This window comes from Oreochromis niloticus, linkage group LG3 (genome assembly GCF_001858045.2).
Source record: "Oreochromis niloticus isolate F11D_XX linkage group LG3, O_niloticus_UMD_NMBU, whole genome shotgun sequence".
Taxonomy (NCBI): Eukaryota; Metazoa; Chordata; class Actinopteri; order Cichliformes; family Cichlidae; genus Oreochromis; species Oreochromis niloticus.
This window is the reverse complement of record NC_031967.2, coordinates 35,820,629-36,028,641: the sequence shown is the minus strand read 5'-3', so window position 1 is coordinate 36,028,641 and position 208,013 is coordinate 35,820,629. Positions and strand designations below refer to the sequence as shown.

The 208,013-nt window shown below is 40.0% G+C and overlaps 21 protein-coding genes, 1 non-coding gene and 1 pseudogene across 23 annotated transcripts in view; 8 read left to right on the top strand and 15 right to left on the bottom strand.

Annotated features, from left to right (window-relative positions):
• Positions 1–345: 345 nt before the first annotated feature.
• Positions 346–16,466, bottom strand: LOC100706301 (histone H3). Its single transcript, XM_025902345.1, has 15 exons — positions 16,073–16,466; positions 13,527–14,404; positions 13,154–13,390; positions 10,162–12,606; positions 9,966–10,065; positions 8,658–8,687; positions 8,354–8,443; positions 7,905–8,027; positions 7,010–7,061; positions 6,278–6,497; positions 4,386–6,180; positions 4,121–4,294; positions 3,596–3,769; positions 1,568–1,614; positions 346–1,259 (listed from the first exon to the last, which is right to left on the bottom strand). The coding sequence occupies exons 1-2, from the start codon at positions 16,414–16,416 to the stop codon at positions 14,092–14,094; spliced, it is 657 nt and encodes a 218-aa protein (XP_025758130.1). The 5' UTR covers positions 16,417–16,466; the 3' UTR covers positions 346–1,259; positions 1,568–1,614; positions 3,596–3,769; positions 4,121–4,294; positions 4,386–6,180; positions 6,278–6,497; positions 7,010–7,061; positions 7,905–8,027; positions 8,354–8,443; positions 8,658–8,687; positions 9,966–10,065; positions 10,162–12,606; positions 13,154–13,390; positions 13,527–14,091.
• On the bottom strand, positions 3,605–87,417 carry LOC102078282 (histone H4). The gene is made up of 7 exons (XM_025902335.1): positions 86,510–87,417; positions 86,129–86,351; positions 82,925–82,976; positions 81,948–82,164; positions 80,056–81,850; positions 4,121–4,294; positions 3,605–3,769 (listed from the first exon to the last, which is right to left on the bottom strand). Exon 1 carries the CDS (start codon positions 87,377–87,379, stop codon positions 87,068–87,070), a length of 312 nt encoding a protein of 103 aa, XP_025758120.1. The 5' UTR covers positions 87,380–87,417; the 3' UTR covers positions 3,605–3,769; positions 4,121–4,294; positions 80,056–81,850; positions 81,948–82,164; positions 82,925–82,976; positions 86,129–86,351; positions 86,510–87,067.
• On the top strand, positions 16,711–17,187 carry LOC100691926 (histone H2A). The gene has a single exon (XM_003451163.5). The coding sequence runs from the start codon at positions 16,762–16,764 to the stop codon at positions 17,146–17,148; it is 387 nt and encodes a 128-aa protein (XP_003451211.1). The 5' UTR covers positions 16,711–16,761; the 3' UTR covers positions 17,149–17,187.
• Positions 18,930–19,645, bottom strand: LOC102078472 (histone H1). Its single transcript, XM_013274945.3, has one exon. It carries the CDS (start codon positions 19,610–19,612, stop codon positions 18,977–18,979), a length of 636 nt encoding a protein of 211 aa, XP_013130399.2. The 5' UTR covers positions 19,613–19,645; the 3' UTR covers positions 18,930–18,976.
• On the bottom strand, positions 21,774–22,224 carry LOC100692195 (histone H2B 1/2). The gene has a single exon (XM_003451164.5). It carries the CDS (start codon positions 22,190–22,192, stop codon positions 21,818–21,820), a length of 375 nt encoding a protein of 124 aa, XP_003451212.1. The 5' UTR covers positions 22,193–22,224; the 3' UTR covers positions 21,774–21,817.
• Positions 28,509–38,826, bottom strand: LOC106098672 (programmed cell death 1 ligand 1). 2 transcript variants are annotated; one of them, XM_013274948.3, is made up of 4 exons: positions 38,354–38,820; positions 37,890–37,966; positions 36,735–37,094; positions 28,509–29,182 (listed from the first exon to the last, which is right to left on the bottom strand). In XM_013274948.3, the coding sequence occupies exons 2-4, from the start codon at positions 37,951–37,953 to the stop codon at positions 29,067–29,069; spliced, it is 540 nt and encodes a 179-aa protein (XP_013130402.1). In that variant the 5' UTR covers positions 37,954–37,966; positions 38,354–38,820; the 3' UTR covers positions 28,509–29,066. The 2 variants fall into 2 exon arrangements, with proteins under 2 accessions (XP_013130402.1, XP_019209863.1); XM_019354318.2 differs by lacking the exon at positions 28,509–29,182 and adding an exon at positions 35,971–36,526 and having other exon boundaries at positions 38,354–38,826.
• On the top strand, positions 41,609–185,728 carry LOC100696232 (histone H4-like; annotated as a pseudogene).
• Positions 90,943–91,435, bottom strand: LOC100692733 (histone H3). Its single transcript, XM_003451166.5, has one exon. The coding sequence runs from the start codon at positions 91,397–91,399 to the stop codon at positions 90,989–90,991; it is 411 nt and encodes a 136-aa protein (XP_003451214.1). The 5' UTR covers positions 91,400–91,435; the 3' UTR covers positions 90,943–90,988.
• LOC109198961 (histone H2A) lies at positions 91,728–92,179 on the top strand. The gene has a single exon (XM_019354324.2). It carries the CDS (start codon positions 91,743–91,745, stop codon positions 92,127–92,129), a length of 387 nt encoding a protein of 128 aa, XP_019209869.1. The 5' UTR covers positions 91,728–91,742; the 3' UTR covers positions 92,130–92,179.
• On the bottom strand, positions 94,054–95,624 carry LOC109198948 (histone H1). The gene is made up of 2 exons (XM_019354295.2): positions 95,155–95,624; positions 94,054–94,590 (listed from the first exon to the last, which is right to left on the bottom strand). The coding sequence occupies exons 1-2, from the start codon at positions 95,301–95,303 to the stop codon at positions 94,101–94,103; spliced, it is 639 nt and encodes a 212-aa protein (XP_019209840.1). The 5' UTR covers positions 95,304–95,624; the 3' UTR covers positions 94,054–94,100.
• On the bottom strand, positions 99,881–100,329 carry LOC109198965 (histone H2B 1/2). Its single transcript, XM_019354328.2, has one exon. The coding sequence runs from the start codon at positions 100,297–100,299 to the stop codon at positions 99,925–99,927; it is 375 nt and encodes a 124-aa protein (XP_019209873.1). The 5' UTR covers positions 100,300–100,329; the 3' UTR covers positions 99,881–99,924.
• On the top strand, positions 121,107–129,556 carry LOC102077991 (uncharacterized). Its single transcript, XM_005455852.4, has 5 exons — positions 121,107–121,228; positions 121,387–121,722; positions 127,317–127,637; positions 128,575–128,840; positions 129,196–129,556. Exons 1-5 carry the CDS (start codon positions 121,189–121,191, stop codon positions 129,280–129,282), a joined length of 1,050 nt encoding a protein of 349 aa, XP_005455909.2. The 5' UTR covers positions 121,107–121,188; the 3' UTR covers positions 129,283–129,556.
• Positions 134,727–135,369, top strand: LOC100693006 (histone H2B 1/2). Its single transcript, XM_005455851.4, has one exon. The coding sequence runs from the start codon at positions 134,769–134,771 to the stop codon at positions 135,141–135,143; it is 375 nt and encodes a 124-aa protein (XP_005455908.1). The 5' UTR covers positions 134,727–134,768; the 3' UTR covers positions 135,144–135,369.
• LOC109198950 (histone H1-like) lies at positions 136,913–138,397 on the top strand. The gene has a single exon (XM_019354298.2). The coding sequence runs from the start codon at positions 137,715–137,717 to the stop codon at positions 138,348–138,350; it is 636 nt and encodes a 211-aa protein (XP_019209843.1). The 5' UTR covers positions 136,913–137,714; the 3' UTR covers positions 138,351–138,397.
• Positions 140,010–140,679, bottom strand: LOC109198964 (histone H2A). Its single transcript, XM_019354327.2, has one exon. The coding sequence runs from the start codon at positions 140,577–140,579 to the stop codon at positions 140,193–140,195; it is 387 nt and encodes a 128-aa protein (XP_019209872.1). The 5' UTR covers positions 140,580–140,679; the 3' UTR covers positions 140,010–140,192.
• On the top strand, positions 140,879–141,666 carry LOC100693274 (histone H3). Its single transcript, XM_005455850.4, has one exon. It carries the CDS (start codon positions 140,923–140,925, stop codon positions 141,331–141,333), a length of 411 nt encoding a protein of 136 aa, XP_005455907.1. The 5' UTR covers positions 140,879–140,922; the 3' UTR covers positions 141,334–141,666.
• Positions 144,251–145,453, bottom strand: LOC100693547 (histone H4). Its single transcript, XM_013274954.3, has one exon. It carries the CDS (start codon positions 145,269–145,271, stop codon positions 144,960–144,962), a length of 312 nt encoding a protein of 103 aa, XP_013130408.1. The 5' UTR covers positions 145,272–145,453; the 3' UTR covers positions 144,251–144,959.
• Positions 146,125–146,563, bottom strand: LOC100693808 (histone H2B 1/2). The gene has a single exon (XM_005455849.4). It carries the CDS (start codon positions 146,544–146,546, stop codon positions 146,172–146,174), a length of 375 nt encoding a protein of 124 aa, XP_005455906.1. The 5' UTR covers positions 146,547–146,563; the 3' UTR covers positions 146,125–146,171.
• Positions 185,729–190,338: 4,610 nt separating the features above from the next.
• On the bottom strand, positions 190,339–190,799 carry LOC109198967 (histone H3). Its single transcript, XM_019354332.2, has one exon. The coding sequence runs from the start codon at positions 190,790–190,792 to the stop codon at positions 190,382–190,384; it is 411 nt and encodes a 136-aa protein (XP_019209877.1). The 5' UTR covers positions 190,793–190,799; the 3' UTR covers positions 190,339–190,381.
• A 254-nt stretch (positions 190,800–191,053) lies between these two features.
• LOC109198963 (histone H2A) lies at positions 191,054–191,572 on the top strand. Its single transcript, XM_019354326.2, has one exon. It carries the CDS (start codon positions 191,136–191,138, stop codon positions 191,520–191,522), a length of 387 nt encoding a protein of 128 aa, XP_019209871.1. The 5' UTR covers positions 191,054–191,135; the 3' UTR covers positions 191,523–191,572.
• A 1,834-nt stretch (positions 191,573–193,406) lies between these two features.
• Positions 193,407–194,486, bottom strand: LOC109198951 (histone H1-like). The gene has a single exon (XM_019354299.2). It carries the CDS (start codon positions 194,087–194,089, stop codon positions 193,454–193,456), a length of 636 nt encoding a protein of 211 aa, XP_019209844.1. The 5' UTR covers positions 194,090–194,486; the 3' UTR covers positions 193,407–193,453.
• Positions 194,487–197,961: 3,475 nt separating this feature from the next.
• LOC100694082 (histone H2B 1/2) lies at positions 197,962–198,539 on the bottom strand. Its single transcript, XM_003451171.5, has one exon. The coding sequence runs from the start codon at positions 198,377–198,379 to the stop codon at positions 198,005–198,007; it is 375 nt and encodes a 124-aa protein (XP_003451219.1). The 5' UTR covers positions 198,380–198,539; the 3' UTR covers positions 197,962–198,004.
• A 6,939-nt stretch (positions 198,540–205,478) lies between these two features.
• Positions 205,479–208,013, bottom strand: part of LOC102077434 (uncharacterized) — an 8,971-nt gene continuing 6,436 nt past the window's right edge. The window contains exon 4 of the transcript XR_002059494.2: positions 205,479–206,981. This is a non-coding gene — a transcript (uncharacterized LOC102077434). The remainder of the gene's footprint in view (positions 206,982–208,013) is intronic.

Genomic DNA, 208,013 nt, shown 5'->3' with positions numbered 1-208,013 from the left:
CACAGATGAATAAAGTGTTTATGAATCCAGAACCATCTGGATCAACTGTTGTGAAAACTGGTCACATGGTGGTGATATCGCCTTTTTTCAGGAATTAATTGTAGTGAAATGTTACTTAATTTGCATAAGAACAGAGAGAAACACAAATGTGGAGTTGTGCAACGTGAAAAATTAAAGAAGCCTAAACACAAATATTTAAACCCTGCAGCTCTCCTCCTCACAAAGCCCAACAACGTCTAACGACAACCTTGTGTCTTCCTTTCATATTTTATTTTCCCTTGCTGTAAGAGCGCTGTAACACTGAAAGTTCTCATCCGTGGGATAATAAAGGTTTATTCTATTCTATTCTATTCTATTCTATTCTATTCTATTCTATTCTATTCTATACTATAATGTCTAAATTTTCTGTTCCAAAGATTTGGGTATAATGGGTATAATGGAAGAAATAGAATGTTTGATGACAGTAATGCAACAGATTTTAAAGTGGTCCTGTGGGTATTTAAAATGTAACATTAATAGAAACTGATAACTGCTCTTAAAAAAGGCACCAAAGACAATAAGATGATAAAAGATATTTTTTTCAGGAGAATCAGTCTAATCCAACAACTCTGGACTGCAAACCAAACTAATATATGTACAATGTATGAGACAATTTACCTGATATATTTAACATTCACAATATTTAACTACGAAAAAGTATGAAACACCACAGTAAGTTCATTATTCTGAGTCAGCACAGAGGTGGATAATAGAGTCAGGCGTCACTCTAAACCCAGCATACACAGGTTAAGTGAAGGTGGTGTTGAAGGTGTGCAGGTGGATCAGTTTGTCAGAGGAGACACTCTAAAAGGACACAGTTCCTGCAGAACAGTCCACATACACTGCTACTTTGTTAGAGAGAGCTGAGGAGAGCAGAGGGATGGCTCTTGCTATGTAATCATGATTTCCATAGTAACCCCTTTTGTCCCTGCAGTAGAGACTCCAGGATTGATGAGTCCTTCCAAACCTGCTTTCATCCTCTTCTCCTTTCCGTCCGATTCCTCCATAAGTTACAGCAACATGAACCTCTCCTCTCCACTCGACCTCCCAGTAACAGCGACCACTCAGACTGTTGGTACACAGCAGCTGAGGCCAGTGATCAAACCTATCATCATGTTTAGGATACAGCTGGTCTTCTTTCACATGTGTCACCTCCTTCTTGTCACACAGTTTGAGGTTCCTGTGTGCTGTGTTTGGATCCAGCATCAGATCACAGAAATCTAAAAGGGTCAATAAGACACAGTGCATAAACACTTTGCTCTAACAACTCATTAGCAAATTATTAATTAGAGCCAATGTGTAACAGTAAATGTGGTCCTCATATTTTGTGGTCTGTAGCTTAAAAATTCAATAATGCAGGCAGTGTGATGATGAGTGTGAATGAGAAAAAAGAAATCTTAAAAAACAAAATTATCAACAATAATTATTTGAAAGGGAAGTGACTAAAGCTATAAGTATACAGGCTTTGTATTTACATTCACTTCACATGCATTAATAAATACAGCTAATAAATCAAAAACACACTTACATTTTCTTAGACCTGGTCTCATCCACCGGACTCCTTGAGGCTCCACACTGAAATAAGCACATTATCTTTTAGTGTTAAAACATGGCCTTTATATTCTCTGATTCATCTCTTCTGGAGAAATTATCTTGTGCTTTATTTGATCTCACAATAAAGTGAAAATAATCATACTTTCTCATTTACTTCTAATGTTTTCTTTTTGTTTTTATCTATCGAAGCACAATTAGAAAAAAAATATTTGGTCTGTATCAGGTGAAGTGTATAAGAGATGTAAAAAAGTCAAAATCCTGTATAAATAACACTCTGTATAAAACAGTGCACCCCTGTAGGATCACCTCAACAATGAGTAGGAATTGAATCACTTAAGAAGAATTCTTATGTTTTTCACATGACTATATCTGCACTGCATGAAATAGCAAGTACTTGATTCAGTTTTATTTGACACTAGGAAAGTCAAAATCCCATCAAAGCTTACAGTGATTCTGCAGTTATTGGCATAAAGGTACACAGTAAGCTCCAGACTGAGAGTAAGTCTGGGAAGACAATCTGACCCAAAACATTGGCAAGGGATGACAATACATCTGGTAAGGAGTGACTCAGTTACTAACTCAGTTACTTTTTTGAAGTAGTAACAAAGAACTATAACTAATTACTTTTTCAAAGTAACTTGCCCAGCACTGCTGAGGACATTGTGTGTTCAAAGTCAGCTGTCCAGGTGTGTGGTGACTTCACTGAGAGAACACTGTGTCCAGCTTGTCTCATGCTTCTACAATCTAACACCTTGTACTTATTTTAACCACGGTTATATTTCCTTCTGAGTATACTGTGTCTGTATGGTTGTAAATATACATTGATTTTTTTTGTTTATTTAAAATGGCAAAAAAGTGGAATGTCCTCCTGTGAAAGTGACAGTTCATTCAGACTGCTGCCGACACCGTCATGGTCCCAGGGCTTCAATCCAGCGTTTGTGTTTGGACTCTAAGTTCTGACTGATCTTTATTATTCTCATATTTTTATAACTGAGAGTTTTGATGGTAGGTGTCTTTGATTTAGTGGTCTTAGGTTTCTTCATTATTTATTATGAAATTATGCTTTTTGTATTCCTGGTTATAGTCATTGTTTATTTTGATTCCTGGAGTTTCAGATTGTTGCCTGCTTTCCCTGTGTCACTCTTTGAGTCTCTGTCTCCGAGTTTATCTACCGTTCTGTCTCTGTCAAGTTCATGTGTCTCTGTCACAGTCTCGGTATCCTGTTATTTCTTGTTTTATTTTGACAATAGCTCATCTCATGTGTGTCATGTTCAGTTTGGCTTCCCCAGTCTTATCAATTAGTTTCTGTTCAGCCGTGTTCTCCGGGTGTGCCCACTCTGCCCTAATCTCCACCTGTAACTATACTGTCTGCGTCTCACTCTGCTCTGTGTTGCCCCCTTCCTCGTGGTGCATGTAATCTCTGTTAGCCTGTTTGGTATCAAGTCAGGTTGTTCCTGTCATTGGTTTTTGTTTTCTTGCTTTGGTTATTTCCAGCCTCATTAGAACTACTGAGTCCTGCATGCAGGGTCCACTCTCAGCTTGCCTCATGTCCTGTTCATATGACAGAGTGAGGATGAGATCACTTGATGCTGATTTTTAGTAAAAGTTTCATAACATTTGCAGAATAAATTAGAACAGATAAGTCAGAGCTGACTAAAAAGTGGGAGGTACGGCTGGGACTGTGTGGAGCATGAAGTGCTGTGATGTGGGTGTTTAGAGCCACACTTTAAAGAAGTGTTTTAAAAAATCTGTAATTAGGAAGATTGACACAGTCTTGAAGCGTCAGTATTGAGGGTCCCATCCTTATGTATTTGTTACATTCTCCTTTAAGCTGTTCCTTGTGTGCCCACAGATGGGCTTTTAACTGTGATTGGTTCTGAGTCGTTCACCCACACAGCTGCCCACTTAACTGGACATACAGACTGTATTACTGGCATTAAGGTCAGTAGTTACCTTACAATATGCTGGAGAAAAAAAACAGCTTTATTTCCTCTTTTCCTACCAGAGTATGTCCAGTTTCACATGTGGATCCTCCTTTAGAGCAGACAAAAGCTTCATTTCTGAGTCTCCTGGGTGATTAAAGCTCAAGTCCAACTCTTTCAAATAGGAGGGATTGGAGCGCAGAGCTGTGGCCAGAGAGGTGAAGCCTGTTCCTGTGATCTGACAGCCTGACAACCTGCAAACACATACAACATGTCACATCATTGTAAGGAACTGCTCTGAATTTGATGATGTACATGCAGTCGAATGAACAGATTCTGATTTCAGTTAAAGTTGTTACAAAAACAAACAAACTGGCTTTTCTGCACTCAGTTTAAAAAAAGAACAAAAAGCATTGACTTTCTGTCTTTTTTGCTATGATGGACAACCATAAATAAAGTCATATTTTTCTGATTTATGAAGTGTGTGTTTCAATTCTAGTCTACTGTTCTCTTTCAGAGCTTACACCACAACAGAAACATCATCTTAAAATCTATAAAATAATGAGTTGTGAAATATCCAAATCTGAAACAAAGCATCAGCTAACCTGAGAGTTTCCAGCATACAGTGAGGACTCCCGAGTCCAACACAAAGCAGCTTCACTCCAGAGTCCTGGAGGTTGTTGTTACTCATGTCCAGCTCTCTCAGTGTGGAGGACTGGGAACTTAGAATTGAGGAAAGAGCTTCACAGCTTCTGTCTGTGAGGTTACAACCACTCAACCTAGAAACATATGTATATCAGTGAACTTTTCAAACTCTAATAAATAAATACTTTAAAGCAATCTCTTGCCAGGATTAAACTGGATACTTACTGGGCTTTCTCACAGGCTCTGACTACTGGCAGCAGCTGCAGAAGAGCCTCTTCTGAAGCTGAGTATTTCCTCAAGTCAAACACATCCACACCTGTTTCTGATGACAGTAAGATAATGACCAGAGCTGACCACTGAGCAGGAGAGAGATTAACTTTAGACAGGTGTCCTGAACTCAGGTGATGCTGGACCTCCTTCACTATTGATTCATCATTCAGTTCATTCAAACAGTGGAGAAGATTGATGCTCTTCTCTGGAGAGAGATTGTCATTCATTCTTTCTTTAATGTACTTGACTGCTTCCTGATTTATCTGTGAGCTGATTCCTCTTTGTTTGTGCAGGCCTTGTAGGAGATTCCGATTAGCTGGTATCGAAAGACCAAGGAGGAAGCGAAGAAACAAGTCCAGATGTCCATTTGGAATCTTCAAGGCCTTGTCCACAGCACTCTGGTAGAAATTTTGTACTAAAGACTCTCCAGTCTGCACTGATGCCATTTGTTCCTTTTCCAGCAGGTTGACACCAGAGTTGGTGAATGTCAGATGGACATAAAGAGCAGCTAAAAACTCCTGAATGCTCAAATGGACAAAACAGTACACCTTGTCCTGGCATACTCCTCTCTCCTCTTTAAAAATCTGTGTGAACACTCCTGAGTACACTGAGGCTTCTCTGACATTAATGCCACACTCTGTCAGGTCTGATTCATAGAAAATCAGGTTTCCTTTCTGCAGCTGTTCAAAAGCCAGTTTCCCCACTGCTTCAAACATCTTCTTACTCTCTGGACTCCAGAGAGGATCTGTCTCAGTGCTTCCATCATATTTGATGTTCTTCACTTTGGTCTGAACCAACAGGAAGTGAATGTACATCTCAGTCAGTGTCTTGGGCAGCTTTCCTCCATCCTGTTTACTTTTTAACACACTCTCTAGAACTGTACCAGTGATCCAGCAGAAGATTGGGATGTGACACATGATGTGGAGGCTTCGTGATGTCTTGATGTGAGAGATTATGGTGTTGGCCTCTTCCTTGTCTCTGAGTCTCTTCCTGAAGTACTCTTCCTTCTTTGGGTCAGTGAACCCTCTGACCTCTGTAACCATGTCTATATACTCAGCAGGGATCTGATTGGCTGCTGCAGGTCATGTGGTTATCCAGATGTGAGCAGAAGGAAGCAACTTTCCCCTGATGAGGTTTGTCAGCAGCACATCCACTGATGTGGACTCTGTAACATCAGTGAGGATCTCAGTGATGTGGAAGTTCAGAGGAAGTCGACACTCATCCAGACCATCAAAGATGAACACAACTTTGAACTTTTCAAAGTTACAGATTCCTGCTTCTTTGATTTCAGTGAAGAAGTGATGAATAAATCTCACTAAGCTGAACTTTGTATCCTTCAGTAAATTCAGCTCTCTGAATGGGAATGGAAACATGAACTGGATGTCCTGGTTGGTCTTGTCTTCAGCCCAGTCCAAAGTGAACTTTTGTGTCAGGAGTGTTTTCCCGATGCCAGCCACTCCTTTGGTCAGCACTGTTCTGATTGGTTTATCTCTCCCAGTCAAAGCTTTAAAGATGTCTTCACACCTGATTGTTGATTCTGGTCTGTTTCGTTTCCAGGAAAACTTTTCAATCTGTCTGACCTCATGTTCAGTGTTGACCTCTCCGGTCCCTCCCTCTGTGATGCAGAGCTCTGTGTAGATCTCATTTAGAGTGATTTGGGTTCCTGGTTTAGCGATCCCCTCAAACACACACTGGAACTTCTTCTTTAGGTTACATTTAAATGTTTTCTCACAAAGTGGATCAGGACTTTCTACAGGAAAGCACCAGAAACAAGAGTGTTATGATAAGAGAAAATATGAAAATGTCATTCCTGTAAAGACTGAATTTATGAAGAGAAATCCTCTCACTGCTCTGCAGACAGTCAGCCAGCTGCTCCTGTTTCATTATTCTCAGGAAGTTAACTGCAAGTTTCAGAAATGCCTCTCTGCTGCTCCTTCTCTGCTTCTCTTCCTCACTGTCCAACACCTCCTCTTCATCCCTCTGACACTCTGAATAATCTGAATTCAGATCATTCTGCATCTTCTTTAGCTCGTTCTTCATAAAAGTGATAATGTTTTCCTCCAGCATCTGGAAAATAAATGACACAATCTAAATTCATTAAAAAAATAAGATCTTCATAGTAAAAACAATTTTTCACAGATTTGTTTTGTGTTTTTTTTTCAATTTTAAAAAAATGAAGTTTTAAATTTTATGCAAGTAACATTTTAAAATGAAACTCCTGCCAGTCAAAAAAAAAAAAGATAATTCCAACATGTTATAGTTTTATAACATTACTGGATATTTTTTGTGGACTGTCAGTTTGGTTCTTATTCACATAAGAACATAGATTATTAACATTAATTTACTTTTCTGAAAAAAAATGTTGTATATAAATACATATGTATATAAAAAAGCCTCTTGATCCATCAATTTTAAGTAGTTTTATCTCCACACTACGCTTTTTATCCACAATATAAAAAATAAAGTCAAACTAATTTACTGTGTAATTATTTGTGGAATTTTGCCATTATTTTATGATGATCATGGGACTTTGCAACATAAAAACAATTTAAAAAGGAGGTGTGGGTACATGTACAAACCTTAAACACAGAGTCCAGATCGGTTTGATGCTGCAGACTCTCCTGATTGGCTCTGTGGAGACATCATGAAGAAATTAGAACCATTTTGCACAGAAATACAAGCCAAAGATTTCTTCTTCTACTGTTTCGTGATCATCTTAAATAAAACAAGCACTACTGTGCTCTAGCAAACCTATTATGTTTATTTACAGACTTATTTATTTATTCATTTTTTGGAGTGTGTTCTTGTAATGACCATATTATGGATGTGCCCTGCACATTGCATGAACATAAAGATCAAAGAGAATTTTATAAAAAGGAAAAAAAAAAAGATTTTGTTGTGTTGAAGTGGTTTTTTTTTTAATGTTGCCCTTGTGTCTAAAAATACCAGCAGCAAGGAAGAGCATGTTAGAAATGCAGCTGAAATTTTTTCTGAGGAAAAAACTTATAACACCCAAAAAAATGACATGATGACACTTTTAATCCATCTACACTCAGCTACATGTGGTGTTCAGTGTCCAGACGATGAACTACAAAATGATCATCTTACTACAGCCTAATCCATTTTGCCGCATTATTTCTTGCAGGCCATATAAAAAAAAAAAGAACCACTTGGGAAAAATGTCAATATTAAGGTAAAAAAAAAAGAAAAAAAGATTAGGTGTGGTCCTTTGTCAGTTTTGTTGATGATCATGAATGCAGTATCAGAGTCCAACTGACTAACTGCTGACACATTCCTGCTGATTACCACATAAATTACAATCAGTGTGATGGCAAGTGCAGGGAATGCAAGGCTGTTAAAATAGATATTTGTTTTTTAAATAATCAATGCCAGCCACTTTCTAATTAATTTTTAAATCTCAGGACTGAGGCCAGATGTACCACACAGCTATAAGGTAAATTTAAAATGTCTTACTCCTCAGCAACAGCAGATTTAGTTCCTTTAAAGTTGACGATGTTATCCTTTGACTGTTCACTCTTCAAAGACACACAGCTGGGTCCAGGTTCAGGTTCAGGGGCATCTGGTGTCTCAGTGATCCTGGTGAACAGAGAAAAAGACCATCAGACAGAGAAATTACATTTTTAGACTTCAGACACAAAAAGTACTGAATAAACTTGGAGCTAGTCACAGTAATAATATTACAGTTAGGCTAAAAAAATTGATGCTCTTCTTCACAATGAATAACTTCTGTTCTTTTTATTCTGTTTGTTGCTGTCTTTTCTTCTTTTTATGAACACAGCAATAAAATAACAATAATAATAATAATAATAATGATAATAAATGACTACACATGTGGTAAACCAAACCTTCTCAATGTTTACTCATGTAGTTTAAGATATGTTTAACATTCAGTCAACTCTTACTTCCCATCAGGAGACGGTTTCCTCCTTTTAAAGTCAGGACGGTCATTCTGTGGAGATCTGGGTCTGGTCTCAGGCTCAGGAGAGTCTGGTCTGAGGAGTGAGGAAAAGAATCAGACAGCGTTATATATCTACCATTTTTACTCTACAGCGGAACATATGCTGGAAAAACTTTAATTAAAATTAAATTAATAAAAGCAAGAGCAGATGATTCTGGTAAGCAGATTAGAGATTTACTGTAGTATGAAATAATTTCTGTATTTGTTCTTTTAGCAGTGAAGATAATGCGAGGTTTTGAGTGTGATACCTTTCCATGTTGGTAAAAATCTGCAGTCACCTGATGGAAGAGAGAATAAAATATATATTAATAAATAATAAAATATATAGATAATTTTTAAATTTAGTTTTATTTCAGTTTATTGATATATTTTTCATAGTTAAAAGGTGGTGACCTGTTTAATTAAAATAATAGTTTTATATGATATTATATGATATTATATGATATTATATTATAATCAAGGCTTCATTGTTTCATTGTCAAAAACAAAATCTGAAATAATGTGAGCTTTTTTGTCTGACCATCAACAACAACTTTTTAAACAGAAGATAAAATCGAACAACAATAAAAAAACATACATGATATAAATCAGATCAAAGATTCACTTTTTTAACATCTTCCTGAACACTGTCTGTCTGCAGCTCTTTGCTGTCTGCACTGGGATACAATCTGAGTGTATTCTTTCTCTATTAAGGTCTTGTCTTACTTCCATTCATCACTTTATGCTTCAGGAGTTTGAGTCTGTATTTAAGTAAAAGTATTTTCCTGCTACATATCATAAATCACATAACACAGATTTTAACCATGCTCTTCTTCAGCTGTCTCAGCTTTTCTTTCATTCTTGTTTAACTCTCCAAAGTGTAGCTTCCTCACCAGACCGTGTGTAACCACTGCAGGATTTAAAGAAACATCTTAAAATATCTAAATTGTGCGAATGGTTGTCTGTCCCTGTGTGTTAGCCCTGCGACAGACCGGCGAACTGTCCAGGGTGTACCCCGCCTCTCGCCCAATGACAGCTGGGATAGGGTCCAGCACCCCCTGCGACCCTGAAAAGGATACGCGGAAGCGAATGGATGGATCTTAAAATAATACATTAATGAAATTTTTTTTTTTTTTTTTTACATTTTTAAAACAAATAAAATGAAAATAATTCAAAGCTCGCCAAATGTCCACCATCAGTGTGTTTTATTCTGCAGCTCACTTCCTTGTTTTTCTCTTAGATGTTAATGATTTGAATACAGGTGCTCACTGTAGTGATGACACGCCTACACTGTCCGACTGGTTAAACGAGTTTATGCTTTGTTCCAGTGTTTTGCTGAATTTCCTGCCCCTGGCTACTGAATTTCATCTATCAAGTGAAAGTTTTAAACAGCAAAACATAAATTATCCACTTACTAAATGGAGTATAACATTCTAATCAAATAATAATTGTCTTAAAACTGTAGGACTCATCACCCAGAGGCATTAACGGTTATGTCAAAGCACATAAAACCATCATATGCTTAAAAAACTCATGTCTGAAAACAAAAAACACCAAATTCATGGTTCATATCTCACCTGTTATCCTTCCAACAGAGTCTGTTCTGCCTGCAGTTGGAAACCTTCCGTCTCCTCAGTCCAGAAAAGAGGTTCTCAAATGTTTTGTGGTCACGAGCCCCTAGTTTGAAGCAGGAAGGAAGACACAGAATTACAGTAAAAATAAATAAATGCTAAAATACATACATCTGCCGTGTGTCCTTCTTTCACTCTGTACCTGTTTCATCAGTCCTTACAGTACACTGAACCAAGTGTATTTCCATATGCAAACACAGCTGTCATGCCCGGCTGCCTGGGTCAGGTTACATCAGCCAGTTTGTTCCTCTGTTTGTGTTCACTTCAGCTTCAGTTCAGTTTTCAGTAACTTCGAAGAAACGCACAATTATCTTGGGGTGGTTTCATGAGTAATGTTTGAAGACAGCAGTAAAAACAGGAGTAAAAACTAATAACAATTATTTTCATCCCCTTCGATGCTTGTCCCCTCCCAATACAGATGGCGGGTCGAGTGGACCAGCGCAGATATGCTGCAGGATCGGATGTGCTGTCTACACCGGCTCACTGTCACCCCGTACCCACAACTGTTGCTTGTCATTTGCTTCTATGGTGTATTAAGATTCATGTGCTTTTCTGTGCTGAGGTGTATTTTCTGTTCCCAAACTGTTCTCCCATTAGGAGCTCAGTCTGGGTGGAGCTTTTTTTTCTCCTCCTCTCACCTCGTTGTGTACTTTTGTTGTTTTTCTTATCAGCCTACCTCTCGGACCTGTCTCCCCAATGTGATGTTGTGTAAACTATGTTTAGTCGGAGGGTTCCTTTGTTAGTGCGCATGTGCCAACCAGCATGCTGCCTGCTGTAACCCATAATTTCCTTCGTGATTAATAAAGTATTTCTGATTCTTTTACTTGGTGATCCAAAGCCTGGCAAATGAAGCATCTAGCCGCTAGCCTGGGATAGATAACTCAACCGTTGTACAGGCCCAGGGAGATGGAGTTTGGAATTTGGATGAGATGTCCATCCTCATCCCTCCGCAGACGAACTTTAAACTTCCGTACCCCGTACCACAGGCCGAATTTATCCATTTAATTTAATTTAATAGGTGGATGTAGCACATCACAATATCTTTTCAAATATAATTCAATGTCTTGATCAGGGATTCTTCCTGTCCAAAACTTGACCACGAGTGTTGTCGTTTTAATTTGAAGAGATGGCTCTATAGTCCAGTCTTTCAAACTCTGGCCACCCAACATGGAAAGGACAATTTCCATGAAACATCGAAGCAGGGCTTCCTGGAAAAACCTGTTTGGCAGGGAGATGAAAGAGTAAATGTCGTGAGGATTCACCCAAGAGGACTGAAATAGCAACTCCTCCGCAACATATTCTGTTGTAGGGGATGGACCATACGGTAGTTGAATTCGTCCTGATCGGTGATTGGTCAAAAGTCTAGAGTGAAAGACTGGGAAAGAAGGGGACTTCTGATTGGTCAAAAATGTGCAATGAAGGACACTTCTGTTTTTCATTCGGTCCGTTGTCTTTTTTCCTTTATCAGGTGATGTTTCCAGCTCCTTTATTCCGCCTGATGCTCCGACTGCCGTCTGTGGTCTTCAGCATGAGCCCAGTGTGTTATTTATTTATTTTGACTGGTTCACAATGACAACAGTAAGCATTATTAGTGTATATACAGTATACACTGATAATGTATATTCTAGTTTTTACTCCAACATTGATGAGGATTTTCCTTTGGCTCTTTTGAACCAAAAGAGGTTGGAAAATCCCCTGAAATGAACAGAAGTTGAGAATTGCTTTCTTCTCTTCTGTGTTATGATGTGCAAAGACTAGGCATAAGGAGTCTTTTAGGTTGTCCCGATGAGACAATGTAATTGTTTTACTGTTATACTGGTAAAATCTGAAGGATTATTCATACCATGACACTGTCATTTACAGACAGGCAAGAAATTAAAGGCATAACCTGAACTCTTGACCCCTACACGGAGAGAGATTGTTGCACTTTGCTGCCATGTTAGGCAGCAAAGGAAAAAGAGTCGAAAAAGCAGTACAAAGTTGCTGTGAGAGATTATCTTTGTCCTGTGAATGAGTATTTCACTAGCTGGGACCACATCCTCGGTAACGATGGGCGATGAGGGACGAGGAAGTGTGAACTGGTGCTGCGGTTTGGGGAAGGCCTGGAAAGGGACTGGCAACGGCTTCCGGGCCGGGCAGATCCCCATGTACTAACGAGAAATGAATGAAGGAAAGGAAAGGAGGAGAGGAGAGGAGAGGGAAAATGGAGGGGGGGGGGGGCATGAAAATGAGAACAGCAGGTATTGGTGAAGGGGGGGGCTTTTATAGCCTGAGGCCGGAGGGGGCGTGAAGGAGGAGTGGTCCCACTCCTGAAATTCTGATGATATCTCCAATTGAAGAGGGGTCACTGAATAATTGATTATGAAAATGGCGTGATCATATACCATGGCTTTCACAGTCACCAGAGCTCAACCAAGACTATCTGGGGGAAATTTGACTGACATAACAGACAGATAATCAATTCCAGGAAACACTGAAGCTGTTGGGGAGGCATGTGTTGTACAAATACTTCCCAAACTTTGCCACCTGCCTGTACACATTGCTTCTTTGGTTCTGGTCTGGTTCTACATAGTTGTGTCTTGTGAGCCTGCTGGCAGAGAATGCTATTAGTGTGTAACTTAATAAAAAACATATCAAACACATTTCTCTTTCTATACATTTTACTTATTTATACTTGTATGTTTTGTCAGTGCTCTTAGGATTATTGTGATGCTGATTCAAAGAAGGTCAGTAAGTCTAAGGCAGATTAAAGCTAAACTTAGGCATGCATTAAGTGATTCCACAACTCACTGTTACTGTAACAGAGGACACTTTATTAAAGTGGATGAAACAAGAATACACAAAAACAGCACTGCGGAATAGTCAATCAGTGAACTTGATTGTGAATGCAATGCGAGGTGCTTTACAAAATCAACTGTGTACACAAAGTCAAAAGTGCCTGTCAGGTATGCTGGAATCATCCACGTTATCATCAGTAATACCAATGTGAATGTTACACACTTTAAAAAAAAAAGTTTACAACGAGCAACATGTACTGACAATAGCCATACACGGTGTGTAGTTAGTGGACGTGCAGTAAATCTGCTTAGTATGATATTAAATATATGACACACTTACTACTTCATATAACTCACATCGTTTGTAACGAGCCACCGAAAGCACCACCGGGCACTGCTGACGTGAAGGCGCGTGGATACCCTCTGCTCGAAGAAGCTTCTGCGCGTGAGTGAAGGCAGCGACTCGGCTGAGCAGCTCCTGATGAGGTTTGGTGAAGACCATACTTGTCACCCGGCCTGCTGACGAGGTGCAGGGGCATCTGGATTTATAACACGAATTGCTGGTGTCGTCATCAGTCGTAGCCACTGAAAAGACTAGAAATGGGCGTAATACATTAGATGTTAGCTAGCGCGCAGCTAACATTTACCATAAAGTAAAAGCGTTAAATGCGGTATTCAGCCTCGTGTAATTTCCGCTAAATCCGAGAGCGTCCTAGAGTCTATAACTTACCGTAAACATAAAAGAAATGCCAGTTTCCAGAAAAACAGCGGAGTTGGCCGCTTTGCTGTCCCGCTGCCCTTTGTTGTTTTGGTGACACAACTTCCGTCGACAGACGATTGGTCGTCTACAGTGGGATTCAGCGCTCCTATTGGGCCAGAGTCCAGTCACCGTAGACTCCAGGCCAACGAAAAGACGTAATAGTCTACGGTCACCGTAGACTCAAGGAAATTGTTCATCATATTTCAGTCTCAACTTAAAATAAGTCCAAACATTTTCTTTCCAAGCTCCTTAGACTACGATGACCTGGAATACTGAGAACCTTTTCAGACATATTTCAGTCTCCCCCACAAATTGCAAAATCTGTGGAGACATACGGTGCAGGTGTGTAAATGGGCACGATGAGCACATTGGGGCAATACAAAGAGAAGGCCTGAATGTTCAGCGTTTTTGTGCCAGTGAAAAACACACACACACACACACACACACACACACACACACAGAGTAGAATCAGCTCTATCGAAGAGATGGGTGGTCCTTAAAAGGACCTTTTGTTGCTTGGATCAGTACTGTAAACTTAACCGCCGAAGCCGTACAGAGTGCGGCCCTGCCTCTTCAGAGCGTACACCACATCCATGGCGGTCACGGTCTTCCTCTTGGCGTGCTCAGTGTAGGTGACGGCGTCGCGGATGACGTTCTCCAGAAACACCTTCAACACACCACGGGTCTCCTCGTAGATCAGACCAGAAATACGCTTGACACCACCGCGACGAGCCAGACGGCGGATAGCTGGCTTAGTGATGCCCTGGATATTATCACGGAGCACCTTACGGTGACGCTTGGCGCCTCCTTTTCCGAGTCCTTTGCCCCCCTTTCCTCTTCCACTCATTTTTGCTGTTCAGAAATGAATATGAAGGGTTGCTTGATGGACTCCTAAATTTACATGTCATCTGAGGACGTAAAAGAAAACAGGAGCGGGGGAAACTACCGCCATCTACTGGCCTTTGGCGGAAATGAGGGACAGTTAAAATCTTTAATAAAGGCCAATAACCAGTGATGCCTCCAACGGAGCCAGAAAAGGAGGGAAAGGTCATGCCATGAAATATTATTGGTGGTCCCCGGATCGAATCGGTTGTTAGCCAGATTTTACCTTGAAACTCTGAATTCCAGACAGCACACCGTACAAATGTATAACACTGACTTAGGTGTGAAATACATTCACATCACAGGGGATCTTTCAACATGTCTTTGCTGGTGAATACACAGCATCTGTCTCATCACTGAGGTTTTCGCACGTTGGAACGAGGTCTCAAGCAAACAAAGAAAACAACTGAAGCCAGCAACCTGCACAGCCTGTCACACATCCATCACAACCATCTCTGAGAATCAATGTTGTTTTATAAGTTTGTTTATATTGGCTTTCCTGCATGAAATAGCATTCACAGAAGATCGCATTTCCAACAGATTACTCAAAATGTCAATACTATATTTTCTGACTTGAAAGTGGCAGCGAATGATACTCTGGGAGCACTATACCTATGGTCTCACCTTGATTGGACTGTTGTGGACAGTGAAAGCCTCACAGTATCATTTGTGTGTATGCTGTTCAATGTTAATAGTCTGAAGACAGTTTGTGCAGTGAAATTAGTTTAACAGTGTTCCCAGAAGTCAGCTTCTAAAAACCATAGGAGTTCACCAGAGGTACTTTAGAGCACAGGGTCTATCATTTGGCCTACCACAAAGCACGCCAATGTGATGAGCTTTGGAAAAATAATAAATGAATAAGTAAGAGAGGGACACATTTTAGAATTGAACTGTATTGTTACCGTTTCCCTGCTGATAAGGAAATACAACAATTGATGCTATAAAGTAACAAAGCATTTTTCTAAGTTACTACAGTAGAAGTCTCATTTAGTCCTAATAATTGAAAGTGATATCAGTGTAGCAGAAAAGAATTGTATTCTTTCATTTGAGTCATTGTTGACCTTAGCCATGTTTTTAGTCTTGTGAGAGCACTGAAGCTTCTTTCAGCCTCAGCCGAGGATACTGGGATGACTAAAAGCAGCCTGAGAATTGTCATGATAATAAATACTAGTTAATCTATAGCACCACATGTTAAGCTTACTGTCATGTCTATAGTATTTTATAGCACATTTAAACAACAGGAGTCTACACGAGGTACTTGAGAGAACTTGGTCTATCATGTTGTCTAGTGCAAAGCACTCCAATGCGATGAGCTTTGGAAAATAATAAGTGAATAAGTAAAGGAGGAAGCCATTCTAGCATACAACAATTCATGCTAAAAATGAATGAAGCATTTTTGTAAGTGAAGTCAGTGAATTCCACGTTGATGCCGACTGTAGTTTCTAGTATAGAAAGAGCATGAAGATTAGAGTGTGAATATACTATTGATGTAATAATAAAGGAGCGAGCTCTTGGTGTGAGTGAGGTGGCTCTGAAAAGAGCCTTTGTTTGTAGGAGAGCGTGTAGCTTAAGCCCTCTCTCCGCGGATGCGGCGAGCCAGCTGGATGTCTTTGGGCATAATGGTGACCCTCTTGGCGTGGATGGCGCACAGGTTGGTGTCCTCGAAGAGTCCGACCAGGTAAGCCTCGCTGGCCTCCTGCAGAGCCATGACGGCAGAGCTCTGGAAGCGCAGGTCGGTCTTGAAGTCCTGAGCGATCTCGCGGACCAGGCGCTGGAAGGGCAGCTTGCGGATCAACAGCTCGGTGGATTTCTGGTAACGGCGGATCTCGCGCAGAGCCACGGTACCGGGCCTATAACGGTGAGGCTTCTTGACACCTCCGGTGGCCGGGGCGCTCTTACGAGCGGCCTTAGTGGCCAGCTGCTTCCTGGGGGCTTTGCCTCCAGTAGACTTGCGAGCGGTCTGCTTGGTTCTTGCCATTCTTTCTCTCTTTTCTTCTTCTGTGCTAAGAGCAGAAAATGTAGCAAACAGACGAGACTCGCTGCTCTTAAAGTGTGTGACAGGCTGTGACGCGGTGCCGCTCCGGCTCGTGATTGGCGAGGGGCTCCACGTGGTGCGCAGCACCGTTCAGAGGAGCACCGCCCCGCCTCGGTGTGTGCCGCTCATTGGAGAAAAGTGCATTGAATTTGCGCGCTGCCGCAAGCCTCTCTGCGATTGGTGCGTGACGAAGCTGCCCGCGCTCCGCGGAAATATAAGCGAGGCTTTGAGCAGATCGGACCACATTTCCTCTCAGTCTCGATACTACGAAGAAAAGAACCTGTCAAAATGAGTGGTCGCGGAAAGACTGGAGGCAAAGCCAGAGCTAAGGCTAAGACCCGCTCATCCCGTGCCGGGCTTCAATTCCCCGTGGGTCGTGTCCACAGGCTGCTGCGCAAAGGAAACTATGCGGAGCGTGTGGGAGCCGGCGCCCCCGTTTACTTGGCAGCTGTGCTCGAGTACCTGACCGCTGAGATCCTGGAGCTGGCTGGCAACGCAGCCCGCGACAACAAGAAGACTCGCATCATCCCACGTCACCTGCAGCTGGCTGTGCGCAACGACGAGGAGCTCAACAAGCTTCTGGGGGGAGTCACCATCGCTCAGGGTGGTGTGCTGCCTAACATCCAGGCTGTGCTGCTTCCCAAGAAGACCGAGAAGCCCGTCAAGGCCAAGTAAACGCAAAGTGCTTGGCTTCACCAACAACAAAGGCTCTTTTAAGAGCCACACACTTCTCTGAGCAAACATCCTTCTTGTTGTCACTGTGTCTTTAACAAGTTGTGTAGTAGGAAATGTAGGAGGGAAGCCTCTTCATTTACTTTAAACAGTACATTCATTTCACAATAACGGATTCAAATGCACTTTTAAAAATAAAACTGCCAAACAGTGTGTTTTTGTTGTTGTCATCAGACAATAATAGACATTTAAATTTAACATTAAATCTAGAAACTAAAGTTAAAAAGCTTGCAATATCTCTCTCCATGTGTTCAAGGTTTGTGCTTTGTCCAACCTCTGTGCCCTCATCTTAATAATTTGGGGTAAATTGGAAACTTATAATTAGCAGATCACTAATGATGACTGTAGACATGCATCATGGTTTACTTGGTTGATAATTAAAGCAGATCCTAAGATCATGGAAACAGACAACACGCAGTTCATGATGTGGCAAGACCACAGACCTTGTCAAACGCAATAAGAAATCGTAACACAGAACATGAGGAGGACGGATGGAGTTCTTTGGTGCGGCAGGAACTATCCAGGTACAGAGGGAGGAAAATGTGGAGCTGTTAGCAAAATGTTCAGCACTGCTGCTGAATTTGGAAAATTTTGGGGGTGGCTGGAGATCAGAAGAACAGAAAATTTTTCCTAAGTGTGGGTTTTGTTAGAATGACTTTGTCAACCCATTTGAAGGACCATAGTGAATTTGAGTTCTCAAAGCATTTCATGCGAACTTAAAGCTCTCAAGAATGACATTAAGTTGCTGAACCCTGACCTCTGATGTACCAAATCAGTTGGTTCAGCTATAAACTTTAGAGTGTAACTGTACAGTGTGAAAAATGTATTGACAGTGGGGGTCTGCCTGTCGTAAAATAAGAGTTACACAGTTACTAGCCTGGGGAGAGGACAGCCCCCCCAGACTGAAGAATAGAATTAGTGGAAAACTACAGAGGAGGGGGACACAGGGCAGCCCCGGACTCTTCTTCAGCTGGGATATCCAAAGGATCGGTGAGGTCAAGAAGAAAACCTCAAGACTATATTTTGAAATAATGGATTTCCCCTCATCCTTAACGCTACAGAACTCAATTTGTTCAAATGTACATGAATCAAAATGGGTATGAAATGACTAATGAAATAAATACTTGCTAAAATAAATAGCTGCATGGGTTCAGCTTGGAGTAAAACGTGTGTCCCTGAAATCACCCAATATCAATTCAGCTGGCCTAGATTTAGTCAGGTAAGGTTGTAGAGTAGAGCATTTCAAGTGTTATATTTTGGCTAAGTACCATTAAAATATACAGTGTACTTCCACTACAACAGCCAGTGTAGGCTTTTCAAAAATAAAAATAGAAGTGAAACATATTTCATATATAGATAATAACATGCATCTATAAATGTAATATTTTCTATCACGTTTTTTAATAGAATATTTAAAAACATAGGTGATAACTTTTAAAGGTGTATTTCTTGTATGATAGTGTTTCATAGTAAAACAAGTAGTGTTGTGATGTCTTGTATTATGAAGGTCTGATTGTAAATATTGAGTTGTTAATATTTGTATTGGTGTCTTTTATGAAGCTGTAGACTTCTGAAAACAGCACTAATGTTCATAATGAAATGTGATATTAATAAAATTTGTAAATGTAATGAGGAAAATGGAAAATGTGCTTTAACAATAAGGACACTATTGTGAATAACAGAGTGGTGAGTGAGTGTGAGGAAGGAGCTCTTGTGTGTTGCTGTGGTGGCTCTGAGAAGAGCCGTTGTTGAGTGTGAGAGTGGTGGCAGCTCACTTCTTCTTGGCTGCTGTGGCTGCCTTCTTGACTTTGGGCTTGGCGGCCTTCTTGGCGGGGGACTTCTTTGCTGCGGGAGCCTTCTTCAGCACCTTCTTGGGGCTCTTGGCCGCCTTCTTGGGGCTTTTGGGCGCTTTCTTGGCCGCCGCCGCGGGCTTCTTGGCCTTCTTGGGCGACTTCTTAGCCGCTGCGGGCTTCTTGGCAGCTGCTGCCTTCTTGGGCGACTTCTTAGCAGCTGCTGCCGGTTTCTTGGCTTTGGCAGCGGCGGGCTTCTTGGCTTTAGGAGCGGCTTTCTTTGCGGGCTTCTTGGCTTTGCTGTCAGTAGCCTTCTTGTTCATCTTGAAGGATCCGGAGGCGCCGGTGCCCTTGGTCTGCACCAGAGTGCCCTTCGCCACCAGGCTCTTGATGGCGGTCTTGACGCGGGCCTTGTTCTTGTCCACATCGTAGCCTCCGGCAGCCAGAGCCTTCTTGAGAGCGGCTGCGGACACGCCGCTGCGCTCCTTGGAAGCGGCCACGGCTTTCACAATCAGCTCGCCCACGCTGGGGCCGACCTTCTTGGGCTTGGAAGCCGTCGTCTTCTTCTTGGCCGCCTTGGCCGGGGCGGGAGCAGGTGCGGGAGCTTCCTCGGACATTTTTCCTCTTTCGCGTATGATCGAGATTCAACGAGATTCAGGGAACAGTGATGGCAAGTCGGAAGCGCCACGCTGCACTTAAACGCACCATGAGAACCATGGAGAGTGAAGGTAGCGCGCGCAGCTCTCGCGTGTGCCCCGCAATGCTTCATTTTGTGTTTCGTGTCTCGGGTTCAAAGAGCTCAAAGTGAGTGTGTGAGCAGCACTGCAGGCCGACAGTGGAGCAGTCCACAGCGGGCTTGTGTCCCCTCGTGCAGGCCTCGTGTCGGACTCTCGTGCTCTCTGCTCTCTGCTCGTGGAGCTTCCAAAGCTCAGCGAGTCGGTGCGGAGCTCAGCGCTGCTCGGCGGCTTCTTGCACTCTTTTCTCTGCTAAAACCGATGGAGCCGCAGCAGAGCTCCGTAAAAAGCCTTTTCCAGCTGATACACATGTTTGTTCACGCACTCCGAGTGAAAAGCAGCATCTGGTGAGCGCGGCTGTGGGACAAAGTGACGCCGCGAGCTCCCAGCAAACACACCGATGCTGCTGGAGGCCCACGGAGCAGCGACACTTCTGTGACAGCTGCTGACTTCTAACCGAAGCACAGTTTCACTCACATTGTTGTATATCAGAAGCTTCATTAGTGACCTTACAGCAGCTCGCTTCCACACTTTGGCTCTGATCTCTTAGTCTGCATTGACTCTGTTTCCTTCTACAGTTACTGACTCTACAATAAACAACAGCAGTCAATGAACACGTGAATACACATCCACAAACTGATCACTAAGTATGTCAATGTGTAATACTCAATACCTGCTAAAAAAAAAACAAAAAACATCCAACATTGTCTTGATGTTGCTACTAGTCAAACATATTTTATCACTGTATCCATTTTATTTACTTAATCATAGTAATATTGGTGTAATTGTTTTATTTTATCCTGCTCTGCCCACGTTGGTGAATTTCCCAGCTCTGGGACTAATAAAGCTTATCTCATGTCCTGGATAGCGACCTCAGTTTAATCTAGTATAGTATTTAGTTATGCCCAGTATATCTCTGCTGCTCTTTCTGGAGGATTCTGTTATTCTTCCATTTACTGAAAAATATGTAAACTGATACCTTCCACCCACTCCATCATGTGCTGACCAGTCACAGGAGTGAGTTTAGTGAGAAACTGAGATGACCAAAATTCATCTGAACACAAATCATTCCTACCTATCCCCCTGTACAATCCTCCATCTTATGCACAGCACTTTATATAATGCAACTATTGTATTAAGGCAGCTAGAAAGTGAAAGGTGGTTACGGAGCCATCAAATTAGGAATTAGATTGAAGATGCTTTGATGGAAATTCCTCTTTGGGCATCGCTAGGAAAGTTGGATGCGAAGGACACAAAGCTGACTGTGGCATAGGCAGTATAAGGCAAATGCTAAAGGTGTCATCCATCCAGGGGCACAAGTGGGGGGAAAAATACAAAATACAAGTACGAATAAAACATAACTCCAAAAAGTGATACCAATTCATACCTTTAATATGCATTTGGCATCTAGTCATTTTTTGCCCTCTGATAGTCCAAAAAAACCACCTCTTAATGTCGGTTACTCAAGTGCTGTGTGTTTATAATGTTACAGTGCGCATCATCAAGTCAAGTGGGTTTGTCATTCCAACCATGTGCAGTGGTACAGTACACAGCGAAGCGAGACACCAAGACAGGACCACAAAGTGCAGATGTGCAAACGTTGCAACAAAACAAAAACAGTGCAACCCTAGACAGACCAGAACGATACAGACAAGACAGTACAGTTGGGGGGGAGAGAAAAAAAAAAAAAAAAAAAACCCCACACACAACAAACTGCAACATGAATGTTGATACTAGTTTTCTGCTTCTTTGAATTGTGCGTCACAGCATTTCAGTCCAATGATAATAAATTTAACATTTCTTATAATTAAAAAAAAAATGCATGTTTAGAAATCAAACAAGTGTCAAATACAAAGTCGCATTTATATAATAATTTGTAGTGAGTTTCAATTTCTGAAAACCAGAGATACACTTCAGTCGTCTGGGTCAGTGCAGCGGATTAATACCACCCAGTGACACAAAGATCTACATCCGCGATTCAAGTAGTTGGCAACATAGTAACTGCATATTTGTCAGTAGGAAGTATGCTCATCAGTTTAAAGTGTTTGGCTCTGAAAAGAGCCGTTGGGTTGACATCTGATAGCCAGTTTACTTGGAGCTCGTGTACTTGGTGACGGCCTTGGTACCCTCAGACACGGCGTGCTTTGCCAGCTCACCGGGGAGGAGCAGGCGCACTGCGGTCTGGATCTCCCTGGAGGTGATGGTGGAGCGTTTGTTGTAGTGGGCCAGGCGAGATGCCTCGGCAGCGATGCGCTCGAAGATGTCGTTGACAAACGAGTTCATGATGCTCATGGCTTTGGAGGAGATGCCGGTGTCGGGGTGGACCTGCTTCAGCACCTTGTACACGTAGATGGCGTAGCTCTCCTTCCTGGTCTTTCTCTTCTTCTTGCCGCCCTTGCCGGCGGTCTTGGTCACGGCTTTCTTGGAGCCCTTCTTGGGCGCGGACTTCGCGGGTTCAGGCATTTTTCTTCTTCGATATTCAACGAATGAGCTCTGTGACTCAGAGCAGCGGTTTTTATACAGGCTGTATGCTAATACCACTGCGCAGGCCCTCGGATCTCATTGGTGGAGCCGCACAGTGGGCCGGACGTTGTGTTGGAGGGAATTTGTGTATTTTGCTGAAACAGGCGCGCATCTAACAAAGACAGTGGACTGTGTGATTGTGTCCTCGTTTGCTGAGACAGTCATTTGTTCTAAATGAGCAGTAAATGTAGAGCTCTGTGTGGCAGATATGGATGTGTTAGTATCAGTATTATCTTCACCAACAATGAAACAATTCCGCCTGGTTTCGTGTCTCTGTGTTTCTGTAGCGCCCATGTAACCTGGTGATACTCACAGTTTACCGTCACCAGCACACAGCTTTAAAACTTCGCTGAGTTTTAGCTCTCAGTGGAGATTAAACACTGGGCATAATTAGGTTCTGTCTGTCGGGTCACGTTTACTTCACTCTTTTATTTACAAATAATCAAATCGGTTTGGCTCAGATTAAAGTTACGTTTCATAACTGCATAGTTTTACTGAAGTTTAATGTCTCACTACAGCACACATTAGACTGAACCATTCACTTTTCTTTATTATCTGGTGTTCATATATTTTTTTAACTGTGGATTTTGAATTTAAACTAACATTAAAAATCTTTAAAAGGAGGAAAAAGAAGGTACACTTCCACCGGGAGGATCAGTGTCTGAAGCAGCATGTTGTTCGTGTAGGATCATTTTCTGTGGGAGAACACAGACATGACCCGCGAATTAGATTCGTAGATGACCGTTAGATTAGTTGATGCTGCCAACACTTCCACAAGAACGCTCTGGGAAACCCTGGGTTAACTTAGAGAGCTGGTAACTAGCTCCGTGTGAACGTTTATCCAGGTCCCAGTGTTAGGGTCAGTGATTCCAGATAGCAGAACGACATCTTGGATATGCTGACCTCGCTCCGTGGTATAAAGGGCTTCGAGACAGCAGCTGGACTGTCTTTTTACCCTCATGATTAATATTCACAATGAAAATATTATTTGAACATCGCGTGAATCTGTATGTGTTTCATAGTGTCCAACAAGCTAGTATCAAAACAGGTAACAGCTGACGGTGAGCCGCCCACACAGGCGCCATCTTGGTTTTACCAAGAAGCAACCAACAAGCCTTGTACAGTTAAACCTAACGGTTAGTACATGACAGAAACAGCGTTATCTCGTTTAATAAAGATTATGCATGTATACACAGGACATGCTGATTATTGAAAATACAAAGATCAGATGTTAATCGGATTTATTTGCTCTCTCTCCTCCTTTAATATGTTTTTAATGTTTGTTTTAATTCAAAATTGGCGACCGAAACGAGTATGACACATACGAACATCAGGAGATAAAGACTCGATAGATATAACCTCAGTAAATGAAGTCGGTGTTCAACCTCCAAAAGGTGACAGTCAGCGGGGTTATGCAAGTTGTACGGGCCTCAGTACAACACCGTTCTAAATTTATGTCAGTATTTTGTTTCATTTTATTATGTCTTTAAACAGTGATTCAGTGTCAATTTCATGGAGTTCACTATAGTGAGTAAATGTCCTGGTGGGGATTTGCTCCTACATGATAGATACAATAATGTACAGGTTTGTGTAAGTTACCGCTTGAACATTAAAAGCTTGAGAAGCTCTTTAGTCTTTGATGGTGCAGAAATGTTTACGTCACAAGATGGCGCCACTTCATCAGATTAACTAAAGGGAAAACCCTGATGTTCGTTAAACCACATTGTTTTAAAAACATTTATAACTATTATCATGTTTACAGCGTGTAGAAGATTAGTTAGTTAAAATGCTATGCTAATATTTCATAACTTTATTAATATATTAACTTAGGGAAACTCTCAGCAACATCAGAAATGGATTTCAGAGACAACTCCACGTTTGAGCTTCACTCAGATAAAAAACGAGTCGCTCACAGTCAGTGTTTGTAGGTTTTCAGGCACTTTGTCTACAGCTTTCAATAAAAATCATCTCTTCCACTGACTGTGGTAACTTTTCTTAAAACTATTATCTTAGAGAGGACAACTAAACAAAACAACAACGATCAAAAAAAGTTCTTTTGTATGTCACTCTGTGCATTTTATTATCCTCTAGAACTCTAAAACAGACATAAAGAAAAGAAAAAAAAACAGCATTAATAATCTGAACTTCATAAATTACCCCCTCTGTATTCTGACACAAAGGGATATCAGTAGGCACACTTGTGGACGTGTATGATGTATTTTGTGCCGCACTCCCTCTTGTTTCATACGCCTTCTTGTGTGTCTTCTTTCTGATTCACAACTTTCAATAATCACGAGCTTCAAACCTCGAGGGCGGAAGGAAGTTCCCCCAGATTTACCGCGTGTCTCTTCTCTAACCACCTTTCTTTTGGCTGTCCAATGTTTAAAGGAGCTACGTCACTGCAACTCTAACGCAGAAAGTAATGTGCTCAATTATTTATTCATTTAGCTTTAGGAGGGGGGTATCGGAATCGTCACTTTGTGTAGATGAGTTAAAGATGTGAGAGTAGTGCCAAAAATTTGTCTCTGTCCTAAAACACTTCATATATTCCTCTCGCTGATACTGATCGGTATCGTAGGTTTAGTTGGTGTTTTAGATTTACAATTATTTTAAACAGTTTGTTAAAACGGAGGTTGTTATTGTGTGATTCATTTTTTGTTTATTCTTTGATCATTCTGTTTGTGTTTTGCAGCTGTTGTTGAAAAAAAATTTTTCCTGCTGTTCTCTTTTTTTTTCATGTAGTTGCAGTTTTGTTTTCCTAGTTCGTTCTTGCAGGATAATAGATGTACACGACCGGGATTAATGAATGCCACTGTACGTAGCGCCTCAGCTCTGAGTCATAATGCAATGAATGATCTGTTGTCAAAAAACAGACGGCCACCGAAAAAGACACATTCATAACTGTATAACTCTGTCAAACAGGTACAAACACACATAGCCGGTGTTTGCTTTGAAGAATGGGCATCTGCTTAGTGGTTAGAAAGTTATTCAGTTTAAGTGCAGAATGAAACTGAACAACTGCAGAGACTGAATCTTGTTCCAGATTATGTTAAACACAGAAAACAACAAATGATCTTTTTTTTTAAATTGAAATTATTATGTGTGGTCATAGTGGATCTGAAATTGATCTGCAATAAAGAGACTATTAATTAATTTTACACAAAAACAGTTTAAACGTTGTTCCAGTCATGTGATCTGTATTTCTTCTTCAGCTCCTGTGAGAAGACAGAAAATATCCAGTGGCTTTTGTTTGTCCTTTCAATAAAGATTTTAAAACAGTTCAGAATATTAGAATATAATAATGCTACTAATATTATAGTTATAATAAATTATAATAGTTATATATATCCCCTCTTCTGTTGCATTGTTTCACACGAAGTCGTGTTACTTTTCATCCTGAAAAGGAGACCTAGACATGTCTCTTTATTCTTATACAGTTTTTATTAGTAAAGTTTTACAGTATTATATTAATATATACATATATATAAAATTTGTACTTCTTACATTAATCTTTTTTTTAATTCGTCAACTATTATTTGACATAAATAACATTCCATTGTGTCAATATACAACAAGGAACCACAAAAACGTAAATCAGAGTAACTCTATTGGCACACAGACTCTGATATCAGTGTCTATCAAAAGCTATTAGAATGGTCAACATTCCCTGAAACATTTAATACACAACAATAATCAAATCATATTGTCAGTGCTCAGTGCTGACCTCATCAGTTCAAAGATGAAACAAGCAGCATGATGAGGTCTACTGAATTCTGTTTGAGGTAGCTGACAGGAATTATCAATGAAAATGATGTGTTAATATACACCCAAAGAGTTTTTCTCTTCTTGATTGGTAAATAAAGTTCCTCATGACTCTATGTGGGAAAAAGCCTACATCAGCATAAATACTGCAAAAAAGTCAGTGCTCTCAGAGTCTACCCACTTTGCAGTGCACCCTCACAACCTCCACATCCCACCCCAGGTGGTGACAGATCAGCTTTCTCTCAGTAGGTTTGAGGTAATTTATTTTTAAAAAAATAATACAGACAGCTTAGGCTGAAACATGTTTGAGTAAACCTCCGCAAATTGTGGATCCTTTCCTATTTAGTGCATCGTTCTCAAACCCTGTCTCCAGGTTTGCTGGTAAACAAATAGCTGAGGCTGAGGTATGTGAGTGTCAGTCTCGTTGTCAACCTCTGCTAATGATAATAAAATAAGATTAATCTGAACGTTTTACTCAGTGAAACTTTCCTGCTGTTCTGCTGCTTTTCTCTGAAATTTCTGAAATACAATGCGTCATCATTAAAAAAAACAAAAAAAAAAAACAGTGTTCATTCAGTCAGTTACAAAGAGGTGATGGAAAAAAGACCTCGAGGATCTAACACTGGAATTAAGACCAGAGGGATTTACTATGGTTCTACAAAATGCTCAGAAAAATCTAACACCCCAGTCAGAGACCAAAAAAGGTTATTAGAAAGTATAACAGAAACAAATAAGGTGAGAGAGCATCTCATTGGTTAATCTTATGAATTATTGAGTTATTTCTCCAGTGCTGCTTTTTATTTCTAAAATGACACCTGCACATTAGAGCTCTGAAACTTTAAAGCCCTTAAACAACACTGCGTTCAAATATGGCACTGTCTCATATCTAATAAGGAGACTAAAACCATTAAAGACATTAAAAAATATATATTTAATGACTCAGTATCCTGGGTAATAACCTACAAAAAAAGAAGCTGTAATTCCTGCAGGGAAAAATTATTTTGTGTTTAGCTTAGTTCCCTTTGATAAAACAAGAGTCGTGTCCAAATTCATGGGCTGCATCCTCCTGAGGACCCGGCCTTCGCGGTCTACGTGGGCTGGGTCCTCAGAAGGTCGGGTAGGCCGGAAGTAAACGGCTGTGAAATTGGACGGTCTGGCCTTCTGATTTATGTCACCGCTGTCTCGGCCGTCTGCTCCTTGCTATCTAAAATATAACAGGACACTGGCATAAATTCTCGACCATCTCACACTTCTGTTAAATCAGTTTTCTGTTTGACGTTTATTCAGCCGTGTGAAAACAAAGGAGGAACCCACTCGGGGGATTAATAAAGTTTTATCTTATTTTATCTAATCTAATAACTTTAATCTCAGCCAAACCGATTTAGTCACGAACAAATAAAACACTGAAAAAAGCCAAACAATAACATTTTTAGGTTGTCTAAGTGACTTATATATTACGTTTAACCTGAGCGAGCGAAAGTCCGCGGTGATCTGAAAATGATGTGCAGGGAGTTGTGCCGTTCTCGGCAGCTCTAGTGACCCTCGAGCTCCCGGCTAGCTATCGAGCTGGTGGGTAACAGACGTCTCCGAAAACGTCGAAGCACTTTTGCAAATATGCGATATCTTGATAAACCGAGCAGATATTTGAAGTTTACACACCCACATTCTCGCCTGAAAACATGTTAAAAGTTTATTTTGTGACCCAGAAAGATTAATAAGAGTAATTTTAAAACTTAGTAGCGACCGCCATTGCCGGAAACTGGAGTTTGGCTGGGCCGCGCTATGAATTCTGGGATATGGTGGGCCACAAAGGACACACCTGACCCATCCTTCAAATTCGGGGAAATGGAGGACGCATTTGTCGGCTGCATTCGGAGGAGTCTACGAATTTGGACAGCCTTCGGCGCGTCGCTGTGACGTAATCGGTCTACAAATGCGTCCTCAGAAGGATGCAGCCCATGAATTTGGACACCCCAGAGGTAAAACATATTCCACTAAGTAATTAATTTCACTTTATTGGACCTCTCTGGTCACACCAACAACTTAAAAAAATGTCCAGCAGACATTACAGTGTCCGGTGGATGATTAAAATCTGGCCAGGAAATCCCAGTTAATATTAACATGCCATTACAGAAAGAGGTTAACTGAAAGGGTAATCTGTAATGGGCGACTGCTAAAGTTGATAATATGGGGTACAAACATGTCAAGGAAAAAAAAAAACAACATTCATCAAATTACTGATTCTAATCAAGTCTTTGTCATCAGCTGTGAGTAAAGTGCACTGATCGGTGAACTTCATAACACTAGTTTGCATTAATGACAAACAGCAAACTATTTTGATCATGTTGAGCTTTAAAACGTAGCCGCACATAAACCTTTATAAAGTTTAAACTGCTCCATAGAAGAAGATGGTTTCCAAACAGAAGCTGATACAAAAACACTTCTATGTAAACTGAAGGAGCTCCAATGAGCACCAGAGTTAATTAGCAGCATATTTTTAACTCCTTCAGTACAAAAACGTAAATTTTAAAGTTGAGGTAGCATTAAAACTGTAAGAACTATAACAAAGCAGCTGTTTACCCTATTACCTTCAGTTTATGGTTAGCATTTGTGCTAGCCACACATTGTACCAATGAAAAATAAATACATTGTGTGAATAATGACAATATTGTGGTGTGAATAACAATCCAGCGAGGATGAACGAACATGTTTGACATTTGGGATAAATAGTGTTTTTGGTAAAGTGATGATTAAATTTCTCTTTTCCACATGTTTCAGTCTAAACGTAACAAAATGGGATGCAGCAAGTCAGGGTGTAAAAATAATGGAAAAATAATTGAAAAAAAACAAACAAACTTGGGAATAAAAGTGCATAAGTTTGTGTTAAATATGGGAGAGTGGAGGATGATGTAAGTGTGCACTGCTCTGTGGTACAGCTCTGAGGAATTCTGACAATACTTTAAAAAACTGTCAGCAGCCTCATTACAGTCAGAGGTGACCTCAGGAGTGATCTGTAATGGGCTGCTACTTCACATAAATACACAGCAGTTATTTACAAAAGGAAAAGTACAAAAATCACCACTATAAACAAAGCTGGCACTGCATATAGGCCGTTCCTCCCTCTCCTCACTGGTGTCGATCTCTCTGCCACAGGTTTTTTGACAGCAGCTGGAAAGACATTGAACAAGCATGAGTGACAGGATCAATAAATATGAACTTCTGAGGACAAGAAATCCTAGTTCCTGGTTAATAAAGTGGAGTTTTTTGGTAGCTTAAATCAAGACCAAGCACAAGGGTTACACAACACAACTCCTTTCTTCCGTTTCCTTGGTGTGTGAAAACAATTTCCAAAAACCACAAACTGGCCACTGCACTCATTACATCTTGCTGCCAGGTTGGACCATCATTTGCCTTTAGAGTTGCCTCCTTTCTTCATGGTATAGATTTAACAAGGTGCTGGAATGAGAATTGGGTCCATGTTGACATTATGACATCACACAGTGACTGTAGATAGGTAAGCTGCACATAAATTTTGTGATTTTTTTTTAATCCAACATCAGTGTCTGACCTCACAAATGCAATTCTGGAAGAATAATCAAAAATTCCCATAAACACTCTTAAACCTTGTGGAAAGTCTTTCTTGAAGAGTTGAAGGTGTTACAGCTGCAAAGGGTGGGCTGACATCATATTAAACCCTGTGGTTTAAGAATGGGTTGTCACTCAAGTTCATATGCACGTAAAGGCAGACGAGCAAATACTTTTGGCGATATATTGTACAGCCCACTGTGATATGAAGTGGGCGGGGCTAGTGAAAAGACGCTTTCACTGTAAAGATGTTTAACCAGACAAGGCAGAAGTTACCCTCTCCATCATCAAAGCTTTTATTACTAATGTGCTAGACAAATTATTAAAAGTTTCTCACATCACACGTACTCATCTGTTATGATGATAAATGCTTGGGTACTTGCGAATGCTACCTCTGTTTCCACAGTAAGCACAGATTGAAACTGATCTCAGAGCAGTGAAAGTGGAGCCAGCAGTAGCTTGGCTAGTGCAGTAATCTCCAATTGTTTCTGTCCTTGATAAAGTTTTCACCTTACTTGTAATGACATAATTGTAACTGTAATGTGACTACTAACCTTGCTGCATTAATACATTACTGAACAATGTAATCGTATCATGTTACTTTGTGTTACAGCCAACACTGGATGACATCAAGTTAATTATTTACAATTTATGATTGTCACCAAACTGAAATTAAAAATGTCTGTTTTCTTCATTGCACTGTAAAAAATGACAGTGAAATTGACATAAAAACCATGTAAAATCCCTACAGAAAAGTATAGTAAACCCCAAAACACAGTTTTTCTGTTTCAATCACAGCTGACTTTTGTAAACTATTAAACAGAATGTTTTTGTTATATTTACAACATCAATGTGTGATCATAATCAAATTTGTTTGTTAAAACTCCAAATATTGGGAACAAAAACAGTGAAATACTTTAATACTCATAACAAAACAATTATGTTAATTTGACATGCAAATATTGTAAAAACTATAGTTTTAGTCAGTTGTTTTCAAAAATACACGAATTATATGTAAGTCACTTTACAAGTTTATACTGTAGGCCTGTACCAGACCTACTTTTTAAATGATTCATGAAATTATGCAAATTCAGATATAGGGCTAATAAAAATGTTTTCACAGAAAATGTCATTGTGAACCTGTGAGATTGCCTGTCTATTTATAGGCTATATAAAGATATACAATTCTAGTGACATTGTCGGTTTTTTAATCATTCAGGCTATTTGCAGCCTATTGTGGAGTAACCTATAAGAGATTATTATTATCGATAGCCTAAGTAACACTTCTGTTCAGTCATAATCCTTGTACTCTTTATGTTTCTTTTAATTGTAATGTGATACTTAGACTAGACTACTGTTTTTGGGTTAGGTTAGCAATGTATCATATCACAGGCTAAACAACCTAACAGTGCCTCCCATAGGATGTCTATGGTGCCTCCTCTCCACAGAGCTGTAGGCTACTGTAGGCTACTCTCTGCTGCACTGAGTGCGCCTAATTTTGAATGTGGATCTGTAGCTCGTCTCTGATTGGATAATGACATGAGGGCAGGAGGAGCAGGAAAAGAGCTCCTAGTTCATGGCTACAGCGAAAGAACCAGCAGCACGCACCATCTGCAGAGTGGAGAGAGAACACGGGAGCAGAAAACATCGAGCTTTTACCAACAATGTTTTTAGGACAAATCACAAATATACAGTTTTAATTGTTTTTTTTGAGGATCTGTGGTTGTTCATCTGAAAGTTTGCACAGTAAGTTTAACATCTAGGCTACTTTTTTCGAGACCAAATCATCACTAGCACCAGTCGATATTTAGACTAATACTTGATAACTTAGCGTTAGCATGCTAGTTCAGCTGAAAAGCACGGGCAAACTTTTAAAATACTAAAAATGATCACCTGCCTCTTTTGTAAAAAGATACTGGTCACATTAAGAGGCTATGTACAGTGGTCCCTCATTTATCGCGGGAGTTACGTTCTAAAAATAACCCCCCATAGGTGAAATCCGAAGTAGCCAGCTTTATTTTTTACAATTATTATATATGTTTCAAGGCTGTAAAACCCCTCATTACACACTTTACACACTTTTCTCAGACAGGCATGAACATTCTCACACTTTCACACGTTTCTCTCTTGTTTAAATACTCTCAAAGGTCAAGCCTTTATAGAAAAAACAGTCCAGTATTATAGAATGAAACCAGATCAAACCCTGTTTTCAGGTCCAGAACATGGGAATAGAGCAGCTTCCAGAGAATTCAACATTAATGAAACAATGGTACGGAAGTAGAGGAAGGAAGAAGAATGAGTTGAGTAAAGTTTGACTTATCTGACTGTTTGTTTCGCTTAATGTGCCTTATAATCCGAAAAATATGGTAACTTCTACCTTCCTTTAGCATGTCCAGAAGTCCAACTTTTTGTGCGATGGTTAGCATCTTCCTCTGCCTTTTGGGTGCTACTGCAGGTGCCTTTGACGGTGCAAAATGTTTCGTCGACATTGTTGTGTTTGTTGGGGAGAAAACTTACAAACATACAGTATAGCACTTCAGCATCACACTGCTAGCGTTTGAAGATTTATGTAAATTTGACAAGCTGAACGCATTCTGTACCATACAGGAGACACGGCACGAGATTGACTGACAATAGTCACAATGCTCTGTTTAAAAAAAAGAAAATAAAAAAAGAAAAAGCATACAAAATTGCACACAAAAAAATCCATGAAACAGCGAGGCCGCGAAAGGTGGACCGGGTTACAGCGAGGGACCACTGTACTACATTGCAGAGCGCATAGGAATGAGCCTTGTTGTCTTTTTTAAATGCGTTGGCACCAATTGTAGTCAAACATTCACCACTTACTCTGCTTTCAAGTGGCATTTTTATTGTGTGCACAATGCACCTGCACTTCAAGCTGGTCCTAAAGCTGTTGTTGCATATTTAAAATGTGCGGTTTCATTATGTGTCCACCATTTTCACACAGTGAAAGAGCAGAGGTCATATTGCAGAGTTCAGGTCTGTGCCATGTCCAGTAAGTGGTTGTATGCATGCGTTTACAAAAAAGTCATCATTTACTTCTCACATGTGGAAGCATAAAGCATGTTCTCCAGATGGTATTGATGACATGTACAATCTCGCCCTCAGCCCCCAAATGGCAGTACAGATTATTAAGAAAACACACATGAAACCATGCCATTTGCTAGTTCAGCCAGTGATACGCCAGAGAAGGATAGTCAGTCTTATCTCAGAAACATGTGTCTCTTTTACCTTAACCCTTTAAGACCTACCATAGAACCAAGTCCGCCAGAGCTTATATTGTATTTTTACATGCTGTAGTGCCATTTTTGGGAGCATTTCAAGTTGATATACATCAATACAACCATTATAGCCCAAATTTTGATAATATGTATGTATTAAGTGCATAGTAATTACATAAATTGCAAAAAAGTGCAATAAACTACAAAAAAATTGAAAATCGTTTTTGTTTTTTTAACATATATTTCTAGTTAGAGAAATTTAAGAGGCTTATCCCTCAAAACTGTAAATACAAAAAAGTTGCACAAACTAGTTTCCCACCACAAGAAATTTATTTTGAGTGTCTTCATAGTTTTATTATTGAAATACACCAATCTTTATATACTGCAGGAAAAACGAAAATAAATATTATAATGCAAATTTGCAAAGAAAAAGCAGGATGTGCATCAAAATAAACTATTTCCAGCAGTGCAATATGAGTCCTAAGCATCCCAGAAACGACACAGAAAGTCATAAAGGCAAACATAACTTTTAAAAACACCAGTATAGGCTCATAAGGCCCTGAGTGTAAAAAACTACATTTCCGCAAAATGACGTCACTTCCGGTTTCGGGCAGGTCATGGCGGACATGCGATAGTTCGGGCTGATGGACGTAGGAATTGTTACAAACAGCTGATCGGATCGGCAAAGCATGTTTCTGGAATATTATGTTTTTGTTGCTGCAAGTGCTTTTTATGCAGTTTTTGCAAAGCTATATGTGGAAGGAAACTGTGACCTAGGGCAAGCTGATAGCATAAGATGTAAGTACAACTCCTCTGGTTTCATATGCAAAAAAAATTATTGCGCTAGCTTACGTGGTTGCAGTGCTACCGGGATTTAAAAATAGTTACGCAAAATGGAGCGTCCCGCTCCGACCGGCTTTAAAGGGTTAAACTGCAAGGACAGCTGCTGATTCCTGCCTCTATTTTACAGACCACTTGGATTTGAAGGGAAAATGGCTTTTGGACTACATGACCACAGTGGCTGCTCAGATGATGTGAAAGAGGTGGTCCTGCTTCTGCTCAGCTACTTTGAAGAGAAGGAGTCCATGCTTTTCCATGTAGAAGATACATGCCTGGCAGATGACGTGCAACTAGAGCAAGTGTCTCTGACACCCACTGTTATTGTCTTTGGTAAGTCTGTTTCATAGCTCGCTCTCTCTCTTTTTAATTGCACTGTTTATAGAATGTCATGTGACTGCAGTGCTTATTAATATAACCTGTTAAATAATTTGTTCACAGGACAGTCCTGCTATTCCTTAAGAAGATACATGCTGAGTCTTGATCACAAACATATCCTCCATCTCTGCATTGTGCCTCATGTTCAGGAGCTACTATAATTTTAACATCCATTATCCATCTGAACTGGCTTCTACTCTGGAGGTTCTTCAAAAGTGAGCAAATATGGATTTCTTATTTCTCAGACCTGGACTCGTAATTGAGACCCTGGGATATGGAGTCTGGCTCTGAGGTGGCTGGAATCCAGGTCTGGCTCTGACTCTTGGCTGGGTTTGGATCTGGATTAAGACTGTTTTTTATAAAATAACAGTCTGAATCTAGGTCCAAGCCTGGCCAAGACTCAGGGCCAGACCAAGACTTAGATGACGTCTGACCAGTGATGGGAATAACGGCATTACAAGTAACGGCGTTACTAACGGCGTTACTTTTTTCAGTAACGAGTAATCTAACTAATTACTATTCCTATCGTTTCAACGGCATTACAGTTACTAACAAGGAAACGCGGTCCGTTACTATTTTTCAACAAACAGACGGTTGAAGCTGTGTTCAGCTTACCGCATCTTATATCGGCTGCACGGAAGTAGCTGTAAGTAATCTGGACGCTACAGCTTTAAGCAGCTGCGCGCTCCCGCGGACGGTAATCATGATCACTGTCTAGCACAACACCTGGAGCTAAGGAGGCAAAACAATCGCATCAGTGCTGCTGTTTGACTGAGGAAGAATAAAGTAGTCGTGGTAAGTCAATCACATGACCACTTAAAGACATAAAGCAACAAGGTGCCAGTTTTTAAATTGTGTTGATAGGCCACGTAAAACCAGAGTCATGATAAACAAGATATACGCGGCGTTTTTTCCTCAATAGTTTCGCCACGTTAGCGCTAGCAAGCACTCTCTGTTTATGAGCAAAAAAACAAAACAAAAAAAAGTTTTAGGAGTGACGGCGAGAGAAAGAGAGAGAGAGAAAGAGAGAGGGAGAAAGAGAGAGAGAGAAAGAGAGAGGGAGAGAGAGAAAGAGAGAGAGCAGGAAAAGAGAGAGAGCGAGTTTTGAGATGTGAGATTTGTGACGTTTAGCGTGTTTGGAGTGTGTAGTTAATGTGTTGTCTTGTGTAGTTAGTGTGTAGTGTTGTGGATAGTTTTGTGTTGTGTGTCAGAACAATGAGGCGACTGCTGTCTCCAGGTAGAAACAGGAGTGATACACCTGCTGCTGTCAGACCTGCAGGTATCAGGCTGTGATGTTCTCCTTTATAGTGGACAGAAATTATTTTTTTGGAGTGGCACAAATAATTTGTGTGGCATCTTATTGAAGAACAGCTGATTGTTCTTTAAATAGTTTGAAATGGTTATTTAAAAAAAGGGTAAATGGTAAATGGATGCAAATAACTTTGTTGTTTGCAAAACTTGTGCATAGGATTTTAAAATTGACAATTAATATTTGCATTTGAAGTTATGAAATATGATTCATTAAACATGTTTATGGTTGTTACAGTAAAAACATAACTTTTTCTACTGTGATTTTATGTTTTTTGTCTGATTTTAGATCAATTCTGGTTATACAGTATGACAAAATGAGAACATAACTGTAAATTCAGGCACGTGAGGTTGCGCTAAAAAGAATGATACCAAACAAGGCAAAGTAAATAGTTTTTAAAGGTAAAATGTGGAGAGAAAATCAAGAGTAGTAAAAAAAATGGCCAATTATACCCTGGACCCCAGGGAGTTAAACGTTCTTTGTTTTTTTTTTAAGTAATGCAATAGTTACTTTTCCAAGTAATTAATTACTTTTAGAATATTGTAACTCAGTTACTAACTCAGTTACTTTTTTGAAGAAGTAACTAGTAACTATAATTGAATTGCTATTTCAAAGTAACTTGCCCAACACTGCGTCTGACTACCTATTACCTTTGCACTGGATTTTTAAAATGCAAAAGTGTGATTTATCACTGCAAAAGACACATGTTGTGAAGGGTGCCAATACTTTTGACCATGCAGTGTTCACTTCCCACAGCATTTTGGTTATATTTTGTCTTGAATTTGGGGAAACCAATTGTTATTCCAGTTTGGCCATGACTGTGTATGTGTACGTATATGCTTGTACTTATTTTTTAACTGATCAATTAAAATGCTTAATATGCTTTTATATGATTTTATTCTACAGGTGTTTCTTCTCCATAAACCCAGAAAAATGAACCAAAATAGCAAGGGAATGAACCAAAATTCCCTGTTAATTTTAAAATTTATGGATCCACAATAAGCAATTATTACATGTAAAAAATACAGGAAATAATCTATGAATATACAACAATCGTTGTGTGAAATTAATCAGTTTACATATTTTGTATGTAAAGCTATCTACAGGTGCTGCTGTATTTCTTACAAGAAGTCCCTGGTAACCCCAGCTGCCAGCGTTTTCCTGTAAAAACAGCACTTTTGTACTTTTTTTTTTTTTTTTACAGTGTTGTTTTTTTTTGTCATGTATTTATTTTTGACAGTGATATAGATGCAAAAATGTCCCTTACTGAAAAGAAACACACTGATTTGGTATCCCTTAATTATCCAAGGCTAAATATTTGTTTACTATTTAGTTATTGTGCTGGATACCAACAGTGATGTCATCTTACCTGTAACATTGAGGTCACAGGTTTTGGAACTAGCTTCTTCGTTAAGGACAACGATGCAGTGATATGTCCCCGTGTCGTTGAGCCTGAGATCAGTTAAGAGACATTCAAGTCGTCCTTTCCTGGCGAGCTGTGGATCACACTGCAGTCGTCCTCTGTAGTTCTCATCTGGATACACCTCAGTACCAGTCTCACTGTTATAGAAGAAAACCCGTGTCTTCTTTTTCACATTTATGAGGTTTATTTGTAGGAAGTCAGGAGGCCTGTTGATGTCGAAATGGAGCAGCCAGGTCATTGTGATGTTACTGTTTTCTTCTGCTTGGTAGACCTCCTGTTCTGCACTCATAGTGAATTTAGTCTGACCTGCAAGAGGAAACAGACACAGAGTAAATGAAGAATTATAAAATGCAGAAAGAACTCAATAAATGAGTATAGAAACAAATAATGGACAAATTAAGCCAAACTGGGTGTTTGAACTCTTTGAAGTTTTTTTGTGTCTAATCCTAACTCTGTGTGAAAGACATGACATCCCTGATAAGGTAATCTCTAATATGCTGATTTGAATGTGAGCCCCACCCACCTACTGATTGAACACAATGCTATTAGGTGCAGCCATCCATACGAAATTTACCCTAAATGGAGAACTGTCACAATTTTTTGTTTCAGACAAAAGAGTTTTTACTTTTCAATGTTCAAAAATGGGTGATGGTCCGTCTTTACAAGGTGGATGGTAGGCTCAGTATATTATATAAAATATATATATAAAGCTACAGTGGAACCACCAGAAGATGTCTCACGGATGACAATTATCAACTTACACAAAGGTCCAGTGTCAAAAAATACAAATAAGGAGCTGAAAGCCACAATTGTTCTACTTTCGCTATTCAAGCTGTAATAATTCATTCTATACATGAAGAATGGTACAAGAGTAAATCCTGTGTAATAAATAAATAAAAGAAAATAAGAATTTTTCTAATGATTCTTATAAGTATAAGAATATTTTTGTTGACATAAAATACAAAATGTGCAGTTTTGATGCCACATCTCATATTTTCTGTAGCAGCAAGCCTCTGAAAAAAATCTGTTTAATTACTGTATTAAATACCGTTCTTTTAATATATATACATATTAGAAACAGAAACATTAGCAGCTACTCACCGACTGCAGCACAGAAGAGAGTCACTGTTAATGCTGAGAGGAAGAGAGCTGTGCAGCCTGGCATTCTTCATTGAGCCCTAAAGAGTGAAACCGCAGAACGAGAACATTGAACTACATCATTATTTACAACGTTTATTAATTAAATGAGATAATCAACTCATATCACAGCTGCAGTAGATAATCAAGCATTTTATTATCTACTGCAGCTCAGATTATCAGATGTAATATGGATTTAATTCTGCTGAATGTTGTCGATGTGTTGGTGTTTTTATGCAGCAGCCCGTGTGGAAACTATATACAGTGAACAAACATGTCGGACATGTTTCTGATCTCAAGAGGTGTGCGGGTTTTAATTTCAGGCCACTGTTGTTATAACATTTCATTTAAAGCATACAAATATCAGGAAAAGCAGGAGACTTCATAACACTGGATGATGCAGCAGGCCTCTGCACAAATGTACTCACTGCCGTGTCTTTCTTTCACGACTCGGACGCAGAAGCAGCGCAGTCTCAACTAAAACAAACAAACAAACAAAAAACTTTGATCTTCCTCTCAAAAGTTTTATCCAGATATCTGCGGTAGAATCCACATTCCTGCTCATCCAGAGCTCAGACTTTACGTCAAGCTTCACATGGCTCCAAACACGGGGAAATAAATAAATGACGCAGTTTTTCAATGAGGAAAAGAACTTCCACGGCTTCCTCGTTAGTTCTGCCGAAAAGCCCTGCCCACCCTTACACACGTGCACACGTCTCCAGACCTTTTTATAAGTTTTCCCCTAATATGCATAATTACAGCTGCCCAACACACTCAATCCAACAACACCGTTATAAACTTTATCTGTATTAACTCAAAAATCTGCAACGGCGTTTGACATTTCCAATAACCACTGAGGCTTAACATGTAACGTCTCAGTGGTCCTACATCTGTTAGGAGATGGGTTGACCCGTGTTTTGCTTTTGTTTCCCGTTATGTAGCAGGCGGGTGGGGCTGTAATTCTCGGGATTTCCCTACATACTTGTGAAAAAGCCGAGTGGTAGACGTCTGTTGTCAGAGTATTGTCTGAGCCAGTCAGTCGTGTTTCGTGTGGAAATCCTCCAGTAATCGAAGTGTTTTGGGATTCCTTCTCGCCTGTTTTCCTGTCACCTTGCTTCGCTGTCACCCCAGCCGTCCACAACCTGAGGATCACTTCCACGCTCGCCAGTCTTCCTTACCGTGCTTCCTTGGTTCGAAGACAAAAACATCTAATGGCTGTTGTTCGTCATTTCTATAACAATTTGAAAAGAGTTCAGAACATTAAACTAATAATATTAATAATAATATAGTTGTAATCAGTGTTGGTCAAGTTACTTGAAAAAACTAATCAGTAACTAATTACTGATAAACCCCATTCTTTATCTAGCAGTGCTCTCCTGAGGTAGTTTCATTCTTGCCAATCCAAATGAGACTGTCACTGCATTATTAAGTGCTGTCAGGCAACATGCAGTCTTATTAGGTCTAACTAGATGACAGTGTTTCTTTTTAAGTTGCAATCGCTTTGCCTTTTATTCCAGTTTAGTTTTAGCTGAATCATTATGTTTAAAAATCAAATGTAGAGTAGATTTTGGTAGATACCAGTTTTATCAGTTTGCGCACTGACACATTCATATTCCAAGCACGCATTTAAAACGGTGGCTCCTCCCTTTCTGTAACCGTTGTCATGGTGATTCATTGATGTTTCATTGATGGTTTTCTTTCTCATGCATGAGGTTAACTAAGGGTGAAGATATTTAGAGTAGATTAAACTAAAGTTGGTCAGCTTTTCTGAAGCCAAAAACATACTGCAGACCTTTAAGGTGGCTGTAATAAACAATTAAAAAAAATCTCTTGACCCAGCTTATTATTAATAGCTTATTATAAAATAATCTTCAACCTTCCTTTTATCTCAAAAATTCTTGAAAGATTAGTTGTAAAACAACTTATTGATCATCAAATGATCTTCTGATGGCCTCTGACAGTGGACTCATCTCTGTGGGAGTCCTGTTATAACTCAGTGTAGCATTCAATACTATTGACCATAATATTTTATTATAGAAATTAAAACGTCCTGTTGGAATCAAAGGTCTGACTTATAAAGTCAATTTTTTTGTGTCATCTTCACAAAATAAGGTTAATTATGGAGTCCTACAGGGTTTCAACAAGCACTTCTGTGTCTGTAATCTGTGTGTTGCAGGGGATTTGTGCGCACACACCTAAGGTTCTGTAAGAGAGCAAAAGGAAAGTCACAAATATGTTTAGACATATGTTTGCACAGGAAATAAAAATCATTCGATTTGTAAAGCTAAACTTAAAAACTTTTGATTAAATCACAATTCAGGTTTGGATGTACACGTTTGTAAAATAAATGTTCACACACCAGTGTGTGAATGGGTGAATGACTGGATATGTAAAGCGCTTTGGGGTCCTTAGGGACTAGTAAAGCGCTATATAAATACAGGCCATTTACCATTTACCATTTTCAGTGTGGAGAAATTGCTTTGTATTATATTGTATATGTGTCATCAAAAGTTACACACACTGTACACATTTGTGCATATTAGCTTATGAACAGAGTAACAAATTACTTCCTCCTGGGAGGAATGAAGTAATGTACTGCATTACTTATAAGAAAACTGTTCTGCATAATACATTACTTTTTTTGAGTAATGACCCCAACACAGATCACGACAAAGAGGGGAAATACCTCCAACAGAAATGTTTCACTATTCAACATGCAATTAATTTGCATGAATGTAATGACTTTAAATTTTAAACAAATATAAGGATGAAGAAAACGGGGTTAACCCAGGATGGTAATGTTGTTGATGATGGTGTTTTAGTTTGTTTGTTTCGTAATTTGTGAATCTGTAAATTTACACATTTTGTCTTGATTTATATGAAAAAAAACTTTACTGTTTGTTTGTTTGTTTGTTTTGTATTTTTTGTTTTGTTTTGCTTTGTGTGTTTGTTAAATTAAAGACTGAAAGAAAATTAAATGAATGAGAGGTAAAACCTGAGGGGGTAGTGCCAAATAAGTGTGTACTTCTGCCTGCTCCTCTTCAAACAAAAGAATGGAATGATATTTTTTAATGATGATGAATGTACATATTTGAAATAAAAATGGCGTCTACATCTCTGAGGACCTCACCTGGTCACTGAACACCACACAGCTGGTCAAGAAGGCTCAGCAGCAGCTGTATTTCCTGAGGAGGCTGAGGAAATTTGGGATGTCGGCCAATATCCTCAGCAGGTTCTACAGCTGCATTGTGGAGAGCACCCTGACCAGCTGCATCACTGCATGGTACGGCAGCACTACTGCTATGGACTGCAAACGCCTGCAGAGAGAGATAACAACTGTGGAGAAGATCACCAGGACCCCACTGCCCTCTCTGCAGAGCATCTACCATCGCAGAGTCCAGAGGAGAGCTGCCTCCATCCTCAAAGACCCCACACACCCCCAACACGGACTGTTCACACTTCTGCCCTCGGGATGAAGGTTCAGAAGTGTGAAATCCAGAACATCCAGACTCAACAACTTCTTCTTCCCCACTGCTATCAGATTCTTGAACAGCTGACCTATTTTTGAACAGTAATAATAATTTTTATTTATTATTAATAACATCAGGTCATCCTGCATATTAAGCTACAGCTCTTTTGCACACATCTCTGTTTCACACTTCAATATTTTGCCTCCTTTTCTGTCTTCATTTATTTATTTGTATTATTTGTATTTTATCTGTTCTATTTCTATTGTATATATTAACCAGCATCTGAGGGTGGACACCAAAGAAAGAATTCCATTGCTCAGAGAAATGCCTTTTTTCTTTGGACACATGACAATAAACACTTTGAATCTTGAATCTTGAAACAAAGTATATTTTATCAAAGCAATAATAAATGAATTAATCTACATAGAACAGTCATTCAGTTCAGTTCACTTCAGTCAACTCAAGACATTTCACACTGTAAGGTAAAGACCCTAAATACTGGAGACAAAACTTCAACAATCAGATGAGCCCCTATGAGCAAGGACTTGGTGACAGTGGGAAGGAAAACTCCCCTTTAAACAGGAAGAAAATTTGGACAGAACCAAGCTCAGGGAGGGGCGACCATTTGCCATGACTGGTTGGGGATGGGGGCAAGAAGAGAACAAAGGAGAGCATAGAGAGACACATTAATGACATGCAGCAGTGGTGAGTAAAGAAAAGAAAGAAAAGCGTGAATGAGAAGAAACGGTCAGTGCATTATGGGAGGTTCCTCAGCAGCCTGAGACTATTACACCAGGACCAAGGTTCAGGGTCAGCTGATCTAATGAAAATAGCAATGAAAATGTATGTATGCATCCTAATGATATTACCCAAGGGAAGCATGTATAATGCATATAAAACTTCTTAAATCCCTTTGCAGCCAGAATGGAAGAAGTGCAGCAGAAAGGTCTGTTCACATCTGATGTAACATATCAGCCAGTTAATCCAGTTAATCCAAAGACACAAAAGGAACACATGAATTAGTCAGACATCAGATATTTTGTTTTCTTTATTTTCATCCTCACTGTAAATCTGTTTCACACTTACCAATGCACCAAATTCAACTTTTGGAAACATATTAACTTATTATTTATTATTCTCCCTCACAGTGAACTTGTTAATTATTTTGTTCATATTTTTAGAGTTTTTGGTCTCTGATAAAAAAGAATTATATGCAGAAAAGTAAAAGTTCTTTGAAACAGATATAAATATATACACATTACAAACAGTAACATTAGGAAACTCTTCAGAAGACCAATTTGGGGAGGCAGGTGTGTGTGTGTGTGTGTGTGTGTGTGTGTGTGTGTGTGTGTGTGTGTGTGTGTGTGTGTGTGTGTGTGTGTGTGTTTGTTGGGGGGAAATGTAAAAATTACACCAACTGTTATAGAAAATGTAAAGCCAAACAACAAATTTAACGTCAAAATCTAAAAAAAAAAAAATTTTACAGTTAGAAATGAGAACTTGACATAAACAAATGGTCATATAAAATAAACTTACAACTTCTATTGTAGCTATAAATTTAAACATTTTTTAAGAGTTTGTATTTAGTGCGTTTAAAAACATCTGTGTGGCTTATTCACTATGTCAGCTTTCTATGGTTTTAAGGATTTTGTAAAAAACAAAACAAACAACTTTAAAGGAGACGTATTCTGCTCATTTCCAGCTTCATAATGTTAATTTTAATTTCAATTCAATTTTATTTGTATTGCACCAAATCAAAGGTCATTTCAAGGTGCTTTATATTGTAAGGTAATAACCCTACAATACTACAAATAATGGGTGTTAATGTATGATTTACAATCCAAAATAATCTTTATCTTAGACCAGATCATGGTGCAGCCCCTTAGCTCATCCTGTGTTGGAAACCAGATGTTTTAGCTCCTCCCCTTTGAGTCCAACTTAATTTAAGTAGCTGCCCCTTATAAACAGAACATTTCAACAGTAGGTGGGTGGGTCAGTCTGAAGCCTGTATTTTTGGCTCAAGGAGATTACTTATACATATACTGGCCTCATTTTCTGAAACTTTGGCCATGTCTAACATGAACATTCGTCACTACAACATTACATAAGGAAAAGCAGAATAGATCCACTTTAAAAATACAAGATGAAGAACAAAAAAATAAACTTATGAAAACATGAGAGCTAACTAAATTTGCATGTATAGTGATCTCAGTGTGTCATTATACAAGAGAGAAACAGTTACAAGACAAACGTGAATCAGAGAATAACTCTTTTGGCACACAGACTCTGACCTCTGATACTGATAGTGTTTTTCAAACTGTAGGTGAGGTTTTCACCTTTAGTGCTTTGTAACATATTCATGAAAATGATATGTGGTAATATGCACCAAAAGAGTTTTTCTCCTTTTCATTAGTAAATAACAGAGTTCCTCCTGGCTCAGATTTTACATTTGGATGGTACTACATGCATAAGCAGACAGTCTTATCCAACCAAAGTTAAAAGAAACCAATTCTCACTATTTGGTGAACAGAACTTTGGTAAAAACTGTTTCCACATAGTTTGAATACAATTTATTTATTTATTTTTTTTTTCTTGGCTCTGAGAAGAGAGAAAAAAAATGTGCATAACCCCGCACTAACACAAACACTAAAAAAATCAGTGCCTTCAGAGTCTACCCACTTTACAGTGCACCCACATCATCTCCACACCCCAACAAAACTGATGACAGATCAGGTGTCAGTCAGTAACGTTGATGCATTTTATTTAAAAATAATAATAAGGCAGCTTAGGCTAAGGTATGTTTGGGTAAACCTCCACAAATTGTGGATTGTTCATTTCCCATGGAGTGCATTGCTGTTAAACCTTGCCTCCAGTTTTGCTGATAAACATACATCAGTGAGTTAATGAGAGGTGATGGAATAAAGGCTTTGCTCATTCAAAGAAGAAACTGTAACCATGAGTGGAAGAGGCAAGGGTGGCGGCAATGCCTAAGTTTTTCCCTTCCCTTCCGCTTTACAGCCCTTGTGTTTAAACATGCCCCCCTATGTACCTCTACCCTATGCCTCTAAATTTGGCAATCTATGGGTGAGGCTTAAATATGTTGGAAGTAACGATCCACCTTCTCGTGATTATGTGGCGGAGGAACTCCTTTTCCAATCTTCTTGGGTAAACCCGCAGGACATCTATTCTTTCATTTCTTTACCCAATAGAAGAGAGTTCGAGTTGTGCTTCCTCCAAGAAGCCCCCTTACGACGGTTCTTGGAAATTCATCATGCCAACTTAAATCATCCTAAGTGGAAGGAATGGTCTGTAGAATCTTCAGTGCAGCTAGAAGTTACAACAATTGTGGTGAAGTTTTGGACAGGAAGAGTTCCAGACCAGGACATTGAACTTTACCTACAAAGGTACTGTGAAGTCTTACAACCTCCCGTTAAGCCGGTTGATAAATTCGGCTTATGGTACGGAGTAAGGAAATTCAAGGTACGAATGCGGAGAGATGAATCAGGTCATATTGTTTCCATCCCTAACTCCATCTCTCTGGGCCCTTTTAATGGGCGTATCATATATCCTGGACAAGCAAACAGATGTTTCATCTGCCAAGCACTAGACCATCAGGCAAGAGACTGCCCTACCTTTAAGTGCTGGAAATGCGGGGAGTTGGGTCATAAAGCTAAAGAATGCCAAAATGACAGCGAGTGTTCTCTGTGCGGACTGAAGGGTCACACCTTCTTTAAATGTCCCAAATCCTTTGCAAATATAACTAAAGCCCCCCAACAGCCCTCCACGAGTGCTCTTTGTACAACCTTTCCATCCACCTCAGCGCTGCCAATAGCTGCAAATCCAACCTCGCTACAAGAAACGCTCTCATATGGAAATGTGTCCTTAACAAATCCATTGGCTGTCCCTGAAGCTGTTTCAGGACAAGAACCAGGCAACCGTATCTCGACAAATCTTCCAGGAGTAACAGAGCTGCAGACAAACGATAACATCATAGAGGAAGATTTGACGCCCTTAAGACAACTTAAAGAAATAACAGCAAAAAGTAAGGAAGAATCGGAAGACCAACCCTTCTCAGAAACTTCTGAGGTGGAATATGAGAGCGATGACGATGACGAGCGAAGGGAAAGCGAGGAAGAAAATTCATCGGAAAGCTACCTAAGTGCAAGTGATAGTGAAGAATCACCCATTTCGACTCCTGTGGAGATTTCTCCTACGGATATCCCAGCAAGACGAGATGAAGCGGATACACAAACAGGGATTTTTCTAAACAAACAGCATCCCGCAATGGAGGAATTGGTCAACGAAACAACGAAAGGAGGTAGGAAAAGAAGTGTCTCGACGACGTCTTATAGCAAAGACAAGAGAAAAGACGATCGATCCAGCCCTCTGCAAGGTAATGTTGAATCTACAATGTTCCCTCTCTCTACCGAGTAACCTTCTACTACATAAATATGAGTACTCTTAAAATAATAACATGGAATGTTAGAGGGTTACAATCAGAAAGACTAAGAAAGAAAAAAGTGCTTTTTCTGCAAAAACTAGACTATGATATATTGTGTTTACAAGAATTAAGATTGAAAACCAATGAAGATATTGGAGAGCTGAATAAATTATGGGGTCCAAGCCACTCAGTAATCTCAATAGGGGAAGATAGTGCAGACGGGGTGGGCTTTTTCTTCAAAAACACTCATGTGAATATCATAAAGAAAAGAGATATAATACCTGGACAGCTTTTACTTGTGGATTGCCATTATGATGGTCAAAAGTTCCGGTTAATTAATGTATATACCGCACCCGAAAGAACAAAGAAAATGCAATTGCTAAAGAAAATGAGACATTTGTTAGAATGTGGGTTTAATACTGTTTTATGTGGGGATTTTAATATGGTTACGGAAGAGAACGATAGGATTGCTAGTACGACCTTCAAAGAGTCCAGGGAAGGCAAACTACTGACACAAATATGTAAAGATGCATCTCTTAGGGATTTATATAGGATCTTAAATCCTCAGACAACTCTTTACAAGGTTTGACTCGTCCTCTAAAACTAGAATAGATAGAATTTATATATCTCCTGAAATTTCAGCTTTAAGATATAATGACTTCGTAACTGAGTTCTCTGATCATAAGGTAGTCAGAGCTACGATTTTGTGTGGCACTGACCCCCCTTCCACTTATTGGAAATTAAATACGAGCTGCCTAAGTGACGGGACACTTGTTTTGGAATTAAAGGAAGAAATTAAGAAAGTTTTACAACTTAAAAAACTCACAACATCTGATATACAATTGTGGGAGATACTGAAAGAACGGATGAGAAATTTTTTCAAATTTAAATGTAGAGAAATAAATTATGCAAAAAATATGAAGTATAACGAACAAGTAAATCAATATATTTATTTGAAGAATAAAAAAATTAGAAATGAGGATGAAGAGAACCAGATTGAGGAGCTTAAAGTTAGTATTGAAAAAGTAAATAACGAAATATTATTTAATATACAAAAATCTATGGGAGGTGATATAAATGGAAATAAGGACTATATGATCAGAGCTAACCAAAAGAAACGTAATAATGATTTTATTTCCTCTATAAGAGATGTTGGAGGAAACTCCTTTGTTAATGAAGTAGATAAAAGGCGAGTTATCAGAAGGCTATGTTCTCAAATGTTTTCTCCGTTATCTACAAAAACAAGTGCAGTAGAATCCCTGTTAAGTAAAATAGAGCCCTTAGACTCTATCCAATATAACTCACTTCTAGGAAATATTACTAAAGATGAGGTAGAATGTGCGGTCAGTCAGTTAAATATGAACAAAACCCCTGGTTTAGATGGGCTCCCGTCTGAATTTTATAAAATAGTAGTGAATGAAATATCTGAATTTTTAGCCACTGTTTTTAATGAAGGCATTCATAAGGGAACATTGGGTGACTCCTTTTACAATGGGGTAATGTGTTTGTTATATAAGAAAGGGGAAAGAGATGATATAAATAATTATAGACAATTAACAATAATGAATGTCGATTATAAGATATTTGCTAAAATAATCATGAATAGGTTTGAGGAGGTATTAGAGAAAATTATAGAAAAAGAGCAAACATGTGCTATAAGGGGTCGTTTGATGTGGGATAACTTATGTACTTTGCGGGAAATAATTTATAGTAGAAAAGACACAGAATTTTTTATTTTAAGTCTCGACCAAAAGAAAGCCTTCGATTACATCTCGCACTCCTATTTGTGGGAAGTTATGAAAGCCTACAATATGCCTGAAACCTTCATCTCAATGATTAAATTATTATACAAAAAATCCCTTGTCCAGATTAAAGTAAATGGAAGACTGACCAAACCCTTTAGAGTTGAATGTGGAGTGAAACAAGGATGTCCTCTAAGTGCAGCTCTATATGTTTTAGCAATAAATCCGTTACTCAAAATAATAGTGATAGCCGTTTTACTGGATACGTCCTAAACAACCTATACAAGGTGACAGCCCTTGCTTATGCGGATGATGTCTCAGTAATTATTAAAGATCAAAAGGAGCTATTGATACTTAAGGAGTTGTTAACAAAATATGAACAAGCCTCCGGTGCCAAACTAAACCAGGAAAAGACTGAAGGAGTGTGGTTCGGACAAAACTCAAAGGAACCTGTAATTGAATTAAAAACTAACAAGGAGATGAAGATTTTAGGTATTTGGATTTCTAAAAATGATCCATGTCTTTTGAATTGGAAAAAGAAAGAGAGTGAAATAGAGAATGAAGTAGCGAAATGGGACAACAAAAATACAAACTATAAAGCGCGTGTGAATATTGTGAAAACACATGTAGTCTCAAAGTTACTTTTCCTAGCTACTGTCTTTCCCCCTCCTCAGAAAACTGTTATTAAATTAAGTAAATTGTGTACTAAATTGATTTGGGGGACAAACGGCGAAGTAACGCAGAGGAAATTGATGTACAAAGGAAAAGAAAATGGAGGATTAGGAGCGCCAGATCTTGGTATCATTTTGATGATTCGCTTTTTGAAAAATGTATACAGCGCATTAGAGCGAAGCACCCACTGGATCCAAGGGAAGAAATCCTTGTGGAAAAAAATGAAAGGGAGAGCCCGAACGGGAGTGCCATACTTTAAACTTGTGTTCGGAGATTTAGTAGATCAGTGGAAACTGTGTGGTTTAAATCTTTTACAATTAAATTCAAAACAAATATATAATAAAATTAATCTAAAAAAAAAAAATGATGGTATGATACAATATAAGTTTGCTGAAAAAGAGGAAAATCAGAAAATAGTTAAAAACATATATGACAAAGTAATATCCGAGAACATGAGAGATACAGTGTGGCTTATCTCTGTCGGACGTCTCCCAGTAAGAGCTGTGGTTCAGTGGAGTTGTTTCGTTACTACAAAGAAATGCCCTATGGAAAATTGTGATGAGGACTAAACTCTTGATCATCTGTTGATATCATGTTACAGGACGGTTGAAATAAGACAGAAGATGGATAAACTCGGATTTGATATTGAAAATAATACAAAAGCAGTAAGATATGGTTTGTTTAAAGAAAAGATGAGTGAAAATAAAAGAAGATTGTTTTGGTTGGTGATGTGCATTATAAATGTACACATATGGAAAACAAGGGCTAAAGGGGTTATAGAACAAAAAATGATAAGTAGTTCCGTAGTATGTAAAAATATTGTAGCGGACTTGAGGAGGAGGAAAACTATAGATATGAACCTATGTAATGTCTTGCCGTGGGAGTTTTTATCCTTGTAAAATGTAAAACATGACATGAATAATCTGTGCATGATGTTTATATTGTGTGAATTTGTAATTGTAAATTTTGATATTTAAATAAAGTATTTAAAAAAAAAAAAAGCAAGGGTGGCAACGCCTGAGTTTATCCCTTCCCTTCTGCTCCTATTGTGCCCAGTGTCAGAGTCTATCATGCCGCCTTATACACCTGCACCCTATGCCTCCAAGTTTGGCAACTTATGGGTCAGATTGAAATATGTTGGAGAAGGAGAACTTCCCACTAGGGATTTTGTTGCGGTGGAATTGCTTTTTCAGTCCTCTTGGGTAAATCCTCGTGACATTTATTCCTTCATCTCCCTCCCAAACAGAAGGGACTTCGAACTGTGTTTTTTCCAGGAAGCTCCTCTTCAACGTTTCATGGAGATTGTTCTTTCAAACTCTAGCCAACCAAAATGGAAAGAGTGGACGGTAGAATCATCTCTTCAAATTGAAATGACCACACTAGTGGTCAAATTTTGGACAGGAAGAATTCCTGATCATGACATCGAATTATATTTGAAAAGATATTGTGAGGTGTTACATCCACCTATTAAACCGGTGGATAAATTCGGCCTGTGGTATGGGGTTCAGAAGTTTAAAGTTTGTCTTTGGAGAGATGAAGATGGACATCTCATCCATATCCCCAATTCCATCTCCCTGGGCCCGTACAATGGTTGAGTTATCTATCCCGGTCAAGCGGCTAGATGCTTTATTTGGCAAGCTTCCGATCACCAGGTAAAAGAAGGTCCCACGATCAAGTGCTGGAAATGCGGAAATCTGGGACATACAGCTAAAATATGTAAAAATGAAAGTGAATGCTCTCTTTGTGGTCATAAAGGGCATACTTTTTTCAAATGTCCGAGATCATATGCAAACATAGCTAAGAATCAACATCAATCTCTTTCTGCTTTTGAGACATCTGGTCTACAGCAGACAGCAGGAACTCTAGAACACTCTAATGAGGTCCGTTTGATTGTGACTCAAGCCCCAGCAGAAGAACAAATGCTTCCAGAACAATCAGGAAACCTTCCAGAAACTGAGTCTCAAGTGTCTCCTCCGATTGTACATAATGCAACCATCACAACAGAAGGATCTACTGAACCGGCTGTACTGGAGGAGGAGGAGCATCTGGATCTACACTTAGAACAGCAAGAAAGCGGGGAAGGTTGTGAGGAGGAGCAAGTAGACACACGGGATACAAATGGATCTAACTCAATATCATCAGAGATTGTCAGTGAGAATCACGCCAACAAGGAAGAAAAGGATGATGAAAGCGATGAGGACATCACATCTGAAAGCTATGAAAGCGCGAGTGAGAGTGAAGGATCTCCTGGGGAAATACCAATGGGAAATATTACAGTAAGCCATGATGACGATCTGACGGAAGCAGAGCTACGGTGGGCAGTTTTTTCCAATAAGGATCACCCTGCAATGGGTGAGCTGATTAATGATTCCCCTAGTGTATGCAGAAAGAGGAGTGTCTCTGTAGTCTCCTATAGTAGGGAGAAATGGAAAGACGTCCAACCCAGCCCTTCGTAAGTAATTTGCTTTACACTAATCTCGAATATAAGTCTCCTCAGAGTACTAACCTGGAATATTAGAGGCTTACGGTCAGAAAGATACAGAAAAAAGAAGGTTGATTATTTATTAAAGCTAAATTATGATATCCTCTGTCTACAAGAGATGAGACTGAAAAGTGACAATGATATATCTGCCCTAACTCTAATGTGGTGTCCGGGGCACTCTATAGTTTCAATCGGGGAGGATAAAGCAGATGGAGTTGGTATCTTCTTTAAAGACTCAAATGTGAACATAATCAAACAAAGAGACATTATTCCTGGAAGACTTCTTTTAGTTGACTGTTTTTATCATGGACAGAAGATGTGGATCATTAATGTTTATACTGCACCTGAAAGGACAAAGAAAATGAGGCTGTTAAAAAAAAATGAAGCAGCTCTTGGAAGTGGGTTTTAATGTAATAATATGTGGCGATTTTAATATTGTAACAGAAGAGAGTGATAGAGTTGCTACAACGCCTTTTAAGATCAATCGTGAAGGTAAATTCTTAGAGCAAGTCTGCACAGATGCTTCCCTCAGAGATTTTTATAGAATAATACATCCCACTAAGATTCATTTTACTAGGTTTGACACAAATGTCAAAACTAGAATAGATAGGATCTATATTTCTTCTTCAATACGTGCCCTGTATTATGATACCTATATGACTGATCTATCTGATCATATGATTGTTAAAGCTACAATGCAGTGTAGTCTCGACTATCCTAAAAGTTATTGGAAATGAAATACGGCGTGTTTGAGGAACTTAGCATTAACACAAGAACTAAAATGTGAAATTAAAAAAATGTTGCAATTAAGAATTCTGGTAAGTTCTGAGATAGAACTGTGGGATTTGCTTAAAAGCCGGCTGAAAGATTTCTTCAAATTCAAATGTTTGGAGCTAAATCATGCTAAGAATATGAAATATAATGAAGATGTAAAAACATATATAAGTTTAAAATGTAAAAAAAAAAAGAAATGAAGAAGAGGAACATCAGATGGAGGAGTTGAAAAAAGGAATAGAATTGATAAATAATGAATTATTATTTAATATGCGGATAACAACAGGGTGTGATGGAAATGGAAACGCTGATTTTGCGATTGTCTCTGGTCAGAGGAGACGTGGTAGCAACTTTATCCCCTCTATTAGGGACGGTAGTGGAAAACTAATTGTGAATGAGAGTGAAAAAAGACACGCTATCAGAGAGCTATGCTCTTCCATGTTTTCGGCATTACCTTCAGACAGCAATGCTCTACGATCATTGTTAAATGTTATTGAACCTCTTGAGCCTTCAGCTTTTGGTCCACTCCTAGGGGTGATAAGAAAAGAAGAGGTCGTGGCTGCTATAGAGCAACTGAATAATAATAAAACTCCAGGTCTAGATGGTTTCTCAGCTGAGTTTTACAAGTTGGGTATAGAGGAGGTAAATGAACTTTTAACCTCAAGCTTTGAATTTAGGACTTGAAAAAGGAGTATCATGTGACTCTTTCTATTATGGTCTGATGTGTTTATTATATAAAAAAGGTGATAAAAGTGACATAAATAATTATAGACAATTAACAATAATGAATGTTGATTAGGTGATTAGATTGGAAGATGTATTAGATAAAATTATTGTGAAGGAACAGACATGTGTCATAAAGGGTCGCCAGATGTGGGATAATCTGTGCACCCTGAGAGAGGTAATATACTCCAGAAGAGACTCTGACCTTTTTATTCTTGGTTTAGATCAAAAGAAGGCATTTGATTATCTTTCACATTCGTATATATGGGCAGTAATGGGCAGACGCCATCGCCACAGCCCTCCACGCTGTGCTGAGTCACCTAGAGCAGCGGCAGAGCTACGTCCGAATGCTCTTCGTGGACTACAGCTCAGCCTTTAATACAATCATCCCGGACATCCTCATCACCAAAATGGTCACTCTTGGCCTCCCTCCTCTCACATGTGCCTGGATAAAAGACTTTCTCACAAACCGGCCCCAGACTGTAAGACTTGGCCCTCATCTGTCCTCCACTCGCACACTGAGCACCGGCTCCCCACAGGGCTGTGTGCTGAGCCCCCTCCTGTATTCTCTCTACACCCACGGCTGCAGTTCGACCCACAACAACACTCTCATCATCAAGTTTGCTGATGACACCACGGTAGTCGGACTCATCTCAAAGGGAGACGAGGCAGACTACAGAGAGGAAGTCCTGAAGCTGGCAGCCTGGTGTTCAGAAAACAACCTGGCACTGAACACTAAGAAAACCAAAGAGCTCATTGTTGACTTCAGGAGACACAGCACTGACTTGGCCCCCCTTTACATCAACGGGGAGCGTGTGGAGAGGGTCCACACCTTCCGGTTCCTTGGTGTCCTCATCTCTGCTGACATCTCCTGGACAGAAAACATCTCAGCGGTCGTCAAGAAGGCCCAACAGCGGCTGCACTTCCTGAGAGTCCTCAGGAACTACAAGCTGAACTCCAACCTGCTGCTGACCTTCTACCGCTCGTCCATTGAGAGCCTGCTAACCTACTGCATCACGGTATGGTACGGCAGCTGCACCAAGGCGGATAGAGTGAGGCTTCAGAGTGTGGTCAAGACAGCACAAAAGATCATCGGCTGCCCTCTCCCCTCCCTGTTGGACATTTATTCCTCCCGCTGCCTCAGCAGAGCAGCAAACATTATCAAGGACAGCTCCCACCCTGGTTTCAACATGTTCAGCCTGCTTCCCTCAGGGAAGCGCTACAGGTGCATCAGCACAAAAACCCACAGACTCAAAAACAGTTTCTTCCCCAAAGCCATAACCACCCTGAACTCACACATGCACCGATAACACAGCCCCCCACTTCCCACTTCCTCTTTGGACCACCACTGTGCAATACCAATTCTATGTGCAATAACCCAACTGTATATACACAACACTATTTATTACATATTACTTTTTTTAAAACCGGCTTGTATATTTGTACATTTTATATATCTTTTTCCCTATGTTAATACTGCCAATATGTATATAGCGCTGCAGAACTGTACCCCCCCCCAGCATGTTTGCACTGAGTAGGAGATGCTCTGTATCTCATTGTACAACTGTATAGTGACAATAAAGGCATTCTATTCTATTTTATTCTATTCGAATGAAGGCCTATGGGATGCCGGACAGTTTTATCACAATGGTGAAATTGCTGTACAAGAAATCCATCATACAAGTCAAGGTAAATGGAAGTTTGACCGAACAATTCCATGCTTCGTGTGGAGTGAAACAGGGATGCCCGCTAAGCGCTGCTTTGTATGTTTTAGCCATCAATCCTTTATTGAAACTAATCAATAACGATTCTAATATTAAAGGATACTGTTTAAGTGACGGCTATAGAGTGACAGCCATGGCTTATGCCGATGACGTTACAGTTATCATTAGGAATCAGGACGAGTTAGGTAGGTTATTTTTTCACCTCAAACAATATGAATTGGCATCAGGGGCAAAATTAAATCAGGAAAAAACCGAAGGAGTGTGGTTTGGTTCCTCGTTACAAAAACCGAAAATAAACATACAAGTAAATGATGAAATGAAAGTCTTGGGAATTTGGATCAACAAAGGAGACCCCTGTTTGGTAAATTGGTCTAAAAAGGAATGTGAAATTAAAGAAGAAGTAGCGAAATGGGAAAATAAAAACACCAATTATAAAGCGCGAGTTAATATAGTTAAAACCCATATAGTATCGAAACTTTTTTTTCTCGCTACGGTTTTTCCTCCCCCTCATAAAACAATTATGCTTTTAAACAAATTGTGTGTTAAATTAATATGGGGAACAAATCGAGAGGTAACGAAACGAACCTTGATGTATAAGGTAAAGAGTGTGGTGGATTGGGTGCGCCAGATCTCCGCATCACTTTGAGAATTCCGTTTATTAAAAATGTTTTTAGCCCTCTTAATAGGGAAGCTCCGTGGATTAGCGGTCATGTAGCACAATGGGAAAAATTAAAAGGTAGGGCTAGATCAAATATACCTTATTATAAGCTTCTTTTTGGTGACATTACAGAGCAGTGGAAAGATCTTGACATTAATTGGACACAAACATGCACTAAACAAGTATATAATATAATTAATAAAAAAATTAATGAAGGACAGATAAAATATAAGGACGTGGGCGTAGGAGAATACCCGATAATAGTTAAAAATGTTTATGATAAACTAATTTCTGAAAACATGAGAGACACGGTTTGGTTGATTTCTGTCGGACGTCTCCCGGTTAGAGCCGTGGTTCAGTGGAGCTGCTATGTCACCACTAAAGAATGCCCAATGTCACAATGTACCGAAGATGAAACCCTGGAACATTTACTGTTATCCTGCTACAGAACGGTAGAGATCAGACAGCAAATGGCTAAAGTGGGGTTTGATATTGATAATAACATAAAAGCTATAAAGTATGGTCTGTTTAAGGAAAAAATGTATGACAATAAAAGACGCCTTTTTTGGCTAATCATGTGCATTATCAATACCCACATTTGGAAAACAAGAGCCAAGGTGGTCATTGAACAAAAGATGATAGATAGTGTGGCAGTTTGTAAGAATATTTTTGCAGACTTGAGGAGGAGGAAAACTCTAGAACAGAAAAATAATAGTCCTTTACCTTGGGATCTTTTAAAGATATGAATAATGTTAAAATGTTTGAGTATGATTTTGGGAAGGTTAACTGAAATTTTAGTTTCATGTATTTGTTGTAAAATATCATGTGTATTGCCATATATTTTGATGCAAAGTTCTTATGTGTTGCTTTGTTATGAATTGCCATGAATTTTGAAAATAAAGGCTTAAAAAAAAAAAGAAAAAGAAAAAAAAAAAGAATAAAGGCCTCACAGTGAAACAACACACAGATCTAACACTGGAATTAAGACCTGAGAGATATAATATGGACCAGGTTCAACATAGCCTGACTTTCTTTATGTTAGCTTGTTTAAAGAAATCTAAAACCCCGGTCAGAGATGAAAATTTTTATTTTAAGTTATTAACAGCAACATATAAGGTGACATATAACCCACAAAAAGAGGAAGCTGTACTTCCTGCAAGGAAAATGATTTTGTGTTTAGCTTAGCCCCCTTTGATAAAACATGAGGTAAAACATATTCCACTAAGTAATTAATCTCACTTCATTGGACCTCTCTGGTCACACCAACAACTTAAAAAAAACCTTCATTTCACAGAGTCTGGTAGAGGTTTGACTGCTGGCCAGGAAATCCCAGTTAATATTAACATCAGCCTCATTACAGAAAGAGCTGAACTGAGAGGTAATCTGTAATGGATGGCTGTTTTAAACTAATGTAAACTGAATAATATGAGGTAGAAGGAGGGAAAAAAGAAAAAAAATCAAATTACTGATTCCAATCAAGTCTTTGTCATCAGCTGTGAGCAAAGTGCATTCTTTTTAAGGTCAATGTTGGATAAACACTGATCGATAAACTTCATAACACTAGTTTGCATTAATGACAAACAGCAAACTATTTTGACCATGTTGAGCTTTGAAGCAGAGCTGCACACAAACCTTTATAAAGTCTAAACTGCTCCATAGAAGAAGATGGTTTGCAAACAGAAGCTGATACAAAAACACTTCTATGTAAACTGAAGGAGCTCCATTAGCACCAGAGTTAATTAACAGCACATTTTTAACTCCTTCAGTACAAAAACGTAAACTTTAAAGTTGAAGTAGCATTAAAACTGTAAGAACTATAACAAAGCAGCTGCTTTCCCTATTACTTTCAGTTTATGGTTAGCATTTGTGCTAACCACACATTGTACCAATGAATAACAATCCAGGATGAACGAACATGTTTCAGATTTGGGATAAATAGTGTTTTTGGTGAAGTGATGATTAAATTTCTCTTTTCCACATGTTTCAGTCTAAACGTAACAAAATGGGATGCAGCAGGTCAGGGTGTAAAAAATAATAGAAAACTAATTGAAAAAAAACAAACAAACTTGGGAATAAAAGTGCATAAATATGGGAGAGTGGAGGATGATGTAAGTGTGCACTGCTCTGTGGTACAGCTCTGAGGAATTGCAACAATATTTTAAAAAACAGTCAGCAGCCTCATTACAGTCAGAGGTGACCTCAGGAGTGATCTGTAATGAGGCTGCTACTTCACATAAATACAAATTATATTGATTATTTACTTTACAATACGTTAAAATCAAGTAATGCAGGGAAAGTGCAAAAATCACAGCTGCAAATAAACCCAGAGCTGAATAGAGACCGATCCTCTCACAGCTCTCTGGTTTCAGTGTTTCTGTCTTCAGTTTTTCAACAGCAGCTGCAAAGATATTGGAAAAGTATGAGTGACAGGATCATTAAATGCAAACTTCTGAGGATAAGAAAGTGTAATTAATGAAGGTGAAGTGTTTAGTAGCTTAAAAGATTTTGGTTTGGACAAACAGGTGCAGACCAAGCACTGAACTTACACAACTCCAAGTGAATTTTAGCTTTACACTATTTCCTCGTGGTGTGAAAACAATTTCCCCAAACCTCCAACTGGCCACTTCACTCATTACATCTTGATAGCAGCTGGACCCTCATTTAGCTTCAGAGCTGCCTTGTTAATGGCATAGATTCAGCAACCTGATGGACGAGTCTGGGTTGTCCGGAGAACTGCATTTGTCTGACTGCATTGACCCAAGAGTCAAGTTATGTGGAGGGGAGATTATGGTGTGTGTTTTGTTTTTTTTTTTTTGTTTTTTTTTTAAGATTTGGCTAAGACCCTTAGTTCCAGTAAAAAGAAGTCTTAATGCTTCAGTGTACCAAGACATTTTGGACAATTTCATGGTCTCAACTTTGTGGGAATAGTTTGGGGATGGCCCCTTCCTGTTCCAATATGACTGCACACCAGTAAACAGAACAAGGTCCATAAACACATGGATGAGGAAGTTACTGATCTTACGGCTGCTGATCTTAAGTGGGCAGGGCAAGTGAAACTACACTTTTACTCTAAAGCCATTTAACCACACAAGGCAGGAGTTACCCTCTCCATCATCAAAGCTTTCATTACTGTAGGAGCCATATGAGTTGTTCCCTTTTTGGATTAAGAGGGTTGGTTTAAATGCACACACTGTATTGGTGCACAGGTGTGGGGCGTGACTCATGGGTGTGTTAGGTGATAAATGTGGTTGCACTCACCTGTTCACCTCACCTGATGTTAATGACCATGAGTTTAGTTTAGTGCACTAATTGATGCCATAGCCAGATGCTGTAGTTTGGCATAATAATTGATGTAATGTTTATGAGTTGCATTCATGTTTGTTTGTGCAGTCTGTGCATTTGTATCATGTTTTGATCCCATGTACTGATTTTTTATAGTGGACAGTACAATGTGGAATTAAAGGAGCAAATAGTACAGAAGTGCATCTCATGTGTTTATTGTTGTGCATCATCTGTGTCCTCATGTTTAGCCTGCCGCGGCCTTTGGTTGGAGGAGCCGCAACAATTACTAATGTGCTAAACAAGTTATTAAAAGTTTCTCACATCACACATACTCATCTGTTATAAAGATAAACGAAAGTGCTTGTGTACTTGTGAATGCGACCTCTTTCCACCGTAAATGCAGATTGAAACTGATCTCAGAGCAGTGAAAGTGGAGCCAGCAGCAGCTTGGCTAGTGCAGTAATCTCCAATTGTTTCTGTCCTTGATAAAGTCTGCACCTTACTTGTAATGACATAATTGTAACTGTAATGTGACTACTAAACTTGCTACATTAATACATTACTGAACAATATAATCCCAGTATCACATTACTCTGTGTTACAGCCAAGAGATGTAAAAATCTCCCTTACTGAAAAGAAACACACTGATTTGGTATCCCTTAATTATCCAAGGCTAAATATTTGTTTACTATTTAGTTATTGTCCAGGATACCAACAGTGATGTCGTCTTACCTGTAACATTGAGGTCACATGTTTTGGAACTAACTTCTTCGTTAAGCAAAACGATGCAGTGATATGTCCCCGTGTCGTTGAGCCTGAGATCAGTTAGGACACATTCAAGCCGTCCTTTCCTGGCGAGCTGTGAATCACACTGCACTCGTCCTCTGTAGTTCTCATCTGGATACACCTCAGTGCCAGTCTTACTGTTATAGAAGAAAACCCGTGTCTTCTTTTTCACATTTATGAGGTTTATTTGTAGGAAGTCAGGAGGCCTGTTGGTATCGAAATGGAGCAGCCAGGTCATTGTGATGTTACTGTTTTCTTCTGCTTGGTAGACCTCCTGTTCTGCACTCATAGTGAATTTAGTCTGACCTGCAGGAGGAAACAGACACAGAGTAAGTGAGGAATTATAAAAAAGCCTGAAAGAACTCAATAAATGAGTATAGAAACAAATAATGGACAAATTAAGCCCACTAACAAGCTCAGGATATACAGTGGCTTGCAAAAGTATTCGGCCCCCTTGAACTTTTCCACATTTTGTCACATTACAGCCACAAACATGAATCAATTTTATTGGAATTCCACGTGAAAGACCAATACAAAGTGGTGTACACGTGAGAAGTGGAACGGAAATCATACATGATTCCAAACATTTTTTACAAATAAATAACTGAAAAGTGGGGTGTGCATAATTATTCAGCCCCCTGAGTCAATACTTTGTAGAACCACCTTTTGCTGCAATTACAGCTGCCAGTCTTTTAGGGTATGTCTACCAGCTTTGCACATCTAGAGACTGAAAGCCACTGTAAACTGCTTTTTTTTTTTTTTTTTCCTCCCCCTGTCCCGTTTGGATCTTTAGCCATCAGAATTGTTGTCTTAAGGCCAAGAGAGATGCCAAGCGGATTTACTTTACCAACTGGATCATCATGGCCTTGCCATATTGATCCATTTGATTGACCTTTATTATAATTATGTATTTATTTTATTTTCAGTTGTTACAGTCGGGACAGACATGACTGGGAGATAGGACAGGGAGAAAGAATGAAAGAAAGAGAGGGAGAGAAAGAAAAATTGAGGGGAGAAGAGATGGCGAGAAAGGGGAGAAGAAAGAAAGAAAAACAAAACACCTGGATCACCTGTATGGAGAGAAAAAACAGAAGAGACAACAAACAAACAAACAAACAAACAAAAAAAAAAAACAGCTACATAATAAATACAGCACCATCACAATAAACTAGCTAGCAGTAGATAACAGTAGATACTAAATATTAAATGTTGTTGTGCAGCACGCAAGATAGCGCACAATGTGCTTTGAGGTAGCAGCCAAGAAAGGTGTAGTTTGTGTCTGTGAACACCCGTGTATACACCTGTGTGGATAAGTATGCTTGTATTCCAAAGGTTTCTCCATGTAACGATCTGCTAGGGAGTGTGGGGAGCCATAGCCCCGTCCCCCAGGGCACGAAGCAGCTATGGAGGAGATCCAGGCCCCAGACATCCAGAGGCCCCAGAGTATGAGGACCCAAGGAGGACCACCAAAGGGGGGGAACCGTGCCACCCTCCTGGGAAGAGCTGAGTAGACCCCCAAACGAGATGTCACCCAGCAGCCACAGAGCAGAGGCCGGAGGGGGTTGCAGTGGCGTGCCCGCGGGCTCTGCCGGCAGCCGGCTGCGCCAGAGAGGACCGAGCTTCAGGCACCAGAGGCCAGAGGCCTGAGGGCACCCCACCCCCGGAAGGGGCCCAGCCGGGCCACAGGTGCCAGGCCCCGCCAATCGGCCACCAGGTGTGAGCCGGTACATACATGAGTGCCCAGCCCCAGTTGACAAGAACCACCAGCACACCAACGTCTGAGGGCATCAGCCACCGGCAGGGAGTGTGGTGAGGGGAGATAGGCCTCCGTACTTTGGAGGGCCTGAGATGTTCCCAGAGCGGTAGAGTCTAAGGCCCAACCTGACATATAGACACAGACAAACAGACGCACACAGACTCAAACGTGCATTCCCACCCCCATATACACAACCAAATACTCGGCACTTACCCAACATGTAAACAGACACAAATAGACACTGCACAGACAATCACACTCCCCAAACATACTCTGTATCCCAGGTCCAGGTACCCCCGCCCCCAGAGGGGCAAGCCGCACCTAGACCCAGGAGGTGTAACCCTTCTCTCTGGGGTGGAGGCAAGCGGACCGCCCCCCTATCTGCAGTAGCAGGGAGGCCCCGCATCCCAGACCCCAATCTGACGGCCAGCACCTCCTCCCAGCCCTGACGGCTAACAGAACCGGGGTGAGTGAAGACCCCAAACCTCCCTCCGCCCGCTCATATGTAGTGTTGCTGTGTGCTGTTTTAAAGTGCATTTAAAACACAGGAGGGCATGGTGCTTCCTGCCAGAGAGCAGCACGGCTCCTCCCGAAAACCCTCAGTGTCTATATGCATTAAAATTGAGGGTAGGGCACCAGCGCCAGAGGTGGGTTGGAATACACCGACCATCCTCTGGATGCTGTAAAACGTGCCCACCCCCAAGGCCCTATATGTATGTGTTATGTGAGAGTGTGAGTAATGTGGATGTCTAGGTTGCAGAATAAAATTGAGGCACAGGTGGCCAGAAGGGGACAGGGGGGGTGGGGGGAGTGCCTCCCTTGCACCCTGGTGACACATCTGCACCCCAAGCCCTGTGTGTGTGGGTGGGTGTGGTAGAGCGGGAAGAGGGAGGCAGCTGAGGATGGGGAGGGAAGAAAGGGAGGGGCAAGTGGCCCCTCCCTGGGGCCAGCTCCCCCGCTGACCCCAGTAAGTACCCCCAACTCTGGAACCCACCAGGGCAAGGGGGCCCAGGCCCATCCGGATCGGGGCCCACAGCAGCAGCACCGCCCAGCCCCGCAGAGTCCGGGGCAGCCCACCCGACTCCACTGCAGAGAAAACTGCACCCACCCCATCATCCAATCATCTCCCAAACTACACAAGACAATAGACACCCAGGTTGAGTTCATTCTCTACCTCTCCTATATCTCTCCCCCACCTGCAAAGTGAGCTCCTGTAGAGAGGAGACCACCTGCAAAGATGTAACAGCCTCCCCACCAGTTAGAGAGTCCCCCAGTTGGGCTGATGCACCAGAGGTCCCCTGCACTGGGGCTGAGCCCCCCTGCACCCACCCGCCCACAGCCCCGGCGACACAACAGCCAGGACCCAAGCCCCAAGGCCCTGCCAGCACCCCAGACCGGGGGCGGAGCACCCCCAGACCCCCAAGCCTCCACGCCCGTCCCGGACCCACCCGGGGGCAACCAGGCCACCAGGCCAGTAACCAACGTCCGCCAGTACAGACCCTCCCCCATCTCCGCTGTACGCAGCCACAAGGATAACACCATCTAGGAGCCATCAGAGCCCCTAACCAGGTCGTGGCCACATCCCCCGGGTTAGGCTCTCCAGGGAAAACATCCCTAGGGACTCCCCAGACGCCCTAAGGCCGTCCCTACCCCCATATCAACCACAATAGCGAAGGCAGGACCAAACCATGACCCCCCACCCCCACTAGGTGATGAAGCCGATCAAAGAAGCCCAAAGGGATTGATCAAATGTGGTGGCAGAGGCTGTATCAAGACTAATGTGATCTATTAGATGGTTTTTATATTGATTAGAATTAAGATTATTTTTATTTTTCCAGTTAAGGAGGACTGTTTTCTTGGCAATGCATAGGGCTGTAAAAACAATGTGGGCTCTGTTTATTTCTGCAGTGACCTCATCCAAGTTGCTCAGCAAGCATACTAAAGGGGAGGCTGGAATGTTGCATTTCAGACACTTTGATAAGTCTTCACATATCTCACGCCAAAACTTCTGAACTGGTGGACAGAACCAAAGAGCGTGGATGTAATTGTCCGGTGTATTTGCTAGACAGTGTGTGCAGTTGTTGGAAGACGTATAGCCCATCTTGAACATCCTATGACCAGTATAGTGCACTCTATGTAATATTTTGTATTGTATTAATTGCAAACTGGGATTTCTGATCCATTGAAAGGTTTTTAAGCATATCTGAGACCAAAGGTTTTGGTCTAAGCTGATTGATAAATCTGCTTCCCATTTTGCAATAGGAAGGGATATTGACTCATCTATTTTAGAAAGCATTCTGTATATTTTAGACAATAATTTGGGGGGTTTGTAGACTGTAGACTGCTTTTGAAAGACATGACATCCCTGATAAGGTAAAATCTGACACGCTGAGTTGAATGTGAGCCCCACTCACACACACTGCCATGAGGTGCAGCCATTCATAAAAAAAATAGCCTAAATAGAGAAAAGTCACAGCTTCTTGTTTCAGACAAGAGTTTTCAGTTGTCAACGTTCAAAAATATGCAGTGGCTTTTGTAAGGGTTTATATTTACAAGGTGAGCGGGAGGCCCATTATAACACAAATTCACTTCCAAAAAAAGAAAAATTGGAAATACATTTTTTAAAAATATATGTGTAAAGCTACAATGTTATCACCAGAAGATGAGTCATGGAGAAGTGAAAAGCAGGATGGTAGTTATAGCTTACACAAAGGCCCAGTGTCAAAAAATACAAATAAGGAGCTGGAAGCCAGAATTGTTCTACTTCTGCTATTCAAGCAGTAATAATTTATTCTATACATGAAGAATGGTACAAGAGTAAATCCTCTGTAAAAAAAAAAAAGTAGTAAAATAATTTAATAAATAAGGAGAAAATTGTTTAGTATGTGCTAGCTATTTCTATTGTCCATGTCTTGAATATGTTTAAATGCCACATATTGTACAAATGTATATATATTCTATGTGGGTTTTTTTTGTTTGTTTGTTTGTTTGTTTTTTGTTGTAGGTTTGGAAGAGAGCAGGGTGGGAGGTGAGGGCGGGGGAAAGGGTTCCTATTACTGCAGCATATTACTGGGAAAACAAACCTTTGTATGCTGTTGCAAAAAGCAATAAAAATATTGTTTAAAAAAAATAAAATAAATAATAAATTCTTCTAATTATTCTAATTAGTATAAGGATATTTCTGTTGACATAAAATACAAAATGTACAGTTTTGATGCCACATCTCAGATTTTCTGTACCAGCAAACCTTTAAAATGCTGTGTAATTACTGTATTAAATACTATTATATTAATATATATCAACTAGAAACAGAAACATTAGCAGCTACTCACCGACTGCAGCACAGAAGAGAGTCACTGTTAATGCTGAGAGGAAGAGAGCTGTGCAGCCTGGCATTCTTCATTGAGCCCTAAAGTGTGAAACCGCAGAACGAGAACATTGAACTACATCATTATTTACAACGTTTATTAATTAACTGAGATAATCACATCACATCATATCACAGCTGCAGTAGATAATAGTATTTTCTCGATGTTCTCATACTGCAGCTCAGATTATCAGCTGTTGTCTGAAAAATGATTCTGACACGTGTTTTATCTTATCTAAGTAGAAAATATGTTAGGCCTAGTAACTGCAAATGCAAATAAGTGCATCTACACGACTATTTATTTAGTCGTGTAGATGTTTTCGTACTCCAGCTGAATCTGCTTCAAAAACTCTTTAGTGCGTTTAAAGTCTAATATGGATTTAATTCAGCTGAATGTTGTCGATGTGTTTCTGTTTTTATGCAGCAGCCCGGCCCAAAACTAAAAACTGTGAACAAACATACCGGACATATTTCTGATCCGAAGAGGAGTGCGGCGAAAAGCAGGAGATCGCATAACACTGTATGATGAAACAAACCTCTGCACAAATGTACTTACTGCCGTGTCTTTCTTTCCGCAGAAGCAACGCGGTCTCAACTACAAAAACAAAACAAAACTTTGATCTTTCTCCCCAAAGTTTTATCCGGATATCTGCGGTAGAATCCACATTCCTGCTTATCCAGGGTTCAGACTGCACGTCAAGTTGCACGTGGCTCCAAACACGGAAGACACCAAAAAAAGAAAACGATGCGAGTTATGAATGACGCAACGGGCACCACTTCCTTCCTCTCCGTTAGCTTTTAAAAGTAAAGGAAACGTGTCATGAAAGCTTTTCGTCGTTGTTTCCTTAAAATTTTTTATATTTGTGACAATGTGTGAAAAATGCCCAACACACACAATCAAACACGATCTGTGCAGCGTGATAAACGTCATCTGTTTTAAATGGATTTACTGAACAATCTGCAACAGAGTTTGACAATATTTCAAATATTTCTTTATTTTTTAAGTGTTTCATGTGCTACATTTACAGCTTGCCTAAGTCAGCGCACCTTTATGATGCACTGCAACAGAATAACGGAATAAAGAACACATTATTCAAATCAACTTGTTCTCCTGATCCATTTTAGATCACATCTAAAAGTTAAAATTTTATTCGTATTCGTTATTTGTCACACAATCATACATAGCACGGCATGCAGTGACATGCTTGTTGCTGTGCAATGCCAGACCATACAAAAACGCAACGAAACTAGCAAGAAATTTACATAATACACAAATGTAAAATGCACATGACTGAATGAATGTTAGTTTGTCTTGGAAACTTGTAAGTTGTTTGGGGAGTCACATGAGTAACCTATATTTCTGACATCGGTTTCATGTTTAATAATGCTGCTTTGTTGCTTTACACGGTTTCTGTTTGGAGACGTTTGGCCGCAATTCAGCAGAACAAACAACAAACCGATAAGGCTCATATTTCAAGTTTCCTGTTTTACCACCACGCGAAGGGCCTTGACAAGGTTGGTGCTGCTGTGTGTGTGTGAAGGTGTGCGTGGGTCGCGGGGGAGGGGTACTATGTGTTGTAACCAATGACTATAATGTAACTGTACAAAGTGTGTCACTCTTGTCAGCCCACTACCGACCAAACGGCTAGCCCCTGTCCCAGGTGGCGAACTCTTTTTTTTTTTTAGACTCGGGTTTACTGTATATTATCAGGATGTACAGCTGACCGGAATCCATCAGATTTTTGCAAACACAAAGATGGTGTTGTGGCGATCGGGAGCTTAAAGCTTTACAGTCACAGGGGAAACTCGACAAGGACAACCTGGGAATTTCACACAGACAGTATAGTGCCTTCTTGGTCATTTGCATAGTTTCTAACACTTGAGCCACAGCCGTAGTTGGGAGTAAAATAACGAATTTATTGACAGCTATTTAAAACAGACATCAGAAGAGCCGATAATTTATTTGCACGTGTGTTAACTGATTCACAGCCGTGGATTACCAGTGGGCGAATGCATAAATAATCACGAACCACGGAATATCCCATCACCAGAGCACCCAGTCACCTCCACTTTAGGATTTCGATTCGGAGTAAAAACACAACTTATTAATAGACCCGAAACGGGAAATCAAATACGTCCTCCGTGGTTAACCTTACTCCACAAACACATCAGTAGCACGAACAGCCTCAATCAACCAAAATAAATATAAATAAATAAATATACAAATCAAAATAGTACTTAGTATTTATAGTAGGACCATACAATTTGATTGGTCATTAGCAGTGCAATGTTAAAATAAAATATCCATTCTGCTTCACAGTTTTCACCCGGCTCAAAAGTCACATTTACACAGCATACAACAGAGTCAAGTACACTTTGTAGCAAAGGCAGGACTGTGGATTTACTGCATAGTGGTAATACTAAGCGGCTCATAACAGACCAAAGCGTTGGTGTCATCTGTGTGCAGGTTACAACACCCCAAATGTGACTTATTGGCGCTCAAAAGTTTAAGCGATACATTTAAACATCAGTGAAATATCTGAGCGATCATTCATCAGGGATACGTGTGTGAATAATCGTGGTTCAAAACCATGTTTTTAATCCAAGTTGGGGAATGAAATTGTAAGAATGTTCAGGGATATGAAGCTCAATAATGTAGTGCTCTTGTGTTTGTGTTCTTTATTCTAACATGGTAGTTATAAATAAATAAAGAATGTGTGATAGCTTGTCACAGGTACTGGCTGACACCTCGTTTTGAATAATCCAACGTTGCACCAAGTTCGTGAATCACACATTTATTTCAAAAACGAAAGCCAGGGATAGTATTTAATGCACTTTGAGACCTTTGTATATGTTTGAACTTGGCAGTGGGTGTTGTGAAGCCAGCCTTTTGCGACAGCACACTTACCCTTTTATTTGACTGTGTCAAATCCACTGCAAACGCCGGTGCTTCTCTTTGTCAGAATAACTGTTCAGGCCAAAGAGCAGAAAGAGTCAAACAATTTTCTCTTTGTGTGAGACAAGACGGTTTCACTAAAAAATGGGTCATGCTGACAAAGGATTTTGTTAAAGGTGCCAGTGTGTGATTAAAAGCGTCACAGGAAGACAAAACCTCACAAAAAACTCAGTAACTATTATCTGCTCTGAGTCACAGTTTACTTGAACTGTTGATCAATGAAATGTCTCTGGTTACATTCGAGGGCCACCATCAGCCTGCAGGGCCGCACTTTGAAAGCTTTAACCGTTACACATGAAGCTTAAATGTTTTTATTCAGCTGAAACTGTCCTACAGTGTAGTCATGGTTTTTATATCCTTATTTGTTAAGTTTATAGTGTGAATTTTTAGATATATTTCGAAATATTTTGTCACATGACTTGATGTTGGCGTTTAAAAATGTGCAAAGAAAAAAATAAATGCTGCTTTTAAAATTAGTTTAAAAATAGATACTTCAGCATTTTCTTTTTATTCTGATTTAAATACTCAGTTTGTGCTATTGTATACAATATAATACAATAAAACATTATTTATATAGCACATTTAAAAAAAAACACAGGTATGCCAAAGTGCTTCACAGAACCAATTAAGAGCAATATTAGATACAAATACAAATATACTGACAGATGGGACGGGTACCTGATGTGAGGTATATAAGACTGCCTACAGCCTCTCTATACATCCTCACATCTCTCATCTTAACAGCATCTTTTTTGTATCAGAACCTTTGATCACAGGGAGTTTCCCTGGGTTTACAGTTCTGCATGTTAAACCTCATCAGTATCTTGTTGACACATGTTTCTTGTGACATTGTTACACATCCATCAGACTGAGTGAAATCAATACCCAGAAAATGCTGAAGTCTGCCCAAGTCTTTCATTTTAAATCAGACTGAAAGCATTTCTTTCACATTCTTCATTACCTTTTCATTGCCAGCTGGAATTATCCACCCTGGTCGTTCAGTTGTTCCCCAGTCAGTCATATCTTATGTCACTCCCGTCTCTGTGCTCTGTGTTCCCTTTGTTCAATGTCAAGTCAATGTCTTTGTGTTATACTTTCTGTTTTACTTTGACAGTCCCTTGTCTCATGTCAGTGTTTCAAGTTTTGCTTCCCCTTGGTCCCGTCAGGTTTGATTTCTCCCAGCTGTGCTCACCTCCAGTGTCTCATTCCCTCGTTATCCCTCAGTATATTTAAGCCCTGTGTTTCCTTTGCTGCGTTGTACCCTCATGGTTGTGTTTCCCTTGCTGTGTCTTAGGTTATATTATTTCCTAGTGTAGGTCCCATCCAGCAAATAAAGCTGTGGGGTAGTTTTTGAGTTTACTCTTTGCCTCCGTTAGTCTACATTTGGGTCCTCTCCTGCCAGCACCCAGCCTGTTCATGACAAATGCAGCACATAACAGCAGGGTGCAAGGTGCTAGCAGGCATCTACATGGAACGCCATAACCAAGTAGCCGGCATAATATACAGAAACATCTGTGCTGAGTGTGGCCTGGATGTCCTGAGGTCAAACTGGGAGAGTTGAGGTTGAGGGTAGCTGAGAATGACCGTGCTAAGATCTAGTGGGACTTCTGAATGACAGCAACATCAGGAAGAAGGAACACGAAAAGCTGGAGAAATACCAAGAGCTCGAGAAGATGTGGAGGGTGAAGGTAACAGTGGTCCCAGTGGTAATCAGAGTGCTTTGTGCAGTGACTCCCAAGCTAGGCGAGTGGTTCCAGCAGATCCCAGGAACAACATCTGAGATCTGTCTAGAAGAGCGCAGTCCTAGGAACAGCTAAGATACTGTGCAGGACCCTCAAGCTCACAGGCCTCTGGTAAGGACCCAAGCTTAACCGATAGACCACCCGCAGGGGCGAGAGGGGAATTTTTAATGACCTTGTGTGGGTGTGTCCTGTCATCTCTCCAACCTGGGTGAGCTTTGTGTGGTGGCTGCTTGCTCCTCCTCTGTGAAGTGTGTGTTTTGGTGATTTAGCCTTTTTAAGTTACTTTTCAGTTTAGTGCAATTAGAAGTGCTAGAAAACTTAAAAGTCAACTAAACACGGGAGCCAGCTTAGCTCAGTGGAAAACGGCGAACTGAGTTCAAGTTCAACCTGTGGCCCTTTGCTGTCTTCCCCGCCTCTCTCTTCCTCTGCACCTTCCTCTTCATTTTCACTATTACTATCCAATAAAAGGCAAGGTGCCTTGTTAGTTTGAGGATTTCTCCAAAATGTGATGATCAGTTATTGATGGTCTGGTATAATAAGTGGTTTTGTTTGGAGTTGTGCAGAACTTGTCTGTGTCACCGTTTCAGAGAATATGATCAAGAGGTGACAATAGCCAAATTGTCCAGCAGGTGCCACTGTGGAGATGGTTTCAGATTGTGCTTGTATTGACGATTCAAAACAAATGCTTCAAATCTTTCACGAAGCCTTGCTTTGCTCATCATGGTGAAAACTTCACAGGAAGTCCGTATCTCAGCATTGCCATAGTTATGTCACAGTTTAGCTGGAAGCTGAGCCAAAATCCAGATTTAAGAGCGAACTTCATAAATCAAGAAACTGATCTTTATTTTATGCAGCAGAAAATCCACATTTATTCCCAACTAATGGTTTAAATGCACAAAGGGCAACATAAGACGAAAATAAAACAGGTAACACACTCTGAGACAGAGACTAAGACGCACAAACTTGACAGGGAAAAAAGGAAAACAAACACGAAGATGAAACCAGCTTAACACATGAGACACAGGGTTGATAAAAACAAGAGGCAAATTTTTACTCAAACACAAAATCCCCAGAGACATTCATACCTTACTACCACAAAACTATCATCCAGGGGAAGGACAAGGAGCCCAAAACAGTAAGTAGTTTATCTGCAATTCTGTTTTTGTATTCCTTCACCCTTCTTTTACTTTGTGTTTCTAAGTGTGGCTTTAAAAGTACAATACAAGGTCTAGTAAGGCTATAAATAGGTAAAATGTTCTTATTCTTATGAAGTAGGCCTGATACAGTTTGTTTGCACCATCTGCTTTCAAAAACTTTAAACAGAAGAAAGATCAGAAACTAACAGATCAGTGGAATTATTTCCTCTCCTCAATCTAATCCACTGACATTCAGTGTTACTCTAATTTAAAAGCTTTGAGCTCCTGATGTCATTTCAGTGTTAGAATTCATAGACACTGTTGTGTCTGACATTTTATTGTCAGGTTGAAGAAACCTTTTGTATTTCCCATCAGTTTCAGTGCAAAGTGTTTTCACATGTAAAGAACAACATGGGGAAATTCTGTAATTTTTCAGCAACGTGTCTGATCAGATTTCTGGAATAAAGAAATATTTATGGCTTTTTCAACTTATTCCATCTATCTTCTGTTAGAAAAAATAAAAACATTTAATTGTAAACTGATTTGGTTACGACATATTTGTGTGTGAACATATAAACTCTGATTCTTGCATGGTGAACTTCACAGTCACCATCATTATGTGATGTGTTGGTTTAGTGCAGGGGTGGGCAATCTCAGTCCACGAGGGCCAGTGTCCCTGCAGGTTTTAGATCTCACTTTGGGTCAACTCACCTGAATCACATGATTAGTTCGTTACCAGGCCTCTGGAGAACTTCAGGACATGTTGAGGAGCTAATTTAGCCATTTAAATCAGCTGTGTTGGTTCGAGGACACATCTAAAACCTGCAGGGACACCGGCCCTCGTGGACTGAGATTGCCCACCCCTGGTTTAGTGTGTGACCAGTTAGACCAGGGGTGGGCACCGAGGGCCGGTGTCCCTGCAGGTTTTACATGTGTCCTTGAACCAACACAGCTGATTTAAATGGCTAAATTATCTCCTCAACATGTCCCGATGTTCTCCAGAGGCCTGGTAACGAACTAATCATGTGATTCAGGTGTGTTGACCCAAGGTGAGATCTAAAACCTGCAGGGACACCGGCCCTCGGGGCCTGGAATTGCCCACCCCTGAGTTAGACTCCTCCAGTGAGCAATCAGGGCAGTAAACAATACAAACAACAAATCTGCAGAAACAAAGTCACCAGAAGTATTCTGTTAGTAGACATTTCTCACAGATGGCTGGTCTTTGACTCTGACAACTCTGCAAGATGTTTCCCCTTATTCAACAAAGCATGTCTGTGTCAGAGTGTGCATCGTCTCTGGAAACCCTAACTGTGTGAAGCAGGTCTGTTTCTTTTTCATAGTAAAAGGAAACCTCAACATCTGTCAGCCTACCAGACCATCCATAGATTTTTCAGGACTCAGTGAACAAACACCAGAGTTTTTTTTTTTTCTTCTATTTGTGGACTATGCAAAGACACAGGACCCTGAAACTGCAAGCTCGACATCAATATTGTATCTAGATCAGCTCTCTCAAGTCACTGAAGTAATTTTATATCTTTTTTTTTTTTTACTTTAAATATATAAACTTAAGCTGTAGCTGTGGTTTATGTTTGTGGAGTTTTCAATTCAGAATCATCACTATCAGGCTGTAGTGCAGTGAGCGACACCTACCGACAGTTGCTATGTGTAGCTGCTGTCAGCTTTGATAGAGTACTGTACCTTTGTGCAGAGAAGAGCCACACTGACACATGCAGACAGTTTAAGAAGCGCTGGAGAAAAATGTATTTAACAAAAATACCTTGCAGTAAACAGGATTTTTTTATAAGGATAAATATTCTACAAATTTATCTGAAAGTGATTATTATAAAAGAACTCATATTTTATCAGTAGCCACAGTTGTGGTCCTAATTATCAGGTGCCCTCTGTACTGCTGTTACACTGTTTAGGTCGAATTGAAACATTTTCAGATAATATCAATTAATATCAGTGAAAGTGATCAACTTTTCTGTACTTGATCATGAGTCAGTGAAGTACTGAAAGCCAGAGAAGAAGACTTTGATTTATTCTGAAAATAGTTCACATTTTAAAGTCTTCAGAGCTGCAGAAATTTTTTTCATCAACAAGGTGGAGCCATGTTTAAACTGATAAATAAAATGAAACTATAAAAGTGCAGGTTTTTCCTCTGGTTGTTTCTATTGCAGTTGTTATAGTTCTTGTAGTTTTGATCAGTCGGTGTTATTATCTTACTAACCTGTAGATTTTCCTTCTTCTAGCTGTACTGACTGACCTTTGACCTCATGTGTTGATGACTCTTCACCTCTGTCTCCTCTCACAGGGAGAAGATGATCTGCAGGATCCTGCTGCTCATCATCCTCACCTCATGTGTCTCTGGTTAGTTTACAGCTTCACTTTATGAACTCCAAATAAAGCTCAACAACAGATTTGTTCCAGTTCTCAGTGTGTCTGCTCCTCTCTTTCCCTCTCTGTCTCCTCAACAGGATCATTTGTAGTCAATGTGACACAGACCTCCTATCAGGCAGAGGAGAACCACAACATCACACTGGAGTGGACGTTCACCACCAAACCTGACAGATCAACCAAATCTCTTTCCATCATTTGTTGCCTTATAGCTTGCCATGAACACTTTGTCCTCTATCGTGTCATTCATGGTGTTGAGTTGTCAAAGTCTCGGGATAAAAAGTTTTCAGGACGAGTCCAGAGTGACAAAGACGCCCTCAGAGAAGGACGAATCAGACTTCAACTGTCCAGACTCAGGACTGATGACTCGGGTCTGTACCTGAGTGAGGTGAAGACAGATCATGGCTTCAGTGTTGGAAGCTGTCGACTTAACGTCACTGGTAAGATGATAGTGATGATTATAATTGCCATTTTTATCCATCCATCCATTTGCTTCCATTTATCCTTTTCAGGGTCGCGGAGGGGGGGCTGGAGCCTGTCCCAGCTGTCATAGGGCGAGAGGCGGGGTACACCCTGGACAGGTCGCCAGTCTGTCGCAGGGCCAACACAACCATTCACACTCACATTCACACCTAGTGACAATTTCGATTATCCAATTAACCTATCCCCACAAGCTGCATGTCTTTGGACGGTGGGAGGAAGCCGGAGTACCCGGAGGGAACCCACGCAAACACGGGGAGAACATGCAAACTCCACACAGAAAGACCGTGGAATGGTGCCATGATGATGGTGGAATTGAACTCAGGACCTTCATGCTGTGCGGCAACAGTGCTAACCACCGTGCCACCTATCTTTTTGTTGTTGTTTATCTTTATTTAAATAAACAAGAAGTGAATGAGGGCTGTTAAGAACTGTATTATGTTGTACATGGCGATAAACATAAGTTAAAGTCCAGATGGTCTTCATTTTAAGTCTAGTCTTTCACAGGAGCTGCCGATCAAGTCCAACATCAGAGAACAGCTTGGAGTCCACAAGCAGAGAGCTGGGGATGGACCATATTTTACACTGGACTGGGACTAACAGCAGCAGCTCTGTTTTTCTGTTTGTCTGTTGTCCTTATTTTTGTTTTACAAAAAAAACCAGACCAGAAAAGCATTGAGTCACCAGAGCTTTTCACCAAGACTTAATCCAAGAATGGACTGTAAGAGTGTGACAGTTCATGTAATCAGCTTTGGCGTTCCAGTCAGGTCTCTGTCCTGACACATAAGATTGATGCAGTTGAAAGCTTTACCCGTGAAATACGCAAAAACTTTACAAAGCATGTAAACATATTATCACCCCTAACATTAAATATAACAAACAACAGTTTCTCTCACAAAAATCAAATGTATCAACACACAGAAAATATTAGCCATTTGTCATTGACTGGTGTGAAGAGACACCAACATATTATTCCAGTGCTTGCTTCCCTTCATTGGCTTCCAGTGCATTTTAGAATTAAATTTAAAATCTTACTTTTGACTCAAAGCGCTAAATGGTCAGGCACCAGACTATTTGTCTGAACTTTTGCAGCTTTACACACCCTCCAGAGCCCTTCGATCAAGTGATCATTTGCTCTTTACCTTACACAAGTCTAGAATGGTTCACAGAGGGGATCGGGCATTTGCGGTTGTGGCGCCGAAAATGTGGAACAATCTACCTCTCCGCATTAGAAAGGCCCCAATTAGAAGGCCTACAAAAGTTTGGATGCTTCTCAGTATTTTGTGCCATGATGAGAAACACGCTGCAGCCACGGTCTCTGTCACTGCTCCGGTATTTATGTGATGAGAGGAGAAACTGTCCGAATGAAAGTTAGAATGAGTTTTTCTGCTTCTCGCTTTTTCTCCTCATATACTGTAGACTTGTAGTCAAGACCGCCTAAACCAATACCAAGACCAGAGGGTATCGAGACCAAGACAAAGTCGAAACAAGACCGAGACAAAAAAGTCTTTAAACTGCAGCCAGATGCTGCTTCGTTTATGGGTGTCAGGCATATTTATGTGTTTTTGTGATGCACTTGCAAAGCCCTCCTACCCGCTGTCTACTGTCTCACTCACTGAGAGGACAGACGCACGCTCCACTTGACTAACCTGCAGCATAACACACCTGTATGCTATAAATACACCTGTTGTATAAATGTTTACAAAGACACTTTAAAAACATCTTGCTGTCTGTTTTTTCCTCTGTTCCTCCTCTTTGTTTTTAACTCTCTGAACTGTCTGTACAGTTTATCCAGATATAAACAGTTTCATTTTGTTTTATATAAACATTGCAACACAGTAACAGATGAACAGCCGTTTTTCATTTATTTAAAAAAAAACAGCTGTTTTTAAATTCAATTGGAGAATATTTAAACTGACAAAGGTTTAAAGTTAATTACACACATATATACATGGGAGAAGTCAACACACCTTATACACTGACACTGTCTCAGTGTTTGTTTCATATGCAACAAGTCAACAAGAAAAAAATCCCACTGTTTACATCGTATTTCTTTTTTCGTCACCTTCCCTTTTCTGTTACAATTCAGGACTATTTTTTTTTTTACATAGAAACCCCCCTCCAAAAAAAAAAAAAAAAAAAAAAAAAAAAATCCAACTCTGAGATTGTAAAACAGTTTCTGATCAGTCGAGAAATATGTCTGTGAAGGTTCTCAGTCATCCAGGTCATCTTAGTCTAAGGAGCTTGGAAAGAAAAGCGTCTGGACTTCTTTAAGTTAACTTGAAGAAGTCCAGACGCTTTTCTTTCCAAGCTCCTTAGATCAGTCAAGAAACAGACTAAAGGTCATCTATAAGTCACTGTTTTTACTGAATATGAAATGAAGAGAGACGTCTCCAAAGCTTCCAGTTACAACCTCCATAAACTGCACTTATATTATTTCTAAGTTTTTGAAGCTACATTTGGATCGACAAAGACGAATAAAGTGTTTATGAATCCAGAACCATCTGGATAAATTGTGAAAACTGGTCACATGGTGGTGATATCGCCTTTTTCCACGAATTACTTGTAGTGAATTGTTCCTTAATTTGCATAACAGCAGAGAGAAACACAAATGTATAGCTATGCAATGTAAAAAAATTAAAGAAGCCTAAACCCAAAATATTTAAAGCCTGCAGCTCTCCTCCTCAAAGAGCGTAACACAACAATGTCTAAAATGTCTTAATTTTCTGTTCCAAAGATTTCATCCATCAGTCTAAACATGATTAAAATGTATATAATGGAACAAATGTAATGTTTGATTATAGTAATGCAACAGATTTTAAAGCGAATTCCTGTAGGTATTTGTAATGCAATATATTAATAGAAACTGATAACTGCTCTTAAAAAATAGGCACCAAAGACAATAAGATGATGAAAGACATGTTTTCAGGAGAATCTCTGGACTGCAAAACAAACTAATATATGTACAATGTATGAGACAATTTACCTGATATATTTAACATTCACAATATTTAACTAAGAAAAAGTATGAAACACCACAGTAAGTTCATTATTCTGAGTCAGCACAGAGGTGGATAATAGAGTCAGGCGTCACTCTAAACCCAGCATACACAGGTTCAGTGAAGGTGGTGTTGAAGGTGAGGAGGTGGATCAGTTTGTCAGAGGAGACACTGTAGAAGGACACAGTTCCTGCAGAACAGTCCACATACACTGCTACTTTGTGAGAATGAGCTGAAGGGAGAAGAGGGATGGCTCTTCCTACGTAATCATGATTTCCATAGTAACCCCTTTTATCACTGCAGTAGAGACTCCAGGATTGATAAGTCCTTCCAAACCTGCTTTCATCCTCTTCTCCTTTCCGTCCGATTCCTCCATAAGTTACAGCAACATGAACCTCTCCTCTCCACTCTACCTCCCAGTAACAGCGACCACTCAGACTGTTGGTACACAGCAGCTGAGGCCAGTGATCAAACCTAAGATCATGATCAGGATACAGCTGGTCTTCTTCCATGTACCTCACCTCCTTGTTGTCGTCAGACAGTTTGCTGTGTTTCCTGTGTGCTGTGTTTGGACCCAGCGTCAGATCACAGAAATCTAAAAGGGTCAATAAGACACAGTGCATAAACACTCAACTCTAACAACCTATTAGCAAATTATTAATTAGAGCTAATGTGTAACAGTAAATGTGGTCCTCATATTTTGTGGTCTGAAGCTTAAACATCCAAGGATGCAGGCAGTGTGATGATGAGTGTGAATGAGAAAAAGAAAGTAATAAATCTTAATGACATAATCATCAACAATGATTATTTAAAAGGGAATTGAATTAGAATAAATGTTAACATATAAATATAAGCATACAGGCTTTGTATTCACATTCAGTTCACATGCATTCAGATCTAAGGTGCACCACCAACGCTAAACACAAACACCAAAGTGATGTTATGTGATTTGGTTAATTTCCTTTTATGTGCACATGAAAATGTATGTAAATTTGTTCCTGGGCAACCAGGACTGCCACAGTTTTTTTTTAGTTTTTTTTTTACATAGATTTCTGCAAGATGAAAATATCTCCTGTGGTGATTCTAGATGTAAGTGGTCATATTTTATTTTTCCCCACACATCCTCAAATTCACTACATGATGAATAAAGCCATGATAGGAGAAGTTGTGATGTATGAGTGATGACTTCATCTAACAGAGTTACAGTATTTTAAAATGGTGATGGGTAAAAATGATCTCCTTGGTAGTTTAGTGTTAACACAGCCAAATTTGTACATTTTCCAGTCAGTGGAAAATCAGTTCATCATCAGAATCAGTCAGCATGAGCATGTATTTGATTTATGGACAGATTTTCCAGTTTTAATTCTCAAATCTGATGTTCTTCATCCCAGTACATTGTCTAATGCTAGTTAACACAGATGAATTACAACCTGACTTATGAAGCCAAATTCTGTTTCAAGTAAACAAATAATTTAATTAATCTAAACTGTCGTCCCCTTTGGTAACTTTTATTTAGCACCAAATATTATAAATTAATCATGAGGTTGGTGCTGTTACAGCTGGTCTATGCCAATTTTACTGAGAGCAAAATTATCCAAATAATCTAAATAGAAAATTCTAGTTTACTATGTGGTCTCATTTCTTCACAAGATAATGAAGAAACGGTTTAATTGATTTCACATTGGTTTATGAAGAAATTATCACATTAGTGCTGCTGATTGGCTGAGGAAGAATAAAGTAGTTGTGGTAAACCAATCACATGACCACTTTAAGATGACAAAGCAACAAGGTGCTATGTGCCAGTTTTTAAAATGTGTTGATAGGCCACGTAAAACCAGTCACGATAAAAAAACAAAAAACAAAAAACCCAGCCCTTTCATGTTGATGGAAAAATGCACCATGTTGACCAATCAAAAAATGATATGCCAACATCACATTTGGCTGTTTAGGAAGAGGGGGAAGTTTTAAGAGTGAGTGAATGAGGTGACTGCTGAATGTCATAGGTGCTGCCAAAAAAGCCACCAAAGGCAGTTTACAGTGTAAACGGTGTCTCCAGGTAGATAACAGGAGGACTGATACACCTCCTGTTGTCAAGCCTGCAGGTATCAGTCTTGTGATGTTCTCCTTTATAGTCGACAGAAATTGTTTTTTGGAGTGGCACAAATAATTTGTGTGGCATCTTATTTAATGCAGAACACCTGACTGTTGTGTAAATAGTTTGAAATGGTTATTAAAAAAAGGTAAAAGGTAAATGGTTGCAAACAACTTTGTTGTTTGCATAGGATTTTAAAATTGAAAATTTATATCTGTATTTCAAGTTGTGAAATTGGATTCATTAAACATGTTTGTGGTTGTTACAGTAAAAAATCTAAATTTCTTTCTACTCAGATTTTATGTTTTTTTGTCATCTGATTTTAGAACAATTGTGTTAATACAGTATGTCAAAATAAAGAAATTACTGTAAGTTCAGATATGTGAGGTTGTGCTGAAAAGAATGATACCGAACAAGGCAAGATAAGCAGTTTTTAAAGGTGAACTGTAGAGGTCAAATCAAAAGTTAGCAAAAACAGAAAATTATACTCTGGACCCCAGAGGGCTCAACATTCTTTTAAAGTAACGCAATAGTTACTTTTCCTAGTAATTAGTTACCTTTCTAATATTGTAACTGAGTTACTAACTCAGTTACTTTTTTGAAACAGTAACTAGGAAATATAACTAATTACTTTTTCAAAGTCACTTCCCCAACACTGCTGAGGACATTGTGTGTTCAAAGTCAACTGTCCAGGTATGTGGTGACTTCACTGAAAGAACATGTGTGTCCAGCTTGCCTCCTGCTTCTACAACCTAACACAGATATCTTTGCATTTATTTCAACCATGACTGTATTTCCTTCTTAGTATTTTGTGACTGTATGGTTGTAACTATACATTGATTTTGTTCTGTTTATTTAAAATGGCAAAAAGAGTGAATGTTCCCCTAAAAAGGTCCAGGGGGAACTTTACTATTGTCTGATTTTTATAATTGAGAGTTTTGATGGTAAGGTGTCTTTGATTTAGTGCTCCTGGGTTTCTTCATTACATATTATGAAAATTGTGCTTAGTTTTATTTCTGCTCTTTCGTATTCCTGGTTATAGTAATTGTTTATTTTGATTTCTGGAGTTTCAGTTTGTTCCCTGCTTTCCCTGTGTCACTCCTAGAGTCTGTCTCCATGCTTGTCTACCTTTATGTCCTTGTCAAGTTCATGTGTCATTGTCACAGTCAGTATCCGGTTAATTCCTGTTTTATTTTGACAGGTCCTTGTCTTTTGTGTGCCATGTTCAGTTTTGCTTCCCCTGTCTAATCAATTAGTTTCTGTCCTGCTGTGTTCTCCGGGTGTGCCCACTCAGCCCTGATCTCCACCAGTGACTATACTGTCTGCGTCTCACTCTGCTCTTTGTTTACCCCTTTCTCTCGGTGTATGTAATCTCTGTTAGCCTGTTTGGTATCAGTTAATGTTGTTCGTATTATTGTTTTTTTTGTTTTTGTTTTTTTGGTTGCTTCGGTTATTTCCAGCCTCATTAGAGCACTCTCTGCTTGCCTCATGTCCTGTTCACATGACAGAGTGAGGATGAAGTCACTTGATGCTGTGGAAAATATTTTTAGTAAATGTTTCATAACATTTGCAGAAAAAACTATCTGCAATCAGGTCAGTGGTTACCTCACACTATGTTGGAGGAAAGAAAAAATATTCCCAGCTTTATTTCCTGTTTTCCTACCAGAGTATGTCCAGTGTCACATGTGGATCCTCCTTTAGAGCAGACAAAAGCTTCATTTCTGAGTCTCCTGGGTGATTATACCTCAAGTCCAACTCTTTCAAATAGGAGGGATTGGAGCGCAGAGCTGTGGCCAGAGAGGTGAAGCCTGTCCCTGTGATCTGACAGCCTGACAGCCTTCAAACATACAACATGTTACATCATTGTAAGGAACTGCTCTGAATTTGATGATGTACATGCAGTCGAATGAACAGATTCTGATTTCAGTTAAAGTTGTTAAAAAACAAACAAACTGGCTTTTCTGCACTCAGTTTAAAAAAAGAACAAAAAGCATTTACTTTGTCTTTTTTGCTATGATGGACAAATGGATAAATAAAGTTATATTTTTGTGATTTGTGAAGTGTGTGTTTCAATTCTACTCTATTATACTCTTTCAGAGCTTACACCAGAACAGAAACATCATCTTAAATCTATAAAATAATGATAGTTGTGAAATATCCAAATCTCCTGAAACAAAGCATCAGCTAACCTGAGAGTTTCCAGCATACAGTGAGGACTCCCGAGTCCAACACAAAGCAGCTTCACTCCTGAGTCCTGGAGGTTGTTGTTACTCATGTCCAGCTCTCTCAGTCTGGAGGACTGGGAAATTAAAATTGAGGAAAGAGCTTCACAGCTTCTCTCTGTGAGGTTACAGCCGCTTAACCTAGAAAGACATGAATATCAGTGAACTTTCCAAACTCTTATAAATAAACACTAAGCAATTTCTTGCCAGGATTAAACTGGATACTTACTGGGCTTTCTTACAGGCTTTGACCACTGGCAGCAGCTGCAGAAGAGCCTCTTCTGAAACTGAGTATTTCCTCAAGTCAAACACATCCACACCTGTTTCTGATGACAGTAAGATGAAGAGCAGAGCTGACCACTGACCACGAGAGAGATTAACTTTAGACAGGTGTCCTGAACTCAGGTGATGTTGGACCTCCTTCACTATTGGGTCATCCTTCAGTTCATTCAAATGGTGGAGCAGATTGATGCTTTTCTCTGGAGAGAGAGTATCATTCATCTTTTTTTTAAACATACTGAACTGTTTCCTGATTTATCTGTAAACTGTTTCCGGTTTGTGTGGCAGATCTTGTAGGAAATCCCAACTGGCTGGCATTGAAAGACCCAGGAAGAAGCGAAGAAACAAGTCCAGATGTCCATTTGGACTCTTTAAAGCCTTGTCCACAGCACTCTGATAGAACTGTCTTACTGGAAACTCATAAGTCTGCACTGATGATATTTGTTCTTCTTCCAGCAGGTTGATACCAGAGTTGATGAATGTCAAATGGGCATGAAGAGCAGCTAGAAACTCCTGAATGCTCAGATGGACAAAACAGTACACCTTGTCCTGGTACAGCCCTCTCTCCTCTTTAAAGATCTGTGTGAACACTCCTGAGTACACTGAGGCCTCTTTGACATTAATTCCACACTCTGTCAGGTCTGATTCATAGAAGATCAGGTTTCCTTTCTGCAGCTGCTCAAAAGCCAGTTTCCCCAGTGCTTCAATCATCTTCCTGCTCTCTGGACTCCAGAGAGGATCTGTCTCAGCTCCTCCATCATACTTGATGTTCTTCACTTTGGTCTGAACCACCAGGAAGTGAATGTACATCTCAGGCAGTGTCTTGGGCAGCTTTCCTCCAGCCTGTTTGGTTTTTAACACACTCTCTAGAACTGTAACAGTGATCCAGCAGAAGATTGGGATGTGACACATGATGTGGAGGCTTCGTGATGTCTTGATGTGAGAGATTATGGTGTTGGCCTCTTCCTTGTCTCTGAGTCTTTTCCTGAAATACTCTTCCTTCTGTGGGTCAGTGAACCCTCTGACCTCTGTAACCATGTCTATATACTCAGCAGGGATCTGATTGGCTGCTGCAGGTCATGTGGTTATCCAGATGTGAGCAGAAGGAAGCAACTTTCCCCTGATGAGGTTTGTCAGCAGCACATCCACTGATGTGGACTCTGTAACATCAGTGAGGATCTCAGTGATGTGGAAGTTCAGAGGAAGTCGACACTCATCCAGACCATCAAAGATGAACACAACTTTGAACTTTTTAAAGTTACAGATTCCTGCTTCTTTGATTTCAGTGAAGAAGTGATGAATAAATCCCACTAAGCTGAACTTTTTATCCTTCAGTAAATTCAGCTCTCTGACTGTGAATGGAAAAATGAACTGGATGTTCTAGTTGGTCTTGTCTTCAGCCCAGTCCAAAGTGAACTTTTGTGTCAGGAGTGTTTTCCCGATGCCAGCCACTCCTTTGGTCAGAACTGTTCTGATTGGTTTGTCTCTTTCAGTCGAAGCTTTAAAGATGTCTTCACACCTGATTGATGTTTCTGGTCCGTTTGGTTTCCAGGAAAACATTTCAATCTGTCTGACCTCATGTTCAGTGTTGACCTCTCCGGTCCCTCCATCTGAGATGTAGAGCTCTGTGTAGATCTCATTTAGAGTGATTCGGGTTCCTGGTTTAGCAATCCCCTCAAACACACACTGGAACTTCTTCTTTAGGTTACATTTAAATGTATTCTCACAAAGTGGATCAGGATTTTCTACAGGAAAGCACCAGAAACATGAGTGTTATGATTATAGAAAATATGACAATTTCATTCCTGTAAAGACTGAATTTATGAAGAAAAATCCTCTCACTGCTCTGCAGACAGTCAGCCAGCTCCTCCTGTTTCATTATTCTCAGGAAGTTAACTGCAAGTTTCAGAAATGCCTCTCTGCTGCTCCTTCTCTGCTTCTCTTCCTCACTGTCCAACACCTCCTCTTCATCCCTCTGACACTCTGAATAATCTGGATTCAGATCATTCTGCATCTCCTGCAGCTCGTTCTTCACAAACGTGTTAATGTCCTCCAGCCTCTGGAAAAAAATGACAATCTGAATTCATGAAAATTCAGATCTTCATAGTAAAAACAAGATTTTCACAAGATTTGCTTTGTGTTTTTTTTTAATTTAACAAAAAAATGAAGTGTTAAAATTTATGCAAGTAACATTTTAAAATGAAACTCCTGCCAGTCAAAAAAATATAATTCCAACATGTTATTGTTTTATAACATTACTGGATATTTTTTGTGGACTGTCAGTTTGGTTCTTATTCATATAAGAACATAGGTTATTAACATTAATTTGCTTTTCTGAAAAAAATGTGATATATAAATACATATGTATATAAAAAAAGACCTGTTTTGATCCATCAATTTTAAGTAGTTTTATCTCTTTTTACCCACAATTTTCGAGGAACAATCTTTTGCCACTCAATTCATTGATGATATAAACAAAAACTCAGATCCTTGGAAAATTTCAATCTGTTTCATCACATCATAATCCTGAGACTGCTTTCATCAAGGTCTCAAATGATCTGCTGCTCATTAGCTCAGTTTTTGATACTGTGAATCACAAAATTTTAACCTTTTGCAGATTATTTTTTTTAATTGCCATTATTGCTTCTCTTCTTCATCAGCAGTCTGAAACTTTGTTTTGAAAAGTGCTTTATAAATAAAAAATAAAGTGAAACTAATTCACTGTCTAATCATTTGTGGAATTTTACCATTTTTTAATGATCATGGGACTTTGCAACATAAAAACAATTTAAAAAGGAGGTATGGGTACATGTACAAACCTTAAACACCGAGTCCAGATCAGTTTGATGCTGAAGACTCTCCTGATTGGCTCTGTGGAGACATCATGAAGAAATCAGAACCATTTTGCACGTAAATTTCTAGCCAAAGATTTCTCGTCTACTGTTTCGTGATCATTTTAAATAAAACAAGCACTACTGTGCTCTAGCAAACCTATTATGTTTATTTACAGACTTATTTATTTATTCATTTTTTTGTTCTTGTAATGACCATCACTGGATATGCCCTGCACATTTGTATGAAGATAAAGATTAAAGAGAATTTTATAAAAAGAAAAAAAAAAAGATTTTGTGTTGAAGTGTTTTATTTAAAATGTTGCCTTTGTGTCTAAAAATACCAGCAGCAAGGAAGAGCATGTTAGTCAGCTGAAATTTTTTCTGAGGAATAAACTTATAAGACACAAAAAAATGACATGTTGACACTTTGAATCCGCCTACACTCAGCTACATCTGTGGTGTTCAGTGTCCAGACGATGAACTACAAAATGATCATCTTACCTAATCCATTTTGCCGGATTATTTCATGCAGGCCATATAAAAAAAAGAACCACTTGTGAAAAATGTCAATATTAAGGTAAAAAAAAAAAAAAAAAAAAAAGATTAGGTGTGGTCCTTTGTCAGTTTTGTTGATGATTGTCATGAATGCCGGGATGGTTTGTCACTATGAATTATGAGATGGAATTATAATAACATGGATCAAGGATGGTCCATACTTAAGCTGGAATATAAAGGAAGCATTGAAGATCTCATTTAATATTTAGAGAGTTACAGCAGCTCATGGCTTCCAGCACCACACAGACAGCTGTGGATCATTTCACCTTCCTAAGCAAAACGGACACTTAGATTTTCATACCATGACACTGTCATTTACAGACAGGCAAGAAATTAAAGGCATAACCTGAACTCTTGACCCCTACACGGAGAGACATTGTTGCACTTTGCTGCCATGTTGGGCAGCAAAGGAAAAAGAGTCGAAAAAGCAGTACAAAGTTGCTGTGAGAGATTATCTTTGTCCAGTGAATAAGTATTTCACTAGCTGGGACCACATCCTCGGTAACGATGGGCGGTGAGGGACGAGGAAGTGTGAACTGGTGCTGCGGTTTGGGGAAGGCCTCGAAGGGGACTGGCAACGGCTCCCAGGCCGGGCAGATCCCCATGTACTAACGAGAAAGGAATGAAGGAAAGGAAAAGAGAGGAGAGGGAAAATGGAGGGGGGTGGGCCTGAAAATGAGAACAGCAGGTAATGGTGAAGGGGGGGGGGGCTTTTATAGCCTGAGGCCGGAGGGGGCGTGAAGGAGGAGTGGTCCCACTCCTGAAATTCTGATGAATAATTGATTATGAAAATGGTGTGATCATATACCATGGCTTTCACAGTCACCAGAGCTCAACCAAGACTATCTGGAGGAAATTAGACTGACATAACAGACAGATAATCAATTCCAGGAAACACTGAAGCTGTTGGGGAGGCATGTGTTGTACAAATACTTCCCAAACTTGTCTTTGCCACCTGTCTGTACACATTGCTTCTTTGGTTCTGGTCTGTTATGCGTTTCTACATAGTTGTGTTTTGTGAGCCTGTTGGCAGAGAATGCTATTTGTGTGTAACTTAATCAAAAAACATATCAAACACATTTCTCTTTCTATATATTTTACTTATTTATACTTATATGTTTTGTCAGTGCTCTTAGGACTATTGTGATGCTGATTCAAAGAAGGTCAGTAAGTCTAAGGCAGATAAAAGCTAAACTTATGCATGCATTAGGTGATTCCACAACTCACTTACAGAGGACACTTTATAAAAGTGGATGAAACAAGAATACACAAAAACAGCACTGCGGGATAGTCGGTCAGTGAACTTGATTATTAATGAAGGCTTTACAAAATCAACTATGTACACAAAGTCAAAAGTGCCTGTCAGGTATGCTGGAATCATCCACGTTATCATCAATAATACCAATGTGAATGTTACACACTTTAAAAAGTTTACAACGAGCAACATGTACTGACAATAGTTGGGTTGCGGTCACGTGGTTCTGATGACGTGCGGAGGCAGCGCGATTTTTGAGTGGAGGGCGGAAGTAAACATGGAGGACACTGTGGAGAGTCAGGAGAGCAGCTATTGTGCAACTTTAGACCCCGTTTCTCGGGAGAGATATAAACAGATAGTTAAAAAATATATCGGACGTGATCCGTATTCTTTGAAAATGTCCGAATACACCACAGGAGTAAAGGATTTGCCTACTATCGAGGCTGTGGATATCACCAACTACTTGGTCCTCCAGACTTCTTACTACACTAGGCAGCAAATGAAAGCTTTCAAGAGTCTGGAGGCGTACAATTTTTTTTGTCAGCGGGTGGGTCCACAACCTTGGAACAAAACGTCTCCGTGATGGATACAGTTTGGTGTTTGCAAGGGTGAGTGTTTGTTCTTATATTGCTTTATCTTAAACACGCTAACAGTTAGCGGTAGCGGCTTTAACGTCAACAAACATGCCACATCCTTAGGACTTCGTTAGAGTGACAGTTGTTTGTTTCAAGGTAAACCATTCCCAGAGGTCTAACGAGACACCTCTGAAGACTTGGGTAATTGCAAAGGAGGATGGAGAAGTGATTGCAGCTCATTCACTCTTCGTCATCCAAAGCACTTGGGCAGCCTATAGTCCCAATCAAGTCAATATTAGACTACTAACTTAAAAGCACTAAGTAAACGAGAATTTAACGACAACCTAATGCTAATAAGTTCGTTTGCAAACATAACATTACCTCTGACGAAGTGGTCGCTGCAGACACGGGCATTGGCAGACTGCTCCTCCCGACTGTAAACGTAAATTTAAAATCCATTTTTTCCTACGTTTTTCGGTTAGAATTTTCCATTTTTCTCCTCTTCGTTGGGCTATTTTTGGTACCCTAAAATACCGTTTATCGGTTTCTCTGGTCGACCTACTGGAGCATCCGTAAACACAACGGGACATAGGCATTTTGCGTACTGTCTGTCTGTGATTTTGCGCTTATCTTTTTCACTTCCGACCGCCAGTCAAATTTCGCGCTTTACGTCGACGTCACGTCTACGTCAAATGAAACCTAGCTATAGCCATACACGGGTAAATGTGTACTTGATGGACGTGCAGTAAATCTGCTTAGTATGATATTAAATATATGACACACTTACTACTTCATACAACTCACATCGTTTGTAACGAGCCACCGAAAGCACCACCGGGCACTGCTGACGTGAAGGCGCGTGGATACCCTCTGCTCGAAGAAGCTTCTGCGCGTGAGTGAAGGCAGCGACTCGGCTGAGCAGCTCCTGATGAGGTTTGGTGAAGACCATACTTGTCACCCGGCCTGCTGACGAGGTGCAGGGGCGAATTGCTGGTGTCGCCATCATCAGTTGTAGCCGCTGAAAAGACTAGAAATGGGCGTAATATATTAGATGTTAGCTAGCGCGCAGCTAACATTTACCATAGAGAAAAAGGATTACATGCGGTATTCAGCCTCGTGTAATTTCCGCTAAATCCGGGAGCGTCTTAAGAACACAAGTTACAGACCGGGAAGTCTATAACTTACTGTAAACATAAAAGAAATGCCAGTTTCCAGAAAAAACAGCGGAGTTGGCCGTTTCGCTGTCCCGCTGCCCGTTGTTGTTTTGGTGACACAACTTCCGTCAACAGACGATTGGTCGTCTACAGTGGGATTCAGCGCTCTTATTGGGCCAGAGTCCAGTCACCGTAGACTCCGGGCCAACGAAAAGACGTAACCGTCTACGGTTACCGCAGACTTTGCGCTACCGTAGACAAAAGGAAATTGTTCTTCATATTTCAGTCTCAACTTAAAATAAGTCCGAACACTTCTTTCCAAGCTCCTTAGACTACGATGACCTGGAACACTGAGAACCTTCTCAGACACATTTCAGTCTCACCCACAAACTGGAAAATTTGTTGAGACACACGGTGCAGCTGTGTAAATGAGCACGATGATCTATTACATTAGCGCAATACAACCAGCCTGAATGTTCAGCGTTTGTACCAGTGAAAAAGACACACACACACAGAGTAGAATCAGCTCTATTGAAGAGATGGGTGGTCCTGAAAAGGACCTTTTGTTGTTTGGATCAATACTGTAAACTTAACCGCCGAAGCCGTACAGAGTGCGGCCCTGCCTCTTCAGAGCGTACACCACATCCATGGCGGTCACGGTCTTCCTCTTGGCGTGCTCAGTGTAGGTGACGGCGTCGCGGATAACGTTCTCCAGGAACACCTTCAGCACACCACGGGTCTCCTCATAGATCAGACCAGAAATACGCTTGACGCCACCACGGCGAGCCAGGCGGCGGATAGCTGGCTTAGTGATGCCCTGGATGTTATCACGGAGCACCTTACGGTGGCGCTTAGCGCCTCCTTTACCGAGTCCTTTGCCACCTTTTCCTCTTCCACTCATTTTTGCTGTTCAGAAATGAATCTGAAGAGTTACTTGAGCGACTCCTACATTTACATGTCACCTGAGGACGTAAAAGAAAACAGGAGCGGGGGAAACTACCGCCATCTACTGGCTTTTGGCGGAAGTGAGGAACAGCGTGACTGTGTCTGCGGGTCGAGTAGCACTGACAGTTTACTGTACACCCATGGGGGAGCGGGGGGGTGGCTTACTGGGCTTAAGCCCGGGTTGTTTTTCCAAAAGCCCGGGGTCTTTTGGAGTGTAATTTGTTTCATAGTTAGATGCCTGGCTGACAACTGTATAAAACAAAAACTACACACAGTATTCGAAGCACATAGTGCACACTGTGGGAATTTACCACTGTGCGTAAATCCCCCCCCCAATATTGGTATGATCCGAGCTCAGGCACTAAGAGACTGAGCGGGTGAAGGGGGGTGGGGGCTGCTGCCTCGAGTGCGCTTTTGGAGAAACGCAGCCAGAGGAGAACTGAAGTTTGACCAGGTACCAAAGCAAATCATCCGTACTGTACAAATGATGTAAATATGACGGTGAATCACAAAAGACTGATATCAAACTGATCACTTGACCCATATATTACGTTACTTGCTCTTCAAGTGAATCAACAAATGGCGAAATGAAAAGCCGAACAACAACAAAGCTGTTTCTTTAGAGAGTCTTAGCTTACATGTGTGTTTATTTCATATTTTCAGTTGTTACCCTCCACGGCTAAACAAACTCTCTAAATCTGTTTCAGTTATGTACTGATATACAAGAATGGACATAAGGAGCTTCTTTCAAAGAAAAAACTCTGGTAGATGTTATTTTATATATTATGCTTTGTATGTTGTTCAGTATATTTCTATGCAAAACAAGAGAAATTTCAATACACAGCAGTATATTCGCAGTTTAAACCAGATATTTACATAGACTTTATGGAAAACACAAGAACTGTTTTTTACTGTACAACATCAATTTAGAGTAAAGTTGTTTTGTTTTGGATAAATAAATATTGAAATATCTTTTGAATTAGATAATGTCAGAATAAAGAAAGACAAAGCTGTCTATCACTTTCATCAAATTTAGGAGTACATATACACTAAGTTTATTGTTCATTAATAAGAAAACTCCAGACGATTCCATTCTGAGCTGAAGAAGCTTCTGATAGGTTCGTAGAGTCCATGTGAGTAAATTGGTGGCACACCTGTGGATGCATATAAGGCAAAACACAGAGCCTGTTTCTTTGAAATGGGAAAAACAAGAGATGTCAACCAAAACACCAGGAACAGAATTGTGGAGCTCCATAAGTGTGGCTCAATTTTGAATACAATTTGGTACGATTTGCAATTAAGAAATACAGACGATTTCTCTCTTTACTCTTAAATTTAACAAATATGTTTTTTATATTTATCAACCTAAAAAAATAAACATTTAGTCTGATTTGATGTTACAATAAAAAAGTGTTTGTGTTTTGATCAGAAGAGTATAAATATCTGGTTTTAACTGTATATTTGAAGATTGTCAGCACAAAGAGGGAGAGAGAGGAACAGAGAGGGAGAGAGAGGAGAAGAGAGGGAGATGGAGAATGAGGACAGAACAAGAGCAGGTGAAACACACATGTTAGTCAAATGGTTGTTTACCAAAAGTATCACCGTATCATAGGTACTCGTGTATCTCGCACCTAGTGTTTCTTTTTAGGTTTGTTATTTTTCAAATTCTATATTTATTAAGTTATGCGGGCTTGTTTGCACAACAAGGCTAAATAATTATATAAACTTTTCTCAATCTAAATATTGTACTTTGGTAGAATTAAAAAATAAGTGTAGTGCAGGTCTATGATGATTTTTAGTGCTACTATCATCTAGTTCTGATTCTGGTTCTGTCTTGGTTAAGTCCAGAGTAGTCCTGATTTTGAACTGTTGTAATCCTGTTTTAATTCCGGATCAGTTCTGGGTCTGGTTGAATTGGGGTTTAGTCCTCGTGTCTTGATACAGCCCGACTTTGTTCTGCCTTGCTGCTTAATTTAAAAAAAACTAGTTTAAGGTGTCCTGCGGATGTGATATATATTTTTCCCTATATGAAGTCATTCTTTTTTGAACAAAACTCAAAACAGAGCCTATTAATCTTTCAGTCATTTCTACCCCCCCCCCAAAAAAAAAAAAAAAAAAATTACAAAAAAAAATCCCACATGCATACTACCCTTAGCTCCGGGTGTTTCAAATGTCTGCCTCCGCCTCTGCTGTACACTTTATGAGATTGAGTACCACGTCTCTCTGAGACACGTGTGTATCAACCCAACAGTTTTCCAGTTCTCCCGTTAAAATCTTTAATAAAGGCCAATAACCAGTGGTGCCTCCAACGGAGCCAGAAAAGGAGGGAAAGGTCATGCCATGAAATATTATTGTGGTCCCCGGATCGAATCGGTTGTTAGCCAGATTTTACCTTGAAACTCTGAATTCCAGACAGCACACCGTACAAATGTATAACACTGACTTAGGTGTGAAATACATTCACATCACAGGGGATCTTTCAACATGTCTTTGCTGGTGAATACACAGCATGTCTCATCACTGAGGTTTTCACACGTTGGAACGAGGTCTCAAGCAAACAAAGACAAAACAGCTGAAGCCAGCAACCTGCACAGCCTGTCACACATCCATCACAACCATCTCTGAGAATCAATGTCGTTTTATAAGTTGGTTTATATTGGCTTTCCTGCATGAAATAGCATTCACAGATCATTGCATTTCCAACAGATTACTCAAAATGTCAATACTATATTTTTTGACTTGAAAGTGGCAGCAAATGATACTCTGGGAGCACTATACCTATGGTCTCACCTTGATTGGACTGTTGTGGACAGCGAAGGCCTCACAGTATCATTTGTGTGTATGTTGTCAATGTTAATAGTCTGAAGACAGTTTGTGCAGTGACATTAGTTTAACAGTGTTCCCAGAAGTCAGTTCTTAGTGTTAGAGGTGAGAAGATCAACCCAACTATCGTCACCAGCGCCGTTATGGGTATTGGATCATTAAACAGGACTGTGTGTTTCTATACTCAAAGTTACTTTGAAAAATTATTTATAAAAAAAAAAAAATAAGAAGGAAAAACATGTTAGGCTTACTGTCCTGTCTATTACATTTAAACAACGAGTTCACCAGAGGTACTTGAGAGCACAGGCTCCGTCATAAGGTCTAGCGCAAAGCACTCCAATGTTATGAGCTTTGGAAAAACTGATAAATGAATAAGTGAAGGAGGGACACGTTTTAGAATTGAACTGTGTGGTTACAGTTTCCCTGCTGATAAAGAAAAACAACAATTGATGCTACAAAGTAATGAAGCATTTTTGTAAGTTACTACAGTAGAAGTCTGATTTAGTCCTAATAATTGGAAGTGACAGAAGTGTAGCAGAACGGCATTGTAATAAAACTGCTGATGCTTAGAAGGGGATAGTGAACTCCACCTTCATGCCAACGGTAGTTTCTAGTATAGAAACAGCATAAACATTTAAGTATCATTATAAGATTGATGTAATAGTAAAAAAGGAGCGAGCTCTTGGTGTGAGTGAGGTGGCTCTGAAAAGAGCCTTTGTTGGTAGGAGAGCGTGTAGCGCGCTTAAGCTCTCTCTCCGCGGATGCGGCGAGCCAGCTGGATGTCTTTGGGCATGATGGTGACCCTCTTGGCGTGGATGGCGCACAGGTTGGTGTCCTCGAAGAGTCCGACCAGGTAAGCCTCGCTGGCCTCCTGCAGAGCCATGACAGCAGAGCTCTGGAAGCGCAGGTCGGTCTTGAAGTCCTGGGCGATCTCACGGACCAGGCGCTGGAAGGGCAGCTTGCGGATCAGCAGCTCGGTGGATTTCTGGTAACGGCGGATCTCACGAAGAGCCACGGTACCGGGCCTGTAACGATGGGGCTTCTTGACGCCTCCGGTGGCCGGGGCGCTCTTACGAGCGGCCTTGGTGGCCAGCTGCTTCCTGGGTGCTTTGCCGCCAGTAGACTTGCGAGCGGTCTGCTTGGTTCTTGCCATTCTTTCTCTCTTTGCTTTCCCTGTGCTAATAGCAGAAAATGTAGCAACTTCAGGAGACTCGCTGCTCTTAAAGTGTGTGACAGGATGTGACGCGGTGCCGCTCCGGCTCGTGATTGGCGAGGGGCTCCACGTGGTGCTCAGCCCCGTTCAGAGGAGCACCGCCCCGCCTCGGTGTGTGCCGCTCATTGGAGAAAAGTGCATTGAATTCTCGCGCTGCCGCAAGCCTCTCTGCGATTGGTGCGTGACGAAGCTGCCCGCGCTCCGCGGAAATATAAGCGAGGCTTTGAGCAGATCGGACCACATTTCCTTTCAGTGTTGATACTCTAAAGAAGATAGCATCAAAATGAGTGGTCGCGGAAAAACTGGAGGCAAAGCCAGAGCTAAGGCTAAGACCCGCTCATCCCGTGCCGGGCTTCAGTTCCCCGTGGGTCGTGTCCACAGACTGCTGCGCAAAGGCAACTATGCGGAGCGTGTGGGAGCCGGCGCCCCCGTTTACCTGGCAGCTGTGCTCGAGTACCTGACCGCTGAGATCCTGGAGCTGGCTGGCAACGCAGCCCGCGACAACAAGAAGACTCGCATCATCCCACGTCACCTGCAGCTGGCTGTGCGCAACGACGAGGAGCTCAACAAGCTCCTGGGGGGAGTCACCATCGCTCAGGGTGGTGTGCTGCCCAACATCCAGGCTGTGCTGCTGCCCAAGAAGACCGAGAAGCCCGTCAAGGCCAAGTAAACGCAAAGCGCTCAGCTTCACCAACAACAAAGGCTCTTTTAAGAGCCACACACTTCTCTCTGAGCAAACATCCTTCTTCTTATTACTGTGTCTTTAACAACTCGTGTACTGGGAGATGTAGATTATGCATCTTGATTCATTGTCAAGTGTACATTCATTCACTTCATCTTTCACAGTAAGGGATTATAATCCACATTCAAAAAAAAAAATAATATTAACTCCTAAGCAGAGTGTGTTTGTATTATTCAGAAGACAAGAACAGAGATTACACTTCGGGTCTCAAAATAAAACCAAAGCAAAAAGCTTCCGTCTCTCCTGCTGTGTGATTAAGGCTCGTGCCTTGTTCAACCTCATTGCTCATCTTACTGATTTAAAATAAATGGGATATCACTAATTATTAGCTTCATAACTATGACTATAAACATGCATCATGGTTCACTCGCTTGATAATAAAAGCAGATCCGCAGCTCATGGAAACAGACAACACGCAGTTCATGATGTGCCAAGACCACAAACCTTGTCAAACACAATAGGAAATCAGAACAGGAGGAGGAGGAGAGGGACGGGTGGAGTTCTTTGCTACTGCAGAAACTATCCAGATACAGAGGGAGGAAAATGTGGAGCTGTTAGCAACATGTTCAGCACTGCTGCTGAATTTGGGACATTTTGCAAAGTCACTTACATCTACGCTCAGGTTTTTGTGTCTATTGTGAGTAGAATAAAACGATTAGAAGAATAGAAAGTGCTCAGGTTTGCTTAGATAACAGGGGGCGGCTGGAGATCAGAAGAACAGGAAATCATTGGTAAGTGTGGGTTTGGTTAGAATGACTTTTTCAACCCCTGTTTTAAGGACAATAGTGGATTTGAGTTCTCAAAGCATTTCATGCGACCTTAAAACTCTCAAGAATGACATTAAGTTGCTGAACTCTGACCTCTGACGTGCCAAATCACTTGGTTTAGCTATAAACTTTGGTATGTAACTGTAAGAAGGGAAGAAGTTACTGACAGTGAGGGTCTGTCTGTCATAAAATGAGGAGTAAAAGCTGCCTCAGCCAGATAAACAGGAAGCCACAGTTACTAGCCTGGGGGAAGAACAGCCCCCCAGACTGAACAACAGAATTAGTGGAAAACTGAGGGGGACACAGGGCAGCCCCAGACTCTTCTTCAGCTGGGATATCCAAAGAATCATGAGGTCAAGAAGTAAACCTCAAGACTATATTTTAAAATAAAAGAATTGCCCGCATCCTTAATGCAACAGAACTCCATTAGTTCAAATGTACATGAATCAAATTGGTTATGAAATGAGTAATGAAATAAATACATGGTAAAATAAACAGCTGTATGGGTTCAGCCTGGAGTAAAATGTGTCCTTGAAATCACCAAATATCAATTCAACTGACCTAGATTTAGTCAGGTAAGGTTGTAGAGTAGAGCATTTCAAGTGTTAAATATTGGCTAAGTATCAATAAATTATACAGTGCACTTCCACTAAAACAGCCAGTGTAGGCTTTTAAAAAATAAAAAATAGAAGTGAAACATATTTCATACAGAGATAATAACATGCATCTATAAATGTAATATTTTCAGTCACATTAGTTGTGTTTTGTAATAGAATATTTTAAAATGTAGGTGATAACTTTTAAAGGTGTATTTCTTGTATGATAGTGTCTCATAGTAAAACAAGAAGTGGTGTGATGTCTTGTACTATGAAGGTATGATTGTAAATATTGAGTTGTTAATATTTGTATTGTCTTTTCTGGAGTTGTAGACTTCTGCAGACAGCACTAATGTGCATCATGATACTAATAAAAGTCGTAAATGTAATGAGAGAAATGGGGAAAAGTGTGTGCTTTAACAATAAGGACACTATTGTGAATAACAGAGTGTTGAGTGAGTGTGAGGAAGGAGCTCTTGTGTGTTGCTGTGGTGGCTCTGAGAAGAGCCGTTGTTGAGTGTGAGAGTGGTGGCAGCTCACTTCTTCTTGGCTGCTGTGGCTGCCTTCTTGACTTTGGGCTTGGCGGCCTTCTTGGCGGGGGACTTCTTTGCTGCGGGAGCCTTCTTCAGCACCTTCTTGGGGCTCTTGGCCGCCTTCTTGGGGCTTTTGGGCGCTTTCTTGGCCGCCGCCGCGGGCTTCTTGGCCTTCTTGGGCGACTTCTTAGCGGCTGCGGGCTTCTTGGCTGCTGCTGCCTTCTTGGGCGACTTCTTAGCAGCTGCTGCCGGTTTCTTGGCTTTGGCAGCGGCGGGCTTCTTGGCTTTAGGAGCGACTTTCTTGGCGGGCTTCTTGGCTTTGCTCTCAGTAGCCTTCTTGTTCATCTTGAAGGATCCGGAGGCCCCGGTGCCCTTGGTCTGCACCAGAGTGCCCTTCGCCACCAGGCTCTTGATGGCGGTCTTGACGCGGGCCTTGTTCTTGTCCACATCGTAGCCTCCGGCAGCCAGAGCCTTCTTGAGAGCGGCTGCGGACCAGTGTTGCCAACTTAGCGACTTTGTCGCTATATTTAGCGAGTTTTCAGACCCCCTAGCGACTTTTTTTCTTAAAAAAGTCGCTAAAAAAAGACGTGAAAGCGCATATCGCTTTTACTCTCAACAAGCAGCGGGTGCTGTAACACAGTCAGTTCTTCTTTTACTCTTTTACTCTTATGCTGTTTTGTGGATCACAAGGTTTAAAACTACTTATAAACACACACACACAAAGTAACTCCACCAGAGTGCCTATTTCGGATCACTTTTGCCGGTCCAAGCCCGGGTAAAGGAGCAGGGTTGGAATTGTGACATTAAAAAAAACAATAATTGCTAAAAGAAATTTAATTTGTAGTTCTAAATAAACTCTAAATGCATTTAGGACGTTTTTACTCACTTTATGTCTCTTCCACGATGTTATTTCTCTCTCCAACAACATAGGTTACAATTATATTAGCATGACCAATTATGCAAATTAGGTGATGACGTCATTTAGCGACTTCTAGCGACTTTTAGGACAACCAATAGCGATTTTCCTTACTGAGGAGTTGGCAACACTGCTGCGGACACGCCGCTGCGCTCCTTGGAAGCGGCCACGGCTTTCACAATCAGCTCGCCCACGCTGGGGCCGACCTTCTTGGGCTTGGAAGCCGTCGTCTTCTTCTTCTTGGCCGCCTTGGCCGGGGCGGGAGCAGGTGCGGGAGCTTCCTCGGACATTTTCCTCTTTCGCGTCTGAACGAGAGTCAAAGAGATTCACGGTACAGTGATGGCAAGTCGGAAGCGCCACGCTGCACTTAAACGCACCATGAGAACCGTGGAGAGTGAAGGCAGCGCGCGCAGCTCTCGCGTGTGCCCCGCAATGCTTCATTTTGTGTTTCGTGTCTCGGGATCAAAGAGCTCAAAGTGAGTTTGTGAGCAGCACTGCAGGCCGACAGTGGAGCAGTCCACAGCGGGCTTGTGTCTCCTGGTGCAGGCCTCGTGTCGGGCTCTCGTGCTCTCTGCTCTCGGTTCGTGGAGCTCCTAAAGCTCAGCGACTCGGTGCGAAGCTCAGCGCTGCTCGGCGGCTTCTTGCACTCTTTTCTCTGCTAAAACCGATAGAGCCGCAGCAGAGCTCCCTAAAAAGCATTTTCCAGCTGATACACATGTTTGTTCACGCACTCCGAGTTAAAAGCAGCATCTGGTGAGCGCAGCTGTGGGACAAAGTGACGCCGCGAGCTCCCAGCAAACACACCGATGCTGCTGGAGGCCCACGGAGCAGCGACACTTCTGTGACAGCTGCTCACTTCTAACCAAAGCACAGTTTCACTCACATTGTTGCACATCAGAAGCTTCATTAGTGACCTTACAGCAGCTCGCTTCCACACTTTAGCTCTGATCTCTTAGTCTGCATTGACTCTGTTTCCTTCTACAGTTACTGACTCTACAATAAACAACAGCAGTCAATGAACACGTGAATACACACATCCACAAACTGATCACTATGGTAAATGACCTGTATTTGTATAGCGCTTTACACAACCAGTCATCCACCCATTCACACACACATTCACACACTGGTGATGGCAAGCTACATTGTAGCCACAGCCACCCTGGGGCGCACTGACAGTAACTGAGTATTACACATTGAGAATACCTGCTAAAAAAAACACCCATCCAGCCATCTCACTGTTAAACCTTGTCTTGTTGTCACTGTACAGAATGGTGTACGTCAGTTTAATGCTGGGGTGTGCTGCAATAGTAACTATCCTCGGTCAGAAGGAGAGGCTGACATCCAGGGATTAGATTACCACAGGTGGAGTTTATTGGCGGTCAGATGGATGGTACAGGAAGGTATGGCATACAGTAGGAGGATGTGGAGGGATGATATGGTGTGGTTTCTATGATTAAGAACAGGGCATAGGAAACAGAACAATAATAGAACAGGCATGAATACGGATCAAAGATTAAGAAAACTGGTAACAAATCCCTCCACCACAAATCAGTTTGATATCACTTACGGTTTCACATTTACTGAGGCACTACCCAAAAGGCGCCACAAGAGGGCACTCCAACACAAGAGATGACCCACTTATGATGATGCACCTAGTAAACAGTCAGCCCCCTACTTAACCACTACGTAATGCAGCGCTGTTTCAGCGTACAAATTCACATCAATTGGCAGGTGGACCAAACAGAGCAAGAACAAGCCCAAAACAATCAAATAACTGGGCTGTCATAGCTATCGCTAACTAGCACATATGCTAACGGCCACTAAACCCAATACACACAAGTAGCAGGGTAAACTTCTTGAGCATGGAACATTAACTCACTTTTAATTGACGCACACCATCCCCAACAAATACAGGATGGGCTATTTGCTTCCCTTCCCAGCAGCTCTCTCCTCAATCGCCAGCCCAGGAACGAACGAACACCATCCAGCTCCGAAATCCCATGAATCCCATCACTGCCCAGAGGCTGCTGGGTAATGTAGTTCACCCTAACACAGGCTTTTCTACAGTCACTACTAGTCAAACATTATTTTATCATTGTATCTATTTTATTTATTTAATCATAGTAATATTGTTGTTAATATTTGTTATTTATTTTATCCTGTTCTGCCCACGTTGGTGCATTTCCCAGCTCTGGGACTAATAAAGCTTATCTCATGTCCTGGATAGCGACCTCAGTTTAATCTAGTATAGTGTCTTTATTTATGCCCAGTATATCTCTGCTGCTCTTTCTGGAGGATTCTGTGATTCTTCCACCTACTGAAAAACATGTAAACACAGATTTTTGTCCATGATAAGTATAATGCTGATATCTTCCATCCACTCCATCATGTGATGACCAGTCACAGGAGTGGGTTTAGTGAGAGACTGATTACCAAAATTCACCTCTGAACACCAAAAGAAATCATCCCCCCTGTACAACTCCATGTTATGCACAGCAATTACTACAATAGTTGCATCATATAAAGGCAGCTAGAAAGTGAAAGGTGGCTACAGAGCCATCAAATTAGGAATTAGATTGAAGATGCTTTGATGGAAATTCCTCTTTGGGCATCGCTAGGAAAGTTGGATGCGAAGGACACAGCAGAGCCTGACTGTGGCATAGGCAAATGCTAAAGGTGTCATCCATCCAGGGGCACAAGTGGGGAAAAAATACAAAAAAAAAGAAGAAAGAAATAAGTAATGATACCAATTCATATCTTTCTTAGTGTACATTTTTGCCCTCTAATAGTCCAACAAACAACCCCTTTGTATCCTAATTGTGTGTTTATAAAGTGCACATCAAGTCAGATGGGTTTGTCATTTCAACCATGTGCAGTACAGTACACAGTGAAGCGAGAGCATACTGGTCAAAGGAGCTTGCAAAGAAAAGAGCATAGTGCTGCATATAACAGACACAGGACCACAAAAATTGCATGTATGGAGAAACTGCGACAAAACGAATACAGACGACTAAAACGATAAAGACACAAGACAGTACAACAGAAAGCTGCAGCATGAATGTTGACACTAGTTTTCTGTGCCACAGCATTTTAGTGTAATGACTAACTCAATTTTGCATATCAGGAACAATAGAAAAAGTATACTTGGAACTGAAACACAAGTGCCAAATACAAACTCACATGTCACGCCATGACAGTAGGCCAGACAAAGCACATGGAAGCGTCAGCTATGGTTCGTACGTACTGTGTTGTCGGTTGCAACGGTAGATCACACGATAGGGAAGGCAAGAAGCTGGAAAATGGGCTCTCTTTTCATCGTTTCCCCTCCTGGAGGCAACCGGAGGGATCTTGTTAAATCCTCCCAATTCTTTCGATCTTTGGGCTGAAGGAAGGACAATACTCGGTGTATAAATGCTCAATCAACAATTTCTTTATTACATACAATTCAACACTTTTGAGCATAAACCATCCGGATGGGGAGACATGCATGCAGAGGGTCACAGCAAATCTCAAACTGGTGGAGGGTTACTCAAACTGTTATAGCCTCTAGTGGCCCCCACCTACTCGTAAAAACCTAAACATTTACATTCTTTCTCTCTTATGGGGCCTAAGTTATGACCTTGGCTTCCTGTGCAGTATGTTCTGTTCTTTTCTAATCAGACAAATAAGGCCATGACTCTCTGAAAACAGTATTTCTTATAACTCAGCAGTATAATGCATCATAAACAATATCATTCATTCACAATAAATCAGCAGTCTAATGTAATACAAATCAGTTTAATACATGTAATAGTTATCACCTTCTTCTAATTCAGGAGAATAATGCAAACTAAAACTACATAATAATTTCACAATCTTTAATTAGGGGTATAACATGGCATAAGATAATATAATCTCACAATCTCATGTATCCGATATTACTAAACGAAGACGTCAGGCTTGGATTGCAGCGGTCAGACGAGCGGATATCGAGTTCTCTGCCATCCCCAAACGAGAGCAATCGCCCACCTGAGAATTCATGTTGAGCGAGTAATAGGTAGTTTGCGTAACAAGTTCAAAATACTACACACTACAATGCCAATCCGATTACTCATATCATGTGAGGGTGAAGACAACACTGCTTGATAAGAATGTTAAGGTGTGCTGTGTTTTGGTGAATATGTGCCCCAGTGTGGTTGTCAAACCAGGGCCAAATGAAACTTGCTCTTGTTGAATATTCATAAAACTGCTGTGTTGCATGTACAGTTCATTGTAAATAATTGTACTTTCTGTAAAGTGGTTTCAATAAAACAAAAAACATAAATATATAAATATATTTTTTTGTAATTCAAGATCTGTTCACATGTACATACACATGAAATGCAAACTATTTACATGGCATCAATCATGAATCGTTCATCTAGAGCAAGTTCTGGGCCAGGTGCTGAGGAGAAGTCAATGTTATGTGCAACCTCTGGCTGTATCTTGGTCATATGGTCAATGTACACAACGTGGAGGCTTAACGGCCAAATCTTGTACCCAACCGTTTGTGAGTTAGATGTGCGCCTCTAGGGATTTATAATTACGAAAATGCTTTCCCCTATGCGCTGACTCCACAGACAAGGTACGCGAAGATATCGGGATAGGACAACGGCGGACATGGCGCCGCGATCCCACAATGCACTGCGGCGTGACGTCAACTCCAAAGCCCTATTCAGCGTTTGTAGTGAGTTTGTCTTTCCACAATCTAAAAAGTAGGAAAACATTTCAGTCGTCTGGGTCATTGCAGCGGATTAATACCACCCAGTGACACAAAGGTCTACATCTGTGGCAACATAGTAACTGCATATTTGTCAGTAGGAAGTATGCTCGTCAGTTTAAAGTGTGTGGCTCTGAAAAGAGCCGTTGGGTTGACGTCTGATAGCCAGTTTACTTGGAGCTGGTGTACTTGGTGACGGCCTTGGTGCCCTCAGACACGGCGTGCTTGGCCAGCTCACCGGGGAGAAGCAGGCGCACTGCGGTCTGGATCTCCCTGGAGGTGATGGTGGAGCGTTTGTTGTAGTGGGCCAGGCGAGATGCCTCGGCAGCGATGCGCTCGAAGATATCGTTGACAAACGAGTTCATGATGCTCATGGCTTTGGAGGAGATCCCGGTGTCGGGGTGGACCTGCTTCAGCACCTTGTACACGTAGATGGCGTAGCTCTCCTTCCTGGTCTTTCTCTTCTTCTTGCCGCCCTTGCCGGCGGTCTTGGTCACGGCTTTCTTGGAGCCCTTCTTGGGCGCGGACTTGGCGGGTTCAGGCATTTTCCTTCTTCGATACTCTGCAGTAACGAATGAGCTCTATGACTGAGAGCAGCGCTTTTTATACAGGCTGTATGCTAATACCACTGCGCAGGCCCTCGGAGCTCATTGGTGGAGCCGCACAGTGGGCCGGACGTTGTGTTGGAGGGAATTTGTGTATTTTGCTGAAACAGGCGCGCATCTAACAAAGACAGTGGACTGTGTGATTGTGTCCTCGTTTGCTGAGACAGTCATTTGTTCTAAATGAGCAGTAAATGTAGAGCTCTGTGTGGCAGATATGGATGTGTTAGTATCAGTATTATCTTCACCAACAATGAAATCATTTGAATAACAATTCCACCTGGTTTCGTGTCTCTGTGTTTCTGTAGCGCCCATGTAACCTGGTGATACTCACAGTTTACCGTCACCAGCACACAGCTTTAAAACTTCGCTGAGTCTTAGCTCTCAGTGGAGATTAAACACTGGGCATAATTAGGTTCTGTCTGTCGAGTCACGTTTACTTCACACTTTTATTTACAACTAATCAAATCGGTTTGGCTCATATTAAAGTTACGTTTCATAACTGCATAGTTTTACTGAAGTTTAATGTCTCACTGAAGCACACATTAGACTGAACCATTCACTTTTCTTTATTATCTGGTGTTCATATATATATATACATATATATATATATATATTAATTGTGTTTTTTGAATTTAAACTAACATTAAAATTATTTTTTATACAAAGAAGAAAGAGAAGGTGCACTTCCACCAGGAGGATCAGTGTCTGAAGCAGCATGTTGTTCTTGTATACTGAAAACTCCAGCTTCCAGAAATGATTACATCATCTTTTTAAAAAAATATTTATTCATCTCGTGGGTGCATGTGCAGATTTCCGAGGACACAGCCACGTCAGACAATTCTTTGGTAATGAAAAACACTCATATCGCCAGTAAGTCATCGCAGTGCCAGCTGTTTAATTCATAGCAGCTTCAGCAGTAACCATGGTAACCGCGGACCCTGAGCGGATCAATCAACACAGGTCAAACTTTGGGAAATACCCATCATGTCTCTTTGAAACTAACAAACGGTCGTTCATCAACACATGAAAACGTGTTGATGATGAAAATAACGGGTCTGCCTGAGTGTTTCCCTGATGAGCATCAGTAATAAAGTCATACACGCAACTTTATTCCTTTTTCATTTTGGCTAAAAACAATTTTACATAAGTGATATTTAAACAGAGACACTGTAATTACGTAGAGTCTTTGTTTGAAGTTCGTTTTTATGCCTAGTCTTTGCTCTCAAACCTTTAAACGGCAGCTTGTCTGCAGCTGAGATAATGAAAACTCAAACTGTCGGAGCAGGCTTGATGTTTCGGTTATTCATCAGATGGAATCGCCACCTTTTCACTCAGTGTTTTACAGCGTGTTTGAAGTGATGATATGAAGGGGGGGGGGGGGTATGTTTTATATGAGGAGCGTGTGAAGCCTACTGTACTAAAATCACTAAATGAAGAGCAAACAGTGAATTCATTTGGTGATTTATTATAATATATAAATGTTGTTCTGATTGATTCTAATCTGCTTCTGAGTCTCTTTTACGCTGATGCAAATGCAGATAACACAGAACACACAGCAAGAACACCCGTTCAACCAATCACATTCATTCCACTTTGATTTACTGAAGCGTCCGTCTCTCACCTTCCTTTTTACAACAGTGTTGCGTTTTACTGGTATATTTTAAAGTCTCTGTATTGTCGATTTTCACATCTCTGGAACAGTTGGCAGTAATAAGGATCATTTTCTGTGGGAGAACAAAGATATGACCCGTGAATTAGATTCGTAGATGACCGTTAGATTAGTTTGATGCTGCCAACACCTTCACAAGAACTCTCCGGAAAAACCCTGGGTTAACTTAGAGAGCTTCTTGTGAACGTTTATCTTTTTTTTTCCACGGGGAACTGAAGCCCAGCATCGGATGAGCGGGTCCCAGCCTTAGTTTCGGCTTTGCCTCAGGTCTTTCTTTCTTCTTCGTTTTTTTAATAAACTCTATTAAAGTATACAAATTAAGAATTCAGTTATTCACGAAGGATACACCCAACCCATCCTTCAAATTCGGGGAAAAAGAGGACGTATTATTCGGCCATTTGCGGCCTCAGGAGGATGCAGCCTCTAAATTTTCACACCCCCTAGGTGTGGTTGTTACTGAGCATTGATGTAGCCACGTACACTGTTGCTACAGTTCAATGTGTCAGAATTAACTTCACGAGATGGCTAAATTTGAACCTCCGGAGCCGTTCGACTTTACACAGCTGGCAGAGTGGCCGATATGGCGGCAGAGATTCTCCCGTTTTCGAGTGGCATCAGAGTGGCTGTTCATGCTGAAGACAGGGGCGGATCTAGAGAAATTTTCTTAGGGTGGCATGAGGGTGGCAAAGAAATCAAATGGGGTGGCAAAATCAAAGCCTTTTTTTTTCAAACTTAAATATAGTCTATAACTTAATTATTGTCTGTAGCCCACATAATTAAACACTTTAGTTACATAAAACATGTGAGTTTTGATGTTATGTACTGTATAGCCTGTATAATAAATAAATATGTAGCCCAATAAGTATAAAATCCAGAAAGCTACACAACATGGGGTGGTTCATTTACAAACACAAGTCTAACTTGAGTTTCACACTGTTTTTTGTTAGAAAACAATCACATTGTTACAGCTTAAATTACACAAAATGTCAGTAATCTGCACTGTCATGAACAAAAATTTAAACCTAATTTTTCATGATTTGTTGGATTAACCCACTGAGGTCTGAAATACAGCCGGACATTTTTGACTCCATTTGAGTTTACGTTTGTATTTCACCCTCAGATTGTTTCATTTTACTTTTTTCCCCCTTGCCTTGTTTGGTATCATTCTTTTCAGCTCAACTGAATTTAGTTGTTTTTTTTTCACTGACGTACTGCATTAGTACTACTATTACTATTAATAGTACTATTACTGATCTGAAATCACACAAAGAACTTAAAATCCTAGTAGTATTTTTTTACTGTAAAAAAACCACAGACATGTTGAGTAAATTTTTATAACTTGAAATGCAAATATAAAGTCTACATTTTGTAAACATATACAACTATTTATTTAAAAATGCAGCCAATACACCTGCCATTTTTTTCATTTTGTACAACCATTTAAAAATATTACTAAAACTAAAATGAAAGAACAATCAGGTGTTGCAATAAGATGCCCCACAAATGATGTGTACCAGTAAAACAAAAAGTTTGTCCACCAAAAGACAGAGGAGAGCAGCACAGGGATAAACCTGCAGGCCTGACAACAGCAGGTGTATCACTCCGCTGGTTTTCTACTTAGTGATAGTGTTTACATTACAAATGTACACACAAAACAAAACAAAACGACTACACAACAGAACAACTACACAAGACAACACAACACACTAAGTATACACTCCACACTAAACGTCACAAATCTCCCACATCTAAAAACTCTCCCTCTCTCACTCGCTCGCTCTGTCTCGCTGCCGTTACCGTCACTCCCAAAACTCTCCCCTCTTCCTAAACAACCAAATCACACAAATTGACTTTTTTTTAAATTGGTCGACATGGTACATTTTTCCACCGATAGGAAAGCAGTGGCTTTTTTCCCTTTCTTTACTGTTTTCGCGCTGTCCTTAGAAAACGCTTAAAACACACACACACAAAAACGTGACGACAGTATTTAGAAAAAAGCGTGGCTTATATATATTATCATAACTCTGGATTTACTGGCCTGTAATTAAAATTTAAAAACTTTGAAGTCCAAACTTTCAATATGGGCTGAAATAGAGACTCAGCTTGGCTGCAGCTTGTTGCCATGTCAGCTTACATCAGTCATGTGATTTGGAGGTGCAGCGTGTCCGTGGACCACAGAGGGTTAATAACACTCACCTTCCTTCCATTTCCAGAGTGTAACATCCAACCACCTGTGTAAAAAGCGAAATTCCCATGGTGTTGTTCAAAATGTGCCCTGGCACAATCATAAGCATCGCTTGCTACTGAAAACAAGAAAAAAGCCGGTCCTGCTATGGGCTGAACCATTTGTTAATGGTGGAGGGGGGGAACACTATGCAATATATTCAGTTTTAGCATTTATATTCACTGTTGACTGTAACTACGCTCAAACTGTTAATGCTATCTTATTTTAATAAAGAACACTGTCATATGCAAAACTGGGGTGGCACTTGGGGTGGCAAGGGATCATTTTAGGGTGGCACTTGCCACCCCATGCCACCCTTCTAGATCCGCCCCTGGCTGAAGAAACCCTGTGTCTTATACCTCATATCATGAAAGTGTTGCAGAAAGGTTTTCAGTCACAAGGTAGCACCATTTCATCAGGTATGCTTTTACGATTACCTCTTTCTTTTACTGCTGTCATAAAATACATAAAGTATGTACCTTAGACAGATCACTATAATGGTCTGTAGATGAAAGTCCTCATACTGTCATCACGTCACAGTGTTCATATTTTTACACGTTATATTTGTCTGAGCTATAATAATACTTTGAGCAACATTAAAAATTAATTCCACAGTAAAGTCAATGTTTTAACTTCACTCAGAATCAAAATGAGACCCAAAAACAGCCATCAGTCAGTTATCAGTCATTATCTGCTGATTGGTCTGTTTCACTGACTTTGTCCACAACTTTTAATAACAGTCAACTGATCCATGTGCACAAACAGAGGCTTCTTAATAATAATAATAATAATAATAATAATAATAATAATAATAATAATAATAATAGTAATAATAGTAATAATGGAGCTTATTGGTTCTTTGTATGGTTTCTCTCTTATATTCAGATTGTATGATACCGTGTGTAAAATAAGCAACTTGGGGATCTCATACATACAAGAGTATTGTGCAATAAATTGCATTATGGGTGTGTTATAATGTGGTTGGCACACAAGGTGCCGGTGCATCCTTGTGCTCTGCAGGCGGTTGTGTTTGTCTCCAACAAACACTAGAGGGGTTCACATGACTTTCTGTGTTGCTTGCTGCACACTGCTTATTATGCTTATTAGCAGTGTGTGTGATTTGGTGGTTGTGCTGGAAGTCCTTTGGGTCTATATATAAAATCTTGTTTAAGGCCACTAAAATCCTAGGGCCTGGCGCTGACTCTGAGTGGTGCTTAGTTTTCAGCATTTACCTGATCACGCCGGGTCTTTCTCATTTTCCAGTTTTAAAATGACTTCTCATCACTCCTGCCAGCCTTAGTGCAAAACAACCAGTTGAAGAGCGAGCTAACCGTTTTAACTGCACATGCTCCGGCATCATTTATTCTGTTGCTCCACTCGGAATTAAATGCACTAAATCTTCATGTCAACCTTGGCTGAATGAAATCACGCGAATGTCGACATGCAGAGAGAAAATAGAAGAAGGACAAACTCGAGGTATTTTTGGGCATCCTACATGACTGCTTATCAACATATCAGAAGATTGTTAAATCTGCAGAATCTGCTTTTCTGTCCAGTATAATTTCTACCAACAGTCACAGGCCCCAAGTTCTTTTTAATATTTTTAATTCTGTGATTAACCCCTGTGCCACTGTTCCTATGGAGGCTTCCTTTGCACTTTGTGAAAACTTTTTGAAACACTTAACTGAAAAAATCTCAGCTTTAAGGTCTCAACATTCACAGGGAGTGTTAGACGTAAGTGCTCTACTGTTTTTCAACAGTTTGAGCCTGTGATTTTTTCTGTCTTAAAGCAAGTGATCTATCACTTCAGACCTCCTAATTCTGCTCAGTGTATTCTTCCTTCTTGCCTTTTCAAGGAATCTCTTCATGTCATTGGACCTAGTAGGGAGAGCGGGGTAAGTTGTCACACTTTTCACACTAACTTTTACTGATCAACATACATCACAACGTAATAAATGTTTCACCAAATGAAAGAAGGAAGTCTCGGGCACATATGATGTATTCATTACATTTTCATATCTTATCTCATTACGGAGTTGTAGACTGTTGAATGGAGAATATGCACTTGTGACAATTTGCCCCATCGGCAGGTAAGTTGTCACACTAGATTATCTTAAAATAAGAACACAAATACTTAATTGTGATTATTGATTTTAATTGTTAAATTCAAACCAAAACTGGAAATTTGAACAATTATGCCAAGAGAATTTGGAAAAAAACAATTATTTCAATCCAATACACATTTTAATCAAAACATTAAGTAGAAAGAAAACTTTAGTTTGAACTTTAAACTCAAATGTTCTCTGGCTTGCACATAAATCCATCATAACTGAATGGAATGCTGCAAATAACTTGCTTTACTTAAGATGTTTATCCTCTGAACAAAACAGATGCCCTATTTCTGATTAATCAGACTCAACTTCAGAGTCACAATTCTGGCACACATAAATTGCCTGGCCTGAGGTGCAAGCATCATGGGCCCATTTGTTGCATTTTACGCATTTTACCCAGGTCTCTTTTGGATGACTGTTTGAAAATGGCTCCACACAGACAAGGCAGAAGCACTCTTCATCATCTGATGATGACTCTTGAATTATTTTTCTTCTTTTAGCTGCGTTGTTCTTCATAGGTCCAGATGTTTTCCCCCCTCGCGTCCCTCTCTTTTGAAACAGCTTTTTGCTAGATTCAGCCTTATTCTTTTCTTTTTCTAGTTGCTGCTTCACTGGCGTGTCGGTTAGAATTGCTGATTTGCGTCGTTTTCTTCCTTTGCTGGATGGTTTTCGGCGGCCAGCTTTTGGATATGGCCGGATGTCCTCTGGAGTTGGTAGTCCGCTGTCAGTAATTGCAGTGCTGGGTAAGGGTGAGCTCGTGATAGAGATGGTGCTGGAGCTTGGCAGTTCAGAGTTGGTGCTGGGGCCTAGCAGTGCAGAGTTGGTGCTGGGGCCTGGCAGTGCAGAGGTAGTGCTGGGGCCTGGCAGTGCAGAGGTAGTGCTGGGGCCTGGCAGGTCAGAGTTGGCGCTGGGGCCTGGCAGTGCAGTGGTAGTGCTGGGGCCTGGCAGTGCAGAGTTGGTGCTGGGGCCTGGCAGGGCAGGGTCCGGAATAGGGCGATCTGTGACGTAGGATGGTGCAAACTCGGCTTCCAGAAATACATTTCTGTTGTAAGGCTGAATCCCAGCCACCCTAAAACCAGCCTGAATGTTCAATGGGGTTGCAGCCAGAGGATATGCAATTGCCACAATCCCACGAATGTCATAAATAGACATTGTCTTCCCAGGGTTGTTCCTCATCCAGGCATCACACGTGCTGTTGATGTGCCTCTTTAGTGGCCCGTAGACAGACCTGTCTAATGGTTAGAGCCGATGTGAGCAGTGGGGTGGGAATGACAGCATGATTATGCCATTTTCTTTGGCATAATTGAGTCCATCAATGGACAGATGAGACTCGTGGTTGTCCAAAAGGAGTAAACAGGGCTTCTCCTTTGAACACTTTGTATGTTCATTGAAATGTTGCAGGAAGTCAACAAAGTGTGTCTTTCATCCATCCAGAGGAATTTGCCCCTCCTTTGCTGCCGGGTGGCCCGTTGATCAGGAAATGGTCACGGAAGTGGACACGCGGGAAAATAAAGTATGGAGGTAAACTATTCCCTATGGCTGAGACAGCACAGGCCAGTGTGACAAGGGTTCCCCTTTCAGCAGAGGTCAATGACCCTACTTGTTTGAATCCACGTCTGGCCAACACTTTGTCTGGTTTATGTACAGTGGTGACCCCAGTTTCATCAACATTCCAAATGTCTCCTGGTCCAAACTCATATTTGCATAACACTTTCTCTAAGTTGTCAAAGAAAGCATTGACATTCTCTCTGTTGAAGCTACTTGCCCTGGCAAGGCTAGTTGCTTCTGGCTTTCTCAGTGACAATGTTGTATGCCGCTTTAAAAAGCCTGTAAATCACTCTTTGCTGGCCTTTTCTTTTTCTGCCCACAAAGGCACAAACTTCAGTTCGTGTGCCACAGCAAACTGGTAGGCAAGCTTTCTGACCTCACTTGGTGACAGACCAAAATAAATGTCAGCTGACCTAGTAATATACTCAACAAGCTGCTTTTCCAAATCAGGGGAAAAAAATCTTCCTTGGCATTGTATAACCAACCATTGTTGTTGGCATGGCTGTCTGACTTTCAATTTCTTGTCAGGGCTCTGTGTGCAGGCGGATGGAGAGGTGGATCCAATCGCAGGACTCAGACACTGAATTGTAACTTAAACCTCAGCTTTATTGCTGGCACGAAAACAAAACATAAACTGAGCAATGGTAGCGAGTACTGAACACTAACATGGAAACACACAGGCATAGTCTGATGGTACGACGCGACACCGGGTTGAGGAAAACACAGGGCTTAAATACACAGGGTAGTAATGAGGGAATGGGCAACGGAAGGGAGACACAGCTGGGAGAGATCAGAGCTAACGAGACGGGGGAACCAAGCTGCACACACTAACATAAGACAAAGACTTTCACAATAAAACGGGAAACATGAATTACTGAACAAGCACGCAGACTTAACACTGAGAGACAGAAAATACCACATGGAACTCAAACAATACATGAAACCACAAATCCTAAAGCACGGAATAAACAGAACCATGAACTCTAATAACAACCATCATCACCACCACCACAAGAGAATGAGAAAACAATCCAAAACACCAAGATAACTGAAACACAAAGTACCAGAGAAACATAAAGAATAATCCATGATGCAAAAGTAAACCAAAACATAATAAACTCAAAATACTGGGTCCGACGGACCCAGAACCGTGACATTTCTTCTCTGGTAATCTTTTGACAATACCGAGTTAGAGTACGGTAATTTATGTCAAAATCCTTTGCTGTACTTCTGATTGATTTGTTCTGCATCTTTACCTGCCTGACTGCCTTTAACATAATGTCAGGTGGTGTTCTGCCACGCTCTGTCTTTCGTTGATAATTTCGAACCATCTTACTTTCTTCCTTCCTTCCTTAATTCCTGCCTCTCCTTCCTTTCTTCAAAAACCTTATTACAAATACAAATGAATTAGCCTACAATATCACAATTTTTTGGAGCATTTATTTGTACTGGGGCAAGTTGTCACATGTGACGACTTGCCCCAAAGTTAATGAGACAACTTGCCCCAAACTGACATTTATGCTAATTTTGGCTAAATGTCAGGGTTAGCTCAACATAGCACATCAGCTGAAGTATCAAAAGACACGTTAATGTCTCCTCTATTTTGTGTAAAATAATAATTTGTAACATCTATACCTAACAAAGTTGTACTGAAGAAAATTTAAAGTGATTTATTTTTCCTTTTCGGTCAAAAAAATAAAAAAGATGTGCTCACCTCAGATTAGAGCAGTCTTGACCACGTGAACAGGAGGTTGACTATAGAAGAAGAAGTCACACAAAGTGGCTATTTCATTTTTGAGATAGAGCCTCTAGTGTTGGAGTTATGAACAGTGTGACAACTTACCTGTGTGACAACTTACCCCGCTCTCCCCTACGAGTTGTCATCGAGCAAAAATGGGAGCTGTAATCATGTAAATATAATAATAACCACTGCAGCCTAGAAAAGTGCCTCACGAGCCCAGTTGTAAGTAAGCTATTAAGACTTGACTGTACGCTGTGTTCGTGTTTTCCTCCGAAACAATAAGTTCCGTTGGAGCAGCCTTTCAACGCCTCTCTCTGTCTCTCACAAGCAAAGTTGACCCAGACAACAAAGTAAAGCTATTTTTCAGCTACGAGCCCGACACGGAACCCGTATTAGTCAGAGGTCCCTTTACTACGGTTCGGAGCCGCGGACCTTCAGTGACATAATTAAATCACACAGCAATAGTACATTCACGTAGTTGTAAAAAGCATGATAATATGTTAAGTAATCCAAAGTATTCAGAATACGTTACTCTCATTGAGTAACGTAACGGAATACGTTACAGAATACATTTTGGGGAATGTATTCTGTAATCTGTAATGGAATACATTTTAAAAGTAACCTTCCCAACACTGACCACCAGTCACCATCACATGATCTAATCCTGGTTTTCCTGCAACACTCATTTCAAGTCTTCTGAGTCTACAATGGAAGTGGCGGTACCTACCGCCACAACAGGTCCACTGATGATGCCATAGCCCTGACACTCCATGCTGCCCTGTCACACCTGGAGAAGAGAGACACATATGTGAGAATGCTGTTTGTAGATTACAGCTCAGCATTCAACACTATCGTTCCCTCGAAGCTGGACAGGAAACTGCAGGATCTAGGACTGAGCAGCTCCCTCTGCAGCTGGATCCTTAACTTCCTTTCTGACAGACGCCAAGTGGTCAGACTGGGCAGCACCACCTCATCCCCCATCACACTGAACACTGGTGCTCCACAGGGGTGTGTACTGAGCCCTCTCCTGTACTCACTCTACACCTACGACTGCACGGCCGCTAGAAACTCCAACATCATTGTGAAGTTTGCGGATGACACTACAGTGGTGGGTCTTATCACCAACGGTGATGAGACGGCCTACAGGGAGGAGGTCAGCGCCCTGACCCACTGGTGTCAAGACAACCATCTCACCCTCAACGTCGCAAAGACAAAGGAGTTGATAGTGGACTTCCGGAGGTGCAGAGAAGTACACACTCCCATCACCATCAACGGCGCCGCTGTGGAGAGAGTGAGCAGCTTCCGCTTCCTTGGTGTACATCTGGCTGAGGATCTCACATGGTCAGTACACATAAACAAAACAGTGAAGAAGGTGCAGCAGCGCCTCTTCTTTCTCAGGAGACTGAAAAGATTCGGCATGAGCCCCCGCATCCTCAGGACCTTCTATCGCTGTGCCATTGAGAGCATCCTCACTGGATGCATCACCACCTGGTATGGCAACAGCACCGCTTACAACCGCAAAGCTCTCCCGAGAGTAGTGCGGTGTGCTGAACGGATAATTGGAGGTGAGCTTCCCTCCCTCCAAGACATCTACAGGAAGCGGTGCCTGAGGAAAGCGGGGAGGATCATCAAGGACTCCAGTCACCCCAGCCACAAACTGTTCAGACTACTTCCATCAGGAAGGAGGTTCTGCAGCATCCAGTCCCGTACCAGCAGACTGAGAGACAGCTTTTTCCACCAGGCCATCAGACTGCTGAACACGTCATAGACACCTCACCCTCACTACTGGAACTTCAACATTATGCACTCCATACTGTACATTAATGCCACTGTTTTGCACATGTCCGACTACCAACCTCTGTATATTTTATATATCTTATTTTATTGTCTACTCTATTTCATTTGTAAAATGTGTATATACACACTCTCACACACACACACACACACACACACACGTAGAAAAACATATTTAGTATACACATCCAGTAATGCATATACTCTTATATATTGTACATATATTTATTACTTTCAGATTTAGCCATTCTTATATTTTTGTTTGTTTTGCGTTATTGTATTTTTGCACAACTCTGTTGCTTGAGAAGCTCGCACACAAGAATTTCACTCGCATGTACTGTACCAGTGTACCTGCACATGTGACGTGACAATAAAAGTGATTTGATTTGATTTGATTTGAAATAATGTCAGAGTTCCCTTTTCCTTATCAGTATAAACATGGCGCCACCTTGTGACTAAAATAGAACATTTCTTCACCCCTGAACATTTTAAAACATGAAATGTGTTCATAGCAAATTAAAGTGTTGGGTTTTCATCCGGTTGCCTCCACTGCAGTGGTTGCAGTTTATTTAATTTTTCCTGCAGGACGCACTGATAGCCTTAACTGTTACATGTGGAGCTACAGAGTCTATTTTTAATGATTATTTGATATATTCCTAGAAATTAACTTTACATTTGTTCATCTATATATGTCATGGATTTAGAAATGCAAATATTTTGTCACAACCTGATGTTGATGCAAAATGAAGAAATAAATATGTTTTTTAAATATCAGTGCAGTTCATTCTATAAACAACTCGTAAATTGTAGATATCAGCACCTTCTCCTTGCTTTGTGTGTGTGTCTTTAAAAACTGATTCAGAACCAGTTTTATCGTACTCCAGTCTCTATTTTCCCCAGTGCAATACTCAAAGATGTCACTAGATGGCACAAAGTGCTCAGGAAGAACATAAAAGCTCAGAGAGAAGTCCTGTAGAATAAATTCAGATGTCGAGCTGAACACGAGCTTAGGTTTTCTGCTTCTCTGATTGGACGGTTGGAAGAATCTCATGTTTGTTCCTGATGCTTCACTTTTGTTCTTGTTTTAAATCCAGTCTGAACTTTGAACTACATGATCACAAAACTCTGAGACCCGGAACATATGATGACACACAATGGTCCGCCTCAAGTTTCAAGATGCTGCCTTCCGGACAGAAATCCTCTCTGTAGACAGATTCTGAGCTCAATGAAATCAATAATGGAGGCTGGGGGATGTTCCTGAATAAAGAAACAACATCCACAGTTTTATATGTATTATAGACGAGGATGACCACAGCAGCAAGAGCTTCACCAAAGGAAGAAAATTAAAGTTTTTAATGAAACTTGATTAGACATGAATACATTTTTCCTTGTTCCTTTGAGGCAACAGTGCTGAACTCCTCACAACATGCTGCTGTAGGTGTTGGTAGGTAACCGTTGAACACCGCAGATCATATTTATATCATTTTAAATGTATATTGATATCCCAGAAGGTTGATTCTGTTCATCTGGATGTAGTGTTCAATGCCACGTCCAGATGAACAGAGTCAACCTTTATGGATTTACTTACCTGGATGTTTGAGCATGCATCAAGACGTTTATATTGACATATTTTAAATGTGTCCATGAAAGCCTTGTTAAGTCTGTATCCTAGAGCCTGGATGAATGAAAGAATGAACATCAGGCTGAGAGGTCAAAGGTCGCCAGCCAGGCTGGTCAGAAAGAGATGGAGACCCTTCACATTTAACACCTCAGACCATCTTTGACCAGAGACCCAGGTCACCGTCAAACTCCATAGCATGTGACTCGATGTCCATAATCACCATGACGACGATTCGCTGATCTGAACATGAAGTGAAAATATTCTGATGATTTCCGGCTCTGTGTTTTTATTCTGTGAGTCTGTAAGAGTAACTCTGAATGATTCACAGCACAAAACATTCTTCTTTATATTTATCTGTGTCTTTTTACAGAGGTGAAAAGAAAAACAGCCTGAATGAAGGAAGTAAGCCGAGGAGCAGAGATATAAAAATGTTTGGAGATCACGTTTGACTTATAAAGAGGAAGTCATGTGGAAAAAAGTCCTGTGGTGTGTTATCAAAGTATGACAAGCACGTGTGTCATACAGGTCCAGCTGACCCAAACACTACACAACCCTGTGTGGGGTAAAATGTTATCACTATGTGGAAATCATCAAAAGTGATTTAAGAAGCTTTTTTGTGAACAATTATTACAATAGAAACATTATTTACACAATCACTGATTATTTCAGCTGCATTAACTTAAATTCAGCACCAGGAAATTTTACATTTTATTCTACAAGTTATTTTCTGCCACAAGTTAAAGGAAGAGAGTCATGTAGTCTGTAGGTTGATGTCGTTTTTTTGATTTTGCTCTTTTATTTCCTTCCTACAATAAACCAAAATGAAAGCAGCCAGAGGAGCTGTTAGTGCTGTTAGACCCTGTATAGTGCTCAGCATGTTCTGTCCCCAACTCTTTACTTCTCCACTCAAGACTGGATCTGAACAACAGCTGTGAAAGGCCAGAATGAAAATGTCAGCCATCTGGACTTTAATAATATTAAATATCACAGTTATAAATGACTCATAGAGTTAAAGTTTCATGAAGTCTATTGTTAAACAGTTCAGTCAGTTCAGCAGTGATAAAGATGTTTACAAAAAGTGACTATTAATTTCTACTGAATCATCTCACCAGTGACGTTGAGTCGACATCTTCCAACACTGAAGCCATAATCAGTGTTGACCTCACACAGGTACAGACCCGAGTCATCAGTCCTGAGTCTGGACAGTTGAAGTCTGATTCGTCCTTCTCTGAGGGCGTCTTTGTCACTCTGGACTCGTCCTGAAAACTTTGCATCCTGAGACTCTGATACCTCAACACCTTCATGAACATGATACAGGACTGGGGATTTAAGCTCAGTTTTCTGTTCACAGTAGATAAAAAGAGTTTTGGTGGATCTGTCAGGTTTGGTGGTGAACGTCCACTCCAGTGTGATGCTGTGGTTCTCCTCTGCCTGATAGGAGGTCTGTGTCACATTGACTACAAATGATCCTGTTGAGGAGACAGAGAGGGAAAGAGAGGAGCAGACACACTGAGAACTGGAACAAATCTGTTGTTGAGCTTTATTTGGAGTTCATAAAGTGAAGCTGTAAACTAACCAGAGACACATGAGGTGAGGATGATGAGCAGCAGGATCCTGCAGATCATCTTCTCCCTGTGAGAGGAGACAGAGGTGAAGAGTCATCAACAGATGAGGTCAAAGGTCAGAAACAGTGTTGTAGTTACAGAGTTTGTCCACCAGGAGGCAAAAAAGTCCTTTGTCGTGTGTTCATGTTCCAAAAATATCAACTTATAAACAAATGTGTGTCCTGAGCAGTGTTGGGCAAGTTACTTTGAAAAGGTAATTAATTATAGTTACTAGTTACTTTTTCAAAAAAGTAACTGTCTCATGTCTCTTTACTGTTCTCCCAGTTTTTAAAAGTCTAGATTTTCAAACAATTTACCAAAAAGCAAATGACAGATGTAAAATGACAACACATCACTCTGTGACGTATTTTTTTTCCCCATTCACAGTAAACAAAGTCTCTAGAAGTTTATTTATTTAAATTTCCTTTAGATAACATTACAAAGAATGACGAATAACTTTCTATTTTGGCCTTGGTTCTGACTAGAATTGCTCTGGTTTTGCTAACCTGAGAACTTTTTAAAATACATTCACATTTCTGCTCCTAATTCATCTTTGTTCATTTCTGTGTATTTCTGTTCATGTACAGGTGGTTGCAGAGTTCCACCGAATCAAGAATGTTAACCTGTGCACTCAATTCTACATGTAGAGTCTAGGCGTGTGTCTGTCCAGCTCCTTGCAAGGAGCTGGACAGACACACGCCTAGACTCATCACTTTGTTCCGAGACAAGGCCATCAAGACTGGCAAGATTGCAGAGGAGCTAGCAAAGCTCATGAGAATTTATGACATTCAGGTAAATTTTTCATTTCACATGATTCAGAATTACATTAGCAAATGGTTTGTACACAGCTGTAAGAAGCCATAGTGTCAATTGCTTCAACTGTGCCCCACGATTAAGTGATTATGCCATGGATACAAGGTTGTCATTTTAGGAGAAGGACATCTTGACAAAATGTATCCTTTCAAAAAGTGTTGGTTAAAAAGATTTATCAGCTTCAATTTAAAGAAGTCCAAACAAGTACTGTTTTTGTAAAAATTGGTTTACATTTGGAAGTTTTTCCTTTGTGAGTTGTTGATGTATTTACAATGGAAACTTATTAATTTAAAATGTGTATTACTAAAAATACGGTTATCCAAAATACTGAATTTACCATCTTTAGCCCGTTACACAAAAAGTTTGGACACCCCTGATCTATAACAATGACAATCAGAACATGGCTATCCAACACTTTGTTTTTACTCTGCATTTGTGTAAATACTATTCTAATAGATATTGTATGTTCATCTAGGAACAGCGTGATGTAAATACAAGACGGGCCTTCGTCCTTCATGCACTTCCTGTGTACCTGCGTGAAGATGCCTCCACGTTATTCAGGACTTGTGATGTAAGTGTACTGCCCTCAGCATCAACCCCTTTGCCCAGCTGTTCAGTTGAATATATCACTCGGAACTCAAGGAGAACCAGGGTGTATATCAGGAAGGAGGTTCAAAACTGTCCTCATCTGACTTGTTTTCTCCCATATATCAACTATTGTTGAATAAGATTGCAAGAAGATTGTTACGCATAAACCAGAAAACATGAAAATAGTTGAAAGATTATTAAACAAAAACAAATCCACAGATAAAAACTCTCTCCCTTTTAAAATTCAAGTGTTCTATTTTTTTGGAGGTGCCATGTTGTGGTCAGAGAAATGTTTGGTAAATAACAAAAACAAATATCTTGACATATATTTATTATTGAAAACATTTATTTAAACATATGTTTTGAAACCAAACCCAAATTAAGATTATTGTAATGCATCATGATGTATCAAATTAAATCGTTGACATTATAATCCTAAAAGAAACGTGCGACTTATGAAGATTCACACCTCTAATCAATAGCATGATTTGTGTCCTTGAGGGGCTGAACTCATTCTTGTATTATTTGTGTTTTGCAGTCAGCAGATGGTCCAGACCTCACTGACACTCCTGTGGTTCTGCTGACAGTTGTCACGGATGACACTACTGATTCGGCCCTCTTCAGTCCCGAAAGGATCTGCATTGTCGTTGAGGATGAAATACTTGTGAATGGTCCCACAAATCTGGCTGACTCATTTCTCCTGCTCTTTGGGTACATCTATGCACTAGAATACAATACCCAAAGAAACGTGAGCTTACATTCACATTTATCCAGAAGGTTGTGATGTGCCTTGAGGACAACAAACCACTGAAAGGGCGTCTACTGACGCTGAAGAATGATTTGTTCAATGAGTGAATCACTCAGAATGGACTACTTGTTGACCTGAGTATTGAGGAAGCTTTTTTTTTTCCTAATCATTTGGCTCTTCTACTTTAAATTTAAAGTGAATGACTGCTCATTTCGTGGACTATTCATGTTTAACGTTCTGTTGCCTAATACCTTAATGCACTGCCTTGATGTTTGTTACCTATGAAGTACAGCAGTGGAAACCAGTACATTTTTTTATGTATTTTTAAAATAAGTGAGCTGCAGCTGTCAAGGTACAGTAAGTGTTAAATGCCTCAATGTTCTAATAGCTGCAATTGCTGTTAATACTGAAAATGTTATTTAATTTTAGAATTGAGATGGAGACCCTTGGAGTCTTTCTTTTGTTTTATTTATGAAGCACTTTTTTATGAGTGAGCTCCGTTATCCGTGCCTTTTTAAAAGCACATTGTGTTTAATAAAAAAAGTTGTTAAATTGTTAGTGTTGTTACTTTCATGTTTTCTAACACTTTTAGCTGATTATAATTTACTGGGCAAACAGTTTAGAATTATTCGTAAATGTATTTACCACAGTATTTTAAAAATATTTATTAGATTTTAAGTGTTATTTCCCATATTATAAGTTAGAACATATGAAAAAGTTTGAGTTTATTTCCCACATCGTATGAGTTGCAATATGTAAAATATTTTGAGCGTATTTTCCACCTTAATTAAGTTGAAAAATATTGAACATTTTGAGTTTATTACTCCCTAATTATAAGTTGAGGAATATCAACATTTATAAGTTAACATTGAGGTAATTTAAGGCAACTGCAACTGTAATTTTTATTTTAGTTAAACTTAAAACTTTTAAAAACATCACTAAAAAAATGTTGTGTAATCTGTTACACAACAATTTTTGAGTTCTGTGAACTTATTAGGTTTTACAGTGTATGATGACGAAGATTGTAGCCTGTTTTTACCTTCTTTGTTACTATTGTTCCCCAAATGTAACTGAAGAGATTGTAAACATTTGGTTTTAATTCATATATTTTTGTCTACTGTATGATTTACAAATTTATGTGATTATTTATGATATATTTAAAACTACTGGCTGTTTTTTAAATTCAAAATAATGTGATGTTTCCTTAAATTGAGTGATTAGAGATCTTTTCTATTGAACTTAAGCTTAAGCTTCATGTTAATGCTGCATTTTGTGTTTGATAAATGTTTGTATTTGCCAATATGATAATATGTTGAGATTTAAATATATATCCTTAGTGCTTGTTTTCTGATTATATTGTTTTATGTAGTTTAATAATGAAGGCTTGTAAAGCAAGGCCACTTTTGACTCACAAACTAAGTGCTCAGCCAGACTGAAAAACAGGAAGTTAGTGTAGAGCTATACAAGCATATTAATAAATACAGGAAGCCAGACAGAAAAGAGGAACTTGTACCATATAAGGAGTGTTTGTATCGAAACTGTGTGACGTGTAAAGTACCAAAATAATACCTATATGAGACACATTTTCTGATTCTAATGTTAGAGTTTCTGCAACTGGCTTTTGGGGCTGTGCAGGGCTCTCTCTTCCGGAAGATGATTGAATAAAAAGAAATATAAATGTTTTGACCACTATGAGTCGGGTTTTCTCTGTTCTATCATGGGGATCAAAGAATCGGGTTTAATAATGATTATTATATTACTGCATTCGTCTGTATCGCTATTGATTTAGTATTGATTTGTTTTGTGTTTATTGTTCAAGGTCAAATTTGATCTTGGAAAAAAAATGTCATGAAACCACATCGAGTAAAACATCAGATGGAAGCTGTATGTTTCAGGAGTTTAGTTTTCAGTTTCCTTTGTACTTTTATGTTTTGGATCTGTACAAACCTGCCATCAGCCTGCAATTATCAGCTCTTCTGTTCACATGAACGAAAGTGAATGAAAACAAAATCATTAAGCTTCTTTTGGTTTGAACTCATTTCTATAATTATAGGTCAGATTGGAGCCTGAACAGTGTCTGTATACAAAATGTGTAGAAACAGAAGTCTAAAAATAAACATTGAAGGAGGAGTTTCTGCCTTTTTTTGATAAAACAACATAACTCTTTGATATGAAACTCCATGGATTCATAAAAATGGTCAGAACAAACAGAACAAAGTTGTACGGTAACTTGTGGTTTCATGTTTAATTCTGGGCTCTGACTGCCTAAAATATTAATGTGACCTACAGATAAATACTGCAGCTGAACGCCTCTTGCAGTCTGCTTTTCTGCTGGAGAAGCTTCTCATCAGAAGATAAATTAAGTGGTTGCATAACACCATAGTTGGTCATATTTCCATGCAGGCCAAAAAGTTTGGTGTCTTCAGCAAATTGTTATCTTGTCACCATCTCATCTTTTCTCTGCTTTAGTTCATAAATAAAGTTGTTTTGCTGTCAAATGTAAAGAGGTTTCAGATCTTAATCTGGAACCAACAGTTTTACCAAGATTAACATTGTAAATTTTCTCTTTTCAGATTACAGATGAATGATAGTATTTAAACATCAAATGAAAGTTTTATTGGATTTCAGTTTTACAGCATTGTGTAAATCCGAACCACCCTGCATGTCTGCATGTTTTGTTTCCCAGGAGACAGGCTTTCTTGTATTTCTTGTAAAGATCTCTCAAAATGTTTTGTTGAACATTGACACTGAATTTTTTTCAATCCAGTCCTTGTACCTGACCATTTTCCGAGGAATGTTTTTTTGTGTGTTTTGTCCCCTAGTAATGAAACTCAAACTAAAAAACATATAATTGCATTTCTTCTCATTTCTCCACTTTAATTAGCAAATGCTATGTTACAATATTTTACATCAGCCAGGGGATTTTCAAACTTGTTGTATATCAGTGTGGCATGCAGTGTGTTATAAAAAAAAATGAGAGAAAATATATGGGCCTAACAAATATCTGAAGCAGGTGAACAGTATCTGAAAATCATATCTTTGAGAAACAGGACAACAAAATAGCAAAGACCTGCCACTCTGACACTCAGCAGATTATCTCTTTATAATTAACATCCATACACAAGATACTGATCAATCACAAATGCACATACATAACTTAAACTTAATGTAGTACATGTAAAATACCTGACATGAAATGTATTTGACTCTAATAAACTGATCAGACTCAACCACGGACTCATCCATGTAAGCCTCACACACTGTGGTTAGATCACATTTATAGATATGTGCGACACAGTCACGCTTGTTTATCGCAAGTGCACACACTGGAAACAGTTTGATGCCGTCTCCAAAGACCTACTGTTGTTTATGTCTAACTTCACAGCTGCACATTAGAGCTCTGAAACTTTAAACTGCATATGTTTAAATGTTACAGGTTACTCTGTGTAATCAGCTCTGACGCTCACCCACAGACTGAAAAGGAGACGAGGAAATCACTTTAGTTTGTCCACAGGTGATACTTCTTGGTGATAAATATCCTGTAAGTGCTGCTCCTGCATTTCCTGCATAAAGTTCCAGCATTGCTACATTTTAAACACCCACACCTGTCTGCTCCCATCCTCCCACACATTTACTCTCTGTTTTGTGGAAACCACTTATACTTTTTCACACTCTATCCCAGATGTAAACTGGTCAACTGGGTAGAGGAATACATTGTCTCTGGGTGTCTCTGTTTAGCCTGCTGCCCTCGCTGATAGACATGGATATTTGTTTTCCTCTTCAGACATTACAAACAGGTTCACATTCAAGAAATCCTTTAACTTTTTACTTGGCACCATTTGGCCAATTTACTTTTAATATTTCATATTAAATAATGTCAAAATGGTGGTGATCCCCCCCTCCCCCCCCCCACACACACACACACACACACACACAAACAGGATATGATGACGGATTTTTTCTGATTTCTTGCAAACCGTCAATTATTAAAATTTTTCCATCCCAGAGCAGAGGTCAGAGATCTTACCCTGCAGTGCAAAAAGTATGAATGTAAGTTAATAATGTGCCATGAAATCAATCATCAACCAATCATTCAATGCATCAAGAAAAAATTAAATTGTTCTAGTGTTTCAGATTTGGATGTTTGATATACGATGTTTTGTATACGTATACGTTTCATTATCACATCATCATCCTCATTAGCGTGTGATGGATGCATCTGAAAAAAGTTGAAGGAAGTGATAAAAAGGAAATAACTCTGTGAGTAAGTTCAGTTTTCTGATGATCTGACAGACACAGACGGAGTGAAGTGTCAGACGCTGTTCTTCTGACATTTAACAACTTTTCTGCATCAGGATCAAAGTCAGAATGAAAATCCTCCATTTTCTCTTCTTCTGCTTCCTCTCAGGTGAGGACTGATTATTGTTATGTTGCTCTTTAATTTTTCAAAAAACGAAATCAACTTTGTGAACATTTTACACAATACACATATTTTCATACAGTATATCATGTTGTGATTATCCATATTATTATTTTTTATTATTAATTTTATTTTGCTTTTGATAGATCCAGCTGTGCTCGTCAAGGCAACACATAATATTTATTCTGTAGCTGAAGGAGGAAATTTCACAGCTTGGTGTGAATTACGTTTGTCTGGAAACACAAAATTCTTTTGTAAGGAAAACTGTGAGCGAGCAGAAGATATCCTCATTAAAACAGATAGAAGCACAGCTCAGAGTGGGAGATACAGCATTGAGTATAAAGATGGATCTCCAGGAAGAGGAATTGTGTTTTTGACCTTCACACACATGATCAAGTCTGACTCAGGAATGTACAGTTGTGGTTTGGGAAGACCTTCTGCTCCAGATTCACGCTATGGTTTTGAGGTCAGAGTTTCAAACGGTGAGTTTGTACTAAAAGTCACTAAAGTCAAAAGTGTGGAGACCCCCACCCCCAATAGCTCTCATTTAGTAATATGAACAATTTTTATATAAATCATTAATAAATTAATACAAGCAACTTTAACCTGCTATAATCCGGTCTTTAAGTGATGACATGATGAATCCTGCCCCCGGGTCCAAATTATTCTGTGTTTATTAAGGCTGTTGTGTTTTTAACATGTTTTAATGCTTTGTATCTTGTTCTATTTAATCTGAACAAGCAACTGAAAACTGTCAGTAATCATTGTCAGCCACTCTCAGTTTTTATTATCACTAATCATTTTAAAGCTCAGTTTTTAAAACCTTACCATGTAACTACAGCCCAGCTCATGCAGCAGTATATCAATGACTAACCTCATATTATGGATGGATTATCTCAGTTGTTCTCCTGACTGAAGTTTGGTCCGTTTACAGCATCCTGTCATTAGTGATGGGACGTTTGTCTGTTTTTAGAGAGCCGGCTCTTGTGCCATGGCTCCCAAAGTAAAACTGGCTCTTTTGGCTTTTTGGCACTTAATTTCTAAGATTATTATTTCCAAGAGTAATAATCTGTAGCCTCATATTTTAGCCTTACTTGGCAAATATGGATGCTTTGTGTGTTGATAAACCCCTTTGCATTTAGTGTTTTTATGAGAAGCCTTGTAATTGCCTAATTTTGTGCATTTGTTCTGTTACAAAAGCAGGCATTCTTACTTTTGTTTAAAATTTAAATCAAACTTTTAATTTGAATTCAACACAAAAACAAAAACATTTCAAACAAACCCACAGAACAGAAACAGAACCAAACTCAGTAACAGTATGTCCTCAGTGCAGGTTGACATTCAGAAAAATCAAATGCCTCAGCTTGGATGGGCTGTTGTGGTTTCTCCTACTACTTAGTATCTGCTTCTTTTTTAAACTTTAAACAGCCAAATGGTGCTTCGTTTACAGGTGTCAGTCATATTTATCTGTTTTTGCGACGCATTCTCCTCCTCACTGCTGTCTACTGTCGCATTCACTGACTGAGGGGTAGTGATGTGAGCAGCGATCCTGAAATATTGATACTTCCAATACCAACGTTTCATGTTTCAGGATCAACTCCCATATGGAAATATCAATATCTAATTGGATTTAATTGTTTATAATCATAAACATGACATACAGACAAAAGTAAACTCTTTTGTCAGGGCAATACCCTGTAAATAGGAACTACAATCGACTTCCGCCTCTCATTCATGTGCGTGCTACAGCTTGAAAAAGTGTGAGCCAATGAGAAACCCGAGGCACATAACATTAGACCACAAAAAACGCAACCGTGACTTTGTTCACTGATCATATCTGCATTTACTCTCAGCATAGAAATTATGCTGTGTGCGATGGATGTGGGAAGACAGCTAAATACTGTGGCAACACAAAAAACCTCTCTAAACTAAATAATGGGGAGCCGGCTCTCACTTAATGGGGGTTTTTCACTAGCTTTTGCTCATCACACATCACTACCTGCCATGTGATTACATTTGTCCCTAATCATCGGGAACCCTCACATGAACTTTTATTCAGTGGAAAAAAGTTAGCATTCATCCTCCAGCTTCACTGTGTTTATGTTATGCTAACATAGCTGTGTCACTAGTTATCACATAGAACATCATTATATACCAGCTAGCCCAACTTCAGTAACCCTACAAACGTCACTGCTGTTTAGTTCTCTGTCTACATTTATGTCTGAAGTGATAGCAGAGCTGTATGTTTGAATTTTGTCAGAAATCTTGTTGGGTCGCAAATTTTGCAGCCAATGTGATAACCTTATCCCACCAACGGTGTGGCGGTCCAGCTTTTCAGATCCAATTAAAATCAAATCACTCATAATGATCCTCTGGAAAAGAGTAGAATTCTTAGAACATACTTTATTACACACTTTCATATGAACAGCAGAATAGTACATTTAAAAGCAGAAATAACAAATAGAATGCAAGCAAAACAAACAAAAAGCAAAGCAACCCCAGGGTGTAGAGCCTTTAAGCACAGACAGAAACACACACAAAAGACAGATAGGAAAGAAGCAGCCGCTGGGCATATCCACCTTCGTCTTATATAGGATCAGCGACCGTTCCTCCTGCCTGTGTTTTTCTTTTCATCTTCCATTTATGATATACACAACCCTACACTGTAACTTCTTGTAAACTAATCTCTCATCCATCATTGCATTGGGTCCCTTTGTCAGCTTTATGGTCAAAGTGAGTCTGAAAGTCTACAGAAAGGCAATTAATCAGTTAATCTATCTAACACTTTTGGTGGGCGCGCATGCCGGACATAAACTGCTATCCATGCTGAGTAAGGATTTACGTCTTCGCCATCTGGTGTTTGAGACGAGGACCAGAATCCCAGGTGCCTGCCCTGCAAAGGCTTGGTTTGTTTGCTTATAGATATATTAAAAGGCTGTACACTTCTGCCTTGTAGTCACTCACAGAGCTGTCTGCTCTTACCGTACGCTCATTCACAGAGCTGTATGCTTTTACCTTACAGCCGTTTGTGAGACCTTATGTCTTTATCTTACACCAGTTAAAGGCGTCTCATGTTTTTATCTTATAGCCCCAGAAAAGGCCACAGGCCCTTGCTTTGATGTGAATTAACTTTGTCTTTGGTTGCATACAGAGAAGGGTCCCATGCGCATACCTTAGCAGTGCCAAGCTGAATTAACCCTTTGTTGGACTAGTCACAGTAGGCCATAAAGCTATCAAAGGTTTCTTACTGATCCTCATTGTTACATTTTTAAACAGTATTAATCAACATGTGTTCACACAACAAATGGGACAGATCTTTCATTAATACATAGGTAGATATATTTAACCTAAATGTATGGGTCATTTGATTTGAACATGCAGGTTAAATGTTTAACACAGTGACTCCACTATATAAACACTTCATTGTGAGTATGCACAATATATATGAGTATATATGATTAGAGATGGACTGATCCGATATTATGTATCGGTATCGGTCCGATACTGACCTAAATTACTGGATCGGATATCGGAGACAAATAAAAAATGCAATCCGATCCGAAGTATCACAAAATCACCTCACAAAGCGCGCTACTTGGCGTAACCGAGCTCGGCTTATCGGAGTAGTATGTGTCACGTGATAGAGCGGCTGTTGTCTGCCGCTCTATCACGTGCCACGTGATGGTGAGGCATTTGGAGCCTTGCTACAAACCGCGGCATTTCATCTCGGCGAAAACTATCCCAGAGAAGTAAAGCAAGTGTGTAAGTTCATCTCTGAATGTTTGCATAGTATTTCCACGTTAAGCTTAACAACTGATATATGGAGCCACAGCTGGACTGGCCATCGGAGTTCCATATTGAGGTGAAAAAGAAGCGATTTGTCCCGTACTTCAGCTAGAATGAAAAAAAGACACAAAGCTGGAGTTAGTCTGTGTCTTTACGCTGCAGCTGCCTCTTCTTCTCTCATTCCCCCCTCCTGTTGCTACTTCAAACTTGAAACTGATCAATGATCAGCTGATCGGCTTTTCTGTCGCAAATCCTGTCTTTCTTGTAAACAACAGCAGCACGTTTAAGCTTGATCAGCTGTTGTTAGAATTTATTTAATATTACTTTCTAGTATCAGTTGATGTTTCCTGGAGCCACAGTTGTAAAAGCTGCTGGTCATGATGTTGGTTTGGATATGAGGTGAGAGGGAAACATGAAGATGAAACCAGGAGATGTCCTTACTGAATCATCAGAGCTGAACAGGTGATGGAGAAACAGGTTTACCTTTTAGGTGACATGAATGAGTTGAAGGAAAGTTATGAACTGTTTCTGAGAGACGAATAACACCAGGATCCTTTTCTAAGTAGCTGACAGCTGGTAACTGTGCAGGGGCGGGTCTAGCAAAGTGTTGCCAGGGGGCCAGGTAGGGCATTAACAGGGAAAGGGGGGCACAAAAAATACTTTTCTTTGTTATTTGATTTAAAAGGACTAACTTTTAATAAATAATTATCTGAATCTTACAACCAAAGTGGTCATCTGATTAAATGTATAGAAATCCATTACTGTATATAACAACTATTAAGTTTAATTTACACCCTGGTAAGCTATAGTACTTTTTCCTTTGGGAAGGTACCATCTGTGCAGTGTGCAATTCTGTTGAAGAAAGATGTTGAATCTATTTAATTATTGTAGAAACATAATTGATTTCTGTGCATTTGTTTTACACGTACATTAAATTAAAGTTGATTACGTCGATTAAGCATCATGAGGTGGAGGGTGGGGGGTGGTTCTGGGAGACTTTTGCTGGGAGTTGGCAACTCTATTAGTTAGGTTACTTAATATTTCTGCTAAGTACTCTTTAAAATACCAGAATAGGGAGGATGGTGCAGGTTTAAGTTTATTAGATTGACCAGTGTTGCTGAACTATAAAATATTTTGGGTGCAGTGTATTTTTTACATACAAGTATAACAGAATAGCTTTAGTGTCTTGTTTTTAAAAACTTGAGTATTAACTTATACAAAATGCAGCAATATATTTATAAAAAAAACAGTTTTATTGATTACAAAAAAACGTATATCGGATTCATATCGGCATCGGCAGATATCCAAATTTATGATATCGGAATCAGTATCGGACACAAAAAAGTGGTATCGTGCCATCTCTATATATGATTACACAAAATTTATGAGAGTAACTATGATTACATGTCTAGTGTATACAGGTTTATATGTCATAATAAAATCCACAACAATCTCTCAGTCAGAACATGCCATATCATGTTTGGGTGGAAATTAGAGAACTGACTCCATGTTAACTTCTAACTCAATTAAATTTAATAAATTCTGTTTTCATGGATGCCTGGATGTTAAACTTAATTGTTACACCCGGTAAAGCAGCAACGCTGACCATTTTATTAAAGATAAAATAATTTAGACAGCTTTTAACGCTCAGTGATGCTGCAGTGTTCGTTTGACTTTGGGACCTGAAGTTGAGTTTTGACCCGGACACAGATAATAACGTCAGACTTAAAGACTTGATATGTAAGTATGCATGTTTTATGGAATGCAACAACTAAGATAACTCATCACCTCATTGTAAAGCTTACAACAATATTCAATTATTTATTGATTTAGCTCTGCTAAAACCAACTAATCCAAAACAAAGTCTTGCTTTTTTTCAGATTTTTTTTTCTCTATAACTAATTTAGAGTATCAGCATCATAGGTTATATGATAATTTTAATGGCAAAACTCTACTAAGTCTCTTTTTTTTATAACAGATTGATACCAGGCCCATCTTCTAGTCATGAGTCCCCCAAAATACTGCACAGAATAAGACAAAAGAACAAACATTCCCAATCACCCCTGTGTACTTCAAGGGTCTATAACTCATAGTGTGAAGGTAATATGTCGCATGACATTAATTATTTTACAACAAAAAGTGTTGATTCTGAGGGGATCAGGTAAGAATGTGTTTTTCAGACTGGACTGATTTGATATGAAATGATAACTGTGTTTATCCAGAAAATAAAATCATAACATAACAGCTTACATGATTTCTTCAGACTAATTAATGTTCTTCTATTTCACAGATCTGGCTAAAAAGGATGTTTTTTATCGCATAGTAACCAAGGGAGAAGAGGTCACACATATATGTTCTGTAATGTTCTATGGACTGAGGCAGTTCTTTTGTAAGAATGAGTGTAAGAATGAAGGGGAGATCCTCATTGACACAACTAATAACAAAGCTGTAAGTGGCAGATACAGCATTGAATACAGACCAGGATCTAAACCTGAACTGCATGCGACCATCACACAGCTGACCAAGTCAGACACAGGACGGTACATCTGTGGTTATGGAAACCCTCTGTCTCCTGATTCATACCAGAGTTTAAATATTCTTGTCATTGATGGTAAGTTACTTTTCAAAATAGTAAAAACTTTTTCCATGTAACAAATTCCATGTGCCTTAAATTACTACTACTACTTATAATTATAATAATAATAATAATAATAATAATAATAATAATCACAACTCAGAAAGGAAAGTAAACAAAATCAGAATAACATAAAATAAAAACATGAAACTTCTGGTGATTTTGAGGTGAGATTGTTGTTACTGCCAGAGATCAGCTGATACACTGGCTGAGAGATCATTATACTTTTGTAGAAGTTTCTAAAATGAGATAGAGGGTTTGACATGAAAAAAGGCTTTTCCTTTAAATTGTCCATGTTTTTTGTTGAAGTCTGGATGACTAATCTCAGAGTATTAATTTCTTGTCATGCTGGTAAATTTCTTCCTCTGTTCATCCACAAATGCAAACCATATTTATTATGATGCTTTAAAAAATGAAGACATTGTCATGTGTAATAGGTTTCACAATCATATTCTCTTTTAACGCACGTGTTATAATAATATATATATATATATAAATATTTTAATTTGAAATCTAAAAGTATGTTTTTTTAGGAAGCATGTGCTTGACTTTAAATACATTTTTAAAAATGTTATTGGCAGAGCTAAAACTGAGGGGACTGAGACTGAACTCGACTTTGTGGTCTATCTGAAAAAGTAGAAGTGATGTAAAGAAAAGGAAAGCAGTCGAACACCCAAGAAAACAGAAAGGCTGATTGATTAAGATAAGGTATCCTTTATTAGTCCCACGTGTGGGAAATTTGTTACAAAATTTTGTTATTACAAAGCTTACACAAAAGCTTCATGTTAATGCTGCATTTTGTGCATCATACATTTTTATATTTAACTGTATGATAATATGATTATGATGAAACTGGATTTGCCTATATCACTATTGATTTAATATTCATATGCTTTGTGTTTATTGTTCACAGATTCAAACCCACCTACTTCCACACCACAAACAACAACACAAATGGCTTCAAACGCACCTGCTTCCACTGAGCAGACAGCAACAACACAGAGTGAAAGTGTCACTGCAGGAGTCTCTACACATTGTCCTGACTCCTCCTGGCTTCTGGTTGTGCGTGCGTCCTTGGATGGTGTTTTGCTGATGGCTGTTTTCCTCATGCTCTTCTACATTAGTAAGACAAGGAGGAACTTTGGACTGAACACCAGAGAAAATGACACAAACATGGAGGTGAGTTTGTGTCACTTGTTTTCTGTCTGTTGTTGCAGGTTTCAGTGAGCGTTGTTGATTCATGCTGTCAGTGTGACTTTCTCAGTGAAACCTGTTGAAAAGAGGTGATGTTACCTGTTAATAAAGTTTCTTAATATTGTCTCGACCAGCAGAGGAAACTGAAGACAAAGTGAACAATTTTTATGCCAGACAGAAAGCTTTTCTATAATTATGTAGGTATAACATAATTGTATCTCTGAGGGAAAAAATGCTGTGCTTCTTATTTTTAAAGTTCATACCACATGAAATTGCGATGTTGCATGAGATTATTGAAAATCAGTTTTGCAGGTTGTTCTTTGTGTGTGTCCATTTTCAGTTATCTGTCGGGTATGAGAACTGGGATCCAACCTCCAAACACGAAGAGTCCAAAAGCAGCAGGACCAAACCTACTCTGCATTATTAAAGACCAAAATCTAAAAAGTAAAAATTGAATTTGGCCATCTACTCTCCAGGGTTATCTTTTCTTCCACGTCTGTTTCATTTTGATATTTTTGGACCTATATCTGAGATTTCATGATCGCCTCACATATAATTTGCTTCACTAGGCTTCATTTTGTTCCTGTTATTCAAATGCATAAATGCATTGACGTACTTAATTGCAGAGGTAGGAAGTACCGAAGTTCAAATACTCCATTACAATGTTCAGGTATCTGTACTTTTTTTCTGCCAACTTTATGGTAGATATATATATCTACCATATATATCTATCTATCTATATATATATATATATATATGTATATCTACCATATATATATCTATATGGTATATATATATATATATATATATATATATATATATATATATATACATATATATGTGTAGATATATATATATGGTAGATATACATATATATATATATTGTTTTTTCTTTTTCTTCATATTCAAGCTGAGTATAATTTGATTTTTCTAAAGTTGCCTTCTTACTTTCAGTACATTTCAGAGCCTGTACTTTCTTACTTTTGTTTGAGTAAAGAACCTTAATCAATGCTTAAACGGAGTATTTTAACAATATTTTTTTTTCTTAAGTACAGAATATCTGTACTTTTCCAACTCTGGTTAATTGAGAGAGGAGGAAGGTGATAGTTTGGCCTCCCAAGTGAGGAACGACACTTGTATGCAGGTGTTTTTGATTGTTTGAAACTACTGCTTTTCTTACAAGGTACAAAAATAAAAAATAAATAAACTGCTTTTGAAAATGCAAAATAATGTGATGGTTCCTTAAATAAATTAGAAACATACAGAGTGCTCTAAAATAATAAGTCTGTGCCACTATTCAGGAAAACAAAAAACAATAAAACAAAAAGGGAAAAAAAAAGAAGTGGAAATACAATCAATAGCTGCAGCAGGAGTCTGATTAAGGGATTTCCAAATGGTCAAAAAGTATTCACTAAACAGTTTTCTTCACCTATGGTAGCTGATCCTGATAAGGATAAGTGGAAGAGGACGAATAGATGGATGGAATTCTGAGCCATGACAGCAGCCTTGATCCAGAGGGGATGAAGTCAGGTGAAGCAACATGAACATGACTGAACATATCACTGTTAAATGGGAGCTGATAGTGACTGATTATCCAGGCTGGTCTCATAGCAGGGCCTTTACACAAGCATCTCCTTTGTTAATCCTTTGGGGGGTTTTTTTTGTTTTTTTGTTTTTTTTTTAATCATTTCTGCCTGGGGAGCGGTGTGTAGGGACGGTACCTTGCGCAGGGGTATCTCAGGGAAGCAGTTCAGTGAATTCGACCTTCCGATCATGGGGCCAGCTACCCCTCTCCTGCTTTCAACAGTTAAAAACTGTTGCACTGCACTGCAAATAGTCACACCCTGTTTCAGAAGCACTACAGTCAGTTCACACCCGTGCCACACACTGTAAATAAACCAGGTGTCAGTACCAGTAATTTGAGTTATAAGTTGAAGATTTAAATAGAGAAATGACACAAAATAATAAAATAAAATAAAATAAAATAAAATAAAATAAAATAAAATAAAATAAAATAAAATAAAATAAAATAAAATAAAATAAAGAGTCCCCTTCACATGATGCCCTCCCGGTCGTGTACATCTATTAGCCTGAACGAATTGGCGAACTGGGAAAACAAAACTGCAACTATATTAAAAAAGAACCGCAGGAGAAAATTGTTTCAACAACAGCTGCAAAACACAAACAGAATGATCAAAGAAAAAAAAAAAAAACATGACACAACAAAAACATCAGTTTTAACAAACCAGTTTAAAATAATTGTAAATCTAAAACACCAATTAAACCTATGACACCGATCAGTTTCAGCGAGAGGACTGAGTGAAGAGTTTTAGGACAGAGACAAATTTTTGGCACTACTCTCACATCTTTGAGTCATCCACTAAGTTAATATATTAATAAAGTTATGAAATATTAGCATAGCATTTTAACTAACTAATCTTCTACATGCTGTAAACATGATAATAGTTATAAATGTTTTTAAACCAATGTGGTTTATCGAACATCAGGGTTTTCCCTTTAGTTTATCTGATGAAGTGGCGCCATCTTGTGACGTAAACATTTCTGCACCATCAAAGACTAAAGCGCTTCTCAAGCTTTAGATAATCAGGCGGTAACTAAAATCAGTAAAGTGCAAACAGCACGTTTTTGGTCATTTCTGTGCATTTACATTTGTTTTAGTTTTTAACACTTACTGAGGTGAAGTTGTTACAAAGGTGATGTCAGCTGTCATCGCTTTAAGAGGTAAAACTGGGGACAAATGCTGCTTTGGCTGCTTTCTGTGCAGAGTGTTTGTGAGCCGTGAAAAGCTTGATCAGAAGCTTCTGAAAGATCACCACCATCTGGGCAAGAGGGGAACTTTAGTTGCCAACAGGAATAAAATATGTAGATGTAGAATTTCTAAAAAGAGCAACTTTATTCATCTTGATTTAATTTCGCTTACATCCTGTAATTTCCTGTATTTGGTGATGCCTCTCCTCTGTAATACTGTACATGTAAACCTGTGCATTGCTGTATCTATCATGTAGGAGCAAATCCCCACCAGGACATTTATTCACTATACTGAACTCCATAAAGTACCATGAAACTGATACTGAATCACTGTTTAAAGACACAGTAATATGAAACAAAATACTGACATGAACAGAAAATACAAGGATATAAAAATGTGATTACACTGTAGCAAAGTTTCATCTTAACAACTAAACATTAAAGCTCCATGTGTAACAGTTAAAGCTCTCAAAGTGTGCCCTGCAGGCTGATGGTGGCCCTCGACTGTAAGCAAAGACATTTCATGGATCAACAGTTCAAATCAAAGTGTGACTCAGAGCAGAACAAGAGCAACGCAGTGTTTCTCTCATATTTAAACTCTTCTGTTCCAGCAGTCAGACTGTAATCACATTACATGTTTCACTAATGTAATAATGTGAATGTTTAATGTGTTACTCTATTAAATATATTTATCACATCATAATTACAAATATTTCAATACTTATGTCCAGGGCTGTGCAGAGATGTTTAAAGGGGCGGGTCCTCAAAGTTAAAAAGGAGCACATAGAACCAGGCTGAAGAACGACAACCCACATTCACCAAGAATCTAATATGGGATGACATCATACTATATCACTGTCATCAGGTGGGGACAATGCAAAGCAAACGTAGCCTGTGTTTTACCTGATGGGTACAATGTTGCTGTTGAGGTGTTTCTGCTGCTCCTGCTGCTGATAGTGCTGGAGGGCAGGGCTGTGTTGATCTGAGACTGTAGACTGTAAAAAGTCCATAGGAGAGATGGGAGCTGATTAAACAAGTGTTATTAGATAATAATAAAATACAAAGATTGATCACAGTGTTTATAAGGCAGCAGATTAAAAATCTGTGGGACATAAACTAGGCTCTGCCTGTGAATTATTCTTTGCGTCTCTTCCATCTCCTCATCTCATCTATCACTTTCCACTTGCTGTCTGTCTGAGAAAAAGGCACAATTTGCTGTTGCATTGATCTATTATTTAATTATCCACACTTAAAAACTCTTGCACCTAATCCATATTAAAGCAATCATAGAAATATGTTATAAAAATAAAACATTGCAATTGTGTTTATTATTTTTTTATACTTGAACACCTCTGCAATGCAACAACTGGTACATGTGTTATTGTGACCTGTGCTCTTTTTAATTCAGCTGGTGAGGGAGCCACTGCCTTTAGCAGCCTCACACAGCTCCTTTTGTCACTGTTTCCTCCTCCTGTCCTTACAGACCAGCACTACTTATGCAGTTAATAAAAGGACAGGTAATGTTTTGTCACACTGTTAAGAAAGCTAATTAACAGGTGTGCAAGTATGCATTGTGACATGCAGAAGGTGATGGAGTGCAATGGCATAGTTCACTTTAGTCCAGCTCAGTATGTGAGGGTCTGATAACGGGAAGGAATGTTTCTTCAGACAGTGAGGCTGAATCTGAATATATATAATATAATTTGGGAAATTGTTTAACAGAAGTCAGTCTGTGACTTAAGCAGCATTGTCATAGCCACACTGTAACTCCGAAATGACAACAGAGGCACGGCTTCTTCAAGACGGGCGCTTTGCTTTATTTATTGAACGCCGTGAAAACTACAAACATAAAACACAAAGGCTGCAGGCACTTCATTCAGCTGAAATAAGAAATAATTAGAACAGTATACATTACAAATTTGCAGAATATTACACACAATGATAACAAATACTTTGTACAGCTTGTAGATGGATCAGACTGCTGCAGATGGCTCACTGAAATCCTTTGCGTGGTTTTCAAAAGCAGGCCTCACAACTGCTTATAATCACACCTAAACATCACGATAATAGCGATGCAACAAAAAATTGTTCTTTGTGCCAAGATAAACACGTCTCATACTCAACAAAAAACACACCATCACAATATGAACCACAACAAATTATAAGGAAAAAATATTTTAACTGCTGGAACCAAATATTAATCTTTTTTATACACAAACCATTTCGGTAACACTTACACACACTTGGCTACTAAATGAATGTGTTTTCACACCATAAATATTTTGTTCTCGTGGAAGTGTTGGGAGCATCAACTAATCTAACGGTCATCTACCAATGTAATTCACGGGTCATGTCTGTGTTCTCCCACAGAAAATGATCCTACACGAACAACATGCTGCTTCAGACACTGATCCTCCCGGTGGAAGTGCACCTTCTTTTTCCTCCTTTTTAAGATTTTTAATGTTAGTTTAAATTCAAAATCCACTGTTAAAAAAATATATGAACACCAGATAATGAAAAAAAAGTGAATAGTTCAGTCTAATGTGTGCTGTAGTGAGACATTAAACTTCAGTAAAACTATGCAGTTATGAAACGTAACTTTAATATGAGCCAAACCGATTTGATTAGTTGTAAATAAAAGAGTGAAGTAAACGTGACCCGACAGACAGAACCTAATTATGCCCAGTGTTTAATCTCCACTGAGAGCTAAAACTCAGCGAAGTTTTAAAGCTGTGTGCTGGTGACGGTAAACTGTGACTATCACCAGGTTACATGGGCGCTACAGAAACACAGAGACAGGAAACCAGGTGGAATTGTTATTCAAATGATTTCATTGTTGGTGAAGATAATACTGATACTAACACATCCATATCTGCCACACAGAGCTCTACATTTACTGCTCATTTAGAACAAATGACTGTCTCAGCAAACGAGGACAGAATCACACAGTCCACTGTCTTTGTTAGATGCGCGCCTGTTTCAGCAAAATTCACAAATTCCCTCCAACACAACGTCCGGCCCACTGTGCGGCTCCACCAATGAGCTCCGAGGGCCTGCGCAGTGGTATTAGCATACAGCCTGTATAAAAAGCGCTGCTCTCAGTCATAGAGCTCATTCGTTGCTGTAGAGTATCGAAGAAACAAAATGCCTGAACCCGCCAAGTCAGCGCCCAAGAAGGGCTCCAAGAAAGCCGTGACGAAGACCGCCGGCAAGGGCGGCAAGAAGAAGAGAAAGACCAGGAAGGAGAGCTACGCCATCTACGTGTACAAGGTGCTGAAGCAGGTTCACCCCGACACCGGGATCTCCTCCAAAGCCATGAGCATCATGAACTCGTTTGTCAACGATATCTTCGAGCGCATCGCTGCCGAGGCATCTCGCCTGGCTCACTACAACAAACGCTCCACCATCACCTCCAGGGAGATCCAGACCGCAGTGCGCCTGCTCCTCCCCGGTGAGCTGGCCAAGCACGCAGTGTCTGAGGGCACCAAGGCCGTCACCAAGTACACGAGCTCCAAGTAAAGTGGCTATCAGACGTCAACCCAACGGCTCTTTTCAGAGCCACACACTTTAAACTGACGAGCATACTTCCTACTGACAAATATGCAGTTACTATGTTGCCAACTACTTAAATCGCGGATGTGGACCTTTGTGTCACTGGGTGGTATTAATCCGCTGCACGGACCCAGACGACTGAAATGTTTTTCTGGTTTTCAGAAATTGAAACTCACTACAAATTATATAAATGCGACTTTGTATTTGACACTTGTTGATTTCTAAGCATGCCGATTTATATTTGTTTTTACTTAAGCAAGGTTAAATTTATTAGTGGACTGAAATGCTATGAAGCAGAAAATTAGTATCAACTTTATGTTGCAGGTTTTTTTTTTTGTTTGGTTTTTTTTTGCTTTGCACGGTCTTGTCTGTATCGTTCTGGTCTGTCTGGGGTTGCACGGTTTTAGTTTCGTTGAATTTTTGCACATCTGCACTTTGTGGTCCTGTCTGGTATATGTAACACCATAGTCTTGGTGTCTGCTTCGCTGTTATACTGTACCACTGCAGGTGGTTGAAATGACAAAGCCACTTGACTTGAAGACGCACACTATAACATTGTAAACACAGAACTTGACTAACAACTATGATACATTAAGGGCTGGTTTGTTGGACTACTAGATGCCAAAATGTATACTGAGAAAGGTATGAATTGGTATCATTAGTTATAATTTTTTTTTTTTTCTCCCCCCCCACTTGTGCCCCTGGATAGATGACAACTTTAGCATTTGCCCATACTGCCTATGCCACAGGCAGGCTCTGTGTCCTTTGCATCCAACTTTCCTAGCGATGCCCAAAGAGGAATTTCCATCAAGGCTATCTTCAATCTAACTCCTAATTTGATGGCTCCGTAGCCACCTTTCACTTCCCATGTCTTTATATAATGCAACTATTGTAGTAAGTGCTGTGCACAAGATGGAGGACTTGTTCAGGGGGTAGGTAGGAATGATTTCCTGTGGTGTTCAGAGGTGAATTTTGGTCACCTCACACTCCCAGTGAACCCACTCCTGTGACTGGTCAACACATGGAGTGGGTGGAAAGTATTGTGCAGCATCTTACTTATCTTGGACAAAAATCTGTGTTTACACATTTTTCAGTAGAATAGAATAATCCTTTAATTGTCCCACAAGGGGAAATTGGGTTGTAACAGCAGCCAAAAAGACACATATACAAACAGGACACAGAACAGAAACATACACAATTTTTCTTACATATTTACATTAAGAACAATGGTTACTATATACAGAGTACTGTACAGTTATTAAAGTAAATAAAAATAACTACAGATAAGAGGCAAACCAGACTGTTGTGTGAATCGGTTAATTAACTTATGGCAGTTACAGCGCAGATGTAAACATCTGTTTGTTGGGAGCAGTTCTGATTGTACAGTCTGACAGCTGCAGGGAGGAAGGACCTGCGGAAAGGCTCCTTCATGCATCGAGGATCTATCTAGTAGGTAGGTGGAAGAATAAAAAAAATCCTCCAGAAAGAGCAGCAGAGATATACTGGGCATAATTAAAGACACTATACTAGATTAAACTGAGGTCACTATCCAGGACACGAGATAAGCTTTATTAGTCCCAGAGCTGGGAAATTCACCAACGTGGGCAGAACAGGATAAAATAAATAACAAATATTAACAACAATATTACTAGGATTATTTTATCATTATATCTATTTATTTAATGTTTGACTAGTAGTGACAACAAGACAAGGTTTAACAGTGAGATGGCTGGATGTTTTTTAGCAGGTATTGAGTATTACACATTGAGATACTTAGTGATCCGTTTTTGGATGTGTGTGTTCACGTGTTCATTGACTGCTGTTGTTTATTGTAGAGTCAGTAACTGTAGAAGGAAACAGAGTCAATGCAGACTAAGAGATCAGAGCCAAAGTGTGGAAGCGAGCTGCTGTGAGGTCACTAATGAAGCTTCTGATGTGCAACAATGTGAGTGAAACTGTGCTTTGGTTAGAAGTGAGCAGCTGTCACAGAAGTGTCGCTGCTCCGTGGGCCTCCAGCAGCATCGGTGTGTTTGCTGGGAGCTCGCGGCGTCACTTTGTCCCACAGCCGCGCTCACCAGATGCTGCTTTTAACTCGGAGTGCGTGAACAAACATGTGTATCAGCTGGAAAAGGCTTTTTACGGAGCTCTGCTGCGGCTCTATCGGTTTTAGCAGAGAAAAGAGTGCAAGAAGTCGCCGAGCAGCGCTGAGCTCCGCACCGAGTCGCTGAGCTTTAGGAGCTCCACGAACCGAGAGCAGAGAGCACGAGAGCCCGACACGAGGCCTGCACGAGGAGACACAAGCCCGCTGTGGACTGCTCCACTGTCGGCCTGCAGTGCTGCTCACAAACTCACTTTGAGCTCTTTGATCCCGAGACACGAAACACAAAATGAAGCATTGCGGGGCACACGCGAGAGCTGCGCGCGCTGCCTTCACTCTCCACGGTTCTCATGGTGCGTTTAAGTGCAGCGTGGCGCTTCCGACTTGCCATCACTGTACCGTGAATCTCTTTGACTCTCGTTCAGACGCGAAAGAGGAAAATGTCCGAGGAAGCTCCCGCACCTGCTCCCGCCCCGGCCAAGGCGACCAAGAAGAAGACGACGGCTTCCAAGCCCAAGAAGGTCGGCCCCAGCGTGGGCGAGCTGATTGTGAAAGCCGTGGCCGCTTCCAAGGAGCGCAGCGGCGTGTCCGCAGCCGCTCTCAAGAAGGCTCTGGCTGCCGGAGGCTACGATGTGGACAAGAACAAGGCCCGCGTCAAGACCGCCATCAAGAGCCTGGTGGCGAAGGGCACTCTGGTGCAGACCAAGGGCACCGGGGCCTCCGGATCCTTCAAGATGAACAAGAAGGCTACTGAGAGCAAAGCCAAGAAGCCCGCAAAGAAAGCCGCTCCTAAAGCCAAGAAGCCCGCCGCTGCCAAAGCCAAGAAACCGGCAGCAGCTGCTAAGAAGTCGCCCAAGAAGGCAGCAGCAGCCAAGAAGCCCGCAGCCGCTAAGAAGTCGCCCAAGAAGGCCAAGAAGCCCGCGGCGGCGGCCAAGAAAGCGCCCAAAAGCCCCAAGAAGGCGGCCAAGAGCCCCAAGAAGGTGCTGAAGAAGGCTCCCGCAGCAAAGAAGTCCCCCGCCAAGAAGGCCGCCAAGCCCAAAGTCAAGAAGGCAGCCACAGCAGCCAAGAAGAAGTGAGCTGCCACCACTCTCACACTCAACAACGGCTCTTCTCAGAGCCACCACAGCAACACACAAGAGCTCCTTCCTCACACTCACTCACCACTCTGTTATTCACAATAATGTCCTTATTGTTAAAGCACACACTCCCCATTTCTCTCATCACATTTACAACTTGTATTAGTATCATGATGTCTGCAGAAGTCAAAAACAACACAAATAGTAACAATTCATTCTTTACAATCATACCTTTATAGTACCAGACATCACACCACTTCTTGTTTTTCTATGAAACACTATCATACTAGAAATACACCTTTACAAGTTATCATCTACATTTTAAAAGATTCTATTAAAAAAAACTAATGTGACTGAAAATATTACATTTATAGATACATGTTATTATCTCTGTATGAAATACTGAGTTTTATTTTTTAAAAGCCTACACTGGCTGTTGTAGTGGAAGTACACTGTATATTTTCACGATACTCAGCCAATATAATCCACTCGAAATGCTCTACTCTACAACCTTACCTGACTAAATCTAGGCCAATTGAATTGATATTTGGTGATTTCAAGGACACATTTTACTCCAAGATGAACCCATACAGCTGTTTATTTTACCATGTATTTATTTCATTACTCATTTCATAACCATTTTGATTCATGTACATTTGAACTAATGGAGTTCTGTAGCGTTAAGAATGCGGGCAATTCTTTTATTTCAAAATATAGTCTTGAGGTTTACTTCTATTGTTCAGTCTGGGGGGCTGTTCTCCCCCCAGGCTAGTAACTGTGGCTTCCTGTTTATCTGGCTGACGCAGCTTTTACTCCTCATTTTACGACAGGCAGACCCTCACTGTCAATACATTTTTCACACTATACAGTTACACACCAAAGTTTATAGCTGAACCAAGTGATTTGGCACGTCAGAGGTCAGGGTTCAGCAACTTAATGTCATTCTTGAGAGTTTTAAGGTCGCATGAAATGCTTTGAGAACTCAAATCCACTATTGTCCTTAAAACAGGGGTTGAAAAAGTCATTCTAACCAAACCCACACTTACCAATGATTTCCTGTTGTTCTGATCTCCAGCCGCCCCCTGTTATCTAAGCAAACCTGAGCAGTTTCTATTCTTCTAATCGTTTTATTCTACTCACAATAGACACAAAAACCTGAGCGTAGATGTAAGTGACTTTGCAAAATGTCCCAAATTCAGCAGCAGTGCTGAACATTTTGCTAACAGCTCCACATTTTCCTCCCTCTGTATCTGGATAGTTTCTGCAGTAGCAAAGAACTCCACCCGTCCCTCTCCTCCTCCTCCTGTTCTGATTTCCTATTGTGTTTGACAAGGTTTGTGGTCTTGGCACATCATGAACTGCGTGTTGTCTGTTTCCATGAGCTGCGGATCTGCTTTTATTATCAAGCGAGTGAACCATGATGCATGTTTATAGTCATAGTTATGAAGCTAATAATTAGTGATATCCCATTTATTTTAAATCGGTAAGATGAGCAATGAGGTTGAACAAGGCACGAGCCTTAATCACACAGCAGGAGAGACGGAAACTTTTTGCTTTGGTTTTATTTTGAGACCCGAAGTGTAATCTCTGTTCTCGTCTTTTGAATAATACAAACACACTGTTTAGGAGTTATTTTTTTTTTTTGAATGTGGATTATAATCCCTTACTGTGAAAGATGAAGTGAATGAATGTACACTTGACAATGAATCAAGATGCATAATCTACATCTCCCAGTACACAAGTTGTTAAAGACACAGTAATAAGAAGAAGGATGTTTGCTCAGAGAGAAGTGTGTGGCTCTTAAAAGAGCCTTTGTTGTTGGTGAAGCTGAGCGCTTTGCGTTTACTTGGCCTTGACAGGCTTCTCGGTCTTCTTGGGCAGCAGCACAGCCTGGATGTTGGGCAGCACACCACCCTGAGCGATGGTGACTCCCCCCAGGAGCTTGTTGAGCTCCTCGTCGTTGCGCACAGCCAGCTGCAGGTGACGTGGGATGATGCGAGTCTTCTTGTTGTCGCGGGCTGCGTTGCCAGCCAGCTCTAGGATCTCAGCGGTCAGGTACTCGAGCACAGCTGCCAGGTAAACGGGGGCGCCGGCTCCCACACGCTCCGCATAGTTGCCTTTGCGCAGCAGTCTGTGGACACGACCCACGGGGAACTGAAGCCCGGCACGGGATGAGCGGGTCTTAGCCTTAGCTCTGGCTTTGCCTCCGGTTTTTCCGCGACCACTCATTTTGATGCTATCTTCTTTAGAGTATCAACACTGAAAGGAAATGTGGTCCGATCTGCTCAAAGCCTCGCTTATATTTCCGCGGAGCGCGGGCAGCTTCGTCACGCACCAATCGCAGAGAGGCTTGCGGCAGCGCGCAATTTCAATGCACTTTTCTCCAATGAGCGGCACACACCGAGGCGGGGCGGTGCTCCTCTGAACGGGGCTGAGCACCACGTGGAGCCCCTCGCCAATCACGAGCCGGAGCGGCACCGCGTCACAGCCTGTCACACACTTTAAGAGCAGCGAGTCTCGTCTGTTTGCTACATTTTCTGCTCTTAGCACAGAAGAAGAAAAGAGAGAAAGAATGGCAAGAACCAAGCAGACCGCTCGCAAGTCTACTGGCGGCAAAGCCCCCAGGAAGCAGCTGGCCACCAAGGCCGCTCGTAAGAGCGCCCCGGCCACCGGAGGTGTCAAGAAGCCTCACCGTTATAGGCCCGGTACCGTGGCTCTGCGCGAGATCCGCCGTTACCAGAAATCCACCGAGCTGTTGATCCGCAAGCTGCCCTTCCAGCGCCTGGTCCGCGAGATCGCTCAGGACTTCAAGACCGACCTGCGCTTCCAGAGCTCTGCTGTCATGGCTCTGCAGGAGGCCAGCGAGGCTTACCTGGTCGGACTCTTCGAGGACACCAACCTGTGCGCCATCCACGCCAAGAGGGTCACCATCATGCCCAAAGACATTCAGCTGGCTCGCCGCATCCGCGGAGAGAGGGCTTAAGCGTGCTGTACGCTCTCCTACCAACAAAGGCTCTTTTCAGAGCCAACTCCCTCCTATCAAGAGCTTGCTCCTTTATTATTATCAGACTCATACTTGCACTTCATTCATTCAGTTCATGCTGTTTCTATGCCAGAAACTACAGTCGGCATCAACGTGGAGTTCACTGACTTCAGTTACAAAAATTCTAAATTCATCTTTACCATTGAAATGTTGCTCATCGCATTGGAGTGCTTTGCACTAGACAATATGATAGACCCTATGCTCTCAATTACCTCTGGTAAATTCCTATTGTCTAAATGTGTTATAAAATACTAGAGACATGACAGTAAGTCTCACATGAATCAGATTTTTCTTCACAGATCATCTTTCAGGTGCTTCTTTTTTTTTTTTTTTCCTTACCAAAAATATATTATTTAATAATTTTACACAATTGTTTGAAGTAAATTTAACCTCCTCAAACCCGAACTCTTCCACGACATGCATTTTTAATTTCTTTTATATTTGGTCACATTGGGGCCCAATGAATGTAAAAACAAAGAATTACCAGATTTTTTTTTTTTTCTAACCTTATTTTTGTTTTTAAGACATATAAGAGCCACATATGAGGATATTCGTTTAAAATTTTGATAGAACAGTAGCAGTATAATGTTTTGGATTTTATATTGAGACCCGAAGTTTAATCTCTGTTCTTGTCTTGTGAATAATACAAACGTACACTGCTTAGGAGTTAATATTATTATTTTTTTTTGAATGTGGATTATAATCCCTTACTGTGAAAGGTGAATGAATGTACATTTGAAAATGAATCAAGATGCATAATCTACATTTCCCAGTACGGTTTGTTTGTATATGTGTCTTTTTGGCTGCTGTTACAACCAAATTTCCCCTTGTGGGACAATTAAAGGATTATTCTATTCTATTCTAATGTCCTCGTAAGTGGATATCAGGCCCATGTGGAGCAAAATTGAGTATTTTGGTCTAAATAACCCAAAATGTGATGCCTAGGACGGCAGGTCCTAGGAGGTTAAGGATGGAAACAGTATCAGTCCTGTTCTGCTGGTAATGATCCAATACCAATAACAGTGCTGGTCTGTGTATACTGTAAAGAGTTGGATTGACTTTCTCACCTCTAACACTAAGAACCCCATGTGACAAATATGGCCAATGTGATTGGCTGTGCCTTTCAGGGAGCTCTGTTTAGTTTTAGCAGCACTAAGCCTGCACTGCGAGGACCTGCGAGGAGGAGAGGAGGATGGCAGCAGAAAGGAAGAACCTGGATATAAGAAAGTATTTTTCAAAGAAACCTACTCTAAAATTGTATGTAACCATGAATAATATGTTTTGGAAACTAACTGCACAACTGGCAGCACTATTAGTTATCTCAGTCTCAGAGTAACATTTCTAATTTTGATTGAAACTGTCAGAGAAAACGGCAGCCTCGAGCAAGCCAGGATATTAGTTTACAGAGGCTGTTAAAATTATATGTCTAACGTTAAAATGTTGGTGACACAATAATTCCATCCTCATGGTACTGTCTTTTGTCTTAATTTTTGAGACAAAATATCATGAGGTAGTCATGATTTTGCAAATATTCCACCTTGTAGTGCAGTTTGCACAAATTGTTTTAGAAATGCACTCAATCTACAAACATTACTGATGAGTCAAGATCTGCACAAATTGACAGAAACACTGAAGCAGCTCCACATTTTATTCTTATTGTCATGTATGTCCTATTTGTCAGGTGACAGAGGCAGCTCTGCCATGTTGTAGCTCGGACAGAGGTGAAGAGGCGAGATCACAGGTGACTGATTGATGATTTGGTGCTATAGATTAACTAGTATTTAGTATCATGACAATTGTCAGGCTGCTTTTAGTCATCCCAGTATCCTCGGCTGAGGCTGAAAGAAGCTTCAGTGCTCTCACAAGACTAAAAACATGGCTAAGGTCAACAATGACTCAAATGAGATTAATAGTAATTTAACATTATATTATTCACATATAAAACTATGAATTGTAATTTTAAATGGTTTAAAAGCATGTAGAATAGCACATGTAAGCAAGTATATTTCTCCTCTTTTATCAGGAAGCAAAGACAAAAAGGAAAGAAAAAGAAATACGGCAGGGTTCGGTGGTTGAATCATCCGTCCCCACCAACGCCAAAACCAAATCTAGGCCCTTGCCAGGATCCTCCCCCACCACCTGCAGCTGGCCGTCTGCAACGACGAAGGGCTGAACAAGCCGCTGGGCCGAGTGACGATCGCTCAGGGTGGTGTGCTGCCCAACATCCAGGCCAAGAAGACTGAGAAAGCTAAAGAAAATCCCGCAACTGTCCTCAACCAACTAACGGATCTTTTAAGATCCACTCTCAACCTCTGAGAGTACACTTGCTTAAAGTAATGAAACTAAATCTTTAATCCATAGGTGTCAAACTCATGTTCACACTAGAACTGAAGTGGGCCAGCCCTGTTTGTCTATCAGGGTGTGCAACACATTTAGCTGTTTCACTGCATGAATACAAATCTGACTGACTTAAATTGTAAAGTTATTACCCAGACTTTTCTTTATAAACTTGCTGTAAAAACAGAAATCTGTGTAGTAAGAGCATAAACATTGTCTCATTGTTTGTTCCTTAAAGTACTTGCACTAAAACTTAAAAACAAGACAGCTGAGCAGATTAAAGAGGTTCAGACTTATAATAATTATAAATCACTACAAACTCTCATTTAGGTCTGAGATTCATTTAGACCGACAGCGAGCCACAGCTGTGTGCTACATGCAAACACACTTTGTGTATGGTGTATTTTCTGTAATTCTGATCTGTAAATGTGGTCTTTGTCAAGGGAGCTTTTTTTTTTTTTTTTTTTTTTTTTTTTTTTTTTTACCTGGAAGCATGTCAAATAAACGTAGACAACCTGGCAAAACTTGTTTGCAATGTGTGTTGTTTCATCACAGATCATTTACAGTTGCCTTTGATACATTAACCTGGTAATGTCAGGATTGTAAGACTGAGTAAGCCTTTCAGAAATGAAGATCACACATCAAAATTGTTACATTGATATTATTGGAGAAAATAATATTTCAGGCACACATTAGGTTCAGGTTTCAAAATCATAGGGCCTCTTCCACTCATGTCCACCCGCTACTAGATGAAAGGTGGGTAGGTTATCTTAAAAACAAAAACAAAAAAAAAAAACCCTACTAAATAAGCACTTTTGCTTTAAGCGGATTTCTGGCAGGAAGACATTTACAAATAAAGTGATAAATCAGTGAACTCTATTGGTTTTCTTTTGTTTGGTGTATGAATATTCACACTCCTGCTCTAGGCTGTGAGTATTAATAAACAGTGGTATTGAATCGGTCTATAACCTCTGAAGTTCAGTTTGCTGCTATGTTAGTTATTGTAATTTTGTAAAGAAAAGCATGAGTTACAAACACCTTAATCTTATGTCAAAAGACAGTCATGTTGGGAACGTCAGTAACTTTTAGTACGGTTTTCAGAACTTTCCGCCAAAAGATGACCAAAAGAAAACAACACCACCACCCCACACACAACACGGAGAACAACGCTCTTAAAGTGAGGTGTGTGGCTCTTAAAAGAGCCGTTTGATGGATGAAGGAGCATGAGTTTAACCGCCGAAGCCGTACAGAGTGCGGCCCTGCCTCTTCAGAGCGTACACCACATCCATGGCGGTCACGGTCTTCCTCTTGGCGTGCTCAGTGTAGGTGACGGCGTCGCGGATGACGTTCTCCAGGAACACCTTCAGCACACCACGGGTCTCCTCGTAGATCAGACCAGAGATACGCTTCACTCCGCCACGGCGAGCCAGACGACGGATGGCGGGTTTGGTAATGCCCTGGATGTTATCACGGAGAACTTTACGGTGACGCTTGGCGCCTCCTTTTCCGAGTCCTTTGCCACCTTTGCCTCTTCCACTCATGGTTACAGTTTCTTCTTTGAACGAACAAAGTCGAATGAAGTTCACTCCGAAGGAGCCGTGTAATTATGTGTGCTCGGCGGACGTAAAAGAAAACAGACTGTGCGAGGTTCCATGGACGACTGGAAGCTCAGTGGCTCCGCCCACTCTTCTATTCTCTAAATGTGGAAACGTTGTCTTTTGTTAATGACAAATTAAGTCTAACCGAAGAAGAGGTTCACACCAAATCACACCCACAATGTCTGAGTCGAGTTCACATTTTTATTTCACATACCTAATAAATTGAAACTAAACCCAAGTGTTGGCATTAGTAACAAAACCATACACCGTCTTAACGTTTTACCCAGAGTCTAGCATAACTGTTCAAGCTAATTTAAAATTTATGAACATCAAAACGATTAACACATGTATAGGTCACACACACACGGAGTATGTCACTGTAATTTGAAATATGAAACTAAAGGCTAAAAGTACAAAAACAAATCCCGTTTCTTTATTGTATTTGTAATCCTGTCCAGCAGATTTTAACCATTAGAATTGTGACGTGAAGCCAAACATTTGCCTCACCAGGATGAGCTCCATAAGCGCTTGTCCACATGTCATTTTATTTCTGAGAAACCCACACGTGTTTATTCAATGCTTTTCGCAGACAAGTGACCAAAAAAAAAATTAAAAAAAAAAAATTAATAAATGATATCGTGTTGGCATTAGGACCGCTCTGGTCATGTTGTGCATCATCAAGTCCGTGATTTTTTTCTTTAAAGCATGGAACGGTAACAAGATTGTAGTTTATTTTTCGCCATTTCAACAGCTACAATTTAAATAAAGTCAGGACATGTACCCTTTAGAAGAGATGTGTGGCTCTGAAAAGAGCCGTTGTTTGGGATTAAGTAAAGCTGCAGTTTACTTGGAGCTGGTGTACTTGGTGACGGCCTTGGTGCCCTCAGACACGGCGTGCTTGGCCAGCTCACCGGGGAGAAGCAGGCGCACTGCGGTCTGGATTTCCCTGGAGGTGATGGTGGAGCGTTTGTTGTAGTGGGCCAGGCGGGAGGCTTCAGCAGCGATGCGCTCGAAAATGTCGTTGACAAACGAGTTCATGATGCTCATGGCTTTGGAGGAGATCCCGGTGTCGGGGTGGACCTGCTTCAGCACCTTGTACACGTAGATGGCGTAGCTCTCCTTCCTGGTCTTTCTCTTCTTCTTGCCACCCTTGCCGGCGGTCTTGGTCACGGCTTTCTTGGAGCCCTTCTTGGGCGCGGACTTGGCGGGTTCAGGCATTTTCTTCTTTCACTTCCCCCACAGCAGAAAATGTGCTCTTCAGCTGAGAGTAGCTCTTTTATTTCCGCTGTATGCAAATAAGGCTGTGCTGTTCCTCGCCTGTCATTGGCCGAGCTGTTGCTCAGTGTTATACAAAGGGACACAGTCAACAGTGAAAAAAAGCACTTGAAATATTTCATGAATAACATTATTTACATATGAATTAGAGAACATCACCTTAGTTTTTACTATTTTATAGCGTTTTACAGATGCAATGTTACAGATGCAATACAGGATATATCGTCCTGAAATTCTCAGGGCTTAAAACCCTCAGGGTTCATTTTTACAAGTATCCTGTTTTATTGAGCTTTGTAAGAGGAAGTGAGTGTGTTTGTGATTGGTAGCAGGACTAAAGTTCCAATAAACTTAAACTTTTCCTTTACAGAGTGTAATATTTTTCCAAAGACCCCCTTATAATCCTAACGCTGATAAAACTCTTGGTGCTTTGTGATGAGATGCTGCTTTAGCTTTGCTAGCTTAATTGCTTTTTTTTGTTTCTTGAAGACACAAAAACACTTTGGTCTGCCATTGCCATCAGTAACTAATTACTGATTACTTCCCCAAAAAGTAATCCCGTTACTTTACTGATTACTTATTTTCAAAAGTAATTAGTTACTTAGTTAGTTACTTTTTAAAAACATGATTTACAACCTGAATAGAATAGAATAGAATAGAATAGAATAGAATAGAATAGAATGCCTTTATTGTCACTATACAGTTGTACAATGAGATACAGAGCATCTCCTACTCAGTGTAAACATGCTGGGGGTGGGGGTACAGTTCTGCAGCGCTATATACATATGGACAGTATTAACATATGGAAGAAGATGTGTATATATATATATATAAAATGTACAATTTACAAGCCGTAAGTAATAGGTGATAAAGCGATAGATCAGCCCAATTCTACTTTCTACTTTCTGCCTAATCCATCATATAAAATCAAATAAAAAAGTCTCTTTTTAAAATTTCTTTTATTAATTTTAATCTTTTAACTTTATGTATAAAGCAAAAATTAAATTATATTCAACATACTCTGACTGGAAGAAATTTGTTTAACATTTAAACCTATTTTCTGCACATTCCTGCACATAAAATAAAATAGTTTTTTTGTGTTTACACCCACTCTTTCAAATAGATGCAAGTAAAACACAGCAGAAAATAAATAAAATCAAAGACTAGCGGTCCTGTTGCTCTATTTTCACCTGTATAGCAGGAGTGGGTTAGGCGGAGGTTTGCCCCTGGTGCAGGTGTGCCGCAGCGGTCATTGGAAGAATCCGCAAGTTTGTCTGTGAATTTCCCATTCCATGGTAGCGTACTCGGTGCTTGCTTGGAAGTTACGGGGTTTTTCGCTGTAAAAAGAAGTTTTCTTCCCACGCAGTGAACAGCGGACACTGTTTTTGTCACTTTTTACGGAATCAAACTCAAAGTAAGGTCAGTACTTCCACGCTTTAAATGCTGCATGCTCATACTCTCTCCCGCACTCATTTTTGATCTGCACACAGCAGTTGCCACGAACGTCGCACTCGCTTATGTCATTGTCATGAGACACTCACAAAAAAATTCACAGTTTTAGTAACGGAGTAACGCAGCGTGCTTACGGGAAAGTAACGGTAATCTAATTACCTTTTTTGCAATAGTAATCCCTTACTTTACTCGTTACTTGAAAAAAGTAATCGGATTTCAGTAACACGTTACTTGTAACGTGTTACTGCCCATCTCTTCTCTCAAATTCAGCTTTAAGCTTCGTTCCCAGTACTTTTAAAAAGCAACAACTCCAGCTGCAGCTGCCCCTTCCGGGAACCTGGATCTGCCAGAGGTTTCTGACTTTTAAAAAGAAGTTTTTCCTTTCCACTTTTGCCAAGGGTTTGAATCAAATCATAGTAGAGAGCACCTATTGGATCAGTACCTGTATACCCTATGCTGTACTCAGCATAAGGTATACATTTCAGCTATCAGTCTGTCTTTTCCAGCAAGATTTCATGGATCAGACCCAGAATAGGAATTGTAGAAATTCAGTCCAGCTGCAGAGTGGACACTCTGTGCTAACTTGGTATGCTGCTCCTAGTAATGCATCAGAAGTCAGCTCCTATTAATAACTAAAGCTATCACATGATTGCTGGGATGTATTCAGCAAACAAGAATCTTCAGCAGGCTCTTGAATGGACTACATGCACAATCACTTCCGCGTTCTATGTAGTCCTGCCCCAGTGCTTCCGGTGTGGTTAAACCATGGCGGCGTTCTACACTCGCTGCCTACAAGAGCTCCTAAAATTGAACATCACTGATGTTCATCAGATTTGCAGAGTGACGACTACCCCCGCCAGCAAATTAGATAAAGGATTTAAGTTATATGCTGCATCATATATACACAACTACGAAGGTAAGAAAACATAAATTAACTGACAAAGAAACATTAGCTAATGTCAAATGCAAACACTACGTTACTCCGCTATGTCCTTCATTTGATGTCAATTCTCTACATTACATGTTTTCTTAATCGGTTTTATGTCGTCCGAAACTATAGTTGAGGTTTTCTTAACTAATGTCGCTTTTGTTGTTAGACACTGTTATAATAGCGTTAGGTAGTTGGCTAACTAAGCAGGTAGTTAACTACCCAATGCTACTCTTGCTAAGTGTAAAGTATATATGTTTAAGACGTGCTGACATGAGTAGTACAGAAATAATGCTAATGGTACTTGTATCTTTATTCAGTGTCCAATAAAGACAGGTTGTCAGGGGAGGTCGGTGTGAGAGCCCTGTGCTACAGGTCAATGAGGAAGAGTGAGGCACCACACAGACTAAGTGTAGGCAGGAAGCTGTGTAAAGTTGTTAATCCCCGTTCAGTGGGGTTCAGTTCATTTAAGCATTAGTTAAGTGCATTCCTAAAGGCCCATCAACTTGAATGTTTTCCTTGTCTCCCTGCTTTATCACTCCTAATTTGACTAGTCAGATAGTTAAATCAGCGTGTGTTTGGGTGATCAGAAACATTTGACACCAAGTTAATACTGCAAATATACACAATCTAAGTTATTACAGTTATCAAGAATGGTTAAGTTGTTTTAATAGGGAGAGAAGGAAACACTAAGCATTCAGGAGGGTAAGCCTGTAGGGGTCAGTAACCATAACACTGAACTATGTTCCTGTTCGGCTCTTCCATGAAGATGATGTTACATTTTTAATTTTCGTTCTTTCTTCGTAGATTACGCTTCTGGATTCATCGCCGGTGGTACTGACACATAGCCAGTGCTCCTGTGTGGCAGGCGCTGTTATGTGCAATCACACTGTGGCACTGCTCTTCCAAACAGCACACTACTCACAACTCAGAGTGCCGGTTGTCCCCCCTGTGCATAGCTGCACGGAATCTGAACAGCAATGGCACAAGCCACGAACAGTGGTAATTTAAATGAGGTTAAAGTTTTTGAATTAGTCCATGTTTACATATGAACAGCAACACCATCCATAGTAAATGTGTCTTCTGTTAGGGTGTGAAGCCAGGACCCATCAACTCTATGATCTTCACTAAGCCGGTACCAAATAGGATGGCCCAGACTGGAGTACGGTAATTAGATTTTAAAATTTGGTTTCCTGTGTTACAAATGCATGTTGCTATTTGTTCATACATACATGTGTCAGAATAGGTATTAATTTACATACAACATTACACTTTCTGAAGACGGCTAACTCAGTCATGTACATATACATCCCAGTCTCTAACTTATGCACCACTGTTTTCTTTAGGAGTGGCTTCTACAGAGGCATGGTGGGTCCGTTACCAGATCCTTGCTTGTTCAGAATAACGGAGGCATATGCAAAATTTAATATTGAGGACAGACCACTTGTGACCACAATGAACATGAGACCTGACAAGCCCCTTGTGGAAAGTGCTTTTGGGCTGGTGCAGGAGGGCAGTGCTCTGTCATATCAGCAGCCGGTTTTGACAACCCAGTACACCACCAACACCGCACTTGCCTCTGGAGGGGTATGACATCTTGCCATCAGATTGTGTGTTTGTGTGTTCAGAAGAAGAGCTTCTGCATCTGAAAAGCTTGTCTGTAACTCTGGAAATGGCTCACAAAATAGAGGAAGCTACACGTGAACAAAGCTCTTCGTCTGAGTGGCATCAGCTCCGCAGGCCCAGAGTGACTGCCTCTAGGTTTCGGGAGGTGTGTCACGTCAGAGGCCAGAGCTCGGCAGAGTCACTAGCAGAGCGTATATTGAAGGGAACAAGGCAGACAGCAGACATGAGGAGAGGAACTGAGATGGAGCCTGCAATAGCAGCAGAGTATAGTAGGCTAATGAATGTTAACTACTCACCCTGTGGTCTGGTCATTCACCCCATTGCCCCCTGGCTTTGCTGCATCTCCTGATGGTGTTGTTTTTGACCCCAATGAATACCCCCAGTTTGGCCTTGTTGAATTCAAATGTCCCAATGTATAAAACTTTATTGACTGCAAATATGTGCAAATGGAATGTGGTACCCCTAAACTAAAAAAGAGCCACGCATATTACTGGCAAGTGCAAGGACAACTGCTCATCAGTGGGATGCAGTGGTGTGACTTTGTTGTGTGGGCACAAGAGGACTACCTAGTGCAAAGAATATACATGGATACAGATGTGCACAATGCAATCAGAGAAAAGGCTGACTACTTCTTTTTTTACATATATATGCCAAGATACCTGTGTTTGGAAAAATGAACAGTGAAAACATAGCAAAAAGGAAAACAGATCCTTCAGGCTGGCTGGAACAAAATAACTGATGTTTTATTTGCAAAGTATTTCATGAATTATTTTGTTGTTACTTGTTGTTACATGTTACTTTTATGTGAAATCAATAAACTGTTATTTAAGCAATGGCATCAATTTCATTTTTTTAAAAACACACATTAAAACATTGAATTTCTGTAGAACTTATTTACATGGTAAGTATTTAAAAATCCATGCCTAGCATTGGAAAAAAAATTATGCTTTTCTTGGCTAAATGTTTTGTAATGGTTATGCATACCATACTGTACCATGGGGTAAACAATGAGGTGCTGTAGTACACAGGTGTATGTATGTAAAGGATACTGAGTCTAGTATGCTATTGTATATTATGTAATGTTATTGTACATAAATACAATAACATTACACCTCTAGTTCTAAATACCAACAAACCCATAACCTACCATTGATGTGCGTGCAGGTGTCAACACTTCTTCGTTCCTATTGGCAGCTGACTTGGCTCTTGAAACCCGGATCATTTTATAGATGCAAGGCTCAATCAAAAACCAAAATGCCATCAAATGATCATAGCTTGGAAATCTATTCACGAGAGAGACATACATCATGTCAAACATTAGTTAACATTACACACTGACATAAAAATAATGTAAACTGTGACAAATATGCTAATGGTATGCTATATAACATAGTCTGATTAAGACTCTATTTGGTGTTGTATTTTACCTGTAGCATTAGGATATCTTTTAAATACTAAAGCATCTACATGAAACATACAATCAGCAGAGAAAAAGTAAATATCTATTTTGTTTTCATTAAGACTGGAAACACTTTCGAAATTTAACTGATGGTGACCTTGGTATATTTTAAACAGTTAGCTTGAATAGAGCTTAGGTGTACCTGGTATAGAATCGGATGTCAGTGTCAGCGCCAGCAAAACGCTGTAACCCAAATTCTCGCTGGACACGTAACTCCTGTATTTCCTTCCTCAGAGTCTCCACGTCTTTGGACAGGTCTTCTGCAGCTGATGCAGATATGTCCAATGCAGACGGCTCAGGGACTGAGCAGTAGTCATGATCTATTGTAAGACTGTGCTCTTCTTGATCGTCAGGAGGAAATAGTTCAGGGCGTCGCTCCGTTCTCTCCCAAACACTACGCCGCGGTGGTTCAACTTTATAGCCATTCCACTCAAAAAGTGTTGGTACAGCACCTTTAATAAGCCGCCTTCGACCATCAAGGGTTGTTGGCTCTATGAGTTGATCACTGGCAAAGTGTCTGCTGCAGACCCTGGTGTGAGAGGTAATCGTGAAATGATCCCGGCGTATGTTTACCAGCCATTGTCTTCTCAAGTCGGAATGGGTCGGAAAGGCATGAAAACTTAGTATGCCGTTAAATTTGGCTGAAGCCGAACAAAGTGGGACACAGCAATGCTTGGAGTATTTCTTCTCCTGTTTTTGAAAATGTTCTGTATTAAGTACTTTCCTTTTTATACTCATTCTGAAGTGACATTAGCATAGCTACCGATAGATAAACAAACATACCGGTAACGCTCAAACAGTAGTATTTGGAAACGGAAATACGTCACACGCCCTAGTGCAAGTAGTCTATTGCTGCAATTATAAGATTTCTTAGTGTGTCTTGACGACACGAAGGGTAAGAGAGCAAGTCGTCCTCTGAGATCAAAGCAGTGAACACTAGCCCTCTCACCTCAGCGATCAGAGACAGCTGTGGCTCTTGCGAGAGGGTAGTCAACCAAGTGTCAAGTTACACATGAAGAGTAGAAGTTCATCTTCGAGTATACAAATGAACAAATTTGTCAGTGATCTTCATGGTTGAATCACTGACATTCACTTGTTGTTCCCCTTGTACCTTATAAAAGTCATAAAGATTACATTACTTATTTAGTCATTTTGAGTACTTTTGCTCTCAGTTATTATAGGATTTCCATAATCACAGATAAAATCTTCCTCAGAGGCAAAAACTTCCAGATATGTTCTTTCACAGCTGTTTAAAAACCTAACTTTCTAACTGTCTAAGCTTTGCTCAGTTGGTGGGTATTCCTGTGCATATACATCATTATAGCTCTCAGTTTTAGTTGTGATTGAATAATCCATTTTATACACATGACAGTACTGTGAATCTGTCAACATGAGGACATTACCATGTTTGAATATGTTTGGTTCTTGGGTATCTGAATGTTAACCAAAGATACAGGAGTTCCTCAGTCTGTGCATTTTAATTGTAATTAACTGACAAATGTAGATGCAGAAGTGTACAAAAAGCAAACAAACAAAATAAACAAAACCTTTTTTTTCATACATTATGTTGATTTAAAATTCAAGCCAATTGCACAAGTATCCACCAAGTGCAGGACAAAACAAGGAGATTCTCTGTCCCCACTGCTGTTCTGTGTAGTAGTGGTGGGCGGATCATCCAAATATTGAATGTATTGATACCAAGTCGACATCAGATCGATACTTGAGATCGTGAGATCGATTCTTTACTTTAAGTTCTGCTCCTGTTTGCAATGCTGTGCTTTCGGCTAAGACGAAACAGCCAGGACTCACCGCTCCTGTGTAAGCGAAGAGCAGGCACACTTTGCTTCCCCTCCCCCCGTCTTGTGTTTCTGATCTTTGTATTATAGTTTCTCTCGTTTGTTTTAATTTGTTGATTGGTTTGCGTGCACTTTAAAATTTTTCTAGAAAAAAACAAAAAACACAAATTGATAAGTATACCACCACAGCAGACCCGATGGCATTTTCATGCTTCACAGCATCATTTATTCTTACATTAATAACACAGTTGCTGTAACAGTACATTCAATGGCTCCAGCTCTCCCACTGCCAGCCGTACACATCATCAGCAACAACAACAACAACAACAACAACACAAGCAGAGCACAGGTTTTAAGCCGGCAAGGCATGATTGTAGATGCCGTGTAGGTCAGTCCATCTCACCTGCAGCGGCATCGCAGACCACCCCCCACCACAAGATAAAGCATTTTCTATTTAATTTTAAACTTTGTCCTAATTATGTCCTGGACTTTAACCATTTAATAATAAAAACCAAAAAATCACAAAAAACACTTAAGTTCCTGAAAATGAGTTGAGATTTAGCAATTCAATGACGCATCCACCTTATTTAATGAAAAGTATCTGTATTAAGCCTGTGTTTACTTGGTATTGGATCGATACCAAAATATGGAGTATCACACACCACTACTGTATAGGTCTGAACTGCCCCCATCACATCATTAAAGCGACTGGCAAATCTCAGCCACCATCTCTACATGGGACATTAAGTTTTGTGCTACAAATGATTGAAACATTGATTCAATAATTATATTGATCCAATATCATCTGCACCAATGGTGTCACAATGCCATTTGGACTGAAGAAATGTAGTCTGAATGTAAAAAAAGGAAGAAAGGTGTTCAGAACTGAGGGGAGTGCACTACCAGAAGGCAACATTGCAGACATTGAATATAGTTATAAGTACCAAAGCATGAAGAGCCGCTAAGAAAGCTGCAACCCCAAATAACTGCAGAGAATAAGGAAGTCCTGAGGAGTCAGCTGAATGGGAAGATCAGGATCCAGGCAATCAACATCAACAAGCCCTGTTCCTGATCAGATACCCTGCTGGGATTACAAGATGGCCAAAAGAAAGCTCCTTACCATGCTTGGGAGGTTTCACCCCAAATCCTGAGACTGTCCTGCTTTACTGTCAGTTGACAATCAGTACTGGTCTCCTATCTGTCATATAATCATAAAGATTACACTAGTCAATAATTCAGGAGGATTACTTGTGTTCTTAGACAGAAGTAATTCTCACCCCTTTACTGTGTAATATAAAAGTCAGTCAGGTTTGCAGATGACACAGATACTGTTGAATTTTCACTGACAGAATCGAGATCATGGTGTTTTTCTCGCTGTTGCTTCTGGTCTGTTCTTTTTCCACAAATCAGATGGAGGCAGATAATGAAATTCTTCACAAGCAGATTTCAAACCAACAACCCTGTCAACAGGACATCCATGCTGTGCTCAGAGAGATGGCAGTCTCACTGGCTGAACAGAAAGTGGAAATCAGGGCCCGTATCCCTAAAGAATCTTTGTGCAAAAAGTGGCTCCTAGCGGCCAAATTCTAAGAAAATTCTCAGAGTCATGACGTTTTCTTAGAATTTCCCCTAAAAGTGACACGATAATCCCAGTTAATATAAAAGCTATTCCTCAAGATTCCTAGCGCTTAAAAGGGCTCCTAAGGCGAGATCTGCTAAGAGCAGGGAAGAGGACTTTTAGTGGCTTAGGAGTTCCCCTAAGCAGCTGCACAAAATGGCCAACAGAAGAGGCAGGAGAGATATCTTTATGTTCGTTCACCAACTGGGCCAGCAACAAACCTTGCTCCTCAGTCCAGTTCGGCTTGCGAGTCCTTTTTTTCTCCATTTTCTGTGTTTGTAGGATATTTGTTAACAAGCCTTTACAAATAGACCAGCCAGCAATCACAGACATTGATAAAAGCTGAGCCGTGTTACCCTCGTTAAGACCACACTGGACTTGTAACGTTGTGATTTCTACTTCATTAGGGACAGCCCCTTGAGATAGGCCATGTTGTTTTCAATGGGGTCCATATGGGAGTGAAAGTACAAAATATGCCAGCTAGGATATTGATATGAGCAAATAAGACACGAATCATTATTTGAACAGGGTGTAATGAGTTTAAGTTTTCACATATTTTAGATTCTAATGTTAGGCTATAATCCCTACAGCTTACTATTCATTTTCCAGATATTTTCTTGAATGTGAAATATTTACAATTACAGTCAGCATAAGATTAGAGTGTATAATTATGTTTATTGATTTGAGGGTAGATCCTTTGCTCATTCTCACCAAAAGCTCATTTCCATCAAACTTGTAGGATCAACCAATCACGGCTTTTGAAATGATGACTCATACCTAGCAACGGGGTCAACCACACCTCCTCACTAAGATAGGATTTTCCATCCATTCCTTGCTCAGAGTTCACTGAAAATGTTCTGGAATCACATCTAAGCTAAAACTCCTGGCAAGGAATTTTTAGGTTAAGTTAGGAGCTCTCTGAGAGGATTCTCAGAATCTTTAGGGATACGGGCCCAGGAGGTTAAAACAAAAGAATCAAGGTCAGGTAGTGAGAGAAGTAACAGCATCAGGAAACCTTCATATGATCCACTGTTGAGTTACAGAGATATCAGTGTCGCTTCATAAATATTCAGAATGACAGAAATGAAAAACACTTATAGTTATGTGTTCTTGTAAAATTTAATATTTTTATTACACAAAAGCTAAAGCGGTCTTCAGAGAAGTTGATGGTTTGGGGAAATAAAATGTTTCTTTTCTGCTTATTTCAGACCAGACAGCAAAGCTGGAGATAAAAAGGACCGAGACTGAAGCTGCAGTCCAAAGGTATTGTGTGGAAATCATCATGGGCCTGACAGTTTTTGTAGAAATGTTGAAATATATCGTTTTGACACATTTTTGATAGTAAAGTATAAAATGTAATCTTCCATATTTATTTTCATGGTAAAACACCTTAATATCAGACACTGGAGCCAAAAAAATCTCTTTTCATCTCAGCATTGTCTGACAAGTTTGAGGTTCCTCCTGAGTGGTGTGCACCATCTAGTGACATCTTTAAATACTGCACTGGTATAAGGAGTGCAATGAAACCAGTACTGAGTCAGTTTTTGAAGATAAAGAAAAACATCTTCACTTTTATGACACAAACTGAATTATTCTGCTTTATTTTTTGAACATTTTTTACTGTATTTGGCCAAGTACACACACACACACACACACACACACACATACGGTAGAATCAACTCTATTGAAGAGATGGGTGGTCCTGAAAAGGACCTTTTTCATTTCCTTCGAGTGCTGATACTACAAAGAGAAAAACCTGTCAAAATGAGTGGACATGGAAAGACCGGAGTTATCTAATCATGCCCCCGTATTTACCACTACCGTTTGCATCTAACTTCAGCAATTTATGGGTGAGACTTAAATACATCGGAAACAGGGATCCCCCGACCCGTGATTATGTTGCTGAAGAGTTACTTCTACAAACAACATGGGTGAATGTACAAGACATTTAGTCATTCGTCGCTCTGCCTAATAAGCGGGACTTTGAGCTGTGCTTTTCCCAAGAAGCGCCTTTACGTCGCTTCCTGGAGATATCACTCTCCAACACATCGCACCCGAAATGGAAAGACTGGCAGATGGAGTCTTCTGTCCAGGTAGAAGTAGTGACTCTACTCTTCTGGACTGGAAGAATCCCAGATCAAGATATGGAGCTGTGTTAAAAGTCTTGTTCACTGTAACTGTTTAGACTACGTTACCCATGATGCATATCGGTATCTGTACTTCCGGTTGGGAACGTGTTCAGTGCAGTTCTGCACAGATGAGAGGTGTGTCGGAGGAGTAACGTATTTACTTGCATTCCTGTGTGAGTTAACCCCGTGTGCGTGCTTACCATGTGAGTATTGTAAGATGAGAGTGATGCTTGTTTGACTTTATCTGTGTAATTTGCTACATAAGAAGCTAGTCCCGTTGCTATCGCTAAGATGCATTTTTTTGGCCTACTACAGGCAGCCTTGGGTTCAGCCCATATTCCATTTCATATACGACTTACTGTCAAGCATTGTGGTTGTAGGTGGATGCAACTATTTACTATGTTTATTATCCGAATCGTTGTAATTTGTAGAGGTCCTGTTTGCCAATACATATACGAGCCTGAAATTCATTTATGGTCTTAGGGTGCCATCTAGTGGCCATGTGGTTATGGGAGATTGTATAACATTACACTGGAAACCTACAGTACTGTATAAGGGGTACACTGCTATCCATAGTGGTTAATACAAATATTTATTCCTTCTGTTTACAGATGACCACACATATATACACACTCACACTCCCTTTACCTGCATGTGAATGCTGTAATGCAATCGCATCCCTACCAACGCTGTTCATCCTGTTGATGTCATCTGCAACCTCCTTATTAAAGTGATTTGAACTACATCACTGTGGAGTACCATTCCTTCTGACCGAGGACGACTCAGTTGAAGCATGATCGGCAATCAGTGCAAACTTATATTACAAGCTGTATCTGAAAAGGTACTACGAAATCCTCCAACCCCCTGTCAAGCCAGTTGACAAATTCGGCCTCTGGTATGGAGTGCGGAAATATAAAGTTCGGAAGCGGAGAGATGAAGCTGGACACATCGTCCCCATCCCTAACTCCATCTCGTGGGACCCTATAACGGCAGGATTATCTATCCTGGCCAAATTTGCCAAGATCTAGATCACCAGGCGAGAGAATGCCTGACAATTAAATGCTGGAAATGTGGTGATTTGGGCCATAAGGCTAAGGACTGCCATAACGAAAGTGAATGCTTCCTCTGTGGTGTGAAAGGGCACACGTTCTTTAAATGCCCCAAGTCCTTTGTTAACATACTGAAATCCTCCCAACAACCTCGACCCTCAGACACTTTGGATTTTCCTTCTTTGGAGGAACCTTCCCAAGCAATGGATTCCCCCGTGATTGTCCAAGAGAGGGAAACTACCCCCCCCCCCCCTTCTCCCCGGATACCGGCCTCACAGTTACTTTCGGTTTCGTCTGGATCAGACAACCCACAAATGGAATATCAAAATACTCAAGATGAGTTACCACTTCCCCTGTCGTAGTCAAGTGAAAAAAGAGACGAAAGTGATGAAGAGCTGGATAGTAACCTGGTTATAGAAACATCTGATGTTGAGAATAAGAGTGATAGCGATGACGAGGAACTTGACAGCGAGAGTACATCGGATAGCAATGGAGATAGTGAGGACCTTGGATCCTTCCCTCTCACAGAGGCGGCCTCTCTGGCAATTGCTGCGCTGCCTGAGGAAACGGAAGAAAAAAGGAAGACCTTCTTCGGTGGAAGTCACCCGGCCCTTGATGACCTCATCAACGAGAACATGAGAGGAGGCAGGAAAAGGAGTGTTTCTGCCTCTAGCTGTGGAAGAGATAAGCGGAAGGACAATAGACCTCCGTGCTGTACTTCTCCTCCATAAGGTAATGATCCTGAAATGGACTTTCCCTTAGCAAGTCTATGGATACCTTTAAAATAATAACATTTAACGTTAGAGGTCTTCAATCAGAAAAGAGCAGGAAAAAGAAGGTTGATTTCTTAAAAAGGCTAGATTATGATATTTTGTGCCTTCAAGAGATGAGATTAAAAACACATGCGGATATAAATGAATTAAATAAAGTGTGGAACCCTGGCCATTCAATAATATCAATAAGGGAAGACAGCTCTGACGGAGTGGGTATTTTCTTCAAAAAGGATACGGTGAATATAATCAAAAGAAGCGACATAATACCGGGACGACGACTCCTTGTTGATTGCTGTTATTACGGGCAAAAGTTACGTATTATTAATGTATATAATGCACCCGATAGAGCGAAAAAGATGCAATTACTGAAAAAAAGTAAAAGTATTTGCTAGAGATTTGGTTTTAATATTATTCTATGTGGAGATTTTAATATTGTTACTGAAGCGACTGACAGGATATCTAATGTTGAGTTCAGAAAATTGCGAGAAAGTAAAATGTTGGTTCAAATTTGTAAGGAAGCAGCACTTAGTGATCTGTACAGAGTCTTGCATCCCCATACCATACATTACACTAGGTTCAACTCATTAACCAAAACAAGGATTGATAGATTTTACATATCGTCTAATATTCAAAGTCTTAAATATGACACATTCTTAACAGACTTTTCTGATCACATGGTGGTTATGGCAACAGTATCGTGTTGCTCCCACGAATTTTTGAACTATTGAAAACTGAATACATCTTTGTTAGCAGACGGGTTGCTTTTATCCAAAGTTAAATCTGAAATTAAGAAAATATTACATCTTAAGATTTTTACTGCCTCTTTCTCGAAACTTTGGGAACTTCTTAAACGACGTATGTGTAAATTTTTTAAATTTAAAGCGAGAGAATTAAATCATGCAAAGAATATAAAATATAATGAAAATGTAAGTAGATATATATATTTAAGAAATAAGAAGGAGAAAGAAGAAGAGGAGGAAAATCAAATGATGTCTCTTAAGGACAGCATTGATCGAGTCAATAGAGAAGTTTTATTTAATATGTTGAGACGTACTGAATTTCACAGGAACAGTGATTATATGATTCTAAATAATCAAAAGAAATGTCGAAATGATTTTATTGTCTCAATTAAGGATAAACATGGAAAGTCAGTTTTTAAAGAAGAAGGAAAAAGACAAGTTATTAGAGACTATTGTTTGGAGATGTTTACACCCATAGTTACAAACAGTGACGCTGTTAACAATCTTTTGAGTGAGGTTGAACCATTAAATTCTGTCATCTATGAAACCTTGGTTGGAGAAATTAAAAGAGAGGAAGTGGAATCAGTAATCAATCAACTTAGCACTGATAAAACACCTGGTCTGGATGGACTCCCTTCTGAATTTTACAAACTTGTGAGTAAAGAAGTGTCTGAATTATTAACTCAGTACTATAACGAAGGAATAGAAAGAGGAACAATGGGTAAATCGTTTTATGAAGGAGTTATGTGTCTATTGTATAAGAAAGGTGATAGAGAAGACATTAATAATTACAGACAATTAACAATAATGAATGTAGATTATAAAATTTTTGCTAAAATAATTATGAACAGACTAGAGGATGTATTAGATATTATGTGCAATTAAGGGACGAATGATATGGGATAATTATGTATGTTAAGAGAAATTATTTATAATGGAAAGGATTCAGAGCTCTGCATCCTAGGCTTAGTGCCCTGTGGGTTCGAGGGAAAGAGGAATTGGGGAACAAAAAAAGAGGCAGGGCCAGAGCAGGCGTACCGTACCACAGACTTATGTTTGGAGATTTATCAAGTCAATGGGAACATTATAGTCTCAATATTTTACACGATAATACGAAAAATATCTATAATAAAATTAATTAAATTAAAAATGAAGGCTTAATAAAATATAAATACGTACATAAAGATGAAAATCTTTTGATAGTTAAGAATATACAAGACAAAATAATATCCGAAAGCATGAGAGATGTGGTATGGCTCATCTCGCTCGGGCGCCTCCCTGTGAGAGCAGTAGTCCAGTGGAGTTGTTTTGCTACCACCAAGAAATGTCCTATGACAGACTGTAATGATGATGAGACTTTAGAGCATCTTCTTTTGGACTGTTATAGGACAGCTGAGATGAGGCAGAAGATGATAGAAATTGGTTATGATGTTGATGTTAATATTAAAGCGGTTAAATATGGGTTGTTTAAAGAAAAAATGGGTGAAGACAAAAGAAGACTTTTCTGGTTAATAATGTGTGTAATAAACACACATATTTGGGAAACCCGTGTCAAAGGAGTGATAGAACAAAGGATGATAAGTGGTGATGTGGTGAGTAAACATATCATTACAGATATGTATTATATTATGTATATTATGTATATGTATTTGAATTGTATATGTATGTTATTTTGTATACTCTAATAAAGTGTTTAAAAAAAAAAAAGGACCTTTTGTTGTTTGGATCAGTACTGTAAACTTAACCGCCGAAGCCGTACAGAGTGCGGCCCTGCCTCTTCAGAGCGTACACCACATCCATGGCGGTCACGGTCTTTCTCTTGGCGTGCTCAGTGTAGGTGCCGGCGTCACGGATGACGTTCTCCAGGAACACCTTCAACACACCACAAGTCTCCTCGTAGATCAGACCAGAAATACGCTTGTGCTGCCCTCACGACACATGAACATGTGAAGTTAGACAGCCAGCGAACAAAATAGAAAATGCTTTTCTTGATTTTAATGAAGATCTTTTTAAGCCTTATCCTTTCTCAAGGCTTTTTCTTGCTATTTCTTTTTTTGTAACTGAAATATACAGAAAGTGAAAATAAACTGCTAGCTAATACACATCTTAATGACAAACTTAATGATATTCACTGTTTTAATACTACCGAAGCACTTTTCACAGCGTTAACGGAGAAAATACGTCAAAGATAGGTTAATGATCAGAGCACTCCCTCGCTCCCATTTCCGCACATACAATACAAAGATCGCTTGCGATTACGATGTCTCACTCTGAGCAAATTTCGAACCCACACATTTTAACTGTTTTTAGCATGAATTACTTATAATATTTCTTAACTTTGAATTTATTTATCACCTTGCTTACGTAACTTAATCAGATTATGCACTAACTACTGACTTTTGACCAAAAGGCATAACAACGCTTGACACCACCGCGGCGAGCCAGACGGTGGATAGCTGGCTTGGTGATGCCTTGACGCTTTGCGCCTCCTTTACCGAGTCCTTTACCGCCCTTTCTTTTTTTTTTCTTCCTTAAAATACTTTATTTAAATATCAAATTCACAATTATAAATACACATCACATTAACACCATGCACAAAGTATTCACATTATATTGTTTTACATTTTACAATGATAAAACCTGCCACAGCAAGTCGTTACATAGTTTCATATCTCTAGTTTTCCTCCTCCTCAGGTCCGCTACAATATTTTTACATACTACGGAATTATTTATCATTTTTTGTTCTATAAGCCCTTTAGTCCTTGTTTTCCATATGTGTACATTTATAATGCACATCATCAACCAAAACAATCTTCTTTTATTTTAACTCATCTTTTCTTTAAACAAACCATATCTTACTGCTTTTATATTATTTTCAATATCAAAACCAAGTTTATCCATTTTCTGTCTTATTTCAATCATCCTGTAACATGATATCAACAGATGATCAAGAGTTTAGTCCTCATCACAATCCTCCATACGGCATTTCTTTGTAGTAACGAAGCAACTCCACTGAACCACAGCTCTTACTGGGAGACGTCCGACAGAGATAAGCCAAACTGTATCTCTCATGTTCTCGGATATTACTATGTCATATATGTTTTTAACTATTTTCTGATTTTCTTCTTTTTCAGCAAACTTATATTGTATCATACCTTCGTTTTTTATTAAATTGATTTTATTATATATTTGTTTTGAGTTTAATTGTAAAAGATTTAAGCCACACAGTTTCCACCGATCTACTAAATCCCCGAACACAAGTTTAAAGTATGGCACTCCTGTTCGGGCTCTCCCTTACATTTATTTCCCACAAGGATTTCTTCCCTTGGATCCAGTGGGTGCTTCGCTCTAATGCACTATACACATTTTTCAAAAAGGGAATCATCAAAATGATACCAAGGTCTGGCGCTCCTAATCCTCCATTTTCTTTTCCTTTGTACACTAATTTCCTCTGCATTACTTCGCGGTTTGTCCCCCAAATCAATTTAGTACACAATTTACTTAATTTAATAACAGTTTTGTGAGGACGGGGGGAGACAGTAGCTAAACTCTTAGAAGGGATGTTTTAAAATTGACACATCATGTGTTAAATTTTAACACGTGCTGCATCAGCTCAGGGACACCACATGATGTGTCAGTTTTAACACAATTAATGTGTCTGCTCCTTTAACACATCTTCTGTGTTAAAAAAAAAAGTCAACACAAGGATGTGTTATTTTCACACAAAGATGTGTTAAAATGTGTACATTTGATTTTTTTTAAAAAGGAGAAAAAAATATGCATTTATTGAATTCAATTTTTTTGCTTAGCATATTATAAATGATTACAAACTGAATAAACAACATGTTTTCCAAATCTTTTCAATTAAAATGTATTAAAATGTATTAAATTCAATTTTAGCCAAAGCTATTTTACAATTTTTAATTGAAGGTAACAGGTAAGGTAACAAATGTGCAGTTGCATGCAAACAGAAAAGCATATTTCCATTTTGGCGAATATAGCATCCAGGTTATACAATTTTGTACATTGGGTTTAAATACAGCTTATTAGCATCAAAGCTTGTCACTATATATAAAGGCCGGAAATCAAAAATTTCAGCCAATGTAATCAGTTCATATTCGTTTGACCTTTCCACTGCATAGGCATAAAAATGGTCATCGAAGAAATTGACTTTCAGAATCCTCACAAACACGAAGACAGACTCATTAACTGACTGTGGCAAGATATGAATGACTTCACCAAACAAAGGCTCTTCTCTAAAGTCTCTTCTTAGTGTCAATACAGAACCAGTTCTATAAGTCTGGCCATACACATCAATACTGTGTGACACAAAAACAGCACTAGTCAGAGAAAGGTCTTGTACAAGGGTTAACCTCAAGTTGTCTAACAAGACATCAGCTTTTTTCAGTGACCCCCCACTAACTAGATAGGCATTGGACACATCCATTTTCTTAGCTAGATTGTCACTATGCTTATAGTGATACATGTGTTGAACCTGATGTTTAAAAGCCAATGTTTTTGACACATATTTGAAGTTACAAACTGAATATGCTAGTCTTTTAACCCTTTAAGACCTACCATAGAACCAAGTCCGCCAGAGCTTATATTATATTTTTACATGCTGTAGTGCCATTTTTGGGAGCATTTCAAGTTGATATACATCAATACAACCATTATAGCCCAAATTTTAATATTATGTCTGCATTAAGTGCATAGTAATTACATAAATTGCAAAAAAGTGCAATAAACTACAAAAAAATTGAAAATCGTTTTTGTTTTTTTTAACATATATTTCTAGTTAGAGAAATGTAAGAGGCTTATCCCTCAAAACTGTAAATACAAAAAAGTTGCACAAAATAGTTTCCCACCACAGGAAATTTATTTTGAGTGTCTTCATAGTTTTATTTTTGAAATACATCAATTTTTATATACTGCAGGAAAAACGAAAATAAATATTATAGTGCAAATTTGCAAAAAAGCAGCATATGCATCAAAATAAACTATTTCCAGCAGTGCAATTTGAGTTCTAAGCATCCCAGAAACGACACAGAAAGTCATAAAGTCAAAGATAACTTTGAAAAACACCAGTATAGGCTCTGAGGCCCTGATAGTAAAAAAAAACTACATTTCCGCAAAAATGACGTCACTTCCGGTTCCGGGCAGGTAATGGCGGACATGCGAAAATTCCCGCTGAAGTCTATTCCAATGTAGGAAGTGTTATGAACAGCTGATCGGATCGGCAAAACGTGTTTCTGGAATATTATGTTTTTGTTGCTGCAAGCGCTTTTTATGCAGTTTTTGCAAAGCTATATGTGGAAGGAAACTGTGACCTAGGACAAGCTGATGTCATAAGATGTAAGTACAACTCCTCTGGTTTCATATGCAAAAAAAAATATTGCTCTAGCTTACGTGGTTGCAGAGCTACCGGGATTTAAAAATAGTTACGCAAAACGGAGCGTGCCCGCTCCGACCGGTTTTAAAGGGTTAAATGGATTGTGCTTGGCTTCAAATGGCATACACCAAAGTTTAGACAGAGGTCCAAACAAAACGATCATCCTTGGATAATGTATCATAAAATGATGCTTCGGAATAAGATTTGTGGCATACAGCTGTTTGAAAAGAGTATGGTGCTCTATTATCAGTTCTTTTAGGAATACTGCAAGCCCCCTTGTAACGACTGGTGCAAAGATGATACTGCATATCTCTCTCAGTAAAATCAATAAATGCCAGTGTTGACTTTTTTGGTCTACACAATTTCCCAACAAAAAGGGAAATACCAGTAAAACCAGTAAAAGGCACGACATTTGAGATACTGTCTGTTTTAACCAGTGTTGGGACTAACGCTTTATTAAGTAACGCGTTACAGTAACTACGTTATTATTGTGGTAACGAGCACGGTAACTAGTTCTTATGCCAAAACCAGGAACGCGTTACTCGTTACTGGGATTTAGATAGGCTCGTTATTCGTTACTTCGTGTGGTGGCTATCGCGGAGCTTCCACAGATTCAGTAACATTAGCAAGTGGTGGAAGCCAGCAGGTGGATGAAGGAAAAGGGAGGCAAGAGGAGAGACCCGAAGCGGCCGCCAGTCCGAGTGTCAGGTGAACTGAACTTCAGGTAAGAAGTTATGACCTGCAGTCTATCTGAGTCAGATATAAACCAAGTTTAGGTGGAGTTTATTTTCGGTATGCTGACATTTTCGTACTGCGTGCTAGCTAGCATGACCGAGTCTCTATACAGCTGTGTGGGTGCTATGTTACTGATGTTGAACTTTATTTTGTTCATACGGTTAATTATTAGAGTTGCCAACCGTCCCGTAAAAAACAGAATCGTCTGGTATTCAGAGAAAATATTACGCGTTTCGTACTGAGGTGAAAAGGAACACAGTTTGTCCCGGACTTCAGCTACAATGAAAAAGACACAAAGCTGAAGCTGCACAGCTGCCTCTTCTTCTCTCATTCTCTCCTCTCCTGTTTCTACTTCAATCACGAAACTGATCAATGATCAGCTGATCGGCTTTTCTCTCTTGTTTATTTATCGCCCACTTTGCGCCAGAAAGAGGAAACCAGCGGATGTCGCGTTAAACAACAGCAGCACGTTTAAGCTTGATCAGCTGTTGTTAGAATTTATTTAATATTAATTTCTAGTATCAGCTGATGTTTGCTGGAGCCACAGCTGTAAAGCTGCTGGTCATGATATCGGTTTGGTTATCTGATGAGAGGGAAACATGCAGATGAGACCAGGAGATGTCCTTACTGAATCATCAGAGCTGAACAGATGATGTAGAAACAGGTTTACCTTTTAGGTGACATGAATGAGTTGAAGGGAAGTTATGAACTGTTTCTGAGAGACAAATAACACCAGGATCCTTTTCTACGTAGCTGACAGCTGGTAACTGTGCAGGGACGGGTCTAGCAAAGTTTTGCCAGGGGGCCAGGTAGGGCATTAACAGGGAAAGGGGGGGGACAAGGAAATACTTTTCTTTATTATTCTCATTTAAAATGTCTCGCTTTTAAAAAAATAATTATCTGAGTCTTACAACAAACGATTGATAGATTGATACATATATACCATCAGAACAGTGTACATCACTGTCACAACAGTGTTTATTTTCATTCAAAGGCTTTATGATTTTTCCTATAATGGTGGGCCGGTCTCTAGTCAAAATGCCGGGGACGATTTTTTTGTCCCAGTCCAGCTCTGTATGCAGCTCATCTGCAGTCTGGTGTTACCCACATCTTCCTATTCAGAAGGCAGAATTTCCAAGTTCTGAGTACAATCAAAAGCACCACGACTGCAGTTTTTGTGTTGGATGTAAAAAGCAGGCTAGAATCATGGCGGCGGTCAACGACGGTCCAGGCGTGGGATTTCTCTCGTGGAAATGTGCACATTATTTTTTCCTTTCTATTGGTAGGTGGCACAGTGCACTTGTGGCAAGTAAGCAAGCTAGAAGACTGGCAGTCTTGCTGGGTATCCAGTTACGGAAGCAACACAGTAACAAGAGAATTCTGAGTAAAACCAAAGTTACTTTCCCTAGTAACTAGTTACTTTGAAAGTAACGAGTAACTTGAAGTAACTGAGTTACTTTTTTAGAGAAGTAACTAGTAATGTAACTAAGTTACTAATTTAAAGTAACTTACCCAACACTGGTTTTAACACACTCTCACTGGTTCTCAAGTTCATTATAACACTTGGCTTGTTTTTAATGTCTCCATATCCATATTGGAAACTGGAAAGCCTCTCATTTAGCTGTTCCAAAGTCATCAACTTCTCTTCAAAAAAGAAATGGCGAAGCATTAATTTAACCTCTAAAGGGGCTACACCTTCAAGTATATCATGCATGATATCAACACTTATGTTTTCTGTTACATGAAAATACTTAAGGTTATTCAGACAGGAGTCCTCTTTCACACCAGTTTTGCTTGGTTCGTTTAAGCTGACATGTTCCTGATAACTGTCTTTGGTGCGCAACTCAACTTTGTCTTCATCATATATCAACTGTGCATCTGCTTTGTCAGTCATGCAAAACTGACAGAATTTGTTTGCAGAGAAACTTTCAAGGTAGCCACAAAGTGAATGAATTGCCAAATTATCTGCTGTTAACACACAAACTGTACCATATAGTTGATGGCTATGACCTTTTAAATCCACATTTAGACCAGAATTTTCAAGAAATCTCAAGTCATCAAGAAGTGGTTGCAAAATCTTGTCAAATCCATGTACCTCCCTGTCAACTGAGTTGAACAAAAGACACAGGTGAATATTTGCAAGTGAGGAATTCCACTCTGGTGGCAAATTCTTCAAGGTAAAATACACAGCTCCTAGCTTTTGCAATTTTGTCTTGGAACCCAAAGGATTTGTTGTTTCAGGGTCATCAAAGTTGTATTTGAAGAGCATCAGGGTACATTTTAAACAACAGGTGTGAGGAGAAGTGAGAGCCATCACAGTAATCACGCATTTTGGCATCAGTGTTCTTCTTATTCTGAACAAAGAGGTCCTGTATGTCCTCATGTTGGACTAAAAACTTGAGCATTTCAATGACTGATACATACTGGTATTTTTTTGAAAAAGAACAACAAAATTTTAAAGAAATTATAACCCCTTTTTGTATAGTTTTTCTATTCAGTTTTTAATATCCACTTACTTGTCATCTAAAGACAGTAAACAGAACTATGAATTTGATCATCCTTTTTTTCTAACTTTATAATAGTAAACGTGAGGGGGGGGTATGAAAAAATACCTTCAGTCTTCTCTTCAAAATCCTTCAACAGAGAGGACATTCTTGTCTCCAGGGCAGCTACTGATTTGAGTTTCAGAATGATACTGGCCTCCCATTTTCGTAAAAAGAGATCCTTCTTTCCTCCTGTAAGCTTGCCAAATTTTAAGTCCAGCTTATGGAGAGAAAAAAAAAAGTATTAAAATTTAAAATAAAGCATTAAATACATGAAATCAAAAGTACATTCTGCCCATTTGGTAGCTGTGTGGCTAAAATCAAACTTTACAGTATCACATTTGTGTTACCCACTTCCACATCAAGCTTACGTACACAGTGAAACATAACAATTTACTTGGAGTGGTATTTAAATACAAGTCCATTATTCCTTAATTTTAGCTATAAATTGGGTCCCATCAGACCCTGAAAAAAAATTAGGACTTTTTAGCTGATGTTCAACTTTCTAGCAGCCAATTTCTTATTTTGTCTGTCTGCGGTTTGTCCTGTAGAGCTTTTTTGCTGAAAATAGTGCTGTTGAAAGCAGAGTTTCGTACAGATTTAGGTGATTTTTTTGTAGGTTTTTCCACTTCCACGAGCAGCACCTTCTACATTGTCATTTGATGTCCCTACTATTAGATAGTAATTTGGTGGCATGACTAAGATTTTGGATCATGTGAAAAGTGATGCTCATTGTAATGAAAGCCCAGTGAATAATGATCCAACTCTGAAATTATAAAACTTTCAAAATATTCACTAGGAGCTCATAAACGTACCTCCAAATGTATCCACTCCTGTTACATATTTTGTATGCAAAACACAACAGAGTGGAGAAGGAGTACACAAACCATTACCAGGGAACCAAGCAACTTACCAGACTTGGCATGTCCAAAAACCGTAGGTACTCTCTGAATATTTCAGCAGCAGTGGGGGAGTCCTTGCTAATCCAGGCTCTGCGACTGGTGTATGTTTCCTCCATGCCTGACATGAGTTCTCAGCTGAGGGGCACAATCTTTTGATCAGGGTGACCCACTCATCTGTGCTGCTGGTATTCCCATCCTCTCGCCTGAGCTTCTTGTCTTCACCACAGTCATCTGTCACTTTTCGCTTCTTATAACGTTTCTGCCCCTGGTCAAGATTCCATCTAAGGTTGCGCAGTTTAGTCTCTAGGAATCCACAATGAGAGACTGGATCATAATAATGCTCCTGAGGAAGAAAGGACAGAGGTATATGGGTAACAGCTGAGCAATTTTAACTGAGAAAAAAAAGCTCTAATAAATAATGAGATAAAGGTTAAAAGATACACAGTAGTAGGGAAAAAGTGCAATTTACAGTATGTAGTGGAATTTACATTATTAAAATGCTAAATTTACTTACAAATCCTTCCCCCTGTCCTGCCACTCGGACACTCAGGGATGGAAAAGTGGTGATGATGCTTTTTGCTACAGTCAGCTTCTCTGAACTAAGAGGGTAACTGGAAAACAAAGGTAGCCTTTTTTTACTTCTGTGACTTAAAATAACAAATTCTGTCTTTTCTATTATAAATTATTTCACGCAAGGTACATAAGTTATCCCACATCAAACGACCTCTTATTGCACATGTTTGCTCTTTTTCTATAATTTTCTTTAATACCTCTTCTAACCTATTCATAATTAGTCCAACTAAACCAGGGTTTTTATTCATATTTAACTGGCTGACCACACATTCTACTTCATCTTTAGTAATATTTCCTAAAAGTGAATTATATTGGATGGAGTCCAAGGGCTCTATTTTACTTAGTAGGGATTCTACTGCACTTGTTTTTGTAGATAACAGAGAAAACATTTGGGAACATAGCGTTCTGATAACTCGCCTTTTATCTACTTCATTAACAAAGGAATTTCATCCATCATCTCTTATAGAGGAAATAAAATCATTATTACGTTTCTTTTGGTTAGCTCCAATCATATAATCTTTCTTTCCATTCATATCACATCCCATAGATTTTTGTATATTAAATACTTCATTGTTTACTTTTTCAATACTAATTTGAAGTTCTTCAATCTGGTTCTCTTCATCCTCATTTTCTAGATTTTTTATTCTTCAAATAAATATATTGATTTACTTGTTTGTTATACTTTATATTTTTGCATAATTTATTTCTCTACATTTAAATTTGAAAAAAATTCTCATCCGTTCTTTCAGTATCTCCCACAACTCTACAGGGTGGGCTATTTATATGGATACACCATAATAAAATGGGAATGGTTGGTGATATTAAAGTCCTGTTTGTGGCACATTAGTATATGTGAGGGGGCAAACTCCTCAAGATGGGTGGTGACCATGGTGGCCATTTAGAAGTCGGCCATCTTGGACACAACTTTTGTTTTTTCAATAGGAAGAGGGCCATGTGACACATCAAACCTATTGGTAATGTCACAAGAAAAACAATGGTGTGCTTGGTTTCAACGTAACTTTATTCTTTCATGAGTTATTTACAAGTTTCTGACCACTTATAAAATGTGTTCAATGTGATGCCCATTGTGTTGGATTGTCAATGCAACCCTCTTCTCCCACTCTTCACACACTGATAGCAACACCGCAGGAGAAATGCCAGCACAGGCATCCAGTATCCGTAGTTTCAGGTGCTGCACATCTCGTATCTTCACACCATAGACAATTGCCTTCAGATGACCCCAAAGATATAAGTCTAAGGGGGTCAGATCGGGAGACCTTGGGGGCCATTCAACTGGCCCACGACGACCAATCCACTTTCCAGGAAACTGTTCATCTAGGAATGCTCGGACCTGGCACCCATAATGTGGTGGTGCACCATCTTGCTGGAAAAACTCAGGGAACATGCCAGCTTCAGTGCATAAAGAGGGAAACACGTCATCATGTAGCAATTTCAAATATCCAGTGGCCTTGAGGTTTCCATTGATGAAGAATGGACCCACTATCGTTGTACCCCATATACCACACCAAACCATCACTTTTGTTGTTCCAACAGTTTTGGAGGGATCCATCCAATGTGGGTTAGTGTCAGACCAATAGCGGTGGTTTTGTTTGTTAACTTCACCATTCACATAAAAGTTTGCCTCATCACTGAACAAAATCTTCTGTGTGAACTGAGGGTCCTGTTCCAATTTTTGTTTTGCCCATTCTGCAAATTCTGTGCGCCGATCTGGGTCATCCTCGTTGAGATGCTGCAGTAGCTGGAGTTTGTAAGGGTGCCATTTGTGAGTAGCTAATATCCGCCGAAGGGATGTTCGACTAATGCCACTCTCCAGTGACATGCGGTGAGTGCTACGCTGTGGGCTCTTACTGAATGAAGCTAGGACAGCCACTGATGTTTCTTCATTAGTGACAGTTTTCTTGCGTCCACATTTTGGCAAATCCAACACTGAACCAGTTTCACGAAACTTAGCAAGCAGTTTGCTAACTGTAGCATGGGAGATGGGTGGTCTCGTAGGGTGTCTTGCATTGAAATCTCCTTATGGTAAACTTTGGTAATATTGATGTATAAAGAACAACACTGGCTGATGATGAAATACAGTCAGCTGGCATGGTGACACTGCCAGTATTAACCTGCAGGGCTGGACTGGGACAAAAAATTGGGCATTTTGACTAGAGACTGGCCCACCAGGTATTAAAGCCATAAAGCCTTTGAATGAAAACAAACGCTGTTGTGACAGTGATGTAAAGTCTTGTTGGTATATGTATGATTTCTATACATTTTACGTCAGATAAAAACTTTGTTCGCAAGATTCAGATAATTATTTAATAAAAGCTAGACATTTTAAATAAGAATAAGAAAGAAAAGTTAATGCCCTACCTGGCCCCCTGGCAAAACTTTGCTAGACCCGCCCCTGCACAGTTACCAGCTGTCAGCTACACAGAAAAGGATCCTGGTGTTATTTGTCTCTCAGAAACAGTTCATAACTTCCCTTCAACTCATTCATGTCACCTAAAAGGTAAACCTGTTTCTACATCACCTGTTCAGCTCTGATGATTCAGTAAGGACATCTCCTGGTTTCATCTTCATGTTTCCCTCTCACCAGATATACAAACCATCATGACCAGCAGCTTTACAGCTGTGGCTCCAGCAAACATCAGCTGATACTAGAAAGTAATATTAAATAAATTCTAACAACAGCTGATGAAGCTTAAACGTGCTGCTGTTGTTTAGCGCGACATACGCCGGTTTCCTCTTTCTGGTGCAAAGTGGGCGATAAACAAACACGAGAGAAAAGCCGATCAGCTGATCATTGATCAGTTTCATGATTGAAATAGCAACAGGAGAGGGAGGGGGAGAGAATGAGAGAAGAAGAGGCAGCTGTGCAGCGTAAAGACAGAATAACTCCAACTTTGTGTCTTTTTTTCATTATAGCTGAAGTCCGGGACAAACTGCATCTCTTCTCAGCTCAATACGAAACGCGTAATATTTTCTCTGAATGAGGGACCATTCCATTTTTAAGGAGCCATTGGCAACTCTACTAAGTAACCTTATGAATAAAATAAAGTTCACTATCAGTAACATCACAGCACCCACCCAGCTGTATAGAAACTCCGTCATGCTAGCTAGCACGCAGTACGAGTTTTTGTAACTGACTGTAAAAAGTCAGCACAACGAAAATAAACTCCACCTAAACTTGGTTTATATCTGACCCAGATAGACTGCAGGTCATAACTTCTTACCTGAAGTTCAGTTCACCTGACACTCGGACCGGCAGCTGCCTCAGGTCTCTCCTCCTCCTGCCTCCCCTTTCCTCATCCACCTGCTGGCCTCTGTGGAAGCTCCGCCATAGCCACCACCAAACAACAAGTTATTTTTACACATCGGCCAGCATCTGGCCAATCCCCCACCTCTCATTGTTCATTACAAAAAAAAAAAAAAAAAAAGTCATCAGCCCACCGGGCAAATGCCCGGTATGCTCGATGGCCAGTCCAGCTATTTTAACCTGTTAATCTTTCGCCGAAAAATTGTTTTCTGCGGTGTCGTCTTTCATGCTTGGCTCTCCTACCTTTGCTAACATGATGCTCATAGCGCAGAAGCCGATGCTGCATTCACTTAAACTCGGATATCTGAGCTTCACTGTGAAAACATAATCGTACATTTGATATTTCATTGAATTTTATTGTTTTAGCTTCGGGGTGGCACCTGGGGTGGCCAGTCTGGTTGGGGGGGTGGCCTGTGCCCCCCCAGGCCACCCCGCTGGACACGCCACTGGTCCAGGGTGTACCCCGCCTCTCGCCCTATGACAGCTGGGATAGGTTCTAGCACCCCCCGTGATGGATGGATGGATGGATGGATAGTTTACCTTCCCTGGACTTTTTGAATGTCGTACTAGCAATCCTATCATTCTCTTCCGTAACTATATTAAAATCCTCACATAAAACAGTATTAAACCCACATTCCAACAATTGTCTCATTTTCTTTAGCAATTGCATTTTCTTTGTTCTTTTGGGTGCGGTATATACATTAATTAACCGGAACTTTTGACCACCATAATAACAATCCACAAAAAAAAGCCGTCCAGGTATTATATCTCTTTTCTTTATGATATTCACATGAGTGTTTTTAAAGAAAAAGCCCACCCCGTCTGCACTATCTTCCCCTATTGAGACTACTGAGTGGCTTGGACCCCATAATTTAATCAACTCTCCAATATCTTCATTGGTTTTCAATCTTAACTCTTGTAAACACATTATATCATAGTCTAGTTTTTGAAGAAAAAGCACTTTCTTCTTTCTTAGTCTTTCTGATTGTAACCCTCTAACATTCCATGTTATTATTTTAACAGTACTCATATTTATGTAGTAGGAGGTTGCTCAGTAGAGAGGGGAAAAATTGTAGATTCAACATTACCTTGCGGAGGGCTGGATCGATCATCTTTTCTCTTGTCTCTGCCATAAGATGTCGTCTAGACACTTCTTTTCCTACCTCCTTTCGTTGTTTCATTGACCAATTCCTCCATTGCGGAATGCTGTTTGTTCAGAAAAATCCCTGTTTGTGGATTCGCTTCATCTCATCTTACTAGGCCATCTGTAGGGGAAAGCTCCACATGAGTCGGAATAGGTGATTCTTCACTATCACTTGCACTTATGTAGCTTTCCGATGAAATTTCTTCCTCGCATTCACTTCGCTCATCCTCGTCATCGCTCTCATTTTCTACCTCAGAAGTTTCTGAGAAGGGTTGGTCTTCCGGTTCTTCTCTACTTCTTGCTGTTATTTCTTTAAGTTGTCTTGAAGGCGTCAAATCCTCCTCTATGTTGTTATTGTCTGTCTGGGCCTCTGTTACTGCAGGAAGATTTATTGAGGTACGATTGCTGGGTTCTTGTCCTGGAACAGCTTCAGAGACCACAAGTGGATTTGTTAAGAATACATTTCCGTATGTAAGCATTTCTTGTAGTGAGGTTGGATTTGAGGCTTCTGGCAGCACTGAGGTGGATGGAAGGGTTGTACAAAAAGCACTCGTGGAGGGCTGCTGGGGGGCTTTAGTTATATTTACAATGTTAAGATCTTTCCACTGCTCTGGAATGCCGCCAAAAAGAAGCTTATAATAAGGTATATTCGATTTATCCCTACCTTTTAATTTTTCCCATTGTGCTACATTGCCTCTATTAAGAGGGCTAAAAACATTTTTAATAAAAGGAATTCTCAAAGTGATGCTAAGATCAGGCACACCCAATCCATCACACTCTTTACCTTTATACATCAAGGTTCGCTTCATTACCTCTCAGTTTGTTCCCCATTTAAATTTAACACACAATTTGTTTAAAAGCATAATTGTTTTATGAAGGGGAGGAAAAACCATAGCGAGAAAAAGAAGTTTCGATACTATATGGGTTTTAACTATATTAACTCACGCTTTATAATTGGTGTTTTTATTTTCCCATTTCGCTACTTCTTCTTTAATTTCACATTCCTTTTTAGACCAATTTAACAAACAGGGATCCCCCTTGTTAATCCAAATTCCCAAGACTTTCATTTCATCATTTACTTGTATGTTTATTTTCGGTTTTTGTAACGAGGAACCAAACCACACTCCTTCGATTTTTTCCTGATTTAATTTTGCCCCTGATACCAATTCATATTGTTTGAGGTGAAAATATAACCTACCTAACTCGTCCTGGTTCCTAATGATAACTGTAACATCATCGGCATAAGCCATGGCTGTCACTCTATAGCCGTCACTTAAACAGCATCCTTTAATATTAGAATCGTTATTAATTAGTTTCAATAAAGAATTGATGGCTAAAACATACAAAGCAGCGCTTAGCAGACAACCCTGTTTCACTCCACACGAAGCATGGAATTGTTCGGTCAAACTTCCATTTACCTTGACTTGTATGATGGATTTCTTGTACAACAATTTCATCATTGTGATGAAACTGTCTGGCATCCCAGAGGCCTTCATTACTGCCCATATATACGAATGAGAAAGATAATCAAATGCCTCCTTTTATCTAAACCAAGAATAAAAAGGTCAGAGTCTCTTCTGGAGTATATTACCTCTCTCAGGGTGCACAGATTATCCCACATCTGGCGACCCTTTATGGCACATGTCTGTTCCTTCACAATAATTTTATCTAATACATCTTCCAATCTAATCACCTAATCAACATTCATTATTGTTAATTGTCTATAATTATTTATGTCACTTTTATCACCTTTTTTATAAAATAAACACATCAGACCATAATAGAAAGAGTCACATGATACTCCTTTTTCAAGTCCTAAATTCAAAGCTGAGGTTAAAAGTTCATTTACCTCCTCTATACCCAACTTGTAAAACTCAGCTGAGAGACCATCTAGACCTGGAGTTTTATTATTATTCAGTTGCTCTATAGCAGCTGCAACCTCTTCTTTTCTTATCAGCCCTAGGAATGGATCAAAAGCTGAAGGCTCAAAAGGTTCAATAACATTTAACAATGATCTTAAAGCATTGCTGTCTGGAGGTAATGCCGAAAACATGGAAGAGCATAGCTCTCTGATAGCGTGTCTTTTTTCACTCTCATTCACAATTAGTTTTCCACTACCGTCCCTAATAGAGGGGATGAAGTTGCTACCATGTCTCCTCTGACCAGAGACAATCGCAAAATCAGTGTTTCCATTTCCATCACACCTTGCTGTTATCCGCATATTAAATAATAATTCATTACTTATCAGTTCTATTCCTTTTTTCAATTCCTCCATCTGATTTTCCTCTTCTTCATTTTTTCTTTTTTTACATTTTAAACTAATATATGTTTTTACATCGTCATTATATTTCATATTCTTAGCATGATTTAGCTCCAAACATTTGAATTTGAAGAAGTCTTTCAGCCGGCTTTTAAGTAAATCCCACAGTTCTATCTCAGAGCTTACCAGAACTTTTAATTGCAATATTTTTTTAATTTCGAGCTTTAGTTCTTGTATTAGTGCTAAGTTCCTCAAACACGCCGTATTTTATTTCCAGTAACTTTTAGGATAGTCGAGACTACACTGCATTGTAGCTTTAACAATCATATGATCAGATAGATCAGTCATAAAAGTATCATAATACGTGGCGCGTATTGAAGAAGAAATATAGACCTTATCTATTCTAGTTTTGACATTTGTGTCAAACCTTGTAAAATGAATCGTAGTGGGATGTATTATTCTATAAAAATCTCTGAGGGAAGCATCTGTGCAGACTTCCGCTAAGAATTTACCTTCATGATTGCTCTTAAAAGGCGTTGAAGCAACTCTATCACTCTCTTCTGTTACAATATTAAAATCGCCACATATTATTAAATTAAAACCCACTTCCAAGAGCTGCTTCATTTTTTTTAACAGCCTCATTTTCTTTGTCCTTTCAGGTGCAGTATAAACATTAATGATCTGCATCTTCTGTCCATGATAAAAACAGTCAAGTAAAAGAAGTCTTCCAGGAATAATATCTCTTCCTTTGATTATGTTCACATTTGAGTCATTAAAGAAGATACCAACTGCATCTGCACTATCCTTCCCGAGTGAAATTATAGAGTGCCCCGGTTAAGGCAGATATATCATTGTCACTTTTCAGTCTCATCTCTTGTAGACAGAGAATATCATAATTTATCTTTAATAAATACTCAACCTTCTTTTTTCTTTATCTTTCTGACTGTAAGCCTCTAATATTCCAGGTTAGTACTTTGAAGAAACTTATATTCGAAACTAGTGTAAAGCAAATTACTTACGAAGGGCTGGGTTGGACATCTTTCCGTTTCTCCCTACTATAGGAGACTACAGAGACACTCCTCTTTCTGCTTACACTAGAGGGATCGTTAATCAGCTCACCCATTGCAGAGTTGATCCTTATTGGAAAAAACTGCCCACCGCAGCTCTGCTTCCGTCAGATCATCACTATGGCTTAATGTAGTATTCCCAGTTGGTATTACCTCAGGAGATCCTTCGCTCTCACTCGCGCTTTCATAGCTTTCAGATGTGATGTCCTCATCGCTTTCATCATCCTTTTCTTTCCTTGTTGGCATCATTCTCACTGACAATCTCTGATGATATTGAGTTTGAGTCATTTGTATCCCATATTTCTACTTGCTCCTCCTCACAACCTTCCCCGCTTTCTTGCTGTTCTAAGTGTGGATCCAAATACTCCTCCTCCTCTAGTACAGCCGGTTCAGTAGATCCTTCTGTTATGATGGGTGCATTATGTACAATCGGAGGAGACATTTGAGACTCAGGTTCTGGAAAGTTGACTGTTCTGGAAGCATTTGCTTTTCTGCTGGAGCTTGAGTCACAATCAAACGGACCTCATTAGAGTGTTTTAGAGTTCCTGCTGTCTGCTGTAGATCAAACATCTCAAAAGCAGAAGATTGATGCTGATTCTTAGCTGTGTTTGCATATGATCTTGGACATTTGAAAAAAGTATGTCCTTTTTGACCACAAAGAGAGCACTCACTTTCATTTTTACATATGTTAGCTATATGTCCCAGATTTCCGCATTTCCAGCACTTAATCATGGGACATTCTTTTACTTGGTGAGCGGAAGCCTGGCAAATAAATCATCTAGCCACTTGACCGGGATAGATAACTCAACCATTGTACGGGCCCAGGGAGATGGAATTGGGGATATGGATGAGATGTCCATCCTCATCTCTCCGAAGACGAACTTTAAACTTCCAAACCCCATACCACAGGCCGAATTTATCCACCGGTTTAATAGGTGGATGTAACACCTCACAATATCTTTTCAAATATAATTCGATGTCATGATCAGAAATTCTTCCTGTCCAAAATTTGACGACAAGGGTGGTCATTTCAATTTGAAGAGATGATTCTACCATCCACTCTTTCCATTTTGGGTGGCCAGAGTTTGAAAGAACAATCTCCATGAAACGTCGAAAAGAGGCTTACTGGAAAAAACACAGTTCGAAGTCCCTTCTTGGGAGGGAGATGAAAGAGTAAATGTCGCAAGGATTCACCCAAGAGGACTGAAATAGCAATTCCTCTGCAACATAATCTCTTGTGGGAGGTTCTCCTTCTCCAACATATTTCAATCTGACCCATAAATTGAAAAACTTGGAGGCATAGGGTGCAGGTGTATGAGGGGGCATGATAGACTCTGACACTAGGCACAATAGGAGCAGAGGGGCAAGGATAAACTAAGAGTTGCCTCCCTTGCTTTTTTTTTTTTTTTAAAGCTTTTATTTTCAAAATTCATGGCAATTCATAACAAAACAACACACAAAAACGTTGCATCAAAATATATGGCAATACACATGATAGTTTACAACAAATACATGAAAATAAAATTTCAATTAACCTCCCCAAAACCGTACTCAAACATTTTAACATTAATCATATCTTTGAAAGATCCCAAGGAAAGGACTATTATTTTTCTGTTCTAGAGTTTTCCTCCTCCTCAAGTCTACAAGAATATTCTTACAAACAGCCACACTTGCCTCTTCCACTGATGGTTACAGTTTCTTCTTTGAATGAACAAAGACTTAACTCTTCCACTCACTTTTGCTGTTAAGAAATGAATCTGAGGGGTTGCTTGATGGACTCCTAAATTTACATCTCATGTAAAAGAAGACATAAAAGAAAACAGGAGCGGCTGAAACTACCGCCATCGACTGGCCTTTGGCGGAAATGAGGAACCGCATGACTGTGACTGCGGGTGGAGTAGAACTGGTTGTCTCCATCGCAGTTTACTGTACACTGAATAAATACACTTGTAGATTTCTCAGAAATAACATAGACATGACATTGTGGGTGCGATTTGGTGTGAGCCTCCCTTCAGTTAGACTTAATTTTTCATTAACAAAAGACAACGTTTCCACATTTAGAGAATAGAAGAGTGGGCGGAGCCACTGAGCTTCCAGTCGTCCAGCGAACCTCGCACCGTCTCTTTTCTTTTACGTCCGCCGAGCACACATAATAACACGGCTCCGTGGGGTTGAACTTCATTCGACTTTGTTCGTTCAAAGAAGAAGCTATAACCATGAGTGGAAGGGGCAAGGGTGGCGGTAACGCCTAAGTTTTTCCCTTCCCTTCCGCTCTACAGCCCTTGTGTTTAAACATGCCCCCCTATGTACCTCTACCCTATGCCTCTAAATTTGGCAATCTATGGGTGAGGCTGAAATATGTTGGAAGTAACGATCCACCTTCTCGTGATTATGTGGCGGAGGAACTCCTTTTCCAATCTTCTTGGGTAAACCCGCAGGACATCTACTCTTTCATTTCTTTACCCAATAGAAGAGAGTTCGAGTTGTGCTTCCTCCAAGAAGCCCCCTTACGACGGTTTTTGGAAATTCATCATGCCAACTTAAATCATCCCAAGTGGAAGGAATGGTCTGTAGAATCTCCAGTGCAGCTAGAAGTCACAACAATTGTGGTGAAGTTTTGGACAGGAAGAGTTCCAGACCAGGACATTGAACTTTACCTACAAAGGTACTGTGAAGTCTTACAACCTCCCGTTAAGCCGGTTGATAAATTCGGCTTATGGTACGGAGTAAGGAAATTCAAGGTACGAATGCGGAGAGATGAATCAGGTCATATTGTTTCTATCCCTAACTCCATCTCTCTGGGCCCTTTTAATGGGCGTATCATATATCCCGGACAGGCAAACAGATGTTTCATCTGCCAAGCACTAGACCATCAGGCAAGAGACTGCCCTACCTTTAAGTGCTGGAAATGCGGGGAGTTGGGTCATAAAGCTAAAGAATGCCAAAATGACAGCGAGTGTTCTCTGTGCGGACTGAAGGGTCACACCTTCTTTAAATGTCCCAAATCCTTTGCAAACATAACTAAAGCCCCCCAGCAGCCCTCCACGAGTGCTCTTTGTACGACCTTTCCATCCACCTCAGCGCTGCCAGTAGCCGTAAATCCAACCTCGCTACAAGAAACGCTCTCATATGGAAATCTGTCCTTAACAAATCCATTGGCTGTCCCTGAAGCTGTTTCAGGACAAGAATCAGGCAACCGTATCTCGACAAATCTTCAGGGAGTAACAGAGCTGCAGACAAACGATAACATCTTAGAGGAGGATTTGACGCCCTTAAGACAACTTAAAGAAATAACAGCAAAAAGTAAAGAAGAATCGGAAGACCAACCCTTCTCAGAAACTTCTGAGGTGGAATATGAGAGCGATGACGATGACGAGCGAAGGGAAAGCGAGGAAGAAAATTCATCAGAAAGCTACCTAAGCGCAAGTGATAGTGAAGAATCACCCATTTCGACTCCGGTGGAGATTTCTCCTACGGATATCCCAGCAAGACGAGATGAAGCGGATACACAAACAGGGATTTTTCTAAACAAACAGCATCCCGCAATGGAGGAATTGGTCAACGAAACAACGAAAGGAGGTAGGAAAAGAAGTGTCTCGACGACGTCTTATAGCAGAGACAAGAGAAAAGACGATCGATCCAGCCCTCCGCAAGGTAATGTTGAATCTACAATGTTCCCTCTCTCTACCGAATAACCTTCTACTACATAAATATGAGTACTCTTAAAATAATAACATGGAATGTTAGAGGGTTACAATCAGAAAGACTAAGAAAGAAGAAAGTGCTTTTTCTGCAAAAACTGGACTATGATATATTGTGTTTACAAGAATTAAGATTGAAAACCAATGAAGATATTGGAGAGCTGAATAAATTATGGGGTCCAAGCCACTCAGTAATCTCAATAGGGGACGATAGTGCTGACGGGGTGGGCTTTTTCTTCAAAAACAATCATGTGAATATCATAAAGAAAAGAGACATAATACCTGGACGGCTTATACTTGTGGATTGCCATTATGGTGGTCAAAAGTTCCGGTTAATTAATGTATGTACCGCACCCGAAAGAACAAAGAAAATGCAATTGCTAAAGAAAATGAGACATTTGTTAGAATGTGGGTTTAATACTGTTTTATGTGGGGATTTTAATATGGTTACGGAAGAGAACGATAGGATTGCTAGTACGACCTTCAAAGAGTCCAGGGAAGGCAAACTATTGACACAAATATGTAAAGACGCATCTCTTAGGGATTTATATAGGATCTTAAATCCTCAGACAACTCACTTCACAAGGTTTGACTCGTCCTCTAAAACTAGAATAGATAGAATTTATATATCTCCTGAAATTTCAGCTTTAAGATATAATGATTTTGTAACTGAGTTCTGTGATCATAAGGTAGTCAGAGCTACGATTTTGTGTGGCACTGACCCCCCTTCCACTTATTGGAAATTAAATACGAGCTGCCTAAGTGACGAGGCACTAGTTTTGGAATTAAAAGAAGAAATTAAGAAAGTTTTACAACTTAAAAAACTCACAACATCTGATATACAATTGTGGGAGATACTGAAAGAACGGATGAGAAATTTTTTCAAATTTAAATGTAGAGAAATAAATTATGCAAAAAATATGAAGTATAACGAACAAGTAAATCAATATATTTATTTGAAGAATAAAAAACTTAGAAATGAGGATGAAGAGAACCAGATTGAGGAGCTTAAAGTTAGTATTGAAAAAGTAAATAACAAAATATTATTTAATATACAAAAATCTATGGGAGGTGATATAAATGGAAATAAGGACTATATGATTGGAGCTAACCAAAAGAAACGTAATAATGATTTTATTTCCTCTATAAGAGATGTTGGAGGAAACTCCTTTGTTAATGAAGTAGATAAAAGGCGAGTTATCAGAAGGCTATGTTCTCAAATGTTTTCTCCGTTATCTACAAAAACAAGTGCAGTAGAATCCCTGTTAAGTAAAATAGAGCCCTTAGACTCTATCCAATATAACTCACTTCTAGGAAATATTACTAAAGATGAGGTAGAATGTGCGGTCAGTCAGTTAAATATGAATAAAACCCCTGGTTTAGATGGGCTCCCGTCTGAATTTTATAAAATAGTAGTAAATGAAATATCTGAATTTTTAGCCACTGTTTTTAATGAAGGCATTCATAAGGGAACATTGGGTGACTCCTTTTATAATGGAGTAATGTGTTTGTTATATAAGAAAGGGGAACGAGATGATATAAATAACTATAGACAATTAACGATAATGAATGTCGATTATAAGATATTTGCTAAAATAATCATGAATAGGTTTGAGGAGGTATTAGAGAAAATTATAGAAAAAGAGCAAACATGTGCAATAAGGGGTCGTTTGATGTGGGATAACTTATGTACTTTGCGGGAAATAATTTATAATAGAAAAGACACAGAATTTTTTATTTTAAGTCTCGACCAAAAGAAAGCCTTCGATTACATCTCTCACTCTTATTTGTGGGAAGTTATGAAAGCCTACAATATGGCTGAAACCTTCATCTCTATGACTAAATTATTATACAAAAAATCCCTTGTCCAGATTAAAGTAAATGGAAGGCTGACCGAACCTTTTAGAGTTGAATGTGGAGTGAAACAAGGATGTCCTTTAAGTGCAGCTCTATATGTTTTAGCAATAAATCCATTACTCAAAATAATCAATAGTGATAGCCGTTTTACTGGATACGTCTTAAACGACCTATACAAAGTGACAGCCCTTGCTTATGCGGATGATGTCTCAGTAATTATTAAAGATCAAAAGGAGCTATTGATACTTAAGGAGTTGTTAACAAAATATGAACAAGCCTCCGGTGCCAAACTAAACCAGGAAAAGACTGAAGGAGTGTGGTTCGGACAAAACTCAAAGGAACCTGTAATTGAATTAAAAACTAACAAAGAGATGAAGATTTTAGGTATTTGGATTTCTAATAATGATCCATGTCTTCTGAATTGGAAAAAGAAAGAGAGTGAAATAGAGAATGAAGTAGCTAAATGGGACAACAAAAATACAAACTATAAAGCGCGTGTGAATATTGTGAAAACACATATAGTCTCAAAGTTACTTTTCCTAGCTACTGTCTTTCCCCCTCCTCAGAAAACTGTTATTAAATTAAGTAAATTGTGTACTAAATTGATTTGGGGAACAAACCGAGAGGTAACGAAACGAATCTGGATGTATACAGGCAAAGAGTGTGGTGGATTGGGTGCTCCAGATCTCCGCATCACTTTGAGAATCCCTTTTATTAAAAATGTTTTTAGCGCTCTTAACAGAGAAGCTCCGTGGATTAGAGGTAATAAATCACAATGGAAAAAATTAAAAGGTAGGGCTAGAGCAAATATACCGTATTATAAGCTTACTTTTGGTGACACTACAGAACAGTGGAAAGACCTTAACATTAACTGGACACAAGTATGCACTAAACAAGTATATAATATAATTAATAATAAAAATAATGAAGGAGAGATAAAATATAAGGGCGTGGGCGTAGAAGAATACCCGTTAATAGTTAAAAATGTTTATGACAAATTAATCTCTGAAAATATGAGAGATACGGTCTGGTTAATTTCTGTTGGACGTCTCCCTGTTAGAGCCGTGGTTCAGTGGAGCTGTTATGTTACCACCAAAGAATGTCCTATGTCACGGTGTGCCGAAGACGAAACCCTTGAACATCTACTGTTATCCTGTTATAGAACAGTAGAGATCAGACGACAAATGACTAAAGTAGGGTTTGAAATTGATAACAACATACAAGCTATAAAATATGGTCTGTTTAAAGAAAAAATGTACGACAGTAAAAGACGCCTCTTTTGGCTTATCATGTGTGTCATTAACACTCACATTTGGAAAACGAGAGCCAAAGTGGTCATCGAGCAAAAAATGATAGATAGTGTGGCTGTGTGCAAGAATATTCTTACAGACCTGAGAAGGAGGAAAACTTTAGAACAAAAAAAGAATAGCCCTTTACCTTGGGATCTTTTGAAGATATAACTAATGTTCAATGTCTTGAATACTTTTTTTTTAGGTGGGGGGGGGGGGGGTTGGGTTTGTTTTTTGTTTTTTTTTTGAGGGCGGAGTTTAATTCAAATTTTATATTTATGTATCTATTGTAAACTACTATGTGTATTGCTATATATTTGTTTGCAAAGGTTTTAAGTGTTGTTTGCTTGTGAAATTTGCCATGAATTTTGAAAATAAAGGCTTTAAAAAAAAAAAAAAAAAAAAGCAAAGGTGGCAAAGGACTCGGTAAAGGAGGCGCCAAGCGTCACCGTAAAGTTCTCCGTGATAACATCCAGGGCATCACCTAACCCGCCATCCGTCGTCTGGCTCGCCGTGGTGGAGTGAAGCGTATCTCTGGTCTGATCTACGAGGAGACCCGTGGTGTGCTGAAGGTGTTCCTGGAGAACGTCATCCGCGACGCCGTCACCTACACTGAGCACGCCAAGAGGAAGACCGTGACCGCCATGGATGTGGTGTACGCTCTGAAGAGGCAGGGCCGCACTCTGTACGGCTTCGGCGGTTAAACTCATGCTCCTTCATCCATCAAACGGCTCTTTTAAGAGCCACACACCTCACTTTAAGAGCTTTGTTCTGCGGTGGTGTTGTTTTTGTCATCTTTTGGCGGAAAGTTCTGAAAATACTAGTAAAAATTACTGACGTTCCCAACATGACTGTTTCTTTTGACATAAGATTAAGGTGTTTGTAACTCGTGCTTTTCTTTACAAAATTACAATAACTAACATGGCAACAAACTGAACTTCACAGGTTACAGACAGATTCAATACCACTGTTTATTAATGAATATTCATACACCAAACAAATCAGTGAGATCTATTGGTTTTCTTTTATCACTTTATTTGTAAATGTCTTCCTGCCAGAAATCCGCTTAAAGCAGAAGTGCTTATTTAGTAGGGGTTTTTTTGTTTGTTGTTGTTTTTTTTTTAAGATAACCTACCCACCTTTCATCTAGTAGAGCAGGGGTCGGCAACCCTAGGCACACGTGCCACAGTTGGCACGCGAAGGGTTAACTGATGGCACGACCAATGCTGGACTGGCCATCGGGCTTTTGCCCATCGGGCCGGGTGACTTTTTTTCCCTTTGTAACCGTATAAACAATGAAAGGTGGTGGATTGGCCAGATGCTGGCCGGTGTGTACAAATAACTCAGTTGTTTGGTGGTGGCTATGGCGAAGCTTCCTCAGATTCAGTAAAATTAGCAAGTGGTGGAGGCCAGCAGGTGGATGAGAGAAAGGGGAGGCAGTAGGAGGAACGACCCGAGGCAGCCGCCGGTCCGAGTGTCAGGTGAACTGAACTTCAGGTGAGAAGTTATGACCTGCAGTCTATCTGGGTCAGATATAAACCAAGTTTAGGTGGAGTTTATTTTCGTTGTGCTGACTTTTTACAGTCAGTTACAATAACTCGTACTGCGTGCTAGCTAGCATGACGGAGTTTCTATACAGCTGGGTGGGTGCTTTGATGTTACTGATACCATAGTGAACTTTATTTTATTCATAAAGTTAGTAGAGTTGCCTGTAAAAAGACGGAATCATCTCGTATTCAGAGAAAATATTACGCGTTTCGTATTGAGGTGAAAAGGAACACAGTTTGTCCCGGACTTCAGCTAGAATGAAAAAAAGACACAAAGCTGGATTTATTCTGTCGTTACGCTGTCAGCTGTTTCTTCTTCTCTCATTCTCCCCCTCCCTCTGCTCAATCATGAAACTGATCAATGATCAGCTGATCGGCTTTTCTCTCTTGTTTGTTTATCGCCCACTTTGCGCCAGAAAGAGGAAACCAGCGGATGTCGCGTTAAACAACAGCAGCACCTTTAAGCTTGATCAGCTGTTGTTAGAATTTATTTAATATTTCTTTCTAGTATCAGCTGATGTTTGCTGGAGCCACAGCTGTAAAAGCTGCTGGTCATGATGGTTTGTATATCTTGTGAGAGGGAAACATGCAGATGAAACCAGGAGATGTCCTTACTGAATCATCAGAGCTGAACAGGTGATGTAGAAACAGGTTTACCTTTACGTGACATTAATGAGTTGAAGGGAAGTTATGAACTGTTTCTGAGAGACAAATAACACCAGGATCCTTTTCTAAGTAGCTGACAGCTGGTAACTGTGCAGGGGCGGGTCTAGCAAAGTGTTGCCAGGGGCCAGGTAGGGCATTAACAGGGAGAGGGGGGCACAAAGAAATATTTTCTTATTTATTTATTCTCGTTTAAAATGTCTGGGTGTTATTAAATAATTATCTGAAGCTTACAACCAAATTTTTTATCTGACATAAAATGTATAGAAATCATACATATAACATCGAAATAGCTGGAATCTACAGCTGTGCGTGTTCATGGAGTTTGCATTTTCACCTGCTGGACATCATTACCTGACAAGTTTAACTGTCTTCAGAACATTGCAGAGGCCTTATTGACAGTATTTGGTTCTACATATCTGTGTGAGCAGATTTTCTCTCACATGAGTGTCCTCAGGTAGCCGTCTGAATGCTGGACACTGGGAGACCAGAGATCACATTAACATGTGTATCTCTGTATTAACAAACATGCCATATTGGCCCAGTTTATTTTTCTTATCATTGTTGTGAGGAGACCATAAATAGCATTTGTATTTTCTGTATTTGCTGTTATGGAGTTCTTGTTATGGATAAAAAGTGTCTTTTTTTTGTTTGTTTCAAAATAGCTGATAAATATTAACTGATAGCTGCCAACATCTGCAAACAAATGTAATTCTATAAAGTGGTTCTATATAGTGTGTAACTGTTAATATAGAGCGTTATTAAATTTATTGCTAATGCAATCATATGGCACACTGACTTCTGAGGAAATTTTAAATGGCACTCGCCATCAGAAAGGTTGCCTACCCCTGTAGTAGAGGGTGGACATGAGTGGAAGAGGCCCTATGAAGCTTTTGAAACCTGAAACTAATGTGTGCCTGAAATATTATTTTCACCAATAATATCAATGTAACAGTTTTGACGTGTGATCTTCATTTCTGAAAGGCTTACTCAGTCTACAATCCTGACATAACCTTCATACAAGGAACATTATCAAAGATATGTTTTAGTACCCAGATTTTATGCACCTGAAATGCAACATGTCTGTTTGAAACTGCGAACAAAGTATCAAAGGCAACTGTTAATGCTCTGTGATGAAACAACACACATTGCAAACAACAAGTTTTGCCAGGTTGTCTATGTTTAATTGACATGCTTCCAGGTAAAAAAAAAAAAAAAAAAAAAAGCTCCCTTGACAAAGACCACATTTACAGATCAGAATTACAGAAAATACACCATACACAAAGTGTGTTTGCATGTAGCACACAGCTGTGGCTCGCTGTCGGTCTAAATGAATCTCAGACCTAAATGAGAGTTTGTAGTGATTTATAATTATTATAAGTCTGAACCTCTTTAATCTGCTCAGCTGTCTTGCTTTTAAGTTTTTTTTTGCAAGTACTTTAAGGAACAAACAATGAGACGATGTTTATGCTCTTACTACACAGATTTCTGTTTTTACAGCAAGTTTATAAAGAAAAGTCTGGGTAATAACTTTACAATTTAAGTCAGTCAGATTTTTTATTCATGTAGTAAAACAGCTAAATGTGTTGCACACACTGATAGACAAACAGGGCTGGCCCACTTCAGTTCTAGTGTGAACATGAGTTTGACACCTATGGATTAAAGATTTAGTTTCATTACTTTAAGCAAGTGTACTCTCAGAGGTTGAGAGTGGATCTTAAAAGATCCGTTAGTTGGTTGAGGACAGTTGCGGGATTTTATTTAGCTTTCTCAGTCTTCTTGGCCTGGATGTTGGGCAGCACACCACCCTGAGCGATCGTCACTCGGCCCAGCGGCTTGTTCAGTTCTTCGTCGTTGCAGACGGCCAGCTGCAGGTGGCGGGGGAGGATCCTGGCAAGGGCCTAGATTTGGTTTTGGCGTTGGTGGGGACGGATGATTCAACCACCGAACCCTGCCCTGTTTCTTTTTCTTTCCTTTTTGTCTTTGCTTCCTGATAAAAGAGGAGAAATATACTTGCTTACATGTGCTATTCTACGTGCTTTTAAACCATTTAAAATTACAATTCATAGTTTTATATGTGAATAATATAATGTTAAATTACTATTAATCTCATTTGAGTCATTGTTGACCTTAGCCATGTTTTTAGTCTTGTGAGAGCACTGAAGCTTCTTTCAGCCTCAGCCAAGGATACTGGGATGACTAAAAGCAGCCTGACAATTGTCATGATACTAAATACTAGTTAATCTATAGCACCAAATCATCAATCAGTCACCTGACTGATGATCGGTCAGTCACCTGACTATAGCACCAAATCATCAATCAGTCACCTGTGACCTCGCCTCTTCACCTCTGTCCGAGCTACAACATGGCAGAGCTGCCTCTGTCACCTGACAAATAGGACATACATGACAATAAGAATAAAATGTGGAGCTGCTTCAGTGTTTCTGTCAATTTGTGCAGATCTTGACTCATCACTAATGTTTGTAGGGTGAGTGCATTTCTAAAACAATTTGTGCAAACTGCACTACAAGGTGGAATATTTGCAAAATAAAAATAAAATCCAAAACATTATACTGCTACTGTTCCATCAAAGTTTTAAACGAATATCCTCATATGTGGCTCTTATGTCTTAAAAACAAAAATGAGGTTTTAAAAAAAAAAAAAAAAAAAAATCTGGTAATTCTTTGTTTTTACATTCATTGGGCCCCAATGTGACCAAATATAAAAGAAATTAAAAATGCATGTCGTGGAAGAGTTCGGGTCTTACGAGGTTAAAGTTACTTCAAAGAATTGTCTAAAAAAATTAAATAATATATTTTTGGTAAGGAAAAAAAAAAAAAAGAAGCACCTGAAAGATGATCTGTGAAGAAAAATCTGATTCATGTGAGACTTACTGTCATGTCTCTAGTATTTTATAACACATTTAGACAACAGGAATTTACCAGAGGTAATTGAGAGCACAAGGTCTATCATATTGTCTAGTGCAAAGCACTCCAATGCGATGAGCAACATTTCAATGGTAAAGATGAATTTAGAATTTTTGTAACTGAAGTCAGTGAATTCCACGTTGATGCCGACTAGTTTCTGGCATAGAAACAGCATGAACTGAATGAATGAAGTGCAAGTATGAGTCTGATAATAATAAAGGAACGAGCTCTTGGTGTGAGTGAGGTGGCTCTGAAAAGAGCCGTTGTTTGTAGGAGAGCGTGTAGCTTAAGCTCTCTCTCCGCGGATGCGGCGAGCCAGCTGGATGTCTTTGGGCATGATGGTGACCCTCTTGGCGTGGATGGCGCACAGGTTGGTGTCCTCGAAGAGTCCGACCAGGTAAGCCTCGCTGGCCTCCTGCAGAGCCATGACAGCAGAGCTCTGGAAGCGCAGGTCGGTCTTGAAGTCCTGGGCGATCTCGCGGACCAGGCGCTGGAAGGGCAGCTTGCGGATCAGCAGCTCGGTGGATTTCTGGTAACGGCGAATCTCACGAAGAGCCACGGTACCGGGCCTATAGCGGTGAGGCTTCTTGACACCTCCGGTGGCCGGGGCGCTCTTACGAGCGGCCTTGGTGGCCAGCTGCTTCCTGGGGGCTTTGCCGCCAGTAGACTTGCGAGCGGTCTGCTTGGTTCTTGCCATTCTTTCTCTCTTTACTTTCCCTGTGCTAACAGCAGAAAATGTAGCAACTAGAGAAGACTCGCTGCTCTTAAAGTGTGTGACAGGCTGTGACGCGGTGCCGCTCCGGCTCGTGATTGGCGAGGGGCTCCACGTGGTGCTCAGCCCCGTTCAGAGGAGCACCGCCCCGCCTCGGTGTGTGCCGCTCATTGGAGAAAAGTGCATTGAAATTGCGCGCTGCCGCAAGCCTCTCTGCGATTGGTGCGTGACGAAGCTGCCCGCGCTCCGCGGAAATATAAGCGAGGCTTTGAGCAGATCGGACCACATTTCCTTTCAGTGTTGATACTCTAAAGAAGATAGCATCAAAATGAGTGGTCGCGGAAAAACCGGAGGCAAAGCCAGAGCTAAGGCTAAGACCCGCTCATCCCGTGCCGGGCTTCAGTTCCCCGTGGGTCGTGTCCACAGACTGCTGCGCAAAGGCAACTATGCGGAGCGTGTGGGAGCCGGCGCCCCCGTTTACCTGGCAGCTGTGCTCGAGTACCTGACCGCTGAGATCCTGGAGCTGGCTGGCAACGCAGCCCGCGACAATAAGAAGACTCGCATCATCCCACGTCACCTGCAGCTGGCTGTGCGCAACGACGAGGAGCTCAACAAGCTCCTGGGGGGAGTCACCATCGCTCAGGGTGGTGTGCTGCCCAACATCCAGGCTGTGCTGCTGCCCAAGAAGACCGAGAAGCCCGTCAAGGCCAAGTAAACGCAAAGCGCTCAGCTTCACCAACAACAAAGGCTCTTTTAAGAGCCACACACTTCTCTCTGAGCAAACATCCTCCTTCTTACTGTGTCTTTAACAACTCGTGTACTGGGAGATGTAGATTATGCATCTTGATTCATTGTCAAGTGTACATTCATTCACTTCATCTTTCACAGTAAGGGATTATAATCCACATTCAAAAAAAAAAAATAACTCCTAAACAGTGTGCGTTTGTATTATTCAGAAGACAAGAACAGAGATTACACTTCGGGTCTCAAAATAAAACCAAAGCAAAAAGCTTCCGTCTCTCCTGCTGTGTGATTAAGGCTCGTGCCTTGTTCAACCTCATTGCTCATCTTACTGATTTAAAATAAATGGGATATCACTAATTATTAGCTTCATAACTATGACTATAAACATGCATCATGGTTCACTCGCTTGATAATAAAAGCAGATCCGCAGCTCATGGAAACAGACAACACGCAGTTCATGATACGTGTGCCAAGACCACAAACCTTGTCAAACACAATAGGAAATCAGAACAGGAGGAGGAGGAGAGGGACGGGTGGAGTTCTTTGCTACTGCAGAAACTATCCAGATACAGAGGGAGGAAAATGTGGAGCTGTTAGCAAAATGTTCAGCACTGCTGCTGAATTTGGGACATTTTGCAAAGTCACTTACATCTACGCTCAGGTTTTTGTGTCTATTGTGAGTAGAATAAAACGATTAGAAGAATAGAAACTGCTCAGGTTTGCTTAGATAACAGGGGGCGGCTGGAGATCAGAACAACAGGAAATCATTGGTAAGTGTGGGTTTGGTTAGAATGACTTTTTCAACCCCTGTTTTAAGGACAATAGTGGATTTTTGTTCTCAAAGCATTTCATGCGACCTTAAAGCTCTCAAGAATGACATTAAGTTGCTGAACCCTGACCTCTGACGTGCCAAATCACTTGGTTCAGCTATAAACTTTGGTGTGTAACTGTATAGTGTGAAAAATGTATTGACAGTGAGGGTCTGCCTGTCGTAAAATGAGGAGTAAAAGCTGCCTCAGCCAGATAAACAGGAAGCCACAGTTACTAGCCTGGGGGGAGAACAGCCCCCCAGACTGAACAACAGAATTAGTGGAAAACTGAGGGGGACCCAGGGCAGCCCCAGACTCTTCTTCAGCTGGGATATCCAAAGAATCATGAGGTCAAGAAGTAAACCTCAAGACTATATTTTGAAATAAAAGAATTGCCCGCATTCTTAACGCTACAGAACTCCATTAGTTCAAATGTACATGAATCAAATTGGTTATGAAATGAGTAATGAAATAAATACATGGTAAAATAAACAGCTGTATGGGTTCATCTTGGAGTAAAATGTGTCCTTGAAATCACCAAATATCAATTCAATTGGCCTAGATTTAGTCAGGTAAGGTTGTAGAGTAGAGCATTTCGAGTGGATTATATTGGCTGAGTATCGTTAAAATATACAGTGTACTTCCACCACAACAGCCAGTGTAGGCTTTTAAAAAATAAAATTCAGTATTTCATACAGAGATTATAACATGCATCTATAAATGTAATATTTTCAGTCACATTAGTTTTTTTTAATAGAATCTTTTAAAATGTAGATGATAACTTGTAAAGGTGTATTTCTAGTATGATAGTGTTTCATAGAAAAACAAGAAGTGGTGTGATGTCTGGTACTATAAAGGTATGATTGTAAAGAATGAATTGTTACTATTTGTGTTGTTTTTGACTTCTGCAGACATCATGATACTAATACAAGTTGTAATTGTAATGAGGAAAACGGGGGGGGCAGTGTGTGCTTTAGCAATAAGGACACTATTGTGAATAACAGAGTGGTGAGTGAGTGTGAGGAAGGAGCTCTTGTGTGTTGCTGTGGTGGCTCTGAGAAGAGCCGTTGTTGAGTGTGAGAGTGGTGGCAGCTCACTTCTTCTTGGCTGCTGTGGCTGCCTTCTTGACTTTGGGCTTGGCGGCCTTCTTGGCGGGGGACTTCTTTGCTGCGGGAGCCTTCTTCAGCACCTTCTTGGGGCTCTTGGCCGCCTTCTTGGGGCTTTTGGGCGCTTTCTTGGCCGCCGCCGCGGGCTTCTTGGCCTTCTTGGGCGACTTCTTAGCGGCTGCGGGCTTCTTGGCTGCTGCTGCCTTCTTGGGCGACTTCTTAGCAGCTGCTGCCGGTTTCTTGGCTTTGGCAGCGGCGGGCTTCTTGGCTTTAGGAGCGGCTTTCTTTGCGGGCTTCTTGGCTTTGCTCTCAGTAGCCTTCTTGTTCATCTTGAAGGATCCGGAGGCGCCGGTGCCCTTGGTCTGCACCAGAGTGCCCTTCGCCACCAGGCTCTTGATGGCGGTCTTGACGCGGGCCTTGTTCTTGTCCACATCGTAGCCTCCGGCAGCCAGAGCCTTCTTGAGAGCGGCTGCGGACACGCCGCTGCGCTCCTTGGAAGCGGCCACGGCTTTCACAATCAGCTCGCCCACGCTGGGGCCGACCTTCTTGGGCTTGGAAACCGTCGTCTTCTTCTTGGCCGCCTTGGCCGGGGCGGGAGCAGGTGCGGGAGCTTCCTCGGACATTTTTCCCCTTTCGCGTACGATCGAGATTCAACGAGATTCACGGTACAGTGATGGCAAGTCGGAAGCGCCACGCTGCACTTAAACGCACCATGAGAACCGTGGAGAGTGAAGGCAGCGCGCGCAGCTCTCGCGTGTGCCCCGCAATGCTTCATTTTGTGTTTCGTGTCTCGGGATCAAAGAGCTCAAAGTGAGTTTGTGAGCAGCACTGCAGGCCGACAGTGGAGCAGTCCACAGCGGGCTTGTGTCTCCTGGTGCAGGCCTCGTGTCGGGCTCTCGTGCTCTCTGCTCTCGGTTCGTGGAGCTCCTAAAGCTCAGCGACTCGGTGCGGAGCTCAGCGCTGCTCGGCGGCTTCTTGCACTCTTTTCTCTGCTAAAACCGATGGAGCTGCAGTAGAGCTCCGTAAAAAGCCTTTTCCAGCTGATACACATGTTTGTTCACGCACTCCGAGTTAAAAGCAGCATCTGGTGAGCGCGGCTGTGGGACAAAGTGACGCCGCGAGCTCCCAGCAAACACACCGATGCTGCTGGAGGCCCACGGAGCAGCGACACTTCTGTGACAGCTGCTCACTTCTAACCAAAGCACAGTTTCACTCACATTGTTGCACATCAGAAGCTTCATTAGTGACCTCACAGCAGCTCGCTTCCACACTTTGGCTCTGATCTCTTAGTCTGCATTGACTCTGTTTCCTTCTACAGTTACTGACTCTACAATAAACAACAGCAGTCAATGAACACGTGAATACACACATGTGTAATACTCTACCTGCTAAAAACATCCACCATCTCACTGTTAAACCTTGTCTTGTTGTCACTACTAGTCAAACATTATTTTATCATTGTATCTATTTTATTTATTTAATCATAGTAATATTGTTGTTAATATTTGTTATTTATTTTATCCTGTTCTGCCCATGTCGGTGAATTTCCCAGCTCTGGGACTAATAAAGCTTATCTCGTGTCCTGGATAGTGACCTCAGTTTAATCTAGTATAGTATTTTTAATTATGCCCAGTATATCTCTGCTGCTCTTTCTGGAGGATTTTTTTATTCTTCCACCTACCTACTAGATAGATCCTCGATGCATGAAGGAGCGTTTCCGCAGCTGTCAGACTGTACAATCAGAACTGCTCCCAACAAACAGATGTTTACATCTGCGCTGTAACTGCCATAAGTTAATTAACCGATTCACACTACAGTCTGGTTTGCCTCTTATCTGTAGTTATTTTTATTTAATTTAATAACTGTACAGTACTCTGTATATAGTAACCATTGTTCTTAATGTAAATATGTAAGAAAAATTGTGTATGTTTCTGTTCTGTGTCCTGTTTGTATATGTGTCTTTTTGGCTGCTGTTACAACCCAATTTCCTCTTGTGGGACAATTAAACGATTATTCTATTCTCTTCTACTGAAAAATGTGTAAACACAGATTTTTGTCCAAGATAAGTAAAATGCTGCACAATACTTTCCACCCATTCCATGTGTGGACCAGTCACAGGAGTGGGTTCACTGGGAGACTGAGGTGACCAAAATTCACCTCTGAACACCACAGGAAATCATTCCTACCTACCCCCTGAACAAGTCCTCCATCTTGTGCACAGCACTTACTACAATAGTTGCATTATATAAAGACATGGGAAGTGAAAGGTGGCTACGGAGCCATCAAATTAGGAGTTAGATTGAAGATAGCCTTGATGGAAATTCCTCTTTGGGCATCACTAGGAAAGTTGGATGCAAAGGACCAGTAGCGGTCCTAGCCTGTTTGGCGCCCTGGGCGAACACTCCCTCTGGCGCCCCCCCTCCACCACACACACACACACACACACACAAAACATATTAAGGATCGTACATTAACATAAAACTGTTGTCCACACACACATATGAAGACCGAGAGAGTATGCATAGTATGCAAACGGCTACCAAACAGACATCATAATTCTTCATACAATGAGAACAGGACAAATCAACAACTGACACTGACTAATTAATATTAAAATCTGTAACATAATGTATTGTTTGGAGTTTAATCTGTTAGTGTTACTATTTTTACCATTTCTTCTTGGAGCAGCTGTAACACACATAATTTCCTTAGGAATTAATAAAGTATTCTGATTCTGACTGTTTCAGGATGACCTGCCATTATCCAATGACACATCTGCTTATCTGTATCTTTTGCTCGTTTCTCCTCCTCTTCTTTTCTATTTTTTCTAAACTGAGCCCCTGATGGCTTTGAACTTTTCTTGTCCATCTTCCATTGGTTTTAATTTTGCACGCCAGTATGAACACCCATCCCTCAACCAGAGGATCACCACAACATAACCTAACAGACCTACACCTTAGTTCACAGATTAACTTTGTCTAGGGTGCATTTCTGAGATTTCACACAACCCAGGATTCAAATCATGAATACATAATAGACTTGGATTTACAACATTAGGAATGAAATGTGCTCGATTTGGAAGCAGCCGGGGCTCCTCCCCTTTCGACTGGTTGTGTGTGAGACTTTAAATCATCAAACTGTAAATTTTGAATTGTCATTGATCCCTTTACCCCGAGTCCTAAAGTGTATATTTATTTTCTTACTCTTCTTATATTTATTGTTTGTTTACTTGCACTGCTGTAACTGGAGCCTCGTCGTCTCGTCTCTCTATATACTGTACTGTATGTAGCGGAGATGAAAAAGTTTACTTTGACTTCAGCAGTGAGCAGGCTCACCGAGGGCTCTCACGCTCACTTTTCGTGTATAGAATTTTGAAAAAAAACATCGGTGCAAATTATAAGTCTGTATCATGATGTCTGGTGTTTTCGTGTTTGTTATTTTGTTTTATTTTGCTAGTTGGTTATTAGATGCCGCTCCAGTCAGCCAGAGAATCCCCCGCCACCCCGCCCTCTCCTCTCTGCGCCGCAAGCAGCAGGCGCACCACGCAAACGGAGGGCGCCCTTACTCCCAGCAAATGGGCGATAGAAAACCGATCGATGCCTGTGCCATTCCCAATATGCGCTGGCTGCCGTAGGGGCAGCATGAGTACGAGCATTTTTTTTCTTTTTTTGCCAATGCCCGTGATGCCGCCCCGGGCAACCGCCCGTGTCTAAAACTGCTACTGCAAAGGACACAGAGCCTGCCTGTGGCATAGGCAAATGCTAAAGTTGTCATCTATCCAGGGGCACAAGTGGGGGGGAGGAAAAAAAAAAAAAAAATTATAACTAATGATACCAATTCATACCTTTCTTAGTATACATTTGGCATCTAGTTAGCCAATTTTTGCCCTCTAGTAGTCCCACAAACCAGCCCTTAATGTATCATAGTTGTTAGTCAAGTTCTGTGTTTACAATGTTATAGTGTGCATCTTCAAGTCAAGTGGCTTTGTCATTTCAACCATCTGCAGTGGTACAGTACAACAGCGAAGCAGACACCAAGACTATGGTGTTACATATACCAGACAGGACCACAAAGTGCAGATGTGCAAAAATTCAACGAAACCCGTGCAACCCCAGACAGACCAGAACGATACAGACAAGACCGTGCAAAGCAAAAAAAACAAAAAAAAAAAAAAGACTGCAACATAAAGTTGATACTAATTTTCTGCTTCATAGCATTTCAGTCCACTACTAAATTTAACCTTGCTTAAGTAAAAACAAATATAAATCAGCATGCTTAGAAATCAACAATAAGTGTCAAATACAAAGTCGCATTTATATAATTTGTAGCGAGTTTCAATTTCTGAAAACCAGAAAAAAAAACATTTCAGTCGTCTGGGTCCGTGCAGCGGATTAATACCACCCAGTGACACAAAGATCCACATCCGCGATTCAAGTAGTTGCCAACAGTAACTGCATATCTGTCAGTAGGAAGTATGCTCGTCAGTTTAAAGTGTGTGGCTCTGAAAAGAGCCGTTGGGTTGACGTCTGATAGTCAGTTTACTTGGAGCTGGTGTACTTGGTGACGGCCTTGGTGCCCTCAGACACGGCGTGCTTGGCCAGCTCACCGGGGAGAAGCAGGCGCACTGCGGTCTGGATCTCCCTGGAGGTGATGGTGGAGCGTTTGTTGTAGTGGGCCAGGCGAGATGCCTCGGCAGCGATGCGCTCGAAAATGTCGTTGACAAACGAGTTCATGATGCTCATGGCTTTGGAGGAGATTCCGGTGTCGGGGTGAACCTGCTTCAGCACCTTGTACACGTAGATGGCGTAGCTCTCCTTCCTGGTCTTTCTCTTCTTCTTACCGCCCTTGCCGGCGGTCTTGGTCACGGCTTTCTTGGAGCCCTTCTTGGGCGCGGACTTGGCGGGTTCAGGCATTTTCCTTCTTCGATACTCTGCAGCAACGAATGAGCTCTGTGACTGAGAGCAGCGCTTTTTATACAGGCTGTATGCTAATACCACTGCGCAGGCCCTCGGAGCTCATTGGTGGAGCCGCACAGTGGGCCGGACGTTGTGTTGGAGGGAATTTGTGAATTTTGCTGAAACGGGCGCGCATCTAACAAAGACAGTGGACTGTGTGAGTGTGTCCTCGTTTGCTGAGACAGTCATTTGTTCTAAACGAGCAGTAAATGTAGAGCTCTGTGTGGCAGATATGGATGTGTTAGTATCAGTATTATCTTCACCAACAATGAAATAATTTGAATAACAATTCCGCCTGGTTTCGTGTTTCTGTGTTTCTGTAGCGCCCATGTAACCTGGTGATAGTCACAGTTTACCGTCACCAGCACACAGCTTTAAAACTTCGCTGAGTTTTAGCTCTCAGTGGAGATTAAACACTGGGCATAATTAGGTTCTGTCTGTCGGGTCACGTTTACTTCACTGTTTTATTTACAACTAATCAAATCACTTTGGCTCAGATTAAAGTTACGTTTCATAATTGCATAGTTTTACTGAAGTTTAATGTCTCACTACAGCACACATTAGACTGAACTATTCGCTTTTCTTTATTACAGGAGTCCTGCAGGTTTTAGAGCTCACCCCGGGTCAACACACCTGAATCAAATGATTAGTTCATTACAAGGCCTCTGGAGAACTGCCAGACATACAGAGGAGGTAATTTAGCCATTTAAATCAGCTGTGTTGGATCAAGGACACATCTAAAACCTGCAGGACACCGGCTCTCGAGGCCTGGAGTTCCCTACCCCTGCTTTATTATCTAGTGTTCATATATATTTTTAACCGTGTATTTTGAATTTAAACTAACATTAAAAATGTGTTTTATACAAGGAGGAAGGAGAAGGTGCATTTCCACCAGGAGGATCAGTGTCTGAAGCAGCATGTTGTTCGTGTATACTGAAAACTCCAGCCTCTAGAAATGATTACATCATCTGTTTTTTAATATTTATTCAACTCGGGGGTGCATGTCCAGATTTCCGAGGACACAGCCACGTCAGACAATTCTTTTGTGATGAAAAACATAAACACTCATATCGCCAGTAAGTCATCGCAGTGCCAGCTGTCTAATTCACAGCAGCTTCCGCAGTAACCATGGTAACCGCGGACCCTGAGCAGACGGAGATGCAAAGAATAATTCACAGGCAGAGCTTAGTTTATTTCTCACAGTTTTTTAATCTGCTGCCTTATAAACACTGTCACCAATCTTTGCATTTTATCATTATCTCATAACACTTGTTTAATCAGCTCCCATCTTTCCTATGGACTTTTTACAGCCTAGAGCAGGGGTGGGCAATTCCAGGCCCCGAGGGCCGGTGTCCCTGCAGGTTTTAGATCTCACCTTGGGTCAACACACCTGAATCACATGATTAGTTCGTTACCAGGCCTCTGGAGAACTTCAGGACAAGTTGAGGAGCTAATTTAGCCATTTAAATCAGCTGTGTTGGTTCGAGGACACATCCAAAACCTGCAGGGACACCGGCCCTCGTGGACTGAGATTGCCCAACCCTGGTCTAGAGTCTCAGATCAACACAGCTCTGCCCTCCAGCACTATCAGCAGCAGGAGGAGCAGAAACACCTCAACAGCAACATTGTACCCATCAGGTAAAACACAGACTACGTTTGCTTTGCATTGTCCCCACCTGATGACAGTGATATAGTATGATGTCATCCCATATTAGATTCTTGGTGAATGTGGGTTGTCGTTCTTCAGCCTGGTTCTATGTGCTCCTTTTTAACTTTGAGGACCCGCCCCTTTAAACATCTCTGCACAGCCCTGGACATAAGTATTGAAATATTTGTAACTATGATGTGATAAATACATTTAATAGAGTAACACATTAAACATTTACATTATTACATTAGTGAAACATGTAATGTGATTACAGTCTGACTGCTGGAACAGAAGAGTTTAAATATGAGAGAAACACTGCGTTGCTCTTGTTCTGCTCTGAGTCACACTTTGATTTGAACTGTTGATCCATGAAATGTCTTTGCTTACAGTCGAGGGCCACCATCAGCCTGCAGGGCACACTTTGAGAGCTTTAACTGTTACACATGGAGCTTTAATGTTTTGTTGTTAAGATGAAACTTTGCTACAGTGTAATCACATTTTTATATCCTTGTATTTTCTGTTCATGTCAGTATTTTGTTTCATTTTACTGTGTCTTTAAGCAGTGATTCAGTGTCAGTTCCATGGTACTTTATGGAGTTCAGTATAGTGAATAAATGTCCTGGTGGGGATTTGCTCCTACATGATAGATACAGCAATGCACAGGTTTACATGTACAGTATTACAGAGGAGAGGCATCACCAAATACAGGAAATTACAGGATGTAAGAGAAATTAAATTGAGATTAACAAAGTTTCTTTTTTAGAAATTCTACATCTACATATTTTATTCCTGTTGGCAACTACAGTTCCCCTCTTGCCCAGATGGTGGTGATCTAAGCTTCCAGAAGCTTTTGATCAGACTGAGGATACATACTGTGTCTCTCCCTCTCAGCATACATATTAACTTCTCCTGAATCAATTTACCAGTGACACTGACTTTAGAGGTGCCAGAGCTGAAGCCATAATCAGTGTTCACTACAAATGATCCTGCTGAGGAGACAGAGAGGGAAAGAGAGGAGCAGACACACTGAGAAGTGGAACAAATCTGTTGTTGAGCTTTAAAGAAAATCCTGCACTTTGATTTACTCTCAAAACAGTGCACATATTAAAGTCCTGACTTCATTGTGGTCTGACCGCTTTCTGTGCAGAGTGTTTGTGAGCCGTGAAAACTTTTTTTTTTTTTTTTTTACAAAGCAGCATTTGTCCCCAGTTTTACCTCTTAAAGCGATGACAGCTGACATCACCTTTGTAACAACTTCACCTCAGTAAGTGTTAAAAACTAAAACAAATGTAGATGCACAGAAATGACCAAAAAGGTGCTGTTTGCACTTTAGTTATTTTGTTGTCTAAGTTACCGCCTGAACATTAAAAGCTTGAGAAGCTCTTTAGTCTTTGATGGTGCAGAAATGTTTACGTCACAAGATGGCGCCACTTCATCAGATAAACTAAAGGGAAAACCCTGATGTTCGATAAACCACATTGGTTTAAAAACATTTTTAACTATTATCATGTTTACAGCGTGTAGAAGATTAATTAGTTAAAATGCTATGCTAATATTTCTTAAATTTATTAATATATTAACTTAGGGAAACTCTCAGCAACATTAGAAATGGATTTCAGAGACAACTCCACGTTTGAGCTTCACTCAGATAAAAAAAACGAGACGCTCACAGTCAGTGTTTATAGGTTTTCAGGCACTTTGTCTACAGCTTTCAATAAAAATCATCTCTTCCACTGACTGTTATAAATTACCCCCTCTGTATTCTGACACAAAGGGATCATATCAGTAGCCACACTTGTGGACGTGTATGATGTATTTTGTGCCGCACTCCCTCTTGTTTCATACACCTTCTTGTGTGTCTTCTTTCTGAATCACAGCTTTCAATAATCACGAGCTTCAAAGCACGAGGGCGGAAGGAAGTCCCCCCAAATTTACCGCGTGTCTGTCTGCTCTAACCACCTTTCTTTTGTGACTAAAAAGAGAAAGCTGTTTAAATGCTGAAGTATCAGTTTTATCACAGCTGTCGAATGTTTAAAGGAGTCACGTCACTGCAACTCTAACGCAGAAAGTAATGTGCTCAATTATTTATAGCTTTAGGAGGGGGGGTATCGGAATCGTCACTTTGGGTAGATGAGTTAAAGATGTGAGAGTAGTGCCAAAAATTTCTCTCTGTCCTAAACACTTCACATATTCCTCTCGCTGAGACTGATCGGTGTCGTAGGTTTAGTTGGTGTTTTAGATTTACAATTATTTTAAACAGTTTGTTAAAACGGATGTTTTCATTGTGTGATTCATTTCTTTTGTTTATTCTTTGATCATTCTGTTTGTGTTTTGCGGCTGTTGTTGAAACAATTTTCTCCCGCGGTTCGTTTTTCATGTAGTTGCAGTTTTGTTTTCCCAATTCGCCAATTCGTTCAGGCTAATAGATGTACACGACCGGGAGGGGATCATGTGAAGGGGACTCTTTATTTTATTTTATTTTATTTTTTGTGTGTTCGTTTATTTTGTGTCATTTCTCTGTTTAAATCTGTGACTTATAACTCAAATCCCTTTTAGTAACACCAGGTTTATTCGCAGTGTGTGGCATGCATGTGAACTCACTGTGGTGCTTCTGAAACAGGGTGTGACTATTTGCAGTGCAGTGACACTTCCTTTCACTCTTGGTTTAAGGTGTCCCAATTACAGCTGGGATACTAGCAGTATATATTAATGGTCCTGTCCTTTAGTTATTTTATATTTTATGATATATTGACACCTGCTACAAGTGTGTTTCACTATTATGATATTCTGGAATTACATAAATATACAGACAACAGACTCTCTCACTGTAGTCTAATGTTGTGCAGTTACCAAAGGGAGCTCCCATTTAATGGGAGTACCCTGCACATTGATTGAATTTGTGATATTTTCATTTGGTTTTTAATTAAATAAAACAACAAAACATCTTCTGTCTGTTTACCTCATGGATTTTAGTCCAGATTGAGTTAGATAACAACAGAATAGCTTCATATAAGTCTGCATTACAGATGTTGATATGATTAAAAAAAAAATGAAAATTGCATATGATTAAAAAGTTTAATTTAGGTCTGAGTTTACAAACAACAGCTACCCCTCCAAACTGCTCCATGCTTCACAGTGGGAACCATGCTTGTAGAGATCTGTTCATCTTTTCTGTGTTGCACAAAGACACGGCGGGTGGAGCCAAAGATCTCAAACGTGGACTCATCAGACCAAAGCACAGATTTCCACTGGTCTGATCTTCATTCCTTGTATTTCTTGGCACAAACAAATCTCTTCTGCTTGTTGCTTTGCCTAATAGTGGTTTCTTAGCAGCTATTTGACCATAAAGGCCTGATTCACTCAGTCTCCTCTGAACAGTTGATGTAGAGATGTGTCTGATACTGAAACTCTGTGTGGCATTTATCTCGGCTCTAATCTGAGGTACTGTTAACTTGTGATTTCTGAGGCTGGTGACTGAGATGAATTTATCCTCAGCAGCAGAGATGAGTCTTGGTCTTCCTTTCCTGGGGCAGTCCTCATGTGAGCCAGTTTCATCATAGTGCTTGATGGTTTTTGCGACTGTACGTGGGGACACATTCAAAGTTTTAGCAATCTTCTGAACTGACTGACCTTCAGTTCTTAAAATAATGATGGATTGCTGTTTATCTTTACTTAGGTGATTGGTTCTGGCCATTATATGATTTCTAACAGTTGTCAAATAAACCTGACTTCTGCACAACTCAACTGATAATCCCAACCTCACAAAGAAGCCAAGCATTAAAAAACATTGAATAATCTGTACAATTTTGTCCACCAACAATAGTCTATACAGAAAATTGTCTCCTCTGTTCTTACGTGTACATATCCTAGATTCTTTTTTACTACCTTTATATTTAGATTTTTTTTTATTTATACTGTGTAGTCCGATGGCAAGTAAATGCACCGAAATTCCGTTCTGATGACAACTAACTGGTGTGTTTTGAATTACAATACAGTCTCTGTTCTGTTCTGTTTTATTCTATTCTCATCTAAAAAGCTGATAGTGTCAAAACTGTAAAAAAAAAAAAATTGTCAGTCAGATCACTGAAGTTCTACTATTACCCAGTAAAATTGGTAAGGCACACTTTGAACTGTTTAACAAACAATCACATTTTATATTTCTAACAAAGTTGGAAAGGTTAGTCATATGTTTGGATTTAGAAATGATTAATGAAAATTGCCACTGTACTTAACGCCTCAGCTCTGAGTCATAATGCAATGAATAATCTGTTGTAAAAAAACAGACAGCCACTGAAAAAGACACATTCATAACTGTATAACTCTGTCAAATAGGTACAAACAGGTGTTTTCTTTGAGGAATGGGCACTTGTTTAGTGGATAAAAACTTATTCAGTTTCAGTGTAAAATGAAAACAAATCTGGAACAAGACTGAATCTTGTTTCATATTATGCAAAACACAGAAAACAACAAATGAGCCTAAAAAAAAAAATGTAATACAAATTATTGATTGTGGTCATAGTGAATTTGGGATTCATCAGTAATAGAGACACTATTACTCAATTTTACACAAAAACAGTTTAAACGTTGTTCCAGTCATGTAATCTGTATTTCTTCTTCAGCTCCTGTGAGAAGACAAAAACATCCGGTGGCTGTTGTTTATCCTTTCTATAAAGATTTGAAAACAATTCAGACTATTAAACTATAATAATACTACTAATATTATAGTTATAATAATAATAATAATAATAATAATAATAATAATAATAATAATAATAATAATAATAATCTAATATAATAATATAAGAGCAGTTATACCAGTAATAATATTACATAACCCGTCTTCTGTTGCATCGTTTCACTTGAACTCCTGTTACTTCTCATCCTGAAAAGGAGATCTAGACATGTCTCTTTATTTTTATACAGTTTTTGTTAGTACAGTTTTACAGTTGATCATGTACTGTCCTTCTACAAACTCCTAAAGTCAGTGCCCTCAGAGACTACCCACTTTGCAGTGCACCCTCACAATCTCCACATCCCAATACAGTTGGTGACAGATCAGCTTTTTCTCAGTAGGTTTGAGGTATTTTATTTTTCAAAACTAATAAAGACAGCTTAGGCTGAGATATGTTTGAGTAAACCTCCACAAATTGTGGATCCTTTCCCATTTAGTGCATCGTTCTCAAACCCTGTCTCCAGTTTTGCTGGTAAACAAATAACTGAGGCTGAGGTATGTGTGAAGGTCGATCTCGTTGTCAACCTCTGCTAATGATGATGGTCCAGTTTCGAAGGTTTATAAAAAAGGAACTGGACACACCATGACACCACAGTTCAAGCAGACATGCCACAGATTAATCTGAAACTTTCACTGAAACTCAGTGAAACTTTCCTGCTGTTCTGCTGCTTTTCTCTGAAATTTCTGAAAAACAATGTGCCATCATTTTTTTTTTAAATGAGTGTTCATTCAGTTGATTACAAAGAGGTGATGGAATAAAGACCTCGAGGATCTAACACTGGAATTAAGACCAGAGGGATTTACTATGGTTCAACAAAATGCTCAGAAAAATCTAACACCCCAGTCAGAGACCAAAAAAAGGTTATTAGAAAGTATAACAGAAACAAATAAGGTGAGAGAGCATCTTATTGGTTAATCTTATGAATTAATGAAGCTCCCTTTGATAAAACATGAGGTAAAACATATTCCACTAAGTAATTAATCTCACTCATTGCACCTCTCTGGTCACACCAACAACTTGAAAAAAACGTCCAGCAGACATTACAGTGTCTGGTGGATGATTAAAATCTGGACAGGAAATCCCAGTTAATATTAACATTCCATTACAGAAAGAGGTTAACTGAAAGGGTAATCTGTAATGGACGACTCCTCTGGACCAATGTAAAGTGGATAATATGAGGTAGAAACATGTCAAGGAAAAAAAAAACATTCATCAAATTACTGATTCCAATCAAGTCTTTGTCATCAGCTGTGAGCAAAGTGCATTCTTCTTAAGGTCAATGATGGATAAACACTGATCGGTGGACTTCATAACACTAGTTTGCATTAATGACAAATAGCAAACTATTTTGACCATGTGGAGCTTTAAAACGTAGCCGCACATAAACCTTTATAAAGTCTAAACTGCTCCATAGAAGAAGATGGTTTCCAAACAGAAGCTGATACAAAAACACTTCTATGTAAACTGAAGGAGCTCCAATGAGCACCAGAGTTAATTAGCAGCATATTTTTAACTCCTTCAGTACAAAAATGTAAATTTTAAAGTTGAGGTAGCATTAAAACTGTAAGAACTATAACAAAGCAGCTGCTTACCCTATTACCTTCAGTTTATGGTTAGCATTTGTGCTAACCACACAGTGTACCAATGAAAAATAAATACATTGTGTGAATAATGACAATATTGTGGTGTGAATAACAATCCAGCGAGGATGAACAAACATGTTTCAGATTTGGGATAAATAGTGTTTTTGGTAAAGTGATGATTAAACTTCTCTTTTCCACATGTTTTAGTCTAAACATAACAACATGGGATGCAGCAAGTCAGGGTGTAAAAATAATGGAAAAATCATTGAAAAAAACAAACAAACTAGGGAATAAAAGTGCATAAGTTTGTGTTAAATATGGGAGAGTGAAGGATGATGTAAGTGTGCACTGCTCTGTGGTGCAGCTCTGAGGAATTTTGACAGTACTTTAAAAAAAAAACTGTCAGCAGCCTCATTACAGTCAGAGGTGACCTCAGGAGTGATCTGTAATGGGCTGCTACTTCACATAAATACACAGCAGTTATTTACAAAAAAGTACAAAAATCGCCACTATAAACAAAGCTGGCACTGCATATAGGCTGCTCCTCCCACTCCTCACTGGTGTTGATGTCTCTGCAACAGGTTTCTTGAAGGCAGCTGGGAAGACAGTGAACAAGCATGAGTGACAGGATCAATAAATATGAACTTCTGAGAAAACCTAGGTGCTAGTTAATAAAATGGAGTGTTTGGTAGCTTAAAAAAACGATGTCTTGGATAAGGGGGGAAAGACTATGTACTAGGATTACACAACACAAGTCCTTTCTTCCGTTTCCTTGGTGTGTGAAAACAATTTCCAAAAACCACAAACTGGCCACTGCACTCATTACATCTTGCTGCCAGGTTGGACCATCATTTGCCTTTAGAGTTGCCTCAGTTCTTCTTGGCATAGATTCAACAAGGTGCTGGAAACATTTCTATGAGAATTGGGTCCGTGTTGACATAATGGCGTCACACAGTGACTGTAGATTTGTTAGCTGCACATAAATTATGTGAATTTAATTTTTTTTAAATCCAACATCAGTGTCTGACCTCACAAATGTACTTCTGGAAGAATAGTCAAAAATTCCCATAAACACTCTTAAACCTCGTGGCAAGCCTTTCCAGAAGAGTTGAAGCTGTTACAGCTGCAAAGGGTGGACTGACATCATATTAAACCCTGTGGTTTAAGAATGGGATGTCACTCAAGTCTATATGCACGTGAAGGCAGATGAGCAAATACTTTTGGCGATATAGTGTACAGCCCAGTTTGATCTTAAGTGGGCGGGGCTAGTGAAACTATAAAGCCGTTTAACCAGACATGGCAGGAGTTACCCTCTCCATCATCAAAGCTTTCATTAATGATGTGCTAAACAAGGTATTAACAGTTTCTCACATCATACATACTCATGAGTTATGATGATAAATGAAAGTGCTTCTGTACTTGCGAATGCTACCTGTTTCCACAATAAGCGCAGACTGATCACTGATCTCAGAGCAGTGAAACTGGAGCCAGCAGTAGCTTGGCTAGTACAGTAATCTCCAGTTGTTTCTCTCTTTGATAGAGATTGCACCTTACCATTGTGCTCTTGTTCTGCCGTGCATTAAAAAAATGTATGTGCACATCTGTCAGGGTACCTGAGTGGTTGACCT

Coding starts and splice junctions, on each gene's coding strand:
- LOC100692733 (XM_003451166.5), bottom strand. CDS start 91,399: ATGGCAAGAACCAAGCAGACCGCTCGCAAGTCTACTGGCGGCAAAGCA.
- LOC100692195 (XM_003451164.5), bottom strand. CDS start 22,192: ATGCCTGAACCCGCGAAGTCCGCGCCCAAGAAGGGCTCCAAGAAAGCC.
- LOC109198948 (XM_019354295.2), bottom strand. CDS start 95,303: ATGTCCGAGGAAGCTCCCGCACCTGCTCCCGCCCCGGCCAAGGCGGCC. Junction 94,591..95,154: donor TCCAAGGAGCGCAGCGGCGT/GTCCGCAGCAGT, acceptor TTGGCAACACTG/GTCCGCAGCCGCTCTCAAGA.
- LOC100693006 (XM_005455851.4), top strand. CDS start 134,769: ATGCCTGAACCCGCCAAGTCAGCGCCCAAGAAGGGCTCCAAGAAAGCC.
- LOC109198963 (XM_019354326.2), top strand. CDS start 191,136: ATGAGTGGTCGCGGAAAAACCGGAGGCAAAGCCAGAGCTAAGGCTAAG.
- LOC100693547 (XM_013274954.3), bottom strand. CDS start 145,271: ATGAGTGGAAGAGGCAAAGGTGGCAAAGGACTCGGAAAAGGAGGCGCC.
- LOC109198965 (XM_019354328.2), bottom strand. CDS start 100,299: ATGCCTGAACCCGCCAAGTCCGCGCCCAAGAAGGGCTCCAAGAAAGCC.
- LOC106098672 (XM_013274948.3), bottom strand. CDS start 37,953: ATGCCAGGCTGCACAGCTCTCTTCCTCTCAGCATTAACAGTGACTCTC. Junction 37,095..37,889: donor TCTCTTCTGTGCTGCAGTCG/GTGAGTAGCTGC, acceptor TTCCTCTTGCAG/GTCAGACTAAATTCACTATG. Junction 29,183..36,734: donor CTGTGACCTCAATGTTACAG/GTAAGATGACAT, acceptor ATGTCTTTCCAG/CTGCTGTCAAAAAACCTGTG.
- LOC100693274 (XM_005455850.4), top strand. CDS start 140,923: ATGGCAAGAACCAAGCAGACCGCTCGCAAGTCTACTGGCGGCAAAGCC.
- LOC109198951 (XM_019354299.2), bottom strand. CDS start 194,089: ATGTCCGAGGAAGCTCCCGCACCTGCTCCCGCCCCGGCCAAGGCGGCC.
- LOC109198964 (XM_019354327.2), bottom strand. CDS start 140,579: ATGAGTGGTCGCGGAAAAACCGGAGGCAAAGCCAGAGCTAAGGCTAAG.
- LOC100693808 (XM_005455849.4), bottom strand. CDS start 146,546: ATGCCTGAACCCGCCAAGTCCGCGCCCAAGAAGGGCTCCAAGAAAGCC.
- LOC100694082 (XM_003451171.5), bottom strand. CDS start 198,379: ATGCCTGAACCCGCCAAGTCCGCGCCCAAGAAGGGCTCCAAGAAAGCC.
- LOC102078282 (XM_025902335.1), bottom strand. CDS start 87,379: ATGAGTGGAAGAGGAAAAGGTGGCAAAGGACTCGGTAAAGGAGGCGCT.
- LOC102077991 (XM_005455852.4), top strand. CDS start 121,189: ATGAAAATCCTCCATTTTCTCTTCTTCTGCTTCCTCTCAG. Junction 121,229..121,386: donor CTTCTTCTGCTTCCTCTCAG/GTGAGGACTGAT, acceptor TGCTTTTGATAG/ATCCAGCTGTGCTCGTCAAG. Junction 121,723..127,316: donor TGAGGTCAGAGTTTCAAACG/GTGAGTTTGTAC, acceptor TCTATTTCACAG/ATCTGGCTAAAAAGGATGTT.
- LOC102078472 (XM_013274945.3), bottom strand. CDS start 19,612: ATGTCCGAGGAAGCTCCCGCACCTGCTCCCGCCCCGGCCAAGGCGGCC.
- LOC109198967 (XM_019354332.2), bottom strand. CDS start 190,792: ATGGCAAGAACCAAGCAGACCGCTCGCAAGTCTACTGGCGGCAAAGCC.
- LOC109198950 (XM_019354298.2), top strand. CDS start 137,715: ATGTCCGAGGAAGCTCCCGCACCTGCTCCCGCCCCGGCCAAGGCGACC.
- LOC109198961 (XM_019354324.2), top strand. CDS start 91,743: ATGAGTGGTCGCGGAAAAACTGGAGGCAAAGCCAGAGCTAAGGCTAAG.
- LOC100706301 (XM_025902345.1), bottom strand. CDS start 16,416: ATGGCAAGAACCAAGCAGACCGCTCGCAAGTCTACTGGAGGCAAAGCC. Junction 14,405..16,072: donor AACCTGTGCGCCATCCACGC/CAAGAGGGTCAC, acceptor CTGAACAGCAAA/AATGAGTGGAAGAGGAAAGG.
- LOC100691926 (XM_003451163.5), top strand. CDS start 16,762: ATGAGTGGTCGCGGAAAGACTGGAGGCAAAGCCAGAGCTAAGGCTAAG.